This window comes from Chrysemys picta, chromosome 6, assembly GCF_011386835.1.
Source record: "Chrysemys picta bellii isolate R12L10 chromosome 6, ASM1138683v2, whole genome shotgun sequence".
Taxonomy (NCBI): Eukaryota; Metazoa; Chordata; order Testudines; family Emydidae; genus Chrysemys; species Chrysemys picta.
The window spans coordinates 118,348,499-118,636,856 of record NC_088796.1 but is presented as its reverse complement, the minus strand read 5'-3'; the positions used below and the strand labels follow the sequence as shown (position 1 = coordinate 118,636,856).

The 288,358-nt window shown below is 44.4% G+C and overlaps 3 protein-coding genes and 1 pseudogene across 3 annotated transcripts; 3 read left to right on the top strand and 1 right to left on the bottom strand.

Annotated features, from left to right (window-relative positions):
* Positions 1 to 16,172: 16,172 nt before the first annotated feature.
* Positions 16,173 to 16,370, top strand: LOC112059582 (small ribosomal subunit protein uS14-like; annotated as a pseudogene).
* A 100,656-nt stretch (positions 16,371 to 117,026) lies between these two features.
* SHOC1 (shortage in chiasmata 1) lies at positions 117,027 to 241,473 on the top strand. The gene is made up of 35 exons (XM_065550578.1): positions 117,027 to 117,262; positions 124,373 to 124,457; positions 129,865 to 129,994; positions 131,144 to 131,255; positions 143,776 to 143,966; positions 165,850 to 166,012; positions 169,887 to 169,989; positions 170,945 to 171,095; positions 174,611 to 174,718; positions 175,891 to 176,020; positions 176,846 to 176,940; positions 177,995 to 178,237; positions 183,257 to 183,709; positions 187,776 to 187,901; positions 189,415 to 189,591; positions 193,450 to 193,557; positions 196,466 to 196,653; positions 199,765 to 199,837; positions 202,027 to 202,093; positions 202,705 to 202,889; positions 204,258 to 204,363; positions 206,960 to 207,071; positions 208,183 to 208,304; positions 210,325 to 210,418; positions 211,642 to 211,773; positions 214,361 to 214,510; positions 215,203 to 215,704; positions 218,587 to 219,425; positions 224,001 to 224,231; positions 224,322 to 224,540; positions 226,548 to 226,623; positions 234,827 to 235,201; positions 238,254 to 238,405; positions 239,332 to 239,593; positions 241,104 to 241,473. The coding sequence occupies exons 2-35, from the start codon at positions 124,413 to 124,415 to the stop codon at positions 241,202 to 241,204; spliced, it is 6,321 nt and encodes a 2,106-aa protein (XP_065406650.1). The 5' UTR covers positions 117,027 to 117,262; positions 124,373 to 124,412; the 3' UTR covers positions 241,205 to 241,473.
* A 6,444-nt stretch (positions 241,474 to 247,917) lies between these two features.
* GNG10 (G protein subunit gamma 10) lies at positions 247,918 to 257,746 on the bottom strand. The gene is made up of 3 exons (XM_008168759.4): positions 257,569 to 257,746; positions 251,572 to 251,703; positions 247,918 to 248,890 (listed from the first exon to the last, which is right to left on the bottom strand). Exons 1-2 carry the CDS (start codon positions 257,647 to 257,649, stop codon positions 251,578 to 251,580), a joined length of 207 nt encoding a protein of 68 aa, XP_008166981.1. The 5' UTR covers positions 257,650 to 257,746; the 3' UTR covers positions 247,918 to 248,890; positions 251,572 to 251,577.
* A 4,433-nt stretch (positions 257,747 to 262,179) lies between these two features.
* On the top strand, positions 262,180 to 273,761 carry DNAJC25 (DnaJ heat shock protein family (Hsp40) member C25). The gene is made up of 4 exons (XM_005294800.4): positions 262,180 to 262,526; positions 267,332 to 267,484; positions 270,271 to 270,741; positions 272,708 to 273,761. Exons 1-4 carry the CDS (start codon positions 262,197 to 262,199, stop codon positions 272,828 to 272,830), a joined length of 1,077 nt encoding a protein of 358 aa, XP_005294857.3. The 5' UTR covers positions 262,180 to 262,196; the 3' UTR covers positions 272,831 to 273,761.
* The last annotated feature ends 14,597 nt before the right edge of the window (positions 273,762 to 288,358 follow it).

Genomic DNA, 288,358 nt, shown 5'->3' with positions numbered 1-288,358 from the left:
TGTGCACAGGGTTGTGGGGAGCCAGAATACAGACAGAAATTAACATTGTGTCAGGTTGATTTCTCTTTTTGAGGGGAACAGGGGGCGCAAAGAGAGGCAGAAGTTTGTCCTAAATATAATTGTTGCCCACTGCTGACTATTCCTCTTGTGCTATCTTCTCCCTTCTTGCCCGACCGCAGTTTCTGCTTTAAAAAAGCATCACAACGTTTATGTTTTGCGTTCTGTGTACTGCGATGTGCGTACACATCTATTTAACCTTCATCTGACCTTTCCCTACTCCTTTTGCTTTGCTTTTCTAAAATCTGTAAGGTCTTTTGGGCAGGGACCATGGCTTCTTTTTAAATCTATGTGAAGCACTGCCAGAATGGCACTACATACATGTATATTATTCTTATTACTATTATTAAAGGGTCTTACACAGTTTAGTTCTGTCGACAGTAGCCAAACTACTTCTAACCTCTGTTGATGGGGCAACAGGAGCAGCCCTATGAGTCATTTTCCTGTGATAGGCAGGACCTTTTGTTAAAACACTGCCCTCTGAAGGTTAGCAGCCATAAATAACTGCAGTATCTACACATCACCATGTTTCATTCCCCATTTCCAAGAACAGCTGAAAAGAAATCAGTGTTTTCCTTCCCAGACAGATCCGGTAACTACTTCCCTATCATCTCAAAGATGTAGACTAAATAAAATGAGTTTCTTTTGCTCTTCAGCTCAAGGTAAGGAACAAATGTTCTTATTAAATCATTTCATCATCCTCTGCAGCAAACAACGAGCCCCACACAAAACCCAGCCTGGGAGAAAACAGAACACCTTGCTGCAGCCTCACCTTATTGCCAGCATAACTTGTTCATTAGTCAGCACGATGACAAAAGAGGTGAAACAGAGGCTGGGCCAGGGCTGTCCCCGTAGTAATCTAAATCACATGGTAGAGACTGCTGAAGCGACCTAATCTTTTCCATGGGAGAGGGTTGGTTGTTTGTTTTTTCCCCATGAGTTTCACATGAATGCTTCACAGGCAAAGAATGAGACCTGAAGTGTGGAGCTGGATGGGAGATGAAGGCTAAGGTGAATAGGAGAACATTATGTACTATTCCTTCTCTTGCCTTTTGGTTAATGGAATAAGTTTTAAAAAACATTCCCTTGCTCCCCAAGTTTGAAAAGTTGACCCTTGCCCATTTAAGGTTCATAAAGCAAACAGTCCCTTTAATAACCAGGTCCATTTGCAGGTGTATCCATAGAAGTTTGACTGCTGAGAAGAGGCTATGAGAAAATGTAATTCTATTTTATTTCCTTTTGTGATCACAAAGCATTTACATTGATTATAAGGAGAGCTGTGAAACCAAAAAGGGACTTTGTGGGGGTGGGGGGGGGCGGGGAAGTGAGGGCAGCTGAACCTTGCAGCAATTGCTATAGATGGGGGATTATTCATTGCACATAATATATTCAATATTATCTCTTTTTTCCTGTTCATGAATTAGCCAAAGAACAGTCTTTGATTTTTTTTAACACGTTTCTTTGTTACCTGAAACTAATCACTGTCCTGCCTAATATGGATTATCCATGAATTATTTGTTTTGACCATTGGCTTTTTGTTATTTGTGCCATGCGATTGATCACATAAGTCACGTGATATCGTTTCAACTCCCTAGCTGGATGACTCAAATATACATGTGGGTATTTGTGAGATTTTCACTTATTGCAAACATTTCTGCAAATAAAATCACACACAAACAGAAAACAAATTAAAAGGGTTGCTAACACTGACGGAGCAAATTCACGGATTTCACTCAAATTCATTGGAGACCCACTCCTGATCCCACCTCTCCGAGCCTTTTCTACCCAGGATTTGAACCTATCCCATTAAGGTTAATTTATTGAATTCCCAGTCAAGAACCTTATCTTTCCCCTTATAGAATGTCAGGGTTGGAAGGGACCTCAGGAGGTCATCTAGTCCAACCCCCCACTCAAAGCAGGGCCAATCCCCAGACAGATTTTTGCCCCAGCTCCCTAAATGGCCCCCTCAAGGATTGAACTCACAACCCTGGGTTTAGTAAGCCAATGCTCAAACCACTGAGCTATCCATAGAGAAGGTCTTCTGGTTGGTCTTGGGGGCAGGAACTAAAGAGGTATACAAGGCTGGCTCCAGGGTTTTTGCCGCCCCAAGCAGCAAAAAGAAAAAAAAAAGCCGCGATCGTGATCTGCTCTACCGCCGCCGCTTCAGTTTTTGGCAGCAATTCAGCAGCAGGTCGTTCGCTCCGAGAGAGATTGAGGGACCCGCCACCTAATTGCCGCCGAAGAGCCTGACGTGCCGCCCCTCTCCGTTGGCCGCCCCAAGCACCTGCTTGCTGGGCTGGTGCCTGGAGCCGGCCCTGGGGGTATGGCAAGGGCTGGAAGAGGAGCCAATAGGGTTTTGGCTTAGAACAAAGAGGGCAGGGGCTGAGGCCATGCACCAGCAGGGGAAAGGACAAAGTTGGGAACAAGGATGGAAAGGGACAGTTCCAAGCACAGAACCAGGAGCTCGAAGGGGTCAATTGAAGGGTAAGGGGAGGATCGAGTGTGGGTCCAGAGAAGTGGTGACATATGGCTGGACATGGCATCATTGGATTGAACATCATTATCTTTTATAGCGATCAATATTTTATCATCCTATCATTGCGATTTGCCATTTCTTAGCGCTGTTAACGTATGCACCCTTCATGAGCATAAACATTCGCGTGCTAAATATGTTTCTTAAAATTCTGCGGACGTGTGTGCACTGAATTTGTCTCCATGACTATATCCACTTTAGTAAGTTCTAAGATGGGCATTCCAGAATGTGTTTTCTAAATAAGTGTGTTATTAATCGTTATTTTTCAGAGCTTTAAATAGTTCAGTTACTGAGTAATAGTCTCCTAGAATTACAGGGACATTATGCGTCAGCTGCAGGTAATGACAGAATATTGCATACAAAATAAGTACGTTCAATTGTTTGTTTGTTTTTTTCCTCCACTGTGAAATTTCTATATCCATATTTTCCAATCTTTGCTTTTCCTACATTAATTAAAATATAAAGACAATTTATAACAGAGCCTGAAGTAAAAGGACACTGTCAAAGTTGTGAGAGGAAAGTTGCAGTATTCATTTGGCTGTCCAAGGTATAATATTTGTTACACAAAAGAATCCATCTCAATACATGTTTTAAAAATATTTGTAGAAACACCGGAGCTACTGTCATATTTTAATAAAGCATGGATGGTTCTAGTGTCTCTCAAGGAGTGCGGCCATTTTAAGCTGCTTTCAGGCAGGAATTCCACTTAAGCTCTTAACGTCTCTGTGCTTCAGTTTCCTTGTTGGCATAATTGGGCTAATAATACTGCCATACCTCACAGGAGTGTTCGTGAGAGTAAATTAATTGCTTACAAAGCACTTTCTCACGTGGAAGATGCCACTGAAATGCAAAGTATTATTTACTAGAAAAGCACCCATATAAAATATTTATATTAAACCACTATTTTTTTTTTAAAAATGCATTAAATGACAGAACTTACCTGAAAACATCTGTGAAATTCTCTAGCTTCTCTCCTGCACTGACATTCCTTTCTTCCAAACTGCCAGCTGAAAATCAAGATGGCGGCTTCCTCCTTCTTGAGCAACTTTCCATTTTCATTATGCTTAACAATTTTAAAATGATTGGTGATTTGCACACTTTTCTACCACCACATAAAGTGATAATATGGTTTTAAAACAAATATAGGTTTTCCTTCACATGAACCTTCCTCAACAAAACCTCAATAAAGTGGAAATTCATCCCTGAGCCAAGGGTTAGCACAAAACCTGTGTACCACTTAAGGCCTCTTTTGAGGCTTTACATGGGACTTGAAGTGGTGCATAGACCTTGTGCTGGGTCTTTCCACAGGGGTGAATTCTACCCTCCTCTCTTCACTTGAACAGGCCAGGCTCAGTCTCCAGCGCACCCCTCCATGGCAGGACCAGATATGGCCCCAGGGCCTCCCACTTCCCAGGAGCAGGACCCAACTCCCCCCGCCCCTGAAGAAAAAATGTAATAAAACAAAATCCTCCCCCCCCCATTCAAAATTTTATTAAAAAAAGTAAAGAGAATTTCACTGGCCTCTCTCACTCCCTCATAGTCGCAATGCATGTGTTACAGTCTGCAGTATGGATATCTTCAGGGCCCAATCAAGCCTTGAGATCCTTTCTCCCTCCACCTACCACTCCCACCCAGTGCACCTCAATTAACACCACGGCACAATTCTCACCTGGTGAGGAAATATTTTTTCCACACAACACGTAATTCAGCTGTGGAACTCATTGCCACAGGATGTTGTTGAAGCCAAAACTTAGTGAGATTCGAAAAGGCATTGACTAGATCTGTGTCTAACGAGAACACCCAGGGTTACGATTCTTAATGCTAACGTAAATTCTGGAAGGGATATTGAACCTCATGCTTCAGGCTTTACACCAATCTCTACCTATTAGGGATCAGAATAAAACCTAGTGTGTGGCCATATTATCCCACATCTGCCTAATGAGAGGTTTCTTGCATCTTCCTCTGCAGCATCTGGTGCTGGCCAGTGTCAGAGACAGGATGAGATGGACCTTGAGGTCTGAACCAGACCAGCAATTCCTATGTTCCTATGTTCAAACGAGAAGAAAGTAAGGGGCTATTGCACCCACTGTGCTCCACAGCCTCAGGGCTTGTGGGTTGCTATCTGGGAGGCTTGGTCAGCCTCTCACCATGTACTTTGCAGCATGTGTTAAGCTGGGATGGTTGATGCTCCTTCTTAAAGGAATGTCAGCTTGGTCACTAAGGGTCTGATCCATGGTCCACTGAAGTGAATGGGAGTCCTTCCACTGACTTCAATGAGCTTTGGATCAAGCCCAAACACATTTTCCCCAGGAGCACCCTGTGCTATTCTGTCCTACAGCAGCAGGATGTCTGAGAATTTACTGGCAGTTTGCACCCCACACACACAGCCCCCCGTGTTCCCTCCAGACACCTTGGGCAGGATTTAAACTTTGGTATTTACGACTATTGGGTCCATTCAACTTTCCTTCTTTTCCATTTTTTTTAAAGCACTATTATTTAGGAGCTGCTGCTGGGTGCTGAGGCAGTCTATACTTTCCATCTGCTGGGGGACCCCAGCTCCTTGACTGAAGAAGGGCCAAAATGCAGCAGCACTGTGGTGGTTTCCCACGCTCGGGGTGGGAAGCAGGGATGCTGCACAGGCCCTGGGCCTTGGAGATAAACTCCACAGCCGCTCTCTGTGGGAGCATGGGAAATGGGGATATTAAGCAAGAAGAGGTGCAGGAATATAGCCACTGGGCCTGCTATATTTGTGGCTCTGTTATCCAAAACACTGCCCCCTACCTCACAGAGGACACAATGTGGGCGGTGGCTGCTACAGGGATGGCCGTAAGGAAAATGGTGCCCTGGGCGAACTTGTATTTTGGCGCCCCTGGCCCTCGTGGGTACGATGCCCCCGCCATTGTCCTGGGCCCCTGTGGGCATCCCACTCCCCCTTTGCCCCAACCCCTGCACTCCCCTCCTGCGACCCTGCCCCCCAACCCCTGCAACCCCAACCCGTGCACCCCCCCGAACCCTCAAGTCCTGCATCTCCCTCCTGCCCCTCTCCTGCCCCCCCAACCCCTGCCCCCTCTCCTGCAACCCTGCATCCCTCCTGCCCCCCCAACCCGTGCACTCCCCTCCTGAGCCCATGTGGGGAAACTGACCTGGATGCACGGAGCTGCGGCATTGCTGCTCGCTGCCCCCCCCCCCCCCCGAACGCTGCTCCTCTCCGCAGTCCTAGGGGACAGTGCGGGGGGAGCAAGGAGCGACATCAGGGCTCCCTGCACCCAGGTCACTTTCCCCACCTGGGCTGCGTAAGGGGAGGGCAGAGCAGAGCAGCAGCTCCTGATGCTCACCTCACAGCCCAACCCAGGTGGGGAAAATGACCTGGATGCACAGAGCACTTGGTGTTGCTCCTCGCTCTGCCCCCTCCCAGCCCCTGCGTGGGGTGCAGAGGAACGTTGGGGTGGGCGAGCAGTATCTGTCACCAGAGTGTCACCACTCCCGCCCCATGTTCCTTTGCCAGGAGGAAGCAGGGAGAAATCTGGGTGCCTCTCCAAGTGGCGTTCCCCAGGGAGCAGTTTCTGACACTACACTGGAACCCCACACCTCTGTTCTGCCGCACGGCGCCCCCTTGACCACCAGGCATCCTGGGCGGCCACCCCGTTGGTTCATGCCTAAGACCGGCCCTTCCAGCATCTGTACGGATGTCAATTTCACCTAAATACATCCTACTGACTACAGCTGGCGTGACTCCTCTGGCCTAATGATCATAGGAAGTTTCAGTAAACTACTGAGACTCCTTGTGGTAGCTTGAAACTAACTCAATTTTATGTAATAGAACAAATTTCCTTCTTCATGTGAATGTACAATTACTGTGTCTTAGGGGCAAGAGTGAAATGGCTTAGAAGGAAACAAGTAAGTGCATTTGGTCTTGACATGCAAAATTCTAAAAATAACCAGCCACAATATTTCTGAGCCCCTAGTTCTACTTCACATTTACACCTCACTGATCTGTTTGAAGCGCTTTGCAAACTCAGGGTCAGATGTGGCCACACTTAATCACGTGGCGTAGTACTTTAATCTGCAGGCGTTTCCACTGACGAAAATGGGATTGCTCACAGAGTAAGCTACATCCTGGAAGTGGAGCTGGTAAACTGACTGTCATTGGGCGATATTGCTGAGAACAGAATGAAGCAATGGGCTTTCTCAAGAGGTAACAAAACCCCAAAGCTGTCTGGCCAGATTCAGGCATTTGACCACTGACTTACACACAGGTGACAGTGTGCTTAAATGATTGTCCACAGTGCCTCCCATGGTTCCCCAGTGAACAGGGACATGGTGCAGGTTCCTCCAGGGGTGGGGCAGAAAAAAAGTGGGATGGGATCATAGCATGGAACCAAACTGCAGAAGCTCTGATTCTAACTTGGCTGTTGCTCAGTGAGTCTAGGAATGGGGGTTGCATTCTCTCTGGGGACCCCAGACAGGTCCGCCTCCAGGAAGCTGTTTGGATTGGACACATGGTATGGATCTCTTCCCTAACTGGAAGAGTGTAACTATTAGAAACAGGTTTCCAGTGTGATTCTTAGCTACACATTTGAAACTTGTGTCCACAGTAATTCAATCATATTTGAATACAATTTGCTGATTGGCTCATAAATCTGCTCACTAAAATATTAACGGACAGCAAACAGGAAAGGTGTGTGAACAGTCAAAGAAAATTTGGATCAGAAATATGAAAGAATAATTTTCTAATTCCAGAAAAATTCCCTAATTCCAGAAAAGACAGAACACGTAGCTCTCCCTTATTTTCGTATGGCTACCCATACCAGATCATTTTTTAAAAAAACCATCAGCATAATTAACCAAGTTCTGAATGCAGGAGTGGTTGGAATAGGGTATCCTATGCATCTAGAGCAATCCAATGTTTGACTATCAGCAAAGCCAAAAGACAAACCATCGAGTCTTAGTAGATGTTATTCATAATACCTAATAAACATGATTCAAAAGCTCAATCAATGCTCTTTTTGATTACAGAGAATATTAACCACAATGAGCTAGTTCCTCAGCTGAGGTAAATTGATGCAACTTCATTTTCTCCAATGCAGCTATGTCATATTATATCAGCTAAGGATCTGGCCCAAAATTTAAAAAAAAATGGATATGAAAAAAGCATTCCCAAGCCATGCACCTAGAGCAGAGGTTCTCAAATTGTAGTCTGTGGACTACCAGTGGTCTGCAAGTTCCATTCAGGTGGTCCACGGATAGTTCCCTCTAAGGTGCGCGCTTGGGCGGCTGCACACAACTGAATGAAGGGCTACCCACCTAATTAGTGAAGTCGCATAGGCATGGCTCCACTAATTAGGTGCCTGGCCCCTCAGAAGACGCACATGTAAGCTGAGGTGGTGGCCTTCGGGGGAATAGGAGATAGGTGGGAAGGGGCACTGGGGCAAGGGGTGGGAGGAATTGGGGACGTGCAGGGCTGCGGCGGCCAGAGAAAGAGGCAACTTTCCCCAGCTTCAGGGATGAGGCTGCCAGGGAGAGACCCCCCCCTCCTTCCCAGCCCCAGCTCGGGGGCTGCTGCGGCGTGGGAGAGAGGGCACATACATCGCATTAGAAAGGTAAGACTACTGATATTAAAATATGAGTTGTGTGCTTTTATTTGTAGAACAAAAAAAAATTAATTATTTTTTTAATATAGCGCTTTTATCCAAAGCGCTTTACAATAGTTAGCTAATGGTACAAACAACATTTGGAAAGATCGTTAAGTGGTCCGCCGAGACCCTCAGCAATTTTCAAGTGGTCCGTGAAAAAAAAAGTTTGAGAACCACTGTCCTAGAGCATCCCTTTGAAATTTTCTGGTTTCATCCTCTCAAGTTTTAAAAAAGCTTCAGTAGATATGCTCTATGGATACATTTAAAGCACAGTAGATCCATAACCTGCTTTTGTAGCTCCCACTGACGTCAGTATCTGAACTGCAGGATTTGGTCCTCATCTATATCTAGCACTGATCATTATGGCTTTTCTGTGATCCCTTCCCACTTCAGCTATATTAATAACAATTATAAATCAATTTCCCATACAAATGTAATTGAACAATGACCTTTCACTTAACAGATCAGGTCATTTCCTTATTGACAGTGAACACTTTCAGCTTTTCATGTATGGATTTCAATTATTTGTAGTTTTTGTGGACTATTAAGAAACTAATTCCATACAAGTCCATACAATAACCCTAATTTGATAAATGTGATCTACTCAAATTTTATTTATTGCAACAAATATGCTAATGGTATACAAATCTGTTGGGTTCGTTGTAATTATTATGTATTTTGATTCTACTCAAAACTGTATTACACACTTTGCAGAACAAGTCAGACTGGTCCATGCCTCAAAGAACTTCTAGTCTAGATTTTAGATATGGCACAACATGGGAGGACAACAAACAAAGAAAAGGAGGCTCAAAGGGAGAGGTAGGATGAAGATTATTACAAAAGTATTATTTTTTTATATTACATTAGCGCTTAGAGGCCCCAAAAGAGTATCCGGTTTGCTAAGTGCTCTGCAAACATGTAGGTAATACCCAGATTTTGCAGTCTAGATCACACAGTTATGCACATACCTACACTGAATATCTTGATAATTCTAGTTCCAGTAATTGCTGTAGTCCCTCAGATATGATTATTGACATTTCATTCCATATCTTTATGTAAATATGCTTCTGATATAAATATGACATAACTGAGATGTATTTTATGTAAGATGGGTCTTGTAAGGTATCATTGGAAAGGTTATGATTAACGAATGTGATTATCCAACTTGTATGCATGTATCATTTCTGTATCTAAAGTTAGAAATATGGACTATGTAACAATTACAACTGGGTGTGTATTGGGAAGACACCCACCAGAGGACAGGCCATCAAATTTAATGAGCCATCAGGAAAGAACATCAAAACCATGAAGATACTTGACCATACTGAGCACGCAGTGTATTACACAATAAAAAGAGACTTCTGAGTATGCATCAGTGTTATTTAGCACTTACATTGCAGTCGCACTCAGAGGCCCAAGTCAGAATCTGGACCACATTGTGTTGTACAAACATACAGGCCTTGCTGATTTAAGAAGGCAATCAACATGCAGTGGGGGAGAAGGAAGAGAAGATGGGTAAAATATATACAATCTTTACATACATATGTACATTTTCATTATCATTATTATAACTAGATAAAGCAAGTGTCAATTATCTCCAACTGTCCCTTAACCAAACCGTCATTTGTAGGCTGATTTCTCATAAACATCCCTGCAGAAGTGGGTCTTGAAGAGGGATTTGAAGGAGATGAGAGTATTGACCTTACAGATCACTTCTGGAAGGGTATTTGGTGCATAAGGGGCAATGGGGAAGAAGACACAGAGATGGTCATGTGACAAGCTAACAGGTAGACAGTGCTGGCATTGTTGGTGGTTTGGTCTCCAGCTCTGTATGTGGAGCCTGGACCTGAAAGCTAAGAGGAGGTTTGATAAAAACACCCCATAGAAATCTGAAATATCCCACTGTGGCGCTTCGCTCCATATTCTTTATGAAAATATGCTTATGATATGAATATGACATGACTGAGATGCACTTTATACAAGATGGGTTTTGTAAGGTATCATTGGAAAGGTTATAATTGACTGAATGTGATTATCCAGCTTGTGTGCCTGTATCATTTCTGTATCTGAAGTTAGGAATATTGACTCGGTATCTGTATTTCAACTATGCTACTTCGGGTGACTCCCCTTGCTAACACTGAAGGTACAACAATGAAAAAGCCAGACAGTGCTTATGGCTCATCAGCAAGAGACAATGGAGTGTAAAAGAGCTTAGTCTTCCTGTGAACATGTGGGTCAGCCTTTGAAGAATGACTACAGAGGGCCTACAGAGGCAAGTGACCATGTCACCTGCTACTGGAACCCATATTGAATTCTGTACTTTTCCACGAGAAGCTGGGGGGGGGGTCAAACTAGGAAACAGAGGACTCCCACCTTATGCAGATCCTATTTAAGGGTGGGGAGTGAGGTAATCCAGGTCATCAGTTCTCCCCGGCCAGGGCCGGCTCCAGGCATCAGCTAAGGAAGCAGGTGCTTGAGGCGGCCAATACAAAAGGGCGGCACTCCATCCGCTATTGGGGCAGCCCATCCGGATCTTCGGTGGGAATTCAGCAGCGGGTCCCTCAGTCCCTATCTCCCTCTTTGAGCTGCTGCCAAAGTGCTGCCGAAGAGGAAGAGACGGCCTGAAGGACCCGCCGCCGAACTGCCACCGAAAAATGAAGCAGCGAGATTGAGCTGCCGCCGAAGTGCTGCCGATCGGCTTATTTTTTTTTTTTTTTTTTGCTGCTTGGGGTGGCAGAAAACCTGGAGCCGGCCCTGTCCCCGGCTACCCCACCCAAGATGACTGCTGGAAACAACTAAGACTGAACTGGGGGAAAGAATTGGACCCAGGCTGGAAGAGCATCTGGCCTGTGAAAAAGATTATTAGAACCACATTTAGGGTGAGAACTTACATGTAACCAGCTTTTTTAGTGTATTAAGCTTAAGTTTGCATGCTCTGTTTTATTCTCTTAGTCATCTGCCTTGTTCTGTCTGCTACCTCCTTAACTACTTAAAATTAGAGTTATAGTTAATAAATGTATTTCTGATTTACAATATAACCCAGTTTATGTGATTTCCAACTGGGGGGGGAGGGGGACAAGAAGTGTGCATACCCTCCTCCACATTGAGGGAAGAGGCGAATTTCATATAATTTTGGGGTTGTACTCTAAGGGGGGAGGGAGTCGACATCTGGGTGTTGTGGCAAGCCCCTTAAGCTGAGCCTTCTCAGAGCAGATCTCTGTCTCTCTGTTCAGCTGGGTGTGGCCCTGCCTGTGTGCTTGGCTGGAAAAGGCTGGGGAGCTTACCCCAGCAAGACCAGATAAAAGGGGGCCCAGGCTGGCAGAATAGTCTGACTCAGTGGCGTCCCAGCACACCAGGAGACATCCCAGGGGGTCCAGCCCGTCACACCCATGAATACTAAAATGCCAGTGGGACTATTTGCAATAGTAAGTGCTACTTAAGTTGAGTATGTGCTTCAGATTGGCCCTTACTCTATAAACGGGAGATTTCAGAGTGGGAAGATAACGATTTCAGCAAGATCCCTCACAAGTGAGCAAGTGCTACTCACCATGAGCTAAAGTCACAGAAACCTGGCTCTGTGCATATAGGAAGTGCCTTGTGTTACCGTAACCTGCAAATTTGCATAAGCAGAAAGCCAGATTTGCAATTGTTCTATTTGTGCCAGATACATCCTGTGATGATATCGCAAGTTTTTCAGTCATATACATAATGTTTCTCCACATGCAGGTTTGTCAGGCAAAAGGACTTGTTCGTAATCCTTTCAACATCCAGCCATAAATGTTTTAAAACTTGAATAGAAAAAAGAGAAACAAAAATCTAAAATATGCTACAGGTTAAGCACTGCTTTCAAAAGGGGCATTCTCTCAAAGCCTAATCCAAACCCAGCACAGTCAATGGAAAAACTCCCATAGACTTCAGTGGACTGTGGTTCAGGGCCCTAGATCTCTGCAACACTGTAGCACTGCATGCCATCCTTTTCATGTATCATCCTTACTCACTGTGTAGATGAGCTAAGGCCTTGTTTCAGTGACAACTGCTCCTCAGAGCAGCATTGCAAGAAATGACAATACTTTACTTCAGGATGAAATCTGATGAGGAAATTACAACACTAACCAGACCTAGAGTAGATGTTGTCAAGTTATTTGGGCTTCCTGAAATTGCCTCTTTCTGCAACATTTCAGGAGGAAATGGTTATTCTGTGTGTTAAAATTACCAGAAAGACAAAAAGCCACCTTTGCTTGAAATTTGGTACTCACAAAGTACCAAGCGAATTGGTACTTTTCTTTGACATTTTTCTAGGTGTGTTGTAGGCAAGGACAGAGGAAGGCTACAACTGTTGCCCTGCACTCCACCTTCTCTTTGTATAAGCTTCCTCTCCCAGAGCTGATCCCGGCCTGTCCCCACAATACATACTCCCCCCACACAGTGTCAATGGTTCCATAGGATATCCAAATCATTACTAATTCTTACAACCACTAAACTACACAGAGACACAACACACAGGCAAGATGACGATCCTTAAAATCTTCTATGAAAGGGCTCATCTACACTTAAGATGCTAGAGAGGCAGTAGCTAGGTCACTGGAAGAATTCTTCCATTGACCTAGCACTGTCTACATGGGGAATGAGCCCAGCTCAACGTTCACACCCTCTGACTGAAGTAGTTAAGCCAACCTCATTTTCTAGTGTAGACCAAGCCTCAGAGAAGAGACAGAGAGATCTCTAGGCTTAGTCCTCCGACTGTTTTAATTCCCATTGAAGTCAGTGGAAGCTGGATCGGGCCTTATATGAGTAAACAAAGCTGAATCTCACCCATGTAGTCCTATGCTGTGCTGAACACATGGCCTCAGTACTCCTGGTGGGGTAAACAGGGTAAGTACTCCTCAGAGCCACTTAGAGTAGGACTGCATACAGTCTTCCCCAACTTAACTGTTAATCCCAAAGTGAAATAACAATGGCCTATTGTTCTTATTTACAACCGTTATAATGATATTAACTCATTTTTAAAATAGCCAGCCAAGACACTCTGGCTCCTATGAAATACAGTGAAATACATTTAAACTCCTGCTTAAAATCCAGGGGTGAGATTCTGAGCCTCAGGGGTAGCCCAGAACTTGCAGCCCTGGGAGATGGGGAACTCTGGTGGTTTTAAAGCTTGGGCAGCTCCGAGGGCCTAGACAATCCTGGGGGTTTATATAAGTGACAGCAGCCTCCCTGGGCTGCCCTATAGGCCACAATGCTGGATGCTGGAGTCCCAAACCTGCCCTCCCATCACTGGCCCTGCCCACACCGTGAGGGCTTGTGAGAAGGTCCTTGGAGAGGCCCTTTTATAGGGGCCAGAGTAGAGTGACGATCTCATTCCAGAGAAATAAAAGGACAGGAGGGGTCCAGTACAACCAGATGATAAAATGGAGGGGGGGGGGTACAATAAACATACAGAGAGCAGAGGTCATAATAATAAATAATAATAATTAATAAAAAGCAGCTTTGGAAAGCCTGAGGTGTTTTTGAAAGCAGAGAGATGCTGGTTGGCTGGCTGGCTCGCTCCACTCTATAAACATCCCTTAGCCATATGGTCCAAGCACACAGGCAGGCCAAGCTAAGCTCCAGTGCCTCTGTTCCTGGCTCACCTCAGAATGCTGATAGCACACTGACATTAGAGAGCCAGCATGGGTAGACCATAGTGAGAGTCCGACTTCTCCTAAGCCGTGGCAGTAGCCAGAATAAATAGGATGACTGTGTCACAGGGGAAAAAACAGAGGAAAATTTGTTGGAAACCTTGACCGCTGTTTGCTGCATGGACCAGAGGGCGCTGGCATGCAGGCATTTTTACAAAGCAAAGGGGTACGTCTGTGTTTTGTTTGTGATAAGCTCTGGGCATGCTGCTTGCCACACAGATATGCAACACACTGAGCCATGTTCTGCCTTGGGGCATGCAGGTGGGTACACTTATGAGAGCCGTGCCTCTCCTTCCTCCTTGGCTTTCTCTGCTCATGCTGGCTCGAGACTGTCATTGTGTTATCGACGTTCTGATCCCTCGCGCCCAGGTTTTGGGGAATGCTGAGGTGAAAGTTTAAAGATTCCGTTGCCATTTTTGAACGACAATAAAGCTGCACATCTGAGCCCAGAGTTTGTGGCTCACTGATTTATATATCTCAGCTGATATGTAACAACCTGCAAGTCAACATTGAACTAAAGTGTTTTACTGAGATGAGACTATCTGCAGTGTACACTGACATATCTGTAATTATTATTATCATTCATTTGCTGAGCAACAACATGGTCAGTGCTGTAAAAGACACAAAATACCATCCAATCCCCCCACTCTCAAATAGCTTAGTATCTAAATAACCTTCTACTAGGACACTACCTGCATGTGTTTCCTCTTGTTCATAGCAACATATGTTCCTTTTCCTCTTCCAGCTGTATGCTCCTGAATAGCCCAGTTTCTTCAGAGACAATAGCTTCCAGAAGTGAGACAAGGTTGAGATGCTCCCAGTCCAGTGTGCACTAGACTATCTACTCCCCATCCACATGCTAAGGCCTAGTGTTGTGGTTATATCAAATGTACCACTTGTCCAATGATTTTGCTGCTGTACTCTGGGCAGGATGAATATAAGACTGAAACAGAGTGTCAAGGCTGAATCCCAACTCTGTCACTCCGAGTGCAGAAGGTGGGGGCCCGCAATGATTTTAAAAATTAATACTGGCCACTCCAGGCTTGTATTAAACTCCCAAGGTTACAGCTTTTTTCTGACCTTGGCTTGGTAAACGCTGCCACCACCCAAATGCAACAAAACCCCCTTTGAACCCAGGAAGGAGCACTTGGGAATTCCTCCCTCTGAGGTGCCCTTAAGCCCTTTCACCCCCGTCTGGGGAAGAGCTGAGAAAGAAAACAAAGGACATTAGCTGTGGCTACCAGCTAATCAAACAACATGCACAAACCTCTTAAGACACCAAAAATCCAATCCTGTTCTTAAAAAAAAGGTAAATTTTATTAAAAACAAAAAGAAAGAAAATACATCTGGAACTTAGGCTTTTGCTAGATTTTAAAAGAGCAATTCCAAAAATCAAGCACCCAAAATAGCTTTCTTGGGGGTTCAGCTTAAAGATTACAAGCAAACAAAAGCATCTGGGGTTAGCACAGAGGAATCCGCAAGCCAATAAGAAATAAAAGAAATAACCCTAATCACAGCTAGTTAACATTCTGATCTACTTACACATTGGAGTTCAGAGAAGTAGTTCTAGGCATGATCTGATAACTTATAATCATACCTGGCTTAGCTGCTTATAGCATGGCTGCTCTGACCCTCCAGCCCAGAGAGAACAGACAAAGGGAAAGTTTATTTCCCAATTTTAAAAAGTTCTACCTTCCTTCTACCTGGCTCTTTTGATCAGGTGCCCACTTTTTTTCTTTTTAACGCTTTACAGGTAAAGCAAGTAAAGAACAGCTACTAGGAGGGATTATACAGCTAACTGGCTGGCTGCGTGTCCATCAAAGGGAGCTATCCCCCAACTTTATTTATTACACGGGGGCATAACTCTGCTCTGCCAATACCAAGAAACCAAGTGGCCAATCTCTGAAATATTTCACCAATATTATACACATCCCAGTAAATGTATGTATGGTAATGAAACAGCCTAATACTCCTGGAGCCTTAATATGTCCCCTGGCTCCAGGACTGTACCAGGAGATATGGAACATACTCCAGACCTGGATGCTGTCATCCCAACAAGAGTCTTTTCTAATCCTCGCCCATGATTTGAATCTTAGCAGTGGGATACAGTTAAATAACAAATGTGCATGGTACTAATTTTAGGTACTTTTAAGAGGCATTAACATTAATAGCATAGGAGGGGTATATTGTAATATGGTACAGGTTAGGTTATTAATTACTGGGACCATTTTAATACAAATAAAGTTTCCAGTGGTAGAACACACTTCTTTCGGCGCGGTATGAGCAGCGGGCAGGATGGGTCACCAGCAGCTCTACTGGAGCCACCCCAGGAAGTTCGGCCAGGTCTCCTGCTCGTGCCGCATGTGCTCGAACCGCCACAGCCTGGTCCGCAAGTACAGGCTGAACATGTGTTAGCAGTGCTTCCGCCAGTACGCCAAGGACATCGGCTTCATCAAGCTGAAATCATAAGTACCGACAGCACAGCATGGCCAACACTAGTATTTAATGGGATTGAATTCTCAGAGGGTTGTTTCTTATTATAATATGTCCATTGAATTTTATATTGTCTTTATGTTGTATAGTGTCCTTAACATGTTGACGGGGACATTTTGTAAATCTATTCCTTATTACATTCTTGTACTTTGTGAATGAGTGCAAGTGGATCTTAACTGTGGTGTTAGAATCACCATCCAGTCCCTGAATGAATCAGTGCCTGTGGAGATGCAGCAACATGCCCTGCTTACTATTCATACATCTGAAGTAATCACGCCCCTTCACCTGATAACGTGTGAAGTTATACATATACCTTTGGAGTCTTATCTGTTCCTACAGCTCACCAAGAGGTATGTACTGACTACAGCATCTTGTGACTGCTCCATATAAAAACACTCAGGTGCCATGGTGTATTCAAGGAAGCATGTGCACAAGCGTACACTGTTATGCAATTGTAAATAAATGAGTTGCATTCGCTTCTCTCTGTTTCAGGATCCAAACTTTTGAGCTCCTATAAAAACGTCCCTTTATTGTGCATAGAGTGTTCCTGACAAGTTGATGAAGCATCAGATGTGGTGGTGACAGTAGGCGCTGAGTGTCTGTCAGCGAGTGTCATAACATCAATTTCATGTGCCTTGTTTTTTCTATCCTGAGGAAACTGCTGTATTGGATTGGCAGAATGTGTACCATTAGAGGTGTCTCCAAAGTTTTTGAGGAACTTTCTGCAGATAATTGTATCTACTTAGTCATAATGAAAGGGACCTACAGCTCATCCTTGACAGTCTCAGAGGCACCTAAACAGTTTGGACTCACCATCAGCCTGGAAAAAAAACAAAGTCCACTTCCAGCCAGCTCCTTCTACCACTGAGCCAAACATCGCCATCGGTGGTGTAGAATTAAAGAGCATCAATCGCTTTACATTTCTTGGCAGTAATATCTCGAGTGACGGTTCCCTGGACCAAGAAATATCAAACAGAATACGAAAGGCAAACCAGGCCTTCTGAAAATGTTACCATAGGATCCTCAACTAGCGTACTATCAAACAGTCAACAAAAATGATGATATACCACACAGTGGTGCTAGCATCCCTTTTACATGGGTGTGAAATATGGATAATTTACAGCAGACACATTAAGCAACTTGAAACACTTCACAAGCTCTGTCTCCGTTCTGTTCTGAAGGTCCACTGGTGAGACAAAGTCTCAAACATTACCATCTTTGAAAGAGCAAAAGCAACCATCATCAAGGCAATAATCATCAAAACTCAGCTTAGGTGGACAGGTCATGTTATCAAATTGGGTGGTGATAGATGCCAGAAAAAAGTTCTCTGTGGTGAGCTGAAACGCAGAGAGCGCAGGAGGGATGGTCAACGAAAACGCATCAAAAACACTCTTAGGCAGAATCCCACACCATGCAGCATAAATACTGGTAACTTCGCAGACATGGCCGAGGACAGACCTGAGTGGACAGTAACTATCAAGGAAGGTTGTAAACACTTTGAGAAAAAAATGGATGTGAAGAACTGACTGAAAAAAAGTCTGCAGTGGGAGCCTTCACATTCCTGTATGACATCTATTTGCAATCTTACACCATGCAGAACCAGGCACACATCCCCGTGAACAGTCAAAGCATGGTGAGCGTTGGCATGGGGGGTGGGGTGCTCCACATGGGGAAAAGAGCAAACACTCTCTGAAAGGGTTATGGTGTAGCATTCTGAAAAAATTCTAAAATTTTCCCACACTTTTCCACGGGCAGGGGTCATTCTAGCAAATATCTCACTGCTAAGGACAAGCAGGGAAGCGAGGGTACATCTACTCCACACTTGTGGCTTCCACCCTGCTCCCTATGCTGCTCGCCTTTGTGCCGCTTTGGTCCATGCACAAGTGATTGCCTAATGGTGCGGGAAAGTTTCCTACAATGGGGGAAGGAACAAAGCTGCTCTGCCACGCAACCTGTGGCAGAGGATTATCAAGTACCTCCAGGAAACTTTCCTGAAGATCTCTCTGCAGGATTCCCGGCGGGAGATCTTGGCGTGCATCAACACCCTGTTCTGCTGTACTGATTATCTACACAGGGAAATGTGCAGCTCACAGAAACACAGCCAGCCTGCCACATTTCTATACTCTGAACCCACATCCGCACGACACAAACCACAGCCACTTGCCAGGCGTCTCATCTCCTGCTTCTTGCTCCCTGGAGAGTGACTGCTGTGACTGGCTAGACACTTCTGGAGTAGTGCACAGTTCCTGGATGCCTGCCCCACTGGGCCACCCCGCCGGAACCGGCACATCCTCGTCTAACTCCACCTCTTCATCAATAACTTTGTCCTCTGGGTGAGGTCCTCTCTCCGCCACCTCCGTTCCCTCCCAAGTATCCATAGGGCTCTTAGCAGTGGAAGTGGGATCGCCACCAAGGATAGCATCCAGCTCCTTATAGAACTGGCGAGTCTTAGGTGAAGCACCGGAGCGACGGTTTGCCTCCCTTGCCTTATGGTACACCTGCCTCATCTCCTTTATCTTCGCTCTGCACTGCAGTGTGTCCTGATCATAGCCCTTTTCACACAAGCCTCAAGAAGCGACAAAGAGTCTGTGGCACCTGTGACGTTATTGACATAAACTGGGACCATATAGATCATTGTTGCAACCAAGGTCCTGTAGTGGCACCCAAATCTTGTATAAAGGGGGTCAAATGGGGTGTCTAAGACAAGATTATGGTTTACTGGTTATGATTATGCTGTCTATATGTGTTTATCAGTTTTGTAGTTGAAGTTATGAATATTGGCTCTATACTGTCTGTATGGCAAACTTATGCTATGCTTCTGGGTGACATCCCAGACAAGCTGAGATTAGCTCTGCCTAGCCTGCTTGATGGCCCATTAAGGACCATCAGCTATACAATGAACCCATTGAGAGAAGGCAAATATGCCTTCAGACTCAGCAAAGTATGCAGGAACTGGCCCATGTGACTCCAGGCTCCATTTTGCTGTAATTTTCCACAGTAAGAACAAAGAGGTGTTCTTACACCTGGAAAAGACTATATAAGGCTAATGCCTCATCTCCACTTTGTCTTCAATCCTGCTTCATACCTCTGGAGGAACTTTGCCACAAGCTGAAGCTCTGAACAAAGGACTGAGGACCCATCCCAGTGGGGGATGTATTCCAGAGACATGATTTGAACCTGCAGTTTATTCCATCGCTGCTGCAAGCCTGAACCAAGAACTTTGCCATTACTGTATGTAATTGATTCCATTTAACCAATTCTAACTCTCATCTCTATCTTTTTCCTTTTATGAATAAACCTTTAGATTTTAGATTCTAAAGGATTGGCAACAGCGTGATTTGTGGGTAAGATCTGATTTGTATATTGACCTGGGTCTGGGGCTTGGTCCTTTGGGATCAGGAGAACCTTTTTCTTTTACTTGGGTATTGGTTTTCATAACCATTTGTCTCCGTAACGAGTGGCATTGGTGGTAATACTGGGAAACTGGAGTGTCTAAGGAGATTGCTTGTGAGACTTACGGTTAGCCAGTGGGGTGAGGCCGAAGTCCTCTTAGTCTGGCTGGTTTGGTTTGCCTTAGAGGTGGAAAACCCCCAGCCTTGGGCTGTAACTGCCCAGTTTGAGCAATTTGTCCTGAGTTGACACTCTCAGTTGGGTTCCGCCAGAACCGCATTGTCACAGCACCTTATAGACTAACAGAAGTATTGGAGCATAAGCTTTCATGGGTGAATACCCACTTCGTCAGATGCAATACTTCTGTTAGTCTGTAAGGTGCCACAGGACTCTCTGTCACTTTTTACAGATCCAGACTAACATGACTACCCCATGAAGCCTCAAGAAATGTGCCTGTAGGTATCCCAATTCCTATGGCTCAAGCACAGCTCGGACTGCACAGCCTCCTCGCCCCATATACTGATCAGATCCAACAGTTCCACAGCAGTCCAAGTGGGAGAGTGTTTGGTGCGATAACCTGCCATGGTAACCTGGGAAGATGCGAGGAGACCTCTCCACGCAGGAAATGGAATTTCAAAAATTACCAGGACTTCTAAGCGGGAGGGGTGGATGGTCGTTTACCTGGCTGCAGGGCAGTGGAGTTTAAACCGCTGACCAGAGAGGTTACGATGGGCATTGTGGGACACCTCCTGGAGGCCAATAAAAGCGATGAAATCAAGCGTGGTGTCTACGTTGGCACTTTGTCCAGAAAAATGTAGAGGAAAAAGACATAAGTCTCTCATTGGGGTGGAAGTATTTAGTCGACAAAACCGGGCATTTTTCCCGACAAAAGTTGCATCACAGTGTGTATGCACACACCGTTTGGTTGACAAAAGGCAGTTTTTGGCGACAAAACTTGGTAGTGTAGATAAGGCCTTAAAGTTTCCCAAGCTCTTTTTGAATGATAATAAGGATTAGCACTTTTCAGCCTCAAGGCAAACAATAACTAATTCATTTTCACAACATTCTTGTGCTGAAAAGTAGTACAATTAGGCCCATTTTATAGGTGGGATAATTGATAAAGTGATTAAGTGGCTTGTCCAAAGCCATGCAGCAAATAAGACCTTGTCTACATTCAAAGTTGCACTTTAATTAACTTAACAAAGGCTTAATTTAAATGGATTTTAAAAACAAGTTAATTAAATCAGTGCAAAATCCCTTGGGATTATCTTCACTCGATTTAAACCTGGTTTATATCTATTCACTTTAACTCAATAAGGAATTGACTTAAATTAAAGGGATACTAGCCAGATTTAAATCAATTAAAGGACTTTGCACTGTTTTAACTAAACCAGTCTAAAAATGACACCTTTAGCTAAACCGGTGCAACTTTGACTATAGAAATCGCCTACTCTAGATCATGACAACCATTAGAGGAGGGTATAGCTCTGATGTCCTGGCCAATAGTCCCTCTCTCAAGTAAACCTCTGTGTGAGAAATTGCACCCAAAAGTGCTCCTGGTGCCAGTAGAGGTATTGCAATACCACTACCAAACATATTTCTTGCTAAAGCTCTTTGAGATACAGCCAGTAGGAAAAGCACTAGATTAAAACAGATTTTATTCTGTTGTGGTGGATTGAAGGGGAAAACTCAAGAATTTATGGGAGAAGGGGTCAGGGTATTAACCTTGAATTTTCATATACCTAAGGACCTGGCAACACAGTTAAGAAAACATCAACACACTAGATACCCTCTTGGTGTAATTTCCATTAATGCTAATGGGAGTGTGGCAGGCACACTGAGGGAACAGACTCATCAATATGTACTGTGGTCTCTAATTTCCAAGTAGAATAATTACTACCTTATAAATTTCCAGGATCCAATCATTAGAGCCCATTAGACATACTCTACAGTAATGAGTGATCTCAGTGCTCGAGTAATTTTTTTTTCTTTAAATAAAAACAGGTTCAGTCCACGGAGTTGTTTATGGACAATACTTGGAGTGCCTTTTGCTTCTATTTATTATCTATTCATGACATTATCTTCTCTGTACTATCTATACATTAACAACAAGGAGTCTGGTGGCACCTTAAAGACTAACAGATTTATTTGGGCATAAGCTTTCGTGAGTAAAAACCTCACTTCTTCGGATGCATCCTGCATCCGAAGAAGTGAGGTTTTTACTCACGAAAGCTTATGCCCAAATAAATCTGTTAGTCTTTAAGGTGCCACCAGACTCCTTGTTGTTTTTGTAGATACAGACTAACACGGCTACCCCCTGATACTATCTATACATTAGTGGCCCTGCTCCTTCTTGAGGTTGTGTGTGCTGCAGTCCGAGGTGTGACTGCAGCATGTGTAGATATACCCAAGCTAACTTTGATCTGGCTAGTTCTAACAACAATAGAAGTGAAGCCACGGCAGCATGGACTGTAAAACCCCGCTTGGGAGCCCAGGTACATACTCAAGCAGCTAGCCCATGCTGCTGCAGGCCAGCTTTGCTGCTATTATTATTTGAGCAGGGATATGTCTGCATATGATGCACTCACACCTCTGATTGCAGTGTGGACGTACCCTTGGAGTCACAGCTTAATTAGGAGGGAAATTCACTCCAGTGCAGAGGGCCTTGCAAGGTTCTGTGTGATACTTTAGCTCCCTCAGGGTGGAAATTTACCACTGGTATGAAGGTCCAGCCCTACTGCTGTGCCATGGAGGGAGAGCAGAGCAAAGCTGCCATGGACTGGGGGCGACAGTAGTCCCTGTGTGATGCAGAAGGCAGTCTGCCTGGGCACCACATAGGCTGACAAAAAGGGAGAGTGATTGGGGACAGGGCCGGCTTTAGGAAGTGTGGTGCCCGATTCGAACGGTTTCGACGGGGCCCGGACAGGGATGACTTAAAAAAAAAAAATACGTAAAAAAAACCACGTGGGGTTTGTACTCACCAGGCCGTGCTCCTAGTCTTTGGTGGCGGGTCCTTCACTTGCTCCGGGTCTTCGGCGGCACTGAAGGACCCGCCGCCAAAGTGCCGCCAAAGACCCCGGAGCGCCGCCGGGTGAGTAAAAATTAAAAAGGCGCCTCTAACCAGGGAAGGGATTCTCTGCCACTTGCCCCCCCACTCTGGGTGGCCCTGCCATTGGGCGCAGGGCCCTCTTAGGCGCGGGGCCTGATTCGGGGGAATTGGTGGAATTGGCCTAAAGCCGGCCCTGATTGTGGAGAGCCTAGGATGTAGGCTGGAGTAGTGGCTGCAGCCCCACACTCTGGCCAGGAACTAGGTGTGGATTTTACCTTCTAGACAGCAGCACTCTACCCACACAGAGCCTTATCTCATGTACTTTATGCAGTGAAGTAAATGTCCTTAATTTGGCTTTCAGTGATACATGGGGTCATTGCATGTGCCTTTCACGCTGGAGTGAATTTTGCCCTAAAAGAACCAGTATGCTAACAGCCCTAACTCATCCCCATCTCCTGTTGTGTGGTCTACTTTATGCAGATTTGTCCGATAAAACATCATTATCTTCATCCATCCTATCTCCTGCTAAAGCTACCCTAGGTCTGTCCTCACTCAGCTAAGTTAGCAGTTTGCAGCCCCTCAGTCACTGCCATGAACCACATCTGCTCAGCCAAGCTCGGTAAATCTTGTCTTTTCCTTATATACGCATCTGAGAGACAGGGTCGGCTCCAAGGTTTTGGCCGCCCCAAGCAGCCAAACAAAACAAAACAAAAACAAAACCAAAAAAAAGCTGCAATTGCGATCGGCGGCGGCAATTTGGCGGAAGGTCCTTCGCTCCAAGCAGGAGTGAGGGACCGTCCGCCGAATTGCCGCCGAACAGCTGGACGTGCCGCCCCTCTTCGAAGTGGCCGCCCCAAGCACCTGCTTGGTAAGCTGGTGCCTGGAGCCGGCCCTGCTGAGAGACACAGCTCACACAGAAACTTCAGGTTGTGAAGGATTTACAGACTGAGCACTGCTGAATGGAAACCTTTGTTTTGTAGTTGTTTAATGGATAATGCTTTGAACTACTGTATGCAGTGTTGTTGTAGCATGTTGGACCCAGGATATTAGAGAGACATGGTGGGTGAGGTAATATCTTTTATTGAACCAACTTCTGTTAGTGTGAGAGAGATAAGCTTCCAGACCTGAAGAAGAGCTCTGTGTAGCTTGAAAGCTTGTCTCTCACATTAACAGAAGTTGGTCCAATAAAAGATATCACTTTCCATTTTCTTCCTCTAAATGATTTGAATAGTCATAATTAAAGAACTACAGTGCAACAAATAAATAGTAACAGACTGGTCTCTCTAAATTAGCTGTGTATCCACATTATTGTTTAGCATTGTTCAAGGCAGGTTATGTGTTAACATTTTTCCCTCTATTGTTCAGTGCATCCTTGTAATCCTTAAGAGCTATTATATTTTACCCATTTCCATAGCAACATCTGCTTGTGAGACAGAACTGATCAACTTCATTCTTTATTGCTGCACAATTCAACCCAAAAATTTTTTTTGAAGCAAAGATGTAAAGGGGATCTTGTCTCCAACCCATGTTTTTGTGCTGCCTATATGATGGGAACTATAAAGATTAGGTGAGATGACCTTCTGTTCCTTCTTAACTATTTCAGAACCACTGAAATACCTAAAGTCTCACAATCTTGTCTTTAAAAAAAAAAAAATCATCCTCATTTACCCTCATTACTTGTGTCTCGCATTAACACGCCGTAAACTCAATACTAGGGATTTGTGCAGATTCCAGTTCGCTGTAAATCTGTTCCACCCGTAGGCCCCAATCTTGCAAACGCTGACTCACATGAGCAGATTTAAAACATAACAGTAGTCTCATTGAACTCAGTTTGCATCCCTGAATAATACTTTGCTTCCTGCCTTGGTAGAGTTGGGCCAGAGTCATAGAGGACCTGATTCACGGCCCATCCGTCAGTGTGAGTCTTTCTTCTGCCTTTAGTGAGCTTTGGGTCAAGTTCAAGTTCATGGAGCCCATTTAAATAGGGGACTAACACACTCAACCTCCCCCCTGCCCTCACCCCCGACTGTGAAATCAGCAAACGACTGCCACCAAGGGGCTTCTAGGAGCTGTGGCTGTGGGGTCCAGTAGTGTCTTGGGAAGCATTGCTGGCGCAGTCTCTTTCATCAAGTGTGTTTCATGAATATTGTCAGGGCTTGGACGTCATCAGTGCCACAACGGGAGTCAGCTGACACTAGAGCTGGGTAGAACTACCATTTTCTGTCCCCAAGCATTCGGAGGGGGGAACCGATGCTTTTGTGGCGTTTTATTCCCAAATTTGATCTGGGCAAAGCGTTGCCATTTACAAATGCACATAGATGTCTGTAAAATAAATAGTTAAAACAAGAAAATGTTACTGTATAGGCAAAATCCTGAATGTGTTAGATCTCCCATTTACGTAGCGTAAGGATTCCAGAAAGGCATAAAAACGACTCCTTGAAATGCAGCTCCCTAGAGTGCAGGGCAGCAGCCCAGAATGACAACTAGAACACAGCATTACTATTTATTATTTGCAGTTTGGTAGCATGTAGGAACCCCAGTCACGACGCAGGACCCCACCATGGTAGCTGCTGTACAAGAAGATGGTCCTTGCCCCAAGAAACTTACAATCAAGGGTGCTGCACAACAATGTGGGCCAAGGACAGTGGGCCAAATCCCCAGATTTTAATTATCAGGGGACTTTAAAGTGTATATGGGACAACAGGACTTCAGTTTTTAAGACCACAGTGAGAGACCGCAATGCAATCAGCTGCCTGGAATGCAATCTAGGAGGAGGAGCAAAGGCTGAATAGACCCTGCTGAGGTTTGGTTGCAGGGATTGTGAGAATTTCAAGTGATTTTGAGACCACTAAACCATGCTCTCCGCCTTAGGGAGTATAAAAGGAAGATTGATTCAGACTGATGTTAAAGTAAGGCCTGGTCTACACTGGGGGGGGGGGGGGGGAAATCGATCTAAGTTATGCGACTTCAGCTACGTGAATAACATAGCTGAAGTCGACGTACTTAGATCGACTTCCTGTGGTGTCTTCACCGTGGTGAGTCAACTGCTGCTGCTCCCCCATCGACTCCGCCTGCGCCTCTCGTGGTGGTGGAGTACAGGAGTCAACGGGAGAGCGCTCGGGGATCGATTTATCGCATCTAGACTAGACGCGATAAATCGACCCCCGCTGGATCAATCTCTGCCCGCTGATCCGGTGGGTAGTGTAGACATACCCTAAGAGTGGTTGATTCCATGCCACCCTTAGACTCCCTGAGCCTGCTAAGGGCTCTCACAATCAAGGTGGGACTCAGACCCCACGAAGACATGGGGAGTCAGCCCTGCTTCCCTATTCAGGGATTTTCAGAGGTAGGGCAGCTTTAACGCATGGTCCTAACCTGAAGAGTCACTGCATAAAAGCGACAGCCCGAACTCATATGTTATTGTCTCTCAGGGATTTCCAGTTTAAACCTGCCCCCTTTGCATATGAGAAGATGATTTTCTAACTGTCAGTCCTGCAAACTCATCCTGGGATCTGAGTCTCTGGGCTGGATAAATAAAGTTTAAATAAATACTGGTATTCAATTAGGAGACCAAAGCAGAGAAAGGCTTTTTCTATTCAACGATCTAGACTGACTCTCTCTTGATCCCCACAGTATCCGAGCATCTTACAAAAATACATATTTCAAGTTCTTATCTTTGTCTTTCTCCTTCCCCTGTTAGTGGCAGAATCTTCTGTTGTTGCTGACCACAGGCTGGGTCAAAGAAAGTTTGGTTTTCTGTTCTGAAGATGCTGTCAGTTCAGTTGTTCAGTGGAAGGTACCTATTGTGGGAGGCCGAGGTGTCAGGAATGATCCTCAAATAGCATGTGTTAATTGCCTGGAGGGCTTTGTAATAGCAAGCAAAAGTTAAGGACTTGATGCAGGAATCACAGGGTGAGGGTCTATGGGCTGTGATGGGGGTCAGACTTGTGGGTCATAATGGTCCCTGCTGGCCTTAAAATCTCAAAATCTAATGAAATCAGAACCAAGACAGGAACTTGATCCTGTTTTCCATGGGGATCAGTGCAGCGAGCAGAGCTCTGGGTGGGAGCTCTCAGCAGCCTGCTTTGCTGAGAAAACAGGCTGATGAATTCTAAACCAACTGCCACTTTTCTATGGTTGGCAGCTTCATTGCTGGGAACCGAGAAGAGAGATAATGAAGCCTGTAGCTTTCATTTCATGAAAATGGAATAACAAGTGTATGAGTCACCATGGCCAAATCTGAGATTGACTGGAAAATGCACTATCCAGGGGAGACCATATTTAGAAACAGGTATAGCTGTGAGGGTATCCACTAGTAGCAAACAGTCCAGAGGGATCCCTACGCTGCAGACAATCTTGATGACTGGAGTGCAGATACCCTGGATGGAGGGCGACGCTATGGAGCAGATGAGTTCCTCCAAGCATTTCCAGCTTCACACCAGCATCTCCTCCATCTTGCCCAGGTTCAGCTTTAGCCAGTTATTCTTTACCAGCTCCTGAAGGCACCCACGCAATGGGGCAATGGAGAGATGGTGCCATTTGTGTTTTAGCCAAAGGATATATAGAGCTGGTGTCAGCTGGGTGTGGCTGGCATTCTACTCCATGCTGTCACACCACCACCCCCAAAAGCTCCCTGGATATATTGGGAGGAGTAGGAGAGAGGAGTGAGGTCTGCAGAACTCCAGAGGTGAGGGCCCCATGTTGAGGGGCACCAGATGCAGGTCAGCGATGGAGAAGCTTCTTGGAAATTGCAAAATTTGAGGGGGTGCATTTACAGGACATGTTAAGCCTTATTGATAAGTCCTTCACATCGCTGTATGCTGGTGTGCCCAGCAATGCATGTGGCCATGATAATCCACAGAAGATCTCTCCAGGAATGCTAACGTTGAGTAAGCAAATGTGATCATAATATGGGTAGTTTCATACTGATAGACTCTCCTCTTAACACAATTGGTCTGGGGCTTCTAGGTGTTACCATAACACAAAATTGATTTAATATGATTATTCTTGTAGTGTAACGCACCATAAAGTCACGTTGCAATGAACAGTAAACACAACACTTGGGAGTCATTGGCAGCAATCTTCCTACGCTTTTGGCAGTCTTCACACAGCCTTGAGAAGTGCACCATACTGCATCCCATCCAGACAGCCACATCACATCACTCGTCCCCTACCCCTGGCGTCAGCCCCTGCAACGCTTGCCTTGGCAATCTTCCTCTGCTCATCTGACCTGAAAACTCAAGTTTTGGTCATCTGATTGTCTTGCTGATGTCAGGTGTCACTCTGGTTATGGTGTAAATTTGGGCGATTACCACTTCGTTTGTCGTGTGTAAGGTATAGCTAACATGCCACGATTGCCAGTAGCATTTCAATTTGAAGGCAGATTGTCTCTTAATGTCCCATTTCCTTAGTGTCCATGTCTCACATGTACATAGCAAGATGCTGACGACAAGAGATTGCAGCAATTTCAGTTTACACTTCATAGTGCAATTGTACAAATAATTATTATTTGTAATAATAATGATCCCAGCCTATGATTCAGTGACAAGCTAGACAGTGTTTGACATTGCTAGTGAACTGTCTCTTCCCCCCTTCGATTTAGCAGGGGCTAGCATACACAGAAGATGGGGGCAATTATAGACATATTTTGTGTTTTGCCTATATTAAGTACCAAGGATATAACAGTCCTTTGTGTTTGCAAACTGATATTTGCCACTTCCACTAAGGGTTCCGCTTCCTAATATCAGCCTCTGGAAACAATATGACACCTGTATAATTCCTTGTGACAAGGAATCAAACCGAACCCAACCCTGATGATGTTCAGACCATAAACACCCCTTTTTGATAAAGCCTCCTGCCAGAATCAGCACTCTCTCAATGTGTCGCCTTCTGCATTTGTAACACACCCATCAGCCCAGGATCGAGACCACTGTCCTCAGAACACATACAAGCTGTTAAAATGTCAGCCTTTCTTTTCATACTCAGGTCAAACTCTCGCAAACAGAAGTGTAGCTGTTCGAAATGTCTCTTGAGAAGCAACATTTCTCCAAATAGAAATCAAAACAGTCCCTTCATAAGAACTTAAAAATAGGGTTACCATATTTCAGCAAGCAAAAAAGAGGACGGGAGGAGCCCCGCCCTAGCCCCGCCCCCACCCTGCCCTAGTCCCGCCCCTGCCCCTCCCACTTCCCCCCCAGAACCCCTAACCCTCCCACTGCTCCTTGTCCCCTGACTGCCCCCTCCTGGGACCCCTGCCCCTAACTACCCCCCAGGACTCCACCCACTACCTAAGCCTCCCTGCCTCTTGTCCCCTGACTGCCCTCTCCTGAGACCCTCCACCCCATCCTAACTGGCCCCCTAGGACTCTACCCCCTACCTGTACCCTGACTGCCCCAACCCTTATCCACACTCCCACCCCCAGACAGACCCCTAGGACTCCCACGCCCTATCCAACCACTCCCCACCCCCTGACAGCCCCCCCAGAACTCCCGACCCATCTAAACCCCTCTGCTCCCTGTCCCCTGACTGCTCCAATCCCTCTCCCCACTCCTGCCCCCTGACAGCCCCCCCCAGAACTCCCAACCCCCCCCCCCCGCTCCTTGTCCCCTGACTGCCCCCTCCTGGGACCCCTGCTCCTAACTGCCCTCCAGAACCCCACCCCCTACCTAAGCCTACCTGTTCCTTGTCCCCTAACTGCCCCCTCCTAAGACCCCCCCCAGGACCCTACCCCCTACCTGTACCCTGACTGCCCAAAACCTTATCCACACCCCCACCCCAGAAAGCCCCCCCCCCCGAACTTCCCCCGTCTCTTGACTGCCCCCTCCAAAACCTCCCTGCCCCTTCTCCGACCCCCTGGCCCCCTTGTTGTTGGCCTTCGCCACAGTCTCTGTGAACTTGCTCAGGAACGGCCTGAGCCGTTCATCCCGGCACGCTGGGCAGCAGTGGGGGAGGAGCGGGGGAGGAGCTCCAGACTGCTGGAGGTGATCTGCGAATGCAGGGAGGGAGGGAGGGGAGTGATCTCTGCTGCAGGGGGGAGGAGGGGCTCTCTCTGGCTGTCAGAGCCCCATGTAAGTGGCACCATCAGGCCAGCTGCCCTGTTAGCCGCGCGTGCTCTGCATGGGGGGGTGGGGGGAGAAAGTCCGGACATTTACAAATTCCCCCCGGACGCTATTTTTAGCTCAAAAAGCCGGACATGTTCGGGGGACTCTGGACGAATGGTAACCCTATTAAAAGGCCCTTTTCCCTATGAAAACCACAAAACATTTTCTGTACATTCAGTACATAAGAGACTCTAGACTAACTCTGTTAACTGTAGAGCAGCCTGAATGCTGTCTGTCTTTCACTTGTTAAAATCATAACAAAGAAGGAAATGCACTTTTCTTTTCATTTAATTTCCTGTTACAGTAATTTGTGGATGTGAAACTACTGTTAAAACAAGTGATAAAGGGTAGAGAGCTCTGTACAAACAGAACGTCTGTGTAAAATAATGGATGTCCTTCCCAGGCAAAGAAACTGGATTCATCCCTGGTTTAACTCCAGGGACAAGCTAAGGTCAATGCGGCTATGGTCCTGTCTACATCTGAAAATAGAGACAATTGTATTCTCTCTAGATCCCTTTGGTCTAGACTCAAGTGGAGTTCTGTTCCCTGCTGGTGTAGACAGGATCAAACGAGTGCAACGCTTGATTAACACAGCATCTGTCATGTGAAAGGGTCAAAAGTGTCTGGAAATGTCTTCTCCTTCCAGCAGGCTCAGTTCTCCACGCTGCTTGCCTATTTTAACAGCACATTGATCTTTTATATATGACAGCTTCTCTACTTCTAAGATCCCATACTGGGATTTCCACCCAAATAACCTCTCTGCTGAGCCACAGGCTGACTGCTGCACTCAAATCTCTGGGGCACTGTGATTCACAGCCAAAGGCTGGCAAGAGCTTCTAAGGCAGAGCTGACCAGAAACGCCTCACAGCAGGAAAGGTTTGAATAGAGTAGTTGGGGAGGGGGGCTTGTCAGTGAGGCTACCCAAGCAGGGAGCAGGCCATGGGATCAAAGAGAGGGTGCCCTCCTAGGAAAAGAAAAAGGACTTGTTTGAGCTGGAGGGAAGGTGTGAGAAAGGCAGGAAGCACTGAAAGGGGAGAGGGAGTGAGAACTGAAACCAGAAAATATTTGACTAGGTGAGATAACAATCCAAAGCTTATCCTAACAAAGAGTTTTGCAATGTGCCCATCCCTACCACAAAAACGAGCCAAACCCACCCCCTCTGCACTGCTTCCAACTTATATAGTAAGGGCCTGATTCTCTCACACTCTAAGGGCCTTTCATACCACGCTACCAGAACTAGACTTTTGAGGATACCCTCTGCAAGTGGAGCCTCCCTTGCTAGCTAAAGGTTCTGTACTGGCCCTGATCCCAGACTCCGGCATAGGGATCAGATCAGGGCATAGCCAGAGTGTATTGCATCATAGCTATTCTCTGCTTCCCATGGGCCCAAAGAGGGTCATGGGTGTATCATGATTGGGGGAACAGGAATCAGAGGCCCATGTGCCCTGGAGGGACTGTTACTGAAGGCAAACCAGGGAAATAGAACTGGTGGAAGCAATTCTGCCACCTGGACAGAGCAGAGCAGAGCAGAGGGTTTAATGAAGTTCTGCTTGTTCAAATTAACCAGCATTCAGCATCACTCTGCAAACAGTGGGAAGCAGAACAGAAGTTGGAACAGCTTTGAGGCTGTTCTAACTTTATAGAGGGAACCAGGCAGGCCTTGGTGTAGCCCCAGAACAGAGAGATTGCACAAATGATTTAAAGCCCCATCCTTCCCCAGACCTATTGCTGCCCCATGTGCAGGAAGGGGGGTAAATGAGAATCTGGGCCCAGGTCTCCACAGCCTGTCCATTCATCCAGAGAGTAGGTCCCTACCCTGCCTTTCCCTCCACAGGATCTCTAAGGAACTCCTGTGTGATTGACCAGCTCCCAGTCACTAGCTTCTCTAGCTGAGCTAACGTTCCCCAGCTGGTTTTGTACTTGTCCGTCACAGCACAAAAGCCATTTCCTGTGCCCAAGCCTGCTAGGGTGCATGCATCAGTGGCCAGGCAGGCCATTAGCACGTGCAGGATCTTTGGAGGCAAGTTGCACGTGTCAAGAAGAGGTGCAGCAGAGGGAGTGGGAAACTAAAGAGATCCCCAAAAGAGGAAAGGGAGCACACTGGCACCCAAGCCTGTCCTCCCATTCTAAACTCTGCAGATGTGGCAACACCCTCCCACTTGCTGACTGCTCCACCTTTCCCAGAGGTGCAAACTGTACCAGGCTGATTTAGATAGTGAGCTCCTATGGGGACCTGCCTTCTTACATGTTTGTGCAGCAACACATGCACCTAAGGCACTATCTAAATAATCATAGATGTTATACTTAGAGAGCCACCTGCTGCGCTCCTTTCAGGCAGCTCTCTGGGAAACCACGTAGAATAGAATTATTCTGTCATTATTCAAACAGCACTGCCCCCCTTTTTGGACCCCAGCCCATCTTTGTAAGTGACAGGGTGCTGGGAATTAACCAATGAGCCTGCACTCTGATTAGTCTGGCCCCCGTTAGTCCCCCCTCATCCTCTCCCACCGCAAGAAGGCTGATTGGGGAAATGGAAGTTAATTATCTAATCATGTGGGGGAGATAAAGAGCCAATTAGCCCATCAGCTCAAGGCTGATAAGAAGGGTGCAGGAAGGAAGTGGGGAGAGAGGACTAGCTGACCCTAGTCTCACAGAGATCTCAGAGAAGGGGGACTGCTGCTCCTCTTAATACAATTCTTTGTGTTATCCCTGTATTTCTCCTGCAATATTTGGACTACAAACACCATATCTATTGTTGACCTTCCTGGGATAAACCTGAATTGGTTGTTGATTATTGCATGCTCCAGTTCCTCATAAAGTCTTCTCTCAATAATTCTCTCCTGCCATTTCATTTTGTGACTCATTAACTTGAAGGGTTGTTAATTACTACATTCTTGCACATCTCCTTTGCGTCTGAAGATAGGAACCAATGTACTCTTCCTCCACTCATTAGGCATTTTTCCAATACAGAGGATTAAATTGAAGACGTTTGTCATGACCACCACTCCCTCATGGCCTAATGTTTTAAATGCCTCAATTAGTACACCATCCAGTCCCACTGCCTTCTCACATTTCATCATCATTAGCACTGTCAGAGTCTCCACTGCAGTGATAGGTCTTGTGATGTTGTTCCTTATGTACACCTCCCTCAATGGTTTCCTCAGGTTCTCTTCATTAAGCAGTTTCTCGTAAAACCACTGCAATTTCCTACCAATTTCGCCATCTTCCACCAGTACTCTTCTGTTTTTTACTTTGACATACTTCATAGCTCCCAAGTCATCCATGCTTCTTTGCCTGATCTAAGCTAATCTGTATATTCCTTTCTCCCTTTCCTTTGTAAGTAGCCCTGCGTATAAGGCTTTAAGTACTTGACTCTTGGCTTCCGCAACTGCTCTTTTTGCCTTCTTCTTTATCAGTTTGTATTTCTTGCTACTTTCTGACATTCTTACTTTCCGCCACCACTTACACCTTTCCTCCTTCTTTATTGCCTCCTACCTCAGACCATCACCATGTCTCCTCACCATGAACTCTCTCTCCTTTCATTTGGCCACAGACAATGTGTGCATTTTCTGTAACATGTTTGAGTATTTTTCCCCAAGCCTCATTGGTGTCCTCATGGTTGGTTTGGTGGTTATCCAACCTCCATAGAACTTCATCCTTAAATGTCAGACTAATTTCCCTAGCTGTGGGCCTTCACCACTTTATCTTTTGTTCCACAACACAACTTTTGTCCAAGTTTGTAATGGACTTTTTCACCCAAAAGTCCATTACAAACAATCTGTGTGCTATCCCAGAAATCACTTTACAGTCTCTCACATTTTTTAGATCTCTTCTTCTTGTCAGGAGTTAGTCAATCAAGGACCTGCTGGCCTGGCTCTTGTATGTAATTAAGTGCTCCTCCCTCTTTACAAAGCATGTACAGGCAACAATCAGCCCATAGGCTCTGGCTAATTGTAAGTTATCCTCACCAGCTTTATTTCTGATTCCAAAGCCTTGTCCTCCCTGGCAGTTGTCCACATGTCCATTGAGATCTGCTCAAATAATCCACTTCACATATTAATGAATTAAAACAAATACAATTCTTTTTTAAAATGAAAAAATAAAATCACTTTTGAATAAAATGTCATATTTAGATGAAATTTTAATTTTTTTCCAAAATTAAAAAAATGTTTCTTCCAATGTTTAGTTCCATAGGAGGTTTCGTCAATGTCCACAGGCCATCACAAAAAAAGTTACTTCCCTGAAATGGCATTTTGCAACAGAACCCAGCCAGCTCTGGTGCTGACCCAATGCAGATAGCCATGACTTCATCATTTCCCTTCCATGTAGCGCCTTCTGACATACGCAGCAGCCCAGAATGACAACTAGAACACAGCATTACTATTTATTATTTGCAGTTTGGTAGCATGTAGGAACCCCAGTCACGACGCAGGACCCCACCATGGTAGCTGCTGTACAAGAAGATGGTCCTTGCCCCAAGAAACTTACAATCAAGGGTGCTGCACAACAATGTGGGCCAAGGACAGTGGGCCAAATCCCCAGATTTTAATTATCAGGGGACTTTAAAGTGTATATGGGACAACAGGACTTCAGTTTTTAAGACCACAGTGAGAGACCGCAATGCAATCAGCTGCCTGGAATGCAATCTAGGAGGAGGAGCAAAGGCTGAATAGACCCTGCTGAGGTTTGGTTGCAGGGATTGTGAGAATTTCAAGTGATTTTGAGACCACTAAACCATGCTCTCCGCCTTAGGGAGTATAAAAGGAAGATTGATTCAGACTGATGTTAAAGTAAGGCCTGGTCTACACTACAGTACCCCCTCTCAAGGCCGGATGAGAGAGCAGGAAGAGCTAGAAGTGGTGGTGTTACACCAAGAAAGGTGATGGGCAGCTGCATCCCTGTCGTATGTACCCCAGGGTCGAGAAGAGCAGCTCGGGCCACAAATGCCTCTGCTGGGCATGTTCTACAGTTTCTTAGCGAGGGTCCAGACAAAGGAACAGCACCCCAGAATTCCCCAGTCTGTGCTGGTGCCTTGGGCCATCAGGAGAAGAGTGCCGAGTGTAGGTAGGATGGTGCCTTCCACTGGGATCTTTCCAGCAGTGGCTCCCTCTTGAGACCTTCACCAAAGCCCACACTTCAGTCTTGAAGCCTTGGTTAATATCCAGGTGGGTTTGTGAGTCTCCTTTTGAGCTATTTGTGTTGCCTCCCCTCCATTTTGGACTCGCAAGCTCCTTTTCTGTGTGGTCATGTCCTGGTCTGGCACTCTTCTTTGGCCCTGCCTTCTTGGCATTCTGTCACACAGCGCCAAGGACTGGCCCAACAGTCCCTCCGGAGGTGCAGTGAGGGTGCTTCTCTGCCCAGCTTTTGTCCATGTGTGAAGGCCACGGCGGAAGAGAAGTGTCGTGGCTTCTGGAGGGCCCTGCAGTTCTGTCTGGAAAGAATGACGGATCTTTCAGCTGCAGACAGCATTGCTTATCTGGGAAGGTGCCAAAGTAGGATATACCATTGGGTCACGTCCCCCCTTGGATTAAACTGGTGCTCCTCCACTGAAGCCAGTAGGGCCGGTTGACACCAGCAGAGAATTTGACCTATTAAGAGCAACTCTGGCAGATGGTTCTAGTGGGGTACAGTGAATGCTCGCTGATCTCAGCAGCTAGAGATGCCGAAGGGCCGGTAGCTTGTCTCTGCTTGCTTTGCAGTATCATTATAGATTGGACAGCTTTGTCTGGCAGGAGCAGTGCTTGGGTGAAGAGTTCTGAGAGCAGCGATATCTTGATTTGCTTCCTTCCCTGTCGTATGGGCACCGGAACAATTTTTATAGTGGGAGTGCTGCTGATGGTGTTTGTTGTTACTACTTCAGGCCAGGGGGACAGCAGCACCTCCAGCACCACTGCGCATAGTTGTATTTTCTGATGTTCAGTCTACTCATGAGATTGTTAACTCAGACCTCATCTATCCAGGGTGTGGTGCAGAGATTAGATTGCTTACAAGGTGTGGTGTAGATCTTTTACCCTGCGATTGGCATTCAGGCAGTCTGGGCTGAGCTCGTCTTGGGTAAGTCACGTGGACCAAAATGACGAAATTGGTGAGCCTTGGGTGCCTACACCCATAATCCAGATGTGCGCCTTGATTTCCAGAGGTGCTGATGTAACCTGAGCAAACCCAGTGTGGTGATTGGGGCCCCTCTAGTGGCCTGAGCATACAGAGGTTGATGAGTCTGCTAGAGCTTTGGCTAACAGAGTGGAGCCTTTTAGCCCAGTCAGTAGAGAGAGGCTCCTGCATTTAGAACCAGAGATTCCCAGGTTCAATGCCCACTGCCAACAGCCCACCCAGGGGCATCTAGCTACACTGACATATAATAATCCTCCTCACAAACTGGGTGGCCTTTAGCTTACAGCCGCTGGGCATATCTATGAATCCTGGTGGAGTTTAGGCTGTTTTCTCTGAAGGGGGGGAAAGACATTGAAAAAATATCCCTTCCAGAGCACCAGTGAGCTCCCATCCTGCTCAGCATCACACACCAGCAGGAAGGAAAGGAGTCAGGGAAGAGCAACGCCAGCCTGCCAGATCTCTCACCAGCACCCGAGCAACACAGCCATCAGATGCAGTAACATTGGTGTCTGCTGAACGGTCAAGTACCATTGCCATGGACACCACTTTGCTTTATGTCATTGACCATCGAGATCAGTGCAGCCTTGAGCCACGACCATAACAGAAAGCGCTTCTGTGGCTCGTATGCCTGGGAGAGACCCTGCTCCGGCCTCAGGTGTGCTCCCAGGGACCGCAGTTACGGCTGTGAAGAGCCACCAAGTGCCTGGCCATGTACTACTCCCTTTCGCCTGAGTGGTTATCTGGAACCTTACCAGGCTGTTTGGGTCAGGAGGAGACTGGGTTATTCAATTTATTTAGATTTAGATGATTTAGTTGGGAATTGGTCCTGCTTTGGGCAGGGGGTTGGACTAGATGACCTCCTGAGGTCCCTTCCAACCCTGATATTCTATGATTCTATGATTCTATGATCACTTGGTCCAGCACTATCGGGAACTCTTCCTCCTCCTCTGTTGTTCAGCCAGCCTGCAGTGTGTATCTCTGCTTAATGTTATTTTAGCTCTCATCAGCTGATCACTCTTCTTTCCTTCCTTTATTATACAGCAATACAAATAAAAAATAATACTACTAATAAATATATTATCCAGTAATGTCAACCCCCAAGCATTCAAAAATCATACATGAGGCCCCAAAATATCATGAGGTGGTTTTAAAACCCTGAGATTAAGAAAAAAAATGGTTTTTTTTTATTTGCCTTCCGGTTTTGAAGCTTTAGATCAAACTTGGGTCACATTTTCAAGCTTTTCTCAATAACCACGAAAGCTAGACACTTTTTAAAAAAAATTACAGCTGAGATTCTCATGAAATAACACAATTCTAGGAGCTAGGGCTTTTGAGAAAAAACACCAAATATTGCAAGACACACAATGAAATCATGAGTGCTGGCAACACTGACAACCTGATAATTATTTTTCTTTCTGTGCAGACTCTTTCCTTGCCAAAGTCTCCCATTTGTACTAGTGGTTTTATGGCTAGGATCCAGTTTTAACCATCTGATTCATCTGCATTGTGCTGCATCTTATAGCCAATAAAGCAAAAAAGCAGTTTCCCTGACAAAATCTTCTGTTCATATAGACCCCCAGTTCAGAAAAGCACTTAAGTATCTGGGTAATCCCATTGATTTCAATGGGATTATTCACAGGCTTGAAATTATGTATGTATTCAAGTGGTTGGCCTTTCTGCCTCTTCTCCCCTTCAAGAAAATGGCCAAGTAATAGGTATTATGAGAGCCTCTCCTTTTCCCCAATTTCTGAAAAAGTTGTTCACATTTTCAGCACAGCTTGTCAATCAGTGTGTATGTGGAGTAAGTGGGTAAGAACATTTAAGCTAAAACATGCAGCATGAAGTCACAGCCGGAGCGTTCTGGATTCAAGGAGAGATTTTCAGAAGTGTCTAAGGGCTGTATTTTCGCGAAATTTAAGTGCCTAAAGATGCAGATAGGCACCAAGGGGGATTTTCAAAAGCACTTAAGCAAGCTAGGCGCTCAATTCCCATTGACTTCAAAGACAGTTAGGTGCCAGGCACTTTTGAAAACCCCACTTGATGCCTACCTACATCATTAGGCACCAAAATACCTAAAAAATCTGACTCTCAGGCACTGTTGCCAATGTCCCCTCAGAGCCTGGCTGTTGTTGGTCTGTGTCTGTATACATCGGACTAGACGTTATAGAGGAACAGCATCCAATAGTAGTTTACTTTAAAATTTAACAAAAAAAAAATAGAAAAACCAGGCTAGGTTGTAGCATTTGCAGGGGCAGAAGTACAGGTTGTGTTTTAAGTCAGCCTATCGTGAAGGCTGAAAGTTCCTCATTTGCTGTGTGAACTGGAAACATTCCATCCCCAGGGTGGTCATCAGTTCTGGTTTCCCAGTTCCCATAATCACTTGATGTTGAAAAGTATCAGAGGGGTAGCCGTGTTAGTCTGAATCTGTAAAAAGCAACAGAGGGTCTTGCATCTGAAGAAGTGAGGTTCTTACCCACAAAAGCTTATGCTCCCAATACTTCTGTTAGTCTTAAAGGTGCCACTGGACCCTCTGTTGCTTTTTGATGTTGAAAGAACAAGATAAGTGAGTAAAACTGCACGTACTGAACAGGAATGATTGCGTGCCCTGCAGAATGCAACGGCAACGCAGAAAAGAAGAAACAGGAAGGAGATGGCTAGGAGGGGGGGTGATAGCTTAGTGATTTGAGCATTGGCCTGCTAAACCCAGGGTTCTAAATTCAATCCTTGAGGGGGGCCACTTAGGGATCTGGGGCAAAATCAGTACTTGGTCCTGCTAGTGAAGGCAGGGGGCTAGACTTGATGACCTTTCAGGGTCCCTTCCAGTTCTAGGAGATAGGATAGCTGGCCAGAGCCCCTCTTTCTCCCCACTCCCAACTCCCCACGCAGAGCTGGCCCGAGCCCCACCACTCACCACCACCCCCAAGCCCTTTTTTGGAAAAATGGGACAAATGCCCAATTTCGCGAAAAAGGTCGGGATGTCCAGAGCAGGGCTTAAAAAGGGGACTGTCCTGGCCAAAATGGGACATATGGTCACCCTAGGTTGTGCTAAGAGCCACCCAGGAAGCCCGAGCCACTGTGGGGAGCCCCGGATCCACCTCCTGCCCTGCGTGGAGGTATGGGGGGCCCAAGACCATCCCCCAACCCATTCCCTGCCCCCCGGGGCACGCCACCCAGGTGGAGGGTCCAGGGCTCCCACAGTGACCCAGGCTCCCTGGGTAGCTCTTATCATGGCCCAGAGTGTTCTTTGTGCCCAGGGCCGCAATAAATCTTAATCCGCCCCTGCTCTTGGGGAAGTGAAGCTCTCCCCTCAGCATAGGTAGCATCTTCACTAAGCACTACAGCAGTGCAGCTCCACCAGTGCAGCACTATCAGTGTAGACAAGCCCATGGAGTGTAACCATGGCTACAAGAGCAACAACCGGAATTAGCTACTCTGAGGCCTGGTCTACACTACGAGTTTAGGTCGAATTTAGCAGCGTTAAATCTAATTAAGCCTGGACACGCCCACACGACGAAGCCCTTTTTTTCGACTTAAAGGGCCCTTTAAACCGATTTCTTTACTCCACCTCCGACGAGGGGATTAGCACTGAAATCGGCCTTTCCGGGTCGGATTTGGGGTAGTGTGGACGGAATTCGACGGTATTGGCCTCCGGGAGCTATCCCAGAGTGCACCATTGTGACCACTCTGGACAGCACTCTCAACTCAGATGCACTGACCAGGTAGACAGGAAAAGCCCCGCGAACTTTTGAATTTTATTTCCTGTTTGTCCAGCGTGGAGAGCACAGGTGACCACACAGAGCTCATCAGCACAGGTAACCATGATAGAATCCCAGGATCGCAAAAGAGCTCCAGCATGGACCAAACGGGAGGTACGGGATCTGCTCGCCATATGGGGAGACGAATCAGTGCTAGCTGAACTCCGTAGCAGTAAACGAAATGGCAAAATATTAGAAAAAGTCTCAAAGGCCATGAAGGACAGAGGCCATAACAGCTACTGGAAAAGTCTGTTAACCTGTATGGGGATGAAGCGGAAATCCTCCAGGGACATCTCCAGAAAGCTCTCCTTGATGTACTCCCAAAGCCTTTGCAAAAGGTTTCTGGGGAGGGCTGCCTTATCCCATCTGCCATGGTAGGACACTTTACCACACCAGGCCAGTAGCACATAGTCTGGAATCATTGCATAACAAAGCATGACAGTGTATGGTCCCGGTGTTTGCTGGCATGCAGACAACATCCATTCCTTATCTCTCTTCGTTATCCTCAGGAGAGTGATATCATTCACGGTCACCTGCTTGAAATGGGGTGATTTTATTAAGGGGACATTCAAAGGTGCCTGTTCCTGCTCGGCTGAACAGAAATATTCCCCGCTGTTAGCCACGCGGTGGGGGGGAGGGGTAAAGTGATCATCCCAGAGAATTGGGTGTGTGGGGAGGAAGGGGGTTAGTTGGGTTTGTGCTGCATGTTAACCCGGAAACCGCAGCCCCTCCTTTTACATTACAAACCCATTTTAAATGGCCAACCCAGCGGGTGCTTGGTATGGGTTGAGGGCGCTGCTGTTTGAAACCATTCTGACATGTTATGAAGGTTAAAAAAGCCAAAAGACTGTGGCTTACCATGGCTGCCTGCAAGCCGAATTCTGTTGCCTGGCACTGCGTGAGTGATCTCTCACACTAAACCGGCAGGCCCTCAATAGAAGAGGAAAAATGCGACCTTGTAATGAACGCACCTGTGCTGTGTAATGTGAACAGCAAAATTTAACGTGAAAGAGTGTACCCATTGTTCTCTAAAATGTGTCTTTTTTAACCACCTCTCCCTTCTCCTCCACCAGCTGCAAATGTTTCTCCTTCACAGAGGCTAGTGAAGATTAGAAGGAGAAAACGGCGGACTCGGGATGATATGTTCTTGGAGCTCCAGATGTCCTCCCACGCTGACAGAATACGTGGAGGCAGTCAATGTCAGAGTGCAGAAAAGCACAATATGAACGAGAGGAGAGGTGGCGGGCTGAAGAGAGCAAGTGGTGGGCTGAAGAGGATAGGTGGCGTCAGCTTGCTGACAGAAGGCAAGAGTCGATGCTTCAGCTACTGGAGCATCAAACTGATATGCTCCAGCGTATGGTTGAGCTGCAGGAAAGGCAGCAGGAGAAGAGACTGCCGCTACAGCCCCTGTGTAACCAACATCCCTCCTCCCCAAGTTCCATAGCCTACTCACCCAGACGCCCAAGAACACAGTGGGGGGGTCTCTGGCCACTCAGCCACTCCACCCCAGATGATTGCCCGAGCATCAGAAGGCTGGCCTTCAATAAGTGTTAAAGTTTTAAACTGCAGTGTGTCCTTTTCCTTCCCTCCTTCCCCACCCCTCCTGGGCTACCTTGGCAGTTATCCCCCTAGTTGTGTGATGAATTAATAAAGAATGCATGAATGTGAAGTAACAATTACTTTATTGCCTCTGCAAGCGGTGCTCGAAGGGGGGAGGGGAAGGTGGTTAGCTTACAGGGAAGTAGAGTGAACTCGCGGGGGGGGGGGGGGAGGTTGGGTCATCAAGGAGAAACAAACAGAAGTTTCACACCGTAGCCTGGCCAGTCACAAAACTGGTTTTCAAAGCTTCTCTGATGCGCACCACATCCTGCTGTACTCTTCTAACCGCCCTGGTCTCTGGCTGCACGCAATCAGCGGCCAGGCGATTTGCCTCAACCTCCCACCCCACCATAAATGTCTCCCCCTTACTCTCACAGATATTGTGGAGCGCACAGCAAGCAGCAATAACAATGGGGATATTGGTTTCGCTGAGGTCTATCTGAGTCAGTAAACTGCGCCAGCACGCTTTTAAATGGCACATTCTACCACCATTCTGCACTTGCTCAGCCTATAGTTGAACAGGTCCTGACTACTGTCCAGGCTGCCTGTGTATGGCTTCATGAGCCATGGTATTAAGAGGTAGGCTGGGTCCCCAAGGATAACTATAGGCATTTCAACATCCCCAACGGTTATTTTCTGATCCGGGAAGAAAGTCCCTTCCTCCAGCTTTTGAAACAGACCAAAGTTCCTGAAGACGCGAGCATCATGTACCTTTCCCGGCCATCCCACGTTGATGTTAGTGAAACGTCCCTTGTAATCCACCAGGACTTTCAGCAGCACTGAAAAGTACCCTTTTCGGTTTATGTACTCGGTGGCTTGGTGCTCCGGTGACAAGATATATGGGTTTCGTCTATTGCCCCACCACAGTTAGGGAATTCCATTGCAGCAAAGCCATCCACTATGAGCTGCACGTTTCCCAGAGTTACTACCCTTGATAAACGCAGGTCTTTGATTGTGTTGGCTACTTGGATCACAGCAGCCCCCACAGTAGATTTGCCCACTCCAAATTGATTCCCGACTGACCGGTAGCTGTCTGGCGTTGCAAGCTTCCACAGGGCTATCGCCACTCACTTCTCAACTGTGAGGGCTGCTCTCATCCTGGTATTCTGGTGCTTCAGGGCAGGGGAAAGCAACTGACAAAGTTCCATGAAAGTGACCTTATGCATGCGAAAGTTTCGCAGCCACTGGGAATCGTCCCCCACCTGCAGCACGATGCGGTCCCACCCGTCTGTGCTTGTTTCCCGGGCCCAGAATCGGCGTTCCACGGCATGAACCTGCCCCAGGAACACCATGATTTGCACATTGCTGGGGCCCGTACTTTGGGAGAGGTCTATGTCCATGTCAATTTCTTCATCACTCTTGTCGCCGCGCTGCAATTGCCTCCTCACCTGTTTTTGCTTTGGCATGTTCTGGCTCTGCATATACTCCTAGACAATAAGCGTGGTGTTCATAGTGCTCATAATTGCCGCGGTGATCTGAGCAGGCTCCATGATCCCAGTGCTATGGCGTCTGGGCTGACAAAAGGCGCGAAACTATTGTCTGATGGAGGGGTGAGTGACGACATGGCTTACAGGGAATTAAAATCAACAAAGGTGGCTGTGCATCAGGGAGAAACACAAACAACTTTCACATAGAATGGCCCCCCCTAAAGATTGAACTCAAAACCCTGGGTTTAGCAGGCCTTTGATTTCACGGAGGGAGGGGGAAGCAAATGAATACAGAACAAATCTGGTCCATCTATCTTTTACATCTTAGGCTGGCAGCAGACAGTGCAGCATAACTGATAGCCATCGGCATCTTCTGGGTGCTTGGCAGAAAATGGTGCATTACGACTGCTAGCCATCATCATCAAGATGGTGCAATAGGACTGCCGGCAGAACTGAGTCTCCAGGAGACAAAACATGTCTGCCCAGGCGCCGCTGACCGAACTCACTGAGGAGTACGACGATGATGGATACCAGTCATAATACAGCATCTGCTGCCAAAAGGCAAGGAGCTGCTGCTGTATAGCAATGCAATCCCACGTCTGCCAGCACCCAGATAGCCGATGACGGCTACCAGTCATACAGCACCGTCTACTGCCAAAAGGCAATTAGCTGCTGCTGTGTAGCAATGCAGTACCACATCTGCCGGCACCCAGATGACATATGGTGACGGTGAGCTGAGCTGAGCGGGCTCCATGCTTGCCGTGGTATGTCGTTTGCACAGGTAACCCAGGAAAAAAGGCGCAAAACAATTGTCTGCCGTTGCTCTCACGGGGTGTGTGTGGGGGCATGTACCCAGAATCCCCCGCAACACTGTTTTTTTCTCATCAGGCATTGGGATATCAACCCAGAATTCCAATGGGCAGCGGAGACTGCGAGAACTGTGGGATAGCTACCCACAGTGCAACACTCCGGACGTCGACGCTAGCCTCGGTACTGTGAACGCGGTCCGCCGACTTGATGCACTTAGAACATTTTATGTGGGGGGGACACACAATCGACTGTATAAAAACGATTTCTATAAAACCGGCTTCTATAAATTCGACCTAATTTCGTAGTGTAGACATACCCTTAGTCTTGGAATTTGTCTCCTCAAGCTGGAAATTACACCTTCCAGCGAGAAGTGTAGACATACCCTTAATGAAGCCTGCAGATTACTCTGTGTACCAAGTAGTCAACCAGTTACACAATTTGCAACATACAGTTGGGTTAACCCTCCCTTGGGGCACAGGTGTCTTTAGCAGCAAACACATTCAGCGACCTTGAATTTAGGCATGTATTTAATTATTAAAAGCTCATCTTCCTGTCAATGGAAACTGGGGACGATTTCAAAGTGGGGCGGCAAAGCTGATGGTAAACAAACACCAGTCACTTTCCAAGAGCTGGAAATATGCTTTGCGTCTGGGGCAAAATGGGGAAGTTTAACATGTAAACCAAACCCACAAAATATTGAGAAGTGCATGAGTCTTTCAACAGGTAACATGTAAGGATGGGCAAAGTGATTTGGCTAAAATACAGACTGATCTGAATCTTCCCCTACACTTGAAATCAAATCTCATTTTGAGAACTGTAAGAATACTCATTGTTTTATTATTTGTTTGTTGCTGTTACAGTAGTTCCTAGAAGCCCCATTCATGAACTAGGACCCCACTTACAATCTTCTCATTTAACTATTTTTCATTCCACTTTCATATGCTTCTCCACTTCCTGGATTCATCAAGGACCACATCTGTAAATACTGGTATCAATATAAGGGAAGAAAAGCTTGTGTCACAGTATTTCCAAACAAGTCAGAACCAGGGGGGAAAATCTCACAGACAATTGTGAGATTTGCAGTCTTATTTCAGTGCCACTTAGATAAGCATCTAAACTTTTGGATGATGCTTCTCTGAACTAAAACATCCCTTTGTGGTTCTCCCAGTCCTGTTTGCAAGGAGCTACACTTATATGTCTGTTTTAAAAAGGAATAAAGCTCTGTTGGAAAGGATGCAAGGAGTTAACTATCTGATTGCTGCAGTGGCATTGTTCTAAAGGTTGAAGGTCCTTGCAGCAAAATGAGAATTTCCATGTTTAATATATGAAGCTTTGAAATTAAAAAAAAATACAGGCCAAACCCAGAAATCCTTCCTCCGTCCTTACTTAAGTAAAATTCCCATTAGCGGTCGTGAGAGTTTCCCCTTCAGAATTTGGCCTCATGTAATTATTGTGAGAACTAATGTTTGCACCTGGCTTCAGAGGTTTCTGGAGGCCTGGGTCAAAATCTGATATTGAGCCCCCTGCCCCCTTCCAAAAAATTATCACTGAAGGGAGGCCCAAGGGAGAAGATGGGGTGTTGGAGGGTGAGCCCCATCCCCTGCACTCACCCCTCAGTGACTACTCCTGTCCCATGGGGATGGAGCCAGCTCCCCACTCCGGGTGTTGCAACCTGGTGTAGGGGGTTGCAGTGCCCTCCGGTTTGTGGCCAGTCTGAACCTGAGTGGCACTGCAACCCTGTGCATCAGAGTGCAATGGCGCTCAGTTTGGGGCCCTCTCAAACTGGGAGGCCTGAGCTGGCCCTGCCTGCTTCTAATTTAAAAGCATGAGGGGCCTCCTTTTCCCTTGACCTGCACCTTTTGTAGTTATTTACCCTTGCTGTCATTGCAAAATGGGTGTAAAACCAGAAAGTAATGGAGTCTGGTCCCTTCTTGAATACCATTAAACTCCTGAACATTTACATGGATAACAAGAATACCCAGAGGTACCATAATCAACACAGCATTTTTGGAAGAGATATTAAACCTCGTGTTTCTGGGCTTAAGCCAATCTCTAACTATCAGAGACCAGGATGAGAGCTGCTACTATGGAGTTCTTACACCTTCCTGTAGCGCACATGGTCCTGGCCACTGTCAGACAGGATACTGGACCAGATGGACCTTAGGTCTGATCCAGTATGGCAATTCCTACCTAAAACTCTATCCCTTCCCTTAGCTTCGGGAGCCTCAGAATCCCACCTGTCCTGCCAAAGAGTTCTTGCGCTGCAGGTAGAATGCCACTGATGGACATAGAGTTCCTATTTAAAAAGAGACATTCCCTTCCTACAGAAGTGGAGAGTGCACCTAAAAGCAAAGCAAATACAAGCAACCTGGGCTGGCACATGACTCCATTGCCCTGCACCTTGTTTAGGCCATTCCACCAGTGCAACATGAGCGTAAAATGCTACTATTCTGACTCAGTGCCTAGCTGTAAGTGACTACGCAATGGGCAAAGCGGTGGAGAACCAGGCCCAAAGTCATTTTCAATAGGAAAATGTAGGAAGGATTGTTATGCGATTAGACCACAGGTCTGGGAGTCACCAGAACTGGGTTCTATTTCCTTCTCTGCTACTCAGAGATTGTGTGACCTCAGGGAAGTCATTTTACCTCTCTCTGCCTCCATTTCCCTATCTGTACATTGAGGAGGATGCTACCTGCCTCCTGGATGTGTTGGAAGGGCTAGTGAATGAGCTACCAATTGCTGTGAAAGTCATGGATGAAAGATTCTATGGAAGTACAAAATAAAGCATAAGTGCTATGTGCTTTCTGGGACCGGCAGGGTACAAATCATTTACAGGAAAGAATCTGAATGGAGTGGGAGGATTAAAGGAGAGAGAAAGAATGGTGAATTGGACTCTGCCACTCCATTAATTGGGGTTATGTTTACCAGACTGTGGTATGTTTGTACTAAAATACTGTGTTTGTGTACATGCAGAATAAAAAGAAAGGATTTCTGGAATGCCAGGATTTATTAGCAAGCCGGATGACTACAATTAGAAAAAAAAACTGCTTAAAAAAACCCAGGCATTTCACTGAACTCTTTTCTGTGCCTTGTCAAGACTAAACATCTATTCAGGAGGGAAAAGAAATTGAGGGCCTGATTCTCAATTACACTAAGACCCCTTTCTGCTGCTCTGGCATTGTAAAGGGGAGCTGTCAATGTACCCCTTGAACAGAGAGCCTCTGCAGTGGGTGTGGAACTGGTGTAAGGGCCCTATGATGGCCCTGCTCCCACTCCTGTCCTAAGAGGTGGATTTGATGTGTCAGGGGCATGACCAGACTGCGTTCAGTATCACCAACTCCAAGCCTTCACAGATCAGGAGTCAGGCCTCCCAAAATCATGAGACTGGCTTTTCATTCATGAGATTCTCAAAATAGTTTGAGTTTTATTCTTCGCATTCTGGTTCCTGGGCCAAAGGTGCCCTCTCGTCATGTTTTTAAGCTTCTCAGCGATGTGGGCTAGAAAGTGACTTTTCTAAAATGAACACTGAGATTCGATGTTATCACATGATTCTAGGAGTTGTGGCTTTAAGAAGAACACCAACTATCATGACAGTCATGCTAAAATCGTGAGAGTTGGCCGTGCTGGCACTGCACTATAGCTAGTATCCACTTCCCATAGGAGGCCCTGGGAAGCTGACTGCAAGTCAGAGAAGCATTGAGGCTGCTCTAAATTACACCTGGCCCAGGAAGGCTGCTGCATGGCCCCAGATCATAGAGAGCATAAGGGTGGCTTAAAAGGCACTAGCGCCGCTTCCTTTCCCTCCATCCCTGTCCCAAATACAGGGATATTTTTATTTAATTTATTTATTTATTTATTTATTTAACAGAGCTACTGAGGAATAGCCCTGAGATTAACTTCTGCTGCAGGAAGCAAGGGCAGTGGTTGAAGCAGGAACAAGAAGTGACAGTTAGGCAAAGCAGCTAAGGTCTACTCTGCACTGCAATCCTGGCACAGAAAAGAGTGTGGTTAAAGTTAATATAACTCTTCCTTTTTCCCCACACCATTAGAAAAAAACAAACAGACCTTAAAATGTCAGGAAATAAACAGTAAAGGGATCCAGCTACTTCCCCACTACCCTATTATTTGTATTATAGTGTCTAGGAGCCTCAGTCATGTACCAGGACCCCATTGTGCTAGGCGCTGTACAAACACTGACCCTTCAGCACTCACTGGAGCACATTCAAACCTGCCTAGGTGCTAGGGCCAGTGTAGAGAGTGAGGAGAGGCAGCCTGCTCTTCCCCAGGACTTCAGGATTTGGTCTGGCCCTAGGAGCAGGCTGGCACAGCCTGGCTATGGTCCCTCTGAAGACTGTAAAAAGCAACAGAGGGTCCTGTGGCACCTTTGAGACTAACAAGCCAGAAGCCTCCTGCTACAAGACAGGCCCAGAAAAGAATCCAACAGAACTCCACGGGCCATCACCTACAGTCCTCAGCTTAAACCTCTCCAACGCATCATCAGTGATCTACAACCCATCCTGGACAATGATCCCTCACTTTCACAGACCTTGGGAGGCAGGCCAGTCCTCGCCCACAGACAGCCTGCCAACCTTAAGCATATTCTCACCAGCAACCACGCACCGCACCATAACAACTCTAACTCAGGAACCAACCCATGCAACAAACCTCAATGCCAACTCTGCCCACATATCTACACCAGCAACACCATCACAGGACCTAACCAGATCAGCTACATCATCACCGGCTCATTCACCTGCACGTCCACCAATGTTATATATGCCATCATATGCCAGCAATGCCCCTCTGCTATGTACATTGGCCAAACTGGACAGTCACTACGCAAGAGGATAAATGGACACAAGTCAGATATCAGGAATGGCAATATACAAAAACCTGTAGGAGAACACTTCAACCTCCCTGGCCACACAATAGCAGATGTAAAGGTAGCCATCTTACAGCAAAAAAACTTCAGGACCAGACTCCAAAGAGAAACTGCTGAGCTCCAGTTCATTTGCAAACTTGACATCATCAGATCAGGATTAAACAAAGACTGTGAATGGCTATCCAACTACAGAAGCAGTTTCTCCTCCCTTGGTGTTCACACCTCAACTGCTAGCAGAGCACCTCACCCTCCCTGATTGAACTAACCTCGTTATCTCCACACTGATTTATACCTGCCTCTGGAGATTTCCATTACTTGCATCTGAAGAAGTGAGGTTCTTACCCACGAAAGCTTATGCTCCCAATACTTCTGTTAGTCTCAAAGGTGCCACAGGACCCTCTGTTGCTTTTTACAGATTCAGATTAACACGGCTACCCCTCTGATACCTCTGAAGACTGTGGCAGCAAGGAATTGGGGCGGGGTCTGCCTGATGCTTAGAAAGCTGTGTGTGTTCAAATCCAGCTGCACACCTGTATCTGACTGACTCTCAGGGTTACACTGATGGCTGAATCCTCACCGCTCTAGTCTGTAGAGCACTGTTGACATCAACATTTCAGTAACATGTTTTCCCCCTGGATGAAATCAAACAATCTGTAAAGAGCTACATGCTATTCACCTTTGCTGGCTTGACTCCAACGGGGCCTCCTGTGGCAGAGCTCGGCCCAGCGGCTTGTTGACGCATGCACATGGAGGCCAATGTGAACTAAGGAATTAACTTTCTTTGAACTCTTCACCACTTTCTGCAGCATTTTCCTTTCCCTGTCACCTCCTTTCCCTACATAACTCTTGGTACTTTTGCTCAACATTTAATGTTGTCATTAGGACTATCTCAGCATGGTCCGACATACTCCCACTCCAGCACGCGTGTGGTTTCAAGAGCTATCAGTACAAAACTGCTACCCCTAGACACTCACTCAGTATTTTCTGCAACAGGGCATGTTCAAAGACACGCATTCAATACAGCCAGAAGACCTCAGAGCCTCCCCATGGAAATGTTCTCATTTCATTCTATAGATATTTGTGTTTTTTATAATTTAAACAAGTGAGGAGGAATTGCAACGTTTGGGCTCAGATACAGCAGAGCACTTAAGCATGTGCCTCCCTTTAAGGATAAGCTTACATCCCATTGACTTCAAGCTAAGCGCATGCGTAATGCTTTGCTGAAGAGGGAGCTGGATGTGTATCCATAGTCTGAGATGGGGGGGAGAGTAAAGCTCACACAATTATTGTACAGACTAAGACCCAGATCCACAAAGGTATTTAAGCTCTTGTCATTGAAGTCAATAGAAGCTAGGAGCCGAAATACTTATTCGTGTAGCTGAAGTTGCATATCTTAGATCGATCCCGTCCCCCCCACCCACTGTAGACCAGCCCTGTGAAACCCTTGTATAGGCCCTTCTACACACACACCTTCATCAAGTTCTTCCCCTCTAGGATGTTTGGTACAGTAGTTGGTTGTGTCAAGATTACAGACCATAAAAACCTCCTTATGGAGAGGCAGTCACTCAACACCAAATTATGCAGAAATTCATGAGGAAACTGCCCTGCTGTGCAAAACAGAGTCTTACACGCAAATCCTTAGGAATGCTTGATTATAGGTATCAGCAGTGATCAGCACTACCAGCAGCAACACTTGCTCAACTGATTAATTTAGGACATGGAGGTCAAGGGTGAGGAATCCCTCAAGTGTCCATTTTAGGGCATCCTCAGAAGTTCTAAAATGGACACAAGACACACACTAGAAGAAGTGATTTAGCCACAAATACTCTGTCTTGTTTAACTTTTTTTTTTGGCCAGAGCTGACATGAAGAAGAAAGAGAATCAATAACAATCATCATTTAACAACTTAGAAGATGACAGCCAACTTGTTAATTCTTTAGCCTTTGCTGCATTTTATCTAAGCCAAAGAAAGCCAATGTCAAAAACTAATCTCTCTCTTTGGTACCAAATATTCCCTACAATGCAATCTACTGACATTAAGTCCAGAGTGTGGTTCTCTTGCAATTAGAAAGATTCTCTCTGAGTGCATGTATGCTATGCAGTGAAAAGGGAGGGGGAAGGGCCCCATATTTGAGGAAATGGAACACTGAGCTACTGTAGCAAAATAGCTTATTTCTATTATTTTACCTTCAGACTGTATATGCATTTGAGAGGAAAGATGGCCCTGTAGTTGAGGCACAGAGTTATACATCAGAAGATCTGGGTACTTTTCCTAGGTCTGTAACAGACTTTCTGAGGCGCCTCAGGCAAACCACTGCCACAATCTCTCTCTGTGTCTATGTCCTGTTATGCAAAAGAGGGATAATTATAATTTACCTCCCTGATGAGGTTATTGTAAGGTCTGATAACTAATGTCTATAAATTGCTTTGAGATTTTCTGCTTCACTTATCACTTCAAATTACCCCCCGAAAGACCAAATTTCCATAGAAGTCTCAAATCTGACCTCTACGAGCACATAGGCATCTATATTAGCAAAAAGCCACTTCTATGCACCTAAAACAGCAAGCAAAACTAATGGGCCAGCTCCTCAGCAGGTGTAAAGCAGTGCAGATGTACAGACATCACTAGAATTATGCCAATGAACACTTGCAGAGATCTGAGCCTCTGAGTAATGTAAGAACCCTAATGAGTATGTGCTCAGCTGCAGGGAAAGTCGAGAGAGAGTTTTTGAAACTTTTTGACATCAAACTTTCCAGAACAACCAAAACACAATCAGTCATGTGAGAGCACAGCCAGTGCCAACCTGACACTTCCAAATACAGGACGGTCTCATAAAGAAAGTGACAATGCTAGTTATGCTAACTTTAGCAGCCCAGTGGAATGAAAGGAAACAGTTCTTTGAACATGGTTGTATAGCACATCCAGTTTTATTAAATACTACACTTGTTCTCTGGACATTGTCTAGGTACGTTATCACGAACCAGACAACAGGCAGGCATTTTGTAGTCATTTATTTCATCTGGAAATCCTCATCTATACACCTTCCACACTACAGTGTCTCTTTTGCCTTGTATAGGTTTGAGATCAACTAACACATTTATTACTTTATATCTCCTTATTACTATTTATTGTTTGTACTGCTGTAGTGCCTACAAGCCCTTGTCATGGCCCGGACTCCGTCATGCTCAGGGCCGGCTCCAGGCACCAGCATTCCAAGCAGGTGCTTGGGGCGGTAATCTGCAAGGGGCGGCAGTCTGTGTGTTTTTGCCGCCCCAAGCAGCACGCCGAATTGCCGCCGTGGATGGTGGGAGCAGTCTGTGTGCCGTTAGGGCGGCACGCGCGTTTCCGCGGCGGCAGCAATTTGGCGGCAGCTTCTATGTTCAGCTGCCCGTGACGGCAATTCGGCGGCTTCTGTATTCCGGCTGAAGACAGAAGCTGCCGCCGAATTGCCGCTGCTGCGGAAACGCGCGTGCCGCCCTAACAGCACACGGACCGCCCCCACCGTCCACAGTGGCAATTCGGCGCGCTGCTTGGGGCGGCAAAAACAGTAGAGCCGGCTATGGCCGTGCTAAACCAAGAAGCAGCCCCCACCCCAAGGAGTTTACGCTCTAAATTGAAATAAAGCCTAAACTAACAAAATGAATGAAAATCCTTTTACCATGAGCTGCTGGAACTGTGGAGGCCCTTCACTTTGTCTGATTCCCGAATAGCACCTTCCATCTGAGGATCTCAGCAGACTCTTCGAACTTCAGTGAACCATAGCCAATCTCCCATAGAGCAATCCAAGCTCAGAACCCGAGGCAGCTGGGGGAGCATTGGCTTTTTTGTTTTAATCAAACTTACTTTGTTTCACAAAAGTTTAAGGCTGAAAAGCCCCTGCCAGTGAAGGGTTGCTGCCAATACAAAATACTCTTTTGTGTTTTGCCGAGTCCTGCTTTGAATTATTTCAGCAATGGGATTTCCATCACTTCCCTGGGGTGACTACCCCCCATTCTACCAGGCCTTCTTATCAGGAACTGTTTTCCAGTAGTCACCCTAAATTTCCTTTGCTCGTTTCATCTAGTTCATCTACTTTCTGGGACCACAGTGAAGATTTCCATTCCCTTCCTGATCCTGCAGCCCTTATGCTGTCAGAATTCCCATTGATATCAGAGTGATTTTAGCTCATGCTGGAATTGCAAGGGGTCTTGGGCAGAGATTTCAGGACACAAATGTTTAAAGTTAGGCTCCCTTGGAGCTTTAGAAGATCAGGCTTGTTATTTTACCATCTAAGTAAAGATTTAGGACCCTAAACTAACTTAAGGCCCCTATTCTTTTAAATCTTGACCTTCTTGAAGACCGTTAGCATGTCCTCTCCCCCCCGCATGGTATAACTTGGCTAAATACCCACTTATCAGCTCAATCTCTCCTATTTTTCTGGATCTCAGTCTTCTGTTCAGAATCAGATTTTTGATTGGCTTCTAAAACATTCAGGGGTTGCAGGGACGTAATGTAGCTGCAGAATCTGTTCACAGGAAAATGAGCTAACAATTACAGTGTTAAAAATGTGATTTCATCCTGTCTGATTCCTTGAGAACATGGGAGTGCACATTTCACTTGTTCTTTCGTTTCCAACAAGGTTTCTTACTTCACTAGTGATTTAAAGCCACTTCCTGTTGTGAAGTGGCAGTAGCCAAACTGATGCGTAGGTGGAGAAGAGCTGGTTTTACCCATCTTTCTTCCAGCAGAACTTCTCATCTGATTTATTTTCTCTTCGATATTTTCCTGTTCTCTTAGTTAAGCACTACATTCTTTAACCTGGCTATTTCTGTTTCTTAATGCTGTTCCTCTCTCATAAACTAAAATGGAAGAGAAACGTGAGGGAAAAGTCCAGAAAAAAATCATTGTTTTAAAATGTAGACTCCTATATGCAAATGTACAGCACATAACACATTGGGGAGCCAATCCTGGTTGCAGACTCTAGACTCTACTGTTGTATAAATAATAAGCCATACTTTCAATTGATTCAGTTTTGGAAACCAGCTTTCATACAGACTGCAATTAACTTGTATATACGCATCCAGCCTGCTTCTGCTGCCATTAACAACAATAGCAAAACTCCCCTTGACTTCAGTGGAGAAGGATCAGTCCTATTCAGTTTAGTGGAGCAAACTGTACTCTTTGGCCAACCCAGTGGCTCTGTGGCAGTGCTCTGCACAGCCATACTGAAGATGGGTATAACTGTTTTGATTTCCAGTTTTGGCCTCGTATTGCCTGGGCCAGCAGGTCTTGGGGCTGTGAAAGAGGGAAGCTTTGCACCACTGAACAGCAACTCCTTTGGTAGAACACTGCCACTGGACTCCTCAGGAAAGGTCTGTCCAGACCTCAGCAAAAAGACAGTGGCTGTGATGTGAGGTTGGGTGTGTAAAGCAGGAAAAGCAAAGGAGAGAAAAACGCTCTTCTTCTCCTCATGTTCAGACGTCAGCGTCCGTGAGAGCTGGCAGTGAGCGCCAAACATGGGAGAGCACGGGATATTTGAATCCAAACCCTTTCAAAGGTTTTTTTTTATCTCCCACCAGCACCAACTGGTCGGCTGTAGTAAAAATATCAAGTCCTGCCTATAGCTTGATGCCTGCGAAGGTTACAATTCCCTCACTTAACAACACCTCTTGCTACTAAATTCCTGCCTGCTAAATTTCACTCTGTAGGTGCTACCAAAATGTGCACCCACCTTAAGGCTCCTTTACATTGCCAGAGTAGCGTAAATGGGCCCAGCACTCTATAAGGATGGATTCAGCATTGTTTTTCCCCCTACTTTTGTTTAAGTGCTGCAGATTCACTGAAACAATGTGCATGCTTCATTGCGTTCGTCTGAAGGGGTTTTTGTATGACTGCTCTCTCTAAAAAATCCCAAACACCCTAATTTACAGTGTGAAAGATGCAATGGAAAGTTGCTTGCTTTCTTGCCAGACAGTACTGTATGTGTAAAAATACACAGGTGAATATCAAAGGCTTGCTCCTTATCCAAGCAGATACCAATATATCGTCCTTATGATGCCAATTACAATTTTAATAGAACGTCACCAAAATGTTAATCTATCTCATTGGCAGCTCACCACCTACTCAGACCATAAGAACAATTCTAAAGGGGTCTATTTATTATATTAACCCTTAGAATTTTGATATCTTCCAGACTGCCAGACAAATGACTCCTTGAGAGGATAAACATGCAGTGTATACACATGGGGACTGAGGGAGGGAGACGTAATGCTGGTCAGAAGAGGAGCTCCTAGAAGACAGCCAGGACACTGGCTTCACATTCACCTTCTGCTGAGGGTGTGACATGCTGACCAACTGTGTCTTTGTTCCCACTAGTGGCTGGACCACTTAAAGGGTTTATGGCTCTGTTGTTACCTCCCAACTATCGTATCTGGTTCTTTAGTTCACACAGTAGAGACTCATGCTTTTAGCTCCAGAGGTCACAGAGTCAATCTCTACAGATGACATGACCAGAGGCATAGCTACAAGGGCATTCACCCTCTAATGATCAGTTGCTATGATTAGATGCTGCTATTGTCCTGGGCTGCCTTATATTGGACTTCAAAGCCACTGCCTTTTCCCAGAACTCTTTGCCACTCGGGGTGATGCCCAGCTCCAATAGGTGCTTTGATGCCAGCTCCTAGACTAGTGTGTTCTCAATGACTGAGTTCAGCTGGGCCTGGATTTCCTATCCCCCTAAATAGTTACCAGCACCAGAATCTCAGTTCAGGCCAACTGGCAACAAGCCTTATAAGAAGGCCTCCTGTGTGACACACTAATCAGGAATGGTCTAGATTGCTCTTGAAGAAACTGATGGTGGCAAAATAGCACGAGTAAGCTTCATGATGTGTGGAGGGCTATTGAGTCACGCTCCTCGCAGGCTTGACCCCTCTGCAATAGAGTACAGAAAGCAGACAGGACACCTAAGCCCCAACAGGTACATTATGGAAGGACTGTTTGCATCATTGGGAATATTTCACCAAAATATTCCCTGTCAAAATCGGCCTCCTCATAATAAAGTCTGCAGCTCAGTTTTCATCCACAGTCTGCAGCAGTCTGATCCACTAAAGGCACAATATGTCTCTTTCCCAGAAAGGGTGCATCATACAATAATTGGCAGGACCTTAAAGTATTTCTTGGGCCTTTATAAACAGAGGAAGCATGTTTTGGTTTGTTTTTTCCCTTAAAAGCTTTTGTGTTTGCGAAGAACAATGCTGGCTCTCCTGTCCCAAGCTCAGGAGAACAGACTGGTACCAAGCAAGCAACACAGCACTGAGAAATAATTTGTTCTTATCAGAAGAATTTAAGTGCTTATGAAGGGCGCCCAACTGATAACCCTAGAGAATAAAGGCTTTTGTTCCCAAAGCAGTTACACTCCCTAGGCAGCAGCAGGGCAGCCTTTCTCACACTGATCTGCCACTATGCCTCGTCCCTAACTGGAAAGGACCTTCTTTTGTAGGGGAGGGGCATTCAGCCCCCAGACCCATCCGGTCCTTGGTCTCTGTGATGATGTCAAAAAGGGTATCAATCAGGGGTGTGCACAGAGCCTGAGACTCGGGCAATATTGTATGAGGGGATTTTATATTTGGAGATCCCCCTAACCTCTTCCTTCCCAAGCCTTCCTGCTCTGCCATTTTGTTGGCACGATGCTGTATCCCTGGATACTTGCTACCCTCCCCATAAGCTAAATAGGACCCTCCTGTTTTTGAAGGCCAGCGACAGAGTGCCAAGACAGGAGTCCTCTTCCACTCCATACCCACGCAAAGGGAGATGAGGAGTGGGGGGCACTGGGCAGAAGAGCTTCTCTCTCCATCTCTGCATGGTCAGGACAAGGCAGAATGACCAACTGGTGCTTTTTCAGAGAATGCTGACCAGCCAGGCAACACTCTGAGCACTCTCTAGCATTAACCTGAGCAGAACAAGAGAAGAACCAGGCAAATGAATGATGAATGAATCAGATGAGCAAATAAATCTGAACGAGGAGTACTTGTGGCACCTTAGAGACTAACAAATTTATTTGAGCATAAGCAAAAGCTCATGCTCAAATAAATTTGTTAGTCTCTAAGGTGCCACAAGTATTCCTCATTCTTTTTGCTGATACAGACTAACACGGCTACCACTCTGAAATAAATCTTAGTATCTAGAATGTGGAAAATCAGCCAATACTATCTGGTCGTATTTGGCTAGCCAACTGTGTTCCATATTTGGCATATCTTTGGCAGTAATTTTATGTAATTTACCCATCGCTAGTGCTCACTGCAGTGGTGGATTTGGGTGGAGTGAATTCTCTGGGTGTAGGGACTGCACTTATAACTGCAGCTGCTCACTTTTAGGGGGCTTAGTGGAACAATCCTTAGCTTTTGTTGTTGTCGTTGGTAATTGACTGCTACTGTCTGTATTTCTTCAATCCTTTTACTATTTCTCAAACTTATGCTTGTATTCTAAAAAACGGAAGCCATATTTATCTAAGACTATTTCCCAAATGTAATTGATCTATAGGAATTTCCCTCTTGTTTTTCATTTGGGGTGCCTCTTAAAAGCTTTGTAATTATTGAAACATTTTAGGCATAATGACAGGAAGCAGATTTAGAATCTATAAAATGTTTGAGAGGAGTATATGATGCTATACTCATTAAATGCAAACAATTTAACATTCCAGTCCAAAAGATTACTTGATTCCCTCACCACACACCGAAACTCAGAGTCTATCGCCTTCATCATAGAAAACAACAATTAGACAGCTCCAACCAACTACCTACCAGTTAGATGACTGATAAAACTATCCAGTAGTATAACCCAGTCTCATCCTACTAACGAAGAGCTAGGGCCCAAATATAACTGTAACATGCATCAAATGAGACAAAACTACAACAGAAGCCCTGTACCTGCACTACTGCAATTAAACCCCTTGCATAGAAAGGAACCTTCCCAATAACCACAGCAAAGCAGAACCAGGCAGATTCAATTTGCTAGTCAACATGCATAAATAACACTCAACTAATGTCTCAAGCAAAGCAAGATACACTTCCTATACCACAAGGCACTTGATCCTACCAGCTGCGGAGCACTCTGGCTCCAATCCAGCAAAGCTTGTACTTAAGGTATGTCTGCGTTACAGCAACACAGCTACAGCTGAGCAAGGGCTTACATGCTTTGGTGGATCAAGGTCACAGTGCTCAGCACCTGGCAGGATTAAACCCTGGAGAACTAACTCTCCTCCCCTTGCAGGAAAAAAACCCACTCTCCATTTGTACACAGCAAGGCACTCAGATCTCAGCAATACTAACCGCCAGACCTCCTGTGTAAACAACCTTATTCAAAATCAAATGGACCCAAACCTGATGATTAATATGCTAAGGGGAACAGCCATGAAACAAAATGAGGAGCCCGGTGGCACCTTAAAGACTAACAGATTTATTTGGGCATAAGCTTTCCTGGGTAAAAACCCCACTTCTTCAGATGCATGGAGTGAAAATTACAGATACAGGCATAAATATACTGGCACATGAAGAGAAGGGAGTTACCTTACAAGTGGAGAACCAGTGATGACAAGGCCAATTCAATCAGGGTGGATGTGGTCCACTACCAATAACTGATGAGGAGGTGTCCATACCAAGAGAGGGAAAATTGCTTTTGTAGTGAGCCAGCCACTCCCAGTCCCTATTCAAGCCCAAATTAATGGTGTTAATTTGCAAATGAATTGTAGCTCTGCAGTTTCTCTTTGAAGTCTGTTTTTGAAGGTTTTTTGTTGCAGGATGGCTACTTTTAAATCTGTTATTGAATGTCCAGGGAGATTGAAGTGTTCTCCTACTGGCTTTTATATGTTACCATTCCTAATGTCTGATTTGTGTCCATTTATTCTTTTACATAGAGAATGTCCAGTTTGGCCAATGTACATGACAGAGGGGCATTGCTGGCACATGATGCCATATATCACATTAGTAGATGTGCAGGTGAATGAGCCCCTGATGGTGCAGCTGCTGTGGTTGGGTCCTATGTTGGTGTCGCTAAAGTAAATATGGGGACAGAGTAGGCAATGGGGTTTGTTACAGGGATTGGTTCCTGTGTTAGTGTTTCTGGGTGTGGTGTGTAGTTGCTGGTGAGTATTTGCTTCAGGTTGGGGGGCTGTCTGTAAGCGAGGACTGACCTGTCTCCCAAGATCTGTGAGACTGAGGGATTGTTTTCCAGGATAGGTTATAGATCGTTGATGATGTGCTGGAGAGGTTTTAGTTGGGGGCTGTACGTGATGGCCAGTGGTGTTCTGTTATTTTTCCTGTTGGGCCTGTCCTGTAGAAGGTGATTTCTGGGTACCTGTCTCGCTCTATCAATCTGTTTCTTCACTTCCCCAGGTGGGTATTGTAGTTTTAAGAATGCTTGATAAAGATGTTGTAAGTGTTTGTCTCTGTCTGAGGGATTGGAGGAAATACGGTTGTATCTTAGGGCTTGGCTGTAGACAATGGATCAGGTGATGTGTCCTTGATGGAAGCTGGAGGCATGTAGGTAAGAATAGCAGTCAGTAGTTTTCCGGTATAGGGTGGTGGTTATGTGACCATCACTTATTTACACTGTAGTGTCCAGGAAGTGGATCTCTTGTGTGGACTGGTCCAGGCTGAGGTTGATGGTGGGGTGGAAATTGTTGAAATCCAGGTGAAATTCTTCAAGGGCCTTCTTCCCGTGGGTCCATATGATGAAGGTGTCATCAATGTAGCACAAAAGGGGAGGGGCGTTAGGGTATGAGAGCTGAGGAAGCGTTGTTCTAAATCAGCCATAAAAATGTTGGCATACTGTGGGGCCATGTGGGTACCCATAGCAGTGCTGCTGATTTAAAGGATAGCTCAGTGGTTTGAGCACTGGCCTGCTAAACCCAGGGTTGTGAGTTCAATCTTTGAGGGGGTCATTTAGGGATCTGGGGCAAAATCAGTACTTGGTCCTGCTAGTGAAGGCAGGGGGCTGGACTCAATGACCTTGCAAGGTCCTTTCCAGTTCTAGGAGATAGGATATCTCCATTAATTTATGTGTCCCCAGATCTGAAATGATTGTGGGTGAGCACAAAGTTACAAAGCTCAGCCACCAGGTGTGCCGTGGCCTCATCAGGGATACTGTTCCCTGACAGCTTGTAGTCCATCCTCATGTGGAATATTGGTATAAAGAGCTTCTACATCCATGGTGGCCAGGAAGATCACCAATGCATTGTAGTTTCCTCAAGAAGTCAGTTGTGTCTCGAAGATACCTAGGAGTGCTGGTAGTGTAGTGTCTGAGGAGAGAGTCCAAATAAACCTGCCGTAAGAGTGCCAATGCCTGAGCTGATGGGGCGTCCAGGGTTTCCAGGTTTATGGATCTTGGGTAGCAGATAGTATACCCTTGGTTGGGGCTCTAGGGGTGCGTCTGTGTAAATTTGTTCCTGTGCTGTAGCAGGGAGTTTCTTGAACAGATGGTGTAGTTTGTTTTGGTTCTCCTCAGTGGGATCGGATGATAGTGGCCTGTAGAATGTGGTCTTGGAGAGTTGCCTGGCAGCCTCCTGTTCATAATCTGACCTGTTCATGATGACTGCAGCACCTCCTTTGTCAGCCTCTTGGTTATAATCTCAGAGTTGTTTCTGAAGCTGTGGATGGCGTTGCGTTCTGTACAGCTGAGGTTATAGGGCAAGTTTGTTCAAAAATTCAGCCTGTGTACGTCTGCGGAAGCACTCTATGTAGAAGTCCAGTCTGTCATTTCGACCGTCAGGAGGAGTCCATACAGAATTCTTCTTTTTGTAGTGTTGGTAGGAGGGTTGGTAGCTCTGTTCAGGGGTGTGTTGAAAGTATTTCTTGAGTCGGAGATGGCAAAAGTAGGCTTCCAGATCACCACAGAACTGTACCACAAGTTTGTGTGGAAGGTTGGTGTTGTATGAAAGTCTCCAGTTTTGAGAGCTCATTCTTGATCTTCTCCTGTTTGTTGTACAGGATGCTGATCAGGTGGTTCCTCAGTTTCTATGAATTGGCCTTGTCATCACTGGTTCTCAACTTGTAAGATAACTCCCTTCTCTTCATGTGCCTATATTTATGCTTGTTCCTGTAATTTTCACTCCATGCATCTGAAGAAGTGACTTTTTACCCACGAAAGTTTATGCCCAAATAAATCTGTTAGTCTTTAAGGTGCCACCGGGCTCTGCATTGTTTTTGTGGATACAGACTAACACGGCTACCCCTCTGATACTTGAAGCCATGAAAGAAAGAAAATCGAAACAGATGTTTTCTATTCCTGGTACAAAATGCAAAGCAGGATGGTAGAGATGCTTCCTCAAGTCATCAGGAATCCTAAAAGAAAGCCTGAAAGCAAAGTAAGGAAGATGAACAGCAGGACAGGATGATGACACAGCAGCATATTGTGTACTGGGACAGCCTGCCACTTACTCAGAAATGGACCCTGATGTTAAAAGGATACTGCACAAACAGTATTGCCAACCCCAACTGTTCAAAAATCATGAGTCAGGCTCACCAAAAATCATGAGATTGTATTTAAAATCATGAGATTATGTAAAAATTATAGACTTTTATTTTCCTTCTGCTTTTTGAGCCTTTACGGTACACTGGGGTCACATTTTAAAGCTTTCTCCACGAGGGCTAGAAACTTACTTTTTCTTTAAGAAGGAAGGCTGAAATCATCACATACCCACTTGATTCCAGGAGCTGGAACTTTAAGGAAAACAATTATCATGAGGCGCCTGACAAAAATTATGAGAGTTGGCAACGCTGCTAAATTCCCATCTTACGTAGTGCCATGAGGCCTATCCTTTGGCAGGTCAGCATTTGGTGTACTGTATTAATTTCTCACACGTTCCCGTATACCCGCCCTGTGAATTTTGGTAACATTTGTATAGCTTGTCCTGCAAATGTGTTTGGAATAGTTTGTAGTCATGATCTCATTAAATTAGTAGCAAGAAGTATAATGTTTAGCCTGGGCATTATACAGGTAGCACGGTTATAGGTGCTATTTTAAAACTATGGAGACTAATCTACTTGTTTTCTTTCTGGGTAAGTATATCCCAGTTCCTCGGTGCTATCCGAATGCCTTATACAGGCCCCACCTCCCAAAAACACAAAGCTCTAGAGCAGACGTGGGCAAACTATGCCTTGCGGGCTACATCCGGCCCGTGGAACCGTCCTGCCCGGCCCCTGAGCTCCCGGCCGGGGATCCTAGTCCCCGGCCCCTCCCCTGCTGCCCCCCCTTCCCCGCAGCCATGCCGTCGTGCGGGCCGCGCTCTGGCCTGCCACTCCCGCTGGGCAGCGTGGGGAGCGCAGCTGGCTCTTGCCGGGTGTCGCGGTTGCGAGCTCCTGCTGCTGGTAAGGGGGCAGGGAGCAGGGGGGATGGGTAAGGGAGCGGGGAATCCTGGGGGGCAGTCAGGGAGGAGGGGACAGTTGGATGGGGCGGAGATTCTGGAGGGGCAGTCAGGGGATGAGGATCAGGGAGGGTTGGGAGTGGGAGTCCCGGGGGGCCTGTCAGGTGGTGGGGATGTGGATGGGGTTGGAAGGGCAGTCAGGGGACAGGGAGCGGGGGCGGGGTTTGAATAAGGGGGTGGGATCCCGGGGGGCAGTTAGGGGTGGGGAGGTCTGGGGGGGGGGTGGTCAGGGGTCGAGGAGCAGAGGGCGGTTGGATAGGGGGTGGGAGTCCCGGGGGGACTGTCAGGGAGCGGGGGTGTGGATAGGGGTCGGGGCAGTCAGGGGACAGGGAACGGGGGGTTGGATAGGGGGCAGGGGTCCCGGGAGGGGGCGGTCAGGGGACAAGGAGCAGGGGGGGTTGGATGGGTCAGGGGTTCTGAGGGGGACAGTCGGGGGGCAGGAAGTGGGAGGGGGCGGATAGGGGACGGGGGCCAGGCTGTTTGGGGAGGCACAGTCTTTCCTACCCGGCCCTCCATACAGTTGCGCAACCCTGATGTGGTCCTCGGGCCGAAAAGTTTGCCCACCCCTGCTCTAGAGGCACCAGCCATTACGTTTGTTTTGAGCTACTCCAGCAACGCAAAGCAGATGTAAAACTGGCTTAATCAGCTAGGAAGAATTCCTTCCGCATCAGGGAATTCCTGGGTGGCACTGGGCCAACTGATCCATGACTGGGGCTCCTAGGTGCACCGATAATACAAACAATAATAATGATAGGTTTCAGAGTAGCAGCCGTGTAAGTCTGTATCCGCAAAAAGAACAGGAGTACTTGTGGCACCTTAGAGACTAACAAATTTATTAGAGCATAAGCTTTCGTGGGCTACAGCTCACTTCTTCGGATGCATATAGAGTGAAACATATATTGAGGAGATATATATACACACATACAGAGAGCATGAACAGGTGGGAGTTGTTTTACCAACTCTGAGAGGCCAATTAAGTAAGAGAAAAAAAACTTTTGAAGTGATAATCAAGATAGCTCAGTACAGACAGTTTGATAAGTGTGAGAATACTTACAAGGGGAGATAGATTCAATGTTTGTAATGGCTCAGCCATTCCCAGTCCTTATTCAATCCTGAGGGGATTGTATCTAGTTTGCATATCAATTCCAGCTCAGCAGTCTCTCGTTGGAGTCTGTTTTTGAAGTTTTTCTGTTGTAAGATAGCCACCCGCAGGTCTGTCATTGAATGGCCAGACAGATTAAAGTGTTCTCCCACTGGTTTTTGAGTGTTATGATTCCTGATGTCAGATTTGTGTCCATTAATTCTTTTGCGTAGAGACTGTCCGGTTTGGCCAATGTACATGGCAGAGGGGCATTGCTGGCACATGATGGCATATATCACATTGGTAGATGTGCAGGTGAACGAGCCCCTGATGGTATGGCTGATGTGATTAGGCCCTATGATGATGTCACTTGAATAGATATGTGGACTGAGTTGGCATCAGGCTTTGTTACAAGGATAGGTTCCTGGGTCAGTGTTTTTGTTCAGTGATGTGTGGTTGCTGGTGAGTATTTACTTCAGGTTGGGGGGTTGTCTGTAAGCGAGGACAGGTCTGTCTCCCAAGATCTGTGAGAGTAAAGGTTCATCTTTCAGGATAGGTTGTAGATCTTCGATGATGCGCTGGAGAGGTTTTAGTTGGGGGCTGAAGGTGACAGCTAGTGGTGTTCTGTTATTTTCTTTGTTGGGCCTGTCTTGTAGGAGGTGACTTCTGGGTACTTGTCTGGCTCTGTCAATCTGTTTTTTCACTTCAGCAGGTGGGTATTGTAGTTTTAAGAATGCTTGATAGAGATCTTGTAGGTGCTTGTCTCTGTCTGAGAGATTGGAGCAAATGCGGTTATATCTTAGAGCTTGGCTGTAGACAATGGATCGTGTGGTGTGTCCTGGATGGAAGCTGGAGGCATGTAGGTAAGTGTAGCGGTCAGTAGGTTTCCAGTATAGGGTGGTATTTATGTGACCATCGCTTATTAGCACAGTAGTGTCCAGGAAATGGACCGCTTGTGTGGACTGATCTAGGCTGAGGTTGATGGTGGGATGGAAATTATTGAAATCATGGTGGAATTCCTCAGGGGCTTCTTTTCCATGGGTCCAGATGATGAAGATGTCATCAATGTAGCGCAAGCAGAGTAGGGGCGTTAGGGGACGAGAGCTAAGGAAGCGTTGTTCTAAGTCAGCCATAAAAATTTTGGCATACTGTGGGGCCATGCGGGTACCCATAGTAGTGCCGCTGACTTGAAGGTATATATTGTCCCCAAATGTGAAATAGTTGTGGGTGAGGACAAAGTCACAAAGTTCAGCCACCAGGTTAGCTGTGACATTATCGGGGATACTGTTCCTGATAGCTTGTAGTCCATCTTTGTGTGGAATATTGGTGTAGAGGGCTTCTACGTCCATAGTGGCCAGGATGGTGTTTTCTGGAAGATCACCGATGGATTGTAGTTTCCTCAGGAAGTCAGTGGTGTCTCTAAGATAGCTGGGAGTGCTGGTAGCGTAGGGTCTGAGGAGAGAGTCCACATAACCAGACAAGCCTGATGTTAGGGTGCCAATGCCTGAGATGATGGGGCGTCCAGGATTTCCAGGTTTATGGATCTTGGGTAGCAAATAGAATACCCCTGTTCGGGGTTCTAGGCATGTGTCTGTACAGATTTGTTCCTGTGCTTTGTCAGGGAGTTTTTTTAGCAGATGGTGTAGTTTCTTTAGGTAATCAATAATAATGATAGCAGCTCCTACACTGGTCCTTACCTAGCCCCAGACCACTGCTGCCGTCTTGTCCCCAGCTGTTGTAACAGCTCCTGGAGTCAGAGGCAGCCACCAGTGTAAGATAGAATAGTTCTGAGGCTCTGCTCTCACCTTCACTGGACTTGCCCCAAACCAAGATTGGTGAATTGGAGCCAAAAAGTTGTGGGTGGAAATGCCAGAAGAACAGGCATATCATACACATCTTTGTTTATTGCTATTTAGCCTAAAATTTCCAACACACTAATACTCACATTTTGTTCTTTCATAGGAACACTAAAAGATCCTTGCATTCGAATAGCCTCCGATGAGAACCAGGTATATTCAGTTAAGCCATAGAAAAGGGCCCCAAATGGGCTGGGATTTAAACTGGTCTGTGCACCCTGGGTCCTATCCTAAAATCTCTGCAGAGGGAACCTCAATGGGCATTCCGCACACAGAAGCCCTTCAGAACCAGACCCTATAATGCTACCAAGATATAGGCTGGCTAGTCCAACATCCACTGAAGACACAGGAAATATACCAGCCTTAGACGCACAACATCCTATCCTGCCATCTAAGCTGAATCCTGCCAAGAGAACTAACAACTTATGTGTAAGAGAGACAAGTTGGGGGGAGAAGAGATACTATCTTTCACTGGACCAACTTCTGTTGGTGAGAGTGACAACTTAGCTTTTGAGCTCAGTTACACAGGGCTTCTCCAAGTCGGGGAAACCACAGTGTCACAGTTAAGTGGAACAGATAGACTAGCATAAGTAGTTAGCACATATTCTAAGGGGCCATTCAAGGTGAAATGGCCCATTAACACCCCTGTAGTAACAGGACAAAAACGGGGGTTAATGAGTTACAGATTGTTGCAATAAGTCTTAAATTCATTTTCACCAGTGGAAGTGAGAGAGTAGTCCAGGGGTAGGCAACCTATGGCACATGTGCCGAAGGCGGCACACAAGCTGATTTTCAGTGGCACTCACACTGCCCGGGTCCTGGCCACTGGTCCGGGGGGCTCTGCATTTTAATTTAATTTTAAACGAAGCTCCTTAAACATTTTAAAAACCTTATTTACTTTACATACAACAATAGTTTAGTTATATATTATAGACTTAGAGAAAGAGACCTTCTAAAAATGTTAAAATGTATTACTGGCACGCAAAACCTTAAATGAGCGTGAATAAATGAAGACTCGGCACACCACTTCCGAAAGGTTGCCGACCCCTGGAGTAGTCAGACCTATAGTCTCTGCCCTGAAGGGTTTTCAGTTCTGGTTAAGAGAAGAAAAACAGGAGGCTGCACATGGAGTAACTGAGAGGGTTAAGAGAAGGGCAGACTGTCCAGCCATGTGGTTGCATAGAAGAATGATCTGTGGTTGGAGTTTTGGGGCTTTGGAGGGATGGTGTTTGGTTTTTAGCCCTTCTAGTTTGTTAATAGGGTTGGCGTTTATAGGCCTCCTTGAGGAAGAGGGTTTTTCTGAGAAGGGCCTTGCTGAACAAAAGAGGAGCAGGATGGTAGATTGGGGATCAGGAAGAGAGTTCCAGGCATGGAAGGAAATTTTAAAATGCAAGAATTAAAATGCAAGAATCCAAGGGTCATTGCTTCCCCTTAACACTGTTTTCCTTGGTAGTGTTTGTTCTATTGTAGTGTTATAGGGACTTTAATAGTACTAAATGAACACAAGCGCCTGGGGCCATTCGAAATTACTGACAGTCCATTACCCTCCTACTGCCTGAGAATTACTCTCCTCTTTGGCAACTCTCCAAGCCAGTGCAACAACTACAAACTGACCCAGTGCTACTAAGCTAAAAAGTACAGGGCACTCCAGCCATGGAAGGGAAGTGGACCCAGACAATGCCATATGTGCCACAAACACTTTCTTAGATTCCCCTCTCTCAGCTATCTGGCAAGTCATGTTGTATACAAAGGAAAAAGGACTATCTAAACTATCTAAACTGCTACATGCCACAAGGAGCCACAACAGTAATTCCCTTAACCCACCCAACAATATTGTTAATCTTTCCAGCTATACTCTTAGCCCAGCAGAGAGTCTGTCCTAGCTCGGGGCCTCTCCTTTTGTCCCCCCAGATCCACGAACATGATACAGTTCTGCAGTGACCTAGAATCCTACTATTGATGTCTCCGACTCAAAGAGTATTTCCAACACACCTCTGAACAGCATACTAACCCACAGAATCCTTCCTACCAGCACTACAAAAAAAAGGATTCTGCGTGGACTCCTCCGGACGGTCGAAACAACAGACTATTGCTTCCGTCAACGTACAAAGGCTGAAATTATGGAAAAGCAACATCACTTGCCCCATAACCTCAGCCATGCTGAACACAACACCATCTACAGCCTCAGAAACAACTCTGACATCATAATCAAAAAGGATGACAAAGGAGGTGCCGTCGTCATCATGAATAAATTGGAATATGACCAAGAGGCTGCTAGACAGCTCTCTAACACCACATTCTACAGGCCATTATCCTCTGATCCCACTGAGGATTACCTAAAGAAACACCATCTGCTAAAAAAACTCCCTGACAAAGCACAGGAACAAATCTGTACAGACACATGCCTAGAAGCCCAACCAGGGGTATTCTATTTGCTACCGAAAATCCATAAACCTGGAAATCCTGGACGCCCCATCATCTCAGGCATTGGCACCCTAACATCAGGCTTGTCTGGTTATGTGGACTCTCTCCTCAGACCCTACGCTACCAGCACTCCCAGCTATCTTAGAGACACCACTGACTTCCTGAGGAAACTACAATCCATCGGTGATCTTCCAGAAAACACCATCCTGGCCACTATGGACGTAGAAGCCCTCTACACCAATATTCCACACAAAGATGGACTACAAGCTATCAGGAACAGTATCCCCGATAATGTCACAGCTAACCTGGTGGCTGAACTTTGTGACTTTGTCCTCACCCACAACTATTTCACATTTGGGGACAATATATACTTTCAAGTCAGCGGCACTGCTATGGGTACCCGCATGGCCCCACAGTATGCCAAAATTTTTATGGCTGACTTAGAACAACGCTTCCTTAGCTCTCGTCCCCTAATGCCCCTACTCTATTTGCGCTACATTGATGACATCTTCATTATCTGGACCCATGGAAAAGAAGCCCTTGAAGAATTCCACCATAATTTCAATAATTTCCATCCCACCATCAACCTCAGCCTAGATCAGTCCACACAAGCGGTCCATTTCCTGGACACTACTGTGCTAATAAGCGATGGTCACATAAATACCACCCTATACTGGAAACCTACTGACCGCTACACTTACCTACATGCCTCCAGCTTCCATCCAGGACACACCACACAATCCATTGTCTACAGCCAAGCTCTAAGATATAACCGCATTTGCTCCAATCCCTCAGACAGAGACAAGCACCTACAAGATTTCTATCAAGCATTCTTAAAACTACAATACCCACCTGCTGAAGTGAAAAAACAGATTGACAGAGCCAGACAAGTACCCAGAAGTCACCTCCTACAAGACAGGCCCAACAAAGAAAATAACAGAACACCACTAGCTGTCACCTCCAGCCCTCAACTAAAACCTCTCCAGCGCATCATCGAAGATCTACAACCTATCCTGAAAGATGATCCCTCACTCTCACAGATCTTGGGAGACAGACCTGTTCTCGCTTACAGACAACCCCCCAACCTGAAGCAAATACTCACCAGCAACCACACATCACTGAACAAAAACACTGACCCAAGAACCTATCCTTGCAACAAAGCCCGATGCCAACTCAGTCCACATATCTATTCAAGTGACATCATCATAGGACCTAATCACATCAGCCATGCCATCAGGGGCTCGTTCACCTGCACATCTACCAATATGATATATGCCATCATGTGCCAGCAATGCCCCTCTACCATGTACATTGGCCAAACCGGACAGTCTCTATGCAAAAGAATTAATGGACGCAAATCTGACATCAGGAATCATAACATTCAAAAACCAGTAGGAGAAAACTTTAACCAGTCTGGTCATTCAATGACCGACCTGCGGGTGGCTATCTTACAACAGAAAAGCTTTCAAAACAGACTCCAACGAGAAACTGCTGAGCTTGAATTGATATGCAAACTAGATACAATCAACTTAGGCTTGAATAGAGACTGGGAATGGCTGAGCCATTACAAACATTGAATCTATCTCCCCTTGTCAGTATTCTCACACTTCTTATCAAACTGTCTGTACTGGGCTAGCTTGATTATCACTTCAAAAGTTTTTTTTTCTCTTACTTAATTGGCCTCTCTGAGTTGGTAAGACAACTCCCACCTTTTCATGCTCTCTGTATGTGCAGGGCCGGCTTTAGCAGGTGCGGGGCCCAACGCCGGGACGCAAATTGTCTCATGCTCCCCCCCCCCAACTCCGCCCCGGCCCCACCCCGAATCTGCCCCCTCCCTGCCCCATTGGATCCCTCTCCAAATCCCTGCCATGGTCCCGACCCCAGCCCCGTCTCCTCACTGCCCCATTGGATCCCTCCCCAAATCCCCGCCCTGGCTCCACGTCTTCCCCAAGCACACTGCATTCCTCCTCCTCACCCCTCCCTCCCAGGCTTGCACTGATCAGCTGTATGGCGGCGCAAGCGCTGGAGGGAGGGGGGAGAAGCAGGACGTGGCTTTTTTTTTTTCCCCCCCGCTCTGCCGGCAGCCCCGGACGTTGCGGGGCCTTCTTTGGCGCGGGGCTCCATTCCGGGGAATCGGCCGAATCGGCTTAAAGCCGGCCCTGTGTATGTGTACATATATCTCCTCAATATATGTTCCATTCTATGCATCCGAAGAAGTGGGCTGTAGCCCACGAAAGCTTATGCTCAAATAAATTTGTTAGTCTCTAAGGTGCCACTAGTACTCCTGTTCTTTTTGCGGATACAGACTAACACGGCTGCTACTCTGAAACCTGTTGTATAGAGGATTATTGTAACATATAGGGCAAGATGCTAAATTAACATAAATGGGTGTGACTCCGTTTAAATGAGTGTGGCTTTGCCCATTCACACCAGCTGAGAATCTGGCCCCCGTATATAATTAGAAGACCACAAGAAATAATGTGGACCACTTACAAATTCCTACAGAAATGTGCACTGTGTAGGGGCAGTGGGATGAGAGAGCTGAACAGGGATTTTCATGTTATATTTAAACACACACCAGTCACCTCATGTTGCTTCCCCCCACCTCCAGCTGCCATGCTGTTGTGTAATGCTTTAACCGGAACCTAAGCACCACATAGTTTCATTCATTTCTGCAAGATCAAGCAACCACCCTCAAGAACTGCAGGCAAGATAGGGAGAGAGAATACCTGCATTGAGTGGGAAATGCCCTTGGAAGACATCAGAATGTCACGACAGAAACCTGACTCAGTACTACTAAACCTTTGCAATGATATAGCACTTTTCATCCATAGCTCTCAAAGCACTTCACAGAGCATTAGTACCCCCGATGTACAGAAGGGCTTCTGAAACACTGAGTGGTCAAGCAACTTGCCCAAGGTCACCCAGTGAGTTAGTGGTGGAGATCAGAATTAGAAGACAAGACAACAAGGAAAGGCTAAAATAAAGCATATTCTATACCATTAGCACCATCCCTGGCTCTTGGGCAAATAACAAAGATCATTAGCTAACATTACCAGTCCCTCTAATTGCATTAAACAAGCTACTCCCTCAAAGAGCATAAGTTGTCATTCTAGCAGCGTGGACGCGAAAGAGTCACAGGCTTGTCATGAGAATCCAAAAGCTTCCTCAGAACTGTCATTGTCCTAACCTCTGTCCGGGCTTCAGGACTATTTCCTGTGTGTTAACTCAAAACATTGTAAAAATAATCTCGCCGCTAAATTTAATTCACCAATATAGGGTAAAATCCTGGCCCTGCTGAAGTCAATGGGCGCTTTGCCATTGACTTCCTTGGAGACAGGGTTTCACCCACAATATTTACTGCTTCAGTGATACTGTGATTTAGTAAACAAATGAGATCAGCCCTTCCGTGATTAACCTTTCCCAGTAGTTTTATTTCAATCCCAAACCAAAGTCCCTCCATATAGCATTGAGGGTGTGGCAACCTAAACTCAAATAGAATAATAATCCAAGCTATCCACTTTCAGAGGGTTTGAATGATAGCTGGAGAGTCATGTGAAACTTGGGATATAGCATCCTGGATCAACCCATTGACCCATCTAGGCTGGAGCTCTGTTTCCAGCAGGGACCAATACTTAATGCTTACAGAGGAAGGTGAGGAAAAAGCCTGTAATACATTAGATTTAGCAATGCAGTGCTGGACAATGGAGGGGGAAAGGTGGAGGGGAAGAGAGAAATTCTTTCCTGACCCCTGTGTGTAAAGCTTTCTCACTGCACATTCCCCTACACAGAGAATGGCCTGTTAGAGTGTAGCAAAGGCAAGGTTAGGAATAGGGGAAGGCCTGAACCTACCTATGAACGTCTCCTGAACATTATGTAAGCGAGGGAATGGTCTCACTATTGTGGGGAGCTTTTCTGGGTTATACACTACCCCAATGAAACAGACTAGCGAAAGGATCTGAGTCCTTGCTCTCCCTTCCTTTACCCTGCAGCCTGCCTGACGTCAAGGGTTCCCCTTTCACTCTCCTGTGTGGCAGAGTCCTCGTAACCCCAACAAGGCTGGACCCAGGATTCCTGGGGGGCTTGAACCCCAACCTTGTCGTGGCCACTTAGGGCAGACACTAGGGTGTCCCCACTCTGGGGTCCTCTCTCTGCACTAGATGCTTCCCTGACCCACTGATCATTACATACAGTTCAAAGCAAATACAATTTATTAAACAGCAATCAATTAAAAAAAATAAGGAAAAAATGGGAAAGTTTAAAGGAAAACACGTCACCCGCTCTGTAGCACAGGGACATCACAACCAGTATCTCTGTACTGTAAGGGCAGTTCACAGTCTGTTCCTCACAAGTTCCAGGCCCCTTCTCACGCCCTGGCTGTGCTGCAGGGATGCTGCGGGTCGGATACTTGCTCTGGCGATAGCCACACGCCCTCAAGCTCTAGGTGGCAGGACCCTTCTTCCCCGCATTGCCCCTGCCCCGTCGGGGTTATGATCCCTGTCCAACTCTGGCCTGAAAGGCCTCTTGGCTGGGGGCGTCTCCCTGTGCTGGGCCTGCTGCCCAGGGTCCCCCTCACGCTCTCCAGGTGCTCACCACATCTGGCTCCAGCCCAGGGGTGAAAGTAAGCCCAGTGACTTACCGGTACACTGGGGCCAGCTCTGGCCCCCGGAAGGGGCGGGGTCTAGGGCGGAAGGGGCAGGGCTGGGGGGTCAGAGCCAGCCCCAGCCCATCCCGTAAGGTAAGTGCCTCCTCCTCCCCCACCGGGGTAGCAGCAGCAGCCCGGGGCTCCAGAGGCTATTTAAAGGGCCAGGACTCCCCTGCTTCTACCGCCCCGGTCCTTTAAATAGCTGCCGGAGCCCTGGGGAAGTGGTGGGGCTCCAGAGGCTATTTAAAGGACCGGGGCGGCAGAGGCAGCTGGAGCCCCGACCCTTTAAATAGCCCCTGGAGCCCCCCGCTATCCCCTGCTTGTACCACCCCGGCCCTTTAAATAGCCGCCGGAGCCCTGGAGTAGTGGCGGTGGGGCTCCGGCAGCTATTTAAAGGGCCGGGGCGGTAGAAGCAGCGGGAGCCCCGGACTTTTTAAATAGCTCCCAGAGCCCTGCAGCCCTACCCCAGGGCTCCAGCAGTGGGGCTCTGGTGGCAATTTAAAGGGCCTGGGGCCCCAGGCCCTTTACATTGCCCCCTGGGGAAGCCGGGTCACCCCGATACGGCACACTGGCTCTTGCCGGTACGCCGAACCGGGGCGTACTGGCTTACTTTCACCTCTGCTCCAGCCCCAGCCCCAGCTCCAGCTCCAGCTCCAGCACTCTGCCTCAGCACGGCCGCTGCTGCTGCTGCTCTGCCTCCAGCTCCCTGGGCTGCTTCTCTGGCCTCCCGGCTCTGGTTGCTGCAGCTCTGCCCCCAGGACAGGTCTGCTCCGTGGGCTGCTTCTGTGGCTCTGCTCCCAGCTCTGACCTGCTTCCTGGCTGCTTGTCTGGCCCCTCTGGCTCTGGCCCAGCTCTGCTCCCCCGCTCAGCTTGGGCCCCTGCTTTCTCCTTAGTTCAGCCCCACTCTGTCTGCCCCAGGCAATTCCAGTTCACAGGGAGGAAGGGACCCCCTGGCCTCCTGACTCCCTGCCTGCCCTGTCAATCAGGATGACCTGGAGCATTGGCCTCTCCCCACTGTTCCTGGGGATTGTCAGTCTCAGGGTCCTGATTTCCCATCTAACCGTCCCCTTTCTTTTGGTACTGCAAGCTAGCCAACCAAAACACCCTCACTGAGTTTTAGTAAGGGGACAACAGCCCCCTTATATTTAGCAAAGTTCTGATCCTGATCCAAAATTGGCAGGCCTATGGCTAGATAGTAACTTAGAATAGCTGCGGTCAGGACATGACTGCAGTAGATCAACACTGATCGTTGTCACCATTGATAATCCAGGCCCTGGAATGTTTGGTTACAGAGTCCTGACTAATAGGTATTAACCAAAGCAAGTACCTCCATCAGGGTGGTACCTTACTGGGCAGGACTCTTGGGGAAGGACTGGATATGCCACTGCAAGTGGAAATCACTGTTCCCTGCCGGGAGCACTGAAAGTTCAGCCCCAAGGGTGTTACCTAATACTTTTTGTCACATACATTGCAAAAGCTGCATTGATCTTAGATTACAGACTCCAGGACAGGCTGCCAAGATTGTGTCATTTGGGAAGCAGTTCAGTGTGTGATCAGGCCCATGAAAACTAAAAGGAATTTACAACCAGATGTTCCCAGGTTGAGGCACTGAGATCATGATTTCGCAGCTACAGTATGTCTCTTTATTGGCTCAAGCACTGGGCAGACTGAAGTTTTTACTGATAGCTAAAGCTCTAATTTGGGGAAGGCGATCCCACAGAAGGTCACTGACCACAAAGTCCAGCCATCTTGCAGGACCCAAGCCCAGTCTCCTTCTCCTGCCTGTGTTCCATGGATGGAGTGCTGGATCATAGGATCCTTCTGGGCTGCAAGGTAAGTATGTAGCCCTCTTCTCCTTCTACAGGAACGAGTTTTCAGACCACAGGTTTCTTCTGAGCCAGTCATTTCCCTCATTTCCTTGTAATTCTGCCAGATCCAGCTGCAGCCTTCCTTACTGTCAGGCATGAGGTCTCCTAAGTGGTTCTACTCATTCCTGTATGAACAATCTCCCAAGTTAGTAACGGGCAATTCCACTCTCAGCTGTGGAGTCCTTCAAGATTCAAACTCGTTACCTATCTTTTTCAACGTGTGTAATCCCACCATTGGAATGCATGAGGCAGTACAAGCTCCAACATCGTCAGCGGGCTAGTGGAAGTCCCCTCAACCTCTCCTTCTCATCTGACCTCGGAGAAGCAATTTCCTGGCTGTCCACTGTGTGGCAGAAAGAGAAGCCTGGATAAAAGAGAGTTGGCTTAAAATCTGCTCAAACAAGTTGAAGGTGGTAATGATTAGGAGGCGGAAGCACCCTGAAGAACTGGCAACACTATAGAGGTTACCTGTCCATCCATCATGAAAACTGTCCACAAGCTCAGAGATTTACTAGATCTGTTCTCTCTGACTCCCACATAACAGCAGTAGCCAGAAATGCCTCTCTCTCCTTGGGGCTAGCCAAAAGACTGTTCCCCCCGCCCTTTTTCTTTCAGTGAAAATCTCACCTCCATCATCCATGCATTTGTGACATCAAAAATAGACTGTGGCAAAGTGTGGAATAAGTGCAGGGGTCAGCTGGAAATTTCAGCTAGCGCAGAACATCATTTCCCACCTCCTGAATGGGGCTGGCTGACAAGAACATATTACACCTGAACTCTGCACTACCTACCAGTAAGCTATCTAAAGCCCACCTCAAGGATCACTTCTGTCTCTGATCACTGCACAACCTACACGGAACCACGTTCGCCCACATTCCAGAGGGATGGAATTCTCAGTGACAGGTCCTCATCTCTGGAACTCACTTCCACTAGCTATTTGCCTAAAGCCCAGCCTGCCCACATTCTGAAGGTGCTGCAAGACTAACCTGTTTATCCAGGCTTTTCCATAGATGCTAACTCAGTTTCCTCTAACTTCTGCTGTCAATACCCTGCCCCTCTATTCCTTTAGTCTCCAGGCGATTGTAAAGTTCTATGAACATCTAGGGTGCTCTAGAGATAAAACAGTAATCAATGGAATGCTGGCCTTGTTATTTATTCATAAAAAGTCAATCAAATTCTACCATTAGATGAGCATCCATTGATTTCAGTGGGAATTGTATGAGCTGAACGCACATATCCAGGGACGAAAGTTGGCCCAGAAACTTTCTCCCTTAGCTTTACTTATGTTATTGGCTTTGTACAGTACATGGCCCGCAAATACCTTCAGAAGCATTTAAAATCAACTCACAGTTCAAAATGTCACTCAAGCCTTTTAGAGTGGATTTGAGTGGTTGGATTAAAACAACACGTTTGATTCCACTGGGCAACTCCCAACTTAGTTATACCTCAATGGATGCACTACTCACAGTTCCCTGCTCGTCTGAAATGTTTCATAGTTGTAGTGTGTGAGAACTAAGCTGAGAAGTTGGTGCACTCTCTGAACTGAGAAGCTGACACCCATGGCATGTGAACAGATATGAAGATTTCAGAGTAGCAGCCGTGTTAGTCTGTATCCGCAAAAAGAAGAACAGGAGGACTTGTGGCACCTTAGAGACTAACAAATTTATTAGAGCATAAGCTTTCGTGGACTACAGCCCACTTCTTCGGATGCATATAGAATGGAACATATATTGAGGAGATATATATTGGCCTCTCAGAGGTGGTAAGACAACTCTCACCTGTTTATGCTCTCTGTATGTGTGTATATATATCTCCTCAATATATGTTCCATTCTATATGCATCCGAAGAAGTGGGCTGTAGTCCACGAAAGCTTATGCTCTAATAAATTTGTTAGTCTCTAAGGTGCCACAAGTCCTCCTGTTCTTCTTTTTGCAGATATGAAGATGAATGCTCTGGTATGTTGTTCTGTTCTGTTTTCTGTGCACTGCTTCTAAACTAAATACAGTATTTAAATATACGTTTTAAATATTTCTCTTTGGGACAAATTGGTTTGTGCATTCTTTGTTTATACAAAACAAGCACTTGGCATTCATGACATAGCCGAATGCCTCTGTGCCCATGTGCGCACACAGAAATGTGGTCGCAATTGGGAAGGCTGTCCAAATATGACTCCACAGAGCCAAATGTGGGCCTTCCTTTTATGTTCCAGACTGCTTGGTGAGAGAAAAGAGCTTCACATTAACAACAAGCAAAGAGTCTAATCTTTTTACTAGACCAGAATGAAACATACGATATTTAAGTTTAATAGCTTTGCTTAGGGTCACCTTTACTGCCCCGGTCGTCACAAAGAAATATTTAAGGTCCCCTCAGGAGGATTTTCTTTTGTTGTTCCATTGAAGAGATGGATAATAAATCACAACCAACTGCTCATGAAAGAAGCACAGGCCAGATCATTGGATTCATAGCACTGGCTAGTGCTCAAGTACTATGCTAGCTTCTCCATACAGTACTGTCAAGGTTCCTGAGCTGCAAAATGCCTGCTATTCTAGTCCTAGACCTCTCTTGAGAAGGGACTATCACTTGGGTTCAAATGTGCAGTGACTTTATATTGTACACAAATATCTATTATGGATGAGTGATCACCAAAACTCCAATTAATTTATAAGCTCAACTCAGTTTTGAACTCAGGCCTCTTGAGAAGAAAAGCCTTCCTCCTGTCTGTTACTGATGGTTTCATTAATTCTCAGCTTTTAGCACCTCTCTGTATGCAGGCAAAGGAAGTAAATGAAGATGTCACAAGTCAAACAATACCAAAGACATAGAAAGCAAACACTGCCATCAACAGGTAGCTTATCATTTCACTGGGAGTAAGTGTCACTGACTACAGGATTCAGGGTAGCAGCCGTGTTAGTCTGTATCCTCAAAAAGAACAGGAGTACTTGTGGCACCTTAGAGACTAACAAATTTATTAGAGCATAAGCTTTCGTGGGCTACAACCCACGTTGTATCCGAAGAAGTGGGTTGTAGCCCACGAAAGCTTATGCTCTAATAAATTTGTTTGTCTCTAAGGTGCCACAAGTACTCCTGTTCTTTTTGACTACAGGAGTCCAACTAGGTGTAATTTACACATCAGCCCAAAAGGTGACTTGAATTAGCTAACCTCTTATCACACACACTTAGCTGGTTTTCTTCTACTATATTGCTCTCTTCTGGTCCTTTGGTATGTATGTAGCATCAACTTACTAATGAGCCCCTTCAATTCATTTACACTCCCTTAGTGATGTGTAACCTAATCACCTTATACATCTCCTCTGCATCTGGCTCCCCATTTCAAAGTATCATACTTTGTTTAAACATGAACATTTCACATTTGCAGAACTAAACTTGAACTGTTTTACTGTAGCCCTGCAGCCTGGGTAGATTCCTAGGAGACAGCGTATCTCAGGTGATGGAGTGTTTAGCTAGAGGGAGGAAATCTATCACATCAGCCATACCATCAGGGGCTCGTTCACCTGCACATCTACCAATGTGATATATGCCATCATGTGCCAGCAATGCCCCTCTGCCATGTACATTGGCCAAACCGGACAGTCTCTATGCAAAAGAATTAATGGACACAAATCTGACATCAGGAATCATAATACTCAAAAACCAGTGGGAGAACACTTTAACCTGTCTGGTCATTCAGTGACAAACCTGCGGGTGGCTATATTACAACAGAAAAACTTCAAAAACAGACTCCAACGAGAGACTGCTGAGCTGGAATTGATATGCAAACTAGACACAATCAACTCAGGATTGAATAAGGACTGGGAATGGCTGAGCCATTACAAACATTGAATCTATTTCCCCTTGTAAGTATTCTCACACTTCTTATCAAACTGTCTGTACTGGGCTAGCTTGATTATCACTTCAAAAGTTTTTTTTCTCTTACTTAATTGGCCTCTCAGAGTTGGTAAGACAACTCCCACCTGTTTATGCTCTCTGTATGTGTGTATATATATCTCCTCAATATTTATTCCACTCTGTATGCATCCGAAGAAGTGGGCTGTAGTCCACGAAAGCTTATGCTCTAATAAATTTGTTAGTCTCTAAGGTGCCACAAGTACTCCTGTTCTTTTTGCGGATACAGACTAACACGGCTGCTACTCTGAAACATGTGTGACAATGACAGCCTCTAGTGGAGCACATGTGAATCAACAACATTTCACAAAACCCTTTCTACAAGGAGTACAGATGGGTTTGTTTTCTTTCAGAATGAGATTATTGCCTTATATTATACATGGTGTTTGCTAATGAAATAGACAGTAAAATTTCTTCATACACCCTAACTAATTATTAACAGTGGGATCCACAAAGGGACTTAGGTGTTGCAATGCTGAGAATCACCTAAGTCTCTGTTTTGGCTCCACTGCACTCCCCAAAACTCCTGCCAAACCTGATAGGAAGAAAGGATTTGAACAAGGGTTCAAATTTGTTTGATATACCCAGAGGCTTGTTATAGCATAAGGGGGGAGGCAACAGCTCCTCCAGCCCCTGGGCTATGGTGGGCGCTGTGACAGGATCCCTGGGGTGCAGTCTGGGACTGTTGGACCACTGTGTTCCCTTAACTCTCCAGCCTGGGGTGTCTCTCACAATGCTTTGCTAGTGACAAGCAGCAAACCCCTCCAGATGCTGTGATCACTCAGCACAACCGCACGTGGAGCCCCACATACAGCTAGATTGCATGAATGCTCCCAGAGCCACTCATGAATCACACAGAGAAAGACACAAGCCAAATCCCCCCAGCACTGTACCCCAGGAATAACCTGTCTTGCGCTGCTCAAGACATGCAATGCAAGTTTATTAATTGGTTCACCACTGCATCAATGGAAAGTGGATATACACCAGCCTTTGTAAACCTGAGCAGCTTTACCAAACACTTCAGGCAAACTCACTGGTAAAGATAAACAGTAAAACAAGTTTATTGACTACAATAGATAGATTTAAAGTGATTATAAGTGATAGACAAAAAGTCAGAGTGGTTACCAAAAGAAAAGAAAATGTAAGCACACAGTCTAAACTCTCAATCCTATTAGGGTAACATCTAGATGAAGCAGTTTTTCTCACCCCACTGGATATTGCAGTTCAAACCTGGGCCAGTCTCCTCTGTTGGAGCCTTCAGTTTTCTGAATGTTCTTGTTGCTTGCAGCCTAGGTGGGGAGAGGAGAAAAGGCCAAGCCTGGGGCCACTGTATTCTGTTTTATACCCTTAGTCCATGTGCTTGGAGAACACAAGTCCAGGCATGCCTGGTGGGTATTGCTGAGTCACTAGTCAAGTTTAAGCAATTCCCCTGGTGTGGCCTTGTGCAAGTGAGTCATCGCATTGTAGCTCCCTTGCCGGACAATGGCTGTTAATGGTTGTTCGATACCCGCCCAGGTGTTGGTTACTTTCCTTGCTGTTGTCTCTGGGGAGCTAATATCTGGCCGATTCCCCAACTTACAGCATGTTTTACTGACAACCATACAACACAACCTCATAACTGCATATGAATTAATGATATACATATTTAGATAGAACAGTGACTTTCACCAGCTCATACCTTTCCCCTGATACCTTACATAGCATGTTTATATGCAAGATCATAATTATATATAAATGAGGAATATGGGGGTTACAGGGCGCTCTCCCAAGGTAGAGAATGTCGCAGGACTCTCTGCCCCCACCCACTATAGGTGGGATCCAGGGACAGGATTCAGCATAGCCCAAGGTTCACTATTGCCAAGGGCATTATACCGAGGGTGTACTGTATTGCCAAAGCTACTGTAATTAAAGTCAGAAGTACTAATGGGGGGGGGGGGAAGTGTGCTGCAAACCTCAAAATGTATGCAGAATTGTGGACGGTGCAATGTAAGCTAATTAGGGCTGCCAAGCAATTAAAAAAATTAATCACAATTAATCATGCTGTTAAACATGAATAGAATACCATTTATTTAAATATTTTGGATGTTTTCTACATTTTCAAATATATTGATTTCAATTACAACACAGAATACAAAGTGTACAATGCTCATTTTATATTTATATTTTATTACAGATATTTGCACTGTAAAAAACAAAAGAAATAGTATTTTTCAATTCACCTAATACAAGTACTGTAGTGCAGTTTCTTTATCATGAAAGTTGAACTTACAAGTGTACAATTATGTACAAAAAAACCCTGCATTTAAAAATAAAACAATGTAAAACTTTAGAGCCTATAAGTCCGATCAGTCCTACTTCTTGTTCAGCCAATCGCTCAAACCAACAAGTTTGTTTACATTTGCAGGAGATAATGCTGCCTGCCTCTTGTTTACAATGTCACCTGAAAGTGAGAGCACGCATTTGCATGACACTGTTGTAGCTAGTGTCACAAGATATTTACATGCCAGATTCGCTAAAGATTCATATGTCCCTTCATGCTTCAACCACCATTCCAGATGACATGCGTCCATGCTGATGACGGGTTCTGCTTGATAACCATCCAAAGCAGTGTAGACCAACGCCTGTTCATTTTCATCTGAGTCAGATGCCACCAGCAGAAAGTTGATTTTCTTTTTTGGTGGTTCGGGTTCTGTAGTTTTCGCATCAGAGTGTTGCTCTTTTAAGACTCCTGAAAGCATGCTCCACACCTCATGCCTCTCAGATTTTGGAAGGCACTTCAGATGCTTAAATCTTGGGTCGAGCACTGTTGCTATCTTTAGAAATTTCACATTGGTATCTTCTTTGCATTTTGTCAGGTTTGCAGTGAAAGTGTTCTTAAAACAAACAACATGTGCTGGGTCATCATCCGAGACTGCTATAACATGAAATATATAGCAGAATGCGGGTAAAACAGAGCAGGAGAAATACAATTCCCCCCTAAGGAGTTCAGTCTCAAATTTAATTAACACATTTTTTTTAACGAGCGTCATCAGCATGGAAGCATGTCCTCTCGAACGATGGCCGAAGCATGAAGAGATATATGAATCTTTAGTGCCTCTGACATGTAAATATCTTGCGACGCCGGCTACAACAGTGCCATGCAAACACCTGTTCTCATTTTCAGGTGATATTGTAATTAAGAAGTATGCAGCATGATCTCCTGTAAATGTAAACAAACTTGTTTCTCTTAGCGATTGGCTGAACAAGAAGTAGGACTGAGTAGACTTGTAGGCTCTAAAGTTTTACATTGTTTTGTTTTTGAGTGCAGTTATGTAAAAAAAAAACTACATTTGAAAATTGCACTTTCATGATGAAGAGATTGCACTACGGTACTTGTATGAGGTGAATTGAAAAATACCATTTATTTTGTTTATCATTTTTACAGTGCAAATATTTGTAATCTAAGATAATATAAAGTGATCACTGTACACTTTATATTCTGTGTTGTAACTGAAATCGATATATTTGAAAATGTAGAAAAATATCCAAAAATATTTAATACATTTCAATTGGTATTCTATTGTTTAACCCTGCGATTAATCCCGATTAATTTTTTTAATCGCAATTAATTTTTTTGAGTTAATCGCGTGAATTAACTGCGATTAATCGACAGCCCTAAAGCTAATTAAAATCAAAATTGTGGTGGAAGCCTAATAATGTAGGATCCACAATTTCTGCAGTATTTCAAGTAAAGTAAGGCCTTACTTATAACCTTCCATTTGTTGACCTTCCTTTATAATTTCTGATCTTACCAATTGAACTTTAAGGCATTTTGTTTAAAGCAAACAGGTAGTTAGTTTTATTGCTTTCCCTCATGAAGTCAGGTTCAGCAACATAATGATTTATTTGTCAAATATTTGCATTTGGCACTGACTCTCACTTGAGCTACCTCATCCTCATTAATTATTATCAGAAATCTTTGCTTTCCTTTGCAATCTTCAGTCTTCTTGTTTCAAGGCTGAATGTTTATTCATCTTTTTTTCCTTGATAAAGCAATAGCTGTGTGCCAATGTCTTAGTGCTCCATAGCAATAACTTATACAATCTTCACCTTAACGCAGAGGTATTATTATTACTCAGGAAACTTGGCAATTCTGCTTGAAGATGCTCCAATGCCACAGGATCGTTTAATAAATAATCTCCTAACACATAACTCATTCAGCACTGATACAATCTAATCCAAAGTGTTCCTTAGGCACAGATGAAAAGCAAACAGAGAAATACTAGAGGTATGGGCAGTATTGCAAAACAAAAGGTTAAATTAAACAGATGACAATTTTAAATCAGATAACACGATCGTGTGTGTGGGAAATATAATCCTATGCTGGATAACCTGGATTTCTTTATATTGTGGCATCAGTTCAAAGACTGCATTATGTCTAGCTGTTCAAGAAACACCAGCCATGAGACCATTGAAAGCTGCCACTGAGCAGAATTAAAACACCAAAAAGAATGGGCTGCATCTTTTCAGATTCATTGAAAAAGCTGAGAGTTATTTCAGAAGAACAGCTGTAGAAGCCAAAATCTTCTACAGATTTACTCAGACAAATAAAGCACGGGCAGCAACAGTGCGCAGTTCCTTACACTAACTCCACCACCTCCACTAATGTCGATTGTCTATGACATCATGGGAGCACCACCTGGGAATGAGAGAGTAGTTCAGTGCCCAGAATCACTGAGGTCTAGTCCCCTTTACTGAGATTGTACAAGATTGTTTTTGTAAGGTGGACACTTATCCTCTAGAAAACTGAGATGACCAACACATTTCAAATGGATCAGTGTGATGGGGCGGCTGCCCCTCACTGGTATCTAAGGGGTTAAAGCAAGCCTGGGGAGGCAGTGTGGGAGGCAACCAATAAGGAAAAAGCTTGTAATGCCAGCCAATTCGGGGAAGGTTTACTGGAGGAGCCAATCAAGGCCAGGCTGGCCCATATAAGAAGGGGCTGCTGAGCAGAGCAGGGGCAGTCACTCCCTGGAATTTGAGGGAGGAGGACTGGCTGCTTAGAAGGCTGGAGCACCATGGACAGAGCAGAGTATGAGAAAGCTCCAGGCTCACAACTGCCGAACTGAGGCTCTGATACAAGGGCAGAGGAGGTGCTGGGGCTGCGGGGGAAGTAGCTCAAGGAAGGAGACAGCGGAGTTGGAGGAGGGGCAGTACTTGGCTGCTGGCTATAGGGTCCCTGGGTTGGGGCCTGGAGTAGTGGGTGGGCGCGGGCTCCCCCCCTTGTCCCCACTGGCCGCTGTGGGGAGTGACCAGTGCAAGGACTGGGGTGCACGCAACCCCTGGGGGTGTGAGATGCCCTTTCTGGGGGTGCGAGACATGCGAGATTTTTTTAGAAGGTAAATCATCAAAAACACAAATTAAGCACAGGCACGTAAATACAACTTCTTTGTTTCATCAAACCTATGCATTTATTAACATTATACATGTTTTAATGATTACTGTAATATACAAATAAAGTTTTTAAGTTTTTAAGTTTTCAAGTTTTTAAGCTAATTGTAGTGTAATTTTTGATAAGGGCTGCAGAGTGCTGGGACCATGCCAGGAGCAGAGCCCTGGGCTGGCTGCCGGTACCCCAGGCTGGCAGGAGGGCTGAGCAGGGCCGGAGGCCCGGACCCCAGCTGGCAGGGGGCTGGGCAGCTGGAACCCCAGACCAGCAGCGAGGTGAGCGGGGCCAGCAGCTGGTATCCCAGGCTGGCAGCAGGCTGAGCGGGGCCAATGACTGGGACCTGGACTGGCAAGGGCCAGCAGCCGGAACCCCAGACCAGCAGCGGGCTGAGCCGCTCAGCCCACTGCCGGTCTTGGGTTCCGTCTGCTGGCTCCTGTTAGCCGGGGTCCCGGCCGCCGGCACCGCTCAGCCGCTGCCGGCCGGAGGTTCCATTCACTCAGGCTGGCAGCAGGCTGAGCGGGGCTGGCGGCCGAGACCCCAGCTGGCAAGGGGCCGGCAGCCAGAACTCCAGACCATCAGCAGGCTGAGTGGGGCCGGCAGACACAACCCCAGACCATCGGGTCTTCGTTGTGTGGATGGGTGCAGGGTTAATTCAATTTAATGCTGCTAAATTCGAATTGAACTCATAGTGTAGACCAGGCCTGAGAAACAACAGTCATGAGTGGGCCCAGACAGTGCCCAAGAAATGGGCACTTACAGCAGTATGTTTGGCTAGAATAGTGGGAAAGCTGCAACTGCTCTCTTGAAAAGAGCTGTAATTGATTTTTCACAAGAGCTCTGCCTAAATTCAAGCCTAAGATAAGATTCCTCAGGCATTTTTTCTTCATAGCAGATTTACCTTATTCACAATCTTCCCTAATCCAAAGTATCTGAATGAAGGAAGACTTCATTACCAGGACATTCAAAGGTCCCTGCAAATTTACATAGAGCGGCTCGCAGAGATCAATGGATCACAGAGACTATTTATTTTGAACCAAGGGCCAAATTAGAAAACAATCAGACTCCAAATCTATCGTCTCAAAGTAGACTAAGGTACTAAGCAGGAAAACTTACTTTATTATAGGGAAGATGTTATCAGAAACATTTAAAGCACATTTAGTACGATTGTTATGGACAGAAAGTGAGGAATCTGTTTTTAATAGAGATTTGTAAGGCAGACAGACACCTGGGCACCAGTTTACACCTTTGCCAAGCATTATAGGATAGATGTGCAGGCTTCCATAGAGGCAGTCTTTGACAGGAGAGTGTGGTAGGTGACTGTCAAATCCTCATCCCTCCTGTAGTTTTATGTGAGCTGCTTTGGGAAGTTTCAAGTATCCAGCATAGTATAGAAGACCAAAGAGGACATTTTTCCTCTCTGTTAATTTTCTTCCTTTAAGGTATTATATACTAGCCCAGAGAATCTCCCGTGAAAAACAATGTCTTTTTTATGGTTCAAGGCAAGGGTAGTCAATAGGCAGACCTCAGGCCAAATCCAGGCCACCAGATGCTTTTGAACAAACCCTGAAATCTTTTTATTTACTTATTATCTTTTTTTTTTCTGGAGTCTGGAGCTTGACTATACCTTGACCAAGAAATTTGGACCTTGACAAAAAAATAATTGAGTACCTTGGTTCAAAGTTTAATGCAAAGTTTCTTTGGAAAATTCAAGTTCGAGTTATCACTGTATTAAACTTATTTACTGATTATCAAAGGATGGAGTCAATTTGATTTCTTGGGAACTGCTTTGAAATAGTCAATTGCAGAAAGATGGTTAGACCTTTCTATATAAAAGCATGATGTCATCAAAAGATTTAGTAATCTGTCTCCATCTGCTGTATGAGAGGATACATCACCCAAATAACTTAGACTAGTATAGAAGAGCTCAAAGAAATAAAATAAACAGGTAGGCAAAATTTCTGCTTTCCTTCATGTACAGTCAGTGTTTGCCTTGCTGAGATCCACAGCAATGACGTGTTTATATTTATATCTATATTTCATTGTGGGAGACTAATGTTCTGAGATGCCAGGACCCTTTATATGACTTCATGTATGCAGTATAGCTCCTAAGGTTTCTATACAAACCATATAATTTTTTTTCCTTTGTATAGGTAAAAATAGTGAGAAAGAGATACCGTTGTTCAAACATGCTGCTCTGGTGTATCTGTTGGTAACAGTTCGAGACCTCCTATTAATGTGTATCTTGGACACAGCATTAGGTTAGTTTTAACAATAAAAATGTTTTCTCTCTTTATTGTCATTGCAACATGGTATGCAATACCTAAAAGGCCACTGGATGACAATTAATATACCATGAAATTCTAAAATCCCTTTTTCATAGTTTGTAATTTTTGATTGTGTGGTGTACCTAAACACTTATCATGCCTTAACTTACAGCTTCTGAGAGTTGCCCCGTCTGCCTGCCTATTTCTACATTCTCATTTAGGGTTACCAACCCTCCCGGATTGGCTGGGAGTCTACCGGAATCGGCCTCAATCTTCTGGTGACTATTAAAAGCAATCGGGGAGATTTTAATAGGCCAAAAGTCCAGTTGGCGATGCAGCGGGGCTAAGGCAGGCTCCCTACCTGCCCTGGCTCTGCGTGGCTTCTGGAAGCAGCTGGCATGTCCGGTTCCTAGGCACAGGGGCGGCCAAAGAGTCTCTGCACGCTGCCCCTGCACCCTGCCCCGAGTGCTGACTCCACCACTGCAGGGGCGGTGCCTGCAGGCAGTGGCAGCATGTGGAGCCACCTAGCTGCCCCTGAACTGGACATGCCAGCCATTTCCAGGAGCTTCCCGAGGTAAGTGCCACCTGGCCGGAGCCAGCACCCCTCACTGCCTCCCGCCCCTCAGCCCTGAGCCCTCTCTCACACCCAAACTCTCCCCCAGAGCTCGCACCCCTCATCCCCTCCCACACCCCAACCCCCTGTCCCAGCCCTAAGCCCCCTCCTGCGCTCCAAACCCCTTGGCCCCAGCCCAGAGCCCTTCCCACACTCTGAACCCCTCATTTCTGACCCCATCCCGGAGCCCGCATCCCCAGCCGGAGCCCTCATCCACTGCCCCAGCCTGGTGAAAGTGAGTGAGGGTGGGGGAGAGCGAGCAAAAGAGGGAGGGGGGATGGAGTGAGCGGGGGCGTGACCTCAGAGAAGGGACAGGGCAAGGGTGTTTAGGTTTGTGTGATTAGAAAGTTGACAACCCTTTACTCATTAAATGCCAATTCAACGCAAATCGTATTTCTTTACCATTAATACCCGACACATAGTTCATATCACCATTTATGGCACTGCACAGTTTGGGCAAGAACTTCCATGGGAGTTGCACCCACTTACATCATGTCTGGATTTTGTCTCCGTGAACATGGAATTTTCCATTCCGCTGCCGGCCGGGGGTTCCATTCACTCAGGCCGGCAGCGGGCTGAGTGGGGCTGGGGGCCAGGACCCCGGCTGGCAAGGGGCCAGCGGCTGAAACCCCAGACCGGCAGCAGGCTGAGCGGCTAAGTCCCCTGCCGGTCTGGGGTCCCGGCTGCCGGCTTGCTCAGCCGCTGCCAGCCGGAGGTTCCATTCACTTAGGCTGGCAGCAGGCTGAGCGGGGCCGGTGGCCGGGACCCCGGCTGGCAGCAGCGTGCCAGTAAAAATCGGCTCGTGTGCTGCCTTTGCCGCAGGTTGCCGACCTCTGGGTTACACCTTTCTATACAATGAGATGACCCTGCTAACACTTAGAATACAAATAATCCAATCAGTCCACGTCCATATTGCAATGCTGACCAGGCTCCTCACTACAGTATGGAACAGATGGCACACTGGACTGTAAGAGTGCACAGGGTGAAACATCTATATGATAATGGTCTATTCTTGATTAGTGCATTGATGGGCTTTCTCACAGGATGGTGCAATATACCCAGTATGGGGAGAGAGGGAGGAAACAGGTCACTTTTTCCTGTGCCTTTAGCTCTCTTTGCAAATGAGTTTCTGGGTTAAAAAAAAAAAAAAAGAACATGAGCATTTCCCCTCACTAGTGTGTAGATAATCCAGTCTGGGATTTCTATGTTGTTTCTTCTCAGGACAGTGTGCCAAGGCCAGATTCTTCTCTTACATCATAGTCAATCAGGAGTGAGCCTGTGGAAGTCAATGCAGATACAGTAGTGTCAAACTGGTGTTAGAGGACGATCAGGCCAAGTAAATAGTCATTGAAAGGTACCGTACTGATATGAGAGCTGCTTTGGGCCCCTGCGGCGTGCAGGGTGACTAACACATAGCCATCTCTGAACACCCAAAGCTACATCAGCAGGGACGATTCATGACTCCTTTTGGCCAGGTGAGATCATTTTGGCGTTGGCTGGCCTCAGAAATTGGTTCTGTCGAAATCCTACCCTTGTTGGCAAAGTGTGTTTAGGAATAGCCATTGTTTATTTGCACAATCATCTCTATTTCTTTGCTAAGGAAAGAGGAAGCAACGTATTGCCTGTTCCATCTTTTCCTCATTGCTGGTGTTTGACACACATTGCAGCTCTGCAGAACAATTACCAAAAGAAAGCCCAGTGTTAAATAATAAGGGTGTGACAAAAATGTACAGAAGCTAGACAATGCAGACATAACTTCTTGACACAGGCTGCCAGCTTTGGCACACACCAAATCTCCACTAGCTGACATATGACCAGGCTGATGTCTTAAATGGACTCTTCACTGAATTCAGCTGACCATCAGAACTTACTCAGCATGTCTGGCAGTGTGAACGGTTTCAGAGTAGCAGCCGTGTTAGCCTGTATCCGCAAAAAGAACAGGAGTACTTGTGGCACCTTAGAGACGAACAAATTTATTTGAGCATAAGCTTTTGTGGGCTACAGCTCACTTCATCAGATGAAGTGACTCACAATGCTGTCTGATATACTTTCCAGAATGATACCTTAAATAAAAATGGTGAAGAGTATGAGCAGTGGCAGCACAATCCAAGCAGTATCAGAAGATTTTAGAATACCAAAGGCCTCTGTTTTAAGATAAACGTCTTCAGCAGGCACAGAAGAAATAAGTATTTGTTAGATCTGTTAATTAATAGACCTAAGTTATTGTAGATCCAAACCCCACAGTGTTTATTTAGGATCAAATCCCATTCCCACTGAAGTTAGTAGCAAAACTCCCAGTGCTTCAGCCCTCACTCGGGCAAGATTCCCATTGTTCAAATGAGAGTTTTGCCAGAATAAGGATGTCAGGATTTAGCTGCTAGTTACCAGTTTTTTAGTGAAGCAAGGCTAACATGTTTCTAAGTTGCAGTATTAAGAATGAGAGTTCCTTCAAGGGATGAAAGTTTCAAGAGTAGAGCACTTGCCAGGAATTCACATTCCCAAATGGGTAAAAATATTTCCATATGCTGAGCTGAACAGCTCCAATAATTCCCTTTCCCCACTTTGTGCTGGTAGTCATTATCAGCTAACTATCCATATAGAATGATGGTATCCTGCATCTGACATTACTCATTCAAAGTTACTGGATTTTGTTGCAGAAAAGAGAACGACTGGTTTTGCTTCCTATGGAGAACTTGACCAAAGGTCAAGAAGACAAGTCTGATGCTTTAAGAGTCACATTTATCAGCAAAGCACATTTTTCTAGACACTTTATCTTCAGTTCCAACTGGTGGAGCCAAGCCAGTGACAATCAATATTGACAGCAATGCTATTGCCAGACTACTGTGCTCTAGTGAAAAATGATCATGAGTCACGTCTTCCTCAATATTTTTTCCCTGTATCGTTCATCAGCAGGCATGGTATGCAAAGACACTAAAATTTGACAGTGGCCATTACAATTGTTAATTTCAGTCAAGCAAATGCTATCTATAAAAACAGTCTTGTTTAAAAAAAAAAAGTCTGGCTATTGAAATGGTCAAGTAAAACATAACACAACAGGGGTTTAATTCATAAATCCACACACGCGGGCTCTCAGTTAGGAAAGGAGAAGCAAATTAGCCTAATGTCTTATTAGTTTGACCATTTAAATGCCTATGCTTGAGTGCCTGTTTCATAATTAGTAATATTTATTGTTCTATTACATTCTCCATAGGCTCAACAGAAAAATTATTTTAACATTCAGTTTTCTGCTGAAGATTCTCTACAGAACAGGAAAAAAAGGTAAAGTGACTCAATTGCATTCTCTACATTGCCTCCAATTTCTCTGAAATTACAAGGCACCAGAAGGCCTTAGGCCTCCTTGCATTCAGTTACCCCAGTGTAAATCCAGAGTAACACCAATGACTGAGTACAGAATTTGACTCATTCAGTGTAGAGTCACAAAGGCGAGTGCAACTCCACAGTAATGTATTGAGTCAGTGAATGGCTCCCAGTCCCAACACAGGTCTGTGACGTATTCAGGTTAATTTAAAGTGAACTGAACATGCAACAGAATCCTCTTCATCAGGATGCCCAAGTGATGGCCTCTCACCCAAATAAAATGAATCTCCCAACTAAGAGCTCAGTCCTGAAAGTCCTGCCGAACATGGAATAGTCTTAGTCATTCAGGTGTGTGCTCCAATAAGGGGAGTACTTATTGGACTGCTCACACAACTGTGCACTACCTTGGTGAGTAGCGACATGAGTAGTAAATAGGACTCAGACACGTGTAAGAGTATACCAGCAGAATTTAAGGGTTGGGCTTTCAGAAAAGATGCCATATTGGACCTAATTCTGAAACATTCTCAAATTACTTTGAGCCAGATTTTGCCTCTCCTCTGCCCTTCCCTCCCCCTTCCATCAAACTTGCAACTTCTTCAGGTCAATTACTTCACATCAAACCTGATAGCTCATTAAGGGCTCATCTGTGGTGGTTTTATTAGTCATAGACCTGAGTAGGGTACACCCTAGACATTACACAGAGATATTTCATCCCAGGAAGTTGCAAGTGTCCTTTTAGCTTAGGGTTTTTTCCTGCTTTTGTCCTTTTACATTAGGTGTTACTTAACTAGATTTTCTTTTTTGTAAATGTAAGATACTGTTAATCCAAGAACAAAATGGGTTTTGCACCATGATGTAATCAATCTGGCTGTGATGTAGATCATTAGATGTGTGCCATGTTGACCATCTGGATGCTTTATGTGCTCCTAATGTGTCTGCAAGAACCAGATTGTTATAGCTGGCAAACTCCAAAAGTCTCAATCTTCTCTCATTGGTTACCGCATTACAGAAAGAGCCACAATAATCTCACCAATCTGCCTGTGCGTCGGTATCCACTTTAGCATTCCAATCTCCTCATACAATCAGGATATCTTTCTTGTGTACAAAGAACGAGGAGTACTTGTGGCACCTTGGAGACTAACAAAGTGCCACAAATACTCCTCGTTCTTTTTGCTGATACAGACTAACTCGGCTACCACTCTGAAAGCTTTCTTGTGTACCTTATCGATGATGTCTCTAAGCTGATTGTAAAAATCTTCAATTTGCTCATTGTCATAGTCTGTTGTAGGGGCGTAGACTTGTACCACTGTGATATTAAACAATACTGCCTTTAGGCAGATTGAAATAAGCCTGCTGGACATTGGGCGGCATCCTAATACTGAATTCTTGATATCTTTATGCACAAGAAATCCTACGCCGTTGGTATGTTTGTCCTCTCCACTGTAATAGAGTACATGGCCTTCTTCCGTTAATATTTCTCCAAAGTTCTTCCATCTGACCTCAGAGGTTCCAAGGAAGTGCCAGGTGTATTGTTCCATTTCGTATGTAAGTTCTTTCAACCTCCCTATTTGTCTCAATGTCCTTACATTCCATGTGGCTATGGTGATATTATCTCTTCCATGGATCCTCTTTGTTGGGGTTACACCAGCAGTATACTTGTCATGTCTGCCCTGGTGGGAAAAGGACGGAACGGTCATTATTAACCTGGGCTGTGATCAATCCGGTATGGACATCGTTGACTTGCTCATCATATGGTGTGTGTTGGGCAAATTTCTAACCTGGCGGAGCCCATCCCTCTCCAGGCAGCACCCTTTTAGTTGCCTCTTACAACTTGTAGGGGGAGCAGTGGGCCTATTCTGTCCCCGGATCCACAGGGGACAGATTTCGTTCTGGGATTAACAGAGCTAAAACAAGGAGCTTCCCCAGTGCTGATATTGTACGTGATCAGGACCTTGTGACACAAAATTTTTGGCTGCGGCTAAGGAAAATCGTCAGGCCAAAGTTCACCAGAACCAAGTTTGTCTTAGGCCTGGTCTACACTATGAGTTTAATTCAAATTTAGCAGTGTTAAATGGAATTAACCCTGCACCCGTCCACACAACGAAGCCATTTATTTTGAAATAAAGGGCTCTTAAAATCAATTTCTGTACTCTTCCCCGATGAGCAGAGTAGCGCCGAAATCGATATTGTCATTTCGAATTAGGGTTAGTGTGGCCGCAATTCGATGGTATTGGCCTCCGGGAGCTATCCCACAGTGCACCATTGTGACTGCTCTGGACAGCAATCTGACTCGGATGCACTGGCCAGATAGACAGGAAAAGCCCCACAAACATTTGAATTTCATTTCCTGTTTGCCCAGCACAGGAGAGCACAGATGACCACAGAGAGCTCATCGGCACAGGTAACCATGCTGGCCGATAATCGAAAAAGAGCACCAGCATGGACCATACGGGAGGTACTGGATCTGATCGCTATATGGGGAGAGGATTCAGTGCTAGCAGAACTTCGTTCGAAGAGACGAAATGCCAAAACTTTTGAAAAAATCTCCAAGGGCATGATGGAGAGAGGCCACAATAGGGACTCAGAGCAGTGCCGCATGAAAGTCAAGGAGCTCAGACAAGCCTATCAGAAAACAAAGGAGGCAAACGGTCGCTATGGGTCAGAGCCGCAGACATGCCACTTCTACGCTGAGCTGCATGCAATTCTGGGGGGGCCGCCACCACTACCCCACCTCTGACCATGGATTCCGAGGCGGGGGTAATCTCATCAGCCACACCTGAGGATTCTGCGGACGGGGAGGAGGAGGAGGAGGAGGACGAGCTTGCGGAGAGCACCCAGCACTCCGTTCTCCCTAACAGCCAGGATCTTTTTCTCAGCCTGACTGAAGTACCCTCCCAACCCTCCCAAGCCAGTACCCAAGACCCATGGAAGGGACCTCAGGTGAGTTTACCTTTTAAAATATAAAACATGGTTTAAAAGCAAGCGTTTTTTAATTATTAATTTGCCCTGAGGACTTGGGATGCATTCATGGCCAGTACAGCTACTGGAAAAGTCTGTTAACGTGTCTGGGGATGGAGTGGAAATCCTCCAGGGACATCTCCATGAAGCTCTCCTGGAGGTACTCCAAAAGCCTTTGCAGAAGGTTTCTGGGCAGTGAAGCCTTATTCCGTCCTCCATGGTAGGACACTTGACCACACCATGCTAGTAGCAAGTAATCTGGTATCATTGCATGACAAAGCCTGGCAGCGTATGGTCCCGGTGTTTGCTGGCATTCAAGCAACATCCATTCTTTATCTCGCTGTGTAATCCTCAGGAGAGTGATATCGCTCATGGTAACCTGGTTGAAATACAAGAATTTAATTAAGGGGACAGAGGTGGCCGTTCCTACTGGGCTGTTTGCCTGTGGCTGAAAAGAAATCCTTCCCTGCAGTTAGCCAAGCGCGGGGGCGGGGGGCAGGGAATTGACGCTGAGCTTTTCGCGTTTGGCTAGCAGGGATCTTTCCTGATACCAGCCACGCGGTGGGTGGAGGGGTACAGTGATCCTCCCAGATAATTCATGGCGGGGGGATAGTTTGTTTTCTGCTGCTGAAAGTTAACAGGAAAACCACAGCACTCAACGGGCTTTGCTTGCTATGTGGGAAAGGAGGGCGCAGAAGCCGAAAGACAGTGGCTTACCATGGCCGCATGCAAGCTGAATTCTGTTGCCTGGACCTGCGTCTGTGATCTCTAACACCAAAGCCACAGGCACTCAATATTAAGATGCAAAATGCGACCTTGTACTGAAATCACATGTGCTACGTAATGTGAATAGTGTTGTTCACCGTGAAAGAGTATAAGCATTGTTCTGTAAAATGTATCTTTTTAAAAACTTCTCTCCATTTTTCCATCCCTCCAGCAGCTGCAAATTTTTCAAGCCTCCCTCCTCCATCCCGAAGGCTATCTCAGATCAGGCAGCGGAGAAAGAGGACGCGAGACGAGATGTTCTCGGAAATAATGGAATGCACCCGCAATGAAAGAGCTCATTTGAATGAGTGGAAGGACACGGTATCTAAGTACAGGAAAGATGCCAGTGAACATGAGGTCATGAGGGATGCTTGAGATGAGAGGTGGCAGGCTGCAATGCTGGGGCTGCTGCGTGATCAAATGGTGGAGCTTCAGGAACGGCAGCAGGATAACAGAGTGCTGCTGCAGCGGCTGTATAACCTCCCTCCCCCCTCACCATGTTCCATAGCCTCCTCACCCAGACGTGTAAGAATGCGGGGGAGGGGGGGAGGCTCCGTGCACCCTCCCAGTCCACCCCAGTGGACAGCCCAACCAAAAGGCTGTCATTATATTGAATTTTTTCAGTGGCCTTTTATTTCCCTCCTATTCTCCTCCCAAACCCCACCTGGGCTACCTTGTCGGTTCTCTCCCTATGTTTATAATCAATTAATAAAGAATACATGATTTTTAAACGGTAGTGACTTTATTTCCTTTAAAAGCAAGCTGTGATTTAAGGGGGGAGGGTGGTTTGCTTACAGGGAATGAGTCAATCAAACGGGCGGGTTTTCAACAAACAGAACTTTCACACCGTAGCCTGGCCAGTCACAAAACTGGTTTTCAAAGCTTCTCTGATGCGCAGCGCTTCCTGGTGTGCTCTTCTAATCGCCCTGGTGTCTGGCGGCGCATAATCAGCAGCCAGGTGATTTGCCTCAGCCTCCCACCCCGCCATAAACGTCTCCCCCTTACTCTCACAGAGATTGTGGAGCACACAGCAAGCAGCAATAACAATGGGGAAATTGGTTTGGCTGAGGTCTGACCGAGTCAGTAACAAGCACCAGCGACCTTTTAAATGTCCAAATGCACATTCTACCACCATTCTGCACTTGCTCAGCCTGTAGTTGAACAGCTCCTGACTCATGTCCAGGCTGCCTGTGTATGGCTTCATGAGCCATGGCATTAAGGGGTAGGCTGGGTCCCCAAGGATAACTATAGGCATTTCAACATCCCCAACGGTTATTTTCTGGTCTGAGAAGTAAGTCCCTTGTTGCAACCATTTAAACAGAATAGTGTTCCTGAAGACGTGAGCGTCATGAACCATTCCTGGCCAGCCCACGTTGATATTGGTGAAAGGTCCCTTGTGATCCACCAGTGTTTGCAGCACCATTGAAAAGTACCCCTTGCAGTTTATGTACTGGGTACGCTGGTGCTCCGGTGCCACGATAGGGATATGGGTTCCATCTATCGCCCCACCACAGTTAGGGAATCCCATTGCAGCAAAGCCATCCACTATGACCTGCACATTTCCCAGAGTCACTACCTTTCGTAGCAGCAGCTCAGCGACTGCTTTGGCCACTTGCATCACAGCAGCCCCCACAGTAGATTTGCCCACTCCAAATTGATTCCCGACTGACCGGTAGCTGTCTGGAGTTGCAAGCTTCCACAGGGCTATCGCCACTCGCTTCTCAACTGTGAGGGCTGCTCTCATCTTGGTATTCTGGAGCTTCAGGGCAGGGGAAAGCAAGTCACAAAGTTCCATGCAAGTGCCCTTATATATGCAAAAGTTTCGCAGCCACTGGGAATCGTCCCACACCTGCAACACTATGCGGTCCCACCAGTCTGTGCTTGTTTCCTGGGCCCAGAATCGGCGTTCCACGGCTATAACCTGCCCCATTAACAGCATGATCTCCAAAGCGCCGGGGCCCGCGGTTTGATGGAATTCCGTGTCCATGTCCTCATCATTCTCGCCGCCGCACTGCCGTAGCCTACTCCTCGCCGCCTGGTTTTGCAGGTTCTGGTTCAGCATAAACTGCACGATAACGCACGAGGTGTTTACAATGTTCATGACTGCTGTCTTGAGCTGAGCGGGCTCCATGCTTGCCATGGTATGGCGTCTGCATTGTTCACCCAGTAAAAAGGCACGAAATGGTTGTCTGCCATTGCTTTCCTGGAGAGAGGGAGAGGATGTACCCAGAACCAGCCGCGACAATGTTTTTGGCTCCATCAGGCATTGGGATCTCAACCCAGAATTCCAATGGGCGGTGGAGACTGTGGTAACTATGGGATAGCTATGAGATAGCTACCCACAGTGCAACGCTCTGGAAATCGACGCTAGCCCTGGTACATGGACACACACCGCCGAATTAATGTGCTTAGTGTGGCTGCATACATTCGACTTTATACAATCTATTTCCAAAATTCGAATTCTGTAAATTCGGATTAATCCCGTAGTGTAGACATACCCTTAGAAAGACTCAGAGACCGAAACATTGCAGAGTCATTCCAAGCAATGATCGGTGGAAAATCTGCCCCGCTGCTTGCTCTAGAGGAAGATGTAGAAACAATGACCAACGATTTCAACGCTGTAATGAATGAAGCAGCAATGCACATCCTTGAGAAACATCATAAGAAGACAAAACCATGGGTCACAAATGAAATATTACAAATGTGTGACATTAGAAGAGAACTTGAGAGAGACAAGTTCTGAGGGAGCTGATAAATACAGATTAAGAAAGGAATGAAGATAGCCAAGGAGATATGGATTGAAAAACAATGCTCTAAAATTGAAGAGTGTATCAGTAATAAAAATAGCAAACAAGCCTTCTAGGTTGTAAAAGATCTGATGAAGGAAAGATGGACCAAAGCTAACGCAATTCAAGACAAAGAAGGGAACAGCCTTAGAGAAGAAAGGGACATCATCAATAGGTGGACAAACTACTGCTCTGATCTATACAACCACGAGACAAATGGAGATCCTACTGTCTTAGACAGCCCAGATTCAACAGAGGAGGAGGATTTTGCAATACTACATGAAGAAGTGGAGACAGCTGTGAAATCACTCAAGAAGGGAAAGGTTACACATAGTGACAACATCCCAGCTGAACTGATGAAATTCGGAGGAGAAATAGTAATAGATGTACTCACCAAGATCTGCAACAAGATCTGGCAGACTGGTGAGTGGCCCTCCACATGGACACAATCACTAATCATCACTCTACCAAAGAAAGGCAACCTGCAATTGTGTCAAAATTATCAGACCATAAGCTTCATTAGCCATCCCAGCAAAGTGATGTTGAAAGTCATATTGAATAGATTGAAGCCACAAGCAGAGAATATCATCGCTGAAGAACAGGATGGCTTTTGTGCTGGAAGAAGTACCACAGAACAGATTTTCAACCTTCGTGTACTATGTGAGAAGTACTTACAACACCAGCAGGACATCTACCACGTCTTTGTTGACTTCAAGAAGGTATTTGACAGAGTATGGCACAAAGCTCCCTGGGCAACCATGAAGAAGAACAATGTTGGTCATAAGCTGATTCTTACCATTGAACAACTGTATGCCAAGGCCAGCAGTGCAGTTCTCATCAATGGCACAATAGGAGAGTGGTTTCGCACCACTGTTGGAGTCCGGCAAGGCTGCCTTCTTTCGCCCACACTGTTCAACATCTACTTGGAGTGCATAATGACTGATGTCCTAGAAGATCACATGTGCACAGTCAACATTCGCGGGCAAACAATCTCAAATCTTCGGTTTGCTGATGACATTGATGGCCTGGTGGGCAGCAAAGATGAACTTGCCAACCTTGCAAAACAATTGGATGAAACCTCCGCAAAATACGGCATGGTGCAGTGCAGTGCAGAGAAAACCAAGCTGATGACAGACAAACGTGATGGGATCAGCTCACATATCACTGTCAGTGGACAAGAGCTGGAGACAGTGAAACAGTGCAAGTATTTGGGGGCAATCGTCACTGATGAAGGATCCAAGGCAGAAATTCGGGCAAGAAATTCGGGCAAGTGGCTGGGTCATTACACATATTGAATCTATTTCCGCATGTTATGTATCCTCACACCTTCTTGCCAACTGTCTAAAATGGGTCATCTTGATTATCACTACAAAAGTTTTTTTTCTCCTGCTGATAATAGCTCATTTTAATTAATTAGCCTCTTTCAGTTGGTATGGTTACTTCCACTTTTTCATGTTCTCTGTATGTATATATATCTTCTTACTATTTGTTCCATTCTATGCATCTGATGAAGTGGGATGCAGCCCACAAAAGCTTATGCTCAAATAAATGTGTTAGTCTCTAAGGTGCCACAAGTACTCCTGTTCTTTTTGTGCAAGCAACAGCAGCAGTGGCAAAACTAAAGCCAATTTGGAGGAATAAGAACAACTCTCTGGAATCCAAACTGAAAATGCTGCATGCATTGGTCATCTGCATTTTTCTCTATGCGTGTGAGACATAGACCCTTATGGCAGAACTTGAACGGAAAATACAGGTAGTAGAGATGAGATACTTCCGTAAAATCCTGGGCATCTCCTACTTCGACCATGTCACTAATGAAGAGGTCCGCAACATTATCACCCAATGCACTGGGTCATATGAAGACCTCCTGACGACCGTGAAAAAGCACAAGCTGAAGTGATATGGCCATGTAACAAGATCATCTGGCCTATCCAAGATCATCCTCCAAGGGACAGTACAGGGGAAGAGAAGAAGAGGTAGACAGAAGAAGAGATGGATTGACAACATAAAAGAATGGACAGGAATGGACTTCGGAGACTCAAGCACTGACACACAATCGTCAGGGGTGGAGACAATTGGTTGATTGCTCATCAATGATGGTGCCCCAACAACCAATGCGGTTATGAGAGTGATGATGATAATGATGATGAAGCTACTGTTACTGACTCTTAAAATCAACACATGAATATGTTATAGCTATTTACTATATCCTATCCACTATAAGACAATCACTTGCCACAACAACATTACTTGGTCTCGCTATGGGTATCTGAGATACAGAGTGCACGGAACATGTTACTTTTTAAGTTAAAAAGAAATGCCAGTTGTCTAATAAGCTCACCATGTGCTTCCCAGGCCCACGTGCATATTTTATAACTGTTTTGGTTTGATAAAATAGAATTCCACACACACACACATACTCCTTCTTGCCCTAGTTTTCTTTTTCAAAGCTAACAAAATGAAGTTAACAGTTGGCAGCTGGGATTTTCCTTGCCACAAAGTAACAAGAAAAAAAAACCACAGAGGTGGATTTGGGATGAGAAGGGAAGCTGCAGCTGTGAAGTGAAGCTGGAGAGTTACTAACTCTTTTTCTTAAATTTCTTTATAGGCATTCACAAAGAAAGCAAGAAAAGCGATCAAAAAGCTAAGTCTATTGCACAGAGCATGCCTGTGGAAGGAAAGGGGATGAGAGAAAAATAATGTCATTCAAATCAGTATGAGTAAGGTGGCAGTGGGGGCTCCCCTCTCTGGTAATCAGTTCCAGACTCCCACCCCACTGTTGCCTCAAGGATGCAGGAATTCACCCAGAAATAATTCCAACCCCTTCCTCACTATCAGCAAACAGACAGTGTTGCCTGGAATCCAACAGTCACTGATCAGGATCCTTCTCTTTAGGCTTTGCTGATTCCCATGTGTGGGGCAGGCTCACTGGGACACACACTCAGACTGCTCTCTGGGTCTGTCCTACAGCCTGAGCACAGAGTCAAGCCCGCAGAGCCTCTGTAGCAACACATGCCCCGTCCTAAAGCCTGCAGTCCCTTTTCCAATATGGCAATCCCATTCTCCCTATTTGGAGTGAGCAGAGCTGGCAATATGTTGTAGGGGCAAGATTTCAAGCCACCTCCCCATCTGCTCATGCCCCAGCCAAATCAGATCTCTGGGGACAGGGCCAGTCTTCCTTGAGCTGCTGATCTGTGGAGGGTACGCTCCACACACACTTCATAACAGCAGATACAAAAATATTATTGGCCAGTTTGGCACAGCTATTGTCCATAGTCCTGATCCTGCAAACACTTCTGCATGCTCAGTGACAGTGCTCCCTTCGCACACGTCACATCAGCCCCACACTAACCCCTGGACCATTCTTATGAGTCAGCTAGTGCTTTCCAGACACAAAATTGTCATTTCATAAGATCCAGTCATCCCGCGTACTATTGCTTTTTTGTGTGTCATTTCCCTGCAGGAATATAAGAGTTGAGGTTACTACTCTGAAATGTGGTGACACGCTAATGTAACAATGTTTTCCATCAGTCTTCAATTGCAACTCTGGGCCCACTTAGTTAAATGTAGCTGTGATGCTCTGTACCTCAGGGGAACACCCAGCACCCCCATGTTCATCCTTGTAAAATGATTGTGTGGTATCCAATGCAAAGTTTGTCATGTTGGGTGTCTTTGGAAGGCTCATGATGCACTGAGCATTGTTGTTACAGTAATGTTATAGTAAGGTTATAATTTCATGTATGTAATTATGAGGCTGAAAATGTATCCTCATGGCTTAAAATAAGCCCAAGCAAAAACAGAGATGCAGTTCACACCTCATCAGGGCATGTATGGGACAAACCCAGCCCAGCCTCACAGGAACAAAGGACGCTGGCCTAGACAGCAACAAAAGAATCTGGTGGACTCTCCAGGGAGTCACCCCCCTTCCTTTGGTCAGTTAGAATTGCAATGAGGTAATGCTCACCTGGCTCTGAAGGGGGGGGCAAAGCCAAGAGGGAAGAAAGAACATGATAAAAGGGAGAGACATTTGCCATGCTCTTCCTCTCTCATCCACCTACATCTACAGACACCACACCAAGCGACTGAAGCACTGATCAAAGGGGAGAGCCTGGTTGAAGAGCAACCCGCCAGTCTGTGGTGAGAAGCATCTAAGTTTATAAGGGCATTTAAAGGGTTAAGATGAGCTTAGAATGTGTTTTGCTTTTATTTCATTAGACCAAATCTGACTTGTTATGCTTTGATTTATAATCACTTAAAATTTCTCTTTGTAGTTAATAAATCTGTTTGTTCTACCTGAAGCAGTGCATTTGGTTTGAAGCGTGTCAGAGTCTCCCCTTGGGATAACAAGCCTGGTACATATCGATTTCTTTGTTAAACTGACAAACTCATATAAGCTTGCAGCGTCCAGTGGGCATAACTGGACACTGCAAGATGGAGGTTCCTAGAGTTGTGTCTGGGAACGGAGATACTGGCTAGTGTAATTCGATTGCACAATCCAAGGAGCAGCTTACATTCTAGAGGCTGTGCATGAACAGAGACAAGGATTGGAGTGACCTAGCAGATCACTGGTCCAGATAACATCAGAGGAAAACGTCACAGTAGCCCAATGAAAGTTTTGCCTGAGAAAAGACTGCAGGATCAGAACCACGAGGTTACTTCTTTTTTAGAGGAAATATCATTATTTTCCTGGGCAGACTAGTTATCCATTCAGGTGTATGTGAGCAGTACTGTAGTTGCATGTGCAGCAGCAGCCACATTATTCCTGTTTAGAACACTTCACATTAACCCCACACAAGTCATCTTCTTTATCCCCCGTCCCACACCATCCTTAACCAGCTGCTGTGCAAAATAAGGAAAGTGGTGCAGTACATCTCACTACTTCTTCTAACAGAGCTGAATCTACAGCCCTAGCAAAATGTTCTGCTTATTCTATACAGCTCCCAATAGGCAGCTAAAGCAAACCATCTAGATAAATTTTCTTGCTTTGATTCTATTTTTCATCTTCAATTGTCATTGGTGATCCCTCGAGGTCAAGGACTATCTCTGTCACAGGTTTTATTTTTCATAGGTTCTTTGGTGACCGAGGAGTCCAATCCTTGATCCAGAGGCTCATTGGCAGACATTGCAGGTGGTGTTGGAAGACAGGGTTGGGCCATGATTGCTGAATGACAGTTGTCTTTCCTTTCTTTTCTGGTGTTTTTCTTCAACCAGGGCAAGGCGATTTCCCTCAAATGTGGATGTTCCCTCTCTGACAAGTCTTTGCCAGTTATCCCTATCCTGGGCTGCTGTCTCCCAGTGTCTGGTGTCAATGCAACATCTCATGATGTTTATCTTGAGGATGTCTTTAAAGCGTTTCTTTTGGCCTCTCCATTTCCTTTCTCCTTTGGTGAGTTGGGCAGACAGCAGTTGTTTTGGTAAGCGTACATCAGGCATGCGCACACAGTGCCCGCTCAGCCTCAGCTGGTGCTGGATAATCAGAGCCTCAACACTGAAGATGTTGGCCTCTGTGAGGACACTGACATCAGTGCGATGATCCTCCCACTTTATGTTGAGGATCTTCTGAAGAAAGTGCTGGTGCTGGCATTTCAGGTTTTTCAGGTGTTTTCTGTAGGTCACACAAGTCTCACAGCCATAGAGGAGAGTTGGGATTACCGTCGCTTTATAAACTAAAAGTCTAGTGTGTGTTCTGATGTTGTGATTGTTGAACACCCACCTGGTGGGACAGTCTGCCAAAGGCAAGGCTGGCACAGTGGATTCTGTGCTGAATCTCGACATCTACGTCTGACCTCTGTGAGAGATGGCTGCCAAGATAGGCAAACTATCCTACATTTTCCAGTTCTTCGTTGTCGATGTAGATCTTCCTTGATGGGTCTGATGATTGACTAGGGACTGGCTGGTGGAGAGCTTTTGTTTTGCCAATGTTCAGAGTTAGCCTTAGGCTTTTGTAAGCTTCAGAGAAGCAATTAAGGGCTCTTTGTAGATCCTCCTTTGTGTGCAACTACAGCACAATCATCTGTTTACTGGAGTTCAGTTATTATTGCCGATATTACTTTAGTTCTGGCATGGAGACGGGAAAGGTTGAAGAGGTTGCTGTCAATTAGATATTGGATGCCAATGTCCAGTGGTAGACCGTCTTGGCTTAATGTTTTCATAGCTGCTAAGATGGAGAAAAGGGTGGGTGCCAGTACACAGCCTTGTTTTACACCAGTTCGGATGACAAAGGGCTCAGAAATAGAGCCACTGCACAGGATGGAGGCAGTCATCTGGTCATGGAAGAGTCTTACAATAGTGATAAATTTGCTTGGGCAGCCAAACTTTGGCATGATTTTCCACAGAGCCTCACAGTTGACAGAGTCAAAGTCTTTGGTCAGATCGAAAAGGCCAAATACAGCCCCTGGTGGTGGTCTTGACATTTTTCCTGGATCTGCCTGCCTGTGAAAATCATGTTGGTAGTGCCTCGTGATGGTCTGAAGCTGCACTACAGCTGTGGAAGTACTTCCTCTGAAGAGGGAGCAGGCAATTCAGTAAGATTCTAGCAAGAATCTTCCCAGCGATGTAGAGGAGGGCAATGCCTCACCAGTTGCCACAGTCGGCCCTGTCTCCCTTTTTGAAAATGGTGACGATGGTAGCATTATGTCAGTCAGCAGGGATTTCTTTGGTATGCCAGATTTTGAGGAGCTGCAAGTGAAGCTTGTTAGTCAGTGTTTCTCCCCCCCACTTTCAGTACTTCAGCTGGTATGCCATCAGGACCTGGTGCTTTATTGTTCTTCATTTGTTTAATTGCTTTGCAGACCTCCTCAGGTGTTGGGGGGGTTGGCAAGAGTTTCGCAGATCGTGTGCAGAGGGATGGAGTTGCTGGTGTCATCAGTCACAGTCGATTCTCGATTTAGAAGGAGTGTTTTCAGGATTTTATTAAAAATACGGTTTTCAAAATTAATTTGAACATTTGTAAGTCCCTCCTGAAAACTGACCTGCTGCCTTCAGTGAATCTATATGACCTCTTCAAGGCATTGCCAAGTATTATGTTGACCAAACTACTTATATGTTGTTCCTTTTCTGCTTAACCTGTGTCTGTCAGTTCTTCGATTTTGAGCTCCACGGGGGAGCGACCATGCCTTCTTGTCAGCCTAGAAGATATTTACCTACTGTGAACGAATAAATGTAAGCATTTAAATGCTCCTCTGCAGAGTCCGAGGACATAACTCTGTAAGTGGACCCCATAAATAAGTTCATAGAGTCCCGTTGGACAGCTTAGAAGAGCAGCTTTTCCCATGCTCTGTTCCCCTCACCTAAACCACTCCAACTCACTGCTTTCTCTGGTGGCTGCCATCTTTCCCTTTCTTTTTTTCCACCCCTCTTCCACTTGTGGCTTTCCCCCTCACTCCCTTGTCCTTGCACATTAAGCTAATTCTGAGCCTCCCAACTTATCCAGCTCATTGATAGCTCTGTAGAGCACAAGACAACGCCAAACAGTCCCCCAGCATAGCACACGTGAGGCAGGAGACAGTTAGCAGCTCTCTCCCCAAATATACCTCAGAGAGCTGGCTGCATCAGAAGCCACCATGGGAGTGGGGAGCAGATCAGAGAGCCATGTGGGGGAGCAGCAAGCCTTTAAGGAACTGCCAGCTGCTTTCCCACATCCTAACAGTAGCAGGAGTGCATTAGTATTAGAGCCTGGGATGGGCAGGACATCCTGTCACCTCATCATCATCATCCCATCCTTCTATCAGTCTAGGATTTCATAGATTGTCTATCACTCTAATAGTAGCTGGGTACTTCCTGCTTCTGTCCCAACAGATCAGACAGGAGGAGTGGCAGTCTAGGATTTCATTTTGGCTCCTGTCCCCAAGTGCTGATTGCAGATCCTCACTGGTCCCTCAGAACTGGGAGGGGGGAGGGGGAGAGAACACGACTATCTGGGGGCAATTACTCCCATGGATCAGTCTAATGTAAAATGCAAAAAGTAAACAGCATAGATTCTAAGGAAATACATTAGATTCTTGCAGTTTTTAATAATTTCAACGATCTAGCAACAAGGAATAAAAAAAAATACATGTATTAGATCCTCAGGTGTATTTGTGCTCTGTCTGCTTTCTCTCTCAGTACTAGTTCCAACTTCTCCATTGTGACTACCTTCCATACTTCAATAATCTATTCCAGGATTGGTAAAGCAAAAAGGTGCATCCTCTTTCTAAACTTAATTACATGTTAAGCTGGAGAGTTTTATCTTCGTCTACTGATGGAAAACAGCAGTTTGCTGATTGAAAGACACCATAGGAAGCTGTACCCATGAATTGGTGGATATAATTCAGTTTGTTATTTATAAAGCATATTGGGTAGCAATTCTTTTTGTTCCACTTGTCTTGCTTTTCTGTATGGCTTGGTTCAGCCTCTGCAAACCTGTCTTAAAATTCTAATCTACTGTATATTCAGTTTGTTCATTTAGGCTGGTTTATACATGTGCATAATGAACAAGAAAATATTTACATAGCTTTATGCTTCTATGGAGATTTTGAACAACTTGCATTAGAAAAATACACAGATTGAGTGAACAGATAACTCCATTATGTGTTATCTAAGGAAGTAAATCCTGTTCTGCTACAAAATTAATTGAAACCTCCAGCAGGCAAAACAACCCCTAAACTCCACAAAAGGAGAGTCTTCTTTCAACTTTAAAAAGCCAATATTGGAAACAAAATATTTTGTCTTCTCACAGTGACATGTGTTTGCATACATGAATGCTTGTTTTTAACTGGCCTCAAGGGTGTTTTTGAGTCAATATTTTTTGAGACACAAAACAAATGTGACATTATGAATACACAGGGCCAAATCCTCAGCTGGTGTCAGCTGGTATAGCTCTACTGACTTCAATAGAGTTGTGTTGATTTACACCCGCTGAGAATCCAGCCTACAGTCACGCCTGTTCTAGAGGATAATGTCTTTGCAGACATGTGACTCACTGACTGCATGCTCCCATGTGGCTAGGCCTGGAAGGCTCTCCAGCTTTCAGTCCCCATGCCCACACACGCTCCAGGCCAGTGGTGTTCTGCTTCCTCCCACATCAGCTGTCTGCAGACAATTCCCACAGCTCCTTCCTGGGCTCACTGTGTACCTGTGTTTTTCCTCAGAACCCACAATCTCTCTCTTGTCCCATGCTCCACAGCCGTTCCAGGTTCAAGGTTTTTTTTCCAAGGTAGGGACTTGCAGCCGGGCCCTAGCATCCCCCAACAAATTCCACGTGAAAATAGAAACTTAAATCACTTTGGCCTTACTCCTTGAACTTTCACCCCTCTTAAGTTTCCTCTTTGCTCTCTTCCTCAGCTGAACACCCCCCAAGAGATCTAAATTATGCCCATTTATCAAGGCTCACCAGCAGAGCTTGCTCCACCCCAGTGGCTTCTCTGCTGTCCTCTTGCCAGCATCCTCTGTTCAGGCCAGGCCAGGCAGGCCACGCAACGCAACACCTCCTCCTTTAGCCCTGAAGCTCTTCCTTTATAGTTGCTACCCAGCTGGGTCTCATCCTTAGTTGGGCCTGCCATGCCCTGTAGTTGCCTAATTGAGTCTCTAGCTCCCCTTAACAAGATATCAGCGTGAGAGCGCTGAAGAATGGCATAATCTGTTTATCCACAGAACAGACACTGTTGCATTGTTAGAGGGGGGTACAAATCCTACCCTATCCATGTATTTCAAGCCTCCCCTAAAAGGACAAGCTCTTAGAGACAGAACAGTGCAGATCCATGCTGTTAAAAATCTTTAGCCTCTTTGCTGAAAATGCCAACAAAGTTGCTAAAGGTGGTGGATGTGGGGAATGCTGGCGGTTGTCCAATGAGGACTGAATGAAGTCTACCAATTTAATTTCACATAGTTCCCAAACAACCATTAGCAAGGAAGGATTTTCAATCGAATTTCCACTGAAAATGCCACAGTGACTCTGGATGTCTGAGTTTTAGGAGGCTACATTAGTTTTCACTTGAAAAACTAATCACAGTTGTAAGAATTTCAATAATGCCAAAATACTTCTTCTGGGGGAAAGATCTGCTAATATTGCCCAACGTCTACACAAGCTTGAAAACACCAATATTTGTTAGTGTACATAAGCAAGAGATACTTAATCATAGGCTGAATCTTCCCCCATGTTTCCTAGCAAATGATGAGTGAGATTTCAAGGGAAGACATGTTATCTTGGAGGCGATCAGCTGACAGTATTTATTAAAGGGGCTGGAAGGTCAAGCCAGGAGCAGCACAAGTCCTTGGTGACTTCTGCTGAAATGGAAACGGACCATTTATTGAAATGCAACAATATGAAAGATAGTCTAGAAAGTCTTTCACAGACCATGGGAACCACAACATGGAATGAATCGGGGCAATTCACCTAGTGTCAGTGAATAGTTTGCTTTGTTTAATTAGTTAATACTTTTACTCAAATTAGGCTGGTATAATTTTATTTTATTCTCAGGGCTCATCCGTCTATTGTCCCACTCTGGAAGACACAGAGAATTTTATTTTATTCATTAGGTCTGCTACAATCGTGATTTCCTTTGTGCTGATCAAACAGAAATGGTAGCATCTGCACATCCTTTTGGGGCATGACATGATAAAGCCAAGTGCTATCAAATACTCAGAAATCTGTAGCTTGTACAGTTAAAGACCTTAAATAGGAAGCTGCAGCAGGCTGATAAAACATGTCAAAGACTGTATTTGGCAAGTATACTGCATTTTTAAAATGTTTTTTCTTTCAGTAACAGTTGCACACGCATGTGAAGTGGATGTTTAGCTTCACGGTGAAGTAAAAACTATATTATGGACTATGGCCAGTCTTACTGGCCTTGGGTCCTTATGGGTGATTCCACTGTAAAAATATTATTATACTTCTGTATAAGTTGTACATACTGTGACAGAGTGGGATACATCTGCATCAAACTGTGAACTCCATTTAGTTTTGTTATCACCATTTTGTTTCAAGACCTCCAGCAAAACTTTTTATAGAATCATTTGGTTGCATTTAAGAGGTGCTGGAAGGGCATAAATCTGGTGGAAGCTAGTACATGTCTGGCTGAGGGAAAAAGGCACTGAAGAGTGCTTACCCACTGGCTGGAGAGTAGATACCCCAAGCTGGCAAGTCAAAGAAAAGGAGACTGCAAATAAATCAAAGTGTGAATGTAAGCAATTACAACATGTTTTATCTTTATTTCTAGTTTATTAACTTTTGTTGAATGCGACTCATGCCAAGTGGCAGAGTATTGGATCAGGCCCGTCCTGTGAAATGAGTCTGACACCCCTGGATTAGAGTTTCTCTGCCTAGACACATGGCAACAAGGATCAGACTGTTTTTAAGGAAGGGTGCACTCTGTGGAAGGGGTGGTGAGTCTAGTCGTATATGCCGGAAGAAAAGGCTGGAGGGAAAGACTCTGCCTAGCCTGAACAGTGGACCAGATCTCAACTCACCGAAGGAGCGAGATCAGACTAAGTGATGGCAAAGGGGGGGAGGGGGAGGCATTTTAGGACTTTTGCTGTTTTCAAAAAAATTTAACTCTCTTGTGCTTTTAAGAGTAAAGTGACTGATGGTTAAGAAATTGCTTTGCTAAGCCTGTCTTGGATTGCTTTCATGGCATGTAGTCTTCAAAGGAGATAAACTAGGAAAGAGAGTACCCACATACAGGTGGAACATTGGGGGAGTGCATATACGTAACTAGGGGCTCAGCAGGTCTGAGACACTGCTTTCAGAACCTAGGCAGCCGGGCTGCAGAACCACACAATCCAAGGAAGAACTTGGACAAGAGATTTGTGCCTGGAAATGTGCCCCTGAGAGTGGACTCAGTCAGACCCAGAGGATTTAGAAGCTCATAACAACCCAGATTGGGCCCACTTACAACAGACTGCTGACTATCCAAAAGAGAGGACCTGGCCAGTTTGTAACAGACACTTATTATCTGCAGGGTATTTTTACTTTTATGTTTATTGAATGTAAACGTTAAAAGCTAATCATTATAACACATGCAAGCAAGTGCCATGGTTTGGAGAAACATTTTATGACAATTATTTAAATAAAATATAGTGTCCCCTTTCATGCCATCAATTTTTTAAGTAGAATTTCCTATTCAGGCCAATAAAGAGTTCCACTTAAAAATCAGTGACACAGTAGGGACCAGTATGCTGATCATGGATTTAAAACAAACAAACCCACACACACATAAAAATTCCCCTGTGTGAATTTCTGAATGAAGACATGTTTGAGTCTATTAATATTTTCGAAAGCAAGAAACATTCAATTTTGCTCTTCATGGATTTGAGCTTAAACCCTACAGGGGGGTTTACTTACATAATTGAATAAAATTTACATAAAATTGCCAAAATTATATTGTTATAGGAAAAAGATCCACTATCATCATCCTTTGCTCCTTGGTCAGTCTGTAACAGCATTTGAAAATTAGCTCCACTTCTAATAGTTTCTTCAGCTGAACTAACAGCAGTGTCCAAAGAACACACAATATCATGACCCAGCTTTGAACTGTAATATGATGGGCCTGGAGTTTCATAAATAAAAGGTGCCTCATTAATACTTGATGTAGAGGCACTGGCATATGCTTATTCTGAATCTGCTTCATTTGGAGTTACTGTAATAACTGAGTACAGATGGCTTCTGTTTTCATTTGAAGGAAAGGCATAATCATAAGCAGGAAATTGATCATGTGATTGCACATTAGAGGGAGACTGGATGACAGTGATGAATTCAGATAAAAAAATTGTCAGTGTAATGGAGCAAGGAAGATTTTGACTCATCAACAAAGATGTGACACTCCAGATTATGTTCAGTCACAACACTGAAGTGGCTGTTTGGGCTAATCATTGGCTCTTAACCAGTCAGCACCACACAAGACTGTCAATTTATGCTTTCACTATGCTTCACAATTCAGTGAAGAAGTGCTATGCTTCTGCTGAAAAATTCAGCTAAAATATCTCCATAGCTGCCAACATTTTGAACATTTCCTGCATGTGCTGCAGGGTGATGCAGAGTTCTTCTGGAGATCATGTTGTTGATTTTGCTCCTCAGATATTTTCTGAGCATTGGGCTTTCTCCTTATCAAAAGCTCTCTCTCATCATCTCACAAATCCTTCACAGTCTCAACTGCGCCGGCTGATCTGAAAATCTGCTGTCATACAACATTTTATTGTCTGTTGGTGAAATGGCCTTCCCAAAGGATGTATGACTCACCCAAACTCCCAGTTCTTTAAGAGTTGCAAAAGAAAATGATTCTGCAAAGGTGTAAAGAAATACTCCTTTAAAACCACAATCAGCTTTTATAGTGGGGAGGGAAGAGTGAAAAGGCTGCTTGCAGAGTGCACGCTTATTTTTGTTTTCTGATCACTTCTGTACATAGGCAACATAGAATTTATGCAAACAGAGAGTTAAGACAGACATATTATCAACATACATTTACCAACCTCTTCTCCTGTGAATTTCTAGTGCTAGGTCTCAGTGAAAACTTCTACCCATTGAAGACTTTTCAGTCACTGATGCCACAACCTACAAAGAGAAAAGAGAGAGTGATCACTATTCCACAGGAATATGTGGACTTGTTTTAATAAACTTTTCCTGATCAAAGAAATGGTATTAATTAGTTTGGTGACAAAAAGAGGGGGAGGGGAGGATACATTTTGTTTAGAAACCTAGTATAAATCTCAAAGTTGAAAATAGCCAGTTGATCAAGAGTGATTAGAAAAGGATACATTTTCCAAATATGTGCCAATCCTTCTGGCCAGAAGGTAGAGACATAATTAACTCTTTCAATAAAAGATTTTCTTCTGTAACATCAACACTTCTGTACTCAAATTTTATTTCCAGGTAAACAGGTTTGTAAAATGTATTGAGAAATTACCCTTGCGTTGTAAGGCCCTGATCCTGCAAAGATTAGTTATAGCGGTACAAAACCTGTGTGTAGGTAAGATGTAAGACTTATGGATTTAGAGTAGAAAAGAAACTAAACAAAATCTAAACTGTTAGTGGAATGAAGAGATTAAAATGCTACTGCTCCCTCAGTGAAGTGTTTGCACAAATAAAAGCAACAAACCAAAAAATACAAATAAAAGTGGAACTAGCAAAATGTGTCAAAACCATAAACATTTTAGTCATTCTTTCCTATATCTGTTATTTGCATCTTGCCTCTTGAGATTTTGAGCTGCTTGGGGCATGGACTTTGTCTGTAAAACACCTCTCTCTCTTTTGGTACAACATACATTTTAAAAAAACCTAGATAAATATATAATCACTACTACTTACTATACAGTCTTCTGCCTGTATAGGTCTCAAGCAGTGGATTAAATTGATGTGGACACAGCAGCAAAAGGAGGATAGACATATGCATGGAATTAAGCAGCAGGCCGCAACTTTCTTAAACTTTTAACACAAGGGTGGGGCACTACCTGCCCATCACCCATACTCTCCTATACCAGGCATTTAATTGGTTCCAGTGCAGGGCCTACAGGGCTCCTTACCATATAAACCAGCGTTTCCCAAACTTTTTTGGCCACGGAACACTTTTTAGCCTATTACAGAACACTTATAATATTATTTTGTAGTCGTTTGGTTTTCAAATAAAAAATTGCGTTATTTATGCTAAAATATATTTCATTTTATAAAACAAAGCAAAAATACAAATTTAAAATAACTTGAACTAACAATTTCTAACTGGAAAGCGCGTATAAAGTAGTACAAAAATCAAGTGCAAGAGTCAAAATTAAAAAGTGTTCTACTTAAAAAAAACCCCTGTTTTTATATATACACAAACACCAAACAAATTAGATTTTTACTAGGAAAATCTATTTTTATAAACAGAAATACAAATTTGGATTTAATGGGATTGGTGTTTCTGCGTTTTTCTATCACAAATTCGCTTAATATTAGGAATAATGCTGGAAAGTTGAATCCTCATGTCAGGCGCAGCATCAAGTCTATTCCTATATTTGGTTTTTGTTGCAATATAATACGAAAATCCCGTCTCCCACAAATAAGTTGTAGCAAAAGGAAGGAGCACTCGAACTGCACGTTTAGCCACATTAGGGTACTCTTCTATTAGGCTACTCCAAAATTATTCAGCGGAAGCTCCTTAAACTTTTGTTTCAAATCAGAATCGGAAATTAAGTCAATTAGGCTTTCATAATCGTGCGCAGTAAAGTCAACTGGTTTGGCTGTAATTACAAATGGATTTCAAGCCCAAGCATTATCATCAGTAGTTGTAGGAAAATATTCTAATAAAGAGGCCTGCAAGTCACGTAAATGCTGTAAAATGGTGCTGGAAACTTCTTCCTGGACTGTAGAATTTATTTCAGTCAGAAATTCATGTACTGGGGAAGCAAAGTTATTCTGTTCTACAGAAGATGCCCAGAATTCCAGTTTCTTTTTTAACGACGAAATTTTATCCATTGTAGTAAAAATGGTCACATTCTTTCCTTGCAGCGACAGATCAATTTAATTTAATTCTGCAAAAATATCTGCAAGATACGCAAGTCTCATTAGCCATGAGGAATTTTTCAGACAGTCATTAAATTTTTGTCCTGAATTATCTGAAGTGAAGAATACCAGTAATTCACTACGAAGCTCAAAAAGCCTCACAAGCACTTTTCCTCTGGATAGCCACCTCACTTCCGTATGTAAAAGAAGCGCTTTGTGCTGACTACCCATTTCCTCACACAAAATTTTAAATAACCTGGATTGAAGTGGTCGAGATTTGACAAAATTGATAATTTGTACTGCTTCATCGAGCACAATTTTCAGATATGCTGGTATTTTTTTAACTGCAAGTGCTTGTCTGTGTAGAACACAATGGCTCTATCTGCTTTCTGGTGCCACATTATTCGCGTTACAGCTCCCTTCATCTTCCCGATCATTGCCCGAGCACCATCAGTACATACATCAATACATTTTCCCCAACTAATTTCATGCTTTCTGATAAAATTGTTGATGCAGTTGAATATTTCTTCTCCAGTTGTGTTGCTTTGCAGAGATTCACATAAGAGCAGGTCCTCTTCAATAATATTATTAAATCTATATCAGACAAATAGCACAGCAAGTCCTGAAACGTCAGTGGACTCATCTAGCTGCAATGAATACTCATGGCAAATTTTCAGTCGGCAAACTAGCTCTTTTTCTATGTCATCGGCAAGATCTTTAATACGGCGTGCAACAGTATTATTTGACAACTGTACAACATCAATTTTTTTACCAGACTGCTCGCTCAACATGCACGTTACAATATCTTTCGCGCAAGGCTTGATAAGCGTTTCTCCAATAGTGTGAACTTCTCCGGCAAGCACTATACGGTAACTTACTCGATAAGATGTCTCTGTTGCACTTTTGTTGTCTGTTTTAGCAATTTTAATCATCGAAAGTTTACAATTTCCAAGTGAGTCACACTTCCTCTTGAAAAAACTTATCTTTGGCTTTGTATTCAGCATGCTTGGTTTCCAAATGCCTACGAAGTTTAGCAGGAGCCAATGAACTGTTTGCTAGTATTTTGTTGCACACGACGCACTGCGCATCAGGAAGATCTTTATTTCCAACCCACGTAAAACTGAAATACAAATAACTTTAATCATACTTTTGTTTCGGTCTTTTAACACCTGCTTCTTCTTGTTTTTTGATATACTTCAGTGGAAATTCTTTCACCTTGGATAACTCACTAGTACTAACAGATTTTTTGGCAACAAAAGACTGCGATTGTTCATCCTCACTTTGAAGTGTCACAATATTTTGCTCGTTTATTTTGGCCACAGTTAGAGTACCAGAAGAACTTGCTTTTCATTTCAAAGTTCCTTCTTTTAGCCACAAATCCATGGTGATTAGGTTTAGTAACAATATTTAGAAATACTGATTTTTGTCAAATTTTGTTTGTCACAAATATTTATATTGTTTTGAGCGAAGCTAGTTTAGTTGTGCTTATCGCACACACAGTAAAGACCCACAGGTTTGAACATGTTGAGTGAATATGTTATATTCAACATGGCATAAAGAGAATGGTGTGTGCATACCACTGCAGTTTGCGCAGCCTCGAGCGAAAGGGGTACGACGTCACTAACTGAAACGTGTCCGAAAGGGGTAGACGTCAACATGCTTGCGTGCCACGTTCTCTTTACGCCATGATATTCAATATGAGATCTATCAATAATCGGAAAAAGAGTTTTATGTTAAATTATAGTCATTCAAAAAGAGTTGTAAACTACGCTTCAAATATGCCAAATTTAAAATTTAAAAAAATTTAAAGACCCTTTTTTTAAATTATGATTCTTTCACAGAACACCTATTCACATCATGCGGAACACAAATGTTCCGCAGAACACAGTTTGGGAAACACTGTCCTAGGCTATTGCAGTGGGTGAATGCTTCCCTCTGCAGCTCTCCAAATCTGAAGGCCAATGAGACAGTGGGGTTTGGTCATGCCCTTGACTCCTTTCACTATTGTGGAGACTTAGGATTCACTTTCTTTCTCTCCTTAGGAATCCAGTACCAGTCCTTACCATAAGACAGTTACGCATACACACAGTTAATAATTTCAAATTCAAAAATCAAACACTCCAAAACAAACTGTTACAGCACAGCAGTTACAATGCACCCTAAACTAGACTAACGTCACTAATTAGAAATTTGTTATTTTCCTTTAAAATGAGGAACATGGAGCTTACCCCCCCACACACACACACTCAAAATATATATATATATATATTTGAAATACCTTACAAAATCAATACAGGGATTGGGACTTCTAACAATCAGAGATCATCTACTATCCTGTAGGCTCATCCTAAGTATTACATTGACAATTAAATAAAAACATTTAAGTGTACTACTGCCACCTTGTCTGAGAACAAGTAGAAACAGCAGCTGCAGTTACAGCAATAAGTTTTTTTTGGCTGGACACCATGAAATAAGAAAAAAGAAATGTGGGTTACAATAGTACCCACAATAAAACCAAGAGGACATTTACAGTCTTAGATATAGATGAGTGGTGGATAAAAAGTCTTTTTATTCATGACAGGTAGCAAATTCTTCACTTTTCTTCTAGGTAGCTTTAAAATGTAAGATGATAGGACAAAGTGCCAGATGGATGTGTCTTGTGATGTTACAAAATATATAATTAAATGAAAATGTCTACATACAGACACACATATTATCATTAATTGTGGTTGTATTTTATCATATAAAATACTTGCAGCACACTTCCAATAAAAGAGTAAATTTACAGTATTGACTACCATTTTTTGCTCATCTTCTTTCCCTCTTCTTTCCTTGTCTCTTGTTTCTTTTAAACCCCAAAGGCCAGATTCTGGTTGGATGTTGCAGTGGGGCGCACTGCCCCACTCCCTGAGAGCGTAGGCTGCAGCAGGCCAGCGCACCTACTCAGACAGGGAGCCAATTAGAGAAGGGTTTATTGGGAGCCAATAAGAGCCCAGATTGGAGGCAGCCAAGCTCAGCCCTATAAAAAGGCTGCCCAGTGAGGGAGCAGTCAGTCTGTCCCAGGCCTTTGACAGGGTAAGGTCTGTCTCCAGTAGGGTGACCAGATGTCCCGATTTTATAGGGACAGTCCCGATTTTTGGGTCTTTTTCTTATATAGGCTCCTATTACCCCCCACCCCCGTCCCGATTTTTCACCCTTGCTGTCTGGTCACCCTAGTCTCCAGGGTGGGAGACTAGCACCTGGGACAGCGCAGTGCTGGGCAGGCCCAGGGGAGCAGAAGGGAACTCCAGCCAGGTGTCTGCCAGGCTGCAGGCCCTGAGGGGAAGGGTCTAGCCGGTGCGAGGGGCCGAAGGGGAAGCAGCCCAGGGACATGGACAGATGAAGGGAGAGAAGGAGGGCAGAACGGCTGCCACTAGAGGGTCCCTGGGTTGGGACCCAGAGTAGTGGGCGAGCCTGGGTCCCCCCCTTCCCCTTGCCTTACACCTGGCTGACGGGAGTGGCCGTCTTGGGCTGCACCAACCCCCTGCCAAAAGGGGTGTGACTTTGGGGGTGCAGTTGCCCACATTGGCTGGGGGGCAAAGAGACAGCTGATCACCCCCCCCCCGGAAGGGGATGAGGATGGACTAGGGGGTACTGCCGGAGGGCAGTGGCCTGAAGAGGACGCGGCTGAGCGGGGAGCAACGCAGGTCCAGATACCAGTGAGGAACAGATGCCAGATGGGACACCACCAGCAGAGGGCGCTCACCCGGACTGAGCTAATTACCAGAACAACCAGAGGCAAGCGCTGCGGTGGTGAGTCCCAACCTGTCACAGATGTGCACTGCTGTAAATTAGAAATAAATCCATTGACTTCATTGGAGTTATTCCAGATTTACAGTAGATCTTAATGTGGCCCCAACTCTCTTGAATGCATTTTCTTTAGACTCATTTTCCTGTCATGTTTAATACTTCATAAAATGTTGAGTTTATTTTTAACTTAAGTCTCACATTGTGCAATCTTTGCCGCCCACTATCTTTAAGGGATTTCTTTTTTTAGTTTAAAGAACAGGAGTACTTGTCGCAACTTAGAGACTAACAAATTTATTAGTTTGTCTCCTTCCTCTTCAGTTTCGAATCCTTATCCCTCTTCCTTTCTACTCTTCCATTTATTGTCTTTTTCCTTTTTCCTAATATTTAGTATTACTTTATACAATTTTTTCCATTTATTCTAGTTTTTTCTCTGCTGCCTTTGGTTAAACCTCCTTCTCCCGATCTGTTCTCTTACCCTCCTCTCAGCCTCCTTGTCCCTGCACACAAATCTAACCCTCATTCACCTATTTCTGACTCTTTTACTTCAATTTCTCCATCCTTTGTTCTCCTGTTTCGTTTTGTCCCTTTTCAATCCCCGCATAGACAATGGAGCTCATAGTGAAATAAAGATACTCTTCTTCCTTCAGCCTAAGGTCAGTGGCCTGAGAAGTCTTTCTGCCTGACTGCATGTAATATCTAGATTTGTTATGCCTTTTCTTTGTTCTTCATGACACTGTCTGATTAAGAACAACCTATGGGCGTACCGGAGAAACTAGTGCTTTCTATCTGTACCTTTGAACTAAGGTCAATAGCTCATTCCTGAAACATATCTGGGGTGGGAATGGGGGGGAGGGGTTGGAGAATTAATCCCCTTTCCCTCTTGCTCGTGAGATTCAGATTTTAGTACCTGAATTACAAAAGAAGCTTCAAGTAGCCCAGAACAAATAACAAATACCTTCCACTTGAAATCCAGCTAGGCAAACCCTACCAATCCAAGTAGAGATTCCAAGTTGCTGTCAAGATTCCATGATTTCTCTCCTATTCAAGTTCCACTGACGGAGGGTACCAGGATGATTGTGGCTTCCTCCTGCCTTATGCCTGGTGTGGGTGTGTGGATGAGTTGTGAGCGGTGATGAACTCTGTGTGCATGTGGTGGTGCATGCCTGTGGTGACAAGCTGTGTGGTGATGATTTTTTTGTGTGTGCATGTGTGGCTGTTGATGTGTGATTTTTGTGGGTGTGCACATAAGTGATGAGGAGCTGTGTGTGCACTGAATTTTGTGTATGTGAATGGGTGATTCTGAGGTGTGAGTTGTGTGGTGATGCGCTGTGTAAGTGTGCATGCATGCAAGTATGTACTGATAAGTTTGCTGCTTCTTCAGGAAAAATATGGGAAATGGGGCTGCTGTGTTGCTCAGAGCTGCAGTTTGCTCTTAGGCCCAGGCCCGAGCAGCTGCTTGCATTACTTGTGTAGAAAGCTAGCCACCAGGAAGGGGCTGGCTCTCCATTTTCTGCATTACTCATCCAGCCACCTCACCACTATTGTGCTATCATAATTTGTATTTGTTAAGAGCCGCCAGTTTCCCTGGCGCAACCTAGGAAGTAGGCGTGTAGATGTATGAGCAGAGGTCTGGGAGGGAAACGTGTCCGCCCCATTCACCCCTCCCAGTGCTGTGCAGGTGGAGGGGGAGCTCCTGCCCTGAGTACCCCCTGCCCGGAGAGGGCAGAGTGCTGGGGGGCTGTGTGCCCCCAGCTGGTGTTTCTTAGCAGCTGCACTGCGCCCGGTTAACATGGGGGGGGGCACATGGGAACACCCCTGGGGGGAAGAAGGGGAGTCCCCCAGCAGGTGGCCTGGTTTGAGCAGACAGGGGGCGCTGTAGCAGGGGGTCAAACACCCCCGCGACGCGGCGGGTCTGTATCCGCTCTGTGGGGCGGGGGCCCCTCCTCTCTCCTCCCCATTCTAGCCCGTTAGGCGGGTCTCGCGCTCACCACTTCGCCCCGTCCCGTCACTCCCCGCAACTTCAGGGGCTTCGCCTGCCTCCGCGTGATCGCGAAAGGGGGTCCCACGTGACTCCGACCAACGGCGGGCACTGATGCCGCGAGGCTCTTGGGACCAATCAGGGCTCAGCTCAGCTTCCCGCTCTGGGATCCAGGGGAGCGCGTGAGAGCAGCAGTGGCGGGAGGAAGAGGCTGAAGGAGGCGGTGCGTGGCGAGGCAGTGACGGGGGAGCGGAGCTGCAGTGATACTGACACGGGGAGCGGGGGGGGGCTGCAGTGACATTGATACAGGGAAGGAGAGTTGTGCTGCAGTGTCACACAGGGAAGGGGCGCTGCAGTGACACTGACACAGGGAGGAGGGGCTGTAGTGTCACACAGGGAAGGAGCTGCAGTGACACTGACAGGGAATGGGGCTGCAGTGACATTGATCCAGGGAAGGAGAGTTGTGCTGCAGTGACTGACACAGGGAGGAGGGGCTGTAGTGTTGTTGAGAAGGGGAAGGTGAGTGCGACCATCCCAGGGAGAGGAGAGCTAGAGTAGCACAAATAGGAGAGGGGGGAAATGCGCTGCATGGCCCCTGCTGCAATGTCTGTTCCAGCAAGAGGGGAAGTTGCAGTGTGGGAGAGGTGGTTGGTTCTGGGGAAGCTGTTTGCATGAAAGGATACAGTAAGATGAAGACCCACACAAACTCTTATGCTTGGCAGACTTAAGGCATTATTTTTCTCAATGTGTTGTTTTATTTAACGGTGCAAATCTTTTAAGGTCAGGTTTTGATACACACATTCCTCTTATTTGTAACACTGCTCTACAGCCAAAATGCTTCTGAAATAAATGTAGTCAAACTTTACTAATTATAGGTCACTGAGAATGAAAATGATGCTTAAAATTGTTGATTGGCTCTAGTTTTCAAGATATGCTATTGGGTCAGTATATACGACCCTTGACTTGGGAACGGTGGAGGATAAGTGAGTTATAAAGGGAAAGGATCTCAATTTAAACCAGAAATGACTAAAATACATCTTTGACTGGATCTATGAATAGATCTGACTGGGTTTGGACAGTACTTGCTTTTTAGGCAAAACAATGAATGATGCAATCTGAAGCTCGTATTGCATCATATGATGCAATTCATATCATGTGTTATTCCTAGAAGTCATGAATGATGCAATCATAACGAAGCTTACATCACTCTGCTGAGCAAATTGCCCTATATCAGCTCTAGAAATCATACAGTGTTGTGCTCTCTTATTTGTCAGTGTTTGATTTTGCAAAGGGACACATTTCTGTTTAGCCACAGTGAGCAGAGATGCCTTGTACTTGTGTGAACAGTGCAGATAAGTTCTGCTATGTTTGTGGTGAAGTAACTTTTGCATCACAAAAGCGCAGTATAACCACTAAGGTTAAGAAAGCCTAGCACCTTTATTTTGGCTGCAAAATTGGAGATCAGGACAAGAGGTGGGCCCCACACATATGCTGCAACACTTGTGCAACAAATCTTCACCAGTGGTTGAACAGCAAAAGGAAATCTATGCCTTTTGCTGTGCCAATGATTTGGAGAGAACCAACAGATCATACCAGCAATTGTTACTTCTGCATGGTGCCTCCAGTTGGGAAAGGTGTGTCAAAGAAGAAAAAGTGGACTGTGCGTTATCCAAACATTCCATCAGCTATACGCCCAGTACCCCACGGAGAAGGACTGCCGGTTCCTGATGCACCAGAATCATTCTCACTTGAGTCAGAAGAGGATGAAACTTCTGGTCCTGAACCATCAATGTCACAGGATGTACATTTTCTCCCATCCTCCTCCTCTGAACCACATCTCATAACACAAGGTGAACTGAATGACCTTGTCAGGGATTTAGAACTACCCAAGAGTAAGGCAGAGCTGTTGGGCTCCAGACTACAGCAGTGGAATCTCCTGGCAGGTGATGTTAGGGTTTCCATGTTCCGTGACCGTCAAAAGGATCTTGTCCCATTCTTCTTCATGGAAGGTGATCTTGTAGCCTGCAACAACATCGATGGTGTGATGGCAGCCCTCAACATCGTTCACAATCCAGATGAGTGGAGACTGTTCATTGATTCATCGAAGACGAGTCTTAAAGCTTTTTTACTGCATAATGGCAATGTTTTGCCATCAATTCCAGTTGGTCATGCAGTCCATATGAAGGAAACCTATGACAACATGAAACAACTTTTGAGGTGCATAAACTATGACCAACATCAGTGGCAGCTTTGTGGCTATTTGAAGGTTGTTGCTCTCTTGCTTGGTCTGCAGACTGGATTCACAAAGTACTGCTGTTTTCTCTGCGAATGGGATAGTCGTGCAAGAGATTCCCACTACAGCTAGAAAGATTGGCCACTCCGACAGTCATTGGAGCCTGGGAGGAAAAGTGTTCAGCATCCACCACTTGTTGAATCAAGGAAGATTTTGTTACCACCCTTACACATCAAGCTGGGTCTGATGAAGAACTTTGTCAAGGCCATTGACAAAACACAAGCAGCTTTCAAGTACCTCCGTGGAAAATTTCCAAGGTTAAGTGAAGCTAAGATAAAGGAAGGTGTCTTTGTTGGTCCTCAGATTCGTGAACTTCTTCGAGATGATGCATTTGACCATGCACTGCGTGGCAAGGAAAAGACGGCATGGAAAGCCTTCCAGTTAGTGGCAATAAATTTTCTCAGAAACAACAAGGCAGACAACTACAGGTGTGTTGGTGGAAAACCTCCTCAAGGCATACAAAAGTCTTGGTTGCAACATGTCACTAAAGATACATTTTTTGCACTCTCATCTAGATTTTTTTCCACCGAACTGCGGAGCAGTGAGCGACTAGCACGGCGAGCGATTTTCACCAGGACATTGCAACAATGGAGAAACGCTAACAGGGCAAATGGAGCCCATCAATGCTTGCAGACTATTGCTGGACAGTGACAAGAGATGCTCCATTTAATGAATACAAGAGACAAGCCAAGAAGCGCCGAGTAGACACTGAATAGGACTAAACTATGTACATAATAGTTTTTTGCCTTTTGTTTCATAATAAATTTTATTTATATAACCCTTTTGCTGATTTTTAAAGTGTTACATAAACAGGACAGGTGAAATATCATGTAAAGCAACCATAAACACATGAAAAGACCTAGGTTTACAATTTATGATTAAAACTCTACTATCTACACAATATACATAGACATAAAATGTAAACTTAAATATCTTAGAAACAGTAGCCAATCAGTTGCTTTAATTGTCATATTTGAATTCAGCACATCAAAATACATAATAAATAGCACATTTTATCTCTGAAGCAGACGACTTCTCAAAAATTGTAGACCTGTGTAATTTCTGCATTAGTTGTTTGGGGTTAAGAAAGGGGATGATTTGGAAATGTAATTTTAGATAACTATATAAGGTATTTAACCAAAAACGTACACAAGTTACGTAACAAAATATGTATACTATCCTGCAAACGCGTATTGCTTTCTGTAGTACTTAGTAGTGTCTAAAGTCACAGTGGCGTGTCCTACCTCTGTATATTCCAAAAGATACATTAATGCAGTATTATAGTTGTGCAGTCAAAATAAAAACTTGTGTTTAGCTTACATTTTCTTTACACCAATGGAACTTCATGAAGTCAGACCTGGTTTCCTTACAGTAATGTAAATGAGATCAGAATCCGGCCCACTGATTCCATACAGCATTTACCTGGCTGTGTTGCTAATGTGTGTAGTATTTAATACTTATTTTTCTTGTTAAGCATGTAGTTTATTAATGTTAAGTGTATGCCATAAAATATGCAGGGTAAGGATTGTTGCCAAGTTAATCTTGGGTATAGACAAAAGCTAAAAATCTACTTTTTCGCTTTTCCTGAAAAATTAGATATGGCTAAAAACTAGGGCTGTCAATTAATCGCAGTTAACTCACGCAATTAACTCAAAAAACTTAATTGTAATTAATTGTAATTAATCACACTTATAACAATAGAATACCAATTGAAATGTATTAAAGATTTTTGGATGGTTTTCCACATTTTCAATATTGATTTCAATTATAGCACAATACAAAGTGCACAGTGCTCACGTTATATTTTTTATTACAAATGTATGCACTTTAAAAATGATAAAGTGTTTTTCAATTCACCTCATACAAGTTCTGAAGTGAAATCTCTTTATCGTTAAAGTGTAACTTACAAATGCAGATTTTTATTATTTTTTTGGTTACATAACTGCACTCAAACACAACAGTGTAAAACTTTAGAGCCTACAAGTCAACTCAGTGCTACTTCTTATTCTGCCAATCACTAAGACAAACAAGTTTGTTTACATTGACTGGAGATAATGCCGCCTGCTTTTTATTTACAATGTCACCTTAAAATGATAATAGGCGTTTGTATGGCACTTTTGTAGCCAGCGTTGCAAGGTATTTACATGTCAGATATTCTAAACATTCCTACGCCCCCTCATGCTTCGGCCACCATTCCAGAGGACGTGCATCCATGCTGATGGTGCTCATTTAAAAAAAAATAATGCATCAATTAAATTTGTGACTGTACTCCTTGGGGATAGAATTGTATGCCTCCTGCTCTGTTTTACCTTCATTCTGCTATATATTTCATGTTATAGCAGTCTCGGATGATGACCCAGCACATGTTCGTTTTAAGAACACTTTCACAGCAGATTTGACAAAATGCAAAGAAGGTACTGATGTGAGATTTCTAAAAATAGCTACAGCACTCGACCCAAGGTTTAAGAATCTGAAGTGTGGTCCAAAATCTGAGAGGGATGAGGTGTGGAGCATGCTTTTAGAAGTCTTAAAAGAGCAACACTCTGATGTGGAAACTACAGAATCCAAACCATCAAAAAAGAAAATCAACCTGCTGGTGGCATCTGAGTCAGATGATGAAAATGAACATATGTCAGTCTGCACTGCTTTGGATCGTTATCAAACAGAACCCATCATCAGCATGGAAGCATGTCCTCTGGAATGGTGGTTGAAGCATGAAGGGACATATGAATCTTTAGCGCACCTGGCATTAAATATCTTGCAATGCCAGCTAAAACAATGCCACACGATCACCTGTTCTCACTTTCAGGTGACATTGTAAATAAGAAGCAGGCAGAATTATCTCCTGCAAATTGTAACCAACCTTGTTTATCTGAGTGATTGGCTGACCAAGAAGTAGGACTGGTAGGCTCTAAAGTTTTACATTGTTTTGTTTTTAATGCAGTTTTTTGTCCATAATTCTACATTTCTAAGTTCAGCTTTCACAATAAAGAGATTGCACTACAGTACTTGTATGAAGTGACTTGAAAAATACATTTTTGGTTTTTTTACAGTGCAAATATTTGTAATAAATATAAAGTGACCACTGTACACTTTGTATTCTGTGTTGTAACTGAAATTAATATATTTTAAAATGTAGCAAACCTCCAAAAATATTTAAAATACATTCTATTGTTTAACAACACGATTAATTGCCATTCATTTTATAAATCATGCAATTAATCGAGATTATTTTTTTTTAATCGCTTGACAGTCCTACTGAAAACATTCTTGTATTGGTGGACGCTGTTGGTACTGTATATATTGATGTTTCATTCACTTGAAATGACATTCTAAAGCCGAGTTCCCAAATTTTTGAAACCTGAGTCCCCTTCAGGTAAAACAAAACCAATCATACTCCCCTGCAATCCCATCATGTATTGGTCAAGGCCTACACATCTTAATTTCTGCACCTTCTGCTTCCTCCTCCACTCCTCTTCCCTCCACCTTGAGAAATACTGTAACTGCACTTGCATTCCCCCTCTGGGATTCACTCCAGCAGTGCCCAGTCAGGTCTCATGTCTCCAGCTGTCATCTATATTTCTGGGTAATGACCCTTCTCCCATTTCATTGTGATTGGGGAGTTTTAAGGCTCCAGAGCCTCTTACCTTACACTGTGATAACCCCTGCTTTCTCTCTGAGGGCTGTGGGTAGTATATTGCCAGCAGTTACAAGTATTCACACAGCTCTTTCTAATCAAGCACATTTACTCACCTACTCCAAGACAGGCCCAACAAAGAAAGTAACAGAACGTCACTAGCTGTCACCTTCAGCCCCCAACTAAAATCTCTCCAGCGCATCATGAAGGATCTACAACCTATCCTGAAGGACGATCCCTCACTCTCACAGATCTTGGGAGACAGGCCAGTCCTCGCTTACAGACAGCCCCCCAACCTGCAGCAAATACTCACCACATCCACCCACTACACAACAAAAACACTAACCCAGGAACCTATCCTTGCAAAAAAGCCCGTTGCCAACTCTGTCTACATATCTATTCAAGGGACTCCATCATAGGACCTAATCACATCAGCCGCACCATCAGAGGTTCGTTCACCTGCATATCTACCAATGTGATATATGCCATCATGTGCCAGCAATGCCCCCTCTGCCATGTACATTGGCCAAACTGGACAGTCTCTACGCAGAAGAATAAATGGACACAAATCAGACGTCAAGAATTATAACATTCAAAAACCAGTCGGAGAACACTTCAACCTCCCTGGTCACTCAATTACAGACCTAAACGTCGTTCAAAAACAGAGTCCAACGAGAAACTGCAGAACTGGAATTAATTTGGAAACTGGACACCATTAAATTAGGCTTGAATAAAGACTGGGAGTGGATGGGTCATTATACAAAGTAAAAACTATTTCCCCATGCTAATTTTTCCCCTACTGTTACTCACACCTTCTTGTCAACTGTTTGAAATGGGCTATCCTGATTATCACTACAAAAGGTTTTTTTTTCCCTCCTGCTGATAATAGCCCACCTTAATTGATTAGTCTCAGAGTTGGTATGGCAACACCCATTTTTTTTCATGTTCTGTGTATATATAATCTTCCTACTGTATTTTCCACTGCATGCATCCGATGAAGTGGGTTTTAGCCCACGAAAGCTTATGCCCAAATACATTTGTTCGTCTCTAATGTGCCACAAGTATTCCTCCGTTCTTCTTACCTCTACATTGATTACACTTGCTTCATGCTTTGAAAGGTAACCTTTGAAACCATAACAGCTAGAGCTTTACTCAAAAACAAAAACAAAAAAAGGAGACTAAAATAATTGACTGCCCATGCTCCACCAGGCTCCTTGGCACCCCCTATGGTGATTTACCCCACAGTTTGGGAAACACTATTCTAATAACTTTTACAGCATATACACGTGCATGCAGAAGTTAAGAGGTTAATCTACTGGATTAGGGTAACAGCATTTCTGTTTTAAGGTTTAGTGTGTGGTGTAAAAGGTTTTTGAGTAATTTATATTTTATGTATCTTTCAGACAAATGAAGTTTTGAATACATCGCCAGACGAGGAAGATAATGTTTGCAGCTCTTAAATATCATGCAGTAGACTATTTATATGAGGTACAGTTTACTGTTGCACTTCCCTTGCTCTATAGGAAATGTGGTGGGAATAATTACACACAGCATTTGATACATTTTTGAAATCATAAAGCAACTAATTACTTAAGGATTCAGTTTAAATGAGCTCTTTTTACTGCACTGCTGCTGCACACAAGACCTTAATTCTCTCTCTGGCATATTATGGTGAAGTGATTGCTGGTATTTTACAATAGAGTCCAAATATTATCCTGCCAAAACTGAAGAGCATCCACTTTTTGATGGTCTGTTGCACTTATGATATTGTTTTAGAGGTTGTTTCCTGCTCATAGCTCATTTTGGAGAGCATCCTGAGTCTTTTAAAGCTAAAACTCTTAATTACTTTTTTCCAAGAAGGAATCCAGTGTTCTTTCAACTTTAATATGCAGTAGAATAGCATTTCCACAATGTTATTCTCCTTTGATGTTTTAATAACAGGAAAGGTGTGTATCTGTATAATGTTTTCAGTAAAATTTAGGCCCATGGAATGTACACATTTGTTGAAATAATTTTATCTACAAGGAGCATTTTAGTTTTGTAGTTTATCAGTTACAACATAGAAACATTATGAAGTCTTGTTTTCCTTCCTCTCTTCAGTTGTGCAATGTTATTGAATGTGTCAGTTGCTCATTGCTGAAGCATGTTGTCCCACTGTAATTTAGTTTTCTCTTTTTAGACTTTCTAAAAACTGTGGGCCAAATCACAAACCTGTCCACTCATTGAGTGCCCACCCATAGAAAACTAAAGAGGGAGCAGTTCTAGTGTGTGAGTGGTAGGGAGAGGCCCTCAGACATAATGTCTTTAAGAGTTCAGGGGGAGTACAGTGTGCAGAAGCTCTTGCTACTCTTCTAAAAAGATGTAGCTTGCATTGCATCCAGTATGGTCCTGCTGGTGCTTGAAGGTACACAAAGGGCCACAGTCCATGAATACTCTACCCACATTCCTCTCCCCACAGGTAGAAAGTATTCCTTAGCACACCCATGCAGCAGGGTACCTCCTAGTACTTTTTTGAGTACTAGCAGCTAACTTCTGTTACCACTCCAGAGCTTCAACTGGCCTAGAATGTGGTTAGGTTGCTGGCCCTGCAAAGCACATGCTGAAATGGAACTTATACTGTTTCTTCTTGGAGCAGCAGTCAGGTGTGTCCACCGTGTATTTCTCTCCCACCAGCCTTAAGCTGTCCTGCTGTGTGCTGTCGTCAATGCTTTCCTCCCTATCTCAGGCAAGAAAGAACAGGATTTAGTTCTATATTTTCTTTTCCAAAATAGTCTCTTTTCTCTTTGTTTTTCTCACAGATAGCACAGTCTTTCACAGGCACCAGAGTAGTAGCCACAGAAGGTCAAGCCGTCTGGGACTATTGTAGGACTGTTTGCATGTCAGTGCTGAATATTGGCTTGAGCCTCCCAGTACCAGTCTGGTCTGACAATACAGTGATGTGCTGCTTCAAAATTGAAGTTCCATTCCTTGTTCCATTGCTGCTCCTCATTTCCATCATCCTGACAGTCTGATGCACATAGACTTAAACTGATCTTCCAGGATCTCTTGATCTAATACACTATTGAATCAAACACTGTTGCCAAAAGCATACAGATCTCAAGAGCGACCAGTTCTTGCTGAGCATTCTCTGATTCCTATACCCTCCAGTAGTTCAATTTCAGTGAGGGTTATATTCTTAATTTACTTATTTCTTGTTCCTTTCACTCCCTACTATTATTTCTCAACCTGTCTAGTTTGGCTGAGTTATTGGAGAAGGCTGGGTGTTCAGAACACTAAAGCTTTGTATATTAGCCAGATTCCCCACATTAGTGTTAGTGCAGGGGTGGGCAAACTTTTTGGCCCGAGGGCCACATCTGGGTATAGAAATTGTATGGAGGACCATGAATGCGCACAAAATTGGGGTGGGAGGTGTGGGTTCTGGGGTGGGACCAGAAATGAGGAGTTCAGGGTGCAGGAGGGAGCTGGAGCAGGGCGGGGGGGGGAGGGTGTGAGGGCTCCAGCTGGAGGCGCGGGGCTCTGGAGTGGGGGTGGGGATGAGGGATTTGGGGTGTAGGAGGGTGCTCCAGGCTGGGATCAAGGGGTTTGGAGAGCAGGAGGGGGGGATCAGGGCTGGGGCAGGGGGTTGGGGCACAGGGGGGGGTGACTCAGGGGTGCAGGCTCCAGGTGGCGCTTACCTCAGTGGCTCCTGGAAGCAGCAGCGTGTCCCCCCTCAGGCTCCTACTCCGAGGTGCGGCCAGACAGCTCAGTTCGCTGCCCCATCCACAGGCACCACCCCTGAAGCTCCCATTGGCCATGGTTCCTGGCCAATAGGAGCTGCAGGGGCGGCACTTGGGGTGGGGGTAGCATGTGGAGCAGAGCCCCCTGGCTGCCCCTATGCATAGGAGCCAGAGGGGGAACATGCCGCTGCTTCTGGGAGCTGCGCGGAGCAGCCCGCAACCCTGCTCCCCAGTTGGAGCGGGGCAAGCCTCAGACCCTGCTCCCCAGAGGGAGTTTGAGGGCGGGATTAAAACAGCTGACGGGCCACATCCGACCCATAGTTTGCCCACCCGTGTTAGTGCTGTGTTAGTGATTGCAAACTAGCGTCTCCAAATCCCCCTTTAAATTATAATAGATAATGGACTGCACTGAGACGATAAACTTCACATCGTGTTTTTCAATAAAAAGTGACCCTTACTGAGAAGTTGTGGTTAGGTTATTAGTAAACAATACATGTAAAATTAAGTACTATCTCATTAAATAGTGTACATATACATTACTACCAGCATTCCTGCAATAAGAGTTATACGTGATTGAAGTTACTAAAGTGAAGTAATTCATCTTAAACAATACTCAATAGCAGTATTTCATTAAAAAGTTTTATAATATGGACACTTTTCATAAGCATAGGCCCAGTATGTATTTGTTCCAGTTTCCAACCTTCCTTCCAACAAACGTAATTCTATTTAGGGTATTAAACTAATATAATTCTCAATAAAACTTCACTCCCGTTCTTACCATTATTTGCTGATCTGTCCATTTATTACCAGTATTTATTTTCCTAATAATTCCTACTTAATTACCATCTGGTAGCTTACCTAAGTAGGTGATCTTTGCAAAGCATTTGGGGAATTATACCATAAGATGACACAAATTGTCAGAAAGACAAACGTGTATTGTCATATTGTACCTGTTTCTTTGATTTCTGCCATGAACTTCATTAACCATATTTTCTTTTACAGTGAATGTAGTGGTTTTAACAATGGGCTTAAATATGAATTGCTTAGTATGGGCTAGTGGTTAATAGTCTGTCTGCACTAGCATACTGCAGACCCAGGTTCAATTTCCAGTTCTTGTCTTCTGCTCTCGGGGCTGACAGAAAATAGGAGAACTTTGACCCAGACAAGAGGTTGTATAGCTTATCAGTATCATATTCACCAACTTCTGCCAGTGCCTTTTTAAATAAATTTGTTTGTATATATTGGAATATTTTTTTTTTTGCTTCCTGACCAGCTTCATGGGAGAGCTGGTCTCTTTCTGAAGGACTGTTAGGGGGGCAGCTACCACCTGTTTCTCTGCAGGACCCCAGTTAGCAGACTACCTCAGATTCGTCAGCAGAGAGTTCTGGCTTTACGAACCACAGCTGGACCATCAGATCAGGTGTCATAGCAAAGAGACTGAGGGCCTACCCTGAAGTTGGGGGACATTTCTAGAAGCTTGGCGAGACATTTCTAGTGGGGTAGAGGACACAGATGTAGAAACATATGGATCTCTAGACTCCTCCTTGGCATTCTTCCCTGTTTCGGTGCAGAGCTTCTTTCTCTCTCATACCACTCTCTTACCCTCAGAACCCTGGATGTCTCCAGTGTCCCCCTGCCTCCCAAATTATCAGTGATTCACCTGCTCATCACTCCAAGCTCCTATTGTAGAATCGCTTTCTTCCTATTCTCCCTGTCCCCACCACACTCCCCATATCTTCCTTTCCTGCCCCCCTTAAGTTTGTGCTTTCCTTTTTGGGCTTCTGTGGCACAGTGTTTGTGAAGACACTTTATTGAATCTGGTGCTAAATAAAGAGTTACTGAGGATGCCTGGCTGACCATTAAGTATTAGAATTTTTTCAGAGGATTTTAAGTAGAATTAGTAGCAGGTCTACAAAATACTTTAAATTGTGTCTATATAAATAAAATTTATATAAATGCTTACTCTGTTTTACTTTGTTATTTTGGATGAAAATAATAGGATTTGTTGGGGAATTTTTGTGACCTCGTGCTGGCATTTGTGAATAACTAAGCATTTTCAACAGACACAATAGGATTCATTTTCAATGGCCTCTACCCAGCTTCCAGATGTGCATGTTAGATTGTTCAGTGGGTATATACAAGTGTTGGTATACTCATGGGCAATTGCACATGCAAAAGTGCAGGTGCACCTAAGTATAAGTGCAGTTTTACATGTGCGCAAGTGGAGATCAAGAGCTAAAAATCTGGCTCAGTAAAATTAAGATCCTCTGTTAGGGCCTGTCATAACTATAAAGGGAAGGGTAACAGCTCTCCTGTGTACAGGATTATAAAATCCCTCCTGGCCAGAGACTCCAAAATCCTTTTACCTGTAAAGGGTTAAGAAGCTCAGGTAACCTGGCTGACACCTGACCCAAAGGACCAATAAGGGGACAAGATACTTTCAAATCTGGGGGGGGGAAGGCTTTTGTTTGTGCTCTTTGTTTGGGAAGTTGTTCGCTCTTGGGACTGAGAGGGACCAGACATCAATCCAGGTTCTCCAAATCTTTCTGAACAAGTCTCTCATATTTCAAACTTGTAAGTAATCAGCCAGGCAAGGCGTGTTAGTTTTACTTTGTTTTCTCAACTTGTAAATGTACCGTTTACTAAAGTGTTTATCTCTGTTTGCTGTACTATGAACCTAAGGCTAGAGGGGGGGTCCTCTGAGCTCTTTAAGTTTGATTACCCTGTAAAGTTATATTCCATACTGATTTTACAGAGAGGATTTTTACCTTTTTCTTTAATTAAAAGCCTTCTTTTTAAAAACCTGATTGATTTTTTTTCCCTTGTTTTAAGATCCAAGGGGTTTGGATCTGTATTCACCAGGGAATTGGTGAAGGTCTCTCAAGGCTACCCAGGGAAGGGAACTAGCTTTGGGATGGTGGCAGCGGACCAGATCTAAGCTGGTAGTTAAGCTTAGAAGTTTTCATGCAGGCCCCCACATTTGTACCCTAAAGTTCAAAGTGGGGAAGCAGCCTTGACAAGGCCAGATTGCTCCACCATTACTCACAGTAAGTATCGCCTTAATCCTTGAATAGCTCATTAAAATCAATAGGATTGTTTGAGAAGGAAGGTACTATTCAGCAGGAGTAAAGGTGGAACAATCTAGCTGATAAATATATATTACTATTTTTCTTGTGCAGAATGTGGCAAGACAGAAGTTTTCTATTGATCGGTTATCATTTCGTGTTCCTCCCTGTTTACATCAAGATGAGAATTACCATCATACTGGAGTCTTTGCTGATGATAAGTACAGGAGGCCATGGAAAAGAGGTGTTCTATTTATTTTTAATTTTCTATTCAGATTCATTTTGAACCTAGTGAAAAACTGGTAGCTGGGATACAAGAACTGACGATCCTGGTTGCAACAATTACTTCCAGTATGCTAACTCACACCAGCTGTGAAGATAATATGCATACACTGCTGAAGTAACAAGTAAATGGACATTTCTTATTAAGTGTGTGTGTGTGTGTGTGTGTGTATATGTATATATATTATTTATATATATAAACGCGGTAAAGCAGTGCTCAGGGGAGGGGGGCTACGCACTGTGGATCAAAGCAAGTTCGATATAACGCAGTTTCACCTATAACGCAGTAAGATTTTTTTGGCTCCCAAGGACAGCGTTATATCGAGGTAGAGGGGTGTGTGTGTGTGTGTGTGTGTGTGTGTATACATACACCATAGGTGAGCATATTGTTTTACAAACTTCTAAGAAGCTCTGAGGAACTTAAAATTTAATTAGGCAGATACAGCATAACAGATAAGGATCAGGTACAAGTGGGACACAGACATTTCTGAAAAGGAGAGTAGTGATAGAAGATAAAGTGAAGAAAAAGTTTTGTGGAGAGATTTGAAGGGTGGTACAGAGGTTTTGTGCACACAAAGAAGGAGACTGTTCCAAGCACAGAGGTAGATAATATGAAAGTGTTTATAATTTCATATTTATTTGAAGTTAGCTTCCTCTTACAGTTCTTCAAGCGAGACTGAGGCCTGGTCTACACTAACGCTGTAAGTTGATCTAAGTTATGCTAGTTAAGTTACATAAGTAACGTAACTTAAGCCGAAGTATCTTAGATCGACTTACAGCGGTGTCCATGCTGTGCTATGTTGACGGGAGACACTCTGCTAGCGACATAGCTTCTGTCTCTCATTGAGGTGGATTACAGATATTGACAGGAGAGTGCTCTCCCATTGACTTAGCAGGTCTTCACTAGGCCCGCTAAATCGATGCTGCTGCGTCGATCACAGCAGTGACAAGTTAGCTGTGTAGTATAGACATGGCCTGAGAGCATTGCTTCTTCATTGCCTACTAGCTACAATATTGCTGGGCTCTGAAGGGGCTTGGCTTACTTGTAAAAATTAAACTAATTTTAACATGACTTTTCTCTGAACTATTTGTATTTGTTTCTCTGTTCTAGTTTCAGTTGTTTCCACACAAAAAATGATGGATATTTCAGTCCTGGATCAATGGAAGCAAAGTTTATATGTAGAGGATTTCCTGGAGAAGTCTGTACCCTTTATTTACAATCAAAATTAATTTTCTTGATGCTCATCTGAATGCCTGAATCATAAATTAATAATTATAATAAGAGTATAGAAAGGTTTTGTTGTTAATAGTACAGAGTATCTGTGGCTTAATTAACAAACATCTTGCAGTTTACTTTTATTTACCTGAGACTTTTGGTAAACCTTGCACTGTATTTACATGGAGCATTTTCTGCTTCCTACTTAACTTGAAAAAATAATGGACTAATGAGCTCTAAAGTATACCTCCTGCCATTCAGCTAAGCCCTTGAAATCTGTTCATGACCATAAAAGGAAAGAGTCAGGATTTGTGGGGTTGGTTTTTTTTTTTTTTTTAAAGAGTCAGTTACAGCTCAGAAAACTGGAATGAGCCTATTCAGGAAAAGGCTTTTTGTAAATCTTTAAAAATATGTCAGGGGGTGGTGGTGGAGCTCAACTTGCATTTTAGAGATGTACAAAAATTATTCTACTAGTCAAGAAATAGCAATAAAAATGTCTGGCATAGCAAATCAGATATGAAAAACATGTTCTTTGGGGGAAAAAAAGAGTTCCTTTTTTGGTAACGTGGCCTTTTTAGTTTGCATAGGATTTGAAAGGGAAAGTATGTTTTGTAATAAACAGATAAATGGTGCCTCGTTCTGCTCACAGCATTGTAAATTTGAAATGACTCCATTGAAGCCAGTGGAGTTACGCCAATGTAAAATGGTTTAAGTTTGGCAAAGCTATAAGCAACTGATAATAGGGTCATATAATGGGACGTGTCAAGCAACCTTAACTTTAGGTGCACTACCTGTACCACTTATAACAAAGGGTCCTGGCAAACTTAAAATCACAGTTCTGCCTGATTATGAGTTACTGAACATTGTTATGAGTAATGTTTAAGATTACTGTAATTAAAGAGTTAGAGGGAAAAGTATATCTCAGTTTTTCAGTTTGTTTACTTTGGGTACTTGAGTACACTTCGTATATAGTCAGCTTCCCTGTTTCCTCTATATAGCTAGTTAATCAATTGACAGTACTTTGTTCATTGTGTGTGGTCTTTTGCACGGTAACAGGAGAGAGGAAAACAATTAAAAAACATAGGAAAATGTGCTTGTAAAATTGGTAGGGGAACATAGGAGCAGATGTAATACTTGAATTTACTTTAAATTAAGTCACTGGGAATTTTCCTAAGTGATGACTTCAGATCTGGTATATAATTTAGCCAGAATGTTGTTTTCAATTGATACTTTGCACATATATTTTTTATTTAGTTAGTTAGTTTGTATGTTTATTTAATAAGGACTTGGTATTGCTTTTAGCAACATTATATTTATAATTTCAACTTAGTGCATTTGTAGCAGTGTCTGACAGTACTTTAAAAAGGTTTATTGACTCACCTACTGTATGAATAGAGGTGGAATAAAAGAATGTACACTGCTCTGTAGGGTACATTCAACTAAAGTGCCTTGGAGAAAACAGGCATGTTTTGAAGATCTGGTTGCATATGTTAATTCAGTTTCTAAATCATAATACAGTTACCTTGGACAACTGTAGGTAACTGTATTATGACAAACTGGAGAAATAGTCTGAAGATAATAGGATGAAATTCAATAAGAACAAATGCAAATTGCTCCACTTAAGAAGGAACAGTTGCACACATACAAAATGGGAAATGACTGTATAGGAAGGAGTACCACAGAAAGGAATCTGGGGGTCATAGTGGGTCATAAGCCAAATATGAGTGAACAGTGTAACTTTGTTGCAAAAAAAAAAAAAAAAAAAGCCCAAAACCAAACATCCTTCTGGGATGTATTAGCAGGAGTATTGTAAGCAAGACATGAGAAGTAATTTTTCTGCTCTACTCTGCACTGATTAGGCCTCAACTGAAGTATTGTGTCCAGTTCTGGGCACAAAATTTCAGGAAAGATGTGGACAAATTGGAGAATGTCCAGAGAAGAGCAACAAAAATGATTAAAGGTCTCGAAAATATGACCTATAAGGAAAGATTTTTAAAATTGGGTTTGTTTAGTCTGGAGAAGAAAAGATTGAGGGGGGACATGATAACAGTTACAAGGAGGAGGGAGAAAAATTGTTCTCTTTAACCTCTGAGGATAGGACAAGAAGCAATGGGCTTAAATTGCAGCCATGGCAGTTTAGGTTGGGCATTAGGAATATAATTCCTAACTGTCAGGGTGGTTAAGTACTGAATAAATTGCCTAGGGAGGTTGTGGAATCTCTGTCATTGGAGATTTTTAAGAGCAGGTTAGACAACTCCTGTCAGGGATGGTCTAGATTTCATAGACTATTAGGGTTGGAAAGGACCTCAGGAGATCTAGTCCAACCCCCTGGTCAAAGCAGGACCAATCCCCAGACACATTTTTACCCCAGTTCCCTAAATGGCCCCCTCAAGGATTGAATTTACAACCCTGGGGGTTTAGCAGGCCAATGCTCAAACCACTGAGCTATCCCTCTTGAGGTCCCTTCCAGTCCTATTATTCTATGATTCTGTGATTCAGATACACCCCTTGAGAAGCCTTCTTAATTATAACCAAACAGTAAAAAAATTTGTAAAATCCTAGAATGAGGAAACATCCGTATGTATTATCAGCTGTTTATTGCTATGGCATTCTCAGAATCCTCAAGTTGATTGAGGATAACTGTATTCCTGCCTAAACTTCTGCAATTGGATAGGTGGTTCATGTCTGCTCAAAAGTGAGCTAGATGGAAACATAAATTAAGGAATGAATTTATTGATATCCCATTTACGGGAAAGAATATATGCTTAATCGGTATTGTTAAGATAGCCTATTGTCACCTGGTTAAGAATTTCTATATATTTTAACATCTGCATGAAGCAATGATAGAAGCTGCTTTGAGTCAACACGTTTATACTCTTTATCTTTTGGCAGAGATATATATATATATATATATGTATATGTTAGGCATCAGGATAGATACGATTGCTTTCTAGAGGTTGACCTTATTTCCTTTGCCTCCTAGTTAATTTAAGAGTGTGTGCTGGCTTGCTGCTGACACCACTGCTGATAAGCCAACAATTTATTTAGAGATGCAAGTAAATTTAAGTTGAGACATACAATATCAAAAATGGGGAAAGGACCAGGTGAGGGCAACAAAAATAAGAGGCATGGTGTGGGAGGAAGCTCCCTTTTGAGGGGATACTAAAAAGACTCAACCATATTTTTAAAGGTATTTGGGCATTGCTGTGCTCAGCTTTACAATGCCTAACTGATTTAGGAGCCGGTCTCATTTTCAAAAGGGTTTTAGGCACTCAGGAGTATAAATCCCATTGACTGTCAATGGGATTTTCGCTTCTAGATGCCTAACACCCATTTCCAAATTATATTTAGGCTCCTAAATCAGTTAGGCATTGCAACACTGAGCATAGCAATGCCCAAATACCTTTTAAAATCTGGGCCTAGGTGACTAAGTTGTCGAAGTCCCTATTCCAAAAGTGTCTGAAGCACTTAAGACTAAGTTTTATTGAAAGACAGGATCTCAAGTGTCTAAATCATCTTTGAAAGTGGGACTTCGACAACTTAGTCACTTAGGCCTTGCAATGCTCAGCAGAGCAACACCTAAATATCTTCAAAAATCCAGATCTAAGGGCCTGGATCTCCCCTCACATTAGGGTAAATCAGTTGTAAATAGCCTGAAGTCAGTGGAGTTAGTCTAGTGTATAACAGCTGTAAATGACATGAAAATCAGGCCCTATAATTGTTTAGTTTGGAAAAAAAGTAAAGCAAGAGGAGATGATAAATATAAGTGCTATAGAGAAGGCCAGCTGTGCACTCCTTTTTACCTTTCACCATAATATTAGAACAAGTAATAAAGGAAATTAAAAAGCAGATTTGGACTCGTATTTAAACACTTCTTTTCTTGAAGAAGAGAAGCTTTTGGTTTCTGGATCCAAGAAATCTGAAGCAGTTTCCAAGGACTAACTCTGAACACAATACCTTGATATCATAGTTAAGAGTCCTCCTGACCCAAACAGCCTCAGGAAGGGGGGAAAAAATCCCAGAACTACATTACCCAGATTGATTGCTGTGTGGGAACCTGATCCAGTGTCCGGTCAGCAGCTGCTGGATCAGGCATTTGGTACACAAAGTGAAAAAGGTGCGAGGAGATATAGCTGCTGTGCCCCCACTGCCTGAGAGTTTTCTGAAGTATTGTGCCTCTCTATAGGACCATGTGACTTCTGATTCACAAACAACTCATTCTTCAACTTCTGGTAGCAACTGACTGACATATCGAGTTACCCCAGCCTTGATAGAGTTGTTGAAAATGGACCAGTCTCAGAAAAAGCTTGAGAACCATATGATAGAGCAAACCTTTTTGGTGATAAAGCAAACCTCTAGTCTCATGAAGGCTAAAGAGATGAAAGCCATCTTTCATGGCTTTGGATCTGCCATATACCTTCCACCTCCTCCCCACACATAGAGGAAGCAAGTGAATAACACTTGCAAAGTATCCAGCCTTTACAGCACAGACAATTCAGAGATCATGAGCACCACAGAGAGTAGACTATTAACAAAAAATAAATAAGGATGGTATAGCTTGGGGAAATTGGGGAGGCCCAAACTCTTCCTGGGATGATGTGACTACTGCTCTCTAATCAGGGCTGCAGCTATGCAGTTACAAGGAAAGTATGGCATTCAAGTGCCAATGCTACTAAGGTGCTGAGAACTTGCAGTTGCCATGGAAGTCCATGGAAACTGCTACTGTCCAGAAGCTCTGAAAATTTGGTAGTTTAGTTAGGTTCCAAAATACAGATTTAGGTGCCTAATTTTAGTCACGCAGATTTGAAAAGTTTAACCTGAAGTATTCAGTTATCCTTTTCAGTTTGGATTGTTGTATGTATTTCTAAAGAAAAATTTATAGCATTTGAGAATGTACAGAGAAGAAAGGTAATTCTGGAATGAATAGTGATTAAAACCGTTCTGCTTTAGAATGAATACTTTCAGTTCTAAGGCTAGTTTAACACACACAAAGCAATGCAAACTGTATCCTGCCTCTTACCAAGACAAGAGAAGATCTATAATCCATTGATCATCTCTACTTCACAGTGAGTGATAATTCTTATGAGGTTTTAGTGACCCCATGCCCCTCACTTGGTAACATATGCTGCTACCAGCCAAACCATTGTACAGACCAATAAACACAAATTGAAAAAGAAATAATCAGAAAATAAACTCTCAAAGCACTTTTTATACAAAGGCAGGGCAGTTGAGGTAACAGCAGTGAGTGATTTAAGAATCAATTAGATGCCGTGTCAGGGGAAATTAAATACTAAGTAGGGAGAAGCCTTATCAGACCAAATGGCCTTTACTTTTCACCAAAAATATTATGTACAGCAACTGTTTATACTTTTGCATTAATTATTTATGCAGCCCTGATAAAGCTGAGGAAATCGGTGGCTGTATTAGTCTTCAAATTTGAAGTGTTTCTGACAGTTTCACTTCTAATTTTTAATAAATCTTGATTTGGCCTAGATACCACTGGAAAGATTAATTGGTATCACAATGGTGAGTTATAATTAAGAACAGAGGATCAACTTGTGATTTATGTGCTTTGCAGAGTTGTTTAGTGCAAGTAACAAACAATGGTGACCTAAATCATTTTGGTATTTTAAGATAGCACCCTGTACAGAGCAAAAGATTACATGCAGCAGTAACACTGAACATCCCCCACAAGAGGCTATTTAGGAAACTAAGTAGTCATGGTATGAGAGGTAAAGTGCTGTCGTGGACTAGAAACTGGCTAATAGACAGAAGACAAGGACCAGGAATACATGTGAATTTTCAATATGGCAAAGGTTAACATTGAGTATCTAACGGCTGTCCTAGAATTGGTTATTTAGTATGTTTACTAACTATGTGGAGACATCAGTGAATAATGAGGTGAGTAAACTGGCAGATAACATCAAATTATTTCAGATTGTGAAAACTAAAGAATACTGTGAGGAAATTCCAGGGACTTCAGGAAAGCTAGATGAATGGGCAGCACAATGTCAGATACAATTTAATGTTGACAAATGCAAATAATGCACATTATAAGGAATAATTGAAATTACACATTCACATTACTGGGGTTCTTACTTGTAGCTACTTGGGCATCAGCTCAGTGAAAATCTGTGTTCAGTGTGCTGCAGGAAGCAAAGATTAGGATTAGTAAGGAATGGGATGGAAGCTAATACTCAAAATGTTCTGATGTCTTTATGTAAAATAAGTGGTAGACCTGCTCCTGGAATATTGTTTGATTCTGGGCTAGGCTAACAGTAAAGAAGTATAGCTCAGGGATTTAAGCAACAATATGCTTATTTTACTGGACAGTTGTACTTGGTTTTTTTTAATCATAGTTCAGAACAGTAAATTGTCAAAGTATACCGCAGTATATGCTGGTATGTTTCCACCCACTCTAACCTAGAGAACAGTGACTAGATATTCAGCATCTTTACTTATAGTTGGGTCACTGCCTATTATTAAGGTTGCCCATAAGGTTTCCATTATAAGACCCTGATATCAGTTGCCTATAACTTTGCCAAACTTTGGCCACTGGATTTGAAATTTTCCTTCCTGGATGTCTTTTTATAAAGTTTCAGTTGAAATGGTTCCGCCATTTCTGAGGACAAGGTTGGAAAAAATAAGTTCTTTTGCAATGTTAAAAACATTCAGGTGACCTTTTCTTTGAGAAGCTATAGTGCTTTGGCATGTGGGGGGATATGCCTTTTACTGTTGCCAGGAATATCTGCTTAAATTTGGAAAAGTTATAAGCATTTGAAAAATCTGTTTGCATGTGTTCAACAATCTGAGACTTCTTTTAATTTAGTAGCTAATCTCTGAAGAGTACATCCCCAGTGAGCATGTTCCAGTCCCTCACAGCTCCTATTTGTGACTAAGGCCATGTCTACACTAGCTAGTTTACAGCGGCACAGTTGTACTGATGCAGCTATGCTGTTGTAAGATCACTTGTGTAGCTGCTCTATGGCGATGGGAGAGAGCTCTCCTGTTGACATAATAAAACCACCTCCACGAGCAGTGGTAGCTATGTCAGTGGGAGAAGCTCTCCCCCCCCCCCCACCCCCCAGCATAGAGCTGTGCATACTACCACTTATGTGGCAAAACTTATGTCACTCAGGGGTTTGGAGGTTTTATTCACAGCCCTAAGCGACGTAAGTTTTGCCAACGTAAGTGGTAGTGTAGACATGGCCTGAATCACATGCACCATTCTCACAGAATGACTGAGCATGCTACAGCCCAGCACTGCAGGGGTGAAGATAGACACTCTCTGTAATTGCTGCCCTCACCTGCTCTGGGCCAAGGAGTGGTTGGGCACCAGAACAGAGAGCAGGGAGTGTCTCTCTCTCTTGTGTGAACAGTGGGCAAGAGGAAGATACCTAATGCAAATGCAGGGGGGACAAGAGGTGGACTGGGAGGGGAGGGAAATGTGTAGATTGTGTCAAGAGGGGGAAGACTGGGACTGGCTGGACAAGGAGACTAGGACTGGCAAATCGTGGTGGGCAGAAGAAACAGATCTTATGAGGAACCAGAATGTGGGAATAGAAGAGGGACTGGCTGGGTAAAGAAACTGGGACAAGGAGCCAAGGAGGTGAGGAGATAGCGAGTGATATTGGATAAGTGGCCTAGAGAGAGAGACTAGATTGAGAACTGGTGAGGGGAGGGACATATCAGATCAGACAAGAGAGAAGAAATGGGGCTGGCTTGCAAGGAACTGAGACTGAGAATTTGTGGGGATAGACTGGGACTTGGGTGGAAAGTCTGGAGGAGGAAACTAGGACTGACTAGGCTAGGGGATTGGGACATGAAGCCTGAGAAGTAGAGACTGGGACTGGATCAGCAAGGAGAATGGGACTGGGAGGAGGAACCAAGGGTGGAGAAGAGACTACTTTGACAGGGACAGAGTTCAGTGGGGCAGACTGAGTCAAGCTTGGGGAAAACAGGCAGAAGGTCTGTGTCCACAAGAGAGCAGTCCCCTCCAGAGCCTGGAATGGAACTCAAGATTTCTTTTTCTCACCATTCCTTTGTTGCCAGTAAATATCTTCGAACCCCACTGTCAAACTCTGTCTCTTCATCCTATAGTGCTGGTCTACAGAAGGATGGCAACCCACTAATGCTATCAGTTACTTTATTAGTTCAAGTGGCAGTGGTCTGTGCAGTGGATCGAAAAGTTCCAACCCTGCTGATGAACAGCAAGGGTGTCAATAGGGTGCCACATGATGGAACTTCTGTTTTTTCAGTTTGATTTTTTAAAAAATCCTTGGAAATTACACACACAACCTATATTTAAACATTAAGTTTGCGAAGTCAAGCACACAAAAGTTAGGAAATACCAGTTTTAAGGTTGCCTATACAACCTTAATTTGGCCCCCTTGTGTATATGTACTGGCTTTAATTACATAATCCCATATTATTTTTGCTCAGAACCCCTACCCCATTGAGAGCACAGGCTGGATCTATTCTGGGAAGGAATCAGGATTATGTAGTGAAGGAGGATGTTGTCTATATGACCCTTGCCTAATTTGTTGCCGAAGTTGGAAGGTGTGAGTGAATGAGGGATGGGATTTCAGGAAGAGAAAGGACAGTGTCATGGTTAAGGTAGTTGAATGCTCTCCTGAGGAAATGGATTCTATTTCTGCCTCTGCCACAGAGTTCCTGTCTGATGCTAGGCAAGTCACTTAAACCAAATTTTTCATAGGTAGTTAACAATTCTGTTCCTTGTTTTCTGGGTGCCCAACTTGAGACCCTTAGTCTGATTTGCAGGCTTACAGTTGCAAGTGAAGTGCAGAGGAAATGTGCTTTGAATATATAAAGTGCTATGTAATGCTAAGTATGCTGAAAAATCATGTTCTAAGTATCTCAAATTATAATAATTTTGAATGCACAAACTTTTTACCTTAATCTTTCTGTGTCTTAGCTCCCCCTCTGTAAAAAGGTGAAATACCACTCCCTCACCTCACAGGGATGTTGTGAAGGTAAATTAACTAAAGTTTGTGAAGCACTCGGATACTATAGCGATGAGCACCATAGAAGAACCCAAGAGTAAATGAATAATTCTGTATTCAGAGCAGGATTTGAACCGTGTACAGTATATAAGGCTTCAGGCTGCCCATTGAACAATGAGGATAAAACAAAATATGAAATAGCTTTTCATGAATTGAGCACCGTCCGTCCTGTGCACTGTATGAGGCAGCAGTACTGTGGGGGGAAAATAGCTTGTGATCATGTAATTAAAAACTGTATCATACTGTATACATAGTGGGCATGAATTAAAGTTGTGCGGACAACCTTTATTCTGGCATTTCCTAACTTTAGAATGCTTGATTTTGCCACTGTAATGTTTTTTAAACAAAGTTTGTGTGTAATGTGTAGATATTATTGAGAACTGTAACCTGTCTGCTTTCCCTAAGGTGAATTCTTTTAAATTTAAAATAAAAAGATCTTAAATTACTAATTCCAGAGGAGAGGTTGCAATAGTGTACGTTAAATTGGACTGTTGCTTGCAATAGTAAAGTATTAAATTGTTAAGATACTTGTCTATCTTGAGAATTTCAAAGGCACCATATTTAAGTGCTGCAATGAACTAAAATGTATTATGGATACTGCTGATACAAGTTTCCCAAATAGTAATTAATGATTAGTAAAGACATGCTGGAATGGATTTCGAAGTATCAACAAATGAGAACAAAACACTTGAGTAAATATTTTTTATTTGTGACTAATTTAAAATTCTTTTTTGGGTAAAATTTTCAAAAATATCTGACTGACTGTGATGCCTAAATCCCATTGACGTCCAATGAGACTTAGGCTCCTAAAAGCCTAACTCACTTTTTACAATGGGACTTAGGATCCTAAGTCTCTTAGGTCCTTTGGGAAAATTTTCCATATCATTAGGAACTAAATAAATTCATAAATAATAATAGTAGTTTATATAGTGCTTTTTATCATCAAAGCACAAACTACAGTAATAAATGATAAGGTTACCTACATAGAACAGGCTATTTTTAAAGGCAAAATATTTACCACTTTTCCAATCTGGCCTTACTGAAGGCTCAGTTCTATAAGGCGCTGAGCATGCTAGCCTCAATCCAGAAAGTACGTAAGCATATGCTGAACAGTAAATACATGAGTAGTCCTATTGACTACATTGGGCTTACTTACATGCTTACAGTTCAACATGTGCTTTGCTAGTTTAAGACTAGCGTGCACAGCATCTTGAGGGTCCAAACCCGAATTGGTGTTCTAGCCCAATGTATTTCAATGGGGTTTAAAGGTATGTCCTTTCTCACTCCAAATGATCCTATTTATTGCTTTCTTCTACAGTATTACACAGAAATAAAGCTTTGTTAAAATTTATGATTAAAAAGAAATAGATCTGATGCATTTTTCTCTCCTAATTAGTTTGCTCTTGACTGATTCTATTTTAATAGTGGTTTCTGCTGAGATGTACTTTGATCAGGGCTGTGCACATTTGATAAACTCCATGGAATGCAGCTTTGATTTTTTTTTTCTTTGGCAGACTATTTTGAATATAATTCAAGCTTTCCAATTTGTTTCATGTAGAATTTAATCTCGGCAAAAGCCCCTAATCATATTTGCATGTAAATTTAGGGTTAAATTGAGCACTTGGTGCAACTGTGCTGAGGTCCACGGTGTTGCACAGTGTGACAGTCCACACCCCTAAGGTTGCGAGTGGCGTGGACTATCCGCCACCGTCCGTCAAATAGCCCATCAGTCCAGGGCAGTATGGCCTAGCGACCAGAGTCTATGATGTCCCCTTTTCCTCAAGGAGACGCAGCCTTTTGGTAGGAGTCTGTAACACTGCCCTCGGCTACAGGGCAGTAGGGCCTATCGGCCAGAGTCCCGGAAGCAACCCTCAGGTGGAGGGCAGCGTGGCCTAGCAGCCAGAGTCTGTCATTGGGTGCGACAGCCCCAGTAGGGAGGCCCCGACCCGGGGCCCTAACAGTAGCGTAGTGCTTTTCCACCAACTCAGCGGGGGGTTCCGACCGAAACACGCTGAGTTTCCCCGGGGGGTGGGGGGGAAGGTACCACTCTGTCACCCTCCTGGGGTCCCTTCCTACCAGGCTCTCCGTTGGGGTCTCCCAGGAGTCGTCCGGTCCTCGGTACTCGGTGGATTCGGTCGTCCCCTGGGTCTCCTCCAATCGCCAGGGCGCTGGCGGGCCGTGGACGACGTCTCTTCCTGGTGCAGCCAACGGCTGTGGCTGGTCCGCCGCAGGAGCTTCCCCGGCAGGTCCTTCTCCTACAGGCTCCCACCCAGAATGAGCTGGTCTCTCTCCCGTTATACTCCTATAGCACTTGGAGCATGCCCAATCCGCCCAGGGAGGTGGGACTTCCGCTGCCAGTCCCTGGGGCTTAACTCCTTCCGGGTTAAGGCGGAGTAGCCTGGCCCCGCCACACACCTGTTTACATTATGTTTGAACTTGGCCCTAGCATCATTGCATTGTCCTTACTTGGGACAACAAATTGCCTGGTAGTGTGTTAGTAATATGTGTTATTTTCTCTAGTATAGAAAATTGAAAGATATAAAAGTATATAGTAAAGATGTCGTCTTTCTCGCTTCTTTCTTATATTTCTAGCTAAATCTGAGGTACCACACACTGAAATTCAGTGATAGTGAGGTCTCATGTGAACACTTCCATTCTTGAATCAAATTCAGACCTGTTGTAAGTACAGGTAGATGTAACTCAGTTCAATGCACCGATGTATGGAATCATAGAAAATGTAGGACTGGAAGGGACCTCAAGAGGTCATCGCCTTCACTGAGGCAGGGCCAAGTAAACCTAGACTATCCCTAATGGGTATTCATTTAACTTGTTCTTAAAATCTCAAGTGATGGGATTTCCACAACCTTCCTTGGTAAACTATTCCAGTATTTAACGACCTTTATAGTTAGAAAGATTTTTCTAATATCTAATCTAGATCTCCCTTGCTGTCAACTAAGCTGATTATTCCTTGTTCTACCTTCAGTCGACATGGAGAACAATTGATCACTGTCCTCTTTATAACAGCCCTTAACGTATTGGAAGACTGTTATCAGGTCCCCCCCTCAGTCTGCTTTTTTCAAGACTACACATGCCCCATTAGTTTAATTTCACAAGTCAGGTTTTCTAATCTTATCATTTTTGTTGCTGTCCTATGGAATCCCTCCAGTTTGTCCACATCATTCTTAAAACATGGCACTCAGAACTGGACACAGTAATCAAATCTGAATTTAGCCTTCCTATATATATTTTTGGTCACAGACCAGGCATAATTAGATTGTGTCTAATCATAATATAAGTCCACTGTATCATTGCCAATCTTTGTCAGACAATCATTTTCAATGTTGAAAGAGATACTGTTATAAAAACATAAGTTATTTTATAATGGGGTTTAATAGATTGAGGAATCACAACAGTATGCCATAACTTTATATTACATAGAGTGTTCTTGCAAAGAGCTGCGTAAGCATCAGAATGCATTGAAAAAACTCACTTTCTGGATTTTAGGAAACCAATTTCATGCATGGAATTCCATATTAATAATGAACTAATAGAAGTTGTTCCAAGTTCAAATCCCTACTCACAGACTGACACAGAAGAAGCCAATTTACTTATGAAGAATGACTACAAAGAAGAATTCACCCAAGTTATTTGTGTTAAGCCTGACTACGTCCCAGTACTTAAAGCACAAGATCAAGGTAACTAATCAAGTTTACTAATTTCCCTTATAGTGATTCATTCATAGTTTTTCATCTGTAGGTCACTGGTTTGAAAACAGATCAAGGCCCTGATTCTGCAAACACGTTCATTTGCTTAACCTTTCACATGGGTCCCTTTCACTCAAATTTCACTCCAATATGCTTGCAGGATTAGAACGATCGTATGCCGTGACTGAAAGATAATGCCATTGTTTGTTGACATGTATGAAAGGAGTTGGTAGTCACATTCCCAGCTCAATTCTTAGTGAACTGGTATCCACTTAACAGAAACCACTATAAAGTTCACATTAATTGGCAGCTTCAGCAATTCAAGAACTGAATGGCCGATGGATAACAAACTACCTTACAATCTTAAGTGGTGGTCCCCAAATCAGGGCAGACTCGTGTTGGAATCAGGAAGCATGCACTGACATTATCTATGTTGTACTTGCTTGTTGGGGGGTTGATGGTGTGCTCTGGGATAGCAGTACTGCCTAATGGCAATATTCCAAAGTGTAACGCCTCACAACAAGATTCCAAGGGGCGAGTTCCCTGGAAGTTACAGTTTAGGACCACAGTTTAGGTCCAAAGGTTGTCTTGCCTAGTGGCTATAATTTCAGGTAGTGTCACCCTCTGGTGGGAGTGTGTGTGTGTGGGGGGGGGGGGAGATAGGAAACCCGGGCCCACACTACCCCACCAGGTTCTGATCCAGGGCCCTTCGAAGCAGTAGTCCTTGTACATGGACTAGGGCCTGATACCCATAAGTGCGCTCCCTGGGTCACTTCCTACCCCCTGTTCCAGTCCCTCCGATGTCCCTACTGTATTCAGCTCTGATCCATGTCCTGAATCTCCTCTGGTGGCAATGGTGAGTCCTCACCTTCAGCTACCACAGTCAACAGGCTTCCAGTGGCTTGGCTATGAAGCTCGATCCCAGTAGCTTGGAGTCCTGATGGCTTTCTGGTGGTAGGCTGCTGCACCCCACTGCTGTCCTCCACAGTCAGCCCAAACTGAGTTGCGCTGCTCTCTTTTGAATGCTCCGGCCATTGGGAGCATGCCCAGCAGAGGCACAGGGGGGTAGCTACCTGTGTCCAGAGAAGCTCCTTAACCCTCACCTTGCTGGTGCAGGGTTGCCAACCCTCCAAGATTGTCTTGGAGCCTCCAGGAATTAAAGATTAATTTTTAATTAAAGATTAATCTTTGTCTTATGATGAAACCTCCAGGAATACATCGAACCAAAACTGGCAACCCTAGGTTGATAAACTGTGTTGCAGTGCTCTTGAATAAAAAGAAGACTGCTATTATGGCCCCAGTCCAGCAAAGCATTTAAACACATGAGTAGCCCTTTTGAGTTTAGTGGGACTACTCATGTGGTCAAAATTATTCATGTAATTCAGTGCTTTGCTGATTTGGGGCTCCAGGCTGTCACCTTATTATCTGCATTAAAGTGACTTTTTAAAAAATAAACAATTTAGGCCAACCAGTCATTTAAAACATATTTATAGAGCACTCAAATGCAGTATTAAAATATTACCTGCATACTAATATAATACTGTGTATGCACACATCAAACTAAGGAGTATGATGTGTTTCCAGAATATGATCACTCCATTAATACAGGAACTCATTCTGCTAGGCTCTTTACAAACTGGGCAGTTCGTTTTAGAGCAAGAGAAGCTTCTCACACAGCTGCTCGGCTGTTCTAGTCTGCCACAAGTAACTTCTGCGTTGGCAGAAGACATTCTTCTGTCCCTTCAAGGTGGTCGTTGACTGGGTCAGTAGTGACTAGCAGTAGAAATGGTGACCTTTTCCCACTGCCTAACTATTGCATTCCTTCAATAAAAACAAAAAACATCAAAAAAAAATTCTTGATTCCATGGCCAAATTGGATTCAGACAACATAACTTTGACTGATACTATGCAGGCCATTATTACTTGTAGCCAAAGAGACCAACAACAACAAAAATCTGAAATATAAGATCCTGAACTGTCACAATATCTTGATAACGGTAGTACCATGCCCTTTTTAGTGGGACTAAGTTATCTGGACAATCCCTTGAAAAAAGCTCTTAAGGGTTGATTCAAATGGAACAATGTGCCTTCTCAGTCCAGCTTTTTCATCAGGAATGAAAAAAACCTTTCTACTAAAAGTATAGATGGGTTCTCAGTCCAGCAATCCAATTCTTCAGGCATTTTGATGTCCTGGAGTCAGTATGTGTTTTTCTAACACTGCAGAACCGAGGACAACACATTTCCTCCTTCAACAACTTAAGCAACAGATAAAGAAAATTTGCCATTAAACATTTCCCTTTCTCCTGCTGTATCAGACCATAGCATTCTAAGTGTTATACAAAAAAGTGGTATCTGACAGAAAAAACAAAGATTTTTCTCTTTTTTTTTTTTCCCCCCTATCTTCCATGCCAGGGAATGTATATTAAAAATAAAGAGAAATTTATTCAGACATAGGATCATAATTCCAGTATGACACTCAAAACATCATCCAGGTATTTTATTCATGTAGTGCCTGCAATGATAGGTGGTTTCAGACCTTTTTGAGTTTATATAATATAAACAAGATTATGTACAGAATATATTCCTTTTCTTATTTAAGAAATGTCTCAACAGATCAAGAATACTACATTTCCTTTCCAAGCTATGTCAAATTGTTCCCATAGCTTGCAGTTAAAGGGAAAACTGTATCTATTCATGTCCATGTCATTTGGCATATTCTCTTTTGCTACAGTGTTGTCCAAATTGATGAGGTCTTGTTAGCTTATATGAAGAAAGAGAGCATTTAAATCTGCATTATTTGGAAGACCTACTGTTGAAAATTTACTTAAAGGAACTTTCTCTCCACATAGTCCAGTACATGTGCTAATGGGAATTCATAAACAGAAAAACCTCCTTGATATCATTTCCAGGTCTTGTCTATTAGGGAGCTTACAATTAAAGACATCTCAACTGGTAATTCTCTAATTATTTTAATTTCTAAAAATCCAGGGCTGGATTCTCCACTCACTTCACCAGTTTTACACAAGTGTAACTCCACCAAAGCCAATAGTGTTTCAGCAATGTAAAACTGGTGTAACTGAACGGAGAATGAGGCCCTCAATTTTGAATCCCTCTAATGTTCTGTTCAGGCAGCTGCCTCCCAATGTCTGCAGTTCAATTCTCGTTGGTATTGTGCACACAGATATCCAGACAGAAATATGGCATCCCTAAATACTTTAATTTTCTTCCTGAAGTAATTGGGACTAACTTACTTAATTCTCTCATAGTGCCTGCACCATAGCAGTCAGCAATGCCACAGCAGCCCTGAGTCACAAAATTCCCAGGAACATCTCCACATTTCAGTGTAAGCAATAGCTGTGAAATGGTGGCATATATAAAACTGCCAAAGAGGAACAAAGAGCACAAATATGAACAATAAAACCACGAGAATCCCTTATTTCTGGAGAAGCAGAGCCTGTCTACCAGATGCATATCAAGATAAACCTGAAGGCTGACTGGCCCAGTTGCACATTGTGGAAAAAGGAATGGCAATTGATAGGTCTTGTTAGGGCCCCTTCAAACTACTTAGGTTCTTCTTCGAGTGCTTGCTCATATCCATTCCATTAGGTGTGTGCGCGCCGCGTGCACGATCGTCGGAAGATTTTTACCCTAGCAACACCGGCGGGTCGGCTGTGGAGCCCCCTAGAGTGGCGCCTTCATGGCGCTGAATATATACACCCCAGCCGACCCGGCGCCCCCTCAGTTCCTTCTTACCGCCCCTGACGGTCGTTGGAACTGTGGAGCGCTGCTTAGCTGTTCTCCACTCTCCCTAGCTTAGTTTGTTATTCGCAGTTATAGTTATAGTTATAGTCCTAGTGTTTATAGTTAAATAGTTCAATAGTTTTAAAAGTTGCTCTAGTTGTTATAATAGTCCAGGGGATTAAGGGGGTCGTCTCCCCCTTTCTCCCCCGGCCGCGGGGCCGGGCTCATGCCCAACGCTCCCGGCTTCAAGCTGTGCGCCTCCTGCGCTAAGCCTATGCCCACGAGCGACCCGCACGACTCCTGTCTGAAGTGCCTGGGAGAGTCCCATCAAACAGATAAGTGCAAGATCTGTAAGGCCTTCAGACCAAGGACCAAGAAGGAGCGGGACTTTCGGCTCCGGCAACTCCTGATGGAGGCGGCACTTAGTCCGGACGCTCCATCTACAAGTCAGGCCCCGGCACCTAGCGCCTCGGTGCGCAGTGCCCCGGCGGCACCGGCCATGACGACCACGCGAGTGGCGTCAGATAAGCCTCCCCGGCACCGGACCTCGTCGGCACCGCAAGCACAGCAAGTGCCTCGGCGCCGGTCATTATCCCCAGGGCATAAGAAAGCCCATAAGACGGGGACCTCCGTGCCGAAGACGCTGGCTCCCCCAGTGCCGGGGGTAGAGCCGCGTCCGCCGGTGGAGCACCGGAAACAGGTGCCTCCAGCACCGTCGACTCCGGCGCCGAGGCCGTTGAGTCCGGTGCAGACGGCGTCTCCACCGAGGCCGGCGGTGATACAGTGCCTCCCGTCGACGCCAGAGACCTTCGCGGCAGCGAGAGACTTAATAGCTCTCACGGAGCCGGCACCGCCTCAACCACCGGCACCGACGGCACCGTTGCCTCGCCCGGTCCAGTCGAGGGGGAAACCTGCCTTGATGCGCCCTCCATCGCAAGGGCTGGAACCTCGGCACCGATCCAGGTCCCGAAGCAGGTCCCCACGCCGCTCGCAGTCCCGGCACCGAATATCACCTCGGCACCGGTCGTACTCGCGGCCAAGATCTTCTTCGCGGCACCGCTCTACGTCTCGGCACCGCTATGATCGTCGGCACCGATCAACGTCGAGAAGTAGTTCTCGGCACCGCCACGGTCGACGCTCGACGTCGAGAGGCCGCTCCCGGTACCGGGCATACTCCAGGTCCTCGTCGAGGTCCAGATCCGACTCCCGGCACTGACGAGGTCATCGGCACCGGTCGCGGTCCCGGCACCAATCGCCGGCACCGCGTGGAGATAGATCATCTCCGGACCGGCACCGTGCGGCACCGCAGCCACGGGAATCGTCTCGACGCTCTCGGCACCGCCATGGCCATCGAGATCGGTGTCTCGCTCCTCGGAGGACCTCTCGAGATCGGCATACCCCCCTCAGGGGCAAGCCGAGGAACATGACTTGGGCCATTGGCAGAACATAACAGAGGACCATTCTCATGGCCCATCTCACTGGTCGTTTTGGACCCCGTGGGCGTACCATCAGGCGCAAGGGGCTCCAGTTGCTTCGACCTCTCGCTCCAGTCACTCTGTTAGAAGGGCCCCGGAGTCCACCATCTCTCGGCCTCCGCCAGGGGGCATGGAGGCTTCCGTGTCCGCACCACCTGACGCCCTGGACTCAAGCGCAGGTGATGCTCCGGCCCAGGAGCAGGGAGACCAGGACCCTCCCTTGGATCCTGTTCCACCGGAGGCATCTTCCTCTTCCTCTCCAGATGAGGCAGTGGCGGGCACATCGTGCACAGGTCCACCTCCAATAGATCTTCGGGCTCACCAAGATCTTCTGCGTAGGATGGCCCGTAATATGGACCTGCAAGCGGAGGAGATAGTGGAGGTGCACGACCCCATCGTGAATATCCTCGGAGCGGATGCCCCATCGAGGGTGGCGTTACCCCTGATCCGCACGATACAAGCCAATGTATCTGCGATATGGCAGACTCCTGCCTCTATCCCACCCACAGCGAGAGGGGTGGAAAGGAAATACTTTGTCCCGTCTAAAGACTACGGGTACTTGTATACCCACCCCCAGCCGTGTTCACTGGTGGTGGCATCAGTGAACGCAAGGGAGCGCCACGGTCAGCAGGCCGCAGCGCCCAAATCAAAGGAGGCTAAGCGCCTCGATTTATTCGGCCGTAAAGTTTACTCAGCTGGAGGGCTGCAACTTAGAGCGGCTAATCAACAGGCGCTCTTGAGCCGCTATAGCTTTAACTCCTGGAACTCTATGGGGAAGTTCAAGGAGTTGGTTCCCCAAGAGTCCAGGGAGGAGTTTGGAGCCCTGGTGGAGGAGGGTAAGAAGGTGACTCGGACCTCCTTACAGGCCTCCTTAGACATAGCGGACTCTGCTGCGAGAACCCTGGCCTCAGGTATCGCTATGCGGAGGATCTCCTGGCTCCAGGTTTCGGGTCTGCCTCAGGAACTGCAGCAAACCCTGCAGGATCTGCCCTTTGAAGGACAAGGGTTGTTTTCAGAAAAGACGGACTCTCGCCTGCAGAGCCTCAAGGACTCCAGGACGATCATGCGTTCCTTGGGGATGCATGTTGTGGGCCCTCAGCGCAGGCCATTTAGACCGCAGCCTCAGCGCTTCTACCCCCCCCCCGCCTCGTCAGAGACAGGACTCGACCCGGAGGCGAGGACGAGGTGGTAGAAGAAGGTGGACCGGCCCTCAACCTGGTCAGAACCAGGGGCCACCTAGACCACCTTCAGGCCCCAGGCAGAACTTTTGAAGGTGCGGTCGAGGACGGCGCCCCAGTCATCCCACAGGATCCAGCCCCATCCTTTCGGGATCGCCTTTCCCATTTCCACCATGCCTGGTCCCTTATAACCTCGGACCGTTGGGTCCTTCGCACGGTGGACAGGGGATATGCTATCCAGTTTTCCTCAATTCCCCCCTCCTCCCCCCCTTCCCCGTCCCTCTTCAGGGACCCTTCTCACGAGCAACTTCTTATACAGGAAGTTTCCACGCTCCTTGCTATGGGGGCCATAGAGGAGGTTCCAGTGGAGTTAAGGGGTAGGGGATTCTATTCCCGTTACTTCCTCATTCCCAAGTCCAAAGGAGGTCTGCGACCCATCTTGGACTTGCGCGGACTCAACAAATTCGTAGTAAAGTTGAAGTTCCGCATGGTCTCTTTGGGGACCATTATCCCTTCCCTCGATCCTGGAGACTGGTTCGCCGCCCTCGACATGAAAGATGCATACTTTCACATAGCAATTTACCCGCCTCACAGACGCTTCCTGCGGTTCGTGGTAAGCAAGGTGCACTACCAATTTGCAGTCCTTCCCTTCGGCCTATCCTCGGCTCCAAGGGTGTTCACGAAATATATGGCTGTCGTGGCAGCGTACCTTCGTCGGCAAGGGATACAGGTGTTCCCGTACCTAGACGACTGGCTGGTACGCGGTCGCACCAAAGAACAAGCTCGAGATCACGTCCACATAATAGTGCACACATTCAACAAGTTGGGTATCCTACTCAACAAGGACAAATCCACTCTAGAACCTACCCAGAGAATAGAATTCATCGGCGCGGTTCTAGACTCCAGACGTGCACAAGCCATCCTGCCAGACAATCGCTTTTGCACCATCACGAGCCTCATTCAAGGACTCAAGGCCTTCCCAACTACCACGGTGAGGTCGTGCCTTACCCTGCTGGGTCACATGGCTTCCTGCACGTACGTAACCAGGCATGCCAGACTTCGGCTTCGCCCACTCCAGACCTGGGTGTCATCAATATACCGCCCACATCGGGACAGCCTGAACATGGTGGTCATGGTCCCGAACTCGGTCCTGACCTCCCTCACATGGTGGCTAGACCACAAGGTGGTTTGCGAGGGGATGCCGTTTCACGCCCCACAACCCTCTCTGCACCTGGTCACAGACGCTTCATCCCTGGGTTGGGGCGCCCATCTCAACGAACACCATACCCAGGGTCTGTGGACTGCACCCCAGATAACCCTGCACATCAATGTTCGGGAACTGATGGCGGTGCGCCTGGCGTGCCAGGCATTTCTCAATCTCCTACGTGGCCGCTGTGTGTTAGTTCTCATCGACAACACCACTGCCATGTTTTACATCAACAAGCAAGGAGGAGCACGTTCGTCAATTCTATGCCAAGAGGCCATTCGCCTGTGGGACTTCTGCATCGCCCACTCAATCCATCTCACGGCATCGTTCCTCCCTGGAGTCCAGAACACTCTGGCGGACCGACTCAGCAGGTCCTTTCAAACACACGAGTGGTCTATCCGTCCGGACATCATACATTCCGTTTTCCAGAAGTGGGGGTTTCCCCAGATAGACCTGTTTGCATCTCGAGACAACAGGAAGTGCCACGTGTTCTGCTCCCTGCAAGGTCGAGCTCCGGGCTCCCTCTCGGATGCGTTTCTCCTTCCCTGGAAAGACCACCTGTTTTATGCCTTCCCTCCGTTTCCTCTGGTCCACAAGGTACTGCTCAAATTGCGCAGAGACCAGGCACAGGTGATTCTGATCGCCCCAGCGTGGCCGAGACAACATTGGTACACCACGCTGTTGGAGCTCTCGGTTCAGACACCGATCCCGCTTCCACTATGCCCGGATCTCATCTCTCAGGACCACGGCCGCCTGCATCACCCCGACCTGCAATCACTCCACCTCACGGCGTGGCTGCTCCATGGTTCACCCAGGCAGAGCAGCAGTGCTCGCACTCTGTCCAACAGATTCTGCTGAGCAGTAGGAAGCCCTCAACACGGACCACATACTTGGCCAAGTGGAAGCGGTTCTCCTGTTGGTGCGAACAACGAGCCACGTCCCCGTTACAGGCGCCTATTCCTCTCATATTGGAATATCTCCTCTCCCTAAAACAGCAAGGGTTGGCGATATCTTCAATTAGAGTTCACCTGGCCGCTATATCGGCCTTTCATCCAGGGGCACTCGCGTCTTCGGTATTCTCTAACCCGATGGTCGTTAGATTCCTCAAGGGCTTAGACCGGATGTACCCACAACAACGTCAGCCCGTTCCGACGTGGGACCTCAACCTGGTTCTCTCCAAGCTCACAGGTCCTCCATTCGAGCCACTGGCCACCTGTTCACTTCTGTACCTATCCTGGAAGACAGCCTTCCTCGTAGCCATCACCTCAGCAAGGCGCGTTTCTGAACTCAGGGCGCTTACATCCGAGCCCCCTTACACAGTTTTTCATAAGGATAAAGTGCAGCTCCGCCCACATCCTGCCTTTCTCCCTAAGGTGGTTTCTCCATTTCATATCAACCAGGATATATTTCTCCCGGTCTTTCATCCTAAACCACATGCTACTCGCCAGGATCAACGTTTGCATTCTCTGGACGTACGCAGGGCCCTGGCCTTCTATATTGACCGCACAAGGCACTTTAGAAAGACGACGCAACTCTTCGTTGCAGTGGCCGACCGAATGAAAGGCTCACCGGTCTCATCACAACGCCTATCCTCCTGGATTACGTCTTGCATCCGGACTTGCTACGACCTGGCAGGTGTCTCAGTACCACACCTCACCGCTCACTCCACGAGGGCCCAAGCTTCCTCGATGGCTTTCCTGGCGCAAGTTCCGATCCAGGACATTTGTAGAGCTGCGGTTTGGTCGTCAGTCCACACGTTTACAGAGCACTATGCACTAGTGCAGCAGTCCAGGGACGATGCTGCCTTCGGATCAGCGGTTTTGCACACAGCAATGTCTCACTCCGACCCCACCACCTAAGTTGGGCTTGGGAGTCACCTAATGGAATGGATATGAGCAAGCACTCGAAGAAGAAAAGACGGTTACTCACCGTTGTAACTGTTGTTCTTCGAGATGTGTTGCTCATATCCATTCCAAACCCGCCCCCCGGCCCCACTGTCGGAGTAGCCGGCAAGAAGGAACTGAGGGGGCGCCGGGTCGGCTGGGGTGTATATATTCAGCGCCATGAAGGCGCCACTCTAGGGGGCTCCACAGCCGACCCGCCGGTGTTGCTAGGGTAAAAATCTTCCGACGATCGTGCACGCGGCGCGCACACACCTAATGGAATGGATATGAGCAACACATCTCGAAGAACAACAGTTACAACGGTGAGTAACCGTCTTTTCTTTTGGAGTCCAAGACAAAGGGGATTCTTCCTCCTCCCCCTCCACCCCCCCTTCCACATTTTCTCCCTAAAGAAAGAGAAGGAGCAAGCAGTTTATTTTTCTGCTTTCCTATTGGGAGAAAGGTGGTTCACACAGTGCAATTCCTTCCCTGATAATACTGTGTCTTCTCATAAGTTTTCAGATCAGTGAGGCCCAGGGCCGGTGCAACCACTAGGCGGACTAGGCGGCCGCCTAGGGTGCCAAGTGGTTGGGGGCGCCAAAAAGCAGTGCCCCAAACATTTTTTTTTAAACAGTGGAGCACAAGGCTGCCCACTCCTTCCTTGTGCAAACCCCTCCCTGCCACCTTCACCCCCTTGCACTGAGCCCCTTTTGCCTCTGTGCAATCTCTTCCCTGCCACTACACCCCTGCCCCCTCCACCTCTTGGCCACCTCCACCCCCTGCAACAATCCCATGCACCCCCCTCTCTGCCACCTTCACCCCCTGGAAGACCCCCATACAACCCCCCTCTTTGCAGCCTCCCCCCCCATGGCCCCTGTTCTTTGTGAACATCTGGGCCCCTGGGGGGAACTTGGCTGTAGGAAGGTGGGGGCTGGACATCGGGGGGGGGCGCAAGGTGGAAGTTTGGTCTAGTGCGCAAAATATTCTTGCACCGGCCCTGATGAGGCCTCAACTTGTACAGTACAATGTGCCAAAATACCCCAAATATTATGTATAAGGTCTTCATTAAGTAATCTGAAATTATGATTCACATTATACTTATTGCTCCAGATTGCATCACAGTTTTTTGCATATGAACACCATCCAAAGCAGTTGCTAGAAGTTTACCACTTTGGGAAAGTGAAACAATCCGATCACTTAAATGGAGTTATGTCCCAGAGCCACGTAGAGGACCCGGGTGGCTCTCGGTACAGCATTGTACAAGATATCCAGATAATGTTTACTAGTAAAGATACCATTCCTATCAATAATGGAGGCATATTGTGGTTAATAGTTGAAAGTACACTAATCTTAATTCACCTGATAACATTAAAAGCACTTTAAAAAAAGTGCACACACAAAAAATCAGATGCCTAGAGTTATGTTACATACCTCAGAAAACTTTGTCAAGGATATTTATTTCTGTTCAAGGTCTAATTTACTTGTGAATATTTGTATATATTATACACATTATAGGAGTTCAAAGAGAGGCTAACTACTTGCTCTGTAGTTTGGTCAATAACTTTACAAGTTTTACATTACCTAGTTGTTACTTTGACACTTTAAACAACTTTAATAGAGCTAGATTTCCATAGATAACTGTCTCTGAAAAAGAAAAAGAAGAGTATGAAATGTGGACAATAAAAATGTTTAATTATATTTAACTGCAAATTAAAAATAATAATTTATAACTATACTTATACAAAAATGAATTGACAAGCCAAAGAGATTAAATTGTATTTTGATATGAGAGAGAATTGTAAATTATTCTGTATGTTGTTGAATCTTATACTGAATTAACAGTTCAACATTGATTAATGTATACAAAGTAATTAAGACATGATTATGTCCTATAGCAAAACACATTGCTCAATTATTGCTGTTAAAGAAAGAAACTTAAAAAGAAAACAATTTAATTATTAAGGAAAACTTATTTTCTGACTCATTTTAATAAACTACCTTCCTGTACCCTTCTGAAATATTTGAAAGGCATGCAAACTAATTAATCAGTGGCTTACTAGAGAGACTGCTAATGTTGGGAAGTAGTGCACAGTGCTCAGTGGGCAGTGCAATACCAGCTTGCATTCTCTGAGGCTTTAGATCTGTATAGAGAGAGCCAAAAAAAAAAGAAAATTACTGATAAGTAGAAGTAATTAGGAATTAATATTATGCTTCTAATGACATAGTTATCATAAGCTTGGTTTTAAAAGATGCATAGTGTCAAATTAATGAGAACCTGAGATGGAATTCTGAATGGCCTATTTGAATTTGTAATTCAAACAGAGTAAGGCCAAGATTTATTCCTCAAGAACTTATTTTATTAATGCAATATTCCTTCCAGGCCTGTTTGTGCATGTTAAATATTTATTATGGTTATCCTTCTGATTCTAATACTACAGTTCATTTCACAAAGTTTTTTATTAATCATTTTTTATTTTGACAAGTATAAAAAATGTAGCAATGTGCATGTTTTGAAGATACTTGTTTGAAACAAACTTTTTCAATGTGAAGAATATAAAGCATGGCATAGCAAATTACTCAAATATTTTAAAAATGTATGCACATTGACTTCTGAATTATTATTCATAGAATATCAGGGTTGGAAGGGATCTCAGGAAGTCATCTAGTTCAACCCCCTGCTCAAAGCATTGTTCATTCTGTAACAATGAATAAATATAAACAAAGTAAAACTTTGGAAGTCCTGTGACTCATTAAAAGATGTACAATTCTGTTGGCATAACTGGAGGGTGAGTGGAAGTGCTGAAAACCAAATTTGGGTCCGGTATTCCATTTTAGCTTCACAGAATTGGCTCAATTCACCTTTCAGGACTTGTCTATAGTTGCTGCACCACTGCAGCACTTAATGAAAATGCTACCTATGTCGATGGGTGAGCTTCTCCCATTGGCATAGGTAATGCACCTCCCCGAGAGGCAGTAGCTATATTGAGGGGAGAAGTCCACCCATCAACATAGCACTGTCTACATTGGGAGTTAGGTCAGTATAACTGTGATTTTCCACATCCCTGAATGATGTAGTTATTCCGACATAAGTTTGTAGTGTAAACCAGAGCTCACATATCATCTTTACATGTAGAAAGCCAATGATTTCAGTGGAATTTTTCCCAATTTATCTCTGTGTGAGATTAGAATCAGGTCCTGTTAGTTTAAAATGTTAATAGCCATTCTGTTGTGTTTATAATGTCTGGTCTCAGCAAGAGGTCACGTTGGGATGACTATAAATTGTTTTGTACTCACTCCAGCTGTGTCCAGTTCAGTGAGAATTGTACTAGCATAAAGGCTTCAGTTCAACAAAGCATTTAAATTAGAGCTGCTAAGCAATTAAAAAAATTAATCGCGATTAATCGTGCAATTAAAAATATTAATTGCACGATTAATCGCACTGTTAAACAATAATAGAACACCATTTATTAAATATTTATGGACATTTTCTACATTTGCAAATATATTGATTTCAATTACAACACAGAATACAAAGTGTACACCTAATACAAGTACTGTAGTGCTATCTCTTTATCATGAAAGTTAAACTTACAAATGTAGAATTATGTACAAAAATAACCTGTGTTCAAAAATAAAACAATGTAAAACTTTAGAGCCTACAAGTCCAGTCAGTCCTACTTCTTGTTCAGCCAATTGCTCAGACAGACAAGTTGGTTTACATTAGATAATATATGGAGATATACCTATCTCATAGAGCTGGAAGGGACCCTGAAAGGTTATTGAGTCCAGCCCCCTGCCTTCACTAGGCAGGACCAAGTACTGATTTTTGCCCCAGATCCCTAAGTGGCCCCCTCAAGGATTGAACTCACAACCCTGGGTTTAGCAGGCCAGTGCTCATACCACTGAGCTATGCTGCCTGCTTCTTGTTTATGTCACCTTAAAGTGAGAGCACGCATTTGCATGGCACTGTTGCAGCTAGTGTCACAAGATATTTACATGCCAGATTCACTAAAGATTCATATGTCCCTTCATGCTTCAACCACCATTCCAGGGGACATGCTGATGACGGGTTCTGCTTGATAACCATCCAAAGCAGTGTAGACCAACGCCTGTTCATTTTCATCATGAGTCAGATGCCACCAGCAGAAGATTGATTTTCTTTTTTGGTCGTTTGGATTCTGTAGTTTCCGTATCAGAGTGTTGCTCTTTTAAGACTTCTGAAAGCATGCTCCACACCTCATCACTCTCAGATTTTGGAAGGCACTTCAGATTCTTAAATCTTGGTTCGAATGCTGTAGCTATCTGTAGAAATTTCACATTGGTATCTTCTTTGCATTTTGTCAAATTTGCAGTGAAAGTGTTCTTAAAACAAACAACATGTCCTGGGTCATCATGCGAGACTGCTGTAACATGAAATATATGGCAGAATGCGGGTAAAACAGAGCAGGAGACATACAATTCTCCCCCAAGGAGTTCAGTCACAAATTTAATTAACGGATTATTTTTTTAACAAGCGTCATCAACATGAAAGCATGTCCTCTGGAACGATGGCCGAAGTATGAAGAGGCAAATGAATCTTTAGTGCATCTGGCACATACATATCTTGCAACGCCAGCTACAGCAGTGCCATGCAAATGCTTGTTCTCACTTTCTGGTGACATTGTAATTAAGAAGTGGGCAGCATTATCTCCCGTAAATGTAAACAAACTTATTTATCTTAGCAATTGGCTGAACAAGAATAGGACTGAGTGGACTTGTAGCTCTAAAGTTTTGCATCATTTTGTTTTTGAGTGCAGTTATGTAACAAAAAACCTACATTTGTAAGTTGCACTTTCATGAGAAAAAGATTGCACTACAGTACTTGTCAGAGGTGAATTGAAAAATACTATTTCTTTTGTTTATCATGTTTACAGTGCAAATATTTGTAATAAAAAATAACACTGTTTTCTGTGTGGTAATTGAAATAGATATATTAAAAATATAGATAAACATGCAAAATATTTAATAAATTTCAGTTGGCATTCTATTGTTTAACAGTGCGATTAATCACTATTAACTTTTTGGGGTTAGCCGTGTCAGTTAACTGCAATTAATCGACAGCCCTAATTTAAATATGTGCTTAAATCTATAACTAATCAGCAAAGCACTTGAGCCCATGCTTATGTCCCAGTGAAGTCAGTGGATTTACCCACACGTTTTAGTATTTTGATCAATAGGAATGGAATGCTGAATCAAGACCGAAGTGTGTATGATAACACAGCAGATATATTACAGAATTATAATTCAACTACAATTAAGATTGCACAGTTACACTTTACGATTATTCATGCCATTTTTTTGAAAGTTCCATGGGTAACCTTAACCATATTCTCTTGTGCATATGCATTATGATACAGTTTTTAGTTATACTATGTCTCAAGGAATGCAATATAATTTAATTGCAATAATATTTTTTTAAATGGCAAATGTATGTTTTCCCCCACTCTCCTAGTACTCAAAGATGTATGAAACAAATGAACTACCTCACTAAAACTTTCTCAAAATATTAATCTTTTGTAGAGAGTAAAGCCTGAAAATTTCAACTCCCAAGATAAAAACTGAGTAGTTGTAAGCTCAAATAGGAGTTTTTAACAGACACATATGTGTTCTTAACTACAGGTTGCTCCAGCTATAAGGCCCCATCTCAATAAAGCAATTTAAAATGTGCTTATATCCACCCCTGTTCAGTAAAGTAGCTAAGCACATGCTTAATTGTTAAATGATAACAAGGTTATTGAAGCTAACAAGCAAATATGCTAATTAAAATGATTAACATGCATTAAAGTATTTAAATATTAAGACTAATTGGAAACTAAGCCATTTCTCATACTTTTAAAGCCCTTTAGAACCATTTCATGAAAACAGACCATTGAAGAATAATTGCATCAGGATTATAAATGCAGCATTGCTATGCAAATTGAGGGCTCAATTATGCCTTATTGGCATAGCCTTGTTTTAGGGTATGTGGTGTTCTCTGGATCTTTCCATTGAATTCATATCCTATTTGTATATTAAGCAAGGAAAAGTGTAATAGAAAATATTGCATTGGTGCAGTATAGTCAAATTAATGTTGTTGGGGAACAAACTTAACTTTTTGAATGCTTAATTTCTCAGCTTTAATTTGCATTAATGTTTGGGGGATTTTTTGCATTTAATTGCTTTGTTTGATAAATGAATAAATAAATAAATATAGAGCCATTCTGTTGGGGATCTTACAAGCTTTACAGCAGAGATTGTAAGCTCCGTGATTGGGAGATATTGTAAACTTTGTAGGCAGCCCTAGCAGCTTTCATCGCCATTTTTAACTGAGCCATCTTTCAATGAGGTGTCTCTTAGTAAGGCATTACTTGTTGAATTGGTGGGTTTCTTTATATGAAATTATTTGTTTTGTATAGCTTACAAACTCTGCACAGTTTTGGCAACTCTCTATGGTATCCCTAAATGGGGTGTCCTTAAAAGGCCTGAGGAAAAATAGAATGTCTAGGAAAGTTCTAATGTGAAAGTGCAAAATAGATATTTTTAAATGTTCAGAACTTTAAAGTTACTGAAAGTGGCTTCCTTTTTATGTTCCACAGAGATCTAAATTTGGAGTTAAATGTTCCCCTTGCGGGCCATACTCCAGCTGCTTTGTGCCTCTCTGCAAGTGGAAAGCAGCCCTAAACTTGTCAGATCTTTCTAGAAGTAGTGTTGTTATGCTGCAGATTGGTTGGCTGCCTCCCAGCAAGCTTGTCTTTGATCTGTGAGCAATCACAAACCTCACTCAAACTGTTGGACATGCTGGCCTCCTTCCTTCCATTCAGGCTATGAGGAAACAAATTACCAGAAGTGCCCCTTTGTTTAGTAATGGATGAAACAATGGAAGCCACTGCCCAAAGACTAGACAGAATGCAAAGACAGGGACTGGGGACTGATTTGATTGCAGCTATGTGTCTCTCTGTGGGTATGTCTACACTACAATAAAACACCATGGCTGGCCCAAGTCAGCTGACTGAGGCTCGTGGGGTTTGAGCTGTGGGGCTATAAAATTGCAGTGTAGATACTCGGGTTGGGCCCAGGCTCTGGGACCATCCTCCATCATGGGATCTCAGAGTCTGGGCTCCAGCCAGAGCCCAAACATCTACAGTGAAGTTTTATAGCCCCACAGCCCGGCTGCAGTTGTTTTATTGCAGTGTACACAAACCCTGTGTGAGTTGAAGCAGTCAGAAAGAGGCAGACAGCCAAGGCTGGACACAACACAGAGAGAGAGCTGAGAGAAAGAGCGAGCTTTCTGGACAGCATGCTGGCTGGAAAGAGACTTAGAATTCTAAGCAAGGAAATTGCCTCCAGTTGTTTGATTCATACTGTGGTCAGGGATACTGCCTGGACTTTGTGTGCATTATTTGTAAATAAACAGGATTGCATCAAAGAAATACCTGACTTCATCACCATTTTCTCCTCCTACCAGAAACAACTCATAGGGTATGTCTACACTACGGGATTAATCCGAATTTATATAATTCGAATTTGGGAAACAGATTGTATAAAGTCGAATGTATGCGGCCACACTAAGCACATTAGTTCGGCGGTGTGCGTCCATGTTCCGGGGCTAACGTCGATTTCTGGAGCGTTGCACTGTGGGTAGCTATCCCATAGTTCCCGCAGTCTCCCCCGCCCATTGGAATTCTGGGTTGAGATCCCAGTGCCTGATGGGACAAAAAACATTGTCGCAGATGGTTCTGGGTACAGCCTCACCCCTCCCTCCCTCCCTGCATAAAAGCAACGGACGGCAGACAACCATTTTGCGCCTTTTTTCCTGGGTGAACACTGCAGACTCCATACCACGGCAAGCATGGAGCCTGCTCAGCTCAAGACAGCAGTCATGAACATTGTAAACACCTTGCGCGTTCTCGTGGAGTTTATGCTGAGCCAGGACCAGAAAAACGAGGCGAGGAGGCAGCAGCAGCGGCGGCGGCAGCGCAGCGACAAGCGTGATGAGGACATGGACACGGACACAGAATTCTGTCAAACCGCGGGCCCCGGTGCTTTGGAGATCATGTTGTTAATGGGGCAGGTTCTATCCATGGAACGCCGATTCTGGGCAAAGGAAACAAGCACAGACTGGTGGGACCGCATAGTGTTGCAGGTGTGGGATGATTCCCAGTGGCTGCGGAACTTTTGCATGCGTAAGGGCACTTGCATGGAACTTTGTGACTTGCTGTCCCCTGCCCTGAAACGCCAGAATACCAAGATGAGAGCAGCCCTCACAGTTGAGAAGCGAGTGGCGATAGCCCTGTGGAAGCTTGCAACGCCAGACAGCTACCGGTCAGTCGGGAATCAATTTGGAGTGGGCAAATCTACTGTGGGGGCTGCTGTGATGCAAGTAGCCAAAGCAATCACACAGGTGCTGCTACGAAAGGTAGTGACTCTGGGAAATGTGCAGGTCATAGTGGATGGCTTTGCTGCAATGGGATTCCCTAACTGTGGTGGGGCGATAGATGGAACCCATATCCCTATCTTGGCACCGGAGCACCAGGATACCCAGTACATAAACCGCAAGGGGTACTTCTCAATGGTGCTGCAAGCACTTGTGGATCGCAAGGGACGTTTCACCAACATCAACGTGGGCTGGCCGGGAAGGGTTCATGACGCTCGCGTCTTCAGGAACACTACTCTGTTTAAAGGGCTGCAGCAAGGGACTTACTTTCCGGACCAGAAAATAACTGTTGGGGATGTTGAAATGCCAATAGTTATTCTTGGGGACCCAGCTTACCCCTTAATGCCATGGCTCATGAAGCCATACACAGGCAGCCTGGACAGGAGTCAGGAGCTGTTCAACTACAGGCTGAGCAAGTGCAGAATGGTGGTAGAATGTGCATTTGGCCATTTAAAAGGTCGCTGGCGATCGTTACTGACTCGCTCAGACCTCAGCCAAACCAATCTCCCCATTGTTATTTCTGCTTGCTGTGTGCGCCACAATCTCTGTGAAAGTAAGGGCGAGACCTTTATGGCGGGGTGGGAGGCTGAGGCAAATCGCCTGGCTGCTGATTACGCGCAGCCAGACACCAGGGCGATTAGAAGAGCACACCAGGAAGCGCTGTGCATCAGAGAAGCTTTGAAAACCAGTTTCATGACTGGCCAGGCTACAGTGTGAAATATCTGTTTGTTTCTCCTTCATGAAAACCCGCCCCCTTTATTGACTCATTCTCTGTAAGGAACCCACCCTCCCTCTTCCCCCAGCTTGCTTTCAAACCAAATAAAGTCACTATCGTTTAAAAATCATTTATTCTTTATTAATAGATTATAAAAAGAGGGAGGGAACCTGGGTGGGGTTTGGGAGGAGGATAGGTGGGAAGGAAAAGGCCACTAAAAAAAGGTTAAAAAATTGACAGCCTTTTGCTTGGGCTGTCCACTGGGGTGGAATGGGAAGGTGTACGGAGCCTCCCCCCCCCCCCCCGCGTTCTTACACGTCTGGGTGAGGAGGCTATGGAACATGGGGAGGGGGGTTATACAGGGGCTGTAGCGGCACTCTGTTATCCTGCTGCCGTTCCTGAAGCTCCACCAGACGCCGGAGCATGTCTGTTTGCTCACGCAGCAGCCCCAGCATTGCATCCTGCCTCCTCTGATCTTCCTGCCTCCACCTCTCATCTCGAGCATCCCTCCTGTCCTCACGTTGGTCCCTCCTGTCCTCATGTTCACTGGCTTCTTTCCTATACTTTGAAACCGTGTCCTTCCACTCATTCAGATGAGCTCTGTCACTGCAGGTGGATTCCATGATTTCTGCGAACATCTCGTCTCGCGTCTTCTTTTTCCGATGCCTTATCTGTGATAGCCTTCGGGATGGAGGAGGGAGGCTTGAAGAATTTGCAGCTGCTGGAGGGATGGAAAAATGGAGAGAAGTTTTTAAAAAGATACATTTTACAGAACAATGCTTATACTCTTTCACGGTGACCAACACTATTCACATAGCACATGTGATTTCTGTGCAAGGTCGCATTTTGCCTCTTAATATTGAGTGCCTGTGGCTTTGCTGCTAGAGATCACAGACGCAGGTCCGGGCAACAGAATTCGGCTTGCATGCGGCCATGGTAAGCCATTGTCTTTCGGCTTCTGCGCCCTCCTTTCCCACATACCAAGCAAAGCCCGTTGAGTGCTCCAGTTTTCCTGTTAACATTCAGCAGCAGAAAACAAACTAACCACCACCTCCCATCCAATTCTCTGGATGATCGCTTTACCCCTCCCCGCACCGCGTGGCTGGTATCAGGGAAGATCCCTGCTAGCCAAACGCGAAAAGCTCTGGGCCAATTCCCACCTCCCCCCCGCGCTTGGCTAACTGCAGGGAAGGATTTCTTTTCAGCCACAGCAAACAGCCCAGTAGGAACTGCCACCTCTGTCCCCTTAATTAAATTCCCGTATTTTAACCAGGTTACCATGAGCGATATCACTCTCCTGAGGATTACACAGCAAGATAAAGAACGGATGTTGCTTGAATGCCAGCAAACACCGGGACCATACGCTGCCAGGCTTTGTCATGCAATGATACCAGATTACTTGCTGCAAGCATGGCTCGGTCAAGTGTCCTACCATGGAGGACGGAATAAGGCTGCACTGCCCAGAAACCTTGTGGCAAGGCTTTTGGAGTACCTCCAGGAGAGCTTCATGGAGATGTCCCTGGAGGATTTCCGCTCCATCCCCAGACACGTTAACAGACTTTTCCAGTAGCTGTACTGGCTGCGAATGCATCCCAAGTCCTCAGGGCAAAGTAATCATTAAAAACCCTTGCTTTTAAAACAAGTTTTATATTTTAAAAGGTAAACTCACCTGAGGTCCCTTCCATGGGGTCGTGGTCTTGGATACTGGGTTGGGAGGGTACTTCAGTCAGGCTGAGAAAAAGATCTTGGCTGTTGGGGAGAACGGAGTGCTGGGTGCTCTCTGCAAGCTCGTCCTCCTCCTCCTCCTCTTCTCCGTCCGTAGAATCCTCAGGTGTAGCTGATGAGATTATCCCCGCCTCAGAATCCACGGTCAGAGGTGGGGTAGTGGTGGCGGCCCCCCCTAGAACTGCATGCAGCTCGTCGTAGAAGCGGCATGTCCGTGGCTCTGACCCGGAGCGACCGTTTGCCTCCTTTGTTTTTTGATAGGCTTGTCTGAGCTACTTGACTTTCACGCGGCACTGATCTGAGTCCCTATTGTGTGGCCTCTCTCCATCATGCCCTTGGAGATTTTTTCAAAAGTTTTTGCATTTCCTCTTTTTGAACGAAGTTCTGCTAACACTGAATCCTCTCCCCATATAGCGATCAGATCCAGTACCTCCCGTACGGTCCATGCTGGTGCTCTTTTTTGATTATCGGCCTGCATGGTTACCTGTGCTGATGAGCTATCTGTGGTCACCTGTGCTCTCCACGCTGGGCAAACAGGAAATGAAATTCAAATGTTCGCGGGGCTTTTCCTGTCTACCTGGCCAGTGCATCCGAGTTCATATTGCTGTCCAGAGTGGTCACAATGGTGCACTGTGGGATAGCTCTCGGAAGCCAATACCATCGAATTGCGGCCACATTAACCCTAATTCGAAATGATAAAATCGATTTTGGCGCTACTCCGCTCGTCGGGGTGGAGTACAGAAATCGATTTAAAGAGCCCTTTATTTCGAATTAAATGGCTTCGTTGTGTGGACGGGTGCAGGGTTAATTTGATTTAACGCTGCTAAATCCGAATTAAAGTCGTAGTGTAGACCAGGCCATAGTGCTGTATATTGGCTAACTGCTCAGGATAAAAAGTGCAAAAGTATGAATGAATAGGGACCTTATCCAATAACTAAGGCCCATAATTTGAAGTATCTTAAAATGGCTATAGTCTGATGTTCTGTACTTCAGCATTTTAAATGTTTTCTTGATTTTTAAATAAATCCACTGCTGTTGCCAAATTTTATGAGTGGGAGGGGTACATTTTATGTTGTATCTATATATAAACATTATGCTGTAGAGATGAAGAACATAAGAGTACTTCATTCCCAGCAAAGGGAATACAGTACCCAGACACTGGTCTCATTTATATGTGTAAATTACCCAACAAAACCCCATTTGTAAGGTTTGTCTGACAGATGCTAGTACACAAATTAGGAAGTGAATAGAAAGAAATCTTGTTTAGTATATGCTTTTTTAAAAATAAGCCAGGGGGCTGGGAAATCAGTGCTTGCCAAATGAAACATAAATAAGGTTGCTTTAAGATTCTAAAGGAGCTTTACAAACAGTGAGCATTTAAAATAAATTTTAAAAATGCAAATACTTAGCTGTCCTTTTACACAATTTTAACTGTTTAGATTTTTCTTATCCCTTTTAAATTTCTTGCTATTGTATTATTTTTCTTATCTTGTTCAAGATTTATATATTGCAGATGAACTTGTTTTTGTTGATAATTTGGAAGAATATCGTAAACGACTACCTACTCTGCATACCCTCTTGGCTAGACTAAAAATTTTCTTAGTGAAGGATCCCCTCTTAAATTCTAAAGGACAGATTTTGACTGAAGAGAACCTTTTCAGGTACTTGCAAAGTTGTTATATACTTTTGAACATAAAACCTCCTCCTCTTGTATGTATGTGGATCATAAGTGTGATTAATATTGCCACTTTAACATCTTAACTCATATTATTTCATTATGGATTTTGTTCAGCTGTGATTTCTTTATAATTGCAATGAAATAAGATATGTAATTGGTTTAAAAAACTTAATCTCTTTGTAATGGAAAGAAGAATGTGTAGGATGGAGGTTAAATACATCGTTAAAGAAAATAGAATAAGAGAGGTGATATGATTTTTAGGGCCCTACATGTCTGATTGTTTCTGTGGGTTTTTTTTTAAATACAGCTTGTAGTGCTGAAATAATGTTCAGCTTTAAAAGAACCCACTCCTCCTTAGTCAGTCAAAACTCTCACTGAGTTAAATGGGCAGGATTTGGATTTGTGTCTGCATAAAGTTAATTGCAGAATCAAGATCTTAACTTGATGTTTAACTTAAACAAATGAAAAAAGAAAAGTAGGACAGTATGCAAAACTTATCCAGTTGACTATTAAATACTCTTCATTTGCTCACCAAATTATCTGAAATTGTTCATTAGCTTGTTTAATGTTTTGACCTTTTTAAATAATAATTTTATTTATGAAATACTCAACTTTCCTGAGACAAAGCACTGAACAAATAATTAAAATACTCCATGATTAAGAAAATATTATAGGCCTATTATTAAGGTTTTCCAATACTCTTCATTATAAGACCTTGTTTTCAGTTGCTTGCATCTTTGTCAGACTTTAACCATTTGGGCTGAAACATTCCATACCAAGTTTCTGCCTTGGGCTGTTTATTTTTGCAAATGTTTCAGCCAGAATGGTTCACCTGTTTCCGAGAACAAGTCTAGTGAAAAATGTTTTTGTTTTTTTCTTTTGTTCATGTTGAAAAATTCAGGGATATGAAATTTGGCAGGGGGGTTGCCTTTGTGCCAGGGATGTGTCTTTTGTCATCCCCATGAATATCTGCACAAATTTGGCTGAGTTATAACCCTTTGAAAAATCTCTGTTCACACATGCTAAGTAGAGCTTTGCAGCTTAATCATGCTGATATGGAAGAGGTCTGAGGAGTGGATCTAAAGGCTCCAACCCTGCTGATGAAACATGGGTGTCAATATGATATCACATGATGGAATTTCCATTTTTTTCAGTTAGATTTTTTTTTTAAAAGCAATCAAATTACACACTCAAAAAACTACAATAAAATCATTAGTAGGATTGCAAAGGCAAGCACTCAAAGGTTAGGAAATACCAGAATTAAGGTAGCTTGTTCAACTGTAATTCAACCCCCCTTTGCAGATGCAATATCGTACAATCTTTTTCTGTAGGACCCCTGCCTCAGTGCACATGATGGACCTGCTCTGGCAATAAATCAGGGTTGTGTAACGAAGGAGAATGTTGTCTGCAGGAACCCTGCCTCATTTGTTGCAGAAGTTGGAAGGTGTGTAGTGAATGAGGCAGGAGATTGCAAGAGGAAAAAGGATGGTCTTGTGGTTAAGTCAGTTGAATGCTGCCCTAGAGATCTTGATTCTATCCCAGTCTCTGCCAAAGAGTTCCTATGTAATGCTAGGCAAGTCTCTTAAACCAGACTTTTCAGAAATAGTCACTAGTTGTGTGTTCCTCATTTTCTGTGTGCTCAGCTTGAGACCTAGGGGTCTGATCTACAGACGTGCTGAGCGTTTACAGCTGGAACTGAAGTCAATGGGAACTGTGCTTTGAGCATATAAAATGCTATATAATGCTAAGTAATCTGAAAAGTCACATCCTAGGCATCTCAGATTGGGCATCCAAATGTAGTAGATTCTTTTGACTTTAAACCTCTTTGGGCCAGATTTTTAAGCATATTTATGTGCCTAAAGAGGCAGACAGGTACTTAGTGGGATTTTCAAAAGCACCTAGGCATGCATTCCCATTGGCCGTCGATGCCTCAATTCCCCATTTGTAAAATGGGGATAATAATATTCCCTTATCTGACAGGGTGTTTGGAAAATTAAGTCATTATTCTGATGAACAGTACAGGAAGATAAGAATGGCTATACTGGGTCAGACCAAAAGTCCATCTAGCCCAGTATCCTGTCATCCAACAGTGGCCAAAGGGGATGAACAGAACATGTAATCATCAAGTGATCCATCCCGTCGCCCATTCCCAGCTTCTTAGACGAATACAGTAACTCCTCACTTAAAGACGTCCCAGTTGTTTCATTGTTACGTTGCTGATCAATTAGGGAACATGCTCGTTTAAAGTTGCGTAATGCTCCCTTCTAACGTCGTTTGGCAGCCGCTTGCTCCGAGGGCGGCAGTCAGGCTGCCTTCGGCGGCATGCCTGCGGGAGGTCCACCGGTCCCGTGGCTTCAGCGGCAATTCGGCGGTGGGTACGCTGAATCTGCAGGACCGGCGGACCTCTCGCAGCCATGCCACCAAATCCGCGGGACCGGCGGACTGCCCGTAGGCATGCTGCTGAAGGCTGCCTGACTGCCGTGCTTGGGGCGGCAAAAAAGCTAGAGCCGCCCCTGTCCCTGGCTGAGCTCCTAGATGTGACACTCAGATTGTGTGAGAGGTCAGTTTCTTTCTCAACTGTCTCCACTGGAAATATGCTGCCAAAAATGTAGAAAGCAAAGGAGGAGGGCAACCGGAGGCCAAGAGCTGGTATGGAGGCATGGAGCCTTCACGTGGATGGCACTGGCCTCCTGCTGATCCATACAATCCTAGCAGCTTGCTCCATCTGGGGAACGATGCTTCCTCCGTGGAACAGTTGGGGAGAAGTAGCCACAAAGGAGAGCCATCCTTTACTCAGGCAAACTTCCACTGAAATTAAAACTAAATAAAATCTCAGGATTTGGGCTTTAGTGATTTATACTCTTAAATCAAAATTATTATTTCTGGGAGGTAGTGGTGCCCCACTGTTGGTGAGGAAGTATACTCCCTGAACAATGGTGCATTTCACAATCATAAAGCCTTTAAAGACATGGGGGAGAAGGCAATGGGAAGTGACTCTATGCACTCTCTCCTGCTTCCTGCACTCCTTCACAGAGCAAGTGTTAATCTAGTTCTTCCTTTTTATTTCTTTTGTATTTAAAAAGCCTGTCAGTTTGCCTTTGAAGAACATTTTTACATTTTAATTTTATTTAATATTAAACATACTCTGACTTATTTCATTGCATTAATAAATACACAGTGATTCACAGAAAGAAAAGTAAAAGTTTATAAAAACTGAAGGATTCAAGAAATTTTGAGTTGTACTAAATCATAAAAGCTCTTCATACATTAGAAAAACTTATTTTGGTAAGAAAATAAGATTCTACAATCCTGCAATGTAAAGCAATTTCAAATGACTGGGGAGTTTGAATGTTGTGACAATGTTTAATTCTACAATATTAAATTTTTCTCCTCTGTACATAAATTAACAATTCTTGGATAGTATGATGAACAGGCGTCATGTCAGTTTAATGTTCAAATTATTACAGCATGCCTTAGAATTGTTTTCCTAGAAAATTGTAGGGTTTTTTTAATCATTTTTCTGACATGTATTGTCATCAAGGTTACTATTAAAACTTTGCATCATGAATATAAACCAACAAACTAAAGAGAAGTCACTTGTGCTATTTTAGAGACTAACAAATTTATTTGAGCATAAGCTTTCGTGGGCTAAAACCCACTTCATCGGATGCATGCAGTGGAAAATACAGTAGGATGAATGAATACATCCGATGAAGCGAGTTTTAGCCCACGAAAGCTTATGCTCTAATAAATTTGTTAGTCTCTAAGGTGCCACAAGTACTCCTGTTCTTTTTGCTGATACAGACTAACATGGCTACCATTCTGAAACTTGTGCTATTTTGCTGATCTTTTAATAGGGAATGCTTGACTTTCCAAAGCAACGCAGAGACTCATGAAAATGAAAAAGAACTACATGTAGTTAAGGAAATTTTTTGTCGAATGTCTTTAAAGGATGAGGAGGTATTATAAATAAGTTTCATCCCAGTGATTTTAGTGACTGCTGCTTAATACACTTATCAATATATGTACCTGTCTTCTGACTTAAAAGTGACTTGTAAGTCACTTTAACAGAATTCCCTTAATTTTTGCAAACTGTGCCAAATGCCTCCATTAGCCAACATTTAAAAAAAAAGAGTATTAGTTTAAACCAGGTTTTTTTGTTTTGTTTTTTTGGAGGCCTGTGATAGGAAGCCCCACTTGGGGTGTCTATTTCTGCTATGATCAGATGCACCAGCACATGCTAGATTGGTGACATCAGATCAAAAGTGGAAATCAAGTGGAGAAGGATCTAGCCTTTGTGTGTATGTCTTGGGAGGGTGTGTGGAGGGGGAAGGGAAGGTTCAGGTAAGTCCCTTTTTTACTATTATGCTCAGTTTTGCAACACTTTAAAAATAATATTTCTTACAGTTCGAGGCACATTATGTCTCTACAGAGGCAGAATGGCACTGGGGAGGGCAGAGTAGATGTATCACTGAAGGAATGAAGGAAGTACTCAGGGAGCATGCTGAGTAGCAGGACTAATTAAACCTAATTCAAGTATTTATATCTGGTGCTTCTTCAGCACAGCCACACCAGAGTGCAAAGGGAAAGTGAGGGTATAGTCCTTCTCTGATACCATACCGACAAGAGCAGGCATCATGTCAGCACTGCCTGTAGCACTAATCAAGTTCTTCCAGTTATTTTTACACCAGTACTACACTTGACTTGGAAAAATTTTTCTGTGTATAAAAGTCATTTATTTTAGTCTGATTTCTTTTTCCCCATGAATTCAACCCTCTTTCTACTCTTAAGCCATTCTTGGTCTATATTTCTGCAAACTATTTAAAAATAAAAGTCTAAATTAAATAGTAAAAGCAAAAAATCACAAATTTAAACCTTATCTGTCCCAGTGTTACTGTGTTTATTATTTTTTCAGTCATTAATGCTGCCTGTTGAGTTAGAATCCAACAAGACAACAGACTTCAGACAGAAAGTTGAGATTCCATCGTGCTTGGAACTGAAAGAGTTGTTAAAATTAGCACCAGAAATTATAACAGATGAAAGTAGGAGTGAAAATAAAATCAAAGGTGAGAATTGTTTGCTTGATATATTGGGCCCAATTCTCCTCTCATTTGCACAGACTTCACACCATTATCTTTTTAACTCCATTATCTTCACTTGAATTACTACTGATTCAGACTAGTATAAATCAGATGAGAATAAGGCCCATTCTGTGTATGAAATTGTGGAACAGGTTTGGCATTTCAAATTTCAAAGTATTAAAGTTTCCTGTAAGCAGCCAAAAGGAAGTGATCTCTTACATACTGTACACCTCAATTCAAGCCCATGTTATTTCAGAAGCAGATATTGTTATTGAGGTGGAAGAGTGTTTCTAATGATAATAACGGAATAGGTTAGCTAAGCTAAGATGAATTTTTTAGACATCCCAGAGTAGTTTACAATAATTCGTGCAGTACAGTCACTCCATATAAGTTGTCCACAACATTATAGGGGGAGCTGGTAACAGCCTCTGTATTTACTTTGACTACCATCTCTATTTCAAAATATTCTTATCACCTTTTCTTTGAGAAGTTCTCCCACCTCCACTGTTAGCAGCAGACCTTTGATATTGATAGCCTGAGAGTTATTCTCCTGCTGAAGTGCTTTTTCTTTATCCCATGAAACTCCATTTGCATTTTTCTATTAAACTTTTAAAAATACTTACTTTGTTCTCTTTTGTTCCTCAGGAAAATGTTGGCAGCCTGCCAAATAATAACTAAAAATACAAATATTCTATACTATCAGAGGGGTAGCCGTGTTAGTCTGAATCTGTAAAAAGCAACAGAGGGTCCTGTGGCACCTTTCAGACTAACAGAAGTGTTGGGAGCATAAGCTTTCGTGGGTAAGAACCTCACTTCTTCAGATGCAAGTCTGAAGAAGTGAGGTTCTTACCCACGAAAGCTTATGCTCCCAATACTTCTGTTAGTCTTAAAGGTGCCACAGGACCCTCTGTTGCTTTTTACAAATATTCTATAGGCTGCCAAAGTAGCAATGGCAGATGATACTGTATTGTGAATACCAAGACAACTGTAACAATGGAGTGGAAGTAAGAAATGGGCTTGGTTCCATATCCCTCTGGACCTGGCCCATGACCCTAGTGCTCTATGTGCCGCATGGGGCAGAAACCCACCACGTCTTGATTGGCGGGAAAGAGAGCTAGGCCAGCTTCTCTCAGAGCAACCCCCGGCACTTGACCAATGATCCATTTCCTCCCCACCTTCCAGGAATACCATATGGGACCAGATGTCCCTAATCTAACACCATGGAGAGAGAGTGCCAGCTGGGTTCCCCCTACTACTACCCTCAGAACCCAGTGGTCCATCACTTTCTTGGCTAACAGCTTTCTCCTGCTGTCAACTAACCTAGTTAGGCCTTAGTCCTTTAGCTCCAGTGGTGGTAGCCTATGTTACAGTGCTGAAAGTCCCGGAGTCAAACCCTGCTCGTGATATGGGGATGTTGCATTTGTACATCATAGAATTCTTTTTTCATCTTTTTCCTTTAAAAAAACCCTCTAAGAAGTAACCCACAAAAATGAAAAAGAACTGCATGAATTTAAAAACTAGTATAAATATGACATTTAAAGAAAGTTATTTAGGTTGCAAAGTCAAGATCTTGAAAGTTAGGAAATACCAAAATTAAGGTTACCTGTGCAATTTAATTTTGTGTATGTATTATAGTACTGTCAAATTACATAATCTCATGCTGTTTTTTCCCCATGGAATCACTGCCTTATTCAGTGTAAAGGATCAATTCACAAAGGGATAGAATTATAGTTGTACGAGCAACCATAAATCTGGAATTTCCTAACTTTTCAGTCCTTGACTTTGCAACCTAAACAACGTGCTTTTAATGCAATTTTCTGTATGTAATAGTGCATTGTATAATCTACCAAACACACACAAACTATTTTATTACTATAAACATTTGATTTTCTATATTTGTAAACTAATTGTAATTTTCACAATTGTACGTACAAGCAAGTAAAAGAAAAACCAATATCTAAAGCATTAGACCAGAGGAACAAAATAATAAATAGTGATGGCAGCACTTTCACAGTACAAATATATATAGCAAACTTTTGTCAACGCATGTTAAAATGTAATCTCGATTCTTGTACACTTGATGAGTGCTAAGTATTGTTATTACTTAGTATGCACATTAGGGTTCTCCTTCAAAACGTTACGGAAGGCCTGAGATTAGCGTCATAGAACACATCTAAGCAAAACACAAAAATTAGTAAAATACCCTTCTGCAGTTTGTATTTCTGAGTCTTCTAGTGGCTCAGATAAAAACATTACAACCCTGCCATAGACCAATATTCTTTCCATATGTCTATCAAATGTTTACCATGAACTGAATAACATGATTATCAATTTAAACACAGACCAAGGTAAACTCTTTCGTGAACCTGCTATTTCCCAGGATTCCCACTGCACATCTTATAGCCTTCCTCCTCAGAGCAGAGCAGCCTTTCGTACATCCCTGGATGGGGTGGTATGTATCTGCTCTGATTTGGTAGATCAGTACAGCTATTTTCAGCCCTGGGAAGCTAGGACAGGACAGGGGAGGAACACACACTCTCTCTCTCTCTCTCTCTCTCTCTCTCTCTCAAAGAAGCCCTTTACCAGGAATCAACAACATCTGTCTAGAATTTGGATCGGCATTTTAAAGCATTAGCTTTTATCTCTAAATAAAAGAACAAATGGACATTCAGTGAAATTGAAAAGTGGCATACAAAGCTGATAAAAGGAATAATTTTTCACACAAAATTCAGTTAACCTGTGATACTTATTGTCAAGGGGTATAATTTAGGCCAAGATCTTAGCAAGTTTCCAAAAAGGATTAGATATTTATATGGATAACAAGAATATTCAAAGTCATAATAGTAAATATTAAAAAAAGAGTTTTGGAAGCATCAGAAACCCTCTGGCTTTTCAGGATTAGTGTTACACCTTCAGTGACACTGCTCAGTTTTTAAATCAGTGCTTGTGGCAGTAACTTACCTGTACAGTCATGGAGACTGTGGTTGTGGTCTCAACTTGGCCAGAAAAAAATTACACTTTAATTTATTTTGGCAAATGAGAGAATTAAAAAAGGTTTGTTTGTTTTTTAGCTCGGGCAGTATAGGCTCATGCTTTTAGATCCAGAGGCCATCTGTTTGATCCCAGCTGCTGACAAGCCACCCATGGGAGTGGTGTTCCATAAGTTAGGAGGAAACTTTCCCTAAGGACAGGTTATTTCACATCTAGCTAATACAGGGTTTCTTGCATCTTCCTCTGAAGCAGCTGGTACTAATCACTGTGAAGACAGGATATGGGACTAGATGGACCACTGACCTGGTCACATAGGGCGATTGCTATGGTCTTATGAACACCTTCTGCTGTTTGCCTGGTAACTGATGGTAACTGCAGTACTTTGCATTGATAAATTCAAAATGATAATGGGGGATCAATGAAAACAGAAACAAAGAAAACATTGTTCAAGAAACAGCTTTGAGGAAATAAATGGTTATCATTTGTGGCACCTTTTTATCTCTTTTCAGATCTTACTGCAAATATTACAAATGAAATAGAGATTTCAAAATACTGTCCCACAATGGAAGAGGTTTGTTTCAATCAAAGCAGAAATCCACTGGAATGCAGTGAGGCAGGTAGGAAGTGCTCTATAAGCAAATCCAGTGGTGGTTTTTAAGAACTATGATTCTTTGATTATGTATTCCATATGTATTCCATTATTTGATGCACACATGTCCTGTGCATTTGAGATCAGACTCTGTGGCCAGAGGTGTCAGGTGGGCTGCACTTGTGCCCAGAGTGAGCTCGCACCCTAGCTTCTCACCCCTCCTGAGTACATAAAAGGCAGAGTGAGGCCAGTTGTTCTTCAGGTTTTTACCACCTGTGACTGCGAGACAGAACTGCAGGCAACATTCTTACCTTTTGCATTTGCTAGCTTTGTTTATAACTAGCTTTTAGTTTAGTAAAAAAATTACAGTGAAAAAAATAAAGGAAAAAAAACAACCAAAGAAACAAGTTCCTTGCAAGCTAGAAAAATCAATAAGCACGTCTGAAATTCATTTTACTGGCAAAAGTAGAGCAATAAATGTGACCTACAAGAGATTGCTTTGATTCCCCAATCTTGTTTGCATAGCTGGTTAAAAATATAGGATCTGATCTTGCAAGTGCTCTGCATATGGAACATCAATTGAAATTGAATTGATTTCAGTGGGAGTCTTCTGTGACAAGCATTTACAAGACTAGGGCTGTAAGTAGCACTGAATTTTATTTGCATATGAAACAATAATTGACTCCCTCAGAGTTTGAGGTATCTGAGTTGCAGACTTGCAACTTATATTATATTTGTGATGGTTCTAATATCACTCACATTGACAGTGAAACCTTCAGACTTGCAGGTTTCACTGTCAATGTGAGTGATATTAGAACCATCACAAATATAATTTGAAAGAGCCATTCCATCTAAGTAAGAGCTACATAACTGGGCCACGGCTGATCAACATTTAATTTTTAAAAATGCCCCAAAATAATAACTGGTGATTTTAAATTCTGAATGGTTGGCTAGGTGTGCAGAGATTCCCAGAATCACATAGGAAAAGCAGTAAAAAAGTGTGATTTATGCATTACTATTACCTCTGTTGTCTAGATATTAAAGTACCACAATTTGGTCTTTATTGCTCAAGTGATAAAACATAAAATCTTCATAATAAATTTGAAACACAAAATGTAACTGGTGTCAGTTATACATAAATATTTACATTTCTTTCACTTATATTTGTGAAATGTGGTGTCATTTTTCTGCAATTCCCAGTTAGTTACGCTTTATATCCTCAATATGAAGTAGAAATACCACTAACTCCGCCATGCAGACCACAAAGATCACACGTGAATTCACTTCATGCAGGACTTCAGGCAGAACCTATTTCTCCTGTTGGTAACAGGTAAGAAAAAGTTTTATGAGAATACAACTGGTACAACCTCCTCCAAATTAGTGCAAAACTAGCTTAATTGGATTCTGTTAATTTATGGCCTCATTCTGTGAGATGTTCATTGCCGATGGTTTCGTCCATTGTGCACTTTGCCTTGGAGAGAAACATTATTCCAGGGAATACACGCTGTGCATGGTCTCAGTGCATGGAGCTTGAAAAGACCAAGAGAGTTGCTTTAAGGCTGTCCTCCTGTAAGGAGGTTTAATATCCTTGGGGAAGGTGAGGACTCATACCTCCGTGGCAGTGAATCCTCCAAAGTCCTCAGCAGAGAAGCACCCAGTGAGTACCTTGGCCGAGTGCTGGGGATATCCATGTGGTGACAGAAGTACCAGCAGGGCTGTTCCATGGCGGCTTCTCTATGCTATTTGCTAGAGTAGCCTTCACAGTCTTAATATTCTCCCTCCACAAACATGGAAGGACTAAAGCATCCTCTTAACAGGGGACCTCAGTCTCCCTCCCTACCACCGTGATCCACACTAGCTTCCCCTTGCTTACCTCCAGCCCATTCAAGGGGTATATATACCCCTCATCTTTTCCCCTCTTTGGGGAGTGGAACCACATTGGTCCTGCAGCCAGAGAGCCCACTGCACCCACAGATGTGGAGGAAAGATTTCCCCAAATGAATCAATAAGAGAAAGTAGAAGATTGGAGAGAAAGTAAATACTTTTGCAAAGTTACTTTCTCTAAATGTATTACCAGAAGAAAGTTGATTTGAAAATCTCAAGCTATGATTTAAGCTCCTTACCACGTGTCTCCTTTTTTGTTTCTTTGTTTTAGTATTCTGCTTATAGAGTCAACTAAGGAGTATTTAGAGTGCCTGGTGTGGCAGTCAGAAAAATACCAAAATGCTGTGAACTCTCTTTTGCTTGAAGGTAAGGAAGTATGAATTCTGATATACTGAATTGATATAGAAGAGTTGTATGTGAAATATTACAACAACATAGAAATTAATCTGGGAAGTGCTTGAAGAAATATATGCAGATATTTGAGGATACATTTTCAAAGTTTATAAAATTAATGTAGAATGCAAGGAATGTGTGAATACAGCTCCTGTTTGCACACTAAAAATGTATCCCATTGCATCTAAGGTGGGATGTTTGATTTTTTTCCTTTATATCAATCTTCTTGTAAGGCAGATAACTAGTTTGTCTTTCCACAGTGCTAGTTTGTATAAAATGACAGCTTTCCCCCAGTTTGAAAATCTTCAGTTCACCTCCTGATAATTATTTTAATGGGTATAGTAATTTCTAAAACTCAGTAACAAAAACCTAACTTATAACATGCTCTGTTGAAATATCAATTTTTATTATAGAGTATGTTCTTATCTTCAAATAATTTTTAAAAATCCATACTAATAAATTCCTTAGTGGAATCATATTCACGGAGAGCTAAGTTTCCAATGCCAAACGCACACATTAGAAAGTGGAATATGGAACCAAAACCAACTAAGTCATAAATTATTTCTGACCCCAATGGTTAGTGTTAAGAAATAACACCAAAAGACTTCCATGAGATAAGTGAGTTACATCCTCATTTGTAAAATAGTCTATTTACTATTTAGAGTTTTCAAATAATGATTATAATAGATGCTTGTAAGCATAGAAGGTAAACTCATAGATAATGAATAAATCTCGGATCATTTGTAATGCAGGTTTATATCAACAGACTAGAGATAGAATTACAGCTGGGGAATTGAACACAAAAAACAAGGTGAAAAAATGTATATCTTACTAAGCTATGTAAATGTTTCTTTCTTTGCTCTTCAGGCAAGTGATGATACTGAATTAGTAATGGAAAGATATACCAAGGGATATACATAGTCTAAGTCATGAATATTTTTTGTAATTTTGCTGTCAAAAGTGTTCTTTTCTCAAGTTTCTAGTCCATTAATACTTTATACTAGTTTTTATCTTGTTTTTTTTATAGAGAATCAGACCGTTGAACCTACATTTCAACATCATTCAGTTACAGAACTGAAAAAGATGTTGTCCGTCCATGTGGAAGCTCCAGTGTTTAGCCCATTGAAATCAGACTGGTGGATTCATTCAGGACTAAATCTGGTATTACCAGATTCTTTGGAGCAACTAAGCACTGATTTGGGTAGTGCAAACAGCATGTTTACTACTAAAATGGAAGTATTCTCACAAATTACACAATTTCAGTTAGAAAGTAAGTATATTTGTTTTTGATAGAAAAGTTCAATGACAAGAATGGCAAGGAGATCTTTAACAGAGGATCAATCATGCAGTTCAGTGACGGATAGTAGCATAGCACCAACTAAGAAAAGAATCAGAAAAATTCTCATTCTCAAAAAGAAAAGAACTCAGAAAAGCATAAATTAGCCTCCACTATTACTCTAAAGTCTGATTTACAAAAAGCTAAGATTGTCAGTTGCGTGGATAAAAGTAAGTGTGCACTTGCATACTTAATTTGTGATTACCATGATTGCATATAGCAGCAGAGGGTCCTGTGGCACCTTTGAGACTAACAGAAGTACTGGGAGCATAAGCTTTCGTGGGTAAGAACCTCACTTCTTCAGATGCAAGATGCACTTCTTGCATCTGAAGAAGTGAGGTTCTTACCCACGAAAGCTTATGCTCCCAGTACTTCTGTTAGTCTCAAAGGTGCCACAGGACCCTCTGCTGCTTTTTACAGATTCAGACTAACACGGCTACCCCTCTGATACATGATTGCATATGCAAATTATGGTAGTTGCAAGTACAAATTAGCCTAAATTTTATTTAGATAAAATACCTGGCAGGAGAACTTTTGAAAGGGATATAATAATTTCAAAGTATTATTAATTACTATTATTAATTAATATCACCATAATAGTGAATATGTTGATGTAGCAGACTCTTATATTGTTCCAGCTTCTTCTAGGATAGGCCAGTGGCACAGGACCTGTTGTAGTTAACTCAGCTTCTATTATAGTGAAGATTCATCAGTATACAATATTATGCAGGGATTCATTCACTATGCAGAGTTGCAAGGCTATTTGCGTGCAACTCACATGGAAAAATACTACCACCTAAGTGTGGCAGCTCTGTAGAGACAGAACATATTGCAGTGCATTTAGCTACAGTATTGTTAACATGAATATATAGAAGTAATACAAAGGGTTATGATTTTGGGAAATTGCAGCTCTAAAATGCATCAAATCACATCCTTTTTATTTTTTCATATTACAGATGCTTGTAATAAGCACAGTTACCCCAGGGCCGGTGCAAGGAAGTTTCGCACCCTAGGCGAAACTTCCACCTTGCGCCCCCCCCCAGCCCTGCGGCAGCTCCCCACCCCCTCTCCCTGAGGCGCCCCCCCCGCAGCAGCTCCCCCCCCGCCCTGAGGTGCCCCCCCTGCGGCAGCTCCCCACCCCAGTTCACCTCTGCTCCGCTTCCTCCCGAGCACGCCGCCCCCGCTCTAATTCTCCTCCTCTCCCAGGCTTGCGGCGCCAAACTGCTGATTGGCGCCGCAAGCCTAGGAGGCGGGAGAAGTGTAGCGGCGACCGTGTGCTCGGGGAGGGGGCGTAGCAGAGATGAGTGGGGTGGGGAGCTGCCGCATGGCTCCCCGGGCTGGGGGGGTGGGGAGCTGCCGTGGGAGGGGGGGTGCCGCCACAGGGCTCCCCACCCCAGCTCACCTCTGCTACGCCCCCTCACCTAGCACGCTGCCCCCGCCGGCAATGACAATAATTGCATGGAGCGGCCGCTGCGCTGGGCGAGGGAGTCTGAGACGCACGTGTCAGTGCGCCGCCGGCAGCCCAGGCCAGGAGCGCTGTAAAAAAAAATTGGGGGCACTGCTTTTTGGCGCCCCCAAATCTTGCTGCCCTAGGCAACCACTTAGTTTGCCTTAATGGTAGCACGGGCCCTGAGTTACCCACATTCATAGTCAAATTCCTTGCTATTTCACACACAGTTTATCATTATGGGGATTTTTAGTATGAAGCTGTCATATATTTGTACTGAACAGGTAGTACAGTATATTATTTCTCATGCACTCATAACTTTACAATGTCCCTTCAAATAGAACATGTGACAGATACAATAGAATCCATTCTAGATCATTCTTGTGTTCTCCTACACTGCACTCGCTGTTCTGTATAAAAGTCATAGCTTATGGGTATTGTTGCCCAAGCCAGTTGATAGGAAATGTGGTGCGGGGGGGTCCAGGAATCTCACTGGAATTTTTTTCCCTTAGGTTGATAGCTCCCCTAGTTTGTGTGTGCTGAACTAATCATGTTATCCCCAGTATTTCTGTACCTCTGCCTGAACAGCAGCAGTTCCTTTTCTGCGCTTTCTATAAGCCTGGGTTCTTTAGTCTCTGTTTGGCTTCTTGAAATGGCCAACATCTTGCAGCAAAACTTCTCTTATATGGAGTGTGGAGCTTGCTGAGGATTCCTTTAGCAGCAGTTTTACTGAATGCTCCTGTTACAACAGCAGCTTTGGGTAGACTAAAGAACTACTTCCACTGGCTTCCTCTGTCTAGCATCATGTGAAGCAGCAGCTTAGTAACACCCACCTCGCTGTCTGCTCCCACCAGCTGGAGCTCTTTTTGGAGAATAGATTCAAGTTTGAACTGCCCCTTCTCCTTCCTACTAAATCATTCATTCATGAAGGAAGAACTCTTGGGAAGGGATTCCTCTTGCTCAGCGCACCTCCTTGCCAACATTGGTGAGAGCAGCTTACAGTCAGACTTGGAAGAGCCCGGTCCTTCCACCCATTGACAGCAGCAGTGATCTGGGTCCTTATTAATCCAGAGCAGCAGATCTTTTAGCAAGGCGTAGCCAGACTGCTTGCCCCTGTGGAGTCTTCTAGCATGGAAATACAGTCAGTAGTAGAGGCTAAGAAGGGGTCATGAGTCACAGTAACTGGTTTCTATGGTCCTGTAGCCCCAAGGGACCCTCATCATCAGTGCTGATCCCATTTCACAATTTTCCTCATCCTCTTTACAAGAGCAGGAAATGGTTTTCTGGATCCTCTCCAACAGCCACAGTTTCTAGCTTCTTTGGTCCCCAGTACCCAGGAAAGAGGTTTAACACTCTTTGCAAGCCCAACTCTACTACCAGTCTGCTCAGGCAGACTGCAGGATTGGGGACCCAGGTTGAGCACCATTTCCCTCATCAATCCATCAGTTGTTCCCTCTCACTCAAACCTGAATAGTTAAGCCTAGTTCTCTCCGCCAGGGTCCTTCTGTGTGCACAGAAGTTCAACCTAGCCCAGTGTGCCTCCTTTTGAGGAAGACTGCTGGTAGGCCCATAAATAGTGCAACAAAGTAGTCTAGCAGTTCATACCATCAGCCTGCAGATGTCTCTAGTCCCTCCTTTTTGCAGTAATCCTGCTAGTAAAGGATCAGTAACAGAAGAAAGTAGGAAAAAGTGAGGAGAAGAGAACATAAGTGAGAGGGAAAGTCCCCTAATAGAGCATAGTTCTAATTCTAACATCAATGGAAGTTAGGAACCTAAACACTTTTGTGGAGCACGATCCTAGAAAAATCACAGGAACACCACAATCCCTAAAGCCTGAGTTAGATGCCTACAGTCCCTATACAATGATTGGGGGAGAGAGGCACCATAGACTGCAGTCTACTAAGCCAGCATACAAGGCAGGGAGCCACCTAAGCTAGGCAATGGAGACACTGAGCAGAGAGGTATGCACTGAGCCCTGCCCCTCTCTCAGAGATAGGCTCTTAAATCCAGGCTGCATAGGAGGCACCTAACTGTGCTAGCAAGCCACGAACTGGCAGAAAATAGGCATTCAGCCACCTAAGATGCTTGCAGGACCTGAAACAAAATAGAAGAGGAGGAGCAGGACCTCCCTTACAATCTTTAGCCAAGTGGATAGGATGTGGAACACCCCCAATTTAAGTTCCCCTGCCTTCTGCTACCTCTCAGGTGATTGTCCTAACCACTAGGCTATAGAGTCAGTAACTCTTTCTCTAGCCAAATAATATTTAAGTATTCCATTGTTTAATTAAAGTGGAACAACTTCAAAAGGAGAGACTGAGGGAGCCTCACATCAGAATATTCCATAGTCTACTTGCTAGGGCAATCACCTGAGAGGTGGAAGACTCCTGTTCAAATCCCTTTGCCCCCTCAGGAGGAAGGTGGGAATGAACCTAGAAGGTTCCCTCTTCATGGGTGAGATTATAAGGGAGATCCTCTTCCCACACCCCCGGCTGTTTTGTGTGAACTTGCCTGATGGGCCCAATCTGATATGTGTGCTAAGAAGCCACCGTCTGGATCAGGACTCTGCACATGACTTGACTAGCCAAACATCTATTTTTTCCCGGTTTGTTAATTGCTCTGTGGCTTAGACAGGAGATAGGCACCTGGGCACCGAAGAGAGTGAGGCTGTAGTGTGCATGGCCAGAAGGGCCTTGTGAGTTTAGGTGCCTACAGGGTTAGGTGGCAGCCTAGTGGGAGTTTTGCAGTGGTGCCTAAAAATGGGACTTGGATTTCTAAGTAACTTTGTGGACCCCACCCTCAGTCCTTATTCTTTATCCACAGGTACCTCTGATCTTTTGTTGTAGTGACCAATTTTTCATTTGTTTGCTATTTTATTACCTTCCTTATTGGTGAAGAAGATTATGGTCCCTGCTTGCTTTCCGTGAGTTATGATTTTTGTCCAGAGCAGTGGATCCAACATAGGTAAAAAGTAAGAGTTTTCTTACCTTTAACTTTGATTTTTTCTAATATGGAGCCACTGCTCTGGGCAGACTCACCTTGTGCTTATTTAGTGTTTTATTAATTTCTGAGCTTGTCACAGGCTCGTCTTTTACATTCTTTCATGCAAGGTTGAAAGGGAAAGGAAAACAAGTGCTCAAAATGTCAGTGACGCTACGGCAAACTGTATTGGTGATAGAACTATCATGCTAGGTTGCATTAAATCTATCACCATCTATAAGTTAATTGTGTATAGCTTCACTTCAGAGTTGATATAATGTCTTTGGAGCTTTCTGTTTTCTGAACTTTGGAATTTCTTACCTGGGAATAACATATCAGTTCAAACATGCCAGCCGTGGAGTCTAACACCCTAAGGAAGAAAGGAAAAAAAAAATAAAAAAAGAACTCTGCAGAGTTCTAATCAATTGGATTGGACAAGAACATTCTTGGGTTATATATTCTATCCAGAGCAATAGATTCTACTAGGAGTAATCAAAATTGCAATGGAGAAAACTAATTTTATCTTTCAGAGTGGCTTGAAGAGAAGTGTTCCCTTACTAACCAAGGACTGCTTTCTGTCAGTGCACGTCACTGGGACAAAACAACAAATTCTCATTTCTCACCTGAAAAGAAGAGCCCATTCTCTCCATTATGTTTGAGAGCTGCACCTCATGTTAACATACATGATACAAATACATCTGGTGAATGGCTAACAAGACAGGAAAAACAGCACAGTGAGACAGAAGGACCAATGCATTTCTTATATCAAGAAAAGAAAAACAAAGATTTGTCTGACTCACTTAACTGTAAAGAAGTATCTTTTGAACCAAACAGCTCAACAAAAAGCCAGAAGACTCCACCATTCGAACAGTCTAGACAATGTGATGATGATTCTGACCTTCTGAGCAGTTTTATCATGCTAAGATCTAAACACGTGTTCATCCAAAATGAGGAAAAAAATAATGTGGATAGGCAGAAAGATGGTAGGTGAACCATTCTGTCCTGTAATTTTAGGTCTAATTCTGCTCTCTTACACTGCTGTAAATCAAGTATAACTCCATTCAAGTCAATAGAATTAATTACATGAAATCCTGGTCCCATTGACTTGAGTGGATCCAGTATTTCATCCATGGTATTTACTTTCTATTTTTCTTTTTAGTTGTTTGTTAGACAGTGTGCATTAAAGTTTGGTTCCACTCTGAAAGGAAAATGTAAAAATGGTACCCTCTGACTCAGACTGTCTGCTCCCCTGGCATGTTCTGAGTCTAGTCTGCTGATTTTTGTGACAAAAGTAAGTTTCTATTGCTTACGACTCTTGTTAGTCCTGCAGAGCTAGCACAGTTAAGAGGGAACTACAGTCTGTTTCTTCTTATCCCAGCAGAACCATTCCAATTAAAAAGAAGAACAGGAGGACTTGTGGCACCTTAGAGACTAACAAATTTATTAGAGCATAAGCTTTCGTGGACTACAGCCCACTTCTTCGGATGCATATATGCTTATATGCATCCGAAGAAGTGGGCTGTAGTCCACGAAAGCTTATGCTCTAATAAATTTGTTAGTCTCTAAGGTGCCACAAGTCCTCCTGTTCTTCTTTTTGCGGATACAGACTAACACGGCTGCTACTCTGAAACCTTCCATTCCAATTAGTTACACTTGTGCAAACCCAGTGATGCAATGAGGCTGAACAGTTGTCTGTGAAGACAGAATATGGTTTGAAGATCTGTTATCACTGCTGATGATGTGTGAGAGGAAAACTTAGCTAACAGATTGAGTATGCAGGACTGAAAAAAAATTACTTATAAAACCCTCTTTGCTACAGAAATCATTGTGAGACAATGAAATGTTAGCTCAGTCACTTTTCAGAATAGAATCACGGTAAAAAATAAAATGCTGCAGGACCCAGACCCTGGTTAGCAGAGCTTCAACACAGATTATGCTTGAGTTATATATACCCTTGGAAAATAAGTTTGTAATGTAGACACTGTTGCAGCACTAATTATAATAGCATGAAGTGGTGCTATGTAACAGATTAATATGGATTTTAATTGTATCCTGACATAATTTCAAAATAACAATTATTTGCAAGACATTTTAAATGGTTTTATTTTTTAAATTTTATTATTATTGTTTTATGTTGATACACCTGGAGATCTTGAGAAATTGATAACCCCAGTTCTAAAAGTACAAACTCAAGACATGTGAACTAAGGTCTTATGTTACCATCTAGTGATCTCTAACTAGAAGTGCATCTCTGAGTAGTACTATGGATAGAGGCATAGTTAAATATAGTGTAAACAAGTAGATGTATACAAAAAAAAATGAGGAATCCTTGTGGCACCTTAGAGACTAACAAATTTATTTGGGCATAAGCTTTCGTGGGCTAGAACCCACTTCATCAGAAGTATGAAGTAAAAAATACAGGAGCAGGTATAAATACATGAAAGAATGGGGGTGCTTTACCAAGTGTTAGGTCAGTCTAATGAGATAAATCAATTATCAGTAGGATATCAAGGGAGGAAAAATAACTTTTGAAGTGGTAAGGGAGTGGCCCATTACAGACAGTTGACAGTGTGAGTAACAGTAGGAAGAAATTAGTATTGGGGAAATTAAGTTTAGGTTTTGTAATGACCCAACCACTCCCAGTCTTTATTCAGGCCTAATCTGATGGTATCTAGTTTGCAAATTAATTCCAGTTCTGCAGCTTCACGTTGGAGTCTGTTTTTGAAGTTTTTTTGTTGAAGAATTGCCACTTTGAGGTCTGTTATTGAGTGACCAGAGAGATTGAAGTGTTCTCCTATGTGTTGTTGAATGTTATGATTCCTGATGTCAGATTTGTGTCCATTTATTCTTTTGCGTAGAGACTGTCCAGTTTGGTCAATGTACATGGCAGAGGGGCATTGCTGGCACATGATGGCATATATCACATTGGTAGATGTGCAGGTGAACGAGCTTCTGATGGTGTGGCTGATGTGGTTAGATCCTATGATGGTGTCCCTTGAATAGATATGTGGACAGAGTTGGTACCAGGGTTTATAGCAGAGTTTCGTTCCTGGGTTGGTGTTTTTGTTGTGTGGTGTGTAGTTGCTGGTGAGTATTTGCTTCAGGTTGAGGGGCTGTCTGTCAGAGAGGACTGGTCTGTCTCCCAAGGTCTGTGAGAGTGAGGGATCATCCTTCAGGATAGGTTGTAGATCCTTGATGATGCGCTAGAGAGGTTTTAGTTGGGGGCTGTAGGTGACGGCTAGTGGCACTCTGTTACTTTCTTTGTTGGGCCTGTCTTGTAATAGGTGACTTCTCGGTACCCTTCTGGCTCTGTCAGTCTGTTTCTTCACTTCACCAGGTGGGTACTGCAGTTTTAAGAACACTTAATAGAGATTCTGTAGGTGTTTGTCTCTGCCTGAGGGATCGAAGCAAATGCGGTTGTATCTTAGGGTATGTCCGGACTACCCGCCGGATCGGCAGGTAGCGATCGATCTATCGGGGATCGATATATCGCGTCTCGTCTAGACGTGATATATCGATCCCCAAATGCGCTCCCGTCGACTCTGAAACTCCACCAGGGCAAGCAGCGGTAGCGGAGTCGACAGGGGAGCCGCGGCAGTTGATCCCACACCATGAGGACAGGAGGTAAGTCGAAATAAGATATGTCGACTTCAGCTGTGCTATTCCGGTAGCTGAAGTTGCGTATCTTACATCGACACCCCCCCACCACCACCACAGTGTAGACCAGGCCTTAGAGCTTGGCTGTAGACAATGATTGATAAATGCTTAACCTATCCAAACATCTGTAGATTTTATGTCAATTCCTTCTAAAGTATGGTTCCAGTTTTAGCTGAAGGCCTATTGTCTCCCAATAAATTACAGTGCTGCTGTGGGTTATTTTTATAGACACCAGTTATATGTACTATTTAACCCAATTAGTATTTAGGAGAGAACTAGTGAAAGTAATTGGTTAGCATAATTTTGAACCTTAATAAACTTCAAATTCAGTAGGTTTCAGAGTAGCAGCCGTGTTAGTCTGTATCCGCAAAAAGAAGAACAGGAGGACTTGTGGCACCTTAGAGACTAACAAATTTATTAGAGCATAAGCTCTAATAAATTTGTTAGTCTCTAAGGTGCCACAAGTCCTCCTGTTCTTCTTTTTTCAAATTCAGTAGGCTCCTGGACAGTAAAATACGAACTTTGGTTTTTAACTTCGGGGGATGGAAAGTTTTTTACTTTTCCCTCTTTATTTCGCCCAAGTACCTCATTTTCACAGCTGCAGCCGTATGACATAGGAATCAATCCACTTTGCCAAGAAGTGGGGGCTGCTAGCTCCAAATGTAATCAGCAGCAGCTGGAAGGAATCTGCCAGGATGAGGAGAACAGAGATGCTGGGGCACCCTTAAGATAGCTTGTGACTTCTTATTTGTATTGGAGAAGGAGAAAAAAAAACACAAAAGGGATAGATGCTGAGGTGCAGCTACAAGTAAAGATGAAGGGAGTGAGAACGACCTCTTAAGTAAACTGTTCCCAGCCCTTCTCTTAGGGTACATCTACATTACAGGGGGGAGTCGATTTAAGATACGCAAATTCAGCTACGTGAATAGCGTAGCTGAATTCGACGTATCGCAGCCGACTTACCCCGCTGTGAGGACGGCGGCAAAATCGACTTCTGCGGCTTTCTGTCGGCGGCGCTTACTCCCACCTCCGCTGGTGGAGTAAGAGCGCCGATTCGGGACGCGATAAATCGATCCCCGAGAGGTCGATTTCTACCCGCCGATTCAGGCGGGTAGTGTAGACCTAGCCACTTACCCTATTTCCAGTGTTCCTGATCTCTCCAGCTCATGTGACTGCAGCGAGGAAGTGTGGGAACTTGGAGGAAATAAAGAAAAAATAAAATATTTTCACTTTCTTTTTCCAAAGTAAAATATACAATTATTTTTCTGTGGCACAGGAGTCTCCTGAATTTTGAAATGTTTAATTAGTGAGTGGAGGAACGTGTTAGAAAATTTACTTATTCCGTGGACTTGTCTTGTGATAATTTTATATAATCTATGTCCAATGTTTTAGCACTGGAAATTAAAGTGTGTCCAGAAGTTCTTAAACAAGACAGTCCTGCTGTTTGTAAGGCTACATTGACAGAGAAAACAGAACAGGAGAATCAAGGCAGCATCTCAGTCGAAATTCAAGCATCAGGTATAGAATTTTGCTTTGAATGGTCTGTTTATTTTTTTTGTAATATTGCAATTTTACACTAAATAATAGCCATCCATACAAAACCAATATCCATTTTATTCTCTGCTCTCTACGGCTCTTATCCTGCAAAAATTCAATATGGGAACCCTTATGCCCATGCAGACTGTCGTATAACAATCCCTATATTTCACCATGGTAGCATCATGTGAAAGAATTAAGAGTTTCTCAGTCAGATATAAGCTATATCCAATATTGAGAACTTAAAGACAAACACAAATATTTAACAGGAGTGAAATATTAACAATATCTTATGATTCCTTACTGGAAATATTAAGCACTTTAAAAAGAAAATGATTCATCAATAAATGAATGAATGAAATTACACTGAGTAGCAAAAACAATATAGTATATGAGCTATCCTGACAAAGAATGCAGAACTGGAGATGATGAGAATGAGAACTTACATAGTGCTCCACATCTTCAAAGTACTTTACAAATATTAAGTAATTAGTTAATAATTATGAGGGCATAAATGACCAAATGTAGTGAGACCAGCAACTGAAATGCAGCCCAGTCTGGCAACCTTACCTGTCAGCTTGAGATATTTTAAAAATGAAATGATGAACCCTTGAACATAGAAGATAATAGAGTTTTAACCTTGATGATGTAATTAACTCAACTGTAATGTTAAGCACATAAAAGAAAAAATTGATATTCAAGAGATTTAGGTATCCCATCGACTCGAGAAATAGGTCGTGCCTTCCAGTTAATTAAATAGCAGCAGTATATTTGAGTTCTTCAGACTACTGTGTTGCTGTCACCTACTTGGATGTCATGAAAACTCAGTTATATCTGAAGGTATGTCTACATGTGCTGGCACAGCTATGCCACCACAGCCATGTAATGTAGATACAGCCTACACCAACAAAAGGGTTTTTTCTATTCATATCGCAATACCACCTCCCCAAATGATGGTATCTACATTGACTGAAGTGTTCTTTTGTCAATACAGCCGCATCTACACTGGCAGTGGGGTTGATATAGCTACGTTGGTCAAGGAGTGGATTTTTTACACCAACATAGCTATGTTGACTTGACTTTTACGTGTAGATAGAGCCTTAGGTCTGGTCTAAACTCCTGAGCAACATAGTTATACCAACCTAACCTCCAGTGTAGACAGAGCTTCTCCCGTCAGACATAGCTACTGCCTCTCGGGGAGGTGGATTAATTACACCGATGGGAGAACGGTCTCCTGTCGGCTTAGAGCATCTTCATTAAAGTGCTACAGCTGCATCGGTCAAGAGTTTTAAGTGTAGGCTTGCCCTTAGAAGGGGTTACAAAACAGCCATCCAGCAGTTATTAAGAATTACTAACATGAAGAGAATGAAGTTCATGTTGCAGATCTCTTGAAGAAAAGAAGGCTTTTTTGTTTTGCAACACACTTGAGGACTTTTATCCAACAGTGGCATATTTAACCAAATCGTGTTATCTTGTGTGTGTTTGTATTAACCAGAAAGCCAGTGCCAGGCATACCATCTGTTAGAAGCAACAGCCACTCCTGTTCTAAAAGAGTTGATGCATCTTGGCATACTTGCTGCAGTGAATTGGACCTTTGCCACGGTTAAATTTGATCACACTAGATTTTTCTTAAAACAGCAGGAGAAAGTGATCTGTGATATTTTTAAACAAGGTAAAATACATTGTATTTTTCATCTATAAAATTGATTTTATTTCATTTGTAACGTGTGGTTCAATAAGTCTGGCAAATTATTCACAAACTTTCAAGCGTTTCCCATCTTAAGGCTGATGGTAACAGACCTGTTTTTTGTTTCCAAAAGGTTAATACAGTTAATATAATATAGTTAATACAGTCCTAGTTAGGCGTGTTATTTTTAATAACCTGAATATCAGAATACTAAAAAGTATTCAAATCCAAATCTAAATTTCACATGCTTCAGAAATGTTGGTCATGATTAATCATACATTGTAGGCAATGTTTAAATGACATTCCCACATGTGTAATTTACAGAGAAAAACACCAGTATGTTTTTGTTGTCCTTTTCTTTGTGGTCAGTGACTGTTTCTGTCATATACCTGTCATGGAGTTCAGGGTATACTCCAGTCCAGGAGGGGGTGGTCACCTCTTAACCCTGTAACCCTGAGTGCCTCACAATACTTTGCTACTGTAGCTCCCAGCCTGGGACACTCAGTCAGCAACAAACATGCAGGTCACAGCCTGAGTGTCTGTGTGCTATACAGCCAATGCTGGTTCAGAAACTGACGCCAGCAGTCAGTCTACAGCCTTACAGCCCCACTCTGGCTTCCACAGCCTTGAATACAACGAGCAAGGTGGCCCCAACACACTCCCAGTCCCGAATTTTCCCAAGACCTTGTGTTCTGCAATGTCCAGCCCTCTGGACATTGCAGAACACAAGAAATTCAGTTGTATGTCTTAACGCTACATAAGGAATTATGAATGCTTATTTGGGTCACAGACTGTAAAGCGTAATATTAATAAGTATTCATAATTCCTTATAAGGTGTTAATACATACAATTCACAATATTAATAAAAGATCTCATGCAATAGCCTGTTATAATACAGTAATATTCTATACAATCTGGTCTATATTACAGACCTATATTGATATAACTACATGGCTCAGGGGTGTGAAAAATCCACAACCCTGAACAACGTAGTTATGCTGACCTAACCCACTGTGTGCACAGCGCTATGTCAGCAGGAGAGCTTCTTCCACCAACATAGCTACCACCTCTTGGGGTTAATTAGGCCGACGGGAGAGCTGACTCCTGTCAGTTTAGAGCATCTTCATTAAAGCGCTACAGTGGCACAGCTGCATTGGTGCAGTTGCACCAATGCAGCACTTTAAGTGTATACTTGCCCTCAGTTGATTCAATTGTTTATCACTTGAAGTTCAGCCCCCTCCCCTCATCTTTATAGACCAATAGGTCTACACTACACACTTACTTCGGAGGTAAAAAATCCACACCCCTGAGCGATATAGTTATACCGACCTTAACCCCCTGTGTAGACAGCGCTATGTCAGTGTGAGAGCTTCTCCCGCCGCCATAGCTACCGCTTCTGGCAGAGGTAGAGTAACGAAGCCAATGGGAGAACTTTCCCCCATCAACTTAGAGCAGGGGTGGGAAAATTTTTTGGCCTGAGGGCCACATCGGGGTTCCGAAACTGTATGGAGGGCTGGGTAGGGAAGGCTGTGCCTCCCCAAACAGCCTGTCCCCTGCCCCCATCTGACCCCTCCCACTTCCCGCCTCCCTCAGAACCCCCGACCCATCCAACCCCCCTGCTCCTTGTCCCCTAACCGCCCTCTCCCTGGAGCCGCATATTAACTTCTGAAGAACCGCATGTGGTTCCGGAGCCACAGGTTGGCCACCCCTGCTTAAGAGTCTTCAATTTAATTCAAGATTAATTCAAAGGTGTTTATATATTATGAAAGACAGATGATTTCAGAAATTTAGCAGGACCCAGGAAATCTGATACTATGGTCCAACCTAACCGTGGTGCTCCCATTTATGGGCTCTGCTCTGTCATTGGTTTGTAATGATATGCTACAATCCACATGACAGCTAGAACCATGGCCTTATCTGTGTCAGTAAAGAGGTTCCTCTGGCTAAAATAGTGGGCAGTGGAACAATCCTTCAGGGCCAGGCTGCTGGTCCTTCCCTTTAAAGACAGGCTATTCTTTCGGGAAGAGTTGGAGAAGATTCAGCAGTTCCTGTCTGCGCCAAAGAACGAGAGTCTGCCCCAAGACTGGTCCCTGAGATAGCTCGTCTTGCCCACACTGAAGAGGCAATAAGTGGCAGAGTGCCCTTTTGAGTTTTAAGAAGGGAGCCTGGTGCTGAGAGAGCCAAGGCCCAGAACCTGTCATGAGGGGAAGTCTGAAAAACAACAGTCATGACTGGGCCCAGACAGTGCCCAAGCAATGGGCACTTACAGCAGTATGTTTGGCTAGAATAGTGGGAAAGCTGCAAGTGCTTTCTTGAAAAGAGCTGTAATTGATTTTTCACAAGAGCTCTGCCTAAATTCAAGCCTAAACTCCCTCAGGCATTTTTTCTTCATAGTAGATTTACCTTATTCACAATCTTCCCTAATCCAAAGTATCTGAAGGAAGGAAGACTTCATTACCAGGACATTCAAAGGTCCCTGCAAATTTACATAGCGCAGCTCGCAGAGGTCAATGGATCACAGAGACTATTTATTTTGAACCAAGGGCCAAATTAGAAAACAATCAGACTCCAAAGCTACCGCCTCAAAGTGGACTAAGGTACTAAGCAGGAAAAAAGAACAGGAGTACTTGTGGCATCTTAGAGACTAACAAATTTATTTGAGCATAAGCTTTCGTGGACTACAGCCCACTTTATCTGGTGCCACAAGTACTCCTGTTCTTTTTGCGGATACAGACTAACACGGCTGCGACTCTGAAACCTAAGCAGGAAAACTTACTTCATTATAGGGAAGATGTTACCAGAAACATTTAAAGCACACTTAGTACCATTGTTATGGACAGAAAGTGAGGAATCTGTTTTTTTAATAGAGATTTGTAAGGCAGACAGACACCTGGGCACCAACTTAAACCTTTGCCAAGCATTATAGGATAGATGTGCAGGCTTCCATAGAGACAGCCTTTGACAGGAGAGTGTGGTAGGTGACTCTCAAATCCTCATCCCTCCTGTAGCTTTATGTGAGCTGCTTTGGGAGGTTTCAAGTAGCCAGCATAGTACAGAAGACTAAATAAGACATTTTTCCTCTCTGTTAATTTTCTTCCTTTAAGGTATTATATACTAGCCTAGAGAATCTCCCGTGAAAAACAATGTCTTTTTTATGGTTCAAGGCAAGGGTAGTCAATAGGCAGATCTCAGGCCAAATCCAGGCCACCAGATGCTTTTGAACAAACCCTGAAATCTTTTTATTTACTTATTATCTTTTTTTTTTCTGGAGTCTGGAGCTTGACTATACCTTGGCCAAGAAATTTGGACCTTGACAAAAAAATAATTGAGTACCCCGGTTCAAAGTTTAATGCAAAGTTTCTTTGGAAAATTCAAGTTCGAGTTATCACTGTATTAAAGTTATTTACTGATTATCAAAGGATGGAGTCAGTTTGATTTCTTGGGAACTGCTTTGAAATAGTCAATTGCAGAAAGATGGTTAGACCTTTCTATAGAGAAGCGTGATGTCATCAAAAGATTTAGTAATCTGTCTCCATCTGCTGTATGAGAGGATACATCACCCAAATAACTTAGACAAGTATAGAAGAGCTCAAAGAAATAAAATAAACAGGTAGGCAAAATTTCTGCTTTTCTTCATGTACAGTCAGTGTTTGCCTTGCTGAGATCCACAGCAATGACGTGTTTATATTTATATCTATATTTTATTGTGGGAGACTAATGTTCTGAGATGCCAGGACCCTTTATATGACTTCATGTATGCAGTATAGCTCCTGAGGTTTCTATACAAACCATATATATATATATATAATATATTTTAAAAAAAACTTTTTTTCCTTTGTATAGGTAAAAATAGTGAGAAAGAGATACTGTTGTTCAAACATGCTGCTCTGGTGCATCTGTTGGTAACAGTTCGAGACCTCCTATTAATGTGTACCTTGGACACAGCATTAGGTTAGTTTTAACAATAAAAATGTTTTCTCTCTTTATTGTCATTGCCACTGGATGACAATTAATATACCATGAAATTCTACAATCCCTCGCTCATATTTTGTAATTTTTGATAGTGTGGTGTAACTAAACACTTATCAAGCCTTAACTTACAGCTTCTGAGAGTTGCACCCATCTGCCTGCCTATTTCTACATTCTCATTTAGGGTTGCCAACCCTCCCGGATTGGCTGGGAGTCTACCGGAATCAGCCTCAATCTCCTGGTGACTATTAAAAGCAATCAGGGAGATTTTAATAGGCTAAAAGTCTGGTTGGCAATGCAGTGGGGCTAAAACAAGCTCCCTACCTGCCCTGGCTCCACGTGGCTCCTGGAAGTGGCTGGCATGTCCGGTTCCTAGGCACAGGGGCGGCCAAAGGGTCTCCGCACACTGCCCCTGCGCCCTGCCCTGAGTGCTGACTCCACAGCTCCCATTGGCTGGGAATCGCAGCCAATAGGAACTGCGGGGGTGGTGCCCACAGGCAGGGGCAGTGCGCGGAGCCACCTAGTTGCCGCGGAGCCTAGGAGCCGGACATGCCAGCCACTTCCAGGAGCTTCCTGAGGTAAGTGCCACCTGGCTGGAGCCAGCACCCCTCACTGCCTCCCACCCCTCAGCCCTGAGTCCCCTCCCACACCCAAATTCCCCCCAGAGCTCGCACCCCTCATCCCCTCCCACACCCCAACCCCCTGTCCCAGTCCTGAGCCTCCTCCTGCACTCCGAACCCCTTGGCCCCAGCCCAGAGCCCCTTCCCACACTGAACCCCTCATTTCTGGTCCCATCCTGGAGCCCACATCCCCAGCCGGAGCCTTCACCCCCTCCCACACCCCAACCCACTGCCCCAGCCTGGTGAAAGTGAGTGAGGGTGGGGGAGAGTGAGCAAAAAAGGGAGAAGAGATGGAGTGAGTGGGGGTATGACCTCAAAGAAGGGACAGTGCAAGGGTGTTTAGGTTTGTGCGATTAGAAAGTTGGCAACCCTTTACTCATTAAATGCCAATTCAACGCAAATCGTATTTCTTTACCATTACTACCTGACACATAGTTCATATCACCATTTATGGCACTGCACAGTTTGGGCAAGAACTTCCATGGGAGTTGCACCCACTTACATCATGTCTGGATTTTGCTCAGTCTCCCTGAACACTGAATTTTGCATGTGAATCTTTGCGTTAGCTGGCAAACATATAGGAAGGACCAGGGCCGGTGCAAGGAAGTTTCGCGCCCTAGGTGAAACTTCCACCTTGCGCCCCCCCCCCAGCCCTGCGGCAGCTCCCCACCCTGAGGTGCCCCCTGCCGCAGCAGCTTCCCCCTCCCCCCGGGGAGCTGTGCGGCAGCTCTCCACCCCAGCTCACCTCTGCTCTGCCTCCTCCCCGAGTACGCCGCCCCTGCTCTAATTCTCCTCCCCTCCCAGGCTTGCGGCGCCAAACAGCTGATTGGCGCCACAAGCCTGGGAGGCGGGAGAAGTGTAGCGGTGACCGCACGCTCGGGAAGGGGATGTAGGAACGCTGTAAAAAAAATTGGGGGCACCGTTTTTTGGTGCCCCCAAATCTTGGCGCCCTAAGCAACCGCCTAGTTTGCCTTAATTGTAGTACCAGCCCTGAGAAGGACATATAGGCAGACAACTTCCTGCTGACTTTCTGAGACTTTGTGCATTGTTTATTATGCTGTGCATTTGGAATAATTTATATCTAAGAAATTAGTTTCCCATCTACTCCTTTGAGTTTCAGATATGAAGAATGAGGCAGGTTCAAGCACAAATGTGAAATATTATTTAACACATTTGGCTCCTGTGTAAAGCTACATCAAAGACTAAAGGCTGAACTGTAGCCCTTAAACTCAGAGATTATTCCAATTTTTAGTAATATGCACATAAGGATGAGGATATAACAATTCATCTGCTCCTAATCTCACACCTGAAGTCATAATTCCCTGTTTGTCACACATTCATTTCCACATCTACCTATTGTAATTTCACACATAGGTTTATCAGAATTTAGAGCATATATGATCTCTATTATGAAAAATTTACACTCTACAAAGTTATGACTTCATGTGGAGCATAATAGCAGGAGCAGATTAACTCTTAAAATGATTGTGTCTTCATTGAAATGCCTCTAGTAATAAATGATGGGGAAGAGGAATGCAGAAAATAGAATATGTAAACAGAACTATCTCTACTCATAATGTTTTTCTAAGAGTTCTGTGAGGTGTCAGCATATTTAAAGGTGAACTGCAAAAGAAATTTGAAAATTGAGCCAAGCACAGAAATACTGTATGTCCCCACCAGTCAGGCTGTGGTAGCATTCAGCACATAAGTAAGTGGAAACTAGTCATATATCCATACATATTTTATTTATATCTCTCAATTTCTTGGCCTGCTTTAGGTTCACTGTTGATTCACAGTATGTATCACACAGGGATGTTACAGGTAGCAGAAATATTTGAAATAATATGAGCCAACTAGTGGGGACTCCGATACGTCACATTTATCTTGTAAGCCATTTTAAAAAAATAATTAAAAGATTAAACTTTGGAAAACGTGGTATATAAGAAAAAGCCTGATTTAGCTGGAAGCTTCTCGGCTGGCTTAGTGTAACAGCTCAATTTTCTGGTATCTCAAGTTCCAGAATTCTACTTCCGATTTTAGATTTATTTATATGACAACTGGTTCCAAAGTCTGGTTAGTGAGAGCATTCTGCACATATTTCTGTCTTTGGCTAAATTTTCAGCTTTCCTTTGCGAGTTGCCTTTATATGAAACTAAAATGTATATGCAGATCAAATAGAAATCTTGACAATTTTCTTTCTCTTTTTGCCAATGCTGAGTTTTTGGAATGTCAAATTTAAGTAATTATTCCTTGCTTTGGTTTTTAAACAGGGTATTTGTCCAAGGCAAAGGATATCTATACAAGCATCTTAGGTTCTTGTTTGGATAATATTTGGAGGCAGCTGGAGATTGTACAGTATAGCAGGCAGAAAAAGAATGAAATCAGTCCCAAAATAACACAGCTTCGGTGTCAGATGGTCAAGTGGGTGCAGAGTAATACAGATGAAGAGAATCATAAGGTTAACAATTTAAATGATTTCTTTAAACAATAAAAACTACTTTAGAGCAATAATTATAAAACTACCTTACTTAAATAAGAGCTGGCTTATGACTGAGGGATAGCTCAGTGGTTTGAGCAGTGGCCTGTTAAACCCAGGGTTGTGAGTTCAATCCTTGAGGGGGCCATTTAGGGATATGGGGCAAAAATCTGTTGGATGATTTAATTGGGGATTGGTCCTGCTTTGAGCAGGGGGTTGCAGGGCCGCCCAGAGGATTCAGGGAGCGTAGGGCAAAGCGGAGGAGTGGACATACTCACCGGGTGGCGCTCTGAGTCTGCGGCGGTGGGCCCTTCAGTCGCTCCGCAATCTTCAGCAGCATTGAAGGACCCGCTGCCGAAGACCCGGAGCCACTGAAGGGCCCCCCGCTGCCGAAATGCCGCTGAAGACCCGGACTGCCGCCAGGAAAAAGGCGCCTCTAGCCAGGAAAGGGATTCTCGGCCAGGGCCCGCGGGGCCCCTGCGGGGCTTGGAGCAAATTGCCCTACTTGACACCCCCCCCCGCTCTGGGCGGCCCTGGGGGGTTGTGCATGGATGAGATTCTATGACAGGAAATTCTATATTTGACTGTCCACTTGAGAATACTTATGAGTAAAGGGTGGCGTGAGGCTGCACCACCTCAGGAATAGCCCAGGGATTCTCTGCTGGCTCCCCACTTACTCCAAGGGTGAAATAATCTACGCAAGCTTGTTACGAGGCACAGATTTCTCCTATGCCAACTCAGCTGTGCTGGCAGGTACCTTTAAGGAGGTGGTGGGCAGAGCCATGGTGCTGCCCACTCTGCATATCTACCTGTGTACAGATACATCAATTAAATATGGACATGCAATTAGTCAGCCAATTGTATTGAAACAGCATTTGCACAAATAGGAAACAAGGACCCCCTATGAACCCAAATGGTTTTGCTCTTGAATTAAGCACACATTGTTCCTTTGCTATCTTGCATCATTTATTGAAAATTACAGTATGACTTTAGCCACTAAAGTTCCAATCCCAATCTCTGGCTGACGAACACACAAGGGTGTGGGTTGAAGTACAACATTGGTTTTAGACCACCATTGCATTCCTCTGCTCCTTGGCCACCTGTGCAGTAGGCCAATCGCCTGACATAAGTGAGAGCAGCCTTCAGGCTACTCTAATTTACACCAGTTGCAAATGGCCATAAAACAGCTGGGGATCACTGCGGGATAGGTTTGTGGGGCGTAAACAGAGTAATTGGACATAAATATCCAAAATGTGTTCTCCTGGCAGTACGGATATTTTTGGAGCTATCATTCCTGTGTTTAAATCCCCCACAAAAAAACAGAAGCAAAAACCAGGTTTATCACAAGATGATTTTATTTACATAACGCATAAGCAGCATAATACATAATAAAAGTGAGTAAGGCAAAAAAAATAATGAACAAATATTTTAGAATATTTTGAGTGGAACTTAAACTTGTAAAGACTCTAGTTCAGTTACATTCAGAGGCAGTTTTTAGAGTGAGCCAGACCAGACAGAAGGAGTATTCCTGTATTAATAAGATGTGAAAGTTCTATTGCATAAGCCATTTACTGGCTAATATGATGTGAAGCATGATAATCTGGTTATACCTTTATATCATATTAGTGAATTGCTATTGATGCAAGATATAATGAGAAATTTCCTTTATAAGCAAAAAGCTACAAATAGAACATGATGGATCTCATAGAAAAAAAACCTTATGAACTTTACCATTCTTATTCCATCATCATTTGCATCCACAATTACACAGGAACAGCAGTATATTACAACATGGAGGTCAGCACTTGATGTAGTAATGAGTGAGACAACATTGGAAAACTAGAAAGAAAACAGATAAAATGTGTGCCCAGAGTTAGGCCCCTTGACTTTAATGGGAACTATTGGGTGCTCAGCTTTTGAGAATTAGGCCATTTATTTAGTCCTCTAAATGCAGATTTAAGTAACCCACGACAACAGTATTGAACATCTAGATGCTCCCTTTACAGTCAGTGGAAGCTGTGTGGAGTTTGGAAACCAGGCCACTATTTTAAGCACCTAACTTTAAACATCTGTTTTTTAAAATGTTAGCCAAAGGGACAAATATTCAGAAACTTTCTGCTATGACAGCATTTAGCACAAGGATAACATTTACACATGCAGCTACCTCATTGGACCCATAAATCATGAAGTTGGACATGTAAATACTACCACTTGCTCCCACATTTAATTTTGGGTGCAGAATTGGGCCCACAAAAATGGAGGCAGTTGACGACCTCTTAAACATCAGGTCCATAAAGTGTACCCAGACAGTGCCTGTAAAATGGCACGAATCTACTAGGATAATCCTGTGTAGATCATTGTCAAGTCTTTTTAGTTTATTCCTGAAAATTATACTGAGCATATTGATAGAATAGCACATGGTTCACTTTGGTTCATTTGGGTTGGGAGACAAGGTTGAATATCTCCTCCAATGAGAGAATCTTTTAAAAATGCCTGCCCTTGGGTGCAATCTGATCCATTTGAAAGTAAAAGACTTTAGTCATCAGCAGTGTTTAATGAGCCTCACACATAAGTTATTTAGGGAGTTCCATTATGGTCATGGAAATCTTTCCAAACAGCTTTTCAGTTTGGTGGTCCCATAATTTTAACAAGGAGCTCCCAGGAGCCTCTAAAAGGCCCCTCCAGCACGTTGTTGTAAGCAAAACTCCAAATATCTTCAATGTGAGTTCTACCTGTGACTGGAGTATGGGATTGGCCTGAAAATCTCCTCCCCATGATGATCTACCTGGTGCTGCAATAGGATTTAAGTTCTGTGACAGTGGTTTAAATACTGCCTTTAAATAGTTTTTCTTTCTGTGTGTTAATAATCAGGTGTGAGATATTTTTCTAGAATATCTTTATTCCTGATACTGCATCTCCTTTCCTAGCAATGCTCTTCTAATATCATCTTTTAGTAGTAAGCACAATTATCCTTTAGGAAACATAGATTCAGCAGACAGCAAAAAATACTATATTTCATGTATTGTTCCAGGAAAAGTTGTGTAGACAGAAAAAAAATTTAAATGTTAATTTCTTTTACTTGTCTTACATCAGGTACTAATCATAACAAGAATGGACTCTGATCATGAAAAAGCTGCCATCACTAAAACCCTTAGTGCAGTAGAAGGTAAATGCTGCTCTTTTGTGCAAATCTTTAGAAGATGAGAAAGGTAACATCAAGACTGTGCTCCACTCCGCTTGCTTATATCTTTGTGTGCATCTCTCACAGGCCTGGTCTATACTACCCGCCTGAATCGGCGGGTAGAAATCGACCTCTCGGGGATCGATTTATCGCGTCCCATCGGGAAGCGACAATCGATCCCCGAATCGGCGCTCTAACTCCACCAGCGGAGGTGGTAGTAAGCGCCGCCGACAAAAAGCGGCAGAAGTCGATTTTGCCGCCGTCCTCACAACGGGGTAAGTCGGCTGTAATACGTCGAATTCAGCTACGCTATTCACGTAGCTGAATTTGCGTATCTTAAATCGACTCCCCGCTGTAGTGTAGATGTACCCACAGATCCCACTCAAGTTCTCCCTCAAGGTCACTCACTAGATTGCTGTGAAGGGACCCTGCTGTTAGGTCCCTGAGTCTTTTAAGCCTCCCAGAGCCTGAATGGAGTCCAGCCACTGCCCCAATCTTTGGGGTCCCTAGGCTTATTTCAAGGCACAGACCCTTTGTCTACCGTCCTCTCCTGAGAAATGGAACCTGCTACCCAGCTGCCTAGTCCCCAAGCTCAGTGCTGAGTTCAGCTGAAACACACCCTCTTCCAGAATCCCACCCCAAGGTGTAGCCTTCTGGTTTACCGTTTAACTCTCTCAGGAGGCCTGAGGTAACACACACAGAAACTTTGCCCAGAGTCTTACACAATACCCTTTACTAGCTCACCCATCCCTTGGGCGACCAGGTGGGCTCACAAATCAGGTAGGCGCTCCTGCCTCATTCAGGCCCTTACATGTTGAGCTGCTTCTCTCTCCTCTTGAGCTGGGGAAAAGTGGCTAAAAACCTAGACAGATCAGTACCTCCCTTTTTACAACTTGTAGCCCCTTTATCAGATGACTTATATCTTGCCAACTTCAACAGGTGATCATAGACTTGTTCCAGGTAAATTCATTGCTCAGGCAACCTCTCCCCTGCTAAACCAGTTCACCTGGTTGGAAGCCAGTCTCTTGTTAGAGCTATTCTCTTTTGATATTATTCCTATTCCATGTAACATCAACAACTCTCCTTTGTTAATCTTTTGCCCCAAACCTTTAGAATTTTAGCCCAACATGGAAGCAAACAGACAATGGAGAAAGCAAAAGGCTGCACCTTCAAACTGGAGTTTGCTACTTGGTAAAGATATCTACAGAAACGCAGTTTTCATAGTAACACTTCATACTGTCAGCCAGAATTCATGTTTGTACACACAGATTTCCAAATTATCATAGCATCTCATCTTATACTGCCCCTCTTTCCGCACTTCTGTACAAAGTCCTCTTTTTGCTCCCATTGTCTCCTGCCACTCCTGTCTCCAGGTCTTCATTCCTGATACTTTTTATGATCAAAACAGCCTGTCAAGCACACCCCTCTCTTCCTTCAAATCCCTGTTTTTCACTTGATGTCTTTCTTGTTTGATCGCCTCACCAACAGCATATCTGCGCCACCTTGTGTTGAATTATTCTTTTGTGTTTTGTATTAAGATTAAATTGCAAACTCTTTAGGACCAAGGACCCTGTGTCTAAAGCGTTTTATAAATGGTGGGTGTATTTGCAACACTATAAATAATGATAAATATTCGCTCTTTTATATCTATTTATTAAATGGCTTAGAAACATAGATCAATCTGATTGTCTCATCAACCTTCTGAGGACATTTATATTATACAAAATACATATTGTTCTCCATCCTCTGCAACCTGTTAGCTACATCTCTTTCTGTCATATTTTCTGTCATATATAAAATAAAAAAATGTCCAGGGAAAAAAAACCCACCGTTTTCCCAGTAGTTGTTCCTCGCTCATTTTAAGTTAATTAGCAACATTACTTAGCTAAGCAACATTTCTGCTCTTGACTTACCAACAGGACTCCAGAATTTACCCCATCCTGGGCCTAAATATACAAGTCTTTCAGTATGGGCAGGGTCACAGCTTGTCAGCCTAGTGAAATGCGAGATTACTGATGACTGCCTCAGGTACAGCACTGTCATCCAGGGCTGTACCCCTGAGGTTATAATTTCCTGATTCAGCCCATGTTTGCTGTTTATCACTATATGTCAATTTACACCTGCAGAAGATCTGGTCCAGTCTCTTTAATTGATGCTTAATTTTTTTTAAACAGGTTTAAAAGCCATGGTTTTGAATCCTGAGAAAAGAGGAGTTTTGTTAGAGCACCATGTCATAAGCAGGTGAGTATAATTCATAATTTTTGTGGCCCAAATCTTACAATCTTTACTCAAAATTAACTTCAGAGACACTCCTGTTACTTTCAAAGTGAGTTTTGCCAAAGGCTTGGGTAAGTATTTCATGATTTGGGCCTATGTGCTTCATTTTGCAAGGTGATGAACATTCTGGACCGATCCAAATCATCAATTAAGTATACTAGTTAAGTAGTAACTCTGAGTAGTCCTACTCCAATCACTGATGTGAAGAATCCCCAGGGAAAAAAGAGATATAGATGGGCATTGTCATAGTACTGATGATGCAACATAAAAAGCTAATTTACAAGACCCCCCGTCCTTTCCAGCTGGGGTTGTAGAGACTCTCCTAACTTGTTAGCTCATGCCTGAAATGAAAGGTAATAGCAGGAAATATGAAGACCTAATGCAGATTACTGGTGGTGGTGAAGTATTTAATAAAAATAATTAAAAATTTCTGATACAGAAAGGATAAAATCAGTTTTTTAATTATCCTAAAACAACTGACACTTTCTATTCAAGTGAATACAAGTTTACAAGTTTTTATTTTGTACTGGGAGTAATTTCGCTAAAAGATAACTTTCTGCATATTTCTCTTTCAGTTTGAGTAGATGTTCCTGTGTTATTGTACATAATCAGCACATTGGAGCTGACTTTCCATGGACTCTTTTCTCATTAGTGGTGGAGTATGATTATACAGAGAACTCCTGCTGGAATGAGCTGTGCAAAAATTTGAATATTACTTACATAACTTTTAAAACCACTCTTCCAGAAACACTTGTAGTGGGTAAGTAAATGCCTCCTAGAATTCAAATGAAAGGTTGGTCTTGCACCTGAAAAAGGGATTTGTATTCTCTAAAACAGGGGTGGGCAAACTTTTTGGCCACATCGGGTTTCGTAAATTGTATGGAGGGCCGGTTAGGGGAGGGGGTCGTGGCCCTGCCCTCACCTCCTATCTGCCCCGCCACTCCCCCCGCCCCGGGACTCCTGCCCCATCCAACACCCCGTTCCCTGACGGGCCCGCTAGGACCCCTGCCCCATCCACACACCCCCATTCCCTATCCCCTGACTGCCTCCGGACTCCCGCCGCCCCATCCAACCCCTCCTCTCATTCCTGATGGCCCCCCTGCCCCATCCAACCACCCCTTCTCCCTGTCCCCTGACTGCCCCCGGAACCCCTGCCTCTGACTGCCCCCTGCCATCCCATCCAACCCCTCCCCTCCTTCCTGACTACCCTCGGGGACCCCTTCCCCCATTCAACCCCCTGTTTCCCCCCCCGACTGCCCCGACCCCTATCCACACCCCACCCCCTGACCACCACCCCGAACTCCCCTGCCCTCTATCCAACCCCCCCTGCTCCCTGCCCCCCTTACCGTGCTGTCTGGAGCACCGGTGGCTGGTAGCCCTACAGCCGTGCTGCCCAGCTGGAGACGGGCCACGCCGACGCCGCCACCACGCAGCACAGAGCACCGGGTCCGGATGGGCTCTGCAGCTGCGCTGCCCCAGGAGTTCACGGCCCCACCGCCCAGAGCATTGCACTGGCGGCAGAGCAAGCGAGCTGAGGCTGGGGGGGAACAGTGGGGGAGAGGCCGGGGGCTAGCCTACCGGGCCAGGAGCTCAGGGTAGGGCAGGACGGTCCTGCGGGCTGGATGTGGCCCGCATGCTGTAGTTTGCCCACCCCTGCTCTAAAATGTTTACAGGTATGTGCCCATGAAAGAGAGAGAGAATAATCATAATGGCTAAAGCTAAGCATCCTGAGCTAGTTCATCTCTTGAATTATGTACATAATAGGAGTAAGATAGGAAGAAGTTTTGGACTTGAGCCCAATCCTGGAAAAGATTAGCAGTGAATCGCACTGAACCCTGAGAGAACCTCTTTGACTACCTGGTAGTTCAGCATTGATAGAGGCGCTATCCAGTGTTCTTCATGCAGAGGGAGGCTTGCTTCAGTGCTGGACAAAACTAGGAAGGGCCTTCTAGCATCTGAAATTACTTGCACAAGAAGAAAATTCAACAGAAATATTTTTAATGGGGGTGTATATAGTCTACATTTTCAAAAAGATATGTCTATTTGAATACCTAAAACCATCACCTCTTATATTCCCTGTTTTGTGAAGCTGTTATATTATTTATCTTTAAATCTGAAAATGTTTCAGGTGAAAATTTTGGCTGCTTCCCTCTGGAGGTGCAGATTCCGTATGTGTTTCTGACATCTGAAGGACTTCTTAACGCACCGGAAATCCTTCAACTTCTAGAATCCAAGTAAGTGAAATTGACTTGATTACTGATGCATCTATCTGTCAATTAATTAGGGGCCTCATTTGCTATGGGACAATGTGGGCAGTTGCCCTTCCACCAGACTGGTGTTTGCCTCCTGATTTTTCATAGGTCTATATGCTCCCCTTTGGCCCTCCCCACTGACTTTTCAGAATATAATATAATCACATATAATGTTCTATATGCTGACACAACTTTTCTTAGCCTAGAATTTTTCTGAAATGAGGCCCCTTAATTTAATCAATTCTATTTATTTTACGTTTTTCCAATGCACTTATCACCTTGTTGGTTGATGAGGCTATCGCTCCACTTAGCAATGACAGCATTAGCATTATAGTGAAGACTACAAGACAAATCTGGCAATCACATTCATGGCTCATTGAAGTCACTGGTGTTATATGGGTGTGAATCAGAGCAGAATTTGGCCTACTGATATTAATATTAGAGATGTTAATGGTGAAATTGTGCTTTTATTCCAAATTCTTATTTCAATCCTACAACTTTCTCCGAAAATCACCTTTGAGCTTAAATATGTCATGCTTGGGTGCTACCTAGGAGTAATTTTGTTTTAAAAAGTTTTCATAAAAGTATTTTGCTTGTTTTTTTTTAATTACCAGGACTCCCTAAATATTAGAAGACAAAAATGTCCCATTTTTCTGATGCTACCAATTTTTCTAATGCTATTTTAAAAGTTAGCAAAGTCAAAAACTGTTTTGGATGTTCAAACTTTGTATTCTCTCCCTGTGGCATGCAAAGAGTTTAGTCTCCTGAGGGCTGTTATAATTTGGTCTAATTCTGGTTGTTGTCTTGGTGGGTGATTACTGGGGTAGGGAGGTGTTAGTGGCCTGTGATAAACAGGAGGTCAGACTGTGTCATCTGGTGGTCTCTTCTACTTTAAACTAAAAAAAGAACTAGATAAATTCATGGAGGATAGGTCCATCAATGGCTATTAGCCAAGATGGGCAGGGATGGCATCCCTAGCCTCTGTTTGCCAGAAGCTGGGAATGAGTGACAGGGAATGGATCACTTGATGATTACCTGGTCATTCCCTCTGGCATTGACCACTGTCGGAAGACAGGATACTGGGCTAGATGGACCTTTGGTCTGACCCAGGATGGCCGTTCTTATATTCTTATGTTCTTAAACCCTCTGACTCACCTTGGTATTTAAACAATCCTGAATGAGTACTAGCACCTTCAATTTGTTGAAATACCTTTATAACAATAACAAAATTCTGAAGGTTTGAAAATAGTGCACGGCACAGGTGTGTTGTTATTCTCCTTAACAGAAACAATATCCATTTTATTTTCCCCAACAATCTAAAAGTTCACAGAGTAAACAGCACTTTTCATTATGGAAAAAAATTGTGAAGTGTGTTTCTGTGAAGAGTTTAATTACAATTTGCCCTTTTAAGCCTAGTGCTAGTGGTGGCCATCTTGCTGAAAAGCATTGCCAGGTTTGATACTAACCGTGAAGCACAATGAAGAAGAATGGCAAAACAGTTTCCAGCTTGTTCTTAATAACAATTTAACAGTCCAAAAACAACATTTTTAATTTCAGTATTTAAAAATTGAATAATATACTTAATGAGTTCTTCTTAGCCCTGAGCTCTGACTGTGCTCAGCCTGACTGTGGCAGAGTAGCCAGCGACCCAACCAGTGCTTTTTACCTAAATTTCCCTGGAATTGTGGGACCATCAAAGGGATCAGCAAAGAATTCTGGAATTTCACAGCAGTCTCACCAGTCACACACAGAATATCTGGACACACAAGTTTTTTCCACTGGATATCAGAAAAGGTGCACGTTTCTTGTGTGACTTAATGCTGACAGAGTAAGTTTTAGCTCCCTTGTGTTTGCTGAGGATGATGCCCCATAGAGTGGCTCCCCCTCTAATCAACTGTGACTCCCTCAGAGCCCTGAGCATGTGGTGTTCATTCAAAGGGTCTTTCACTAACACAAGGAGTGGGGATGCTATTTTGGTTCACTTCCCTCCCTCTGGCAATTTGAGGGCCATTAGAGGGGAATTTCACTCCTTTCAGTCTCTCTGTGCTGCACAGTGATAGAGAAGAGGGATATGGCCCTAAATGAGGAAGGAATGGCTAATAATCAGGGTAACATGTTGCTAAAATCTTTTTTAGTTGTCAGAAGCAATGTAATACAGCTATAGCTTCTCAACAAGAAGTTAAAAGGGTTGACTTTGCTATACTGCAAATTTCAACATCAGAATGTTTTGCTGACTTATAAATATCAATCTCTGCATTACATAATGTTGCTTCATGGAACTGCAACCTTGTGTGCAGACTGTGGCAGTACATCAAGGTAATATTTAATGAATGTGGAATTAAACCTAACAGAATAAATATTGAAATATTGAAGTCTAACTATATTGATTTTTGACCTTTGAATATATGTCTTAATTGAAGTATAGTTGGGGGTTCACAAGAGATCAAGAAATTAAAAATCCATATAATTGAAGTTGAAGAATTAAATAAAAGGACTTCACAACAACATTCTTTTCCTTTTAGGAAGATTTCATCATTTCACTTAAATGAAATTTACTGACCGTTTGTGAATTCTATAGGTACAATATTACTTTTGTTGAGAGAAGTTGCAGTGAATCATTACAGCTTTTTGGAGGTACAGATCGATATGTCGTGATAACAATAGATGAACGCACTGCCATAATTATTGAGGTACAAAATTAGACCAACATGGTCAAATTCCGCACTCAGTTACATCTCTTAATTTTTCCTTGTAAACCAGTCTCTCCAGCCGTCTAGCCATTTTTGTTGTTCCTCTTAACCCCCTTCTTAGGATGACCATTTCAGATCCTAATAGCTTCTCATCCCAGAAGTTATTCCAGAGTTGAATGAATCCAAAATTCTGTTTATGTCATTTGAGGCATTTACTGATTGATCTTGTATTGTATCTTCTTTCTACACTTATGCTTGATAACAGAATAGCTGCAAAGCTGACCTGCATTATCCCTGTCGTCAGTTCTGTTCTAAAATCCCTGAAGTGATTTTGATAATATTGAATATTTATTATTAAAGACCCCACACTTGAAAAAGGGGTTGTATAATTGAAAATATTTTGTGAACAATTCAAGTTATAGATGACTGTATCCTCTCATTGATATCTATGTTAATTCCTTTCATGTCAACAAGATATACATACTAAAGTAGAGAAGAATTTGCCCTACACTAAGGTTTGAACAACTGAACATGATCGTATAAACTTTGTTATTAAAATTCCTTACATTTATTCATCTATTCAGTGTATGACTGAAACTCTACAGCTAGAAAAACTGATATTGCAAGATAAATTGAGTATAAATTCACATATTAATACTCTTTGAGCTCTGGTCAAGTGAAAAATTATTAAAAACAGAACACGTCTATGCCCTCCTACAGCATAGTATTTAGCCACGTTGTACTTTATAAATCCAATACATCCATAGTGTAATACATATAGGTTGATTAAGGTAAAGATTAATAATAATAATTTGCACTTTTATAATTCTCAATAAGCCTAAGAGCAAACCTGTGCAGTACATAAATATCCTCATTTTATAAAAGGGGAAACTGAGGCATGTGCGGTCAAATGACTTGCCAAAGTTCACACAGAATAAAAGTCAGAATTGAATCTAGGTCTCCTGGCTTCCAGTCCAGTGAGCTTTATCCATTTAATAAGGCTCCTTCTCAACTGTAAAGTTTACATTACAGTGATGCACATTTTAAATCTTACAGCAGCCTTGTAAATATATTCACTTTTTTTACCTTTTTTGTGCTAATTTTGCGGTAGACTTTGGAAGAACTGAATTATGAGACATCCTCTGATAATATCATATTAAGACTGATGGCACTATCACTCCAATACAGTTGCTGTTGGATCATTTTGTATTCCAGAGAGAGACTGAATTCAGAGTAAGTTAAACATTCATTCTACTAGCATGGTGTTATAAAGCAGAGTTGTCACTATGCTAAATCATTTACTAGAACAAAGTAACTTAACAAAATGTTTAAATTTAATTGCAAGTCATGCACTTCTTTTACAACAATATAAATAGCTACATATTCAACTTCCACTGTGTTTCCAATTTGCATTGGACTTTTCACTCCATTTCTGTGTTGCCACACTTTTATCTTGGGACTCAGTAAACTGATTTACATGGCAATTAATTTCTTGGTACCCTAACGGGTCAAAACTGGGTATTTTGAGTTTTTAAATTATTTTTGGTCATGTTCAAGAGATGAACCATTCAGTTTTAAAAATAAATTTACTTTTCTAAGCAGTTAAGACTTAGATCAGACATCCTTTGATATTAAAAAAGTAAAAATCAACGTATCTGGAGACAATACTGGCTTGACAACAATAACCATTGGAACCGTGCATTGTAATGGACTAAAATAAACTAATGTCCTACAAGTGCATGTCCGTTAATCACGGCATCAGTATTATATCCTGCCTGGCAGCTATGCATGTATTCTCCAAATCTGTCAATCATTGCCAGCGACCCTTCTGCTTTTGCTCCAGAAGCTCTGCCTCGTTCATAAGTAGTATAGACTCATAGACTCATAGACTTTAAGGTCAGAAGGGACCATTATGATCATCTGGTCTGACCCCCTGCATGCTGCAGGCCATAAAACCGTCCCTACCCCTTCCCTGGACTCTGCTGCTGAAGTCCCCAATCCTGTTACTAGTGACTTCAATCGGCAGAGACCCTCCTGCTAGAGATCCCTGCCCCATGCTCCGGAGGAAGGCGAAAAACCTCCAGAGGCTCAGCCAATCTGCCCTGGAGGAAAATTCCTTCCCGACCCCAAATATGGCGATCAGTAAGACCCCGAGCATATAGGCAAGAGTCTCCATCCTGATCCCTATTAGCCATTATGCTATTTACCTACCATTGCTTGGTTTTCTTGACTACTATGTTTTACCATTAAACCATTCCCTCCATAAACTTATCTAACTTAATCTTAAAACCAGACAGGTCCCTCGCCCCCACCGTTTCCCTCGGTAGGCCATTCCAATATTTCACCCCTCTAACGGTCAGAAACCTTCGTCTAATTTCAAGCCTGAACTTCCCCAGAGTACCTGAATCTCTGATTCTGCTGTCTCATGTAACCACCATTTTCTTCCCATAAGCCTTCTCCTGTAAACTAATGGTAAGCAGTAAATTCTCCCTGCACTGGCTATTTTCTCTTTGCGCTCTTTCTCCCTTATTAACTGGGTTCCCTTCCAGTGCTGTTGCTCATAGCATTGACTGTGCACTGAAGACTGACATCATTTTTCTCCCTCACAATGCAGCCTCTCCTGTTGAGTGATTCAGCTGCATTCCGGTTGCTCCTTGCAGAGCTATTTGTTAATTAATGTTCACAGAGCTTTAGTTAATATTCAGAATTCTGGTAGGTAAACTACATAGTTACAGAAGACTTTGTCTATTGTTTTGAAAATATTATATGCAGCTATCAAATATATCTAATGTATAGTGCAGGGGCGGATGCAACCTCCCAATTCATTAACTCTAGTGTAATTACAGTATGAAACAAAACAAAAAATAAATACAAAGATAGCATGATCTATCATTTATATATTATTTCAACAATACTCTACTGGTAAGAACAAAATTAGGAAGCATAATATTGGATAATAATCCAATAAATACCCAAAGCAACACCACCACTCTAATCTCAGCCCGGTGTAGAGGTGAGAACCCCAGAGGTAGGGGCGATGGCCTGGCGAGCAAGCCTGCCCCTCACTCACCCCACAGCAACAGCTCCAGTCCTGTGGGTCTGGGCCTGGGCCTGGCGCCCCACTCCAGGTGTTATGACCTGGCACACAGGGTCACAGTGCCACTCAGCTTCGGCACCATTAGTTTCATGATTTCTGTAGGCGTAATTGAACCCAAGCTAAAGCTGCCCCTTGTATAATGTAACTCTGTTTCAGATACAGCCTCACGGGAAAGACTCTGCATCATCTATCCTTAATTTATGCTGCTTTGGTTCCATTTTCACAGAAATCAGAAGACTTTGAAGTGAAGGTAATTTCTTTAGTAAAATTTCTTTTACCTTCAGTATCATAAAACCACCTCCGTGCCATTACCAAAACATTTGATAAAGCATGTACACAAAATCAAATGTATGAAATAGTTTAAATTTAAATACCTGATTAAAATGAGATGTAGGAGCCTGATCATTGCCATTGGATGAGGCTCGGATTGACTTCAATGGACAATGAATAGGGCTCAGACTAAGAATCAGAAATAGCTGTGTTTTACCACTAGAGGTCATAATACTGAGAAAATATCATAATTTTATCAATCCATTATTGTGTATGTGAACCCAGCTGTATTATCCTTTTTTGTAGTGTGGTGTGGCTTCTGCATTTTGACTCACAAGTCAAAGTTAATGTAACTGTTTGTAAAAAGATACTAAAGAAGGTGATTTGTAAGATTCTTAAGAGACAAATCTATTGTTTTAAAAGAGGAAAAAAAGCTTTCTCTACTGGTGTCATTTCACCAGCAAACATTATAATTGGGGAAGAGGGGTGTACTAAGTGTACTAAAAAGAAATTTTATCCATTGTGTACTAAGAAGAAAGTTTATAAAAATGTTTTTTCTATAAAAATGTTACCGATATTTGGAGTAGTAGAAATTAAAAAAAGAGGGGAAAGTTTTTGTGATTCATCAAGTTGGTATGTGTGACTAGCTGATACAAATGCATAAAATAAATTGCAAAGATAAGGTGATTTACTATCACATATACATTAAAATCTCCTGCAAAGTTATCCTAGTCAAATTAGTTGTAGGGAAATGACATATCTGAAAGTCAATCCTTGTACAGTTCAATATGTGTGTTCAGTAATTCACTAGAAAATTACTTAGGCATTCAAAATGCTAAATATCCTGAATTCCTGGAACTTATTACACCTTTACTATAACATATCAAATTTAGGCTTACAAGAATTACCTTTTTTGAAAGGGAGTATTGTTATAGCTACATACTTGATCATATCTAAAAGGTGTTGTAGGGGAATTAATTTTACCTACATAGAGTTTGAGTAATCCAGAGGCAGTGTGTGGTGCTGAAGATGGAGGTTACAGCCCTCCATATCACTTGCATGGAACAATTTTAATGACTATAGGTCTTTGGTTTCAGGACCATCTTTAAGTTTTCTAGTTTCTTGCCTGCTGCAGACCATTGTGAATACAACCTTTTACTCTTAAGTATAACCTTTGAGCTAACGTATTTTAAATTATTTTAGGTAGCTCTTGTGCCAGGGGTTGAAGAGACAGCATTGTTAATTCGTCAGATTGCTGACAACATTTTGATGTCTTCTAAAACAAATCCTTGTGAATGGTTGGACAGATCCTGGCTTTCTATCTTGCCATCTGAGGTTTGTTTGTCTTTTTGCTAAGTGTAGGGTGACCAGACGTCCCGATTTTATCGGGACTGTCCCGATATTTGCTTCTTTGTCCCGCGTCCCGACCAATGTTTGGTCGGGACACTGGACAAAGAAGAAATTTTCCCTTCCCCTCCGGCGCTCGGGCCCCCCCGCGCCCCGGCTCCGCCCCCTCCTTCTCCCATTGGCTCCCTCCCCAAATCCGCGCCCTGGCCCCGCCTCTTCCCCAGCATTCCTCCTCCCTCCCAGGCTTGCAGCATGGCGGTGCAAGCCTGGAGGGAGGGGATGGCGGCGGCGGTGCCTGGATCCTGGAGCTGGTGAGTCAGCTCCAGCACCCGGGCACCGGGCGGGTAAAGGGGGGCGGGCAAGGGAGGGAGACAGGGGGGCTCAGCTGTGAGCCCCCCCGCCACGCCAGAGGGCTTCTGCCCGGGCTGCTGCACCCGGGGCCGGGAGCGCAGCCTGAAGGCTGCTCCAGCCCTGCAGCCCGCGGGGCAGCGCGGTGGGTCCGGTCGGGGGGCAGCGCGGAGCGGGCAGGGGCCAGGTGGGCGGCGCGGGGGCCTGGGCCGAATCCCTGCTGCTGCCGGGGAGCCCCGCGCCTCTCCCTCCCGCTCGCGGCTGCGGCTCCTTCCCGGCAGGACGCGCCCCCCGACCTGCCCCACTCACATGCGGCACGCGTCCAGCTGCTCCTTCCCGGCGGGAGGGAGACTAGGCGTGGGGGACACGCGCCGCATGTGCCCGGGGCAGCGGGAGGCGCGTCCCGCCGGGAAGGAGCCACAGACGCGAGCGGGAGGGAGAGGCACGGGGCTTCCTGGCAGCAGCGGGGATTCGGCCCCTGCCGCCCCCCCCCCCGGCTCCTGCCCGCTCCGCGCTGCCCCCGCCCAGACCCACTGCGCCCCGCATATGCCCGTGGCGGGCCAGGGGGCGGGAGGCTCCGCGGGGACTCGGGGAGGGCAGCGTGCGGGGCCTGCTAATGCCCCAGGCCCCTTAAAACTTTTTTTTTTGCTCCGCCCCCCCCTTTTTTGCTCCGCCCCCTCCCTTTTTTGGCTCCGCCCCCATCCCGATATTTTATACTGGTAATCTGGTCACCCTAGCTAAGTGTAGCAGTTCTCTTACTGTTTGTAAGATATTTAAAATGCTAGGTTGTTTTCATTATTCCAGTTTTCTATTGTTTTGTTGTCAAATATAAACACAATGGGCCTGAATCACAATGGGCCTGAATACAGGCACAAGTAGCTGCAATTTTCATTCCCCAGTGCTTTCAGGGGCAGCTGTGCTGGAAGAGGGATTCATCCTCAGTGTTAAGAGGCAGTAGAATATCCCAGGGAGCAAATCAATCTGAATATCTCAGCTGGAAAAGACTCGTCCTGTTTTAGGGTGACCAGATGTCCTGATTTTATAAGGACAGTCCCAATTTTTGGGTCTTTTTCTTATATAGGCTCCTATTACCCCCCACCCTCCACCCCCGTCCCAATTTTTCACATTTGCTGTCTGGTCACCCTATCCTGTTTACTGTGACACTATAATCCTGTGCACCAAATTCTAAAAGCTAAATAAACTGGGACAGATTACAGAACAATGGCCGAATCCTGCAGGGTTCTGAACACTGATTCCAAGCCAACATAGCAGTTAAGCGCATGCTTAGCTGTAAGTATGTAGTTTATCCCATTAAAGTCAATGGGACTAGTTACGTGCTTGCAGTCTTGAGCCCAAGATAGTAAACGTTTGTTTATTTACTCATTGGATAATTGATGTATAGATATTTACATGCTGGATGAGCCTGTCTGCATGGGGAAGTGAGATGACAAGACGGGAAGGGAGCTGAGCCCCTGCAGCCGAGGGAGGCTCCCCTATCAGGTGGCTCCTTGCCAGGTAGTGTGTAGTGGGGGCATGATGGGCAGGGGAGCTGGGTGATAGTCCCCATCTGCTTTCCCTGCCGGTCAGAGCCGCCTCCTGACTCCAGCCCTTCAGCACGGCCCATCTACTTCTGCTGAGCTGGGGAGCAAGATGGGCAGACAGCTGGATCCTGGAAGCCCAGACCTCCCAACTGCTGCCTCCCATGAGTACCGTGTATCCCTCGCTTCCCCCTAAATTCCCAGAAATTTTTAAGACAAATAAAACCTGAAAACAAAGGGCCTTATGTAGAGTACAGCACACAGCTTGGGCAGTTTTCCTTGAACTTGGGGTGGGGGTAAGGGGGAATCTATTCTAACCTGAGAGTAAACATGTGACTTTTTAGGTCCAAAGTAAGTTTTTTAGAAAAGTTTGGGTTGTGTGTTGGAAATCCAGATTAAATGGATCATTTTTGTCAACCTTAGGTATAGAGCAGTTACTTTCATCTTCCTATACACCCTTCTTACCATACAGTTGTGCACAATTTGTTCCCCCTCTAGAAAGATATTCTATTTATAGATGTTTAGTGGTGTATACAAGGCCTACCTGCTAGGAATTGTGGTTCTGTGACAGATTCTGTGCCCAGAGATTATATAAAGATGGTATTCTCTTTACCTTCTAATAACAGAGCAAGCTGAATGTCCCAAATGGATCATTTCGGAAGCTGACAGTGACTTCTTTTTTCCCCCAGGCAGAGAAGTGCTTGCTTACTTTTCCATGTATAAACCCTCTAGTAGCTCAGCTCCTGTTAAAGAAGGGGTCTTCACTGAAGTGGTTGTTGTTGGCAACTTTTGACCAACTTCAGGAACTCCTGCCTGAGGTTCCAGAAAAAGTTTTAAAGGTTGGGCATAGTGAATTTATATATTTTACTAGCAGTCCAGCTGTCTGTGTAATAAATAAGACTTTACAGAATGCTTTCTGAGGTTATATGTTTATATTTCCTAATATAATTTTAAAAACTAATCAGATAACTAAGTTGTTATATTTTTTTCATTGCTTGCCAGCTGCATTAGTCCTTATTGTTGTAGAGTATTTTTTATTCATATCTGAATTGGCATATATACTAATACTTAACCGTTGAGTTGAGTCCCCTTTATATCAGTGTTGGAGGCTTCTAAAACTGTACTCAAGAGGGGCAGTGTATATCCCAGCCATCAACTTTCTCTCTGGCGTGTTCAGAACCAGGTGTCTTTTATTACCTAGAGCCTTTGTTTACTTTAATGTTAATCTTAATTTTGGGGCTTTTTACAATGAAATGTTTCCTCACCTTTTTCCTTTTAAATTTTCTTCTCTTCATCTGGGTTCTCCCCTCTCCATTGAATCTTTTCACAGCATGAAATGCTCCATGCCCCCATTAGTTCAGGAAGGCCACCAGAGAAATGTCAGCAATGGTAACTTTTTCTTTTTTGGCAGACAGAAAAATGTATCTATGTCTTAGGATCTTGAAAACTAATTTAACTTTTTTTCATATTTGGATTTTATAGTGTTGAATTGTACCATAAGCATTCCTTAAGTCTGTTTCTTTCATTTCAGCATTTTTGTGACATCACTTCTTTGTACAACCTAAATTCTTCCACTCCTCCAAAATTACCCAAGAAAACTGTATCACCCCAAGAACAATGGAGCTGCTTCAACATGACCTTTCCTCAGGCTTCGTTTTCCAAGTCTTTGCTCTCTAATATTCAAGGAGATTATCATTATTCAGAATTGCTTGATAACATACAGAACAGCAGAAGTCAGTCCTTAGATTATTACAAAAATGAGTCTTGTTCTCCTTCGAGATCAGGTGAGAGGCAGAGCATGTTAACATCTTCGCTGTCTTATTGTGGACAGGTCAGTTGCTTTGATGAGACAGACCATGATATAAATGGTCAGCAGTACCTTCCTTTTATGAAAAATGTGGGAACCGAGAGTGCAGATAGTTCCTCATTCTTAAAACAGAGTGAGTCAGATGTATTTTCTTTGGAATCAAGCCATGTGAATTATGAAGCCAGAATCTCACCACCAGAAACCCCTAAGGAGTATTACGATTCAGGTAAGCTTTCTTTTCACGTTATAGAGCAGATTAGAATTTATGAATGTATTCCCTTCTTCTTTGAACTGAAATTTCACTGCAGCTAAAATAAGTATACTTGAAAGCATGCACACGGTTTAGTTGAAAGCAAACAAAAATGTATGACCCGGACGAGGATGTCAATTTTATGTTTAATTAGTTTTACATGATTTCCCCACACTTGTAAAAGTACAGTACAGGTATGGTAAAGAAAAAGTGCCTGGATGAAAAACAGCTTAAATTCAGTACACCTTAGTAACAATGAGGTGCCAAACAGTCTATTTTTAGACTGCAACTGAGGGGAGAAATAGATACAGTCGCTCAGCTGAAAAGTATGGTAAACTCGTGCAAATTGTAAGGATTTACACCAGAGGTCGGCAACCTTTCAGAAGTGGTGTGCCAAGTCTTCATTTATTCACTCTAATTTAAGGTTTCGCGTGCCAGTAATACATTTTAACGTTTTTAGAAGGTCTCTTTCTATAAGTCTATATTATATAACTAAACTATTGTATGTAAAGTAAACAAGGTTTTCAAAATGTTTAAGAAGCGTCATTTAAAATTAAATTAAAATGCTGATCTTACCCCACCAGCCTGCTCAGCAGGCTGCTAGCCTGAGGTTCTGTCCACCTAGACCAGCAGCGGGCTGATCAGGGCCTGCGGCCGGGACCCCAGACCTGGCGGGGGGGCGGAGTTTCAGGGGTCAGGGCAGAGGGCTGCGGGGGGTGTTTCAGGGGTCAGGGCAGAGGGCTGGGGGAGGGGGTTCAGGGCAGAAGGCTGGGGTGTGTGTGGGGGGGTTCAGAGATCAGGGCAGTGGGGGTGCAGGGCAGAAGCCTGGGTGTGTGTTGGGATGTGGGGGGTTCAGGGCAGAGGGCTGGGGGTGTGTGGGGGGTGCAGGGCAGAAGGCTGAGTGTGTGGGGGGGTTCAGGACAGAGGGGTGGGGCTGTGGGGGTGCAGGGCAGAGGGATGGGTGTGTGTTGGGGTGGGGGGTTCAGGGCAGAGGGCTGGAGGGTGGGGGGGGTGCAGGGCAGAAGGCTGGGTGTGTGTGTTGGGGTGGGGGGGTTCAGGGCAGAGGGCTGGGGGTGTGGGGGGGGTGCAGGGCAGAAGGCTGAGTTTGTGGGGGGGTTCAGGACAGAGGGGTGGGGCTGTGGGGGTGCAGGGCAGAGGGATGGGTGTGTGTTGGGGTGGGGGGTTCAGGGCAGAGGGCTGGAGGGTGTGGGGGGTGCAGGGCAGAAGGCTGGGTGTGTGTGTTGGGGTGGGGGGGGTTCAGGGCAGACAGCTGGGGGTGTGGGGGGTGCAGGGCAGAAGGTTGGGGGTGTGTTGGTTGGGGGGGGTTCAGGGCAGAGGGATGGGGCTGTGGAGGTGCAGAGCAGAAGGCTGGGGTGCTCGGCTCGTGGGGGTGCTCCCAGCCCCCTGCCCTGAGCGGCTCAGGGCAGGGGGCTGGAAGGCATATGCTCTGTTCCACCCCCTTCCCCCAGGTTCCATCCCTACCTCTCTCTGCCTCCTCTACGGAGCTGTGTGGACGCTGCCGTTCTTCCCCCTCCCCCTCGCTAGGGCCATCAGCTGATTGGCCAGGGAAGGAGAGGAGGAGGGGCCGGAAAGCATCACGCTGGGGGAAGAAGCGGGGGAGGGGGAAGCTTGGCTGCTGCAGAACCAAGCTTCTGCCTCCTGCCCCCGCAGGGGAGAGCGGTGCCGGGGGGGGAACAAGGGGGGGGGCTGAGTGGGGCTGGGGACCGGGACCGCCTCAGGGGAGCTGCGTGCCACTCAAAATCAGCTCGCGTGCCATGTTTGGCACGCGTGCCGTAGGTTGCCGACCCCTGATTTACACTGTCACAAACAAGTTAACGAGAGATCTCCTGTATGTAGTTCTATAGAAATCTACCAATACAGAGGATTATATAACTCAGGAGATTCATAATGGTATAAAGACCTTTGCAGTTCTGTGTTGCTAGTTGAGATGTACTCCCAGTGGGCTGTGATTAAAAAAAATTGTTGATCTGACAGCTGTTTGGTGGCTTATGTGAAACGAGATGGTGGCCCATTTTCTTCTCCTACAGCACTACTTAAAGTTAAAACTTGTAGGGAGATTGTGGACTCTCTGCTGTGGGCAAAAAGAAAGGGCCTCTGAGAAGCTGCAGAACTAAAGAGTGAGCTTATTGGGTGAGAACGTGGGACTGGAAAACCAAGTGTTCACAGGTTTGTTGGATGAGGTGGATATCTAGCAGCTCCAGAATATTGATGCTGAGCCTTTTCTGTTCCTCAAAATCAAAATGGGCTCCCCACGCCTCTGAAATTCACATCAGTGGTGATGTGGATTGGACTGGAAGGAGGGAGGGAAAGAGAAAAGACCTGGAAGGATGGGATGTGGGATGACCCACAGTCCAGACAGGAAGTCCAAATGGACAGAGGCAGGAAGAAGAGTTCTTCCTGGGAAGTCAGGGAATGGCATCTGATTGGAACAAAGGTGAAGGTGTACGTGTAAACTGATCCATACAACAGAGTCTTCATAGGCTGCACATTGATTTAGGAGACAAAGGCCTGGCTGGATAAGAGGAGAGTTAGTCATGGCAGCTGACATGGGCAAGAATGGGGCCAGATTGGGGCTTCTACAAGGAAACTCTGACTTGTAAGGCCTTTGCCTTCTTGCTTTACTGGTAAAGGGACCCAAAAACTGGCTGTCTTTGCTATGTCTCTAAGGTAGAATAGGAGGAGAGAAGACTATGACAAAAGGAATGATCAGTAAGTAATTTTCCTTTATCGTCCCACTCAATTTTAAAAATGATTGAAAGCTTTAAAATATGGTCTGCATTAAAAATGTTTTTTACATTGGATTACTGCATTTCTCTTCAAATTGTTTTATTATCTAGTGTCCAGCAAGGATACAGAGGAGAGCTTAACAATTCCCATCAGTAAGGATGTTTATGAAATCCTTACGAGAAGAGAGAGCTGTCTACGTGACCTCATTGAAAAGAAGTTTGGTTGCATGTCTCTCCTTAAGAGTATAAGATGTCCCCTTGAAGTATACAAGAAAAGCCTGAAGGAAGGAATTGAGATATCTGTTTGGGTGGATGATATGACAAGACATAATGCTGATGCTTTGGTGAATGCAGCCAATGAACATCTGGACCATATTGGAGGCCTTGCTCTTGCCCTGGTGAAAGCTGGTGGGCCAGAAATTAAGCAAGAGAGTAAACGTTATATTGATCGCCATGGAACACTCACCACTGGCCAAATAGTAGTGACAGGTGGAGGCAGGCTTTCTTGTAAGAAAGTTATCCACACAGTAGGTCCAAGATGGTCTGCAAATGAAAGTGAGAGATGTTGTCACATGCTTGAGACAGCTATTATAAATGTCCTGAAATATGTTAATGTTCCGGAGAATAATATAAAGTCTGTTGCAATCCCTGCAGTGAGCTCAGGAATTTTTGGCTTCCCACTAGATTTATGTGCTCATGTGATCGTACGGACTATAAAGAATTTTGTTGAGCTAGCTCCATTATTTGGCTGGTTCAAAGAAATCCACTTGGTGAACATTACTGAGCCCACAGTTGCAGCAATGAAAAAGGCCTGTGAAGAGTTGCTGGGCAGGAGTGACATCAACTCACTTCAGGAGACTCCACCAGCTTCAGCAAACCGGCTTCCAGATTCCATCACAATCAATGGTCTTTGCCTACACATCATAAGAGGACACATTGAAGATCAGCAAGTAAGTCTTCATGACGGAGCACGAAGGCCCTGATCTTGTGAAGTGCTGAGCATGGACTTGCATCCCAGCACCTTGCAGGATTAGACACTAAGAGATTAGAAGGCATGTTGTATTGATCCAGTAAATGTGCATCTTGTCCTCTTGCCTTTAGTTACCGAACATTAGAATCAGTGGCCCAATACATTATATACACAGGTATCTTCTTATAATATGACTATTGAGTTATGAAAAGTGTGAGTGAGCCCTGTTATGAGAGAATAGGAGAAAACAACAGATAGAGTCAGGACAGTCAATAGAATAAAGTCATCATAGAATCATAGAAGATTGGGGTTGGAAGAGACCTCAGGAGGTCATCTAGTCCAACCCCCTGCTCAAAGGAGGACCAACACAACTAAATCATCCCAGCCAGGGCTTTGTCAAGCCGGGCCTTAAAAACCTCTAAGGATGGAGATTCCACCACCTCCCTAGGTAACCCATTCCAGTGCTTCACCACCCTCCTAGTGAAATAGTGTTTCCTAATATCCAACCTAGACCTCCCCCATTGCAACTTGAGACCATTGCTCCTTGTTCTGTCATCTGCCACCACTGAGAACAGCTGAGCTCCATCCTCTTTGGAACCCCCCTTCAGGTAGTTGAAAGCTGCTATCAAATCCTCCCTCACTCTTCTCTTCTGAAGACTGAACAAGCCCAGTTCCCTCAGACTCTCCTTGTAAGTCATGTCCCCCAGCCCCCTAATCATTTTCATTGCCCTACACTGGATTCTCTCCAATTTGTCCACATCCTTTCTGTAGTGAGGGGGTATAAAACTGGATGCAATACTCCAGATGTGGCCTCACCAGTGCCGAATAGAGGGGAATAATCACTTCCCTCAATCTGCTGGCAATGCTCCTACTAATGCAGCCCAATATGCCGTTAGCCTTCTTTGCAACAAGGGCACACTGCTGACTCGTATGCAGCTTCTCATCCACTGTAATCCCCAGGTCCTTTTCTGCAGAACTGCTGCTTAGCCAGTCGGTCCCCAGCCTATAGCAGTGCATGGGATTCTTCCATCCTAAGTGCAGAACTCTGCACGTGTCCTTGTTGAACCTCATCAGATTTCTTTTGGCCCAATCCTCCAACTTGTCTAGGTCACTCTGGACCCTATCCTTACCCTCCAGCATATCTACCTCTCCCCCAAGCTTAGTGTCATCCGCGAACTTGCTGAGGATGCAATCTATCCCATCATACAGATCATTAAAAAAGATGTTGAACAAAACCGGCCCCAGGACGGACCCATTGGGCACCCCGCTTGATACCGGCTGCCAACTAGACATTAAGCCATTGAACACTACCCGTTGAGCCTGACAATCTAGCCAGCTTTCTATCCACCTTTAGTCCATTAATCCAAGCCATACTTTTTTAACTTGCTGGCAAGAATACTGTGGGAGACCATATCAAAAGCTTTCTAAAATCAAGATATATCACGTCCGCTGCTTTCTCCATATCCACAGAGCCAGTTATCTCATCATAGAAGGCAATCAGGTTGGTCAGGCATGACTTGCCCTTGGTGAATCCATGTTGACTGTTCCTGATCACCTTCCTATCCTCCAAGTGCCATGAGGACCTGCTCCTTGATTTTTCCAGGGACTGAGGTGACGCTAACTGTTCTGTAGTTCCCCAGATACTCCTTCTTCCCTTTTTTAAAGATGGGCACTATACACCTCTACCCCGATATAATGCTGTCCTCGGGAGCCGAAAAATCTTACCACATTATAGGTGAAACCGCGTTATATCGAACTTGCTTTGATCCGACGGCATGCGCAGCCCCCTCCCCCCCCAGAGCACTGCTTTACCGTGTTCTATCCAAATTCGTGTTATATCGGGTTGCGTTATATTGGGGTAGAGGTGTATTTGCCTTTTTCCAATCGTCCAGGACCTCCCCCAATCGCCACGAGTTTTCAAAGATAATGGCCAATAGCTCTGCAATCACATCAGCCAATTCCCTCAGCACCCTCGGATGCATTAGATCTGGACCCATGGACTTGTGCATGTTCAGTTTTTCTAAATAGTCCTTAACCTGTTCTTTCACCGCTGAGGGCTGCTCACCTCCTCCCCATACTGTGTTGCCCAGGACAGCAGTGTGGAGCTCACCTTGTCTGTGAAGACCGAGGCAAAAAAAGCATTGAGTACTTCAGCTTTTTCCACATCATCTGTCACTAGGTTGCCTCCCCCATTCATTAAGGGTCACACACTTTCCCTGACCTTTTTCTTGTTGCCAACATACCTGTAGAAACCCTTCTTGTTACCCACTTTGCTAGCTGCAACTCCAGTTGTGTTTTGGCCTTCCTGATTACACACATGCATGCTCAAGCAATATTTTTATACTCCTCCCTAGTCATCTGACCAAGTTTCCACTTCTTGTAAGCTTCCTTTTTGTGTTTAAGCTCACCGAAGATTTCATTGTTAAGCCAAGCTGGTTACCTGCCATATTTGCTATTCTTTCTGCACATCGGGATGGTTTGTTCCTGTGCCCTCAATAAGGCTTCTTTAAAATACAGCCAGCTTTCCTGGACTCCTTTCCCTCTCATATTAGCTACTCTCCTTTCTTCCTTTTGTGAGGATTCTGAACTCAACCATCTCATGGTCACTGCTGCCCAGGTTGCCACCCACTTCTACTTCCCCTACCAATTCTTCCCTGTTTGTAAGCAGCAGGTCAAGAGGAGAATGGCCCCTGGTTGATTCCTCCAGTAGTTGTACCAGGAAGTTGTCCCCAACACTCTCCAAAAACTTTCTGGATTGTCTGTGCACCGCTGTATTGCTCTCCCAGCAGAGGTCAGGGTGATTGAAGTCCCCCATTAGAACCAGGGCATTAACTTTTACTTTTTTAATGTAATATTTTAATAGTTAACTTTTTTTCATGTATCCCCTAGAAGTTTACTCTCCTAGCTCCTATCACATCAGGCAGGAGTGTTGTAAGCAAGACACGAGAAGTAATTATTCTGTTCTACTCTGCACTGATTAGGCCTCAACTGGAACATTATGTCCTGTTCTGTACACCACATTTCAGGAAAGATGTGGACAAATTGGAGAAAGTCCAGAGAAGAGTAACTAAAATGATTAAAGGTCTAGAAAACATGACCGGTAAGGGAAGATTGCAAAAATTGGGTTTGTTTAGTCTGGAAAAGAGAAGACTGAGAGGGGACATGATAACAGTTTTCAAGTACATAAAAGGTTGTTACAAGGAGGAGGGAGAAGAATTGTTCTTCTTAACCTTTAAGAGTAGGACAAAAAGCAATGGGCTTAAATTGCAGCAAAGGGGGTTTAGGTTGGGCATTAGGAAAAACTTAGGAATTTCCTAACTGTTAGAGTGGTTAAGCACTGGAATACATTGCCTAGGGAAGTTGTGGAATCTCCATCATTGGAGATTTTTAAGAGCAAGTTAGACAAACACCAGCATGTGATTTAAATAAACTTATTTCACTTATTATAACTGGAAAATCTGGTAAAACATGGCAATCCTAGTTATGGGCAAACCAGAAAGGGTGAATAGATTGGAAGCTGCATCACAGCTTTAATGATAGTCTGTTTCTAACAAATCCTGTATTTTACAGAATGTTCCATACTTTGTGTGTTAAAGAAACATCTTGACTCCTTACGAAGTTTGTTTTTATAGATGTGGAAATAAAGGGCAGCAATTATGACCTTCGGTCGATGGGGGAGAAATTCTGTCAACTGACTATAAAAAGTTATATTCCTTCTGAGGAACTGAATGGGTATAGCTCAGAGTCTTGTATTTTTAATTACTCTTAAACAATCAAGCTAAAGTTCGACTCATTATTTCTGTGGTCAAAATACCATAAGCAAAAGTTTTGCATTTCACAAATTCAGTTCCAAATTACAGCAGCCCTAGGGAGTACGTGATGGGCAGAAGGAGAAATCTCATGGATTTCCATCCTCCCATAGTGCTCCTGCACAGAAGGCAGCCATAATTTTGCAATTCCTCCTGAGTACACAAGATGGTGAGGACTATTAGTGTGACTGGCAGTGCTTACTACTCTAAGGCTACATCTACACTACGCACCATTGTCAGTGGCATGTAGGCTATGTGTAGCCGTGCACCACACCGAAAAGCCTGTTGTATCCACCGCTTGCTGCGGTGTGTAGCTACTCCTGTCAACGAAAGGCTCTGGCAAGTGGAGACAGAGGGGAAAAGCTTCAGCAGCTAAAAATACCAGTGTAGATGGGGAGGCACAGCTTGGGTGAGTAGAAAGCGTGTAAGGGATGTACTTGTGTACATATCCACACCCTTCAACTATGTTTTGTACTCTACATGCCTCACCAGCTACACTGCTAGTTATGGGCGGGGGGGAGGAAAAGAGGGTAATGCTGATATGTGTTCTACCCGCTGCCGAAAGAAGCATGCAGTGAAGATGTACCTTAAAAAGGGGAAGTGTCAGGGTGGGGTGGGGTTTTTAATAAGGAAAAACTTCACCAGCTGCACAGGTACATTTGAAGTGGGGATCTGACTGCAGTGCAGGTAAAATATGCATTTAACTGAAATAAAATATACTGAGAGCTTGTGTTCTTTTCTTCCAGACTGCAGTCATTGTTAATTCTGTGGTCATGAATGATGATCTCTCAAGAGGAAACCTTTCAAGAGCAATTCTGGAAAAAGCAGGCCTATGTCTTCAGAAGGAATTTCTGTTTGAGTTACAAAAACTTCCTCCATATTGTGAGAAATTCATATTGACAAAAGGATACAATCTTGCCTGCAAGTCTGTGCTCCACGTAGTATGGTCCTCACAAAGCAGCAGTGATTCACGCAAGGTGACGTTCAGCTACAGTGGATTTTCACTTCTCTTTTTCAGGTCAAAAAGTAAAGTGAGGTCTAAAAACTCTCCTTTTTTTTTTCTGCAGGGACTAAAAACTGTAATGTCAAGATGTTTGCTTAAGATTCAGGAGTATCAGCTTCCCTCAATTTCCTTCCCTGCAATTGGGACTGGAGTGTTAAATTTGCCAAATGATGAAGTGGCAGATATTATGATTGATGAAGTTTTAAGCTTTGCAAAGGAACATCCTTGGAAGAAGACAGATGTGTATTTTGTGATCCATCCAAATGACAGTTATGTCTATAAGGTAAAACATCTAGCATTAACTATAAGTAGAAGAACCCACAATATCCATGAAGAAAGTTTCTGTGTATTGCTACAAGCTAAAGTACTTCATATACCAAACTAGACATAACATTTGTAAAAATGGATAGCAAGCCTCTAGTGTGTGTCCAGGGCCAGCTTCAGGCACCAGCTTGGCAAGCAGGTGCTTGGGGTGGCCACTCCGGAGAGGGGCGGCAGGTCCAGCTATTCGGCGGCAATTCGGCGGACGATCCCTCACTCCCGCTCGGAGCGAAAGACCTTCTGCTGAATTGCCGCCGCAGATCGCGATCGTGGCTTTTTTTTCTTTTTTTTTTTTTTTTTGGCTGGTTGGGGTGGCCAAAACCCTGGAGCCGGCCCTGTGTATGTCTTGGGGCTGGTAGGGAGTATACAGTGAAGGTGCTGCTCCCCACTTAGTGCGGACTTTCTACTGAAGTTATGCCACAGGAAATACATTTAGCAAATTCTGTCACATCATCTCCCGTACCAATGTATTGTCACAAAGGGCTTGGCCTTCCATGCTAGAAAAGGCTGTAGACAGGAGGTCAAATTCTCTGTTGGTGATTTCAATGGAACTGTATCAGTTTATGCCAGCAGAGAATTTGGACCAGGTGATTTATATATGGCTGTTTTAGGTATCCATATATTATAAAAATATAAGATTTGATCCTGTTCTCATTGAACCCAAAACTCCCACTGACTTCAGCAGGTGAGGAGTGAGCCTGTATACTGTAGCAAAAGTAACATACAGAGCAATAGAGTGTGGACTGGCAAAAAGGCAACATTATTCTCTTGCTTCTGTTCTGAAAGGCTATCATGGACAATTGAATCGTACTCAGGACCAAATTCAGATGTGAAGTGTAATGTGGTATCAGTACTGGGCATAAGGGAGTCTGAGTGTAACTTACATGCTGAAGAACAGAAAAAAGGTGTAGCCACTCCTGACTTCTTCCTCCTTCCTGTTAGTTGCTTTTCCTGATACACCATCTCTTCCATGCCATTGATATGTAGGTTACATCAATTTTGACTCCTAGGTTCAAATAAACCAACTTAAACCCCTTATTGACATGTAACTTACAGCACCTTGCATGTAAACTCTGAAGTTGCCCCTCAGTTTTAGAAGTATTTACAATAAGAATTTCCAAGTTTAATTAATTTACTTTTGTTCATCTATGCTGTAGACCTGCTGTGCAGTTTCTTCACCTTTTTAGTTAGTATAGTTCAGTGTAAAATCTTTTATTTTCTAATGTAGTATTAATTTACAATGTACTTTGCTTGGTATTGTCTGAAGATGATTTTTATCATTTTTCCATATGCCAGAACTCTGACAAATTATATTTGGTTGTCATTTGTCTCTGTGTTCCCTTGGACCACACGCTCACACTGCCAGTTGTTTCACTAATGTGCCAAAGCCTGTCCTCTCCCCGCCACCGGCCTTCAAGGCTAAAAATACCATGAATGTTGTATTTTCACTGCTCAGGGATGCCAATCTGCAGGAAGCCCAAACCTACTGCACAGCACAGAGCAGTGCACCTCAGTGGCTTTCCACATGAGGCTATGGAGAGGAGCTTTGTGACTGTGAGTTAAGTAGTCTCTAAAGGTGCCACAAGTCCTCCTGTTCTTCTTTTTGAGTTAAGTAGGGGGATAGTCAGTGCATCTATGCACAGCATGGATCCACCAGCATCAAACCACAAGCAAAAGAGAGCAGTGGGCAGCTTCTACTCCTGCCCATGAGCTGAAATAGCTGCCATAGCCTGCTGCCTGAGTTCCCCACATACTACCTGCAAATGGAATTGGAGAGGAGGCCACCCATGTCCCTGTACAAAACCCTGGAACCAGGCTTGGCACAGGAAACCAGCATCGGGCCCTGTGTGAAAGAAGACTGACTAAAATTGCTTCCCTAACAGAAATCTGGAGAGACCAACGCGTTTCATTTGTTAGTGGTTTGATATATAGTTGGTTGTGAACTGATTCTAAATCTTTCTTTTTCAAGGCTTTCCAAACCAAGTTTGAGTCAGCAAAAAACAAGCTGATAGAAGACATGGAATGCCACAAAACTGATGATTTGGGTAAGTAAGAAGTACAAAGGGTGAATAAGGTTCTGAAAATTACATTCTCCTAATAAATATCTATTATCTGGGGGTGAAATCATCACACAGGAGCTCTGCATTTAATTTTTTATTCAGTTTCATTGCGTGTCAAACTGGGTGATAAGAGGGAGAAAAATACAAGACTGGTTTGGGTATAATGGGGAAAATGTGTTACCTCCTTTTAAAGTTGTGTTTTGCAAAACTTGTTTTAGTGTTCTGATAGACCGCTTTTGACTTTTATCAGATTCTCATTCATGTAAACAAAAATGTAACTGTTGAGCTAACTATTCAATTCTTCAGACACTTTGCAGTCTTTTGCCCCTTGAAAGACCCATGTCATTCACCCTGATGTTATCAGGAGTTATGTGTGAGTGCTGAGAATAGAACTGATCTTAGGGTTTGGTAGCTCAAAAGGAGGATTTCTTAATTGAATACAGACTGGAAGAAGCTAAACTATCAGTTCTTCTTCGAGTGCTTGCTCATATCCATTCCATTAGGTGTGTGCGCGCCGCGTGCACGATCGTCGGAAGATTTTTACCCTAGCAACACCGGCGGGTCGGCTGTGGAGCCCCCTAGAGTGGCGCCTTCATGGCGCTGAATATATACCCCAGCCGACCCGGCGCCCCCTCAGTTCCTTCTTACCGCCCCTGACGGTCGTTGGAACTGTGGAGCGCTGCTTAGCTGTTCTCCACTCTCCCTAGCTTAGTTCGTTATTCGCAGTTATAGTTATAGTTATAGTCCTAGCGTTTATAGTTAAATAGTTCAATAGTTTTTAAAAGTTGTTATAATAGTTCAGGGGATTAAGGGGGTCGTCTCCCCCTTTCTCCCCCGGCCGCGGGGCCGGGCTCATGCCCAACGCTCCCGGCTTCAAGCTGTGCGCCTCCTGCGCTAAGCCTATGCCCACGAGCGACCCGCACGACTCCTGTCTGAAGTGCCTGGGAGAGTCCCACCAAACAGATAAGTGCAAGATCTGTAAGGCCTTCAGACCAAGGACCAAGAAGGAGCGGGACTTTCGGCTCCGGCAACTCCTGATGGAGGCGGCACTTAGTCCGGACGCTCCATCTACAAGTCAGGCCCCGGCACCTAGCGCCTCGGTGCGCAGTGCCCCGGCGGCACCGGCCATGACGACCACGCGAGTGGCGTCAGATGAGCCTTCCCGGCACCGGACCTCGTCGGCACCGCAAGCACAGCAAGTGCCTCGGCGCCGGTCATTATCCCCAGGGCATAAGAAAGCCCATAAGACGGGGACCTCCGTGCCGAAGACGCTGGCTCCCCCAGTGCCGGGGGTAGAGCCGCGTACGCCGGTGGAGCACCGGAAACAGGTGCCTCCAGCACCGTCGACTCCGGCGCCGAGGCCGTTGAGTCCGGTGCAGACGGCGTCTCCACCGAGGCCGGCGGTGATACAGTGCCTCCCGTCGACGCCAGAGACCTTCGCGGCGGCGAGAGACTTAATAGCTCTCACGGAGCCGGCACCGCCTCAACCACCGGCACCGACGGCACCGTTGCCTCGCCCGGTCCAGTCGAAGGGGAAACCTGCCTTGATGCGCCCTCCATCGCAAGGGCTGGAACCTCGGCACCGATCCAGGTCCCGAAGCAGGTCCCCACGCCGCTCGCAGTCCCGGCACCGAATATCACCTCGGCACCGGTCGTACTCGCGGCCAAGATCTTCTTCGCGGCACCGCTCTACGTCTCGGCTTCCGTGTCCGCACCACCTGACGCCCTGGACTCAAGCGCAGGTGATGCTCCGGCCCAGGAGCAGGGAGACCAGGACCCTCCCTTGGATCCTGTTCCACCGGAGGCATCTTCCTCTTCCTCTCCGGATGAGGCAGTGGCGGGCACATCGTGCACAGGTCCACCTCCAATAGATCTTCGGGCTCACCAAGATCTTCTGCGTAGGATGGCCCGTAATATGGACCTGCAGGCGGAGGAGATAGTGGAGGTGCACGACCCCATCGTGAATATCCTCGGAGCGGATGCCCCATCGAGGGTGGCGTTACCCCTGATCCACACGATACAAGCCAATGTATCTACGATATGGCAGACTCCTGCCTCTATCCCACCCACAGCGAGAGGGGTGGAAAGGAAATACTTTGTCCCGTCTAAAGACTACGGGTACTTGTATACCCACCCCCAGCCGTGTTCACTGGTGGTGGCATCAGTGAACGCAAGGGAGCGCCACGGTCAGCAGGCCGCAGCGCCCAAATCGAAGGAGGCTAAACGCCTCGATTTATTCGGCCGTAAAGTTTACTCAGCCGGAGGGCTGCAACTTAGAGCGGCTAATCAACAGGCGCTCTTGAGCCGCTATAGCTTTAACTCCTGGAACTCTATGGGGAAGTTCAAGGAGTTGGTTCCCCAAGAGTCCAGGGAGGAGTTTGGAGCCCTGGTGGAGGAGGGTAAGAAGGTGGCTCGGACCTCCTTACAGGCCTCCTTAGACATAGCTGACTCTGCTGCGAGAACCCTGGCCTCAGGTATCGCTATGCGGAGGACCTCCTGGCTCCAGGTTTCGGGTCTGCCTCAGGAACTGCAGCAAACCCTGCAGGATCTGCCCTTTGAAGGACAAGGGTTGTTTTCAGAAAAGACGGACTCTCGCCTGCAGAGCCTCAAGGACTCCAGGACGATCATGCGTTCCTTGGGGATGCATGTTGTGGGCCCTCAGCGCAGGCCATTTAGACCGCAGCCTCAGCGCTTCTACCCCCCCCCCGCCTCGTCAGAGACAGGACTCGACCCGGAGGTGAGGGCGAGGTGGTAGAAGAAGGTGGACCGGCCCTCAACCTGGTCAGAACCAGGGGCCACCTAGACCACCTTCAGGCCCCAGGCAGAACTTTTGAAGGTGCGGTCGAGGACGGCGCCCCAGTCATCCCACAGGATCCAGCCCCATCCTTTCGGGATCGCCTTTCCCATTTCCACCATGCCTGGTCCCTTATAACTTCGGACCGTTGGGTCCTTCGCACTGTGGACAGGGGATACGCTATCCAGTTTTCCTCAATTCCCCCCTCCTCCCCCCCTTCCCCGTCCCTCTTCAGGGACCCTTCTCACGAGCAACTTCTTATACAGGAAGTTTCCGCGCTCCTTACTATCGGGGCCATAGAGGAGGTTCCAGTGGAGTTAAGGGGCAGGGGATTCTATTCCCGTCACTTCCTCATTCCCAAGTCCAAAGGAGGTCTGCGACCCATCTTGGACTTGCGCGGACTCAACAAATTCGTAGTAAAGTTGAAGTTCCGCATGGCCCCTTTGGGGACCATTATCCCTTCCCTCGATCCTGGAGACTGGTTCGCCGCCCTCGACATGAAAGATGCATACTTTCACATAGCAATTTACCCGCCTCACAGACGCTTCCTGCGGTTCGTGGTAAGCAAGGTGCACTACCAATTTGCAGTCCTTCCCTTCGGCCTATCCTCGGCCCCAAGGGTGTTCACGAAATGTATGGCTGTCGTGGCAGCGTACCTTCGTCGGCAAGGGAAACAGGTGTTCCCGTACCTAGACGACTGGCTGGTACGCGGTCGCACCAAAGAACAAGTTCGAGATCACGTCCACATAATAGTGCACACATTCAACAAGTTGGGTATCCTACTCAACAAGGACAAATCCACTCTAGAACCTACCCAGAGAATGGAATTCATCGGCGCGGTTCTAGACTCCAGACGTGCACAAGCCTTCCTGCCAGACAATCGCTTTTGCACCATCACGAGCCTCATTCAAGGACTCAAGGCCTTCCCAACTACCACGGTGAGGTCGTGCCTTACCCTGCTGGGTCACATAGCTTCCTGCACGTACGTAACCAGGCATGCCAGACTTCGGCTTCGCCCACTCCAGACCTGGGTGTCATCAATATACCGCCCACATCGGGACAGCCTGAACATGGTGGTCACGGTCCCGAACTCGGTCCTGACCTCCCTCACATGGTGGCTAGACCACAAGGTGGTTTGCGAGGGGATGCCTTTTCACGCCCCACAACCCTCTCTGCACCTGGTCACAGACGCTTCATCCCTGGGTTGGGGCGCCCATCTCAACGAACACCATACCCAGGGCCTGTGGACTGCAACCCAGATAGCCCTGCACATCAATGTTCGGGAACTGATGGCGGTGCGCCTGGCGTGCCAGGCATTTCTCAATCTCCTACGTGGCCGCTGTGTGTTAGTTCTCATCGACAACACCACTGCCATGTTTTACATCAACAAGCAAGGAGGAGCACGTTCGTCAATTCTATGCCAAGAGGCCATTCGCCTGTGGGACTTCTGCATCGCCCACTCAATCCATCTCACGGCATCGTTCCTCCCTGGAGTCCAGAACACTCTGGCGGACCGACTCAGCAGGTCCTTTCAAACGCACGAGTGGTCTATCCGTCCGGACATCATACATTCCGTTTTCCAGAAGTGGGGGTTTCCCCAGATAGACCTGTTTGCATCTCGAGACAACAGGAAGTGCCACGTGTTCTGCTCCCTGCAAGGTCGAGCTCCGGGCTCCCTCTCGGATGCGTTTCTCCTTTCCTGGAAAGACCACCTGTTTTATGCCTTCCCTCCGTTTCCTCTGGTCCACAAGGTACTGCTCAAATTGCGCAGAGACCAGGCACAGGTGATTCTGATCGCCCCAGCGTGGCCGAGACAACATTGGTACACCACGCTGTTGGAGCTCTCGGTTCAGACACCGATCCCGCTTCCATTATGCCCGGATCTCATCTCTCGGGACCACGGCCGCCTGCGTCACCCCGGCCTGCAATCACTCCACCTCACGGCGTGGCTGCTCCATGGTTCACCCAGGCAGAGCAGCAGTGCTCGCACTCTGTCCAACAGATTCTGCTGAGCAGTAGGAAGCCCTCAACACGGACCACATACTTGGCCAAGTGGAAGCGGTTCTCCTGTTGGTGCGAACAACGAGCCACGTCCCCGTTGCAGGCACCCATTCCTCTCATTTTGGAATATCTCCTCTCCCTAAAACAGCAGGGGTTGGCGATATCTTCAATTAGAGTTCACCTGGCCGCTATATCGGCCTTTCACCCAGGGGAACTCGCGTCTTCGGTATTCTCTAACCCGATGGTCGTTAGATTCCTCAAGGGCTTAGACCGGATGTACCCACAACAACGTCAGCCCGTTCCGACGTGGGACCTCAACCTGGTTCTCTCCAAGCTCACAGGTCCTCCATTCGAGCCACTGGCCACCTGTTCACTTCTGTACCTATCCTGGAAGACAGCCTTCCTCGTAGCCATCACCTCAGCAAGGCGCGTTTCTGAACTCAGGGCGCTTACATCCGAGCCCCCTTACACGGTTTTCCATAAGGATAAAGTGCAGCTTCGTCCACATCCTGCCTTTCTCCCTAAGGTGGTTTCTCCTTTTCATATCAACCAGGATATATTTCTCCCGGTCTTTCACCCTAAACCACATGCTACTCGCCAGGATCAACGTTTGCATTCTCTGGACGTACGCAGGGCCCTGGCCTTCTATATTGACCGCACAAGGCACTTTAGAAAGACGACGCAACTCTTCGTTGCAGTGGCCGACCGAATGAAAGGCTCACCGGTCTCCTCACAACGCCTGTCCTCCTGGATTACGTCTTGCATCCGGACTTGCTACGACTTGGCAGGTGTCTCAGCACCACACCTCACCGCTCACTCCACGAGGGCCCACGCTTCCTCGACGGCTTTCCTGGCGCAAGTTCCGATCCAGGACATTTGTAGAGCTGCGGTTTGGTCCTCAGTCCACACGTTTACAGAACACTATGCACTAGTGCAGCAGTCCAGGGACGATGCTGCCTTCGGATCAGCGGTTTTGCACACAGCAATGTCTCACTCCGACCCCACCACCTAAGTTGGGCTTGGGAGTCACCTAATGGAATGGATATGAGCAAGCACTCGAAGAAGAAAAGACGGTTACTCACCGTTGTAACTGTTGTTCTTCGAGATGTGTTGCTCATATCCATTCCAAACCCGCCCCCCGTCCCCACTGTCGGAGTAGCCGGCAAGAAGGAACTGAGGGGGCGCCGGGTCGGCTGGGGTATATATTCAGCGCCATGAAGGCGCCACTCTAGGGGGCTCCACAGCCGACCCGCCGGTGTTGCTAGGGTAAAAATCTTCCGACGATCGTGCACGCGGCGCGCACACACCTAATGGAATGGATATGAGCAACACATCTCGAAGAACAACAGTTACAACGGTGAGTAACCGTCTTTTATCGATTATTCTCTCTAATCAATCATCTTCATCCCAGTTCCTCCTATTTAAGGAGCTAATGGGCATGATAAATTGTTGACATAGGAGGTTCTAACTGTCGTGCTTTGGCACCTTTTTTCCAGCGTATGCAAACAGGATTTGTCATACCAGGCTCAGGTCCTTGCTCCCCTTACCAATCTTTGGGTAGTTGATGCTTCAGAGGAAGATGACCCTTCTGGGCTCCAATAATTGTGCAGTGCCTTTTCTGGGGCAAGAGGAGTTCCTTTCTGACCCTGAAGCACAAGGTTTAATCACCCTTGTGTATACTGGCTACAAGTCTAGTTAGTGGCCATGAAATTATCTAACCAGTTCTCTCCTCAGCCTAGTTAATTGTCACTGATCCAGTGAACAAAAATAAACTTTAAACATTTCAAATCAAGAGAAAGACCAACAGAACCCTTTGTTAGGTGTGGTGGGGCTTGATTCACCCCCTGCGACACCCCACCTCTGAGGGCGGGAGGGAAGGTGTCCCCTGCTGCACATATCTCTGGGTTATGCTGTTGGAAGCAGACATAATCCAGGGCTGAATTGTTCCCTGTGTTGTGGTTTCTAATGAATCTGAAAGGGGTCCCTGTGAAAATCATCATCATTAGTTGATTTGAGAGAAAACCTGGCTAGGTTATAATACACAGCTTTATCAGAGGCCAGCTGCTGAGAGGACATGAACACAGCTGTCCCTATTCAGCCTGGTGGTGATGAACATGAACGTTGTTGTTGTTTTTCTCAGTTTTCCTAGAACCAGGCCCAGAAGTTTAGTGCACCTGACTTTAAAAAAAAAATTAAACTTTGGGGGACCCTGGCTGAGTGCATTTTAGCTACTACAGCATTCCAGAGCTTGTTGTATACATTTAATTAACACAGTAAAAACCTGCACCTGCAGAAGGCAGTGTGCCCTGTCTTTAGTTACACTTTAATTTAGCAGTACAGTTTTGTTCAACCTTTGGTTAGGGCCATCGCTACCAACTGCAATCAGTGGGAGTTGATGGCACAAAGTACTTCATGTGATTGGACCCCTGGCGCCAAAGGGTAGAATTTCAGTTCAAGGAAGGTGAGGATGGTGTCATGGGTGACATTCCTTCCCTCCTTGAAGGCAGGGGAATTGTATTTGCCTTGTGTCTCCTATGTTCAAATTATTGTGGGCAGCACTCCAGCCCATTACCATTTCCATCAGTGGACTCTTTATATCAAGCTGAGATTGTTGTCATTTAAAACATATTCTAGCTAGCTAATCCGAAGCCAGTGTGAGTGAAACACATTGATTTTAGCACTGATTTACATCCTATTTAAAAAAATAACAGGGAGAACACAGATGTAGTTAAAATGCAAAAGGTACTTCATTTATCCAGAGCCAAACACCAACAGGAATTTAATAAAAGGGCTTCTTTGTAAGTAGGACAGTGTCCTCTCCTTCATTTCCCCCTAGAACTACAGTGTATTCTCTTAACACAAAAACGGTCCTCACTAGAGACTTAAAAGCAACATGAACATTTTCAGTCTGTGTAAATATTTAATTTTATTATCTCCAGTATCTCCTGAAATAGCAACTTCTGCTTAAACCACCCATTAGAGGAATGTGGGGAAACATGAAAATGAACACTTTTTTTAATGGATCAAAGAACAACTATCATTTAATTTGACTTCAAAATAGAATGATGTTTATACATCTGGACTGAAACTGTATTTATTAATTATTACTAGGGGCAAATCCTGGTCCCACTTAAATCAATGAGAATTAGGCCCTTACGGGGAAATTTGAAATGCAGAATTGAAAGTTAATGAGACTTAGATGCCCAACTGCCATTTGTATCTTTAAAAATCTACCCCTTAGTGCCTGTCGTAATATCCCCATTCTGAACGTACCAGAAGGGCAGTAAGATTCCTTCTGCTGCAGAGTCTGAAGGCTGCATATAGAGATTTGTAACCGCACTTGTGAACTTTTCAGTCTACCGATTGCACTTGTATAAACTGTACTTCTTACAGGGTCACGCTCCGACAGACAAGCTGAAATACAGAATACAAAAAATGGACCAGCCATTGAACTTATTGGCAACTGCTATGAAAAACTGGAAGCAGCAAAAATATGGATTGAAGACATAATGCAAGTCCAGGAAAGTCACCTTCTCGTTATAGAAAACAATCACATTTTTAACCTTAGCAAAAGAGAGCATGCAGAACTTTCTCATCTCCAGCGTTTCGGTGTATCCATATTGGAAGAAGTGGTTGGTGGAAAAGCAAGATTAGAGATTCAAGGTCCTCCTGGTGCCATAATTGATGCAGTGTTTGTGATCGAAAACTTACTGTGTTATGTGCAAGAGAATAATAGAACCAAACAAGAGGAACTGCCGCAGTCAGAGGGTCAGTGAAGTTAAGGGAATAAGAACAAATATGAAGCAGAGAATATAGTGCCAATCTATAAAAAGGGAAATAAGGACAACCCAGGGAATTACAGACCTATCATCTTAACTTCTGTACCAGAAAGATAATGGAGCAAATAATTAATCAATCAGTTTACAAACATCTAGAAGATAATAAGGTGATAAGTAACAGTCAGTATGGATTTGTCAATAACAAATCATGTCAAATCAACCTGATAGCTTTCTTTGACAGGGTAACAAGCCCTGTGGATAGGGGGGAAGCAGTAGACGAGGTATATCTTGACTTTAGTAAAACTTTTGATACTGTCTCGAATGACCTTCTCATAAACAAACTAGGAAAATGCAACCTAGATGGAGCTACTATAAGGTGGGTGCATAACTAGTTGGAAAGCCATTCCCAGAGAATATTTATCAGTGGTTCACAATCATGCTGGAAGGGCATAACAAATGGGGTTCCGCAGGGATCAGTTTTAGGTCCAGTTCTGTTCAATATCTTCATCAATGGTTTAGATAATGGCATAGAGAGTACACTTATAAAGTTTGCGGACGATACCAAGCTGGGAAGGATTGCAAGTGCTTTGGAGGATAGGATTAAAATTTAAAATGATCTGGACAAACTGGAGAAATGGTCTGAAGTAAACAGGATGAAATTCAATAAGGACAAATGCAAAGTACTCCACTTAGGAAGGAACAATCAGTTGCACACATATAAAATGGGAAATGACTGCCTAGGAAGGAGTACTGCAGAAAGGGATTTGGGGATCATAGTGGACCATAAGCTAAATATGAATCAACAGTGTAACACTGTTGCAAAAAAAGCGAACATCATTCTGGGATGCATTAGCAGGAGTGTTGTAAGCAAGACACGAGAAGTAATTTTTCGCTCTACTCCGCGCTGATTAGGCCTCAACTGGAGTATTGTGTCCAGTTCTGGGCACCACATTTCAGAAAAGATGTGGACAAATTGGAGAAAGTCCAGAGAAGAGCAACAAAAATGATTAAAGGTCTAGAAAACATGACCTATGAGGGAAGATTGAAGTTCAGTCAATCTTTGTTTAATCCGTTTGTTTAGTCTGGAAAGGAGAAGACTGAGAGGGGACATATTCAAGTACATAAAAGGTTGTTACAAGGAGGAGAGAGAAAAATTGTCCTTCTTAACCTCTGAGGATAGTACAAGAAGCAATGGGCTTAAATTGCAGCAAGGGCGGTTTAGGTTGGACATTAGGGAAAACTTCCTAACTGTCAGGGTGGTTAAGGACTGGAAGAAATTGACTAGGGACGTTGTGGAATCTCCATCACTGGAGATTTTTAAGAGCAGGTTAGACAAACACCTGTCAGGGATGGTCTAGATAATACCTAGTCCTGCCAGGAATGCAGGGGACTAGACTAGATAACCTCTTGAGGTCCTTTCCAGTCTTAGGATTCTATGTATGTGTGTGATCCATATTTAGATGAGCTCGTATTTCAGTTTGTATGTATGAAGAATTATACAGTAGGGTCAGATTACTCCCTGTGCTTAGATACTATGGTAATGGGCACTATGCAAATCTTTGAAAGACTGTGTGTTAGTCTGTTGACTTCAGTTGATTCACTGTGCAAGATTCCAGGGGGTTGCAGTTTATCCTACTGGGCTAGCCATGTTGTTGGAGGCAGACGTGATTGTGCTGCCAGCCCTCACTCTGGGGGTTCCACTAGGAAAGGCAGCCTGAAGGCCCAGACAGCTGAGGCTCCCTGGAAGATGTGTGGAATCAGTGCATATCCGTTCTGAGCTGGTCCTGCATACTTTGTATGTAGCTTGTTGCAACTCCCCTCCTGGCATACCCACTGCTATCAGGGTTCCACAGACAGACTTGCTCTGGTGGGAGTGAATCAAGCCCTGTGACTTCAATACAAAAATTACTGAAGTCAATTAATTGATTTGATTGGAGTTACAAGAATTAATTTAAAACAAGTACCAAAGACCACCTCAATGGGCAACTTCCTGTCTTTGAAATATCCCTGTTTTCCAGGTCAGTTTTATTTGGCTTGTCATTTGGATGGTTATTTAAAATGGGTTCCATGGTATAAAAGATAGATACACAATGAAGATGATACATCCTGTGTCTCTTCTGTTTCTGACTTTTTTCATTAGTTCCTTTGGTAGAACTTGATTTAACAGGCATAATATATTCAGCAAATGTAAATGTAAGCTGTAAAGTCCTTAGCGAATTTGAATCAGTTAAAGAATTTCTAGATCTGGACAGATAGTTCTTTATTTAAATGTACAAGAGTGTAGAAAGGTGCTGTAGTGCAGTGGTTCTCAACGAGGGGTCCAGGGTCCCCTTGGGGGCTGCGATTAGGTTTCAGGGGGTCCACCAAGCAGGGCCAGCGTTAGACTCGCTGGGGCCCAGGGCAGAAAGCCGAAGCCCCACCACCCAGAGCTGAAGCTGAAGCTTGAGCAATGTAGCTTTGCAGTGCGCCTGTGGCAGGGATCCCAGACAATTGCCCTGCTTGCTACCCCCTATCGCCGGCCCTGGCTTTTATATGCAAAAAAACAGTTATTGTGGCACAGGTGGGCCAGGGAGTTTTTATAGCATGTTGGGGGGGCCTCAGAAGGAAAAAGGTTGAGAACCCCTGCTGTAGTGTCCATATCCAAAGATCATTGACCACAACAGAAGCCTTTCCAATGACTTCAGTGAGCTCTGTATCAGGCCCCAAGTGTCCTTGATGATTTTTTAAAACAGAAATCTTAAAAGTAAATCTAATTTAACAGTAAACTCACTACTTACTGGCAATAGCCAGTTAATCCTTACAGCACAAAAGAAAAAAGAGTATCCCAACCTCCCAAAGTCATCACTGCCCTCCTCAAGAGACCCTGTAAAGGAGGAGCCTGTACCGAGATGACCCAAACAGCTTGTAACACTCCTGTCTCTTAACTAAGCAACTAAAATAAAATATTAACTTCCTCCTCCACTGACTGTGCTGCATTTAGGGTGAGTTTAACAAACTGAAAATCTTACATTATTATTATATATCCTGTTACTTGTGGCCAGGCCGACTGGAAACTAATTATCCTCCAGAAAAACTCCGAGACAAGACAAGGGATACCAAAATGTATTATCAGATCTCAGAAGCAGACTTAAACTGTCAGGAATTCAAGGACCGAGAAAAGCAGTTTGAAAAAGCTGGGCTTCGTGCTCTCAAGGTAAAGAGAGTGTCCTTGGTAAAAAGAATCTGAAGAAATCTTAAGGTATTAGACATTTACAAGAACCTGGGTGGAATTAAGAAGGAGGCATTTTCAAAAAAGTACAAGATTAAAATCAATCAGCTCCCTTATAATACTTGAATTAACTTAAGTGAAATTGCAAATGAAACCTAGCTTTATTGCTCAATTAAGATGACTGTTCAGAAAATGATACAGCTGATCATTCAGAAAGATGCAGTTAAATCCTCATTTACCATTTTAGAAGGTACTATATGTTTGTTTTATATTTTGAAGCCTCAAGTGCTCAGTTATAGTGAATTCTCAGGGATCAAGGGGCTTGATTCTGCTCCTGATATAGTCAGTAGTAGGGTCTCGGCTCTACTTTAATACATGAAGGGAACACAAAGATGTACAGCATATACATAGAGAAATATAAGCCTCTCTAGTAGATACAGTCTCTGTGGGAAGGAGGGAATATTGTCTAATGCAGCATTTCTCAAACTGGAGGTCCTGACCCAAAAGGGTGTTGCAAGCCTATTGTGGGGGGGCGGGTTACAGTATTGCCACCCTTACTTCTGTGCTGCCTTCAGAGCTGAGCGAGTGGAGAGTGGCAGCTCCTGTCTAGGTGCCCAGCTCTGAAGGCAGCACCGCTGCCAGCAGCAGTGCAGAAGTAAGTGCGGCATGTTATTGGGGCGGAGGGTGTTAGGTCGACACTTTATTGGAGGGGGTCATCACAGCCTGAAATATTTTCAAAGGGGGTCCCAGCAAAAAATGTTTGAGAACCCCTGCATCAAGGTATTAAGAAGAATTGACTTGATGTACAAAGACCACCTCTCAGGCTGCATTATAACTCTGATTCCAAACATGCACAGTATCTTGTCTCTAAAAAAGATTTCTTTGCAACCTTTAATGACTTTCCATTCCAGCAAAGCTCTAAGAATTTTCAAGGAGAATTTGGAGGCTTGGCATATAGCTGTCCAGAAGCTCAGGTTGAGGAGACACTTTGGAGTGAATATCCATCCAGCCATGCATTGGATTCATTTGCACCTGACCTCAGACTCTGTGATTCAGTTGCAAATCCAGATGAATACAGTAGTTTGAATTTTCACCAAATAGCTGGAGAGTTTTCAGGAAAGAGAAGGCCCAGTGCATCATTATCAAACTTAACAGAAAAAGATGTTTTAACAGGTATGGTAAAATCACACACATTAATCTCTAATTAAACTAAAAATCAGAATATCTGGAAGACTAGGTCACAGATTTTCTTTAAAATAGTTTTCAAATCAACAGATTTTAATTAGTTAAGTTTTAGAAAATTCTAAAATATTATTTGTATTTTTAGTGCAAGCAGGAGTTCCTAGCATTTTAAATATGTGCATTTTGGACTCTAATGGGGAATAGTTTTTGGGGTTTTTTTAATCATGTTTTTTTCTTTTGACAAAATATTGAAAGAGCACTAGCACTCAGATTTCACAAAACTTTCATGGGCTGCTTAAGGCAAGCTGGCAGTGAACAGAGGAAACGTTATTTGAAGTGTGGTACACTGCTTTTATTTCTCAACCTTTGGGAATTAAGGTGATTATAAGGAAATTGTAAACAAACCTGCTGCTACCCCTCTCTCCCTGGGATAAGTCTGAGGTGCAGCTTGGTGGTTAGCAGTACTTCGGTAACTGTAAAGGAAATTGTCTAGTCAGAAGAGAAAGTTTTAACTCTAGTAAACCAGTTCTGTAGGAACCAATGACCTGCTGCCAGGTATCCCACTGTCCTGAAAAGCACTGATCTCCAGTTGAACAGGTTTCTGTAATATCAAGAACTGTCATATCAAATCCATACATAAAATGATGAAGCTTTACTAAAGCAAGAGGAGGAGATGAGCAGTGGTTTTGTCTTGGCTCTTGCAAAAAAAGTTATTTTTAATTCACTATTCAGGAGCAGAAATAAAACAGATTAGCTCATGCACAAGGCATTTGTGCATGCATGTTCACAAAGCATGGCCCCATTAAAGAAAATTTTCATGCAACTTCCATGTTTCAGAAGCTTCTACAAAGTCAAAATAGGCCTTAAAAAATCAGTGTGGGAAGATAAAGTTTTAATTAAATCTAAAAACACTTAGGGTGAATGCACCAAGTTATTTTTCTTCTGTAGCAGATGAAGTTCCTAGCTAAGTTTTATGTTTTTCTATATTATGTATTGCTAGGGACAAACAGAATCCTGTATGAAGGATTTATGCAAGATTAAGGAACAAATTTTCAAATATTTTGCTTTTTAAATTATTTGTAATTTTTAAGTGTAGACATTTTTTACTTACTTGAGAACATTTACAGTGTGTCCCTGATGAAAAATTTCTAATTACACATTTATTGGAGAGGTCATGTATTACTCATCTAATAGAAACATTAAAAGCATGCCAAAGTTTTGCAGTCCTTAAGTATATCACAGATTGCTTTTGTAAATTAAATTCTCAGTTTAAAGTCACAAGATGTTTGTGCAGATACTTCTATTAATGGAATTTATTCTAAAAATAGTAATCTGTACAGATCTCAGTCTGGTTACAATCTTGTCATTCTTTGTACAGTAGCATGCTTTGAAAAGCTACGGCCTGTTATTACTACTGAGAAATGCATTGCCAAGTCTGCACAACTATGGCATTGTTTTGTAGTTAATCACTCCTTTCTTATTTCCCCACTTTCTTTCATAGGTTTAGGCTTTGCACAAGTACCACAGCTCAAAAAAAGGCGACTAACATTTGAAAAAGCCCCTGGAAGAAGTGATGGGCAAACTCGTCTTAAATTCTTTTGAATTAAATGTAGTCTTACTGCAGACACTTTTTAAATGTGTGAATTGTTTCAAGGGAACCATTTTAAATTATATAATTATTTCTGACCCAATTCTCAGGTCATTTTCATATACTGAGAAGTTATTGGGTTTAACTTTTTGCATGTTTATTAAAAGGTTTTTTGTTTTTTTTTACATTTTACCAAACAAGTTAGTTACTTAATCTGCAGAATTACTAGGAAAAATGTCTATTCTTAGATGTAAATTAAGATAAATAAAAAGATTTCCACTTTCACATACTGCCTTTTTATCATTTGTTTCCATATCTCATGAATTAATTTTAAAAAACCATATTGTCCTTTACACACACAAAAAGGCAAATAAGGGCCTGGAAGCTCTTGGAGTTTTCTTTATCATTTCAGTGCGGGGATCTGGGTTTGCTTGTGGGGGTAAGGTGCTGGGCTTCTGAACTTGCAGGAAAAAAAGATCCAGAGGCAATTCTGGGCCAATAAGCCTACCTTCAGTACCAGGCAAATTGGTTGAAACTATAGAAAAGAACAGAATTGTCAGACTGATAAACATGCTATATTGGGGAAGAGTCAACTTTTGTAAAATGCCTCAGCCCCTTCTCCCCACTTTCCCTGGCTCTTTAAGACAACATGTGGAGAGTGATGCAGTGCAAGAGAGTGCTGACAGGTCATCTATCTCACAGAATTGAGCAGGGAGAATGCTGATGAAGCCAACCATGCCCTGGTCCTGCCTCCTTCCAGCCTAGTCACACCCCTGCTTGACCCCTCCAGTGAGCTTGTCTAGGCATTTTTGCATCAGTGTAAAGCAGGGCTTGAAACCAAGGTAATTAACACCAGTATCCTCCCCACCTCCTTAACACCAGTGCAGAACATCCATACCTGAGAACTAACCCCACTGTAGCTACAATGCAGTGCAAAAAATTCCTCATGTTGACAAGCCTGGAGTCCCAGCCCCACATTTTCCATGGAATTATAAGGGAGAAGCTCTTCTCATGGCTGTTTGTTCCCAATTAGTGCCTCTGTTCCAGAATCACTGGAATGGAGCATCAGGCCATACGTTTGTGTTTTAAAAGTAAGCAAGCTGCAACCATGTTTGGAATGATCTACACCGCTCCAAAGAAATTTCCCACAAGGCCCCTGAGGCCTCTCAGCACTTCAAAGGCAGCCAGTCCAAGGCCTATACAACTCTTTGAGCGGAGGCTGCTGCTGGCTGTGCTTACCCCAGATATTGGATGGCAACAAAAATTGCTGCTGCTGTAACCTTTAGGTTGAAATATTCCCACTTAATATTAAGTTGTTAAAGATGAGGGTGCAATAAAACCACAACTTAGTTTTCAGGGTCGAGCCGCTAGGTAGGTCACAGGAAATTTATTTAGTAGAGGATGACTTGGTGACACTATAAATGACAACCAAACTTTATTAAAAATTATGATTAGTTAATCAAACAGGCATACAATTACTACTTACACAGTACTGCAATTAAACTGACACTAGATGATGAAATGATGTATCAATGGGTGATCAGTCCGCTGACAACAGAGTAAAGTACAGGCTGGGATCTAACTATACCCTGTGGATGTTAACTGAAGTTTTCTCCAGTTTAAACCAAACTATTCTTTTTATACCCCATCATAATACTAATTAATATTAAACTGTCCTTTACCACAATTACATTTCCACCATTTCTTATTGGCTTTTTACATTACACACTATTTAAATTAACATCTGCACCAAAGTCTTTCCCATTCCATCAATATAGACAGCATTTTAATAAAACATTTAGTTCTCAAAAACACTTTTAAAGCCTTGCTCAAAATAGTTATATCCAAAACATCTCAATACCATAACCTTGGCTCATGTCCTTGCTTACTCTTACTTTCCCATAACACTCTGTCTCCAATTTATCTTTGACTTTTCTCACACTGGCTACTTCGATTTCCCAGACTCCTCTACGCTTGACTTTTCTCACACTGGCTACTTCGATTTCCCAGACTCCTCTACGCTTGGGCCCAAAACATAACTTCTACTTAAGTTAGCCTGTTTCTTAAGCCAAACAACACTATAGGCTACACTGCTCCGCCCACTCCACCAGTTTCCTCTAGTCCTTCAGTGTCCTGATCCAGCAAAGCAACTTAAACGTGTCTGTAACTCTAAGCACGTGCCTAAATCCTTTTCTGGAGCAGGGTCTTTGTGAGTTGTAAGGATGCTCAGAAGTAGCAACAACCACCTGCGCTTCCTTGGAGGTGGGGGAGGACAGGAGGAAAGAGACAGACTCTAGAGCTCATTGAATAGGGAACTCAGTTGAGTTTTTAATGGCCCAAGCAATGGGACTTTCACCTTTTCTTCCTGCCCTGCCTAAAACATATTCAGCCTAACTGCTCCCTTTCTCAATTTCATATCACTGCTCTTAGCAATGCCCACTTACATCATATAGGATAGTGTATCTCCTTAGTGTTTGCACTCTTTAGGTATTTGTAGGCTGTCATGATCACTCTGACCTCCTGCATCTTTCTTTTCCCAACTTCCTCCAATTTGTCTCTAATAAGCACCCCAGCATGAACACGGTATTCCAGGTGCCGTTGGCCTAGAGCCATAGAAAGGGGCACTATTATTACTGCCTCTGCACATTTGCACTGGCCATTCTTCTGCCATATCACATTACAAATTCATGTATTTGTATTACTGTCGTGCCTGTTAACCAACTGAGAACAGGGCCTCATTGTGCTAGGCACTGCACAGGGTCAAGTTCCTGTCCCAAGGAGCTTATCATCTAAGCAGATAAGTCAGCCAAAGGATAAGGTAAGGGGATATACAAGCAGATGGCCTGATCCAAAGTCCATTGCAGTCAAATGAGGCTTTCCAGGCCCAGACTGATTATTTGCAAACATATTAGTGCCATGATTATTCTTAGAGAGGGAACATGTGCCTGTTTAATATTAGTACCACAAATTATTTCTTGCATTACTTGTGTTCCAAGGTTCTCCACCATAAATTCTCTTCCCCACCCTAACATATTAACTTACAAGTTTCTCCACTTTTGTACTCTTCTATTTTTTTCTGTCCAGGTTTCTAATATCTTTAGATCACATTCTATTGTTTCCTCTAGTATTTCCAGAAAGTCCCATTTTCATAGTCCCCACAAGTTATATTTAAATTTTTACTCCCTTTTCTAGATATTAATGAAGAGGTCAAAGCAGACCTGGCTCAGCACAGATGCCTGTGGGTAAAACATTAGACACCTTTCCCTAATCCAGTACATCTTATTTTGTTTTTAGTCCCTCAGTCATTTCGCAGCAAGGTTGAAATGTTCTACCTATCAACATGGGGCGGCACAATCCTCCAAAAGTCTACATTCGGAAGCCTGGGATAGGCTCACACTGGAGGCTTGAAACTCAAGAGTCAGAATCCCGCAAGACATCCAGGGCAGAATTATAAGGTAAGTAATTTTCCCTTTTTCCTACTGTTGCATGTCCCACTATGCCAGGTCTTCCACTTGTCAGTCTTCTACACTAAAGACACTCTGGAACAAGGACTGCCTTTATTTTTGAGGACTCTTTAGCGCTCAGCCTAATGTCACTGCTAAACAAATAGTAAAGAAATTATAACATCAAATGTACCCTCAAGTGCTATACAAGTAAGAAGGAAGACAGAGGTCCCTGTCCCAAGGAATTACAATCTAAGTGGATTATGAAATTATGAAAGGAAGATAGACAAAAAAGCAAGTGATTAAGCTGTGAAATGTAACAGACATTTTATTACTTTTCTTGTCAAGGCTACTCCCAGTTTTCAATTTAGAAAGAATCATCAAAATGTAAACCAACTGCCAGCAATGAAAGCTTTTTCCTTAAAAAAAAGTTATCCTTAGTCCTTGACTGCCACTGAGATCCTTCAGCACCCACCAGTATCACTCTCCTAATATTTTGAGTGCCTCCTGGTGGATTCTCCAGCACTGGCCATTTTTAAATCAAGGTTGGTTGTTTCTCTAAAAAAATCTGTTCCAGTTCAAACAGGAATTATGTGGGGGGAAGTTCTCTGCCCTGCATTCTACAGGAAGCCTATAGAATACAGACCTTTCTGGCCTCCGAATACATTTGTGGGTGAGGAGAGAGGTTTCCCGCAGAGGCACTAGCTGCCATTGTTGGCTCCAGTAGAAGACGAGGAAGAGACCTGGCCCCCATTCTTCATCTGAAAAGTTGACCTCTGTGAACACTTGGTGGTTAAAACAGCTATAATGCTGGAGAGACATATGGATCAAGCTGTGGGATGTAATTCTCTTCTGCAGGAACGGGTGTAGCAATATATGGTTTGCAGAGGAATGTGTTTCAGCTCCAGAACGTCAGTTTGTTTTGTGGCCTCTGGCTTTGATTTAATTTTTCAGACCCTAAAATATTTAAAGTTTAATGTAATAACTGGGCGTGAGGAACAAATGTCGCAGAACGCTTATACTTGCAGTTAAAAATCATCTTGACCTTAAGCTTTCACCGAGTGCATATTCTGTATCTGAGCAAAATAAATAGATCACCAGAGACAGCAGTTTTGTTTTCAAGAGGAAAATGGGATCCTGGCTCTAAAGTGAGAATTCCTAGAAGTAAATATGCTGAACGATTTCCCCTTGCAGAAGTCCTGCCACAACAGTGACAATGCTACCAGCAGCTTTTAACTCACAGTAGGATCCGAAATTGTTGTTATGCAAGTTGCCTGGGAAGGAGGGTTTAGAAAAGAGCTTTCATATGCAACATTCAAAATCATTATCTTCTGTAGAACTGCAAACAAACCACCTCCCCCTACTTTACCCAGAATAGGAGGTGGATTTAAATAGACATTGCAGTCCATTCGCTATTTCTAGCCCATTTTTGTGGTCACTTGACCAAACCACTCTCTTTATATTTGCATCATGGATTTGGTAGTGTTTTTGAAAACTCTCCCCCAAACTGCTAAGCTCAGGAATCTGTTGCTTCAGTGTAAGACTACAGCTCTGCAAAAACTGTCGTAGATAACCACAGGGAGGGAAAAAATACAGCTTCTACTCCCTAGCCTGTATTTGTCCTTTCACACATACCAAACTTTAATGTGAACATAAATTAAATAAATTAAAAGTTAATGGAGATATCCCATCTCCTAGAACTGGAAGGGACCCTGAAAGGTCATTGAGTCCAGCCCCCTGCCTTCACTAGCAGAACCAAGTACTGATTTTGCCCCAGATCCCTAAGTGGCCCCCTTAAGGATTGAACTCACAACCCTGGGTTTAGCAGGCTAATGCTCAAACCACTGAGCTATCCCTCCCCCCCCATACAAGAAAAGTTAGACAGTACAGAACATTGACAGAGAACCTACAATAGATAACTTTAAAAACAGATACAGGCATACGCTGCCTTCAGCAGGCTAGGTGCAAAGGGAGCGTAACTTGCTGTTTGTATTCCTTTTATGCTGGTCCAGAAAAAAGGAAATTACAAAGCTAGCTGCTGCAACATCTTAAATAAAAAGGAAAAACCCCAACACCCAGTGTTAAACTATTTGTCTCTGGCTCTCTCTCTCTCCCACCCGCAAAAGCCCACACAGAGGCAATATTACTCACAAAAGAAGACTTTCCCCCATTCATTTAATATTAAGAAATATTAAATGCTTTTAGCTTCTAAAAGAGATGCATTTAAAAAAAAATCCCAGAATGTTAACACAGAATTCACTAGTGATTTTTTGGGCAACCCATGTTGTCCAACTCCATCCTTGATGACTCTGTCCCTATTTTTTCTCCCACTCGTGCAGAAAACACCTACCTCCAGGCACCACACTGCATCTTTTTGTCTGAGCCCATCACCTTGCAGCCAACCCCACCAACCCTCAACCAAGTCGAATGGTCACAGTTAAATGATAAATCCAAGTTATTGGTAATTTGCTTACTTCCCAGGTGAAATACACCTGAGGACTGGCAAATTTCCTATCTTTCTACAGGCTATTGAGTTGTATCATACAAAGGGGAGGCACTGATAAGGAAGGATGGCCCTGCTCCGTCACAAGCTCCCTAAATTTGGGCAAGTCACTTTTTCCCTCTGGGCCTCAGATATCCGTCTGCACAATGGGGATCACAGAATTTCCCTGCATTGCAGCAGCATTGTGAGGTACAGACCTAATAACTGTGAGATGTACAGGTGACCTAAGATAGATAAGAACAGAAAGGAGCATGGTGGCTGGGAGTGGAAAGAAGTATGTCGAGGAAGGGCATAAATTCTTTCCTGTGGAAGGAGGTGTTCACATTGGCAGGGCATATACATAGGCACTAAACTAGTGCCGTACCTCACCAGAATGAAGGTATTTGTGAAAGATTCAGGGTGAGATTTTCCAAGCTGCCTATGAGATTTGGATGCCCAGTTCCCAGTGACATTAATTGGAAATGAGTGTTCAAATCCCTTAGTCCCCTTTGAAAATCTCACTCTAAGGAATTATACGCACCTTTCATATGAAATGCTCCGTGCACATTTCTTCCTATAAGTTGGGTTATGATGCCTTCCCTTATTCACACAAAGAAGTTAAACATCTATAACTACTGCTTTTCTATTAACAGGAGACAAACTTTTCTGGATTCCTGCAGTAACCTATGCAGCCCTAAATGCCACGTAATTCATGAGCCCTCCTTCCCATGTCTAAATCAGAAAATCCTCCTATGAACAAACAGGTCTCCTCCTCCTTATAATAAAACAAAAGTCAAAGGCAGTAGGGAAAGAAATTTTATTTCCAAGCTTCTAAAAGATTAATACAAACACTGGAGAGTAAACAAAATGAAAAACTATTAAAAAAAATAAGCAGTGTCTTGTAAAAGTGCTCTGTAAAAAACCAAAGGCACACAACCAACAACATTATACACTCATAGAGGCTTAATGAGTTGTGTAGTTCAAGCCTTGATCATTCTGAGTGTGAACTCATTTTGCATTCATGTTTTTCTAGTGTTCTGTGACTATTGTTAATCACATTTTAAACATGTTAAGAAAATTCCAACCAAGCAATATCTGGAGAAGCACAAACAAGAAAGACAGTAAACAAGTTGGACATTCTGTAGTGAATGTGTCGTAAGAATCAAGTCTGTGCTACATACTGTCAGGCAGTTTCTATAAAAGACATCACATACTGATTTAAAGGCAGCTGCAAAGCAGTGTGAGTTAGCTCCCAAGTCTTAAAAATTTAAAAACAAAACAAAACAAAAACCCTTTCCATTTGGCAACACTGTTCTCTTATTAAAACTGGGTTCTTGTGTATTTTAACATGCACTTAGTGGGTGTCTGTTTAGAAAATGTAAATACCAAGTGTGGGTGAGAGGAAGAAGTCATTTAAGTGTGTAGAAAAATCCTTAATCCAGGCATCACAATTATTAAGGGGGGGAAAACGTTATTTGGTAAAATTAAAATATTTTTCCTTTCTAAAATGTAAACAACCTCATCATTAAATAACCTTGTGTAGTAACTATGGAAACAATGTTAACTCAGTTATTAAGAGTGCTTTCTCATATAAAATACTTTACACATATTAGCAAAAGATCTAGTCAACTACTGATACACCAGAACAGATTGATAAATATCTAGGAGATTGTTTTGGCCACAGGAAAAGTAGGGCACAGAGATAGTGTTTTCTTGAGGAGGAAAGGCAGCTGTTATTCATTTCATGCTTGAAGAGAACTCTCCACCGACGTTCCCTACAAAAGGAAAAAGAGTTTTATTAAAGGCTGTCTTCGCCTTTCTTCTTTAATAAATTCTTCTCACAAGCTGTAACACAGAAGCCTCTTCACTGTGGGTTAGGTTAAACGTGCCATTGATGGGTGCTAGCTTCCTGGAATACTGTAAAATTTGTCCCCACCATTTTATCCTCATAAAGCAGTAGCAAAAGTGCTATGAAATATCGGTCTATTAGCAAAAGAAGAAAAACATAAAACCCAATACCCATTTATGTACTTCTGGAATGCTTGCAATAAATCATCTACTCGGCTCTTATTCCTCAAACAGGAGAAAAATCCTGCATCTTGACAGGCCAATGTAACCATATGATATTTTATTTCTTAACTCAGATGGAGTCAAGTCCTAGAAACACACATACACAACTAGAATGGCAGCTTCATAAAAGGAACAGAATATGGAAGAGTCACCGTCATCCTAAATATCACATTTGCCGGGACACCTAAGATTATTGTAACAGAGAAAAGAGAGAAAATATTTTTTCTGTTCGTGCATTTGACAGCATTTTGAGCCATCAGTTGCACTTTCCCCCCAGTCAATTTCCCCTTTTTCACCCAGCTCCACAGAGGTGGGTTGGCTGAATGTTGAAGGTCGCAGGTTTGAGTCTTGCTCAGTCTCACACTGAAAGGCCACCTCCAGTTCACCCACCTACAAAACGGTGCCTGATCCATAGGGTTAGAGTAGCCAAAGATGGTCAGACAGGATGCTGACCACACCACTCCCTTGTATACCACTGGCTATGAAACAGACGTGCCTTAACCATGTCAGCCCGATGAGCCATTGGCTGCAGGAGCTTTTACTTTGACACAGCTCCAGAAGAGAAAACAAACATTTAAAAAAAAACATAGGAAAATGTGATTTTTAAAACCTCAAAATTTGGCAGAGGGACAAAAGTACCAATTAAACGGAATAGATTTCAAGTTGACAGTGTCTTCTAACAAAGCGCAAGTAAATGGGACTCTCATCATTCCTCCTGTCGTGGTAATTTATTTACCCTCCCTACCAGGAGTTATTACCTTATTTGTCTCTTTTAAAGAATTATGAGGATTGGCTGCTCCTACATTAAACATGCTGCCTGTGCTATGTAAGATTTTTAGGCAAGACCTAGGGGCTTGATCTTGCAAAGAACTACTCACACCCTTGAAGTACCAGGGCTGTCCATATGGCTACGGATGGGAATAAACACATAGGTGAGAATGCCGTTGCAGGACCGGACCCTAATGATTTGTCTACACTCAATTTTTTTCTTAATATTCCCCGCTGTTACTACCAGCAGTGCCGGCAATGCAGGGAACACTAGTGTAGACAGCGTTCAGGTGGCTGCTGGTGAGTGAACCACATTGTTTAGACTTGCTCAGAGCAGGTCAACGATGACAGTGGTTACCAGTCTACACTAGGCCCTCTGTTGCTGCCGTCTCTCATGGAGCTGCGCCAGCTGTAACAATGGTGGGAAAAAGCCTAGTGTAGACCCAGCCTAAGTGAACTGCAATATAACATGCAAGCTGAAAAGTGTTGTAACAAGCGGAGAGTTATTTAAATCAGTTCAAATGCTGCAGCCTCATTTGTTTCTTTCAAGCTGCCTGCAGTCTCTTTTGGGACTGCGTTAGTTAACAAAGACACTAATCAAGAATGCAGTTCCATTTGATGCACTTCCAGGTCAATCATCAACAGCTGAAGAGAGTTAAAGGGTGTGAAGTAACAGGAAAAACGGTATGTTTGAAATGCATTGTAAGAGACTGCAAATGGCATTGAACATGTTAATTAGAAACTGTGCTTAAGTTAATTAGAAACTGGATGATCTATTATTGGGTCAACAGAATCAACCATGTATGCTTAAGTTTACTGCACAGTCAATCCTTCCTCTAAATTTCCTTCCTTTCCCCAGATAACTGATCTTCTAAAATGGTACCTCAGCTTGAATGCCATATCTGCTGGAAGAAAGCACCCCCTGAAATCACTTCCTAGACAATATTCATTCCTAAACCACTGTGAATGTAATGTGAAGGCCATCTGGAGATGCAAGCGTAGGGAGATGACTCAACTTTGGGGGAAGGGGAACTGGGTCCCTTACTGGCCATTTTGGGTAGTACGCCATGCTCCTCTGGAGGGACAGTTTCCTACTCTCAAGTGGAGGTAGCTGCCTTTTCACTGGTCACCGCCAATGGAGGAATGGGGATTGAGAGCACGGCTGAGTAGAAACAATCTACAGTTACAGCGGGAGAAGATAAAAGCTAACTTGGAAGTGTGCCATCAACACCCGTTGCCTTTGATCTCTAAACCCTTCCTAGAGTCCAAAATGAAGAAGGGTCTTATCTGAAGTGCAGAGTATCAAACTGATTACGCACCCAACATCCTGCTGTTGCTGAAGACTCATTTTAAAAATAGCTACAGACACCGTATCCGCCAACAAGCAAAAGAAGAGAGGAGGGACGTCTGGAGGGAGAAAAATGTTTTAACTCTAGTGCCCAGAGGGACTAGGAATCCATTTGGAGGGACAGAGTAGAAAAAAAGTAAGCACTTTGCTACAGAAGAGGTATTGTTAGTATGTATGTAAGAGACAGGAAGAGAACCCAATGGAAACTTGTCATTTCTAGGGCTTGGGGTTTACAGCAGATAGCATATACGACTTCTGTCGCTACCTTACCTGACTTCAGAGTAAAGCACAGGACCTAGGCTCCCGGAAAGGATTGCTCCCAGCAGGAACTCCTATTAGCAGGGCATCTTTGCAGGCGTTCTGCATACAATACTGCTGAAGTTCTGCAGCTGCCTGAGAGACCTGTACAAGGAAAAAGAAACACTCATACACACAGGGGAAATCAGTTCATTCCCTGGCGTCTAGTAGATAGTTGCTCTTTTTAGTAGCCATTATCACAGAGTAGGAAAGCAGCCAAGCCAGCTCCCAAAGCGAAAAGTGAAATAACGCAGATTCAAACGCACACAGCTCTGACAAGACAGACGTAGCATCAATGAGTATTTTCAATTCTCAGCCACTGCAGCGTGTGGAATGTAGATGTTGGTGCCACGGATTTCGGTTTCATTGTGCCACAGAGCAATTCAATTTTCTTGAGTACTTTATTACAAAATAGCCACATAGCAATGTACACAGCGCTTCCCACCATGGAAAACATCATTCCCATCCCAAAGAGCTTATGCACTAAATAACAGAAGACAAATCAGGCGAGACATAGGATAGCAGCAGGGCAGAGTGAAGAGCTTAAAATTCTAACCTCCCTTAAAAAATTTAATTTAGGTCAAAATTATCAAGATTGGGTGCCTAAAGTTAATCTCCTAAATCTAGATATAGGCACTTGAAGTGGAGTGGCCGGATAGGTCTGAAGCAAGCTCAGGAGACAGAAGGTATTGGGGAGCCCGAAGCATCCATGCTCCTCTCTTAGACAGCAAGCTGGTTAGCATATGCAACTTTTGGAGCTGGACAGAGAGAGATTCAGGAATCAGACGGTGAGGATGCAGACAGCAGTGTGGATCCAGGAAACGTTTAAGGATGGGGTGTCTGTCTGCCAACGTGGTAGGATTTTAGTCAGCCAAAGGGCCCTATTGGAGAACACTAACTGGAATCCCCAATCACCAAGTGTGACGTCCTCACCTGAAGCTACACACCAGGCCTTTTTCTGAGCTCAGGAAATATAGCTAGCGCTCCCAGAAGAGGGGACTTTAGGGGTTTACTTGCTGGATTGGGACAGACCCCCCAACGTCCCCGTTGCCATGAATGGACCATCCACAGGGCCGTCCTTAGGATTTATGGGGCCCTATTCAGTATTATTAAGCTGGTGCCCCATGCCTGACGTCAGCCTGGGCTCGCATGTGTATTTTAGATAAGGGTGGTTTTTTGAAGGATTTATTTAAAAAACTATATGTCTGAAGATCCAAACATTTAAGGTTAAAGATGAATACTCAGATTGTGCATCTAAAAATCTATGCAAGGATTTTTTAGAGATGTGAATTTATAATCTTCAGTAACATACAGGGGGGACAGATAGCTCAGTGGTTTGAGCATTGGCCTGCTAAACCCACAGTTTGTGAGTTCAATCCTTGAGAGAGCCACTTAGGGACCTGGGACAAAATCAGTACTTGGTCCTGCTAGTGAAGGCAGGGGGCTGGACTTGATGACCTTTCAGGGTCCTTTCCAGTTCTAGGAGATAGGTATATCTCCATATTTATACACTAATGAAGTATTTTTAAAGCAAATTTTATTACAGTAATGCACAACTGTTTTGGTCAAGAAATTCAGAAACTGACAGGAATACCTGGGAGTTGGCAAATGCCTGTTAAATGGTTTCATTATTGGCTCTTTAACAGTTTCAGTGTTGAGCTAATAGGTCTGGCAGGCTGAAGGCTTTTTCACTTTTAAGGACTAGATCCCCTCCAGAGGAAGACTCACCAGGCTGCAGCAGCCAACTGTGGTGGGTGCCTGCAGGAAGGGTCAGAACAGGCAGGAGAGTGAACACTAAGCCCCACAGGTGCCCTACACAGCCACCTATGCTGCATATGCATAAGGACAGCCCTGACCATCCATCCCTAGGGCCTAGTGAGCTTGCTGCCATTCTCAGACTGTCAGATCCAGCAGCATTCCCAAGCACATGGTGTGGCTTTTCTCTGCCCTCTTACTCAGTTCCCTTTTTGGGGTCTGTTCTATTCACTGCCAGCCACCACCCCCCTACAATATTAATTTTTCTGAGTATCTCATCCCATCACGCTGTGTTCAGAGCCTCAGAGATGCTTGAGGAACAGAGGGTCCTGTGGCACCTTCAAGACTAACAGAAGTATTGGGAGCATAAGCTTTTGTGGGTAAGAACCTCACTTCTTCAGATGCAAGTCATCTGAAGAAGTGAGGTTCTTACCCACGAAAGCTTATGCTCCCAATACTTCTGTTAGTCTTAAAGGTGCCACAGGACCCTCTGTTGCTTTTTACAGATTCAGACTAACACGGCTACCCCTCTGATACCAGAGATGCTTGAGGCAGCCTCACCCAAGAGGCAATGGTAGAAGGAACTCTGCAGAAGTAGACTGACTGATTTCCATTCTCCCTGACCGTGGAGCCTCCCCTTCTGGAATGCCTGGAGGGTTTCTTATTCTTTCTCGGTCCCTTTCTGGGACTGGCCTCACCATTTCCGAGCCACGCCATTCTCTGGACCGCAGCACCAGTCGCTACTGAGGAGCCTGAAAACTGGACCCTTTCCTGTTGTGTGACCATGCACCCGAAGAGCTAATTGGTATATTTAAGTGCCCTATGCCAATACCAAAGTGCAGAAGATAAGGGCAGAGCTACATACACAGTGCTCTGCTATGGAATAATTAGCAGAGTGTGTCCAGGATATGCCATGTTGTACGTTGCTCAGCACCACTCTGCAGCCCTCTTCTGCCTAGCTTTGCTGACACGAGCAAACTTTGCAGCCAGCTGATGAGCAAGGAGCCATATGTATCCTACTGCTGTTGATAACTATGTCTGAAGGAGGTGCACACCTTGCGTGCGGCAGCTGTGCAGTAGCAGTCTATGTGGCACAGGTAAGTACCGTTCAGTAGCAGGGCCATCTGTCATCATTGCTTGTGCGCTCTCCATGCAAGCCAAATGTACGTTTTCCTCTCTCACTCCCTAATCGATCATCTTTCAGCATATGGCAGTAACTGCGCTCAGCCCAGCAGCCCCCCTTGTGCATGTCCCTGTGTGTAGGTATCACTTTCAGACCAGGCTCCTCCTCTGGGAAAGTCTTGCTCCCTGGGCCTTCATCTGGAGAGAAGGGCAAAAACCCTACCAGAGCGTGCAATCGTGGGGGTGGATTTCCCTCGGATAATTCATCACATACTCTGAACGGCCAAAAGAGAGCTCTCTTTTCCCCCGCACAGCATCCACCTCGGTATCTTTTAAAATCCACCTGCATGTTGTTTCATCATTCTATTCTATTCCTTGGTGTTTCCTCTTTTTATGCCTATTTTACTGTTCTGTGATCAAATTATCTGGCTAAGAGATATTTTTTTATCTGACTTTTTTTCTTAAAGTCCAACAAATACAACCAGAGACCCCAATAAACAAACCAAACACCTTCCAACAAAGAGCAAGAGTGGACATTTCTGCCTGACAGGTGAATGTTATCGAGAGTTGACAACAGAACATTGGAATGGAAATGATTAGGCACCCTCAACTGTAATAGACAATACCGCACTGCTACAATACAGAAGAACTGTGCACATTTGTACCATTGACCAGGCTATTCATTGCAGACTCCCCAATGTAATGAATGAACATGCAAGCAAACAAATGATAAACTATAATCCCTGTTACTGAATCAGTCTATGGGTACGTCTACACTACCCGCCGGATTAGTGGGTAGCGATCGATCGGGGATCGATTTATCGCATGTAGTATAAACGCAATAAATCGATCACCAATCGCTCTCCCGTCGACTGCTGAACTCCAGCAGTGCGAGAGGCGGAAGCAAAGTCGACGGGGGAGCCGCGGCCGTCGATCCAGCGCCGCGAGGATGCGAAGTAAGTAATTTTAATTCAATTTTATTCTCATAGCTGAAGTTGCGTATCTTAGATCGATCCCTCCCTCCCCCCAGTGTAGACCAGGCCTAAATGTACTTTGTCATTTTAACTAATATTGTTTAGTTTTAATTACTGATGAGCCTTCTTGAGTCTATTAGTAAATGTATTGGAGAGAAGGGTGAGTTGATGTTAAAATATCCTCTTACTTTCATCATGTAATTGTACAGGTCAGGGAGTTACGCGCTTGCCACTTTCCCTGCGAAGCAGATGAGCACAAATTGAGAAAGAGCTGAGACTAGATTTTTCTAGTTATAAAATAGCTAGCTAAACGGCCACAGTTTAAAGTATTGAAGCTGTATTCAAATCTGATTTCAAGATAAGCCTGTGTTTTATGAACTGGGCAGAGTAAGGCTGTGTGCACACTTGGGGTGATGAGAGAGGAGGAAAATACTGAATGCAAATTAATTTTACTTTCATTATTTTACAGCCTGAAACAGGGTTGGACTTTGCACATAGCTAGAAAGAGTTCCTTTATCAAAGCAACTGTGGAACATGGAATTCTAAACACGGATCACCAGCTATAAAACGAGGCTTTTTGTTGGCAGGATTTTATAAAAGAAATAATGGTAAAAACAAACATACACACATCTAGGAATTGGCAGGCCTCATTACAGCCTCTCTATTCAAGTCTAATTGGAAGTGGGTGAGATCAGCAGGTTTGGGATCTAGATCATCAGGTTTGTGGATCAGCAAAAAGAATTAATGAGGTTCTGCTCTATTATTCATTATCGCCTTTTTTCCTGGGAAATGCTCTCCTGCCACACTGATGAGTTGGACTGGCAGGCACCCCACATGCTGCATTCAAGGCTCAGAACCTGTCCCCCAAGTACATCATTCAGTCACTCTCTCCCAGTCCTTTATCAAAATATCTCAAACTGAAGGAAGTTAACCCCCCCACCCCACCCCACCCCATCAACCGGCACAGACTGCTGAAGCACCTCTCCTCCCCATAGCCTTCTCCATGTTTGCTTTTCCCACCAGCCTGGGGCTGGGCCAAGTCCTTGCCTACTTCTGTCCTATTGAGTTGGCTTGGGAAGGGGCAGCTCATTTTATTTAACACCAAACCCTATAGAACAACAGAAAATAAGCCAATGTTAAAAAAACACAATCAACTGATGGCTTTTTCCCCTTACAAACCACCCCAGACCTGGGGGGCTACTCAGCCATTGGGTTGATGAGACTTCCATGCCAGCTGTTTGCTACATTCTCCTCCTAACATAAACAGAAGCCACCACAGCTGCAGGTATTTCCCTGGATCCCAGATCAGAAGGCCCGCACCCCAGATGAGCCCACTCACCTGGGTACCAAGTTGTGCCCAGAAGCAGCCAGCCCCCCGACAGCCTTGTAGAACCTACAATCGCTGTAAGAAAACCCTTTTTTGACCCAGCCAGGTAATGAAAGCCTGGTCACAAAACTCCAGCCCTGTCCCAACCTACTGATCCTTGCAGTGCAGCAAGGCTGGAGAGCACTGATCTCTCTCCCCTACATGCCCAGGTCAACTGAACAGAACAGCTGCTGAGTTTGTGCTGCCCAAAGCAGACAAGCCTGTTACAGAACGGAACCTAGAACCATCGGCCTAGACCAACAGCACCCCTGGGTTCCGATCCCCCACAGCTGCTTCCATCAGGGGCTCTCCCCAGCCCACCCCCATCTCTGCAGATTCAGTAGTCAAAGCCCTTTCCTCGCCTCTGGGTGCATGGGCTGCTGCTGTCTGAGATTGGCATAGGGTGACCAGATAGCAAGTGTGAAAAACCGGGACACTTTTTTTTCTGGGGGGAGGGAGGGTACAGTTTCTTATATAAGACAAAGCTCCTAATGGGGGGACATCTGGTCACCCTAGACTGGGTGGTCGGAGCTAGTAGCGTGGTGGCTGGACCCCCAGCCAAGTGCCTTTACCCTCGCGCTGCCCCCCTCCGAAAAGGGGACTCAACCTCCCCCCCCGCATTGACCCCAACCAGAGCCACACTGCTCGCCCACTTTTCTTGCCACTGCCCTCCGATTTCGCAGCGGGCCACCAGAGCCGAGCCGAGCTCATCCCCCCTTTGCGAGCCAGCAACGCCCTGCCTGGGGCTCTCACCTTGATCCTCTCCACCCCCGCCTCCAGCTTCAGCTGCTCCACCAGCCGCTGCATGCTGCTCAGGCTAGCGTTGGAAGACATGCTGGCGGCGAGCTCGGCACCCAGGCGAGCCCAGCAGCCCCGAGAGACGCAGGGCAGCAGGAACTGAGCTCAGAGGGGGAGGAGGCAGCCCCGCTCCGGCCCCGCCACTAGCTCCCAAGGAGCAGGCGCTGCCCAGAGCACCATCTAGAGGCCACCAAGCAGCCGCGACGTGGCACAGCGCCGAGGGTGCAAAGGGAGGGCCCGATCCTGAGGAGCCACGCGTGCCCCAGCTCATGCGTGGCAACCCGCGGCGCTGCGCCTGGCCCCGGGGCGTCCCCGCTCGCCCTGCAGTTCGGGTTGTAACTGCACCCCGGAAACGCAGGGGGAAGGTTTTTGGGGCCGTGCAACGTTATCAACCTGCGGGCCCTTGCGAGTGTCGGCAGCCGGCTTGCGAAGTTATTATACAGATTAATATTGCATGGATTGGGCAGCCCACTTTCTGTGCTGCAGCCGAACCGCCTGTCTTCCAAAGGTTCGGACTCCTGGTCATGGTTACATGCTGGCAGCTCTTGAGGAAGGAAAACAAAAGGCTTCCTTCATTAACCAATGCCCCCAAAATGGGAGGCTCCTCTTTGTTCTAGCTGCCTGCAAAAGCAGGAGGACAATGGCCCGGCCTTAAATGGGTTTATGGGAAGAACAATGTAGCAGTGGCTTGTTAGCAGTGTTGTAAGATGCCTTTTGCATTCATGTGCCGCAGTTGCACTTGGATGTTTTCATTAATATGAGTGTAAAAAAACATTCTCCTGATTTGTTATGCACCAATGGTGTTCATGGAACTGTTTAAAATAAAATCAGGAAAACAGGGTCCCTGGCCTGACGATCTTACAGCTTCAATCCTTAGGCCTGTAAAGGGATCCAGCCATACATGTGAATCTTTGCCATTGATTGAAAGCTGGTTAAAGTCAATAGGAGTCTTTCAGTTAGCTTCAGGGTTTGGGATTAGACTTTTTTTGACTGTGTAGAATTGACCTCACAGAGGTTTGTTTACATGGATCTTTTCAGGATTTGGGCTTAAATATGTATCTTTGGTGTAGAACAGTTGTACTGCAACCATTAGAATTAGCTAAATTCTCCAGATAACAGCTAAACAAAAATATAAATATTGGCCCTACTCCAAATGTGCAAAGTCTTAAGATTAATAAACATCATAAAAAACCCTAGCCACACAGCAGTTAGAAATTGTCACCTGTAGCTAGAACTTGAAAGTTCTTGCAGGTCCTAGTGCTCAAAAGTTACAAACTATCCCAATATATGAAGAAAAATCAAACCCCTGAAAGGCATCCAATTCCACACTACTACCCATTTTTAGGCCTGGATCTACATGCATAGACACCGGTGTCTGTACAGAACCCCATTGAAGTCAAGTGAAAGGGTCTCTCTACACAAATCCAAATGCAGGATCAGAGACTTACAGCTGGTCTACACTAGAAAGTGAGGCCAGCTTAACTACATCGCTCAACACAGAGAAAGGTCATGCCCTGTATAATGTAATTAAGTCAAACTAAACTCTGGTGCAGTGGAGATACCACTAGGGCAATAGAAGAATTCTTCCATCAAACTAGGTACCACCTCTCGTGGAGGTGGATGTACCACAGGGACAGAAGAAACCCTTCCATTGCTATGGTGAGTGTCTACACTACAGTGGCACAGCCGCAGGTGTGCTGCTGTAGTGTTTCTAGTATACAGCTAGCCTAAAGCCTGGCCTACAATACAGTGTTTTGTTGGCAAAAGGCAACTTTTGCTGACAAAACAGAGGAGGTGTACGCACTATAATGCTACTTTTGTCACCAAAACTCTATTGATTTGCCGACAAAATAAAACCACCTTGACGGGAGGCATAGAGCTTTTTGCGGCAAAGTTAAAGCGACAAAGTGTCAGTGTAGACGCTGCCATTTCGCTATGTTGCCATAACTGGCCTCCCCCAGTATCCCACAATGTCCACCGTGACTGCTCTGCTCACTGCTTTGAACTTGGCTGCACTGCATACAGCTATGCAAGCATGCGCCCCTCCCCTTTCAAAGCTCTAGGAAATTCTGACAGCTGAGCATGTGGTCTCAAAACAGCAAATCATTAACCTGAAATCCTGCTCCCCCTGGGCAATAGGAACGCAGCGCAGCACCAGGCAGGCAGGCTGCTGCTGTGGGGGCGGAAGGACTGCTGTTCTGTGGAGAGCCAGGGAGGGAGGCAATGGCTGATGGGGGTGGGGGGTCCCCTGCCTCAGGACTGGTTGCTTCTGGCCTCTGTCTGAACTTAAAGAGACAGCATGCTGCTGACACACTCACTCTTCCCCAACACACACACTGTCTCTCTCGCATACAATAACTCTTCCCCCAACACACACTAGTCTTTGTCTCACCACCACCACACACAAACACACACTCCCTGTCACACACTCTTGCCCCCCACCCTTCAGTTGAAAAGCAGCTGGCAATCTAGTAGGATGCCCATGGAAGATGGGATTGAGAAACCTGCATCATATGATGCTGTACCTGCCCCATGAGGCATTGCAGACCCTTCCCAAAGCACCCTGTGGCCAGTTGCACAGTGGGATAGCTACCACAATGCACTGCTCTCTGTGCCGATGCCAGAGCTGCTAGTGTGGATGTGCTCTGCTGACACAAGGAGCATAGTGTGGACAGGCAACAGCAGTTTAAATAAAGCAATTTCATTAAAGTGGCACACCTTTTGTTGACAAAACTCTGTAGTGTAGACCTAGCCTAAGGTTGTCTGCTCTTTAGACCCATGACGGTTTTCCTCTGCATTTGGAAAGAACCTTGCACAATAACCATCTTGCTAACTCTTAGGTTATGTCTACACTACCCCCCAGGTTGGTGCTCTGGGGATCGATGCACCAGGGTTAATGAAAGAAAGAAAAAAAATGGAGATATCCTATCTCCCAGAACTGGAAGGGACCCTGAAAGGTCATCAAGTCCAGCCCCCTGCCTTCACTAGCAGGACCAAGTACTAATTTTGCCCCAGATCCCTAAGTGGTCCCCTCAAGGATTGAACTTACAACCTTAGGTTTAGCAGGCCAATGCTCAAACCACTGAGCTATCCCTCCCCCTAGCAGGTCTAGTGAAGACCCGCCAAATTGACCCTAGATCGCTCTCCAGTCAACCCCAGTACTTTACCCCAAACAAGAAGAGTAAGGTAAGTCGACGGGAGAGCCCGTCGACCCAGCGTAGCATGGACCCGGCGGTAAGTCGACCTCAGCTATGTCGACTCCGGCTACGTGAATAACATAGCTGGATTTGCGTAGCTCAGGTTGACTTACCATGGAAGTGTAGCCATAGTCTTAGGGCTCACCTTCACTGTTAGCTGGAGGTATAATTTGAGTGTGGCCCTTACCCTGACACAAAAGTCTCTAGCTTAAGTTAGTTGGTGCTTTAAACTCCAGCTAGCAGGCCCATCAGGGGGTGTGGGTGGAAGCTTGAGTGCCACTGATAGTTGAGCTAATAATTATGTGGAAATGCAGCCACCTGGTGCTGCTGATCAGCTCACTCTGTGCAACTTGAGTGTAATTTTGCAGTGTGGCTGCTCTGACTCAAGCTAACGCTGCAGGGCAGATATATCCGGGATGATAGAACCGTTCACCAGCGAAATACCATGTACTAGAAAGAATTCAGGTTTGGTGGATGCGTTTGGATTTGGGCACAGCTTCTGAAGCTGCTGGTGTACATTTTTCCTATGCTGACTCCCGTGAAGGGGTGATCCATTTGTCAGAGATTTACTTTCCTTTCACTAGAGAACAGCTGTAAGACACTGTCACTTGAATAAAATCGTCCAGGAGGGTAAACACGCCTCCTGTTTCCTTTATGAAGTACCTAATGTCTCTTATATATATCCAATATAAGGGTATTAAGAAGCATCTGTTCTGCTAAAAACATTCTTTAGCAACCAATGTAATAAAAATGTGTGTCTGTACAGACCAGTGCATTGTGAGGAGCTGTCTCCTATTTCCCCAAACATTCTCTTTGGGGCTGCCCATAAATTATGCAACGCAGTATCTGTGGGTCTTTAATTTGTGTGTTTTCTTTCAGTGTGATGAAGTGTTACAAGGGGTGGCCGGCTGGATCTTGCAACGCACCAAAAAATGCCTTGCGTGCTCTTGTGGACAGCCCCTTACGATCCCTGAATGGAACCGGGCTTCCCAGTTCCCATTGGGGCTGGAGGAGGAATTTCGCCCACTTGGACACATGGCGGAGGTGAAGGCGTCAGACGGGAGGCGGGGCGTGTAGCTACACAGCTAAGCCACGTTGTGATTCCCCTGGCTCCGCCCCCTCGCTTGGTTCTGCTTCCAGCGCTCGCTTCTGGCCCCACCTCCCTCTGATAGCCCCGCCCCTATCTAGCCCCGCCTACAATCCTCGCTTTGTTCCTCCTTCCCCGTACCTCCGGACCCGGCCGCCTTCTGGCCCCGCCTCTCTCCATCAAGCCCCGCCCCTTTACCCTACCCTCTGGCCCCGCCCCCGCGCTAGCTCCTCCCGCCTGCGGCTCCTCCCCATGGCTACGTTCGTTGGCTTGGCCCCGCCCCGGGGTAGCGCGTGCGCATGCGCGGCGCTCGGGCGGACATGGCGGCGGCGCTATGTGGCGGCGCGCGGGGCCGGTTGCTGTGGTGGCTGCTGGCGGCCGCGGCGCTGGCCCCGCGGCCGGCCCGGGCCCTGATCGAGGGCCTGTACTGCGGGCGGCAGGTGTGCTACGACGTGCTGGGCGTGAGCCGGGCCGCGGGCAAGGCCGAGATCGCCCGCGCCTACCGGCAGCTCGCCCGCCAGTACCATCCGGACCGGCACCGCGGGGAGCCGGCCGGGCCCGGCGGGGAGACCCTGCAGACGGCGCACGAGAAGTTCCTGCTCATCGCCACCGCCTACGAGACCCTCAAGGTGAGAGAGCGGGACCGCTGCCCCGGCCGGAGCCGCTCCGGTAAGAGACACCGCGGGCCGGGCAAGCAGGCGTGGGGACTAGGGGTTCCCCGGGGGGGCTTCGGCCTGGGGGCAGGCTGGGGGGGGGGTCTGGAGAAGGGCTGGGTTGTGGGAAGGGGTGGACCTGGGGGGTAGGTGGGGAAGGGGGTGACACGTGCTGGGAGGCTCCCCACACTGAGGGAGGGAGGGGGCTGGGCTGGAGGAGAGGAGGGCAATAGGAGGGAGGTAGCACAGGCTGGGGGGCTGCAGGAGATGGGGTGTGTCTCAGGCTGGAGGGGCACACCCCAGGTCAGGGGCCCGGGTGATGCCAGGGGTCGAAGTGAGGAGTATGGGGATGATGACTGGCTGGCTCTGAGACTCGGCTCACAGCTGGGGTCTGGCCCAGGTTGGTTACAACTGGGATCCTGTTCCCATCAGCAGGCCTGTCTGGTCCTGGGGCAATGGCCAGGTATCAAAATCCAACTTCTGCAATTGGCCCTAGCTCACATCTTTGTTGGCATCTTCAGCGGAGAGGGGATGAGCCACTGTCCCCTAGCTGTGGTCACAGCAGGTCAGGGCTGAGAAGTCATCAATCAGGTAGCAGCACAGACCAAAAAACCAAACACACAGCAAATACTGTACTGCCTCTGGACTTTAGTTCTGGGGCTCAGGGCTTCAGCCACACAGGGGGTTGGGGCTGCAGCTGTGGGGGAGGGTGTGCTTGGGGCTTCTGACCCTCTGGAGCACCGGGGCTTTAGACTGCGGGGGGGAGTGCTGGGGCTTGGATCTTCGGCTTCACTCCCAGCTTCAGCCCTGCAGGGAGCTTGGGGATGTATCTACGAGGGGAGCGCTGGTTTCAGCACTGGTGCTCCCCCTGTAGCTATAGCCCCAGCCCTGGTGCCACCTACCCCTCCACCTCCTGGTGAAGTTAGGAGCGGAGCTGCAGGGCTGAAGCCCCAAGGGTCAGAAGCCCTCCCCTGCTTGGACCCCTAATGCCCCCCTCCCTGCAGCTGTAGCCCCACTCCCTGTGTGGCTGAAGTCCGTAACCTCTTCAGAGTTTGGGAATGTTTCAGAGTTATGGAGAACCTCTATTCCCGAGTTGTCCATAACTCTGAGGTTCTACTGTATTGTCTTTCAGTTGAGACTTCCCATAACTCCTGTAATGTACTAATCCCTAGATATATTGTGGACACATTTGCTATATCTATATTTGAGTTATATATCATTAGCTTTACAGTTTTTAAGCTATTAACTGGGTGGCAAGATAAAAAGTTGCTGCTGAAGGGAAAAAATATGAACAATTTAGAGTAAAATGTGTAAGAACTCTAAAGATATATAAACATCTTGTATTTTATCTGGAAATAGTCCCCATCTCCAATTGTAGCAAACTACATTCACTGGAGTCAATTTAATTAATCCCCTGTACCCAACTTCCAGACGCTTAAAGCATTGCATTTGGTATGTTCATCCAGGTATCCTTAAAAATCACAGTTCTGAATTTTTTTAATAACGTTACAAGTAGTGTCTGAAATTCTTATAACTTGAAGAAAGATGAGAGAAAAATCTACTTTTACAGTTTGTTTACTTTGTGCTTTTGGAAACACTGCAGAATCAACACTGTTTCCCCCTGTTTGGCTTTCTTACCCAGCAGTAGGGAGGAGGAAGATAGCGTAAAAAAAAAAAGTAAAATGTAATCATTCATGAATTAGCAGCGGGTGTTGTAGAGGACAAGCATAGTATGTGAAACGACCCAACAATTTTTAAAAGTAATGTTCCAGACTTTTCAAGTTAAACATATTCCTTTAAAACAGTGAGAAAAGTAATGGATGCAGGATCAGAATGGCTGAAGGGATCTGTGAGGAAAGATTATAATGGCCAGATAGCTGTAGCTTGGCTAAGCCACAGCTAAGGGATGAAGTAATAGATACAGGAGCAGGTATAAATACATGAAAGGATGGGGGTTGCTTTACCAAGTGTTAGGTCAGTGTAATGAGATAAGACAATTAACACCAGGATACCAAGGGAGGAAAAATCTCTTTTGAAGTGGTAAGAGAGTGGCCCATTACAGACAGTTGACAAGAAGGTGTGAGCAACAGTAGGGAGAAACTAGCATTAGGAAAATTAAGTGTAGGTTTTGTAGTGACCCAACACTCCCAGTCTTTATTCAGGCCTAATCTGATGGTATCTAGTTTTCAAATTAATTCCAGTTTTGCAGCTTCACGTTGGAGTCTGTTTTTGAAGGGGTTTTTTTGTTGAAGAATTGCCACTTTGAGGTCTGTTATTGAGCGACCAGAGAAATTGAAGTGTTCTACTGGTTTTTGAATGTTATGATTCCTGATGTCAGATTTGTGTCCATTTATTCTTTTGCGTAGAGGGCTCGTTCACCTACACATCTACCAATGTGATATATGCCATCATGTGCCAGCAATGCCCCTCTGCCATGTACATTGGCCAAACCGGTCAGTTTCTACTGGGAGTGGTTGGGTCATTACAAAACCTAAACTTAATTTCCCCAATACTAATTTCTACCTACTGTTACTCACACCTTCTTGTCAACTGTCTGTAATGGGCCACTTTCTTTCCACTTCAAAAGTTATTTTTCCTCCTGCTGTTAATTATTTTATCTCATTAGACCAGGGGTGGGCAAACTTTTGTATGGAGGGTTGGATAGGGAAGGCTGTGCCTCCCCAAACAGCCTGGCCCCTGCCCCCTATCCGCCCCCTCCCAGTTCCCACCCCCTGACTGCCCCCCTCAGAACTCCCAACCCATTCAAAGCCCCCGCTCCTTGTCCCCTGACCGCCCCCTCCCGGGACCCCCGTCCACTATCCAACCTCCCTGACTGCCCTGATCTCTATCCACAACCCCACCCCCTGACAGCCCCCCCCGGGACTCCCACCCCCTATCCTACCGCCCTCTGCTCCTCGTCACCTGACCACCCCCTCCTGGGACCCCCCGCCCCTAACTGCCCCCAGGATCCCACCCCCTTATCGAATACCTCCTGTCCCCTGACAGTCCTCCCAACCCCTATCCACATCCCCACCCTCTGACAGGCCCCCCCAGGACTCCCACTCCCAACCCTCCCTGTTCCCCATCCCCTGACCGCCCCCCCAGAACCTCCGCCCCATCCAACCACCCCCTCCTCCCTGACTGCCCCCACAACCCCCCCCCTCACTCCTTTACCCAACCCCCCCACTCCCTGCCCCCTTACCAGCAGCAGGAGCTCACAGCCACGACACCCAGCCAGAGCCAGCTGTGCTGCCCAGTGGGAACAGTAGGTCAGAGCGTGGCCCACACGGCAGCGTGGCTGTGGGGGAGAGGGGACAGCGGGGGAGGGGCCAGGGACTAGGCTCCCCGGCTGGGAGCTCAGGGGCAGGCAGGATGGTCCCGCGGGCCGTAGTTTGCCCATGTCTGTGTTAGACTGACCTAACAGTTGGTAAAGTAACCCCCATCCTTTCCTGTATTTATACCTGCTCCTGTATCTTTTACTTCATACATCCGATGAAGTGGGTTCTAGCCCACGAAAGCTTATGCCCAGATAAATTTGTTAGTCTGAGATGCCACAAGGACCCCTCGGGTTTTTTTGCTGATACAGGCTAACACGGCTACCGCTGAAACCAGCTAAGGGATGGAGAGTGTAATCTACAGATATTTTATGGGAGAAAGAAGAGAATTATGCTGGATGGTACAAAGGGTATAACTAAGATAGGGTTACCGTACGTCCGGATTTTCCCGGACATGTCCAGCTTTTTGGGCTCCAAATCCCCATCCGGGGGGAAATCCCCAAAAGCCGGACATGTCCGGGAAAATCGGGACATGCAGGGCCGGCGGTGGCGGGGGCTGGGGGGGCCGGCGGTGCTCGGCCGGGGGCCAGGCCCCGGGCCGGCACCCCAGGGCCCGAGCCGACCCAGGCTGGAGACGCCGGGGGGGCCAGACTGGGCCGCGCCTCCTCCCCCCACACTCCCCTTACCTGCTCCAGGCTTCCTGCGAATCAAATGTTCGCGGGAAGCAGGGGAGGGAGCAGAGTTGGGGCGGGGACTTTGGGGAAGGGGCGGGGGCGGGGCCCCGTGGAGTGTCCTCCTTTTGGAGGCTCAAAATATGGTAACCCTAAACTAAGACTAATTAAATGTAATTAAGAGATGAGATGCTTAGGCTAAATACCAGGAAAATGTTGAGAAAGTGAGATCCGTTAGGCCGTGGAAATCTCCCAAAGGAAATGGTAGCAGTCCTGTCACTTGGTGCATTTAATATTAGACTGTCCCCAAAAAACTAAAAAGCATACTCTGTATTTTAAGAGTGTGTGTGTTTCAAAACAAAACAAAAAACCTGACCTTGCATTGACTCTGAGATGGATTAGAACCAATTAATACCAACTGTGTGCTTAGTATGTGGCTGTCAAATGCTTAACTGTTTCAAAATGAAATTTCTTCAGACAAGGCCAAGTATGCATTATTCAGTCAGGGCTACATATGTGTTTTAGAATAAACTCGTTTAGGTTACCAGAGTACAGGAAAAGATCTGAAGAATTTTCATAATACCTGGAAAGCAGAAGCTGCTTATTGAATATTAAAAGGGATTTTTTTTTTAATTCAATTATCTTCCATATACATATCAGGCTAACACAGATTTTACAACAGTTTTGTGGCTAACAATGTTGTAACACTAAAGTAATTTTGGTAACTAAAAATCACTTCATTACCAAGCCATCTTATGAAATGTTCTGTGTGACACTGATTAAAAGCTTAAGGATACAAACCTACAAAATTTTGTTTTAACTGTTTTCTTGCCAGGATGAAGAAACACGTAAAGATTATGACTACATGTTAGATCATCCTGAAGAGTATTACAGCCATTATTATCACTACTACAGCAGGAGATTGGCACCTAAAGTGGATGTCAGGATAGTGATTCTAGTCACTGTATGTGCTATCTCCGTGTTTCAGGTAAAATATATTTGCTTATTATGATTATTCTGATAGTAAAATCTGAAATCTAGATTCCTTTTCCATTAGTCAGTTACTGAGGTTTTTTTCTTTAATTGTACAGTTAGAAGGCTCCACTGTTTCTACTTAAGTGTTGTCTACTATCCTTGGTGTACTAGACAGATATTTGTCCAGTCAGATAAATCTATATCCTGGACCAAGGCTGGGAAGTTAGTGGTACTAACCTGTTTGGGGGTTTTGTGGTACTATATATTTAAAGGATAAGAAACTTGCACTGCTGGAGAAATAATCTAGTTCCATGGTTCAAAAAAATTAAAGGCTGAACAGTCCATCTCAACAGTCGGAGATAGACTGAACCAATTTCTCATTTTTATATCAGTGTTTTAAGAAACTAATTTTGAAATTCTTCTTGAAATGATGATGTATTTAAAACAATCATGCTCCTGATTTCATAGTAGCCATTAAAATAAGAATTAGTTTTGATCAGTGAAGTCTTGCTCTTAAAATGCGTGTATTTTGCTGTGTAGAAATTTGTAAATATTTCCTTTTGGATAAGGTAATAACGCTGTATACATCTTTGAGCAATTGTTTAAATAGAATACATTTCTTAACTCTTTTCTTTAACACTTAACATTACATATATTGGAGTTACTTGTTCAAGACTTCTATAAAAGATAAAATGTCCGCTAGTTAAAATGCTGTAGCTGAAGAAATGATTGAACCTTGCTATCTAATGGTCCAGGTGCCCCTCTCAGCATTTTCCCCCAAATAACCCAACTAAGAGCTTTTGATTCCTTAATGCTTATGGCACCATCTGCGGATCAGTAGCTGTTCTAGAGTTCTCACCCTCCAAGCAGTGTTCACTTGAACTGGTAGATCCCTAAAGGCTTATACAGCTACATATCCTACTTCTCCTCAAGTCCACTTGGTTCTGATGGTGAAATAGCACCCGTCTCTCCTCCTTCTTTTCCTTGGGTATAAATGGGGAGATTACTATTTTCCAGTTTAGAAAATTTCAGGCAAAAACTAAAAACTGAAGTCTAGATTCCTTTACCATTAGTCAGTTACTGAGGTTTTGATGATTGCAAAGGCAACATAACCTCACATCTAAATCTGTTTGGCTTTCTTTTGCTCTCTGCTGCCTCTGCTATAGCTATTGTCTTAATGCAAGAGTTGATCTTTTCATAAGTTGCACTTCACATCTTTCACTAAGGAAGTGTTGCCCCGGTAGGACTTTGGTAACTATTTGGGTGAATTAGGCAGAGAGAAGGCTGTTTTTTCTCATCTTTCTATCCTTGTTTTGTCTGTTGTCCCCTCCTAACTCAAGAATGAAGCAAGAGATGGAGGGGGATTGAGTCTTGTAAAGCAAATCCTGTCAAACTAATAAGATTGCCCTTACATAAACTGTTTAATTAACTATTTTAAATGGATAGTGCCACTTATGATGTACTGTACTACTGCTTTAGTTGCAAATCCAAGATAATTAAAAATCTTTAAGAACATTTTTGTCCAGTAGAAAACAGTGAAACAGTTTAACGTGACATTTTAAGCTAAGATGTATTGTGTGCCAATCTAAACAGTGACTCATAGTCCTGTAATACCATAATATGGGCTCGCTACGGTGGGTAAATCCTCTGATACTGAACTGGAGAATTAGAATTAAGGTCCCAAATTATTTAATGCATTGAAGTTTGCAAACCATAATTCCATTTGTATCAAACTTTTGCTGATAGTGATGTTTGTATGTGGGAGAAATGATATCGCCATAATAGGGTTCCACTGTACTGGACAAGTATAGAATTTCTGTCAAGCAGCAAACTCAAAATATGTCCCTTATTATGCCATCATTATGCTTGTAGCAGTATGCAATGAGTAAAGAAATTCTGCATATTCATCAAACAAATGTATAAACAGCTGAGCCACAGTGTTTTAGTATGGAAGAGAAGCATTTTCTTAACTATTGTCGTATTCTGTAGCAAGACATGATGTTTCTGGTAAATTTTCTAGAATATGCCCTGCAAGCTTCCCCCCATTGTTCTGTAATTTCTTTGTATCTGTGTGAGAATAAACATAGCAGTTGCTAGTGTACTGGGTTTCATTAATAATGTGGGGTTAAAAACCTGTCACTGAGAGAGAAAATCAGCAGGAAAAGTTGCTAATGTAATCCACAGGATAATCCTTCAGTATGAAAATAACTTCTATCTGATCTAATACATGGTTATTATGAAAATTAATCCTTCACTATCTTACAACTGTTGTGAACTAGTTCTACCTGTCATTAAAAAGAATGAAATTAAATGTTATCAGATTCTTCTTTTCCTTGTACAGTCTAGCTTGTGAAATATGTTTTCTTTAGCAGAATGAGCACAGGGTTGGAGTCCAAGAAGTACAGAGTTCTAATCCTGGGTTTAACAATGCTAACGCATTGTGGCATTTGTTCCCCATCCAGTAGCTGGCCCACAAAAAGATTTGAGTCTGCAGCTGGTGTTAAGCCCAGGGGACCTGGTCCTTCAGCTTAGCAGGAAAATCACACTTAAGTGTCTTCATTCCCCACAGAAGACCCTTTCAGGGCAGGGATATTTTTACACTGGCGTTCCTACTGACTTGCTGTAAGATCTTGGGCAAGTCAGTTCATCCCTCTGCATCTATAAAATGGGGATACTACCTCTTTTACTAAATATGATTATTATGTACCAGAGGTAGTGGATTTTCTTATGGTTTTTCTTCTGTTTTCTTTGTTAAAGCTACTGCTGGAACTAACAAGCTATTACTATTTTATATTCTAGTTCTTCAGCTGGTGGAGTAGCTACAACGAGGCCATCAACTACCTAGCTACAGTGCCAAAATATCGTATACAAGCGTCTGAGATTGCCAAGCAACAGGGCCTACTGAATAGGGCTAAAGAAAAAGGCAAAAACAGACGGTCTAAGGAAGAAATCCGTGAGGAAGAGGAAGAAATAATCAAAGACATTATCAAAAATAAAATAGATATAAAAGGCGGCTATCAGAAGCCTAAAATATATGATATCCTTCTATTCCAAATCCTCTTAGCTCCTTTTTACTTATGCAAGTATATAGCTTGGTATTGTTGGTGGATTTATTGTTTTAATATTAAAGGGCGAGAATATGGTGAGGAAGAGAAGCTGTATATCATACGCAGATACATGAAAATGTCACAGTCTCAGTTTGACACTCTGGAAGATAATCAGAGAAAGACTTTTCTGGAACGGCAACTATGGATAAGAGAGAACTATGAGGTGAGTAGTTGCGGCATGTTGTGAAAATGAACGTTAAATGCCCAATTTACCCAGCTTAAAAACTGGTGTTCTCCCAGGGTATCTATTGTGGTTGTACTGCATGTAAGACTATGATTCATTCTAGATATCCGTCATTAAGCTGGAGATTTTTGGCAATGAGATTCAGGTTTTCTGATGAAAGACAGTCTTTGCTCATCTATTAATGTGCTAGAATATCACCCTTATAAATTAAAAACACCTTTTTAACACCACCATTATAAATGCTGGGGGCAAAATGGGGTGTGGGGTGGAGGCTGACAGCTTGCAACTCCCCATGTAATAACCTCGTGACCCCCTGAGGGGTCCCAGCCCCCAGTTTGAGAACACCTGCTCCAAAGTAACTGTTTATCCAAACCATTTGAGATTGGTGGTGGTTGTTGTTTTTTATCACTCTACCAATTCAGCTAGTTCCTGACTCTGCCCTCTTTACCCTTCAGTAGTTCTTCTGACTTTCAGTGATCCAGGGTCTGACATACTTCTTGCTGGGCAGTGGCTGTTTTATTCAAGTATAGTGCTCCATTGTTCCAGATCAGAGACTCCACACAATACACAGGCTCTGTGCCCTGGTCCTGGGGATGTTCCAGAGCCTATTACTTTGATTTAAGTATTGACTCTGCTTGTTGTTGTACAAGACACAAGTGGAGGACTATCCTTGTACCAAGGTATTTGTAAGTGAGAACACATTAGGAGCCCTTATAGTTCTTTAGCACAGAAAATCTATATTTAAATGTTTTCTGCCTTATTGTTGTTGCTGTGGTAATTTTATGACTATTGAGAGCAGTACTTCGTATTTTGTAATACTGTGCCACATAGTATTTACAGTTAGCCAGTCTGGTGTGTAGAGTTCTTCAAATCTCTTGTGCAGAAAAACTTCAGTTACCATTGAGACACCATGCCATTATCCACTGTTGGAGATCAACCCTATTGACTGTATTACTAGAAAGAGGTTAGCTAGTTCAGGAGCAGGTGGAAAAAATACTAGGAACTGAAAGAATCACAGTAACAGCGGAGCCAAACAGCGATAAACAGGCTAGAAAAAGTTTGTGCAGTCTTGATACTGGGGAAGTTTAACTGTACAGGTGACTTCCACATGGCATGGTGGCTTTTTCATAACAGAATGGAGGGAAAATTTGCAGTCTAGACCCAAGATTTACTGATCCTTTGAAACCTGTGTGTTTAGTACTGTTGTATCCCATGAGGATGTTGCATTTTAAAGAGTAGAGTGTTGAACTGGTGCCCCGCACCCCCTAAAAAGTAGCTATCAGCATTTGCTTAGAATTTCCTGGCAATTAAAATATCCCGTTATAATTCTAATCCTAATGCATCAAATGTGGTGATAAAAGCATTTATTCCAGATTTAAAAAAAAAAAAAAAAAAAAATCAGATTTAACCACATTCCAAAATTTGTCTAATTAGTCTTGAATACAGAGGGACACAAGTATGAAAACAACTGTAGGAAACAGTTAAACCAGTGGATCTAGCTACTACATTGAGCAAACCCTTTACTATATAGGAAATATTCAGTGTCCTGAGTATTGCCTATCTTGGTTGCTATGACTAGTATTGTCTCCTGCACAAGCATGCGGCTTTTAGCTAACGTTCCTGTGTGTTTTACAATGCATTCTTTTAATGGCTTAATACATTCGAGATAAAGCCAAATTCTGCTCTTACACCACCATAGACCCTAAATCCAAAGTAACTCAACTGAAGTTAATGGAGCTATGGGCCAAATGCGGCATTCCACCAGCAATCTGAGACTGACCTGACTCTGTATAGCAACCTGGAGTGTGTGGTTTTAAAAAAAAATGTCTGCAGTTTGATTCATTGTAATAGCTGGAATAGCTCTTGCCTCTAGTATGAGGCTTGCCTTGAGGGCTGACTTTTTCTTGGACTTTAAATAAAGTGACTTTTTCTTTCTCCTATCCAGGTCTACAAGCAAGAACAAGAGGAAGAGCTAAAGAAGAAGATGGCCATGGACCCTCGATGGAAGAGATATAGGCGGTGGATGAGGAATGAAGGACCTGGAAGATTAACGTTTATCGATGACTGAAGGCTGCTGAACAATGTGCAGTACTGATAAACCTGACTTGCAAAAAAATTTCGTAACTAAATTTTCAGAGTTTTATCTGCTGTGCCTCGGCAGTGATCTAAAACTCAGGAATAATTTCATCAGGCAGAAAATAAGTACAAGTTTACCATTTTTATAAATAAAAGTGAATCTGTTAAACAGAGACTTAGTTCATTGTTTATATTCTACTTGCTTGTGGAGCTGGAGTTCGTTTAAAAAGTGTTTCACATGAAATCTGTAAGAACAAATACCAGCCCAACTATACCTTACACCCTTCCAGAAATTTCTTGATGAAGTCTCCTAGCTGTATTTTTGTTTTGTCCCCTCTTTAAAACCACAAGGTTTGTACATTTGGTTGTTAGGGATGTGTAAACGCTCATGTAAAATTCTATATGCAGGGCAATTTTATGGCTCTTCATCTATTTTTCCTCTCTATCCCCACCCAAAAGCTTCCAAAATCTGAGTGATCTTGCCAAATAGTATATTTGATGCAGACTAATCATAATGGGCTTATATATGCCTTTTCCCATGCCCTGTCCAGTTGGAAGCATAGTCTTCATTCATTCTGGTAACAAATGGTGCATGATTGTTCAGCAATGTGACACAAACAGGCCTTAATTTTTGTCTTTGTTCTGCAGAATGATACATTAAGCAGATTTTGCTAGAATCTTAGGTTTGGGTTTTAATCTTTGTACACTGAACTGTAGATACTTGTTTGGAACAAGTGTAGCAGTATTCTACTAAATGTGACATGTTACTTGCACCGTAGTGTTGGTATAAGGGGAACTAATCCTTTTGTTTAAAAGGGGCAATTTGATGCCTTATGTAAATAAAAAAAATAATTATATTATAACGCCAATTCGTTTCAAATTCTAAAACCAAATTAACGTTTATAAATAAAATATTCTCTTTAGCTCTTGTCTGACTCTTTCGAACGTAGCTATTTCACAAGTCATCTATGAAGGGAAAAAAAGGAATGTTTCCCTCTTTACTTCTCACTTATGAAGAAGGCATGGGAGAACTTTTCATTCGGAATTCATCTCTTGTCTGCTTGGGAAGGTTCTGTGGCCACCTTACTGGTGGAAAGACCTAGTGTAGTCAAGGCTCAGGCTGGTTCCACCATTTAATACAGCGCACAAAACAGATATTGTTAGTCACGTGTATGCTATGGCTCCCACTTATACCAGGGTCTGTTCAGCTGGTGGCACATGTTAGGGACTTTCTTTAATATTTCCTCATGTAGTTGAGGCTTTGGATGGCTAGAAAACTAATGAAATGACAGACCAAGAGCAGGAGTGAAAGCTTGAACAATTGAGAGGGGAAACGGGTTTAGTCAAACTTAGGGTTACCATCCGTCCGGGTTTCCCCGGACATGTCCGGCTCTTTCAGCTTTAAATGGCCGTCCAGGGGGGATTTCTAATAAAATAGAAATGTCCGGGATTTCCCCCTTCCCCTCATGCAGAGTGCGGCGCGGCTGATTGAAAGCCGCTCGCAGCCACTGGGGCCTCTAGCAGCCAGAGTCCCTCCCCCTCCCCCGCTCCCTCTTCCCTGCAGAGCAACGCCAGTGTTTGGCTCCATGTGGAGCCCGCAGCTCTCCCTCGGCCTGGTAGGGGGGGCAAGCAAGAGACAAGGATTGGTTGGAGGTTGTGGGGGGGCTGTCAGGAGAAGGGGGTGTAGAGAGCTGTTGGGGCAGGCAAGGGACAAGGAACGGGGGGTTAGATTGGTCGGGTTGGGGGGGATGTCAGGAGAAGGGGGTGTAGAGAGCGATTGGGGCAGTCAGGGGACAGGGAGACTTAGGGGGTGGGGTCCTGGGGGCAGTTAGGGTGGGGGGGGTCTCAGGAGAGGGCAGTCGGGGACAGGTAAGGGGTAGGGGAATTCTGAGGGGGGCGGGAAGTGGGAGGGGAGGGGCTAGGCTGGCACCCTGTGTCCTCTTTGTTGATTGAAATATGGTAACCCTAGTCAAACTGGTAAAATCTGCTAATAGCTATTTAAGTCCAATAGCTGTCCAGTATTTTGGAGAATTGAACTTTATTACAGATTTAGCATCATCCACACTTCTGTTATGATACAACTCTGTCTGAGACATGTAGTAGGTCTTGCCAGGACAACCAGGGAAGATCATGCTTGATATTTCAAAGGTTTAAAAATGGTGTGGAGTGGAGGGGAACAACTTGATTTTTTTTTGCCTTTACACGTCATAAAACAATACAATGATTACTATTTAAAGTCCATTGGAGACCACTTTTAGAAGTACCTCCTGTCAAGTGTTGTTAAGCATGTAAATTCAGACTCTTATGCTAATCCATTAACAATTTAATTTGCATTTGTTAACTTCAAAAGAATTGCTAGAAACTTGCTTTGCCACTGGACAGTGCTGCTATAAACCTGACCCCCACTTTGTCAGGAACCTTTTAACATAAAATCTTGGGAGGCCCAGAGTGAGCTGTTTCTGTGCTCCTAGGAGGGAACGCTGCAGACATCATTTTTAGAGTTCCTAGCAGGATCCGGGATGACTGCTGAGTAAAGCTGTTCAAGTATGGGGGTGGGAGGAGCCGTTCCAGGAGTCCGGAACTCCAGGGAGTGGGGCAGGGAGGCAGGATACATATGGTCTCAAGACAGGAGCTTGCAGGAGACAGCACAGCCTCTCCCCCTGCAAAAAAAAAAAAAGTATAGCATCTGTGAGGGAGATGGAACAGAGGCAGGAAAAGTGAAGCTTCTGCCTTCCTCACGCAGGAAGCAAGGCAGGGTGGATATGATTTAAATCACTAGTCAGGAAGACTCGATTTAATCATGGTTTTCTACATAAAAGTGCATTCTTGTTGGTTGTTATAACCTTAATACATATTCTTCACAACTCAGAGATGTAGGTTTCATTTTTAGAAGGGACGCTATACATTTTTAAAGTGATTTATTTGGAAAACTTTTCAGATTGGCTTTACAGCTATATCAGAAAATTAATGATTGGTTATTTCATTTACCAAAGGTAATTGAAGCAGATATTTATGAAGTCAGTGGGAGGTGAACTATCTCCAATTCAACAGGTTAATCATTAATATTTGGAGGATTTTCTTGCCATGCTGTATTAGGAGGAGAACATCACCAGACCAACATTTAAATTGTTTTATTTAACTAAAACAACGTTATGTATTCTGGATTTTTTTCTTCAATAGCAAACATACTATTTTAACAAAATAAGCATATGAATTTTTGAATTTAGTTAAACATTCAAGTTTTTTAAAATCAGGTTTGTTTTTCTTAAAATTGTTTTTAACTAAAATAGTTAAATGAAATATATTTTTTTTAAAAACAAATTAAATTGACTATGTCAGCCAGGTCAACATGAGAGACTTAAAATATTGGCTTCTGCAGCAAACTGTCATCTTCACCTTCATTTTCCTGTTTATTCATAATCTGGAAAAGAAAAACAAGCTTTCCTGCTTTTTCAGGTCCCAAATGATTTCTCAATTTGGAATGAATTATTCCAAAGGAAGAAAATATTCTTTCTACACTGACAGAAGAAGCTACTGCTGGTAAAAGTGAGATTATCATTTCAACAGTCTCTGAATCCAAGTGCTTAAGTGACTTCCACCAGTTCACTGCTGTGACTTTCTTCATCAGCAAACATATATTTCTTGAATGGTTCTTATTCCCAAATTGGGCCTTTTTTATGGCCTGCTGCCATTATAGGTTTTCCCTTCTAGTGAGAGAATGGTATGGTAGATCTCAAATCAATGAAGGCTACACTCAGAAAGACCTCAAGACTTCTGGAATATGCTGCTCAAACAGTTTCACTTTTGTTTCTACTGCCTGTCCCTCCCTTCTCCCATTTATCTCCAGACTTCTTCTCCTTGCCCAGATCTATTCTGTCCCCAACAATCTTCTAGTCATTGAACTTTTTGAAACTTTGCACTTTTAGAGAGAGGTAAGGGGTTGACACTGTACACAAATTTGCAGAGGGACAATAGGGTTGAGGTCTGTTATTTCTCATCTTTATTTATTTATTTGTTTAAAAACATTTTTGCTCTTAACAAGCATATCATTTATGGAGACACAAATCCACAGTTTGAGAACTGCAAAACTAAGCATCTCTGATGGTATCTTCTAGACTGAGCACTGAGTCCCATTGAGTAGATAAAAAGATTAACATAAATAATCTATACAGAAGCTCCTGGAACCCCATAAGATTGGGTCCCTAATCCATGAACTATTGGAACTCAGTTACAAAACTTTTCTTAAACATTACATGACTATATTGTCTTATACTGTAGAATTGGAATTTATAATCCTTATTCCATGATGAGATAGCTTTGAGCTATAATGTATCTTAATTAAAACTATCTTTAGATTGTTTTTTTCCTCAAAAAGCATTTGATCAAAAACTGTTTTTTTTTATTTTTTGATATATATATATATATATATATATATATATAAAAATTTAAATCATTGATTTTTATCCACCGTGGGGAAGAGGAAGCAGCAAATCCTGAAGAGCAATCGTGCCTCATCTGATGAATGGGTGAGACTGGAGACAAACAGCAGGGGGAGCTACAGGTGATTTTGCAGTCAGGGTATGTCTATGCTGCAGTTAGACACCTGTGGCTGGCCTGTGCCAGCTGATTCAGGCTTGAGGGACTCAGGCTCAGGCCTGTTTAATTGCAGTGTAAATGCTTTGAGATCCTCCCACCTTGTGGGTCCCAGAGACTGGACTCCACTCTCAGCCTGAAATCTGTACTGCAATTAAACAGCCCCTTAGCCCAAGCCTTGTGAACTTGAGTCAACTGGCATAGGCCAGCCATTGGTTTTTATTTGCAGTGTAGACATACCCTCAGTGGGAAAAAAAGTTAGCGGTGCTGAGATCCCCCTACGGGCTTAACCTAGAATTTTCCTTTTCATGCGGCGGGAGTGGGCTTCAGCTAGGATTTACAGGGCCCTGCTGCCCTTGACCATGTCTTGGGAGTAAAAGCTAGAAACAGCCAATGAGAATTTGCAGTGTTCTATTGTATATAGTAGTAGCGTCCCCATTAGCTAAGGTTGCCTAAGCATTTCCAACCTACCATCCTATTTTAAGTTCACAAAATGTCACCACCATCTATAAAAAAAGATTCTTGGGGTGAGGGAAAGGACGGGATGATTTGATTAGAGACTGGTAGCAGGGGAGGGGGCTCTGGGGATAAAAGGAAAATACTAACTTCTACGGAAGTCAATGTAAGCTGGATCTGACCTTGGAATTCAAGTAAGAGCATATTTTTACATTACAGAAAAAGATACTTACAGAGTTGGAATCAGTTATTTTTCCCCCTTGTTCACAAGCACACTTGATAACAAATCTACCAGTTGAAATAGAAAGTTATCACAGGATCAGCAGCACCTGCTTTGAAAAGAAACATTCCCTGCATCTGTACTTCACACTCCCATGGAATTTCTCAAAGAAATAAAAAATACGTAGAAATATCTTTCTTGTAAGTCAAGACGATATCTCCCAAGATTTTTCAATGCTGGAGTCTGATCCGATGCCTACTGAGGTCAATGGGAGTCGCCATTGACTTCTGTGAGCTTTGGATTAGTTTGAATGTGTAAGAAGGTATAAAGCAATAATACTCCATCGTGTGCTTGCAAAAAAAGAGTGATGAGCTACAACATATGTCTAAGTCTGTGTGCAAATACGGACTTGACACACATTCAGTGTTGTTTTGAAGAACCAGAGCTTTAAGGTATTACATTGACCCAAACATATTATACCAGAAAGGTCCAGCTATTAAACTCCATCCTCCAAACCTCTGCATAATAAAATTATTTCAGTAATCATCCACCTATATAGCTACAATACTTACACAATTTACAATCAGAACAATGTAACAGTTCCCCGCACCTCCCCTCCATCAAAGGTTCTCAAACTTTTTCATAGGGTGGACTGCATCTCAGTGAAGAGAGAGGGTTTTGTGGGTGGCCTTCTCTCCAATACACAACCATACAGACTACCTCTCCTGTTCATAGCCATATAACATTCTTGACACAGTTACAGTAACTATTTACATGAAATATTAAGTATTTTAGCTGTCTTAAATAGGTGGAAACAAAGAGCAGAGTTAGCACTACAAAGAGCAGAGTTTGCACTACGTGACTAGCCTGATGTCCAAGGACAATCAACATGTGATCAACAGACAAGTGCTCTGTTGGCATAAAGTAGCTACAAAGCAACTACAGGTCCCCCATGGTGAATTTGCCCAGGCACAAGGCAAGCATAGTGCCAGGTATATGAGCTTTGCTCTTCTGCAGCAGTAGCCCTGGGTGCAATGGACATATTGGGGATGGGTCACAAGGGACATCACTATGCCCCGGTGAATCCCTGCTGCTGCAATGCCCAAATGAATTATGGCCGGAGGGGGCACAGCTCTCCAGCTTCCCCAACCTGCTCTGAGGGCTCGTGCAGCCCCAGCATTGGGTAGGTACAAAACCTCCCCTCTAGGTCCCTGTGTGAGAGCTCTGTACCAGCAGAGGGATGAATTCCCCTGTAATGATACAATTCTGCTCTTAGTTCCAAAGGTGTAATTCACATCCATATCACAACAGTTTGGAAGAAATTCAAAGTTGTTAATGTGACCAGGCTCTGCCACAAACTTCTTGTGTAGCCTTGGGCAGGTTACAATTTCTGTCTGCCTCCAACCCCTGGTCTTCGCCATACACTCCTTGAGCCTTTCTTGACGCCAGGAGAAATATTACTCACCTACCCCTCAATTCAGGAAGATATTTAAACTTCCTCCTAACTTTTAGCACATGGTGGGTGTTCAGAGTTAGGAATTTGCTTAAGTATATTCCTGAATTGGGGCCCTAGGCCTTGTTTCTGCAGACACTCACACATGCTTAATTTGAAGCGTGTGAGTAGTCCTGTTGCCTACTTCGAGATACGTATGTGTGTATGTGTTTGCTGAACTGAGGTCCATGTTATCAGTGTGCTCAAGCATGAGCCACTAAAGTCAGTGCAACTCATAGGTGCAGGGGTCCTTGCACAATTTGCTGCTCCTCTTCCATTGAAAGGGACTTTGAAACGTCCTGTTGAGCATTGATTACAGTTACTGTTCATGTTTTTGAAGATTGACGTGTATTATAAGATTTTAGTATTTATTGATTATATTTTATATATATCTAGATCAGTGATACTCATCAGACTGAAGCTCGGGAACCGCAAGAGGCTCTTTAATGTGTCTCCTGCCGCTCTTTGCAGCACACGCTATTAAAACACTGTGATTTAATTATTAACCAATCTAAGTTACCAAATATCAGGATCAGTTGTAGAATACTTAGTCAGTCATTTTTTTTGTGAGAATAATATATCTATGTAGTAAATGAAGCCATGAATTCATACTACTGCGGCCTTTTCAGGTAATGTTGATTGCCAGTTTGGCTCCTGAACCACTGAAGTCTGAGTATTACTCATCTAGATCTAAAGCTACACACACACACACATCTATTATTTGTATTACTGTAGCACCTACAAAGCCTGGTCATGGACTAAGACAGCAGTTCTCAACCAGGGGTCTGTGGCCCCCTGGAGATCCGTGAGACCTTTCAGGGGGGGCCGCAGGAAACCTAATACCCTGAACTCTGGCGCAGCCCCCCCGAAGTTGGCAGCGGCACGGCGCAGAAGCCGGGAGCCTGGGTGCCCCCCCGCCAGGTCTGAAGCAGGGAGCAGTGTGTGGCCCCTCTCCCCGGTCTGAAGCCAGCAGTGGCGTTAGGCAGAAGCCGGGATCCCCAGTGCCCCCCCAAGTATGAAGCCGGCAGTGCTGCGGGGCAGAAGCTGGGAGTCCTGGTGCCCCCCCACTCAGGCGCGCCCCCCTGGGCTGAAGCCCGGAGCACTGCAGGTCTGAAGCCCCAAGCCCTGGTGCTCCCCACAGGCAGAAGCCCTGAGCCCATGGGCAGAGTTAGGGGAGCACAAAGGTGTTGCCCCACAAATGGCTGTGCCATACCTAGAATGGGGCAACCTTGGGGGCAGCTCCAGCCCCCCCCCCTCATCTCCACCAGTTCCCCATAGGCCCTCTGGGCAGGTTGAATCCAGAGCCAGGCAGTGTGGGACAGCTGGTCCTTTGGCTGGTGGTGCCATGGAGCAGGCAGCTGTGGCTTTCCCCCCGTGTGCTGCTGGTGCCCAGGGGTACGGCTGCTCCTCAGCTCCCAGCCCTCTTTGACTTCTCACGCAGCCGGTAAAGGCCGCCCGGGTGGGGGGACCCGGGTCCGGGGCTGCAGAGCCCTCGGGGAGCAGCCACCACAGGGGGAGCCCTCCTAGCACACAGCCCCTAGCTACCCCGTCCCTGCATGCTGAACTCCCCTCCCACGCCCGCACACAGCCCCTATCTACCCCCTGCCTCCACCCTGAGCTACTCCCCTGCCTGCACACAGCCCCTAGCTACTTGCTGCCTGCACCCCGAGCTACCTCCGTGCCCACACACAGCCCCTAGCTATCCCCCCCGCATGCTGAACTCCCCTCCCACGCCCGCACACAGCCCCTAGTTACCCCCTGCCTCCACCCTGAGCTACCCCCTGCCCACACACAGCCCCTGGCTACCCCCTGCCTCCACCCTGAGCTACTCCCCTGCCTGCACACAGCCCCTAGCTACTGCTGCCTGCACCCCGAGCTACCTCCCTGCCCGCACACAGCCCCTAGCTATCCCCCCATGCATGCTGAGCTCCCCTCCCCCACCCACACACAGGCCCTAGCTACCCCCTCACTGCACCCTGAGCTACTGCCCTGCCTGCACACAGCCCCTAGCTACTCCCTGCCTCCACCCTGAGCTACCCCCTGCTCACACACAGCCCCTAGCTACCCCCCTGCCTGCACCCTGAGCTACTCCCAGCCCGCACACAGCCCCTAGCTACCCCCTCACTGCACCCTGAGCTACTCCCCTGCCTGCACACAGCCCCTAGCTACCTCTCTCCCTGCACTGAGCAGTTTTCACTTTTTGAACCGAGTCCCCTCTTTGAGTTATAATTTTTGGTTGCATCCCCCCTGGGTGGCCTGCTGAGGTGAGTCAGGGGGGTGAAGGTGGATCTCCCTCCCTGGACCCCACTGTGTGGAGCTGGCCCAAGGCCCACCGGCCCTTGCCCCCCACCCCCAAATAAAAGTCAAACTACGCCTATGCCCCATCTGTAAACAGCTTTCCGTTTTTTGCAGTGCACTGTACAATCTTGTAACTTCCTCCTGTAGCTTTATTTTTACTTACACTTAAGCATTTAAAAACACTGCTTTTCTTCTCATATCCTGCTACTGCCTTCTTGATCGATTCAGTCTTGTCTGCTTCATCAAGAAAAGTTTTCTCGTGCTTCGTTTCAAAACGTCGTCGAACACTTGATGTGCGACAAACAACACTTTCACAACAGAAAGCACAAACAGCACGGTCCTTCTTTTGAATAAATCCAAATGTGTCTGTCCAAGAAGGCTGAGATGAACGGACATATAACTTTGCTTTCTTAGGAACTGACATTTTGTCAAATGTTCCCCTCAACACACAGTTGGGAAAAAAATGGCGACAGAGGGCATGCACAACGTCAAATGCAGTGCGCAGTTCCACATGCCTGATATAAGCCGCAAATCAGGACTTAAAAATATCCCAGTGGTGCTGGAATGATTTTTAAGGTAGGTGCTGAGCTGTGCCCCCACTTGTCCCTGTCTGCACCCCTCACTGCCCCAGGCTGGGGCCAGTGGGCCACAGCTGGGGGTGGCTGCAGAGCACCGGGCTGAGGCCAGGAGCAGAGCCCCGGGCCAGCAGCCAGTATCCCAGGCCAGCAGCGGGCTGAGCGGGGCCAGCGGCCGGGATCCCAGCTGGCATGGGGCTGGCAGCTGGTATCCCAGGCCAGCAGTGGGCTGAGCAGGGCTGGCGGCCAGGACCCCGTCTGGCAGGGGGCTAGTGGCTGGAACCCCAGACCAGCAGCGAGCTGAACGGGGCCAGCGGCCAGGACCCTGGCTGGCAGGGGGCTTGTGGCCAGAACCCCAGACCAGCAGTGGGCTGAGTGGGGCTGGTGGCTGGTATCTGAGGCCAGCAGCAGGCTGAGCGGGGCCGGCAGCCAGGACCCCGTCTGGCAGGGGGGCCGGCAGCCAGAACCCCAGGTTGGCAGCAGAGTGCCACTGAAAATCAGCTCGCATGTCACCTTTGGCACACATGCCGTAGGTTGCTGACCCCTGCCATACTTCAACAAAAAAACTTCAAAAACAGACTTCAAAGAGAAACTGCAGAGCTACAATTCATTTGCAAATTTAACACCATTAATTTGGACTTGAATAGGGACTGGGAGTGGCTGGCTCACTACAAAAGCAATTTTCCCTCTCTTGGTATTGACACCTCCTCATCTATTATTGGGAGTGGACCACATCCACCCTGATTGAATTGGCCCTGTCAACACTGGTTCTCCACTTGTAAGGTAGCTCCCTTTTCTTCATGTGTCAGTATATTTATGCCTGTATCTGTAATTTTCACTTCATGCATCTGAAAAAGAGGGATTTTTACCCACGAAAGCTTATGCCCAAATAAATCTGTTAGTCTTTAAGGTGCCACCAGACTCCTCATTGTTTTTGTGGATACAAACTAACACAGCTATCCCTTTGATACTTTTTTATTTGGCAGCTGGGGATTGCCTGAGGGGGTTGGTAGTTGGGAGAGCTGTCAGGATTGGAGAGCTGTGTTGTGGGGGGAAGTTTAACTTCTGGGAGGAGGGTTCAGAAGCACTAGTCCCCAGAGAGAGGACTGAGAGGAAGTCTTTGCTACCATACTATGTTAACCTTGCCTGGGGCAGTCTGTCATTTTTTGGAATTGCTGTTGGATTAGGATTATATTGAGACACTTGGAACCATAAATCAGGAAGTTGGAATGCACAGAGATATGGAGAAAATTACAAGGGCATCATTTAGAGACAGACGCAGCCGCAATTAGATGCAAGATGCAGCAGAATTTATAAGAAAGCTGTTTATTGAAAGATGTCAGTAAGTAACATCTTACTGCCCCACCCCCGCCTTTGAGAAATGTGATATACTGAGTGGAATAGAGGGAAGGGGCATGATAACCAAAAACCAAATTGAGTTACAGCTCTTAGATGTCTGTAGAGCCTTTGCGCCCAACCTAGCAGTCATGATGGGAGGAAAAGGCAGGAGTCACAACATCTTTAGTTGAAATATATTATTCAGCCACTAGATGTCTCATATGCTATATAGAGTTCCAGCCAGGGTGTGGTCCCTTGTATACAAGGGTAACAAAGCTGGTGCTCAAACTGTGTAGAAACCCATTGTTTCTTTGTAATAATAGTTGTTTTCTTTAATAAACACCTCCTGATTAAGAAGATTGTTTATTTCATTCCCCATGACCAGGGCCGGCTCCAGGCACCAGCCCACCAAGCTTGTGCTTGGGGCGGCACCTGGAGGGGGGCGGCACGGCGCTCCAGCTCCGGCCGCTGGGGAGAGCGGAGCCCCAGCCGGGCTCTCCGCCCTCCGCCCGGCGCTCTGGACGCTGGGGAGAGCGGAGCCCCGGCCGGCCTCGCCACCCTCCCCCCGGTGTTCGGGGCGGGGGGGGGGGAGGCTTTTTTGCCTTGGGTGGCAAAAAAGCCAGAGCCGGCCCTGCCCATGACAGCGAGGACCTTGCTGGGCTTTCGTCTCAATTGTAGGGTTTCTTTAGGGGTTTGAAACCAGAAATTAATTTTCAGTCCTTCGTACACTTTCTGACTTCAAAGCAATGGAAATTTCACTTTAAAAACTGTTATGTTCCTAATTATTCGGATCTACTGGTTGTGTGGGAGGTAATGCTAACACCTACACTCATTTTCCATACTGAAGATCTGAAGAACACGCTTCCTTGATTGGGATTAACCTGGTGTGGAGAACTGGGAAACTTCTGATTTTTTTAATGAAAGAATATATGTGTGACTCAGTTTCCCCTCTCACCTTATACTGTTGTTACCTGCTGGGTGTAAAGAGGTTAATTTCTTTCTTGGAACAGAGCAAGCAATGAAGTGACTGGGGGGATGTCGCTAAGTGTGAATGAACAATAAAGCACTAAAATCACTGTGGGAGCGGGAGGGAATTAATGCAATTCCCTAGAAGACAGATACACATGTCTGTAGAAGTACCACTTCCTTGGGGGGAAATTGTGTGTTTTGACAGGGTTCACGAAGCCCAGCAAACAATGACCTAAGAATTGTTTAAAGATTCCAGCCTGATATAGAGAGGGTGTGAGGGCATGTCACTCTCACTAGATGCAAGAACTGAAATAGGGTGACCAGACAGCAAATGTGAAAAATCGGGACAGGGGATGGGGGGTAATAGGAGCCTATATAAGAAAAAGACCCAAAAATCAGGACTGTCCCTATAAAATCGGGACATCTGGTCACCCTAAACTGAAATGACACTGTGACCGAGAGAGCCAGACCTTGCAGAAAGGGTTTGAAGGACTTTGAAACCTACCAGGGTCTCCATGTGGAAGATGGGTGACACCTGGCAAGACAGTCATGCACATAAACTGTTTATTGTTTTCACGATATGCAATGCTTTTGTTCTAAATAAATACTTTGCTTTATGAAGGCCGGCTGGTCACTGGTAAACCCTGTCATTGCCCCTGGGAGAGAACAGTGTGGCAGGTGCTGAACTAAAAACAGACTTGCTAAGGTGATCACTATGAGTTTCAGGAAGCAATTGCAGCCTGAAATCCTTCGTGTAGAAGGAGAGGAACATAGATTACTGGCCCAAGAAAGATGATGGCTAAGAGGCCTGAGACCTGAGGGAGGGTGCCCTGGAGGAGGCCACGAAGGCCTTTGGAACAGTGACAGCTGGCTTTCCACTTTTTTTCTTAGCTGCAGCCCTTAACCTCCCCAATTCCAGCTACTTGCATATTAGACCCAGCCAACAAATGTGCTATCCTCCCCCCCCGCGACCCCTTTTCCGTTTTTGCAACTTGGCTCCCTAGGATCTTGTCAGTTTTCACTCCCCTGCTATTTTCTTTAGTCTCCACTGGGGGAGAGGCACTCCCCTGCACATGCTCACCTAATTGTCTAGGCTGGAAAAAGACTGCAGCCTGAGGCCCTTAGGCTTGTTTTCTTTGTGCTTTCACTATCCAGTCACTAGGTAAACTTTCCTGTCACTTTCAGTTGTGTGGTTCATGTATTTCATTTGCTAATGAAACAGGCCGGCTAGAGCACATCCTTTCATTCCCAATCTTGCTTTTCTGATTCCTTAAAGCTCTGAACTCTCAAAAGTTTTTATAAAGCTTGTGGTGTTGGAACACGGCTAAAATACTGGTGGGGAAAAAATCATTTAAAATTACCCCTCCCCCCCCCCTGCTCCAAATTCCACAAAATAGTGTTGATCTGGAATAAAAAAATGCCTGATCAGTGAAAAATGTCCTCTTGAGCCCCAGAAAGGGTGGTCAGCTGCTTCCAAGCATAAAACTGGTTAATATCCTTTTATCTTCTTGAATTTCTGATAAATAGGTAATGCATGAACACTTTTTGTCTTGTCTTCTCCTTGGTAATTCCATTCCACGGATTCACCGCTCTCTTTGCAACATAAGGCCTCTTTAAATTATCCCTGCATATGTCCTTGTATCCAATATACACCTGGTCTTGTGGGATTTGTAGCCCTTTACAATCCACTGTGTATTTGAGCAAAGGGGTTTGCCACCCAGCACATTTACATCGATAGAGACTAACCCTTGATATCGATAGAATTGGCAGAGGCATTTTCTCAAAATCAGGCCATTTCCAGTAAATTGGGATCTAGTCACCCTATGCAGGAAATTATGTCATAAAAATACCCTCCATATTCATTTGAGCTGTGATGCTTTTATCCACTGAAACTGTAGTCCCACCATGGTTTTTCTCACTTATGCTTCCTACAGATTTCTTTGTCTCCTTTCTGCATTAGCAGACACTCTTGCTTGCTTCTTCCCATATCCTTAAACCCTTTTCTTGATAGATGAACACAACCAGCTCTTCCCAGCCCATTCTTTGATAGACCTGACTCTCACCGCAGGGTGATGACATTTCACTTGTTTGGTTTGTTGCACCTCGCTACAAAAACCAAATAGCTCACTTGTCATCTGGCTTTTCCAATCCTAGCTGGAATCTTCTCCTTCAATTCTTTATCACCTTTAGTCACTTTGTGCAGGAGGAAATCACGGTTAGCACTGTGAATGGGTTTTACCGAACCACAGTTTGAACTCCTATCCTGTAGCCGTTCTGATTAGGACTTGAAGTAGTATGGTGTCCATGCTGTCTTTTTGGTGGCAGCAGGCCAACTGATTGTGCATACACACTCACTAACCCACCCGACTCTTCCTGGGATGGGTTCAATATTTGGTGTTCCAGCCATTCACTCTCCACTCCCAAATGGACTCACGTAAAGCAAACTGCAACTTCTGCTAACACTGGCAATCAGAGGTGAAAGTAAGCCGGTCCGGTCCGGTCCGGCGTACTGGCTATGCCGTGCTGGACTGGACCGGCTTCTCCGGCGGTGATTTAAAAGGCCCAGGGCTCCAGCTGCTGTGGGGAGCCCTGGGCCCTTTAAATCACCGCCGGAGCTCCAGCAGCCGGGCTCGGGTGGGGATTTAAAGGTCCCGGAGCTCCGGCCCCTGTTCCTGTCGTGTGACTATTTTGATGTGGGAAGGGTGTTTGGAGAAGCATGGACGGCTAATATTTTTGCTAGGTCTTTGGTTTTCTATTATAGCAATTCAACCTTATGTTTAAATTTGCTTAGAATTAACATTTGCCTCCTCTATTAACAGGGTTTAAAAATAATATCTCAGTGAGAATAACCTCATGCTAAAAAAAGCTTTCAATATGAAACTTCAATTCCTTCCCAAATATTTATTTGCAGAGTTTTTTTAAACATGGCCACAGGAGTGTTGGAGACAGAATTATTCCTTGGAGGATTCTTGTAGTGCGGTTATATCTGACACACCTTGATGCTGATACCCATTCGGGGCTGAAGCACTAAATAAGGAGTGGTGACAATGTCTTTCTTTAAAAGAGCATTTGTAAATTAGAAGTACTGAGAGGAGTGGGAGCCTGATGGAGAGCGCTTTCTTTCCTATAGTTTAACCCACTGGAATACACTATTGGAATAAGGTATTCTTATTCTGGAATATGAGTGTCCACACATGAAAAGTAATCTGGAATATGGTAGGATGTGAATTTAAAGCTGCTTAACTATTCCTGATTAAGTCCATGTGTGGACACTCTTATTCCGGCATAAAAATGCCTTAGTCCGAATGAGTGTATTCCAGTGGATTAAGCTAATTCAGAATAAAGCACTCTAAGGGTACATCTACACTACAGGGAGGAGTCGATTTAAGATACGCAAATTCAGCTACGTGAATAGCGTAGCTGAATTCGGCGTATCGCAGCCGACTTACCCCGTTGTGAGGACGGCGGCAAAATCGACTTCTGCGGCTTCCCGTCGGCGGCTCTTACTACCACCTCCGCTGGTGGAGTAAGAGCGCCGATTCGGGGATCGATTGTCGCGTCCCGACGGGACGCGATAAA

Bases quoted from the DNA above. Each gene is read 5' to 3' on its own strand.
- GNG10 (XM_008168759.4), bottom strand. From the start codon at position 257,649: ATGTCTTCCAACGCTAGCCTGAGCAGCATGCAGCGGCTGGTGGAGCAG. The intron at 251,704-257,568 runs GTGAGAGCCCCA...TTCCTTGTACAG, and splicing joins CGGGGGTGGAGAGGATCAAG to GTCTCTCAGGCAGCTGCAGA.
- DNAJC25 (XM_005294800.4), top strand. From the start codon at position 262,197: ATGCGCGGCGCTCGGGCGGACATGGCGGCGGCGCTATGTGGCGGCGCG. The intron at 267,485-270,270 runs GTAAAATATATT...TTTATATTCTAG, and splicing joins GTGCTATCTCCGTGTTTCAG to TTCTTCAGCTGGTGGAGTAG. The intron at 270,742-272,707 runs GTGAGTAGTTGC...TCTCCTATCCAG, and splicing joins GGATAAGAGAGAACTATGAG to GTCTACAAGCAAGAACAAGA.
- SHOC1 (XM_065550578.1), top strand. From the start codon at position 124,413: ATGTTTGCAGCTCTTAAATATCATGCAGTAGACTATTTATATGAG. The intron at 171,096-174,610 runs GTGAGAATTGTT...ATCTCTTTTCAG, and splicing joins GAGTGAAAATAAAATCAAAG to ATCTTACTGCAAATATTACA. The intron at 219,426-224,000 runs GTAAGTCTTCAT...CTTTTCTTCCAG, and splicing joins GACACATTGAAGATCAGCAA to ACTGCAGTCATTGTTAATTC.